A 264,735-nucleotide genomic window follows, 5' to 3' on the forward strand; every position below is an offset into this window, starting at 1 on the left:
TTTTAATATATAAATGCAGGTTTAAATACCTTAAGTATTTGATGCCGTAATTTATTTATTTCATTATTGTTGTAACATTTAATAAGTTTGGAGAAATTATTTTCTTAATGATCATATAACAAAATTACTAAAAAAAAATTACGTCACCTTTAGCATATTTATCAGAGAGAAAAAAATTGACATAAATATTTTTGTAATTCAAATCAACTTTTTGTTGCTGATTGATCTAAGCCTAGCATAAAGTCAAATTTGATATTAATTTATGAACAACAAACATACATTTTAAGGAAATGAAAAACTTGTAGAACTGAGAGACATTGAAAGAAACAAAATATAAAACTGGAAAATAAAGATAGAAATTGAACAATAATAAATGTAATTGAAAGAAGATTTTATTAACTTATATTACTCGTATTAAAACATAACTTTTGAGTTATTGTTGGGAAGTCGATGTTTTGTCACAATTTTGTTTTCAAAGACATCTTAGTAAGTAGAGGAGGAATATATATATATAAACGATCATAGACCTCGACTATTAAACGATGTAGGACTATATTAACCGTATCGAATCATTAAAAAAATATGAATTTGTCTTAGTTTTAATTTTTATTTTCTAATGAAACATATAAATAAATTTTTGATAAAGAAATAATAGGAAAGAAAAGGTAAAAAGACATGAGATGAATAATAATGTTGAATTGGTGGGTGAGGCATGCAAAGTCACCATTGACTATAACTAAACTACTCTTTGAAAGCCCTATGTCTCCCCCATCATTCAACTATTACTCATTCCTTTCTATGCCTTTTTACCTATTATCCCTTTCCATATCATTATTCCCACACACTTTATTTACTATTTTTATATCTTTTTTCTCTTTTAAACTTACATAAAACCTCTTTACTATTTTAATAACATACTTTAATATATATTATATTATGAATTTAGATAGATAGATATTTGGAACATGTAATTTTGCTTCAAAATGAAGAAAACTACTATTCATTCAGTGCACTTCTTCTTTTGATTTGTCCTACAACTAATTATTCACCATCTAATAATTTATTAAACCACTTTTCTTGTGGACACTCACACTGGGATGACTGAGTAAAAATTAATTGCAAAAAAAAAAGATTTTTAATCTTAAAATTGTTGAAAAATTAATTATTTGTTTATCAAATTATAAAAATTTAAAATTAAATTAATAAATATGTTTAATCATTTTCAGAACTAAAATTATAACTTTATAACTCTAGAGATTAATTTGATGTGGAAAACTTTAAACAAAATTGAGGCCAACAAAAAAAAAGTAAGATTATGAATTCATTCAAACTTGTTTGACATGTATATGTAGTTCATTAGTATCTTTCATTGTTTTGGAGTAACAAAATATTTTCAATTATTTACTCATTTATCTTAATTTGGAAAAGTTTGAGTTCTACTCTTTTATATAATACATTTTTAGATTTATATCAATATTTATATCATATTAATGTTATGTATATTAGATAAATAATCTAATAATTTTTTCTTATTTACTCTTTTATCTTAATTTTAGAGTGGAGCATGAAGCGGATACGAAAGCAACGGTCCAGATCGTTGCTCCCTCGTGAGATCCAATGGCTGAAAAGGCGTCCGTACAAGGTCACACTTATCCACTAACAACGGTGTAGAAGGCTCCACGTGTCCAGCAGATAAAGGCTTATTAAGGCTCTGATCCAACGGACCCTGCTCATTCCATTCTTCCGTTTTCTCTTCACTCTCTCACTCTGAAGTCAACTGAAGGCAGAGTAGAGAGTTGAATTGGTGGAGCCTTCGGAATCGTCACTGAGTCGTCCATGGCTGACTCGGACAACGACTCGGGGGGAGCGCAGAACGCCGGGAACAGCGGCTTCAGCGAGTTGTCGCCGCGGGAACAGGACCGCTTCCTCCCAATCGCCAACGTCAGCAGGATCATGAAAAAGGCTCTGCCGGCGAACGCCAAGATCTCCAAGGACGCCAAAGAGACCGTGCAGGAATGCGTGTCGGAGTTCATAAGTTTCATCACCGGCGAAGCTTCCGACAAGTGCCAGCGCGAGAAGCGCAAGACAATCAACGGCGATGACCTTCTGTGGGCGATGACAACCCTGGGATTCGAGGACTACGTGGAGCCGCTCAAAATTTACCTCCAGCGCTTCCGCGAGATCGAGGGAGAGAAGACCGTCGCCGCTCGCGACAAGGACGCCTCCTCCTCTGCCGTCAGCGGCTACGATTACTCCCCGTCCTCCGCCGCCTCCATGATGCATCACCAGGGACACGTGTACGGCTCCCCCGCGTTCCATCAAGTGAGTGCCGGTCCGGTTATGGGTAAGCCTGGGCCTGGGCCTGGGCCCAGTTATCCTGCCCCTGGTCGACCCAGATAGAGAGAGATACACATACATAGATCGACGTGGTCCTCTATTTGCCACTCCTTTTTCTTATTATATTATTTTTGAAATCATAAAAAGCGCATATTAGCAGTGATGATCATAACAAAGACTAATGCTTCATTAATTAATTAATTAATTAATTGGAGGCTTGCGTTAATTTATTTAATTAAACTGTGAAGTGAAGAAATATGAACCAATTTTTCACTCTGTAAAGTTAAGACAGTGTTGTTACTGTTTCTGTTTATGTTTCTATTGATAATACTACATATAAATAATCTTTTTCTTTTTTTCTACCACATTCTTATGATTATGCAAATTCTGAAATATTCCTTCTTCTTCTTCTTCTTCTTCCATTCCCAATCATGTGTTCATAATAAAGCCATCACTGTAAACATAACTGTATCAAAGATGGGAGATGGAATGCTGCTTTTACTTTATCTCCAACTTTCTTTCTATTGTTCCATTATTGTCCTTGAGCCTTCCTTTTGGTTTGCTTTTTTATTGCATTAAAAAATTTATTAAATAAAAATTAATTCTAAAAACTAAAATAATTAATTATTATTTAAATAAATTAGAAATCATTTTATAAATTAAAAAAATATTGATATTTAAATTAGTTGTTATTGTTAAAAAAAATTATAAAATAATTTTTAAATTAGTATTTAACATTTAATTATTAAGGTTTTAATTACTTAACATTTTATAATTTAAATTAATTTTGGTTAGTTTTTTAAGACTAATTTATAATATAAAATATTAATAATTTAAATTTAAATAGCTAATTAAAATACTAATATAAAAATTATAAATTTTATTAATAATAAAAATTATTTTAAATATCAATAATTTTTAGTATTTAAATTAAAATCTAATTTAAAAATATAGTAATTAATTATTTTTAATTTTTTTTTTATTGATCCAAGTTTTCTTGGATTTTCCACCGGCCCACAAAGCCCAAAACTATACTTCTCCTAATGGAATCAATCATGCTTTTTATTTATTTATTACCATTTTCAATTAATAAAAATGAAAACTGCTTATTAGAGTTTGGAACCTTCATAAACAGATCTAATTCAGTGACAACTGAAAAAATAGTGTAAAAAAAACAAAAATCGATTGAATAAAAAATTAAAAAGTCAACATTTTTTTTTCTGTATTGAATTCAAATTCGAATTTGATTTAAAAACACACACACCTGTACATTATTCATAAATCTATATCCAATTATGATTTTTTTTTAATTAAAGGTATATTTTTTTTATCAATTATTTGAATTAAAATACGAAAATATAATTATTAAGTTTTGTATATTTATACTATTGTTCCATATAAAGCGACATATGTACAAAATATTTTATATATACACTTTAATTATATTTATTATTTGTTTAATGATTAATTAAGAAAATTAAAGTAATTGTGTGGATGATGTTGTTATTCAAAAATCGATTGAAATTAATATGCAAACACCCGTAATTCGAGTGTAATTTTGCTTATTTATATTTTATTTTATTTTTTAATATCATTATTTTTATTTTATTTCTCATTTGGTTAAAATTAGCCAAGAAAGCTATAATATTTAAAACACAACGATGTGTTATTTAAAACAATTGAAAAGGGAAAAATTGCACTAAATAAAAATAAATGAAAAGACAATAACTTTATTATGTTGTGGGGAAAAAATATCCTATTACAATAACATAAAAATAGTGGTTAGAATATTGAGCAAGTGAAGCAAAAGATATTTTTTTAATTGTTGTTGAAAGAAGAAAGATTGTGATGTTATCGAACCATGTCTCTCTTCTTCTCACTCCTCATCTTCTCTTCTACCCATTTGGCATAACTGTATCAAAATCCAATCTTTTTTACAAACATGGCTTGTTCCACCTTCCTCTGCCCTGTAGCTTCTAGCTTCTCGCAAAAACCACTTCAATCCACCTTTTTGCATTCCTCTGTTAACCCTTCTCTTCTCACACTCAACATTCTTCCAAAGAAACTGAGAAAGCCCCACCAGCTCAGAAGCCTTGTGGTGGCCAAATCCAATGGCAGTGACTCTGCAGATGTTCCTGACCGTTTGATTTCAGCACTCTGTTACTTTTACCCCTTCTTTGATGGCATACAGTATGGAAAGTATGTAATCACTCAGTTCTACCCTGTTCAGGCCATTATTCAACCACTGGTCCCTGCAATAAGAGTTTTCAAGAGCTTTCCCTTTAATGGGTTCCTTGTGTTTTTGACCCTTTATTTTGTTGTGGTGAGAAACCCCAATTTCAGTAGGTATGTGAGGTTCAACACCATGCAGGCCATTGTCCTTGATGTGCTGTTGATTTTTCCTGACCTCTTGGAAAGAGGGTTTAATCCCAGGGATGGGTTGGGGTTGGATTTGATGATGAGTTTGGATAGCACAGTGTTCTTTTTCCTCTTGGTGTGCTTGGTTTATGGTTCTTCTTCCTGCTTGATGGGTCAAATCCCCAGATTGCCCATTGTTGCTGATGCCGCTGACAGGCAGGTTCTTTGATTCACCAACCCATTATTGATAATTTACTTGTATAGCAAAGCAACTTAAGCCTTGGTAGTGGAAAAGTTTGCATTTTCACTTCCACAATAGCTATCCTAGAAAGCTTCTGCGAAACGCATTTTAATTGTTTATTACATTTTCTGGATTCTAGTATGTCTTTCTGAATCAGGATCAAATTATTGTAAGACGATGAAAAGCTTCCCTTTCTCCATTGTTAATTGAATTCAACGTTTTTTTTTTCTCTCTGGATTTGCTGAATGTTTATGGCTTTTGAGTGTTCGCGTTTCTCACACACAAAGACACATTAATTTTTTAGTTCTTACATTGTTAGGTTTTAGTTTGAGCTATATGAGAGTTCAGACTTCAGAGTGGTGTTTTTCTACAATGGTTATGTACAAGGGTGGAGGAGGCACAAATAAAGGTACTTTGCTAATGTTGGAATATTTTTCCATGGATATTTTTGTATATCCTATAGTCTCCTAGGTTGATAAACTTTTCTACATGCGATGGAGGCAAGGCGACCCAAAGGAAATCGTTTGCTGCATATATAGACAGCATGCAGCTGTGGATAGTATTGAACTATTAATTTCAGTTTTCTCTGCTTTTTTCTGAAAGCTTGAAACCAATTTGTGATGTTGGCTGTTATTCGAAAAGTTAGTAAATATTAAGGCACCCATATCCCTATACTAGATCTCAATGCATTTCATTAGTTTCTCACCTCTGTTTGATTGGTTACGTATTTGTTTGATCAAGGATAATCTGTGTGACAATTTTAGATTTTACCCATCCTCTTCTATCCTTTATAGCTTAAACACATGTAGAGTGGTGATGATGGAGTGTGAGCCCGACTTGAATGTGAATGTGGTATGAATTCCTTAAATATTTATGACCGGACTTGGTTAGTTTCTTAAATCGATATGACAAACTTCTCTGAGAGATACAAGATGGTGTCAATGCTTGAGGGTGGTGGGACTAGGACAATCCTAGAGAGGTTTAATCAATCTTCATTTAGCATCTAAAGGTGTTACATTACATGCAGTATAAATTCTGATGTGTGAATGTAAAGTTCCATCACTCTTCCCAAGTTTAGGAGGGCTTGAGGATTGACAACCCTTAGCAATTATGACTACATATCAATGGTAACTTCAGTGTGAAATCAAAGGATAATAGGATGTGGATATGATAGCCTTGGGTACAATCTATTTCTCTTCTCTAACGTGGCATTGATTAATCTTAGGGTGTGTTTGGTAGAGGGGAAGGAGGGAGAGAATCGATTTTGTGTATTTGGTAGTGGGAGAGATCAGAAGAAATAATTTGTGGAACCGACCATACCATTTCTTACATATTCTATTCATCTTTCTATCTCTATCTATACTTGTTATCAGATTAATCAAATTACACAACTTATAAAGCACTTTATTGTTATTTCTCACTTACTTCTACTCCATCATACAGCTAAACATTCAATTTCATTTCTTGTCTATTTCTCTTCTCTCAACTTATTTATTCTCTATTTCTTTCCTCAAAACCAAACACAGCATTGTACTAGTTTTGTTTTTGGTCTCAGCATCTGCTTAAAAGAGCAATCGGAATTCCATTTTATATTGTTGCACTCCTTTCATTATTTATCTGTTGTCTCAAATAGGTTCAAGATGTCCTCTAGTGGGATATATAGGTAACTGCATAAAATTTGGTTCCAGAGGTTCTATGCTTGATCTCACTTATAGTATCTATGATTAACTACACAATACTCATGTATTGTAGCTGTTCTTGAAAAATGCTCATAGGCGTTGAAACCGTATCCACTACTCTGTCTAATTCACCTGATCCAATATCAAACACTCGATAATATTCTTTTGCGAAACGCTTTTATTTATTCCCTTTCATTTTGTGATATGAGAACTGCAAGCAAAACCATTTCAAGTTACCATTGCCTCTTCTCATTTTTCCTTTTGCTTCTTGGTAGACATGATCACATGCCTCCCTGAATTACTGGAATCAACAGGCACAGGTTTGACAAACTAGCTTGACATGCTTATTCAACTAACATGGCTTGTTTCCAAACAACTTTTTAAGGCATGCAAATTTTCTATTTCTTGACATGATGGTACTTCTTCCAAACCAACAAATCGTACAAACCATTTATGCATTTAGAAGCTTTGGAACATTTATGGCCGATTGAACCAAAACTTAATAATTGGTTAGTTGAGACTTAACCTCTTTATAGTATATATAAATCCCTGTCCTTTGAGTTTAGTTTGAGACTTAATCAATGCAATGAATTTTGTACTGATGATTAATTTTTTCATCCAAATATGTCAGGAGGTTATAATAATTCATGCAAACTACTTAACCAACTGATTTAGAATTCCTCTTATATTAAAGATTAATCAACAGCTACTTTATGTATAATTTTAAAAATAATTCCTATAAAACTCAACAAATCTTATTTTTATTCTGGATGACAATTTATTATCAGATAATAGTTTAAAAAATATTTATATTATTAGTTAAATTCTTTAATGTTTAATCTTACGACACTGGTTAGTTAAATCTCCATTGCTTGTTTGGTGCCATACCTACCCTTGTATTTTCCTCTCTTCCCCCTTTAAACATTCTTCTACTCTAACTTTAAACACGCGTATGACTGGTGTGATTCTCAATTTTTCAAGTAATCCTTAATTAGAACAGTAACTTTGAATGTTTTTTTCATACATTTTTTTATAATACATCATTTTTAATTACAACAGCATCTATATTTATTGACAATAGGATATTATACAACAATGAAGGGTCTATCATGTCCGATCTAGAATGATCCTTATTTTTTTCTATCACCCTAAGACCTAAACAACAAAAAGCAGCCAAATTCAGAGGAGAAATATGAAAGAAGAAAAAAGGGTGATGAGAGGAGCTAGAAAAGGCAGAATCATAGAAGCATGGCCTTCACCTTTCCCATAAGGCACGTAGGTGTAGAGATTAGGAGGGGCATAATAAGGATTTGGAGGTCCATAACCATAACCATAACCAAAAGTGTAAGGAGCAGGAGGGGTACAACACTGAACACTTGCAGCAGGAGGACACTGGGACTGGCCTAGTCCTGTCTTGTGTGGTGGTGGTGGTGGAGGGACACCATATACAGAGTAACCAGAAGGTGGTGGTGATGCTCCTCCATAAGAAGGGTAAGCAGAAAGGGGTGGAGTGACCTGCTGACATGAAGGGTCATCATCACATTTAGTTTTGGGACAGTTTTCACAAGTTGGGGTTGTGATGACATCAGCTAATGCATCCCCATATGCTTTAAAATCAAAATTGGACTCTGATAATAACCAAAGTGTTATCACTACAACTGTCAGAAATTCTGCTCCAAACATCTTCTCTTCTCTAAACCTTAATGTTTTACTTGCTTTAGACAAGGAAACATCATTTATAAGAAGCAATGATGGGGATTGCAATGATGAACTTACAAAAGCTTTGAGGATAAGAGTGTTTTATTACAGTCTTGGATCTTTCGTTTCTTTTTATTCGGATATGGTGCCGCATGTCAGCTCATTTGTCATCGTATTATTGAACCAGCACACACTAATGTCCTCCACTCTGCATGACTCTGTGCTAACGGATTCATAAAGTTTCCAACTTTTCTTTTTCACTTCTTCTTTTTCTATCTTTAAGAATTTTTAGACCTTGTCTTTTTCATCTCAGGTAAGAGCTGTCCTACCATTCATGATGAATTCCTCACCATGATGAGTGTATAAGGTGAAAAAGTTTTATCAAGAAACTGTCTTTTAAAGTATATTTACATTATTTTGACAAAATTTAGCAACGACTGTACATGCTTGTTCAAAACATGACTAAGATAAGGCAATAGTGTAAATTTAATTAGTAAGCATATTGATTTATGGTAAATGGTAAGAAGACTTTAAGTCTAACTTAAATCAGACTGTTGACTATACGTGAAACTATATATTTGTGAGTAGTCTGAATGATTCGATAGCGGGTGATCGAATAAGTCTAATTTTTTTTATCAATAAAAAATAAATAAAATAATATGAAACCTTTTAAGAGTGTCTCAACTGTTAATTTATGTGTCTTGTAGCATCTTATTGGTTCATCGTATTTGTTATGGGATCTGTTCTTATCCTTGCAAAATGTTGTTATCCTTGCAAAATGTTGTTGGATGAAAAGTTTACACTATAAAAATTAATTATAAACTTTGTCTAATATAGACAACTGAACAAGTCTTTGCAGTTCTATTAGAAATGGAGACATGATTCTAACTAACGTTCAGAATTAGGTTTGTGTTTTGGAGTTCAAAGCTTTTCTCATAGATTTTGTTAATTCTTCTATATTCCATACTCTTCAAACTTTCTAAATATATGGTATACAAAAAATGAAATAAGTTATATATTTATCAATTTTAAGTAGTTTCTCTCATATGTAATGTGATTCATTTTACAGTTTTTTTAATTATAATATTTTTTTATTGAGAATGAATTTTTTTAAAGACCATATTATTTACGAACTTAATCAATTTAATCCTTATTACATAAAGTTAAATTAAATAAATCAAAAATTAAAAAAACCAAATAACTTTATCTATTTAAATTTCAGATTTAATTAAAAAGTGTGATTTTATCTTCCTATGACTTTTTAAATCGTATTTTTTTTCCTATTTTTAGTTCTTTAATTTGAAAATATTTACTTTAATTATCACATATAATAAATTTTAATTATAATGACATCAAGGAATAAAATTGGAGTATCTATATTTAATTGATATAAATAGAACAAAATACTAAAATTGAATTTGGTTTGGCTTCTTCACTCACGATTCCAACAATGTTGAAGTAAACAACTTCAACTGAATATTTGCAATTTATAAATCAGGTCATTTTATTTATCCGAAAATTTACAACACAGAATTATTTGTGCATTGAAAATGTGATCAGTTAGTGCAATTGCTCGTGCAAAGACCCATATGTCATACATAATGTAATGAGAAACAACAGTAATTACTTATCATTTAAGTTCAGGTATAATTGTTGCTCTCTGATGTAGTCAATCACTTCATCCGCAGTAAGGTATTTTATGGATAATCCTCTTGCAATGCAATCCCTGAATAGTGAAAAAGACAATGAAAATTGAACAACGACTCCCGTTTTGAAATTATTGTCCAGTAACTCTTGAAAGTAAACAAAGTCATAGCATTACCTTACTCTGGTTGAGCTGATTTGATTTGGTACAAGTTCATCCACAACTTTGATATTATCCTAAAAAATTGCAGTGGAAAATTTAAATATGCATAAAAGCTGAGTAGCAAACCAATTCATTGTTGTTCATTATCAGGTGTACACTTAAGTAGTATCCGAAAGCATGTCAACAAAATGTCAGGTGGTTAACAGTCATTCAGTGTCCATGCAGGGGCTACCACACACAAAGGTAATAAATTTTAATTATTTAATTTGCAATTCCCGTGTGGAGCAACACAGTTTGACCTTGATATGGTTAAATACAAATACACAGTAAACAGATATTTGGAAATGTTCAAAATTGATAAACCCCATTTGGCTGTAAACACATGTTGGGAAATAGAAATAGGTCAAGCTCGAAATGTGAAATACCTGATTCTCATTCAGAATTTCATTTTCAGATATAGTCTTCTCAACGTCTTGTCCTTCTCTGCTAATGCACACTACTCCATAATCTTTGCATATAGATTTAACCTAAAGCACAATGACAAAATTATAGTTCATTGTTTCCTTTCCACAACCTGGCAAATCAGTATTCAGCAAAATATGTGGCAATTCGATCTGTTTATGCACTAATCATTCAATCCATTACCATAAATCAATCCATCCGTTCCATTAAAAATAAAAATAAAAAGATTAGTTGAACTGGATCACATTGTTGGATTGATATTTTGCAATGCATTTAATATCAAGTTCTCAATTGCTCCAAATTCATTACTTTCTTTATGAAACAAATCACGGATGGATTAGATTTGTTTAATGCATTTTAAAGGGTCATAAGTGGAATAATGGTAATCCATTTCAATTCAAAATTGATCCAATTCATTAGTTTGACACTCCTAATCTATATTCAACCCATGCTTCGTATCTACATGAGAAGAAGAATATTTTACGCAATAAGTTTGCCATTTCTAACAATAAAAACACCCCAAAATTAATCTAATTCCATTGAATTTGAATTCAACGACCATTAAAGGTTCATTTACCAAAATTATTAGGAGGGCAAAGTCTTGTTCCAAGAATTTCAAAATAACTCCATGTTAAACTAATCTGCGATAAACAATATTAGACTTTTCTATTATATTGAATGCATAAGTACCTGGTCAGGAACCCAGACTCCAGGAATGCCAAAAGAATGAAGAAGATCAGAACCACAGAGAAGCATGACCTTGAGGGATTCTACACTAATCAATATAAAAGCAAGTTATTGTATTGTTATAACATTGTCAAAAACATCTATAGAAAGAAATGAAAGACTAGCACAACATTTTATTTAATGAAGGGAACTATAAATGCTCCTTTTAGACTAAATCGCATTTAAATCGATTAACATATAGGATAGATGATTTATAACTTTTGAAGGCTTTAGCACCATACAGAACAAAGTTGCCCATCCAATCATGCATCTATATTGCACCAAGAAATTGCACAAAACATGTCCAAACATTAAAAATCATATATTAATTATTTAAATCACAAAGTATTCCTAGCACATTTTTTTTTTTAAAGTTCATCAGCAGCTGGGATCAACATTAACGTGACTGGTCTTTCATTCTTAAAAAGGATTAGGGACATGTTTGGGTAAACTTCTTCATAAAGACTTGTAAGAAAGAAAAGAAGAAAAAGTTTTTCCATAAGCTATAATAAAACTTGCTTATGCATAACTTCAAAATCTGATTTGGAGGAGGTTACTTTAGAAAGTTTCTATTAATTAGTTTATGAATAAGTTCATTTTAATTTATGAAGAACTTTATTTCATTTTTTCTTCCTATTTTCTTCTCTTAGAAGTGTTTAGGAAGAAGTTCACCGGAACAGGGCCCAAGATATTTGTTTCAGTGTCACTTCTTCCCTTTGAGATGACAATTAGATTAAAGTGATTTCATTAAGGCTAGTTTTTCGAGCATACCTCTAGATACCAACCCAGTCTCACAAACAGAATTGTAGACTCTGGAGAGAACAGTTAAAGTGCGTTGATATGTGCTCTGACTTGCCTGTACCAGTTTATAGACAGATAAAAATGCAAAATATTAAGAAATAAGGTTGCCAGAGAGTAAAATATTTCTTGCAACACAATGACATCAAAGCACTGTCTCTCAAATTCTTTTCACATTCAAAGGGAATAGAAAGATATGTGCAGTCTAGCTGATAGAAAGAGTAATTTACCTCCCATTGATCAACCATTACAAAATCTGAACTTTTGCAGGCTAAATGGCATAACTGTATTCGATGTTTCGCAGATATTAGGCCCTACATAAACATACGAGCAAAATTCAATTAGACCAACATGTGGCAGTGAAACTAATAGCAAAACTTAACATACGATTTGATCTCTTTTCTGAAAAAGTAAATTGAAAACTTGGATGTGTTTTAATTCTCAAATAGATTGCTGACTGACTCTCAATAATATAAGCTTTCCCCCGAGCTATGTTTTACATGCAAGCATGAATATAAACAATGGATAATCTTTTTCTCTCCTTGCCTGACAACAACATACCTTTTTCTTGTATGCATCATTCACAGGAGACAAGTAACCTCCAATTACACAGTAGCCGTCTGAATTCAACGCATCTCTTGCAAGCTCTGAGGATAACATCCATAAAAATATATATTTTTAAAAAAAGATCAGACAGACAGAAAGTAAATGAAAATTAAATGAGAGGGAATATTCTCATAATATAATTCCATTCTCATTTCTTGCACTTTTGGCCATTACATTATTGAGAAACCAATGCATAATTATTCTTTTCACATGATGTATATGAGATCTTAATACCCCCTCCCCCGTATTTCTTCTACACTCTACAGCAAAAAAGAAAAATATCAAATTTTCAATAATCAATACTTTCAAGAGTGAAGGTACAGTCATGCCATTTCTTAGGAGTGGAAGGTGTTAAAATTATTCAGTATGAATGTCTCAGGGTAGAGAAACAACAATTTTCTGCACTGCAAACTTGAGAAAATGAGAATAAAGAAAAGAATCTGAGCTCTAAAACTCAACTCACCAAACATGCGTAAATGCATGAAAGTAGGTGGATTAAAGCTTCCAGTTGCCACCAGGATTACGTATATCTTGTTGCTGTTTTATTGGAACAGAGAGAAAGAATGTCATAATTCATAATAAGGTCAACAGAAAACACCCCCGCAAAATTACCCAAAATAAATAAATAAATAAAAAATAATACAGGAACATACTTGCTGGTGTTTCCAGGGGCCGCGGGTTCATTATTAATCAAATTTAAAGCCAATTTATCCAGTGGTAGAGGAACATCCATGACCTGAAGCCATTAAAATACCATCATTGCCCAAATCAAAACGCAATCAACTAGTTTTTTTCCTTGATTAAGTGAACTTCAAATTCCAGTTTCAAGCTCTAAATAGAATACAATATGCGTTTTTATTCAGCTAAACGGGAAGGTATGGAGTTTCAAGCTAGAAAAAAAAAATGAGAAATCATAGATAAACCATAATTTAATGAGAATGAGGTGCAATTGATGAAGCAATAGAAGAATTAGCCTTACAGAATACATAAAAGCAGTGAAGAATGGGTGGATTTTGGATTTGCCTAGTGATTGAAATCAGAGAAGTGAATTGAAATTGCAGTGAATTATAAAGAAATGAGTTAAAATTGCAGAGAGAATGAACCTGGAAGTGTTGCTTGAAGCACAAATGCTACGATTCATCAAACTTTTTCTTTGTTTCATGAATTCGGTTCCTTCAAACACGTCAAATTCCAAATTCCAATATTCCATTTCCATGCCCGCACCATACTTCACGCTTTTTTTTTCAACAGAATTCAATTAGATGGGCCAACAAATCCACGCACGCTGACGCTGGCCCAATTGGGCCTCTTGGATTTTACCTTGGGCTGATTCTCCCTACACCATATTATTTTAGATTCGCACTCAAAATGTCCATGTGAAATTACTATAATATCTTTAATGAAGGAAAAACTAGGTTACATTTAAGTGTACGCAACACCCAAAAGTAAAGATACCTTCTGAACGTAGCAATCCGAAACTAAAAAATCATTATGGATATTCATATCCATAAATCAAATACTTCTTCCGGATATAGGTATCTGGAATTCATATTACACTAGTATCTGAAATTCATATTACACTTCCGAACATATGCATTCGGAACCTTAAATTGGAAATAAAATAATCTTATGGATTATTTTTATTCTAGAGATACTGACATTTCCTTCCGAATTCATGCATTGTAAGCTTATATCCAAACTTTTGGATATCGTCATAATTCACCTAAAAAATGACGAAAATAAAGATGCAATGTGTTTTCTTATCTCAGAATAATCTGCACCGCAACTAAAAGTCAAACCTTTTCTCTACTTCCACACCAACATAAGCTCCTATGCAACTAAAACAGACACCAAACTTCTATGCAGCTTTTTTTCAAAGGAAAGAAAATAAAAGCAAAGTTACCTTTATAAAATGAGAAATGATTCTTTAAAAACCTTTAGAATTTTGTAGAAGCTTAAGGTGATGAGTTTATATATAAATATATATAATAAAGATTAAATTTATAATTAAATAATATAAAAAAAATATTAAAATGATAATATTCTCAATATTATCCTTAAAAAAATTGTGTTCAGTGCACATAAAAAAATATATGATGGAGGGAGAAATTGTCTTTACCTTGACACCATGTTGGCTCAATTTTAAAAAGATACACGCGCGAACCTAGCTTAATTAGTTAATTAATTATACTAATATATTTTTTTTTTGAAAAAAGACATGAGAAGTGCTAAGCTAACATACTAATATATTTTCATTGACTAAAATTTTTCAAAGCTATAAAATTATAAGAATTGATAATATAATTTTAAAAAAGAATGTAATGGGGAATACTTGAGAGAAAATTATAAAAACTAATATTAGATGAAAATAAAATTAAAGTAAGATTTATAGATTTTTATATTCATATTTTATTTAAATTTAATAAAATAGATAACTAATAAAAATAACTCTTTTAAAATATTTGTAATAAAAAATAATTTGTACAAAAAAACTGTAAACAACACTGAAAATTATGCATGGAGATGTTTTCCATAATCGATTGCATTTGCGTGAACCTGCAAATACTTTTTCTTGGACACAAATGAATTAAATCATGTCATTGATCAAAGAAACCTCATCAAAAGGTTAAATTTCAATCCAAAAGTATATTTGAATTTTCAATTCTATTTTTAATATGATCCATTTTTATAAAGATTTAATATAAACTAGCCCATTAGAATTTTTTTTTATTAAAAGTTCAATGTATTTATTTTATTTATTAAATGCTTAAATAAAACTAAAATCTACGTATGAGTAATCCAATAAGATAAAATAAAACAATATAAGAATATTTGAGTTGTACTTTATGATGAAAAATAGAAGAAAAAAAAGTTATGCATGGAAACATTTCTCCATAGAGATAGTGTTACAGAGAGAGTTCTCCATTCACTGATTGATTTCTTGTTGATTCTTGAACGTGCATGTCCATGGTTGTCTTCTTCTTCTTCATGCTGTTCTTCGCCGCCTCGTGTGACGTCACAGCCACAGAAAACAGCGTCAGCTTCTCCTTCTCTTCTTTCACTCTCAACAACACCAACTTCACCCTTCTCGGCGATTCCTCTCTATGTACCAACGGCGTCGTGAGACTCACCAACGCCGCCATCACTTCCAGCTCCGGCGCCGTCATCTACACCTATCCCATCCCACTCTTCCACCCTCCAACCGCCACCTTCGCCTCCTTCTCCACCACCTTCTCCTTCTCCATCAGCAACCTCAACCCCACCTCCTCCGGCGACGGCCTCGCCTTCTTCCTCTCCCCCAACCTCTCCTTCTCCGCCCCACTGGGGCTTCCCTCCGCCTTCGTCGCCGTCGAGTTCGACACGCGCCTCGACTCCCGCTTCGACGACCCCAATGAGAACCACGTCGGCTTCGACGTCGACGCCATGAAGTCCCTCAAAACCGGTGACCCCATCTTGCACGGCATCGACCTCAAGAGCGGCAACACCATCATTGCATGGATCGACTACAACGCCGATCGAACTCTGGTCACCGTTTTCTTGAGCTATTCACTTCCGAAACCCGTCGACCCTGTTCTCTCCGTCAAGTTCAATCTTTCTAAACACTTTAGAAACCCCGTCTACGTTGGATTCTCCGCTTCCACTCCAGGAATCACCGAGATTCACCAAATCCATAGTTGGACCTTTCGCAGTGCTTTTGCTCCCGCAAGAACGAGGTTGCCCCCTCACAACGTTTCCGTGGTGGGAACTGTTCCTGTTTCTGGCTCAGGTTCTGCCTCCGTTTCTAACTCTACTTTTTCCAAGAAGCGTGACAAGGGGGCTGGCATTGGTGTGCTTGTTGCGGGTTCTGTTGCTTTCTTTGTGGTTTTTTCAATCTTGGGTTATGTTTTTGTTCGGAGACAGAGGGGTGGGAGAGCAGAGGATTTTCAGAATGGTTTCGTGGCGTGTCCGAGGGCGTTTGATTACAGAGAGTTGAAGTCCGCGACAAGAGAGTTTCACCCGAGTAGGATTGTTGGACATGGATCATTTGGGACGGTGTACAAGGCTTTCTTTATCTCTTCCGGAACCATTGCAGCAGTGAAAAGGTCGCGGCACTCTCACGAAGGGAAAACAGAGTTTCTGGCAGAACTCTCCATCATAGCCGGTTTGCGCCACAAGAATTTGGTTCAGCTGCAAGGATGGTGCGTCGAGAAGGGGGAGTTGTTGCTGGTGTATGACTTCATGCCGAATGGAAGCTTAGACAAGATGCTTTACAAGGAACCTGAAAGGGGGAGGTTGTTGAGTTGGTCCGACAGGGTGAACATTGCTCTTGGGTTGGCCTCTGTTCTGGTTTACCTTCACCAAGAATGTGAGCAGAGAGTGATTCACAGGGACATCAAGGCAGGGAACATATTGCTGGATGGAAACATGAACCCCAGGTTGGGGGATTTTGGATTGGCAAAGCTCATGGATCATGACAAGAGTCCAGTCTCCACTCTGACTGCCGGAACAATGGGGTACCTTGCACCAGAGTATCTTCAGTACGGAAAAGCCACTGAAAAGTCTGATGTTTTCAGCTATGGGGTGGTGGTGCTTGAAGTGGGGTGTGGGAGGAGGCCAATTGAGAGAGAAGGGACGAAGATGGTGAACCTGATTGAGTGGGTTTGGGGGCTGCACCATGAGGGGAGGGTGGTTGAAGGTGCTGATAAGAGGTTGAATGGGGAATTTGAGGAAGAGGAAATGAGGAAGCTTTTGCTCTTGGGATTGAGTTGTGCTAACCCTGATAGTGCAGAGAGGCCTTCCATGAGAAGGGTGCTTCAGATTCTGAACAATGAAGCTCCACCACTTTTTGTGCCAAAAGTTAAGCCAACACTCACCTTTTCTTCTGACCTTCCCCTCACCATTGAAGACATCATGTCTGATGGTGAAGAGTTCAGTACCAGCCAATCTATGTGTGAGATCAAAATCAACTGAACTCAACTTATTCTTTTCATTCTTTAATCCTTTCCAGGGATCATCATCATTCATACATACTCATAGCTCATTCACTGAACTCTCATGTCATGTGTGTGCTGAGGGCACACCAGAAGAAGCTGGTTTTGTTTTGGTCATGGCTCAAACAAGTAACAATAACAATGGTGTTTGCAATTTTGCAAGTGTACAAAATGAGGAATGTGAACAATTGACTCACAAGTTTGTATGTTGTTACTGTTAACCTAGTTTGCATAGTTTAGCAATCATGCAGTCATGTTCCAATGCACAATTCTTAATCAGGATCCTGTTTTATAAAAGAAAAATTATACTTTTACAAATTAAAGAGTTGTAACCTATGTAGCATACACACATACACCGATACATATGGATACAGACACTGATACGACATGGATATGAACACAAAGATACGTATAATATCTAAAATGTAGGATAGAGGGACACGAATCTATATATTATATAATTATGAAATATATAAATTGACAATAAATATTTATATGTATAAGTATGTTCCAGATTATTTTTTGGAGAAAAAAATGTTGTTCAGATTCAAAAGAATTTGTTTCTTATTTTTATAATCATAATAAAAATTTATACAATAAGTTTGAATTTTTAGAAAATTAATGTATTTTTTCTTTTTAAAATTGTGTTAGAACTCTATTAGAATTATTGGAAATCTAACAAATACTTTTTGAATTGGACACTTCACGGATACGTGTCCTACAAGTGTCATACGAGTGACACACCATTTAAGAGAAGTGTCTGAGTTTCATAGTAACTTTGATTTAACAGTTTAAAAAATATATAATAAAAGATAAATTTTTAATTAAATGATGTGAAAAATAATTAAAATAATAGTATGAGAATTTGTTGAGTTAATGTAGAAAAAAAAGTGAAATGTGAATGTATGATGACTTTAAAAGAAAAATTATAGTTTGGGCTCTTATTCTGTTATCAAACAAACTAAAAAGAGTGTCACCAAAATTAAAATGGAAAGTTCAACATTAAGCGTATCCTTATTATGTAAGAGTATAGTATTTCAAAAAACTATTTCAAAACTATTAATTATCAAATGATTTTATTATTATGATTTGTTTTATCGTTTTAATTTGATATTTTGTAAAATGATTATAATTTCATTTTTAATTTCATTTTTTAGCGTGAATAATATTATATATATTCATATAATGCGTAGATGATTTATTTGGGTCCCAATCCAATATCTCCCAAAGGAATTAATTCAAATAAATAAAATATCATGGGAATTAAAAATATATGTTATAAGAATTAAAATAAATAATTTTAAAAAAGAGAACAAATTTCGTCAAGAACCAAAAGAAAAATACAATTATATTATATTATATTTGGTATCATATTAATCTTAATTAACTTCTTCATCATTCTATATAAGGCATTTTTGACCAGGTTAAAGATAAAAATTATGAAGCTCGTACATGTCTTTTAAATGGTATGTCCGTGTCGAACATATGTATTAAACATCGATACTTGTACGACATTCATAGGATACGTATCGATGAAGTGTCTAATATTTGTTAGATTTTTTATAATTTTAGCATGATTTTAACACAATTTAAAAAAATACATTAATTTTTTAAAAACTAAAACTTATGATATAAATTTTTATTATGATTAATGAACAAATTCTTTTGAACTAGTCATAAAAATATTTGTCTGTTAAAAAAATTGAAACATCTTTATACACATAAATTTTTATTATTAATTTATATAATTTATAATTATATAAATATATACATCCGTGTACCCGTATCCTATATTTTAAAAATTATACATCATGTTTATGCTATATATAAGGAAAAAATAAAATAAAGAAAAGATCCAGATCGAATGAGTGCATCTTTGCCTTGTTTGTAATCTTGTATCTTCACCTGGTAAGATTTTCTGAAGCAACAAACTCTTTTGCTTACATAGTTGAACAATATATTAACTTTTCTATGTCATCATCACTGCTAAATAAGGTTTTATAAGTGACATGTGTTCCTCATAAAACATCATTGAGTTTATTCAAAACCCTTCACTGCTTTTTCAACAATATCTCTCACATAAATCTATTTAGTGGGTCACACATTTTCCTTATAGTATATTTTTGTCACTTTATACTTTATATATATATCCACAAATTTCCATATTTGAATACTTATTCACATTTACAAGTCATACAAAATTATGATTAGAAATATTTTTAAAATTTGTTTATCATTAATGTTAATTGAATCCATCACTTGTTACCTTTATGAGTAAATCCGTTTGAGGATGAAATCCATTCCAAAATGGACCAAAACTGACCTTTACAGAGTGATAATGGCAAAATCTTGAGTATCACTTAAGCAACACTATTTCCTATGTATATCACTTTATACTGGTTTTAGGGTTTATTGAAAGGGATTAATAACAACAAAGTGTGTTTTTTCATAGAAAAAGGAAGACCAAAAGTGAATACATTGTTCTTCCTTTCCACTCTCAGAGGTCCCAGCAGATAAATAATGTTACTACCAACTTGTGTATGGTGTTTAAGAAACTATATTTAATTCAAGCACTTCAAATCTAAAATTTATCTAAGTATACTATTAAAAAATTATTAAATCAAAACTACTTTTATAAAAAAATAATAATTAATTATTATATTGATTAAATTAAATACTATTTTTTATTAATATTTAAATTAGTTTTTATTATTAATAAATAATTTTTAAATTGTTATGAATTAACTATTTAAATTTTAGCTAGTAATTATAGATTTTAATGTTTATATTTAAAATTTTGATATTTAATTAGATAATAAGTTAGAAACTATATATTAATAATAAAAATTAATTTAAATACTAATAATTTTTTAATATTTAAAATAATATATAATTTAATCAATATAATAATTAATTATTTTTGTATATTAAATTAGTTTTTATTTAATATTTTTTAAATTTTATTTTTATTTAGTGACAATGATTTTTTCAGTACAAGAATTACATTTTTAATTTTGCCATTTCTTGTGGAAAATACAGTTTAATTATAAAGAAGAGGAACCATAATAATAAAAATTCTTAAATATGTTTGTCACAAATTTTTATTTGTTCTTTTTATATAGTTTATTTATGATTTTATAAATTAAAAATAAAATTTTACTAATACTATTATATTAATTGTTTGCATTTCATTTTTCTATTTTCTATTTAGTTTGAGAAACCAAAATTCAAACTCAAAGAGAAACAGTTGATAATGTTTAACTTTTGGTAATATATATTTTTATTTTTTAAATTAATATAAATTAATTTATGTTAATTTATTGACCCATTAGGCCAGTTATGTCTAAACCAGCTCATTTCACAACTTGTCACAACCAGTGTTTCAATCTAAATAGGATAAATATGTATTTTATAAAATTAAGTTGATGATGAATAACCATTTTTAAATACACAAATTAAATTATAATTAAAACCTAAAAATAAATAAATATTTTTTAATTTATGAAAAATAGTTTATAGGCTTAAATATATTTTTTTAAATCTTTGTAAATATGACTTTGTGTAGACTTTAATCTTCAAAAAATTTCTTATATATAGTATTTTTTAGATAATACACTTCTCCTCCAAAACATTACAATAACAATGAAGAGAATCTTCTTAGTTGTATTCACTTTTATTTCCCTTATCTTGAATTTGAAGTTGTTATGAAAAAGGTGATATGTTCATATGACAGTGATTTGAAGGAGCATTAGAATTTATCAGTGGCATGAGGTAGACATGCCATATCTGAGTAGTTTGAAAGGGACATGTTTATAACCAATAGAAGCTGAGATAAGAAAAGCTTGACATACCTTGAAAGGTATAACACATAGTGGTGCATGTACTGTTCTAGTTTAGCTACCTAGAAAGCAAAGGCATGTGAATGTGATGATGACAGAGGAAGAGAGAGCACACTCCCAACAAAGGCAAAAACTCCTTTAACCATTCTCGGGTTGTGCTCTCTCTCTTCTGTCAACATGAGATGAGATATCTCATCACAATCCCTCCAACCACCAATGAACCCTTCAGCAGTACCTGTCATTACATGTCAACCATCATGCATTTCGATCAGACCATACATATACATTTATTAATACGGCATTTGCATGTGCACCTTTCCTCTACCACATTCACCATCTTAATTCTTCCTACTCTATTTTCCCTCATGCATATTTAGCCACTCTTTTCTGCATTTTTCATCTATACATACATGCATACCATTATTAATCTTAAACTGTGTTCAGATCCCTTCAAGAAACTCATTTTTAATAGACTTTTTTAATGCACATCAATCTAGTAATAAGAATAGATCTTCTCTCCTGCTCAACAAATATGTTTATCTGTCAACTGTCAATCATATACTAAGTTTATAAATATACAGTTAAGTCTATCTGATTATACTTTTTTCTTGTTTACTCGTTTTGTTTGAGTCTTGTTTACTTGATTATATTAAGAAAGCTGGTTTCACTTAAACTTGTTTCTTCCTTTTTTATATCTCTGCATATTAATTAAGATGTGAGACTACTTTCTCTAACACACAATTAGGTCAAATTTGAAAGCAATACCAAACTGAGAAAACTAATGGTCCAAGCCATAAATAATTCTGGGAAATATTGTACACATTTTTTGAAATGTTTCTTTAATGTTGGATGTAGTTTCAAGACTGGACTCTCAAATAAAAGAAAACATATATGTTATTTCTAATCAAACCTGTTGATTCAGCTTCAACTTCAAGATAATATAGATAACTTAAATAAATGCATAAAATGATAGATATATACAGATACATAAATGAACTCTTTCCATGCTTTTAGAATGAATCATAATGAAATGCAGTGAGTTTTAACGAAATCTGCTTGATCTGTAAAGAAGTAAATTCATGTTTTACTTTTTAGCCTATATAATTTATGCAGACTATTATAACAACCATGGATCTTATTTGCAAAAGGATCAGAAAAAAAACATGTAGATATGATGCTGATTATAAATATAATGAATGAGTATTCGTTTAAATATACTATAAATTCTTTAGAAATGATATGATATATGCACAGAGATTATTAGTACATGATATGGATGTTGAATAATAGGATTGAACAGTTAAGCATGAATTCACCTGCATATTGATTTTCTTTGATTCCAAATCAGTCTCACCAATTTAAGCTTTTCTCCCTTTCTACAGGTAGGAGAAAACTATGCATGATAACCTTCATAATATATATAGGTAGGAAAAGCAAAAGCATTCTAAAGATGGAGTTATGGAGAGGGAAAGATGAACACATTTTTGGTTCCTGAACATGATGAAGGCTCTAGAATGAGGAGAGAAAAACGTATCAAACAAAAACTCTATCAAAACTCAATATGTCACTGCACAACAAGATAGGTTCTTATATAACATCAAACTCATTCAATTTTTATATATATATATATATATATGTATTTATATATGTATTTATATATGTATGTATATATGTATGTATATATATGCCTATATGGTCTATCTAACCTTCTATAGGTGTAATAAATGTAGAGATGTATTCTTAGGAATATCACCTAAGTAATTAATTACAATCATGTATTATTAATTAGTTTGGTTAAGGGTTTTTTTATTGAATACTTTTTTTTTTGAAAATAATGACAATTAATTCTAAGGAATTATAAATAAAGAGATCAAAGTCTCCTATTTAATATTTCCTCTGTTTCTTTTATGGTTTTGTGTGTTGTTGGTTAAAGTTGTTTGACAGAAAATAAGAGCTGTAATATTTTTTTAAAAATATAGTAGATATTTTATTTTATTCTTTATCACTCTATATTAAATATTTGATGGAATTTGAGAAAAACTAGTTAATGTTATAGTCAACTTTAAAAATGAGAATGAAATGAAAAAATAAAAAATTAATTCTTACTCTAAGAAATGATTTTAAAAAGTAATATTGAAAACCAACTGCTAGTAAAAAGAAGTGCATGCAAGACCTTTAGGGTAAATTGATTCAAGCATCAAATTTGAGACAGTGGAGGTTTGTGCGAAGATGACAGTGAAAGTTTTGTACTGTTCGACTGAAACTGTCGCCCTTTGTGTCGTTAGTTGAATGCACGGAGCCAATGAACTACACTGCTGAATAAGATCCTAGGTAGCATTTTGCTTGAAAATCAAATGACTTTAATTTTCATCACTAACAACATTCTACACATTTTTATTGTTAATCAATATTAAGACTTATATTCTTATAAAATCGATTTATTAAATAAGGATTTTTCTATCAGCTTATTAAGAGTTTGAGACAATTTTTTTCCACATATGAGAAGTAATATCGTTAGGGTTAATTAGTATTGTTCCCTTGGAAAGTTAGTGTCATGTCACGGTTTTATCTTTGAAAGACGTCTCGGTAACTCATGAGCGACGTGAGATTATATTAACAATATCGAAACAAGTAGTATGAAATGTGTTTATATCTGATATATGTGTTAATTCTCTAACAACAATTAGTGCAAAGATTTTCAGATGATCAAAATGATTAGTGGTTCACTATTACTATTATAAGAAAATTGCAGATATCAAAACATTTATTTTCTTGAATCATGGTAGCAGTATTAAGAAGAGAATACACTTGTGAGAGAGAGAGAAACCAACCAAAACCCCATCATGTGGACCTGTCTTCCTGTTTTGGTGTTTGAAATTAATGTGAGGGACCATGGAGCGTGTCTCTGTGATGTATGCTCTGAAGGGTTTGGTTGTTGTTCTCACTTGTGACTTCTGAGCAGAGCAGAGAGGATAATAGTTTCCATGACACGTTGCAGACATGCACAACAATTGCTAATGCTCATCTCTGTCATAGCCTCTGCATGGCATAGCACAGTTCAGAGAAACCAAATGTACTCACGCAGTCACAGCTTTCTCCTTATCTTCATTTTCCATTAAACAACTCATCACAACCATTCATATCATTTCTCCAAACAAGGTGTTAACATGTTATTCACCCTACAAAACTTTTTTTTCTTCTAAAAAATTACCATTTTATTAATATATTTAGAAACTGTACATGATTGTTATTGTTAAGTTGCATAATGATATTGAAAACTTTATAAAAAATATATATAAATATCAGTTTGGGATCTTGAAATCTGCATTACTGTAAAAGCTAAAAAAGGGGAAGACAAAAACGAAAGTAAGGACTCTGCCAAACGATACCCCGTGGGTGAGAAAAGCACGTTCTGCCCAAGTAAAGTGTTGGGTTACCAAGGAATCAAGAAAAACAAGAATAAGGGGAAAGAAAACACTTCACTGATAAAAGAATATCTATATAAAAAGCTATTTTTAAAAAAGATCACAAAACCTCGTTCAAAACAAGAAACAACGTTACAATTATAACAAATACGAACTTCACTGCTTAACTCCTTTCAACACTACTAGACGGTCTTTACTACACATTTCATCTCCTTTTTCACATAAGATAGACGGTCTAATAATAAACTCTTTTACAACATATCATCATTCTGACAACAATTACAAATTTAGATCAGCTGAATTTAAGGTTGTAGTTCATTCATTTAATCGTGTTATAAACCAACTGCAGCTATAAAAGTGCCTATGTATCATTTGCCACCAGTAACATAAATAACTCTTTACTGTATATGGTAGCGTCACAGTAAAAATAGTTAAGGGTATTAAAAACTAAACCAACATCATAAAATTGGTCAAAACCAATTTCTATTGGATGTTTTGATCTATTTTTTCCCTTAAATATGCGGTTTAATTCAGATTTAAAATCAAGGGTCAATCTTATATATAAAATTTAAAGTTTTATAGTTAATTATCAAAGCATAACCATTGCAGTGTAACTTAGCTATGAATATGAAAAAGTAGAAATTATAAACAGGACAATAATAATAAAAAATGTCTCTTTATGATATACTTCCTCGTTATAAAATGCATAACAATTTGAAAATAATATAAACCACTGAAACCAAATTAAACTGTAGTTCAAAAAATTGATTTGGTTTGATTCAGATTTTATATTAAATTAAAACCGAATCAAACTAAATTATATTTGATGTTTGATTCAAATGACTTTTTAATATGAAACTGAACCAAATCAAGCTACAAACACTCCTTAAAAACAACATTCCAAGTTAACAGCTACTGAGGAATCTCCTGAAACTGCAGCAGGATGTGTGATTATGCTGGATAAATCTTTGAAGCTTGGACATTCCATTCAGAAATCGTATCTGTACTTGTTTTAAGGATCATCAGTTCATCATTCTTCTAGAGTTCTTGGTGAAATAGAACTTGCTGACAATCTCATTTAAATCTTTTCTGTGGAGAGAAATCAGAATGTCTGTTCTGGAAGTGCAGTATCCCTCTCCCACTTCAGGTTAAATGCTCGATTTCAAAGCATGAAGAATTGGAGAGAGATATACCAGAACAGCCTCAACTCATAAGCAGCAGCTTCTTCATTTTTCATCTAATGACAACTCTTTGGGGATAGAATAGAACCATAAAGGATTCCTTCCCAGAAATTTATTCTATGAATCACGTACTAAACGAGCTGCAAAGGAACCATCTAGTGAATGTTTAACTGGGTTGGAGAAAAAGAAACCACTGCTTGTCACAAAATCAGGAGGAACATATCTGTCAACAGGATCAATGTGGAAATCCTGAAATTCAATTAGTAGCAAATTAGCACTTGAAAGATTATGTATATTTTGTTCGTGTTTAATCCATTCTGCTATGTGTCAAAAACTCAAAATAGAATTAGACAATCAAATGCTATGCAACAATATCCCTGAAACATAAATAGCATCTAGTTTCTCCAAAGAAGCCCGTCACCAAGCTTAAAAGGAGGATTTGCCATTTAAAACATCTGACATATAACAATTCAACTAAAGGTAATTTAAAGTAGTGCAATTCAGATAGGGCAAGAGTATCTTAAACAAAAAAATAGCATATTTGAATATGATTAGTGAATAGTGATCATTCTTACCGGATGTCTTACAAGAAATGCAGCCACCCTGTCATCGTTCTCTTCAGGATCTATGGAGCATGTACTGTAAACTAATACTCCCCCAGGTTTTACCAATCTAAATGTGCAGAAAAAAATGCAATGTGTCATTAGTTTCATCTACTACTACAGAAATTATTTCAAGATTAGAATACTCAAGTTTCCATATCAGCATACAACAACAAGCCTTGATAGATTACACGATTAGCAACCAGCATGTGAAGCTTTTTGTCACTTCATTCAATGAATTCACTGGACAAAAAATAATGTACACAAACACAGAGGGATCATCAAAGAGAATCTCTGGCTTACTTGGATGCTGCATCTAGGAGCTCATCCTGCAATTTCGTCAGTTCTTCCATATCCTCTAGCTTCCTGTTCCAGCGCAAGTCCGCTCTCTTCAAAATCCAAGGAATAAAAACAGATTAATAAACAAGAAAAGGGGAATATACTGAATAATTTGTGATAACAATGACAATGAGGAAACATAATCTAATACAATCACCTTGGATAGAACACCAAGTCCAGAACATGGAGCGTCCAACAAAACTTTGTCACTCTTGAGTTGTCCATTATCCTGGGAAATCCAAAAGAAAACTAATAAGAAATAATTAAATAACAATTTCTGAGTTAACACTCATAGGGACAACATAACATACAGTCAATGTACGAAGATCAGCATGAATGGCGGTAATGACACCATCCACTTGGTGCAACTTTGCTGTCTCTTTAAGAATTCTCAACCTACCACTATTTACATCAACTGCAAATACCTTACCTGAAAACACAAGGTTTCCTTTTATTCTGCTGAATGGAAAACTAAAAAAGCAGGGAACTAGTATATCAACATTGTAGAGACAAACAAAGTCTCGTAGCCAAAATGAATGAAGATCCTCGGACGAAAAACAAAGTCGAGAAATGATGTATTAGAGTGTCTGAAGAAATTGGAATACAATATGATTTAATAAAGTATCTTAGACGAATTAGTACCTTGTCCACTTAAAAGAGATGCCATGTAGAGGGTCTTTCCACCAGGAGCAGCACAACCATCAACGATAGTTTCACCAGGTTGAGGATCCACAACAGAAACTACTAGACCTGCACTTTCATCCTGAACTGAACATAAACCCTTCTTGAGGAGACCAGCATGAATGACAATCTGAAATATGAGCCTACAAATAGTCAACTTAAACGAGAAAATCATGCTTACTTCATAACAGATAATAACAGCAAAAAAGAACATAACTTCAATGCCTCCCATGTGAAAAATATAAAAGAAATGAAAGTAAAAGATAACCCACAACAAACAAGTAGTCAGCTAAAGCACAATTACACACTATTGAACCTATTAGCTATTATTACATAAGGTAGAAAATATGTATATAATTCAATCCCAAACGGCTTTTCTCCTCTAGTCAGTGTTCATTATACTTGTTAGAAAATTCATACCTGCAACCCAGTTTTGATACGAACAAATTCATCTAAATGCAATGAAAGCTTGTGTGGGACCTGATATTTAATGAGAAACTTAAATCTGTCAGGAAGACATAGAAGATACAGAGGGTAAAAGTTAATATACGATTGTGTTGTGCAAATTAACATGAGCTTCTGCTCAGACTTGTAGATAAAGAAAGGAATTCATTCAAAAACAAATTGCAGGATTTTATAAATTTACAATAACATTAAAAAATAAAAATAAAATAAAAAGCAGACAGTGTGATAAGCAGAAGAAAATGCAACATTCAATCATGGAAGTGGTAGCACCTTCAATGCATTAAGCTGTGCCACAAGGTCATCTCTTGAAAAACCACTTGCACGGTCTGCTCTGAAATTATCATAGATATATAGCTTGAGTTTTTTATTGTTTGTCTTACATGCTACCCTGGGTAGAGCACAGAAAAATAGAAGAAATATTCACTAGCCTTAAGCTGAAACTGGGCTCACTGTTATTCCATATCATCAATTTAATGGCTTCTTCCTGGCCGAGATACTTTGTCCATCTCCTTACCATCCACTGCAAAAGAAGAAATAAGAAAAAATTTCAATTAAATTTTACTTATCTTATTTTGGTGATAGCAAGTTTAGTAAATTGCATAATTCCTTCTCTTAACCTTTACATTGTTAGTTTGATTAAAAAAATACTAAATTATTCATTATATAGTGGTTCTCTGCCTGCCCTTGTAGGATCTCAAACATGCCATTGGCACCTTGGGTAGTAGTATAGGAGTAATTTATCCCTACTATAGCTTTGATTCATAGAAAAAGGAAACTAAAATTGTTATGAGCCAAAAAAAGGTAAAAGGAATTGTTCATTGTTAAATTAATTCAATCAATAAATTTTTCTCCTCATTTCCATTTTGGGTTTGTAACATTAATCAAAGTGAGAAACATTAGATTTTATTATTGCACTGGATCTGAATTCTGAAGTACAAAATCCACCTCCAAAATAAATAAAAAAATTCAGGCTTTCAACGTTATCCTGTTAATTATGTTTTGATAACAACCACAAAATATTAAGAAAACACCAATAGCATAGCATTTTAGGTATGCTAGAGCTTGGTAGCAAATGAGTACAAATTAAGTATTGATCATATAGTTCTAATTCTTCTTCGTTGAATTTTTTGTTTACAGCCATTTTGAATATCTTAAGCTTATATCATGCTCATACTTTAATGTTATTGCTGAGCACAAAATAAAAGTTTTTATGCTTATCGGCCTCTGATGCAGTGATTCCTAATTCTGAATTGGAATAATGAATAGTGGTATAGAAAAAGTGAAAGCAGTAAGTCACTCACAACTGGATGTGAGTGCAGAGTTGCCAAAGCACGTGCTTGAGCACGGTCATCACCCTCCACTTTGGGCAAAGGAAGAGTACCGTTCTCCTGCAAACCAAACATCAATGGATTTGATAAAATTATTCATGATTTCTCTCACTCTTACAGTTAAGACATTCAATCTAAAAAAAGTAAAACCTTAAGCACAACTAGCTTTCGGAGGATTCCATTGACCATGTTGCCAGCCCCAGGTCTGAGAGCAACTTTAGCAAGCTCCACGTTCTGCATTTCATACAGCAGATTCATACTACAATGAAGAGAAGGTTGGACTATGGTGTATATATTATATTGAACCAAAGCCTCAAAACTAACCAATCAATATTACAGTAACATGACATCAGAATTTATTTTAAAAGATTAATTCTTAAGAAAAATAAATATAGGTTGAATTTCGAAACAAATAATCACACGTAAGCATAGAAAATCATCTCTATCAGTAGATAACATTTAAAAAAATTGAATTCAACAAATGAAAATCCTTAACAATTATAAATTTAATTCATATCCATGATTGAAATTATATTCTTTGTGATATTTTCTCATGCCTCAGGCAACACAAATCCAACCTATTCATCTACTAAACAACAAATACATATGGGCCAAAAAAATACCTCATCTACTACAGCATAAGGTGGCATGTCCAATTTGACAACCTCATAGAAGCCAATTCGTAGAATCTGGGCCAATTAAAGTACTAAGATCATTAATAATGCCCAAAGAACATAAGGACTCAGGCTGATGAATGTTTATTTCAAAAGATTGACCCAGAAATCTTTAATGGGCAGTGTTGAACGAAATTAAAAAAAAAATGTAATTTTTCACTTTTCTTCACCCTCAAATTCACCTGTAACAGAAGAGGTTCCATGCTAGATATATCTTTTTCAAGACATAGTGAATTGATCAGATGATCAAGATATCTTCTCCAGCGAATTGTGCCCCCAACAATGTCTGTGACCTATAATTTGTAGTACGAATCGAGAAAATAATCAATAATTTGTTGATGGAAGTGGCATGAACGGGAGTTTAGTTTAAAAGTCAGAATACTTCAAAGTTTCAGCCTAATTAGGAGTGATAATACTCTGGATTTTACAAAGTCTGATCAAATAGGAGAAAGTAGGGGAAGTAATCAAAGTCTCAGTAGAACTGTAAATCAAGCACTGTACTCATACAGTGTGCTTAATCCCAGATGAAGATAAGCGAGCATTCAATCATTTCCATATACTACTTCCATAAAGCACAACAATAACTCATTTGCATATTGAATTATCGAAATGAAACTAGAGAAGTTGTTGCCATTGACCAAAGCATCCAATCTTGAACTTATTAGATATTAAAGAGAACATTTAAATATAAGAAAGAAAGAACATTTTGCACTGTAAGTTGTGAAGCAGAGCAGAGAAAGGCTTTCAAAGTGATAACTATTTAAATTACTAACCAATCTAAGATCGTGATGATTCAATTCCCGAGTGCGAAAACCAAGCGTTCTTTGAACATATCCCATCTCGTTTTCACCGGAACCTTTCCCTTTCTCGTTGAGAAGGTCAGCAAAAGCGCCACCGAACTCAATTCGCATCAATCTCACGGCAGAAACTACAACATTGAAAAAACCAAACAACAAATAAAAAACTCTACTTTCTTACAAAGCACACACGACAATGAGGGAAAAAGTGGATGTACCAGCTCTATGAGGAGAAACCTCTAAATTCAGCTTCTGGGTTTTGAGCAAACGTTTGCCACTGCCTGAAAGTTTCATTTTTTTATTGTAACAGTGAAAGAAGCATTAGGAGCATTGTAGCAGGAAATGAAAAAGCATGGTTTGTTTGTTTGTTGTGACCTTCGGCAGTGGTGGGAATGGATATGTTGGTGCCGCGGATTCTACGGGGAAGCTTCAACGGCTTGGAAGAAGAAGAAGAAGACGATGATGCAGCTTTGCGGGGTTTTGCGGGTACAGGTAAAGCCATGTACAGCACCTGCGCCATGCTTAGATTCTTTCGACCTTCGATTCCTAACGTCGTACCCGTTTCTTTTGCTTTGCTCTTTGGATAATAAAGGTTTTTTTATTTCAAGAATAAACCATCAAAATTCCAAAAAATAGAATATAAGCCATTAAATTTAGAGGTGGCAAGCGGACGGGCGACCCGCGGTAAAAAAAAGTGGGACGGACAGATCTTTTCAACCGTTGACCCGCATTAGCCCGTCCGACATAATTTGCGGACTAATAGCGGGACGAGGTGGGCTGACCTGTTAGTCCACAAAAGAAAAAAAAATAATTGACTTGACTCGTTAGAATATAACTTTCTCTGTTCATCAATTCTTAAAATTTATTTTACATTGGTTCATTACATTACAACACTAAGGATTCTAAATAAATCCAGTGTGATTAAACTATTTTTTACAAAATTTGAAGGTTTCTTTTAAGTGATCATTCATTTATATTGTGACAATGATTTAACAAGACAAACAGTTAATTTTATATTTTATGAGCGCATGAAATACGGGAATCAATCTCGTTGTTAAAAAAAAACTTCCATTTTTTCTATTAAGTAACTGGTATGGACATATACATAAATTTTATATCTTTAATCCTTTGTTGCTTTTGTTCTAAGCTTGGTTTCATGAACATTGGTTTCCAACCTCTCACTAGGATTAGACAATAAACTTATAAAAAAAAATATAATAAATCATTAATTTTGCAATCTCTTTTTTCTTTTAGTTGTTTCTTCAACACTGATGGAAACCAAGTAGAGGATGCTCTAGGCCATGAAGACCAAGCCCAACAAGGGGCCCAAGCCCATCAAGGGGTCCAAGCCCAACAAGGGGCCCAAGCCCAACGAATTACTAGGAGCATGGCAAGAGCTTTGGGACAAGAGTATAATAAAATGGCTCTTCTTATTTCTTTTATAGAATAGGGGTGTGAATGTAATAAAAAGGTGTAAGTAGTAAGGGAGTCTAGTGGGGAGTGTAGATAGGAGCCTAGGGGGTGCCAAACCGAATTTCATTGCATTTGTGTGCCATTTAGCTTGCATTTTCAGCACCTCTAGGCTATAAATAAAGGTGCTTAGCTTGTACAATTCAGATTGGAATTTTATAGTAGAGAGACTATACTCAATTTGGGAGAGAATTTGTGAGTTTTGAGTCTTCCTCTTCTTTGCCTTATCTTGTGAGCTATGGTGAGCTTCAAGTGGTGGCACTCCATCACTTATCTTGGTTCAAGGTTCCAAGTGGCGTGAATGGCTTCTTCCAATTCTCAAAATCCAGCAAGCATCTTATTCTATAAGTGTTCTTCTTCCCTTTTCTTCAATTTTCCATTCGGTAGTTTTGATTCCTAGAGTTTACTTCTTTTTCTACCGTTTATTTTGTGTTTCCAGCATTGTGTTCTTAATTCTGTTTTGGTTCAGTAGCTATCATTTAAATTCTGTCCAGTTTTAATTCTTGTTCTTCTTTCCTTTTGTTTTGATTCAATTTGACAATACATGGACTTCAATATGAGTCTTGGTTGGTGCTTAGTTTTGGTGAGTTCTTGAATTTAGAACATTGATCCAATTCTAAAGTAGAGTGCCTTTTAAATCCAGCTCAAGTTGTTCCTAAGAATGTCAAGAATCATGTGTTCTTGTAGTTACATTCACATCATGTGGTATCTAGAGTCTAGGCTTGTTTTTGCTTAATTCTTGAGTTGTATTGCACTTTACTTTCAAGAGCTCTTTAATTCAAGTTGTTTACCATTCTGTTTTAGGATTTATTTTGAGTTTTCTTGCTGTTTTCTTTTGTTACACCATGTGTTTGTGAAAAGGACTCTAGCACTCATTGTTCATATGAGTATGGCTGCTCTTTTGGAATGGCATTCTCCTTCCTAGAGCTGACCTTAAGCTTCCTTTCACTTGTGGTTATACCTTGTTATATGTCTTTTAATTTTGTAATCATGTCAAGTTTTGTCTTAGTCATGTTATTCCATAATTGTCATTACTTCTTGTAGTACTTTTATTGCTTTGATTGTTTCTTGCTTTGGTATTACTTTCTGTTTTTTAGTTTATTGCTTGATCCTTTGTGCATTTTCATTTTTAGATTTGAGTTCATGCTTGTATCTTCATTCTATACAAGTTCTTTTACACAAATTCCATTATGTCTTTGCTAGTTCATCTTACTGTTTTTCTTTCCTGAATAGGATACTCTGTTTTCTTACAAACGTGCTACTGTTTTCAATTTACTGCAATTAATTGGCTCACTGAAAATTTGTGAAAATTTGGATTTACATACTTCAAAGTGTTACAAAAGCATAGAAAAAAGAATCACTCAAAAATTCCAAGTACACAAAAAATGATAAATAAAATACGAAAAGTGTACAATACTGCCGAAAAGAATACGGTAATTGGGCAGCAATTTTGAAAAAATTATTTCTCTCAATTGGCTTACTGTTTTTACCTCATTCCAGTGCCATTTTTGAGTTAAGACATTGAAGTTTCTGTGGTTAATTTTTCACAGTCCAGTTCGCTTTCAATCGGTACAGTTAAATCTGTAAACATAGCACAGTTTGCTTTAAAAAAAAAAAACAATACATTTCCAGTAGCTGTTTTCTGTTTTCTTTAATCTACTCTAGCACTTTTCTTTAGGACTCTTTTTGTGTGCCTTCTTTATTCATTGAGTTCCTTATTTTTCTTGATTGTCTTTCATTCATATTCTTTCTAGTTTGTCATACATTACTCTCTGTTTTTGGTTTAGCTTTTATTGTTTACATCTTTTTCTTGCTTGTCTTTTTGTTCTTCTTAAAAGTTGTGTGGAGACTTGTTCTTAAGTAAGTTGGTTTGCTGTAACATATTTCACTTGAAGCTACTCCATTTCACAAGCAAGGCTTGGTTGAGGACAGAATTTTTTCTTGGAGTGGTTTGAGTGCTTTCTTGGGCATTTTTCCAGCAACCTATATCTCACTGTTTTTAATTGTTTAACAAGTTTCTTTCACTGTTTTGTTTTCTGTTTTTGTGTATTTTCTGCTCATGGCTCATTTCTCTAGTGGAGAGTCCTCCAAACCGTGCTCACCACAAAAGGCAGCCCTTTATGAGGACTTAAAGAATGCCAAGCAATCCAATGCTCACTATCTTGAGGTGATAAGGAAGATGGAAGCACGGCTCCAAAGTTTGGAGTTAAACCGAGAGGAAATGCATCAAAACCGTGAGAAAAGAACTCCTCCTCCTAGTCGGCATTCTTCAAGGCACTCCCATGGTTATTATGAAGACAATCCAAGGCCAAGACATCATCACCATGAAGAGAGGCGCCAACATGTGGCTGGCCCTTGTTCTCCAAATGTAAAACTTCCTAGTTTTAGTGGTGATAGTGATCCCAATGTATACTTAGGATGGGAGGCTAAGGTGGACCAAATTTTTGATGTAAATGGGGTTAGGGATGAGCATAGGGTTAAGTTAGCTTCTTTAGAATTTTTGGACTATGCCATGCAATGGTGGCATCAATACCTCATGGACATTGACCTACCCAAGAGGCCGCCCGTGGTCTCTTGGAACGATTTGAAAGCATGTTTACGCGCTAGATTCGTACCCCCACACTTTAGGAAAGACCTTATGTTGAAACTCCAACGGTTTCATCAAGGCGCGCTAAGTGTGGATGATTACTTTAAACAACTAGACACGCTTTTAATTCGAGTTAATATGGATGAGAGTGAGGAGGCTAAGATAGCTAGGTTTGTGAGTGGACTTCGAAGGGATATTCAAGACGTGGTAGAGTTACAAGAATATTCTTCTTTGGAAAATGTGGTGCACCTTGCTAGCAAAATTGAAAATCAACTTGCAAGGAAAAATGCTTTCAAAAATTCTTCTAAAGATAACTACTACCACTCTTCTTGGAAAAATAAAAACTCTTTTTCAAACATCCCTTCTAAGGACTCTACTTTCAAACCTAGAGAGTCTAAGCCTTCCACTTCCAATGCTAGGCCTAAATCACCACAAAAATCGTCTAGTAAGAAGTGTTTTAAATGTTTAAGCTATGGACATATTGCTTCTAATTGCCCTACTAAACGAACTATGTATATGCATGATGGGGTAGATAGTAGTGAGCATGGGTCCGAATCTTCTAGACATTCCTCACCTTCTAGATCCCCAAGTGAGAGTGAAAGTGAAAGCCCACATGAGGGTGACCTATTAGTAATAAGGCGCATGCTTGGACAAGTGTTAAAACCTTTTGATGAAACTCAAAGAGCAAATATTTTTCATTCAAGGTGTCTTATTAATGATAGAGTTTGCTCTTTGATTGTGGATGGGGGGAGTTGTGCAAATGTGGCAAGCACAAGAGTGGTAGACAAACTTGGATTGCCTACCATCTCTCATGCCAAGCCCTACAAGTTACAATGGTTGAGTGAGGTGGGTGAGATAGTGGTGAACAAACAAGTCCTCATTACATTTTCCATTGGCAAATATAAAGATGAGGTCTTGTGTGATGTTGTTCCAATGGAAGCTACTCATATCCTTTTAGGTAGGCCATGGCAATTTGATAGAAAAATTTTTCATGATGGTTTTACCAACAAAATTTCTTTTAACTTCCATGGACACAAAGTCATTCTCAAGTCTCTCTCTCCAAAGGAGGTACATGAGGACCAAGTCAAAATGAGAGAAAAGAGAGAGAAAGAAAAAGAAATTAAAAATTCCAAGAGAAGCCTTCTCATATCTTCCCAACAAGTTCAAAAGGTAATAGTTACTCACAAGCCTATTTTTTTAGCTATTCCTAGACCTATTGAATATGAGTCGGCTAAGGATAGTCCCACATGTTTGGACCATTTGGTAAAGGAATATGAAGATGTGTTTCAAGATCCTCCTAAAGGCTTACCACCTCTAAGAGGGATTGAACACCAAATAGACTTCATGCCCGGGGTTTCTTTACCAAATCGCCCTGCATATAGGACCAATCCCCAAGAGACCAAAGAAATTCAAAGACAAGTTGAGGATTTATTAGCTAAGGGGTGGGTACAAGATAGCATGAGCCCATGTGCTATGCCTGTCATACTTGTCCCTAAAAAGGATGGGACATGGAGGATGTGTACGGATTGTCGCGCTATAAATAACATCACCATCAAATATAGGCATCCCATTCCTAGGTTAGATGACTTGTTGGATGAATTACATGGGTCTAAAATATTTTCCAAAATTGATCTTAAGAGTGGTTACAATCAAATTCGAATTAAACATGGTGATGAATGGAAAACCGCTTTTAAGACCAAATTTGGTTTATATGAGTGGTTGGTCATGCCTTTTGGCTTGACTAATGCTCCTAGTACCTTCATGCGACTCATGCATCATGTTTTAAGAGCATTCATTGGCAAGTTTGTTGTGGTTTACTTTGATGATATTCTTATATATAGCTTGTCCTTAGAAGATCATGAGTCACATGTTAGACAAGTTCTAGAAACCCTTAGGAAGGAGAAGTTGTATGCTAACCATGCTAAATGTTTCTTTGCATTAGATCATATAGACTTCCTAGGGTTTGTGGTTAGTCATAAAGGGGTGCATGTAGATCAAACAAAAGTTGCAGCAATTCAACATTGGCCTACACCCACCAATGTCAACGAAGTACGAAGCTTTCATGGCCTTGCTAGTTTTTATAGGCGGTTTGTGAAAGACTTTAGTACAATTGCCGCACCTTTAAATGCCATAGTAAAGAAGGATGTGGTTTTTAAGTGGGGACAAGAGCAAGAAAACGCTTTTCAAACTTTGAAGGATAAATTAACTAAAGCCCCCATTCTAGCCCTTCCTAACTTTGCTAAGACATTTGAAATAGAGTGTGATGCCTCTAATATAGGCATTGGGGCCGTCCTCCTTCAAGAAGGACACCCCATCGCTTATTTTAGTGAGAAACTCAAAGGGAGTCATCTCAATTACTCCACTTATGATAAAGAACTTTATGCTCTTGTTAGAGCTTTGCAAAATTGGCAACATTATCTTTTTCCAAAGGAATTTGTGATTCATAGTGATCATGAGTCCCTTAAATATTTGAAAAGCCAAAGCAAGCTTAATAAGAGACATGCTAAGTGGGTGGAGTTTATTGAGCAATTTCCTTATGTGATCAAACATAAACAAGGTAAAATTAATGTAGTGGCCGATGCTCTTTCACGAAGATATACCTTGTTAAATGTTTTAAATGTTCAATATTTAGGTTTTGATCACATAAAGGAACTTTATCATGATGACTTAGATTTCTCTCTAATCTATCAAGAGTGTTCCAAGGGAGGTCATAAAGACTTTTTCTTACATAATGGTTTTCTTTTCAAAGGAAAAAGACTTTGTGTTCCCCAAGGATCTATTAGACAATCTCTTGTTAGAGAGGCTCATGAGGGTGGGCTTATGGGACATTTTGGGGTAGCTAAGACCTTAGAAACATTGCATGAACATTTCTTTTGGCCTCACATGCGCAAATCCGTACATACCTTATGTGATAGATGTATAGCATGTAGGAAGGCTAAATCTAAGGTCCAACCCCATGGTTTATATACCCCTCTTCCTATCCCTACAATGCCTTGGGTTGATATTTCTATGGATTTTATCTTAGGACTACCCAAGACATCGAAGGGTAAGGATTCCATCTTTGTGGTAGTGGACCGTTTTTCTAAAATGGCTCATTTTATTCCATGCCACAAAGTGGATGATGCATGCCATATTGCAAATCTTTTCTTCAAGGAAGTTGTTCGTTTGCATGGACTTCCTAGAAGTATAGTATCTGATAGGGATTCTAAGTTCTTAAGTCACTTTTGGCGGACCTTATGGGGGAAACTTGGCACCAAACTTCTGTTTTCTACTACCTGCCACCCCCAAACTGATGGTCAAACCGAAGTGGTTAATAGAACTTTGGGTCAATTATTAAGATGCTTTATTTCCGGGAATCCAAGGGCTTGGGAGGATTTACTACCTCATGTTGAATTTGCCTATAATAGAGTAGTGAATTCCACCACTAACCATTCTCCTTTTGAGGTTGTTTATGGGTTTAATCCCCTCACACCTCTAGATCTTCTTCCCATTCCTGTCCTTGATGAGGTTCTATGCAAAGACGGTTTTGAAAAGGCATCTTTTGTTAAAGATTTGCATAACCGCATCAAGTTACAAATTGAGAAGAAAGTTGGTAAGTATGCTGACACTGCCAACCAAAGGAGAAAGGCATTAATCTTTGAGCTCGGTGATTGGGTTTGGCTTCATTTGAGAAAGGATAGATTTCCTTCTCTAAGGAAGTCCAAACTTATGCCTCGTGGTGATGGCCCTTTCCAAGTCATCAAGAGGATTAATGATAATGCCTATGAGTTAGATATGCCCTCTACTTATCTTGGTAGTAATTCTTTCAATGTTACTGATCTCACTCCTTTTGCTGCAGGTTTCCCAAATTCGTGGACGAATTCTCTCCAACCCGGGGAGCATGATGGAAACCAAGTAGAGGATGCTCTAGGCCATGAAGACCAAGCCCAACAAGGGGCCCAAGCCCATCAAGGGGTCCAAGCCCAACAAGGGGCCCAAGCCCAACGAATTACTAGGAGCATGGCAAGAGCTTTGGGACAAGAGTATAATAAAATGGCTCTTCTTATTTCTTTTATAGAATAGGGGTGTGAATGTAATAAAAAGGTGTAAGTAGTAAGGGAGTCTAGTGGGGAGTGTAGATAGGAGCCTAGGGGGGCCAAACCGAATTTCATTGCATTTGTGTGCCATTTAGCTTGCATTTTCAGCACCTCTAGGCTATAAATAAAGGTGCTTAGCTTGTACAATTCAGATTGGAATTTTATAGTAGAGAGACTATACTCAATTTGGGAGAGAATTTGTGAGTTTTGAGTCTTCCTCTTCTTTGCCTTATCTTGTGAGCTATGGTGAGCTTCAAGTGGTGGCACTCCATCACTTATCTTGGTTCAAGGTTCCAAGTGGCGTGAATGGCTTCTTCCAATTCTCAAAATCCAGCAAGCATCTTATTCTATAAGTGTTCTTCTTCCCTTTTCTTCAATTTTCCATTCGGTAGTTTTGATTCCTAGAGTTTACTTCTTTTTCTACCGTTTATTTTGTGTTTCCAGCATTGTGTTCTTAATTCTGTTTTGGTTCAGTAGCTATCATTTAAATTCTGTCCAGTTTTAATTCTTGTTCTTCTTTCCTTTTGTTTTGATTCAATTTGACAATACATGGACTTCAATATGAGTCTTGGTTGGTGCTTAGTTTTGGTGAGTTCTTGAATTTAGAACATTGATCCAATTCTAAAGTAGAGTGCCTTTTAAATCCAGCTCAAGTTGTTCCTAAGAATGTCAAGAATCATGTGTTCTTGTAGTTACATTCACATCAAACACTTAATTGTTTTTTCTTCTATGTTAAAAAAATTAAAAAAAAGCAGACCGGTCCACAAGCCCACGGGCCAACCCGCACGCAAGGCGGGTCATGAAAACCAGCCCGCATTTTGCGAGTCTATGCGTGGCGGGTCGACCCGCTTTGCCATCCCTAATTAAATTGAAACGGTCCTTTAAAATATAAAAAACTGTTATTATTTTATTAACTTTAATATAATTTATCCTTAATACATCATTTGTTAAACTATGTTTGTTAAACTAGGTTGTTATTGGTTTCTTCCTTTCTCATTCGAAGTTGTTACTTTTTCCACCACGCATAAACCGCACATTGGCTTCCGTTTAACGCGTTACATCTATAAACCAAATAACGCTCCCTCTCATTCGAAGACACCATCTTTCATTCTAGATTTTCTCCTCTTTTTCCTCGTTCCTTTCTTTTCTCCGGAAAATCGATCATCATCGTATTCATGTCGGTATGTGTTATTTTCCTTTCAATGTCCATCAATTGCATTTCATCATCTGTTCCTTCTGATTATAATTGTCTGAATTTTAGGATGAACACAATTTGAATGAGAATTTCTCTATAATTGTCTGAGTTTTTGTTTGTGCAGGACGAAGGTCGACCATTACCAAAGTTTGGTGAATGGGACGTTAACGATCCTTCTTCTGCTGAAAGCTACACAGTCATTTTCAACAAAGCAAGAGATGATAAAAAGACAGGTGGCAAACCAGATTCACCTTCTAAGAGAAATCATCGTACCAGACATCAGTTAGATCCTGCTAGAACACAACAACAAGTAAGATTTTCTTCTTCTATGTTTAAACAAACCTATTCCAAAACTGAGAAAAATTACTTTTTCCACACAAAAAAACTGAAAAACAACACAAAAGTTGAAATCACTATTAATATTCACCCGACATAAATGTGGGGACATGTATTTTTTTAATTAGTTTAAAAATCTTGATCATTATAAAAAGTTAAAACAAATATTTTTATAATATGTTTAGGAAATTTCTTCCTGCACCCTTACATTTATTAGAATACCGAAATTACCTTTCACAATTTTAGGTGATTCTGGAATAAGGATTCTATAAGCAAAAGCAAAGAGTGTTTCCATAATAAGAAATCCGGATAACAATAAATCATTCCAAAATATCCTTTTCTAGAACATAATTTTTTATTTATTTCTGGATTGATAAATCTGTAATTAATAAAATATGTTATGAAAATAGAAACAGAAAAATATTTTTAAAAGGAGTAAAACAATCTCTTTTTTTTTTAAATAATGGGTTGCAGGAAGACATTTGTTAGGATGGAGGAAGAAACAACCATATGTTTAATCTAATTATTTGGTTATTTCTCAAAATAATCAAGTTTATTATGGAAGATTCATTTTTTTCTCAAAGAACCTATTTGCTTCATAGAAGCATTTCATATTTTTTCCTTGAAACAAGATTTGCACACCCTACATGTTTGGATATATATTTCGAGATTATTAAGAACAAGAGAGATCTAAGTTAAGTGTGTCCAAGACCCATTACAACGATGGATCATTTATAAGCTTTATGTTGTAGCAAAATACAACACTTTTATTAATCTTTTTGAGAATTGATATAACTTTTTGGCATTTGAATTTGCAATAATCTTTGTTAGTGGTGAATGAGGGATGATTTGAAACCAAAAACAAAAACTTGTTTGATATTAATAGGTCTTTTGTATTTATACTTGTGTTCTGATGAATAAGTGAATGGATTTTCAGAAAAAATGGTTTTGTTGCATGCATAGTCCTCAAGCAGAGTCATAGCCATGATTGGTCTGGTGTAAAAGATTGAATAGAAACCTATGGAGCTAGATGCTGTAAGAGTGGTGGTGTCATGCACGAACTATGTTGTTGTTGTAGTTGATTATACATGCTGTAAAAGTGAATCTGCAACAAGGAAGAGCAGAAAAAAATATTTGTTTCTATGGAGATATATATTTAGTTTCCTGCTAAGGGGGCAATGGATGCTATTGTAGATATTTGCTTTGTTAGATAAGTTATTTATAATATACACGTAGAAAATATATTAAATAATTTATCATCTTGTGAAAACAACTATACTTATTGGGAAAGTTTTTTTTACTTAAATGTGAGTTTTTTACCTGTCAACTATATAAATTGTTTTTACATGCATTTAAGTTTTATTTCACACATAACCCTAAGAAACATATTACACCATGACATAATTAACATTTCATAAACTTTGGTTAAGAATATGTGATTGTATAGAGGGAAGATTTTTTCATTGGGGATCTTTGGCTTTGACACCTAACTTGTCTCGGTACTAGGTCTCTTCTAGAAGAAGGGAGAACTTAAAATGTACATTTTATCTTGTTCTTGATCGTGTATTTATAGGATTAAAGAGGGTTTTTGTGTGGGTGAACACAATTTACCGAATTAATCTTATGATTAAGAGAGATTTTGTACACATGAGTTATGTTTAATTGGTTATCTTAAATGATGGTTAATTTTGGATCTTCAAGATGTGTTCGACTTCTGAACGGTTTAGTAGTGTCAATTTCTAGTCGACCATGCACAATACATAATCTCAATAAATCAACTCCTTAAAATTTAATCACCAAAATAGATTTTTTGCACTCACAAAAATTTAAAGAAACAAAGCTAGCAATAAATCAAATAACTAAAAGGATTACGTAATTATACACCAATAATTATATTTTTTAAATAATAATTCAGGTTTGAGTCCTCAAGTCTTATTTTCAGTCCTTCAATATTGTTTCATATCTATATCTGGATGATATAAATATATATTAGGAAATTTTTTCTCTAGTGTAATTAACCTCTAGCATAACTCAGGATGAATGTTTATATTAATAACAAAAGTAATAAGGTCATGTATTAAGAATATTTCTTTCCATTTCAAATTAATAGTATGACAATAAGTACATCTTTTTCAATGGAAAGACAAACATATGTAGATAAAATAATGCAAGCAAAATGTCTTGACCAATTAGAGGATAAAACAAAAGACTGCTTTAATATACTCAATTGAATAGTTTGAAGAACACACATGCAGTGAGAGCCAATGTAGTAGATTTGATAGAAACAGAAGTTGGCATTCTACCCTTATCCTTCCTCACAAAAATGGCTTGGTATAAGGGAATATTGATGACAACTAAAACTCCACACAAAAGAACTTGCAATGCCATTTTCTCAACACCAAAGGAACCTTTGCCAAGGACCAATTCCTTTAAAGTTAGAAGCAAGCAAAACAAATTGAGTAATGCAAGTGTTGCTAGAACAGTGAAATAAGGAGAAGATGTTCCAAATTCCATGACCTCTTTCTTGTAACGTTGAGCAACATCATCTTCTGTGACCTTTGATGTCAGTGAAAATGATAAATTTGGACGTCCAAAGAATCCTAAGATGCCGTCTATTAAGGAAAAAAGAAAGGAACTTGTTTTCTCGTACAACCACATTCTTGTACCATTCCACCAACCTTGGATTGATCCTCCCATTCTCAAACCCTCAATCAAACTATAAGCAATTTCCCCAATAATTACACATGCGAAAGGTATAAACCACACGCTAGAAATCTGTTGAACCAATAGATCAAGCACAAAATGTTAACAACATTAAAGAATCATAAAAAATCATAACATGTTTATGATTTAGAGATTTAGTTCACTCATAATTTTTTACCTTTCTAATTCTTATTCATACAATTAGTAAATTAAAAATATAAGTTCGAAGTATCAAACTATTTTTGAAGAAATAGACTACTCAACTTAAGATTTATTTAATGTATTTAATTAGATTTAAGGATGCACACAATTGCTAATATGGGACGAAATTCCATGCCAAAGTAGGAATTCAAATTTTAAATTAACATAAGAGAAAAATTGATGAAAATAATTATTTGAGAAAAAATTAATAAATTAAAATAAAAACTAGCCTATTAAAATCCAATTAAACGAAAAAGGCCTCTAAAACCCCACTAATTATATATCAACTTGACTGGAGAGATTTGGTTTATCATTGAGTATAAAATCAAACAATAAAAGAAGACAACTTTCTATGATTCAACTTTTACCTAATTATAAATTTTAAGTAATTTACAATATGAATTTGTTGATCAGGAGTTTGAGAGAGAGAAAAATGTTGCAAAAGTTCTGATTGTTTTGTGAGAAAAATGATAGTTTGACAATCCTGTACAACTCTTAATGTGATGAGTTTAGTAATAAATATGTGTAATAAAGAATACATTTGTAATTAAATGATATGAAAAATATTTAAATAATAATATTGAGAGTTGTAATGGTTGTATACAAAATCGGAGTTGCGAAAGTGATATTACCTTTGGAAAGAAGGAAACGCCCTTAAGAAGATAAAGTGAAGGAATGATGGAGTAATATAGTACTGACAAGGAAGTGACTGCAAAGAAGTTGTAGTGCCAATATCCCAATAATAAGCCTAAGTTGATCTTTTTATCACCATACCATTTAGGTCTAAACTCAGAAAGCAAAAGTTGCAATTGACCTTCACCCCATCTCTTCATTTGAACTAGTGTGCGAAGTAAGTTAGTTGGAGCAATACCAGAAAAAGCATTTATTGATGGATTGTAGTATACTGATTTCCATCCCTGTGACTTTATCTGCAACCCTGTTATCACATCCTCCACAAGACATCCATATATTGAACCAATCTACAATAAAATAAATCATTATTGTACTTTAATACATGCTCAAGTATTATTATTGACTATGATTATAAATGTGTATGTGAAAGTGTAAAAAAGATTAGTAAATCACCTTTTTCCCCCATAAGGTATTTTTCTCATAACTGCAATTTGCTAAAGCCTTTGATTCTTCTTCGAGTTCAAGCAAGTTTACTTCAGTCACCTCATTCTCATTATTCCAATCATTTTTGTATTCACTACTAAACTTCTGCTTACAGAGAGCATCTCTTCTAATATAGCAACAAGTTCCAATAAACATAGAGCCACCAAAACCATCAAAACCATGGAGTTCTACCTTCAAAGTGATTCATAAATGTGAAAATATTTTTAGAAGAATGTATCAGTATTCATCATAATAGCAATTTTATTTATGCCTAATGTAAGAAAATTACTACAAATATATTTTCACCAAAATTATTTATATTTAAGAAAGACACATTATCCTAGAGATAAAAAATCAAATAGAAATGAGGACAGGTAGATGAAAAAAGTAACAACTTTTGATTACATTAGTAATTTAACTAACTCACCTCCATAATTTCTGATAGAGAATTCCCGTAAAGATCATTCTTTCCAATATTATTAAAACATTGTGGAAATTGCACATAAGCAATTTCTTGGCCTTTATCTTCATCCATGAAAAAACATAGAGCATCTCTCATTGATTGTGAATGGGTGGAGTACATGTCACAATCTAGAATTAGAATGATTTTCCCATTGCTAATCGCTGAAGACACTCTTAGCTACATTAAGGTAAAGAAATATAATATAATGTCATATTCAATGCGTTGAATTGAATAATATTTTGTTAAATGTTACTACACACTATTACTTTATTGAGATGTGATTCTCCATCCAGATTTTGTTTTAGGATAATGATATATTCACAATTCATATATTTTATACAACCACAAATATTACAACCATCAATACTATTATTTAAATATTTTTTTTATATCATTTAATTACAAATTTGTTCTTTATTATATATATTTATATCTAAATACTTCCCATAAAATTTTTTATATACAATTCTTATTATGGTTGTTAAAGTATATTTTTCTTTGTTTTAAGAAGTGAAGGGTTGTAATTATGTACAGTACCAATGAATTTATAGCTCCGGCTTTGAAGTTGGTGTGATAATGAGGTCTCTTTTCACGAGCCATATACACTAAGGTTGGCAAAGTACACCCATCTACGTCCTTTGACCCTTCTGACTCTTTTTTATGCATCACTATCTGTTAACACAATCAAACATGCATCAAACTTTCTGCACATCTCAAACACATACTTTTACAAAACAAAAGGTTTAGAAATATATCTACTTGAAGTATTGTATCATGATCACGTGGAGAGGAATATGAGTCCCATTTGGAAAAACCATTATGCTTTGATCGTGCTTCACTGGGTACACCCAACTTTGTTGCTTCTTCTACTCTCCTTTTCATTTCTTCGTATAATTTCTACACATAAAATGAAACTGAGTCTTCAAAATACTTGGTGAACAAGTGAGATGAAAGTAAGAAGATGAGTAATAGGTGCATACATGGATGGTTGCCAAGTGTTTGACATAGTTATGGTCCTGTGATTTTGTTGAAGCAACAGTGTTAAAATATGCAGCAGGTGACCTTGGTTCCACCTTAAATCTCTTGCAGAATGGAATCCAATGCTTGGCAAAGGAAGAAGCTTGTAAAAGAGCATAAAAGGTTACATCTGAGCCTCCATCATCTGAGAGATACACGCTCAACTTCTCAGCTGGATAGTCATAAGCCATCACAGATAACACTGTATTGATCACCATCATCGGTGGCTCCACCACTGCATCTGCCGTGAACACAAAGATGTCCACTTCCGGGAACCTACTCTCATATCTGCCAAATTGAAACACACACATAATCACAAATTAGTACACTACAAAAAAATCAGATTTATAGACAGATTTTTATCCACAGAGTCCATAGAAACATCTACGTAAAGGTGACAAAGATGAACCTTGGAGAGAGTCTGTTGGGGAAGGTTGTTCTGTAGACCATGTTCCATCGAAGGGCATGATAAAAAACCCAATAGATGCCACCCCACACTTCTGCAACAAACAAACCAAGCCAAGCCCATTGGCCAGCTTCTCCTTTTGCAGGTATGTGAGTGAGTCTGAATGCCCAGACAAAGCATATGGCAACAAACAAAGAGACAGCATAGAGCCTCCGAATGTGCCTTGCTTTGTCTTTCCTTGTTTCAAACAAAGAGTTCTCTTCACCACTCCCCATTCTGCCTTCTAACTCACTCCTCTCTCTTCTTGCTCTCTGCATCCTCAGTTCACTTTCTTATATAGCTACAAAAAATGATTATGATATTCCACGAGTTTCAATATAATATTCTGTTAACTTGAATGTTTTTTGAAAATATAAAATTGGCTCTGATCGTTCGTTAGCAAGGCATGAGTAGATAGGGAAGTGATAATTTTGGAATGGTAGGTAACGATCCATGAACATCACACGCCATTTTGGAAGGGTAACTGGTCCATGAGCTACTCATGTCATTTTGGAATCATAGATAACCCAGAAATTTTATACTATTATTTTAATATTTTTTCATATCATTTAATTATAAATTTATCCTTTATTATATATATTTATTTCTAAATTCATATATAACTCTTAATTTTCAAACCATCATTTTCCATCCACAAATTACCACTAGTATATGCTACACTGACTTTACCACCAAGACTTCAAAGCAAGTGACGAGTGCGCTGACGAAACCAGACCAATATTCACATGCTAAACTTTGATCATATCATAACTATTTTGTTTTCTTAACACAACTTATTTAACTTAATTGATGTTTCGAAACAAATGTATATGTGATTGATTTTATAGTTAGTTTAGTAATTTTATTTATGTGGGTAGGATTAAATCAGTAATGATACCAAATAAGAACATAGAGCAGAAAAGGAGCGTATAGATGGAAAGTTCCTTTTGTGTAGTCGCCGTCCACCACCACAGACTCATAAAATTCATTTAATGGGTGTCACTCTCCAACATACCCAGCAAATATAAGAACCACTCAAAACATATTAGGATTATGTTTCTAAAAATAGAAAAAATGATGTGGTGAGTATGATTTTGGGAGAATATGTTAGCATCCTCCAATAACGATTCAAGTATTTTTTCCACCCTCCAATTATGAGTTTCAATTGTAAGGTTAGAACTGAGAGAGATATGTTGTTTTGGATAGACTCAGTAGTCTTGAAATATAGATTCTCGATATTCTTCTCTTGGTCTATTGTTAAGAAGGCAATTGTGGAAAATGAGTTAATGGGGTTTGGGAGTGGAACTTAATTTGGAGAATGAGTCTTTTTGTTTGGGAGGAGGAGCAAGTAAGCCAGCTTTTAGAGATGATTTTCAATAAGAGGCCTGAGTTGGAGACCGCTGACAAATGGGTTTGGAAGGATAGCGAGTCTGCAGTGTTTTCAGTCATGTTTGCTTATGATTTATTAAGGGGAGAGGGAAACGAGGAAGATTCGAGAATGTACAATTTCTTTTGGAGGATTAAGACGCTTCCTTCAGCTCATGTCACAACTTGGAGAATGATTGAAAACAAGGTTGCTTCTGAGGTAAATTTGAAGAGACAAGGGATAGGGGTAGAGAGCAACCTTTGTTGTTTGTGCAGGGTGTCAGAGGAGTCAACAAATCATTTGTTCTTTGGATGCAGAGTTGTTTGGCTAGTTTGGAATGTTACAAATGGTTAAGAGCGAGTTCGGTTGATCTTCTTGCTCTTGGTCCCCATTTCGAACAATTCAAAATTATGGATGCGTCTTCTTTGGTCAATCTTATTATGGGTAATGTTTGGATCGCATTGGTTAGCGAGATTTGGAGACATAGGAATAATTGTTTATTTAGAGGTGGAGTGGTTGATCATACTGAAATTTTTTCCCTGACACAAGTTAAGGTTTGGTTTTGGATCTCTTCAAAGGTACAGTAAGTAAGTTTCTCATTTTATGACTGGTGCTTTGAACCCCTGGTCGATTTAATGTTACTATAAGGGTGGAGGGGTTGGTCCTAGATCTTTCTATTTCTCTTTAGTTGGTAGTGTTGGAGTAGAGAATAGGAGGTTCCATTATGGATTTTGATGTGTATGTGAAAAGGTGCTATTTGTTCTCTTACTTTGTATGAGGGTTAGACCATCCCTTAAGTGAGTCATTTTAATTTTATTGTTTCTTGCTGATAAAAAAAACCCCTCCAATAACGATGATTACACTTTATAATAATCGTACTCGTATGTAAAACTACAATAAATTGTTATCGAATTTTTAGATATTTAAGGATTGAATATGTTTTTGGTATCTGTATTATAATATAAAATTGATTTTTATTTTTTGTCTAAATTTTAGGACATATGAGTATTTGTAGTACGTAAATAATTAAAATGAATCTTTTTATATGTGGAATTGATTCAATTTGAGTTTTACTTGATCAAAACATTGTAAGTAGTTATAGTGGACATCAACCATTAAAACAACAATGAATTTATTATTGATGGTGCTATAACTATTTCCAATAGGTTGATGAAGTGAAATCTCAAATTGAATCAATTTTATATACAGAAAAATTTATTTTAATCATTTTCATACTAAATATATAGATGATAGTTTAAATGAAGGACGAAATCATATTTCATATTATAGAGTACCAAAAACATATTTTAACTTTTTTTTAAATATTAATAATGATTCTATAATTATTTTTAAAAATTAATTTAACTATTATTAAAGTTGTATTTGCAATATAAACCAGTGTAACAGGTAAGAATTCTAGATTTTTTTTTAATTTATCTTTTAAATGGATGAAGCTATATTAAGATGAAAGTACAATAGGAAAATGACGCAAATGAAAATAAAGGGCAAATATCACCAGACGTGAAAGTAAAGTGTTACCGAATTATAAATTTATTCTTTTATCTTTCTATTTATATTGATTTGATCTTTTATTTTTGAAATAATTATTTTCATATCAATATATATTAAGTATTAAAATAAATAAATATTGAATCGTTTTAGCTGACAACAAGTCTCTAGATTAAAATATGATAACAAAACTATAATCACATAAATATACATTAAAATAAAAAACAACTATATATATAAATGGCATAATAATTTAAAATTATATTAGAAATAACATAAGCGCCTTAAACAGTAATAAATATGTTTAAATTATTAAGGACCATTCTGTTATTGCATTATTATGCCAAGGACCATTCTGTTATTGCATTATTATACTAAGGACCATTATGTTATTGCATTATAATGGTAATGAAGAGAGTGGTCATTACATGAAATTGCAGAAGCCTAGTTTGTGTTTTAAAGACTATTTTCATTTTAAAGTTATGTTTCTCATTTTAGCTAATTTCTATTTTTTATTAATTAAAAAATTGTTGGACTTTCTAGTAATATTACATAAATATATTTTTTTTTCTTAATAGTTTGTATTTTTTTTAAATGCTACTTCATACTGGCTTTCTTAAAATATCAGTTTCTAAAGTTTAGCCGTCTATGAGGCAGGCTCAGACACTTCTTTTAAATGGCGTATCAGTGTCGACACTCGTAGGACACTTATTAGTGAAGGTGTTCAATTCAAAAAATATTTGTTGGATTTTTGAAAATTTTAGCACGATTCTAACACAATTTTAAAAGGTATAAATATAATAATTTTCTAAAAATTCAAATTTATTATATAAATTTTTATTATGATTATAAAAATAAGGAACAAATTCTTTTGAACCAATCATGAAAAATATCTTCATGCTCCCAAAAGAATCTCAAACATACTTTTGCACATAAATATTTATTTTTAATTTATATAATTCAAAATTATATAAAATATAGATCCGTGTCCCCGTGTCATACATTTTAAAAATTATACGTATCTCCGTATCCGTATCGTGTCAGTGTCCGTATCTATATCTGTGTTACATACTTAACAGTGAATTTGAAAATGGATAAAGAGAACCACCTAACAAAAATAGGACTAGACAAAAATAACCCTCAAATTAGTTAAAATTGATATATTTATAAATATGCTAAACAATTCTGGAGCTAACTCAAAAAAAAAATACACTATTTCGTTTTCATCTTAATTATTATATTAAAGAGTATTGAATTTGGAGTGATTTAAGAGAAAATACTAAATAAATTAAAGTTATTTGAATTAAAATATGTTTGAGTAGATTAGTGTGAACAAATTTATTAAAGTTTGACATAAAGAATTGTTTTGATTTCTCTTTATAACCTTTTTAATTTTTTACATTAATAAGAGAAAAGATATTTAGTTCTTGCTTTTCTATCCGATTCAATTGGATTCAAACTTAGCATATACTAGAAATAAACTACAAAAATTAAAATATAAAAACTATTTCAAATGTAAATACATAAGAAAAACCAATATTGTATTTTTTTTAAATCTCAGATAATATTTCTTACTTCTTGTATTTATACATTTACTTGCGTTTGGTTGTTCTCATTCATCCAAACGAGATATATCATAATCATCTTTACTATTAAATTTTTCACATCTTTTACTATAAGAAAATTATTGAATAGAAATAAATTTTATAGAAAAAAATAATTAGTTGTTACAGTGATTAAATTAGATATTATTTTAGAGAATAACAAAATTATTGGTTTCTAAATTAGTTTCTATTAGTGATAAATAGTTTATTAAATTGGTATCTAATTAGCTACTAAGGTTTTTTTTACAAAATTTAGAATTTAAATAATTGGAAATTCAAATTAACCTATAGTGTAATTAACCTCTAGCACAACTTAGGATGAATGTTTAAATTAATAACAAAAGTAATAATAATGCCATGTATTGAGAATATTTCTTTCCATTATTTCAAATTAATAGTATGACAATAAGTACATATTTTTCGATGGAAAGACAAAGATACTTGCATAGAATAATAGATAAAATAATGAAAGCAAAATGTCTTTTCTTATTAGAGGATAAAACAGAAGACTGCATAAATTTACTCAATTGAATAGTTTGAAGAACACACATGCAGTGAAAGCCACTGCAGTAGACTTGATAGAAACAGAAGTTGGCATTCTACCCTTATCCTTCCTCACAAAAATGGCTTGGTATAAGGGAATATTGATGACAACTAAAACTCCACACAAAAGAACTTGTAATGTCATTTTCTCAGCAGCAAAGGTACCTTTTTGAAGGACCAAATCCTTTAAAGTTAGAAGCAAGCAAAACAAATTGAGTAATGCAAGTGTTGCTAGAACAGTGAAATAAGGAGAAGATGTTCCAAATTCCATGACCTCTTTCTTGTAACGTTGAGCAACATCATCATCAATGACCTTTGATGTGAGTGAATATGATGAATTTGGATGTCCAAAGAATCCTAGGATGCCGTCTATTAAGGAAAAAAGAAAGGAACTTGTTTTCACGTACAACCACATTCTTGTACCATTCCACCAACCTTGGATTGATCCTCCCATACTCAAACCCTCAATCAAACTATAAGCAATTTCCCCAACAGTTACACATATGAAAGGTATACACCATAAGCTAGAAATCTGTTGATCCAATAGATAAAGCACAAAATGTTAACAACATTAAAGAATCATATAAAAGCATAACATGTTTATGATTTATGGATTTAAACCCCATTAATTATACATGAGCTTATATTTAACAGTGAGTATAAAATCAAACAATAAAAGAAGACAACTTTCTATGTTTCAACTTTTAGCTAATTATAAATTTTGTGTAATTTACAATGTGAATTTGTGTTTGAAAGAGGAAAATGTTGCAAAACTTGTGATTATTTTGTGAGAAAAAGTGATATTACCTTTGGAAAGAGGGAAACACCCTTAAGGATATAAAGTGAAGGGATGATGGAGTAATATAATACTGACAAGGAAGTGATGGCAAAGAAGTTGTGGTGCCAATATCCCAATAGTAGGCATATGTTGATCTTTTGATCACCATACCATTTAGGTCTGAACTTAGAAAGTGTAAGTTGCATATGACCTTCACCCCATCTCTTTAGTTGAACTAGTGTGTGAAGTAAGCTAGTTGGAGCAACACCAGAAAAAGCACTTATTGATGGGTTGTAGTATACTGATTTCCATCCATGTGCATGCATCTGCAACCCTGTTATCACATCTTCCACAAGACAGCCATATATTGAACCAATCTACAACAAAATAAATCATTTATTGTACTTTAATAATACTCAAGTATTATTATTGACTATGATTATGAATGTGACTATGAAAGTGTAAAAGAGATTAGTAAATCACTTTTTTTCCCCATAAGGTATTTTTCTCATAACTGCAATTTGCTAAAGCTTTCGATTCTTCTTCGAGTTCATGCAAGTTTACTTCAGTCACCTCATTCTCATTCTGATCATTCCAATCATTTTTGTATTCACGACTAAACTTCTTCCACCAGAGAGCATCTCTTCTAAGATAGCAACAAGTTCCAATAAAAAGTGGGCCACCAAAACCATCAAAACCATGGAGTTCTACCTTCAAAGTGATCAATAAAGTGTGAAATTATTTTTAGAGAAATTTATCCGTCTTCATCATAATAGCAATGCTATCTATGCCTAAAGTAAGAAAATTACTACAAATATATTTTCACCAAAATTATGTACATTTAAGAAAGACACATATTATCTTTTAGATAAAAAAAACAAATAGCAATACATATAGATGAAAATACTAACCATTTTTTTTATTACATCGACAATTTAACTAACTCACCTGCACAATATCTGATATAGCATTCGCGTAAAGATCATTCTTTCCAATATTATGAAAACATTGTGGAAATTGCACGTAAGCAATTTCTTGACCTTTATCTTCATCCATGAAAAAACACAGAGCATCTTTCACTGATTTTGAATGGGTGGAGTACATGTCACAATCCAGAAATAGAATGATTTTCCCATTACTAATCGTTGAAGACACTCTTAACTACATTAAGATAAAGAAATATAATGTCATACTCAATGTATTTGGATTGAGTAATGTTTCGTGAAAGAACTGATAACCTATATAGAGATTTATATAAATAATATATGGTAATTTAATTCAACTAAAATTTGGAAATTTTGTTGATGAGATATTAGAAGAATGAGTCGCAAGGTTATCAAGAGTTGTATACGTGATTCTCCATACAGATTTTGTTTTAAGAAGTGAAGGGTTGTAATTATGGACAGTACCAATGCATTTATAGCTCCAGCTTTGAAGTTGGTGTGATAGTGAGGTCTCTTTTCACGAGCCATATACACTAAGGTTGGCAAAGTACACCCATCTACGTCCTTTGACCCTTCTGACTCCTTTTTATGCATCAAAATCTGTTAACACAATCAAACATGCATCAAACTTTCTGCACATTTCAAACACATACTTTTACAAAACAAAAAGTTTAGAAATTTATGTACTTGAAGGATAGTATCGTGATCACGTGGAGAGGAATACGAATCCCATTGGGAAAAACCATTATGCTTTGACCGTGCTTCACTGGGTACACCCAACTTTGTTGCTTCTTCTACTCTCCTTTTCATTTCTTCGTATAATTTCTACACATAAAATGCAACTGAGTCTTCAAAATACATGTTGAACAAGTGAAATGAAAGTGAAAAGATGATTAATATAGGTGCATACATGGATGGTTGCCAAGTGTTTGACATAGTTATGGTCCTGTGATTTTGTTGAGTCAACACTGTTAAAATATGCAGCAGGTGACCTTGGTTCCACCTTATATCTCTTGCAGAACGGAATCCAATGCTTGGCAAAGGAAGAAGCTTCTAAAAGAGCATAAAAGGTTACATCTGAGCCTCCATCATCTGAGAGATACACGCTCAACTTCTCAGCTGCATAGTCATAAGCCATCACAGATAACACTGTATTGATCACCATCATCGGTGGCTCCACCACTGCATCTGCCGTGAACACAAAGATGTCCACTCCCGGGAACCTACTCTCATATCTGCCAAATTGAAATTCACACACACATAATCCTAAATCAGTACTTAAGTTGGAACATCCACGTTTCAAATGATCTAGAAGATGAGTGAAGTAAAGGTGGCAAAGATGAACCTCGAAGAGAGTCTGTTGGGGAAGGTTGTTCTGTAGACAATGTTCCATCGAAGGGCTTGATAAAAAACCCAATAGATACCCCCCCACACTTCTGCAACAAACAAACCAAGCCAAGCCCATTGGCCAGCTTCTCCTTTTGCAGGTATGTGAGTGAGTCTGAATGCCCAGACGAAGCATATGGCAACAAACAAAGAGACAGCATAGAGCCTCCGAATGTACCTTGCTTTGTCTTTCCTTGTTTCAAACAATGACTTCTCTTCACCACTCCCCATTGTGCCTTCTAACTCACTCCTCTCTCTTCTTGCTCTGCATCTTCACTTCACTTTCTTATATAGCTACAAAATCAATGATCTTCCATGAGCTACTGATGTCATTTTGGAATGGTTTTTGAGTTAATCCTCTTTCTTATACAGCCACAAATTATCTCTAATCATGCATGCTACCTCGAAGACTCCAAAGCAAAAGCCAAAAGCAACTGACGAGTGCACTGACGAAACCAGACCAATATTTCTACATTAACTTGGACCAAATCATACTTATTTTGTTTTCGTAACCAAACTTGTTTAACTTAATTGATGTTTCGAAACAAACGTATGTTTGATTGATTTTTATGGTTAGTTTAGTAATTTTATTCATGTGGGTCGGATAAAATCAGTGATGATGAGAAATAAGAACATAGAGCAGAAAAGGAGCGTATAGATGGAAAGTTCCTTTTGAGTAGTCACCGTCCAACCCCACAGACTCATAAAAATCATTTAATGGGTGTCACTCTCCAACCTACCCAGCAAATATAAGAACCACTCAAACCATATTAAGATTCTGTTTCTAAAAATACAAAAGGATGATGTCGAGAGTGTGATTTTGGGAGAATATTTTTGCACCCTCCAATAACGGCTCAAGTATCTTTTGCACCCTCCAATAACGATGATTACACTTTATAATCATCCTCTTCGTATCTAAAATTAGAATAAATTGTTATCTACTTTTTACATTTTTTAAATATGTTTTTGGTATCTGTATTATAATATAAAATTGATTTTCAATTTTTGTCCAAATTTTAGAAAATAGGAGTGTTTGTAGTATGAAAATAATTAAAATGAATCTTTTTTTATGTGGAATTGGTTCAATTTGAGTTTTTACTTCGTCAAAACATTAAAAGTAGGTAGAGTGGGCATCGACAATCAAAACAACAATGAATTATTATTGATGCCCGATGAATTTATTGTTGGCCAACGAGGTCCTTAAGGACAAATTTCTTAGGCTCTTCTCAATCTGCACTTGTAGGGAATCCAAGCTCTAGCAAGGAGGGGAGTGGAACAATAATCTTGAGTGGTCTTGCTAGACAGGATGGAGAAGGCAATTGTTTGAATGAGAAAGAAATTAGGAACAAGAGATGGTTTTGCTCACGGGAGGGAAGTGCATAAATGTAGAAAAAAAATGATAAGTGGGTTTGGAAAGAAAGCGATTCAACGAAGTTTACAGTCAAATTAGTATACACAATTTTAAAAAATGAGATCCATGGGGATGGTGTAGATATGTATGAGAGGTTATGGAGGATTAAAGCACATCCATCAACACAAAGTACAACTTGGAGAGTTTAGGAAGATAAGATTGCGTCTAAAGTGAATTTGGGGATCAGTTTCGCAAGAAACACTTGTAGTATGTGTGGGGAGAAAGAGGAAACAATGTCACCTTTTTTGCACTTGTATAATTGGTTGGCTCATTTGGGCGAAGTATTATGAGTGGGTGGGCTTGACATCGATAAACCATTGGGAACCAAAAAGGCATTTCTCACTCTTAAGATGATGGATGTTAGTGAAGCAGTTAATCAACTTTGGAGTTGCGTGTGGATAGCGGTAGTAGGAAAATTGTGGAAGTAAATGAATAAGAACATATTTAAGAATTGTAGTATAGATCACATTGAAGTCGTGCGGGGCTTGTAGTAGTTTGGTATTATGTGTTTTGTAGACATGTGATCGATAGTAGATGCTATGGTAGAGTAATTTTTCTGTAGATCATGTGTTTTGTTTGTTTTAGAAATGTCTCTTAAAATAAAGAGATCTAGATATATCTTCTTGTATAAGGGATGAGGTATTCCAAATATCTCTATTATTTATTTATTTATTTCTTATAAAAAAACTAAATATATAAGCATATTTTAAGTTACAGAATACCAAAAACATATTTAACCTTTTTTTAAAAATATTAATAATGGTTTTATAATTATTGTTAAAAATTAATTTAACTATGGTTAAAGTTGTATTCGCAATACAAACAGGTGTAACAGGTACACTACAAGAAAATCATGAAATAGAAACCAATTTTTAGTGACCAAAATAAATAGTTGCAATAGTAACTAAATTAGAGACCATTTTAGAAACTAAAACAAAAATTGGTTTCTAAATTAGTTTATATTAATTTCTATTATTGTTAAATAGTTTCTAAATTGGTATCTAATTAGCAACCAAGGTTTTTGCTACCAATTATTTAGTTTCTAAATTTAGTCTCTAAAACCTTGGTTGCTAATTAGAGACCAATTTAGAAACTATTTAACAATAATAGAAAATAATATAAACTAATTTAGAAACCAATTTTTGTTTTAGTTTCCAAAATGGTCTCTAATTTAGTTACTATTGCAACTATTTATTTTGGTCACTAAAAATTGGTTTCTATTTCATGATTTTCTTTGTAGTGGTAAGAGTTGTAGATTTTTATTTTTTTTTGAATTTATCTTTTAAATGGATTAAACTATATTAAGTACAATAGCAAAATGACGTAAATGAAAATAAAGGGTCAAATTTCACCAGACGTGAAATAAAGTGTTACTGAATTATAAATTTATTCTTTTATCTTTCTATTTATATTGATTTGATCTTTTATTTTTGAAATAATTATTTTCATATCAATATATATTAAGTATTAAAATAAATAAATATTGAATCGTTTTAGCTAACAACAAGTCTCTAGATTAAAATATAATAACAAAATTATAATCACATAAATATACATTAAAATAATCTCACGACCATCACACAACTCACAAATTTCAATAAACTTCTCTCACAAATCTACTTTAAGATGCTATAATCTTAACGCATTCATTTTCTTCACACTTTGCTATCAAATCCTCACACTTTCACTCATCAATCCAAACACAGCCTACGTGAAATTGCATTAGGCCCAGCTAATTTGTGTTTTAAAGACTATTTCCATTTTAAAGTTATGTCTCACAGTGAAATCTCATTTTAACTAATTTCTATTTTTTATTAATTAGAAAATTGTTTGTCATTCTAGTAATATTACATAAATATTTTTTTTCTTTATAGTTTGTATTTTTTTTTAAATGCTACTTCATACAGGGTTTCTGAAAATATCAGTTTCTAATGTTAAAATTTAGTTAAATAAATTAGTGAAAATTTATATATTTATAAATATGGTAAACAATTCTGGAGTTAACTAAACAAAATACACATCACACAACTTCCTTTTCACCTTAATTACTTGTTTTTTTTTTTTTATCGGCAATACCTTAATTACTTGTAGGTTGTGTTAATATCGGGTAGGGAATTTGAGGGAGTGAATTTGGAGTGATTTGAGAGAAAAACCAGAAGAAAGTGATGTTCTTTAGATTAATGTATGTTTGAGTGAATTTGTGAGGAAAAATTTATCCGTAAGTGATATGATTATTTGAATATTTATTTTCTTGCTTAAGGGATAATGGATGTTAGATATTTGCTTTATTAGATATGTTATTTATAACATACATGTAGAAAATATAGTAAACTATTTCTCATTTTGAGAAAATAACTATATTTATTGGGATTTTTTTTTTTTACTTAAATGTGAGTTTTTTATTTGAAATGTCATGCAAACTACATAAATTGTTTTTACATCTATTTAAGTTTTATTTCACACATAACACTAATAAACATATTACTCTATGACATAATTAACATTATTCATAAATTTTGGTTAAGAATATGTTATTGTATAAACCGAAAAGGTCTTCTCCATGTCGTTTAAATTTTTGGGATCTTCGACTTCAACACCTAACTTGTCTCGATACTAGGTCTCTTCTCAGAAAAAGGAATGGTATCAGCAAAAGGTCATCGGATGCTAAAGTTAATAATAAATGTCACAAAACACGTATCTTTTGTCTTGGTCCTGACCGTGTATTTAAAGGGTCAAAGTGGGTTTATGTGTTGGTGAGCCCGATTTATCATAACTTACCAAGTTAATCTTATGATTATGAGAGATTTCGTACACATGAGTTATGTTTAATTAGTTACCTTAGACCGTGGTTAATCTTGGATCATCAGGATATGTTAAACTTTTGGAGGGTTCGGTCATGGTTGGCCTTATAGTACATAATCCCAATAAATCAACTCCTCAAAATTTAATCACCAAAATAAATTTTTGCGCTCACAAAAATTCAAACAAACAAAGCTAGCAAGAAATCAAATAACTAAAAGAGTTCCGTAATTATACACCAATAATTATACTTTTTGAATAATAATTCAAGTTTGAGTCCTAAGTCTTATGTTCAGTCCTTTTATGTTGTTTCATATATACTATCTGGATGATATAAATATATATTAGGTTTTTCTCTAGTGTAATTAACCTCTAGCATAACATAGGATGAAGGTTTAAATTAATAACAGAAGTAATAATAACGCCATGTATTGACAATATTTCTTTCCATTTCAAATTAATAATATGACAATAAGTACATATTTTTCAATGGAAAGGCAAAAATATTTAGATAAAATAATGAAAGCAAAATGTCTTTGCCCATTAGAGGGTAAAACAAAAGACTACATCAATATACTCAATTGAATAGTTTGAAAAACATACATGCAGTGAAAGCCAATGTAGTAGACTTGATAGAAACAAAAGTTGGCATTCGACCCTTATCCTTCCTCACAAAAATGGCTTGGTATAAGGGAATATTGATGAGAACTAAGAATCCACACAAAAGAACTTGTAATGTCATTTTCTCAGCAGCAAAGGTACCTTTGTGAAGGACCAATTCCTTTGAAGTTAGAAGCAAGCAAAACAAATTGAGTAATGCAAGTGTTGCTAGAACCGTGAAATAAGGAGAAGATGTTCCAAACTCCATGACTCTTTTCTTGTAACGCTGAGCAACATCATCATCAATGACCTTTGATGTGAGTGAAAATGATGAATTTGGACGTCCAAAGAACCCTAGGATACCGTCTATTAAGGAAAAAAGAAAGGAACTTGTTTTCACGTATAACCATATTCTTGTACCATTCCACCAACCTTGGATTGATCCTCCCATACTCAAACCCTCAATCAAGCTATAAGCAATTTCCCCAACAATTACACATGCGAAAGGTATAAACCATACGCTAGAAATCTGTTGAACCAAAACATTAAGTACAAAATGTTAACAACATTAAAGAATCATATAAAAACATAACATGTTTATGATTTATGCATTTAGTTCACTCATGATATTTTTCATCTCAATTTCTCATTCATATAATTAGTAAATTAAAAACAAATATAAAAATATAATTAGACGAATATAAGTCCTAAGTATCAAAATATTTTTGAAGAAATATACTCAACTTTCGATTTCATTAATATACGCAATTGGTAACATGGCACAAAATTCCATTTCAAAGTAGAAATTCAAAGTTAAAACTAACATACCAGAAAAATTGATGAAAATAATAATTTGAGGAAAAGTTCATAAATTAAAAAACAAACTAGCTTATTAAAATCCAATTAAATAAAAATGCCTCTAAAACCCCACTAATTATATATCAGCTTAAGTGGCAAAGATTTGGTTTAACATTGAGTATAAAGTCAAACAATAAAAGAAGAAAACTTTCTACGATTCAACTTTTACCTAATTATAAATTTTGAGTAGTTTACAATGTGAATTTGTGTTTGATAAGGAGTTTCAAAAAAGAAAATGTTTCAAAAGTTGTGATTGTTTTGTGAGAAAAAATGATATTACCTTTGGAAAGAAGGAAACACCCTTAAGGAGATAAAGTGAAGGGATGATGGAGTAATATAGTACTGACAATGAAGTGATGGCAAAGAAGTTGTAGTGTCCATATCCCAATAGTAAGCCTAGGTTGATCTTTTCATCACCATACCATTTAGGTCTGAACTCAGAAAGTAAAAGTTGCACTTGACCTTCACCCCATCTCTTCATTTGAACTAGTGTGTGAAGTAAGTTCGTTGGAGCAATGCCAGAAAAAGCACTTATTGATGGGTTGTAGTATACTGATTTCCATCCATGTGACTGTATTTGCAACCCTGTTATCACATCCTCCACAAGACATCCATATACTGAACCAATCTACAAAAAAATAATCATTTATTGTACTTTAATAAATGCTCAATATTATTGACTATGATTATGAATGTGACTATGAAACTGTAAAAGAGATTAGTAAACCACCTTTTTCCCCCATAAGGTATTTTTCTCATAACTGCAATTTGCTAAAGCCTTTGATTCTTCTTCTAGTTCATGCAAGTTTACTTGAGTCACCTCATTCTCATTCTCATCATTCCAATCATTTTTGTATTCACGACTAAACTTCTTCCTATAGAAAGCATCTCTTCTAAGATAGCAACAAGTTCCAATAAAAATAGGGCCACCAAAACCATCAGCACCATGGAGTTCTACCTTCAAAGTGATCAATAGAGTGTGAAATTATTTTTAGATAAACATATCAATATTTATCATAATAGCAATGTTATCTATGTCTAAAGTAAGAAAATTACTACAAATATATTTTCACAAAAATTATGTACATTTAAGAAAGACACGTGTCATCTTAGAGATAAAAAAAATTAATATAGAAATATGGACAGGTAGATGAAAAAATCTATTACATCAATAATTTAACTAACTCACCTCCACAATTTCTGATAGAGAATTGCCGTAAAGATCATTTTTTCCAATGTTATCAAAAGATTGTGGAAATTGCACATAAGCAATTTCTTGGCCTTTATCTTCATCCATGAAAAAACATAGAGTATCTCTCACTGATTGTGAATGGGTGGAGTACATGTCACAATCTAGAATTAGAATGATTTTCCCATTGCTAATCGATGAAGACACTCTTAGCTACATCAATGTAAAGAAATATAATGTCATGTTCAATGCACCTCGATCGAATAATATTTCGTGAAAGATTACTAACCACGCCATGTAGAGATTTATATAAATAATTTATCGTATTTTATTTCAATTAAAATTTGAAAATTTTGTTTATGAGATATTAGAAGAATAAGTCACAAGGTTATTTAAAACTCTTTATAATATATATAGAGAGATAGCTAGATAGAAATAATAACATATATATTAATTTATTGCTATCTACTTTATTGGGATGTGATTCTCCATCCAAATTTTGTTGTAAGGAGAGTGAAGGGTTGTAATTATGTATGGTACCAATGAATTTATAGCTCCGGCTTTGAAGTGGGTGTGATATTGAGGTCTCTTTTCACGAGCCATATACACTAAGGTTGGCAAAATACACCCGTCTACGTCCTTTGACCCTTCTGTGTCCTTTTTATGCATCACTATCTGTTAACACAATCAAACATGCATCAAACTTTCTGTACATCTCAAACACATACTTTTACAAAACAAAAACTTCAGAAATTGATGTACTTGAAGGATAGTATCGTGATCACGTGGAGAGGAATACGAATCCCATTGGGAAAAACCCTTATGCTTTGACCGTGCTTCACTGGGTACACCCAACTTTGTTGCTTCTTCTACTCTCCTTTTCATTTCTTCGTATAATTTCTACACATAAAATGAAACTGAGTCTTCAAAATACTTGGTGAACAAGTGAGATGAAAGTAAGAAGATGAGTAATAGGTGCATACATGGATGGTTGCCAAGTGTTTGACATAGTTATGGTCCTCTGATTTTGTTGAAGCAACAGTGTTAAAATAGGCAGCAGGTGATCTTGGTTCCACCTTAAATCTCTTGCAGAATGGAATCCAATGCTTGGCAAAGGAAGAAGCTTGTAAAAGAGCATAAAAGGTTACATCTGAGCCTCCATCATCTGAGAGATACACGCTCAACTTCTCAGCTGGATAGTCATAAGCCATCACAGATAACACTGTATTGATCACCATCATCGGTGGCTCCACCACTGCATCTGCCGTAAACACAAAGATGTCCACTCCCGGGAACCTACTCTCATATCTGCCAAATTGAAATTCACACACACATAATCATAAATCAGTACACTACAAAAAAATCAGATTTATAGACAGATTTTTATCCACAGAGTCCATAGAAACATCTACGTAAAGGTGACAAAGATGAACCTTGGAGTGAGTCTGTTGGGGAAGGTTGTTCTGTAGACCATGTTCCATCGAAGGGCTTGATAAAAGATCCAATAGATGCCACCCCACACTTCTGCAACAAACAAACCAAGCCAAGCCCATTTCCCAGCTTCTCCTTTTGCAGGTATGTGAGTGAGTCTGAATGCCCAGACAAAGCATATGGCCACAAACAAAGAGACAGCATAGAGCCTCCGAATGTGCCTTGCTTTGTCTTTCCTTGTTTCAAACAAAGAGTCCTCTTCACCACTCCCCATTCTGCCTTCTAACTCACTCCTCTCTCTTCTTCTTCTGCATGTTCAGTTCGGTTTCTCATATAGCTACAAAATCAATGATCTTCCACGAGTTTCAATATAACATGACGTGTCATTCTGTGCCATGAGGTACGCATGTCATTTTAAAATGGTTTTTGAGTTAATCCTCTTTCTTATACACCCGCAAGTTATGCTGCATTGACTTCCAAAGCAAAAAGCATGTGACAAGTGCGCTGATGAATCCAGATGAATATTTCCATATGCTCAACTTTGACCAAATCATACGTATTTTGTTTTCTTAACAATATCAGTTGTATGATATTTTCTGTAGTTTAATATACACGAAAATCTATTTTTTTTAATTTAATTTTGGAAAGTGTATGGATAGCAATGGTAAGTGAGATTTGGAGGCATATATTACGAAGTGGACTTTAAGCCTAACTCAACCCCATAAAACCGGCTCATAGGGTTGAGGTTTGCACCTATTTATATACAATGAAAGGCTCTAATCTCTAGTCGATGTGGGATCTCCAACAGCGTAGGAGTAAACACATCTTTAAAGATGAAGTGATGGATCATTCTGAAATTTTCTTCGTGGCTCAATTAAAAGTTTGGTTTTGGATAACTTCTAATGTTTATTCAGCTTGTTTTTTCTTTTTTGACTAGTGTCTTGACACATGATGTGCATGTATTTGATTAAATATAAGTTATTTGTTTAGGTCGATTAGATTTTTGTGTGAGGGTCTGTTTTCGTTATTGTTTTGGTCTTTAGAAACCTGTTTTCTAATAATTAATAGGAAGTTAGTGACAAGTTTATGATGAGGAATGCATTATTTGTTTATATGTGATTTTGTATATAGCTCATATCATAGTTCTTATTTATTAATTATTTTTTATTGTTGATAAAAAAAATTGATCCTTTTGACAGAAAAAAAAAATTATAAACAAAAATAGTTCAAAAAAAAAGAGTGTTTGATTTGAGAAAAATAAATTAAGTAGAAAAATAGATATGGATCTCATAATTTTGAGTAAAGTGAAGATTGTGAAACGAAACTTTGCATGCCGTGTGTTATTTCTGGAAAGTTGCTTTTGTGTTTTTAATTATTTTGTGTGTTTAACGTGTTATTAAAATTGTTAACGTGTTTGAAGGGTGAATGAGAATGGAGGAGTTGTTAGTTAATAAAAGAGTCAAAGTTCTTGCATTATTGCAAGGATCCATGTGAGTTTTAATGAATGGAGTGTATAAAATAGGAGGTTGAAGATTTGTGATTTATTTAAGAGTTAATGTGGTGGCAGTTTCAATAAACAACTAATTTAATTAATTATTTTTCACGTGGATACGCAAGGGACTGTTTGGTTGAACGAACATATATAATATACACAACTTTATTTTAGCAGATAATGATGAATGCAACATTCCATAAGCCTGGCACTTCTCAGTTATTATGCTTCCAAAATCATAAACTAAGAACATTGTTTCAATCATAAACTAATGCATATTTTTTAATGTCACAGTTTTCTTTTCAATTCATTTTTTACTGTTGAAAACCTCACAACCATGCCCAACAACAATTTAAACAATTTTTCTTTGTAGTGTAAAGGGATAATTTGAAAATCACTTTGAATATCAATTATGGTAACACTTGATGGGTTTGTGTTTGAGTGTTATTGGGCGTGAATGAATGATTAAACGTGTGTTGTGAAAGAGAAGAAGAGAAAAAAAAGGAGAGTGGACAAATGTGAATAGGTGAATGGTAGCGTGAAGAAGAGAGACTTAGGTGAGGTGAATGATTGTCATGGCAAAAGAAAACTCTATTATTTATAAATCCAAACTAAATAAAGTATATCAATAATATCTTTAAGTTTAGTTACTTATAATGTAAAATAAAAATATTTTTTTAGTGTCTAAATTATCATGTATATCACGAAGTGAAAGGGTAGGTATAAATCACTATAGTCTACATAAAAGATTTGATTTTACTTATTTTTTATGGTACTTCAGCCCTTAGCATGTTTACACGTGTCTTCATTTTTTTGGTTTGACAAATAAGGTCTATTATGATGTATGAAATGTGGTTAGAGGCTTGTTCTCACCTTGGACAGCGGGATATAGTCTGTTAGTCATTGACACATTGATGATCAGACCAATTTTTTGACCAGATGCAATGCATAAAGATGCAATGCATAAAGGTGGAAGATTTTTTTTTTTTGGAAATTATATATTTTATATGATAGTTATAGCATAGGGATGTGTTCAGGATGTTGGGGATGTTGATTCCATATGAGTTTTGTAGAGATGTTGTAATTTTGTGGATTGTAATTTTCTTTTTTTTTTTTAAGGATTTTTTTATACATAACCTTGTATGGGTTGGGGTATTTATGTACTCTTTTATTTATATATTCTTTTTCTTATTAAAAAAAATCATGTATATACCAGGAACAAACAAATTTAAGTCTGCAAGTTTTAAGTATTTATAAATATGAATTTTTAATCACACTTTTATTAATCTAAGTTATCTTTCTTAACTTAACATAAATATCGTATTCTCTTTTTCAACACACAATTAAATTGCTAACATAAATCATAAATAAAATAATCAGTTTGAGAAAAAAATTCCACCAACATTACTAGAGTGACACCCATTAATTGGATTTTGAAAATTATGTCCAATTTGAGAATTAACATTGTACAAGAAAATGTTTAAAACAAAGAATTTTTACGATCGACATAAAAAAGGTGTGCAATATTTAATATTAGCTAAAGATATAATTAACATACCATATGGTATTACGAAGTGGACTTTAACCCTAACTCAACCCCATAAAACCGGCTCAATGGGGTGAGATTTGCATCCACTTATATACTATGAAAGGCTCTCATCTCTAGTCGATGTGGGATCTCCAACATTAACTTAAATCTCTAACCACGAAGTAACTTATTTGATGTATGTAGTAATATATTTTATGTTGGTCGTATCCATATGTGAAATAATGATTTTTTATGTCAAACTATACACAATACAACTATTAAGATTATATATGTAGGTTGTTAAAATAATAATAAAAGTTATATTAAATAATATAATAATTCAAATCTTATAATTCGGTTATGGCTTGGTCTACCTTAAAAAATAACGAGATAAATCATGAGAAATGGAATGACAATAATTATAGTTTACAAGGACAAAGATACTAAAAAAAAAGTTTGAACGATAAGTTGCACAAAAGAAATGATAATGAAGGTGAATATCAACAAGAAAGAATTAAATGTGTTTTAAACTTTATTTAAAGTTTATCTCCATGTTATTCACAACTCAACTTTAAAAAAGTGCTTGTTGTTGTTTTTTATGTCATCATGTTCAATCTAATTTTTAAGACATGTATAATTAGAAATAGAGTAACGTGACTTTACAACTTTAGAATTTTTAAGACTTGTATAATTAGAAATAGAGTAACATGACTTTACAACTTTAGAAACTTAGCATGGAGATATTGTATTTGAAGGGGTTACTAATTTTTTTAAATTCAAATAATGGAACATACCTCTAATTATAATTAGAAAAAAATGAATAGATATGATATTTTAGTAACTCATCAACAAGTTATTACTTAATATGGTAAGAAACATGATACAATAATGATAATAATAATTAATTAAAATAACAAAAAGAGTTATGTAATTATATACCAATAATTATATTTTTAAATAATAATCCAAGTTTGAGTCTTGAAGTCTTATGTTTAGTCCTTTTGTATTGTTTTATAAATACTATCTCGATAATATAAATATATTTAGGAAGCTTTCTCTCTTGTATAATTAACCTCTAGCATAACTTAGAATGAAGGTTTAATTAATAACAAAAGTTATAATAATGTCATGTATTGAGAACATTTCTTTCCATTTCAAATTATTTGTATAACAATAAGTACATCTTTTTTCAATGGAAATACAAACAAATTCATATAAAATAATGCAAGCAAAATGTCTTTACCAATAGAGGATAAAACAAAAAAAAACTGCATTAATATAGTGAATTGAATAGTTTGAAGAACACACATGCAGTAAAAGCCAATGTAGTAGACTTGATAGAAACAGAAGTTGGCATTCTACCCTTATCCTTCCTCACAAAAATGGCTTGGTATAAGGGAATATTGATGACAACTAAAACTCCACACAAAAGAACTTGCAATGCCATTTTCTCAACACCAAAGGAACCTTTGCCAAGGACCAAATCCTTTAAAGTTAGAAGCAAGCAAAACAAATTGAGTAATGCAAGTGTTGCTAGAACAGTGAAATAAGGAGAAGATGTTCCAAACTCCATGACCTCTTTCTTGTAACGTTGAGAAACATCATCATCAATGACCTTTGATGTGAGTAAAAATGATGAATTTGGACGTCCAAAGAATCCTAGGATGCCGTCTATTAAGGAAAAAAGAAAGGAACTTGTTTTCACGTACAACCACATTCTTGTACCATTCCACCAACCTTGGATTGATCCTCCCATACTCAAACCCTCAATCAAACTATAAGCAATTTCTCCAACAATTACACATGTGAAAGGTATACACCATAAGCTAGAAATCTGTTGAACCAATAGATTAAGCACAAAATGTTAACAACATTAAAGAATCATAGAAAAGCATAACATGTTTATGATTTACGGATTTAGTTCGCTCATGATATTTTTCATTTTATTTCTTATTCATATAAATAGTAAATTAAAAACAAATAGAAATATATATATTAGAGGAATATAAGTCCGAAGTATCTAAATATTTTTTAAGAAATAGACTACTCAACTTAAGATTCCTTTAATAGTCCGAAGTTCATAACATTGAGTAAAATCAAGCAATAAAAGAATACAACTTTTATGATTCAACTTTTACCTAATTTCTATAAATTCTAAGTAATCTACAATGTGAATTTGTGTTTGATAACGAGTTTGAGAGAAGAAAATGTTGCAGAGTTGTGATTGTTTTGAGAGAAAAAGTCACATTACCTTTGGAAAGAAGGAAACGCCCTGAAGGAGATAAAGTGAAGGGATGATGGAGTAATATAGTACTGACAAGGAAGTGATGGCAAAGAAGTTGTAGTGCCCATATCCCAATACTAAGCCTAGGTTCATCTTTTTATCACCATAGCATTTAGGTCTGAACTCAGAAAGCAAAAGTTGCACTTGACCTTCACCCCATCTCTTCATTTGAACTAGTGTGCGAAGTAAGTTAGTTGGAGCAATACCAGAAAAAGCACTTATTGATGGATTGTAGTATACTGATTTCCATCCATGTGAGTGTATCCGCAACCCTGTTATCACATCCTCCACAAGACATCCATATACTGAACCAATCTACAACAGAATAAACCATTTATTGTACTTCAATAATTGACTATGATTATGAATGTCTATGAAAGTGTAAAGAGTTTAGTAAATCACTTTTTTTCCCCATAAGGTATTTTTCTCATAACTGCAATTTGCTAAAGTCTTTGAATCTTCTTCGAGTTCATGCAAGTTTCCTTCGGTCACCTCATTCTCATTCTCGTCATTCCAATCATTTTTGTACTCACTATTAAACTTCTTTCCACATAGAGCATCTCTTCTAAGAAAGCAACAAGTTCCAATGAAAATAGGGCCACCAAAACCATCACCACCATGAAGTTCTACCTTCAAAGTGATCCAGAAAGTGTGAAATTACTTTTAGAGAAATGTATTAATATTCATCATAATAGCAATGTTATTTATGCCTAAAGTAAGAAAATTACTACAAATATATTTTTACCAAAATAATGTACTTTTAAGAATGACATGTATTATCTTACAGATAACAATCAAATAGAAACAACGACATAGGTAGATGTTAAAAACTAACCATTAAAAAACTTTTGATTAGTAATTTAACTAACTCACCTCCACAATTTCTGATATAGCATTCCCGTAAAGATCGTTTTTTCCAATATTATCAAAAGATTGTGGAAACTGCACATAAGCAATTTCTTGACCTTTATCTTCATCCATGAAAAAACATAGAGCATCTCTCACTGATTGTGAATGGGTGGAGTACATGTCACAATCTAGAATTAGAATGATTTTCCCATTGCTAATTGTTGTAGACACTCTTAACTACATTCAAGTCAAAGAAATATGATGTTAATTATATTCAATGCACCTGGATTTAAATAATATTTCGTGAAAGGATACAGACAACACAACACGTTTGATTAAATTTAATTAAAAAATTAAGTTGAGTTTAAGTCTTAGAAAAATAATTTACCGTAATTTAAGTCAAGTAAAATTTGAAAATTTTGTTTCTATATGAGAAAAAAAAAACTCTAAACATAAGTATAGTTTTTAAGAGTTATTCTATTTAAATCTAAACACGCCTAAAATCATAAATAAGGGTTTTTGAATAATTTGCAATATCAATATAAATAACTTATAATACGAATATTAGAAGAATGATTCACAAGGTTAAAACTCTTTATACAAATATATATAGAGAGAGATAGAGAAATAATAACATATATACTACTTTATTGTTATTTTATTGTACGAAACAAGAGCTAACCCTATGAGATTCATTGGGTAGATAAAGTTAAACCTAATTAGAAGTAGAATTAAGTTTGTCTTAGATTTTTTAAGGTGAAGTGAATCTAATTAAGTTCCTTGCAAATATTTTTAAGTTGGAGGGTTTTTATAACATAAATTGAGATGTGATTCTCCATCTAGTTTTTGTTTTAAGAAGTGAAGGGTTGTAATTATGTATAGTACCAATGAATTTATAGCTCCGGCTTTGAAGTGAGTGTGATAGTGTGGTCTCTTTTCACGAGCCATATACACTAAGGTTGGCAAAATACACCCATCTACGTCCTTTGACCCTTCTGTGTCCTTTTTATGCATCACTATCTGTTAACACAATCAAACATGCATCAAACTTTCTGTACGTCTCAAACACATACTTTTACAAAACAAGAAGTTCAGAAATATATCTACTTGAAGTATTGTATCGTGATCACGTGAAGAGGAATATGAATCCCATTGGGAAAAACCATTATGCTTTGACCGTGCTTCACTGGGTACACCCAACTTTGTTGCTTCTTCTACTCTCCTTTTCATTTCTTCGTATAATTTCTACACATAAAATGCAACTGAGTCTTCAAAATACTTGGTGAACAAGTGAGATGAAAGTAAGAAGATGAGTAATAGGTGCATACATGGATGGTTGCCAAGTGTTTGACATAGTTATGGTCCTCTGATTTTGTTGAGCCAACAGTGTTAAAATATGCAGCAGGTGACCTCGGTTCCACCTTAAATCTCTTGCAGAATGGAATCCAATGCTTGGCAAAGGAAGAAGCTTGTAAAAGAGCATAAAAGGTTACATCTGAGCCTCCATCATCTGAGAGATACACGCTCAACTTCTCAGCTGGATAGTCATAAGCCATCACAGATAACACTGTATTGATCACCATCATCGGTGGCTCCACCACTGCATCTGCCGTAAACACAAAGATGTCCACTCCCGGGAACCTACTCTCATATCTGCCAAATTGAAATTCACACACACATAATCATAAATCAGTACACTACAAAAAAATCAGATTTATAGACAGATTTTTATCCACAGAGTCCATAGAAACATCTACGTAAAGGTGACAAAGATGAACCTTGGAGTGAGTCTGTTGGGGAAGGTTGTTCTGTAGACCATGTTCCATCGAAGGGCTTGATAAAAGATCCAATAGATGCCACCCCACACTTCTGCAACAAACAAACCAAGCCAAGCCCATTTCCCAGCTTCTCCTTTTGCAGGTATGTGAGTGAGTCTGAATGCCCAGACGAAGCATATGGCCACAGACAAAGAGACAGCATAGAGCCTCCGAATGTGCCTTGCTTTGTCTTTCCTTGTTTCAAACAATGAGTTCTCTTCACCACTCCCCATTGCGCCTTCTCACTCACTCCACTTTCTTCTTCTGCATGTTCAGTTCGGTTTCTTATATAGCTACAAAGTCAATGATCTTCCATGAGTTGTTAAAATTTCAATATAATTGTCGTTCTGTGGGTTGGGCGACAGAGATCATATGACGTATAGTGGCTGGAGCAGTTCAGCTAGAATATTATTCTAATATCCACGAGCATCACGTATAATTTTGGAAGAAAAACTTTGTATCATTACCTATTTTAAAATGGTAGGTAACGATACACATCACATATCATTTGGGAAGAGTGATTGATCCATGAGCTACGCATGTCATTTTAGAATGATTTTTGAGTTGATCCTGTTTCTCAGATTATCTCTGGTGATGCATGCTACACTGACTTTCCCACCAAGACTTCAAAGCAAAAGCCAAAAGAAAGTGACGAGTGCCCTGACGAAACGAGACAAATATTGAAATGCTAAACTAGTTCCCTTTGTGTTACTGCATTATTATGGTAATCAAGATAGTGATCAGACATCAAATTGCAATAAGCCAACGCTACTTTGTATTTTGACTATTTTCATTTTAAAATTAGGTAATGATAATTCTAATTTTTTATACAATCATGTTATACCTATTACAATTTTCAATATTATTATTTTAAGAGTTATATATAATTGAAAGAGTAGTCAAACTATCACTTTCTTTTAAAGTTATGCTTGACAGTGAAATCTCAACTAATTTATATTTTTTATTAATTAAAAAACTGTTAGACTTTCTAGTAACATTTACTACAAAAATTATTAAATACAAACATAAAATAATTAAATATAATTTTACATACTAAAAATATTATTAGAATGTCAATTTATAAGCTAGTTTAACCATTAAATAGAAAAAAATTAATTATTATACTGACTAAATTAGATTTTATATTAGATTTTATTTTATAAATTAAAAAATTATTAATATATAAATTTATAAACTAGTTTAAACGTTATCAACTTTATAATAAAAACCAATTTTAAATAGTAAAACAAAATAAATCATCATTATATTAACTAAAGTATACACTACAAGAAAATCATGAAATAAAAATAAATTTTTAGAAACTAAAATAATTAGTTGGAATAATAACTAAATTAAAGACCATTTTAGAAACTAAAAATATTTTTGGTTTCTAAATTAATTTTTATTATTGTTAAATAGTTTCTAAATTGGTATCTAATTAGCAACCAAAGTTTTGACTACCAATTATTTAGTTTTTAAATTTGGTAGAAAAACATTTGTCGCTAATTAGATATCAATTTAGAAACTATTTAACAATAATAAAAACTTATTTAGAAACTTATTTAGAAATTTATTTTTTTTTTAATTTTTAAAATGAATTCTAATTTAGTTACTATTGTAACTAATTATTTTGGTCTCTAAAAAATTGATTTTTATTTCATTATTTTTTTTATAGTGAGATAATATTTTAAAGACTAAAAAAAAATTATTAAGTTGTTTTTATGGATTATGTAATTTAGAGATACATTGAAATATACACATAAACGTAATAAGAAGCCCAAGATATTAATTAAGATCCACCACCAGATTTGGGTGCCACTCCACTTCAGCCCATAACAGGTGAAAATATATATATAACGTGACTATGAAAAGTTTATATTCGAGACTCTAATAATAATTAATATAAAGAAAGAAAAAACATAATAAAAAAGCTTAAATATGTTGCTAACAAACTTTCATTTTCCTCATTTATAAATTTTATTTATAATTTTTTAATTTAAAAATCAACTTTAACTAATATTACTATTTAATAATTTTTTAATTTTGTTTTTTTATTATGAAACATTGGTATTAATATTAATATTTAATAAATTAATTTTTAGTAATAGTTTTTAGAAAAAAATTCGTCTATAGTCACTTATTAATTTGAGATTAGTTACATGGTGTTTAAATTGAGTTATTAGTGATCAAATACTATATTCTTAAAACAATACTTAAGTGTTATTAATGAAAAAAATAACAATATTAAGTTTTAAAAACTTAATAATCTTTAATTATTTTAAAAATATACTATCTAATGAGTTAGTTTCATCTATAATAACATATATATATATTACGTTGACATTATATATAGTAACACTTATTTTTAAAAAACATTATTATTATATAAAATATATTTATAGTAATACTTGTAATAAATGTAAATAAGAAAACGTTAGTGTTGAATATCGTAATTAACTATGAGACTCAGACATTCTCCTTTATTGATGTATTCGTGTCAGACACACATATCAAACACGTATTGATAGTGTCTATTTTAAAGAATATTTGTTGGATTTCTGATAACTCTAACACTTACATTAATTTTTTAAAAACTCGAATTTATTGTATAAATTTTTATTATAATTATAAAAATAAAAAATAAATCATTTTAAAATAATCATGAATTTCTATTCTAAAAATAATATTTAAATAAATAATTTCCAATTTTACTTTTTAGTTAAAGCAATAACATAACAATATCACAAATTTTAATAACCAAAAGATCATTTCAACCTCATCAAACTCACTTACCCTATTCAATGAAGTTTGCAAAATTTATATACCATCAAATTTGTTTATCTCTAATCAATGTGGGCTTAATCATCACTCGTACCTCAAGCGTTGCACTTCGACACTTTGCTACACTAGGAAATGAAAGATGCTAGGTAACATGCTAATGAAGCCACGATAATGGACTTCAGCATAATCGAGGATGATATTCTGCCTTTATCACTACGAATGAAAAGTGCTTCATATACTGGTAAATTGATCATCACCACCAACAAACTCAGTGTAATCTGCACCATCAATTGGCTCCACCCGAATTCCAATTCCATGAGAACCCTCTTCATTCCTCCAACCACTCCAAAAAGGTTTAGCATAGCCACTGTTGCTAATATGGTCAACATGATCGAGGAGCCTCCAAAATCAATTATTTCTTCCTCGTATCTCTTTCGAACATCGTCAGTTACCACTTTATCTGTGATCACAAACTTTGTCTGTGACAACCCTATTTGCTTGCTCATGGTATCGATGAAGCCAAAGAGATAAGAGGTGATTCTGTGGATGAACTTTATTCTTTGCAAATTCCACCAACCTCTTGTCGTGGATCCACAGCTCAAATACTCACACAAGCTATAGCCATAGGTAGCAAGAAAAGCATACTCAAATGGAAGGACCCACATGCTTGAAAGCTGCAAAAACATGGAGGAGAGGAAGTGAGTACAACAAGATTAATGAAAGAAATCAAATTTATTCCAAGGAGAAGACAACCTTTGGGAACAATGGAATGCCATGAAACAAGGAAATTGGAAGAACAATGGCATAACAAAGAGTGGGCAGAGACATTGGAGCCCACAAGAGGTAATTGCAATATCCCATTTGCACACCCAAGTGGATCTTCCCATGCCCATAAATGAAAGGGCAATACTTGGAGAAGAAAACTTGGAACAAGCCTTCCGACCACCTCATGTGTTGAAGACAGTTCACATCCAAGGTTGTTGGAGCTATGCCCACAAATGCCTTCCTTTCGGGGTTGTAATAAATGGATTTCCAACCCCTGCACGAGATTACAAGGCCTGTTGCAATGTCTTCTACAGCAATACCATATACTAATCCCATCTGCAACACTCATAAGTATTATTGAATCATTTTGTTAAATATTCTACAACTAGGACATTTCATAGTGTATATAAATAAGTATAAACTATAAGTGGATACAAATTTTAGATCAAATTCTACAAACAAACAAACACTTACCTCCTTCCCCCATTGGGTGCCCTCCTCATAGGTGCAAGTGGCTAAAGCTTTGGATGCTTCATTCACTTCATCAATTGTTCTGTTATGGTTTCTTCTAGGCTTGATCTCCCATTTTACTCTGCAATCTCTTGGGTAAGATCCTGAAAGACTTTCTCTTCGATGTAAGCATCCTGTTCCACAGAACAAGGCTGCTCCATATCCGCATATGCCAGCTAACTCAAACTGCATTATTGTATCAGAAAATCAGACTCAATAGTGTTAGTTCATGTTTTTGTGTTACTATGCTATTTAAAGTTATTAAATTGTTTTTATTACTCACCTTAGAGCTTACAAAATAAGAATTTCCATAGTGATCATTTTTGGTGATGTTGTTGTAGCTTTGTGGAAACTGCACATAAGCTATATCTTGTCCTTTTGTTTCATCGAGGAAAAAACACAGTATTTCCTGAATTGTATCTGCATTATTGGAGTACATGTCGCAGTCCAAGTTGAGGATGAAAGGGGCGTTGCTTATTTCTGATGATACTCTTATCTGCATAACAAAACAAACCTACTATGTTACATTGAAGGAGAAAGAATATTTTGACAATAAAAAAAACACATAATATATATTAAAATTAAAATATTATTATTCTGAAACTCACCAGTGCATTGACAGCTCCAGCTTTGAAGTGATGAGGATGATTGGGTCGTTTCTCGCGTGCCACGTATACCAGTGTTGGAAGTTCATATCCATCTTCATCTACACCATTTATGTCCCTTCCATCCATTATAATCTAAGGTAACCAACAACAAATATTAATTACATAAAAAAACTAAAATATTCATCACAATTTTGTGCTTAATTTATTTTTTAGAAAGTAAAATTGTTGATACCTGCACGATGGAGGGGTGATCCTGTTTTGTGGTTTTTGGATTCCATTCGGAGAATCCTCTGTGCTCATTCCTCACATTCTCTGGAACCTCTCCCCTTCCCACAGCTGATTCAATGTCACTTTTCATTTCTTCGTACAATTTCTGAAACATGGATGCAATCTCATTAACTATATGAACATATTAACAATTGGTTATAAAAAAAACCTTTGTTACCTTGATATGCAAGCATGCTTTGTGATATTCAGTGGTAGTGCTGCAACTTTGAGCATGATGAGCAAAGAAGACTTCTGGGGACCTTGGTTCAACGTTGAATCTTCTGCAAAAGGGTAACCAGTGTTTGGAGAAAATGGAGGCCTTTAAGAGAGCATAGAAGGTTAACTGAGAGCCTCCATCGTCAGAGAGATAGACATTCAGTTTATTTGCAGGATAATTGTATGCCATTGCTGATAAGACCGTGTTCATCACCATGCATGGAGGCTCCAGCTTTGGATCAGCCGTGCATACAAAAATGTCTACTGCTGGTAAATTCTCCTCCTTATATCTGTCCAAATATTTGCTCGTAATTAATAAACATCAAATGGTAGAATGTCAAACATATAAATTAATTTTAATTAGTGGGAAATTATTTTATTTATTCGTTCAAAATTTCACATTGATTAGAGATATAAGTGAGTGCAAATCTTACCTTATAAGTTAGGAAGCTCAGACACTTTCTTAAATAGCGTGTCGATGTCGGATATTCGTATTGAACACCGATACTCGTATAACACTTATAGGACATGTATTCTTGAAGTGACCAATTTAAAAATATTTATTAAACTTTTGACAATTTTAATACGGTTCTAACACAATATTAAAAAGAAAAAATACATTAATTTTCTAAAAAATTAAGGGTTTAAAGTCTGTGTTACATAGCTTAAAAGTCAGTTTTACAATATTAATATTATGTTAGTGTAATTAGATTTTAACTGATATGATTTTTCTATTTTAAAATGTTTTAAATTTTACTATTTTTAATAATTAATAAAAAAATTACATTTTTTAATAAAAAAAATCTAAAAACCCACTTCTTCTAAGTCCAAGTAAGACAAATCATATAATTAATGCATATTGTATAATTTTAACAAACAAATATTGAGTAACAATGAATTATGACTAAACTATATGAAAAACAACAATATCATGGAATTATTAAATTCCTAACCCTGGATGATTGTGTCGCTTGCATATTCTAAATGGAAATCCACTCTGACATTTTGTACAATCCAATGTATTGTTTTGCTTTTTACGATGTCTCTTAAATGTGATGCACAACACTCTTAATTGCTGCATTTACTTCCCTCGAAACAATCAATGTCATCATACTGATATATTAATATTTATAAGTTTTAAAAAAATCATTTTAATAAAAATATAAAATTTTAAAATAAATTTTAAAATTAAAAAAATTATAAATAATTAAAATATTAATATTAATGGTGTGAAAAATACATTTTTATTTACAAAATTTACATCATCTTTTCATGACTTTTTCACTAAATTTAAAACAATATATATCAAGACTAAAGTCATGTAATAGATTACAAAACAAAAAATCTTAGTCCACCTATAATTTATATATTTTAATAATTTTTTAATAAATTTAGAAAATATATAATTCTTTTAAGAGATAAACTCTGAGTCAAATTTCTGATCATATATAAAATAAATCTCTTACATGTAAATATATTATATAATAAATTTAATATTTCAGTTAAACTGACTCAACTCTGCAGTCTGTTTGTGTTTTTTTTTTAATTTAAAATTGAATAAAAATAGTAGAATTGAAGTTGAGAATGAAAGATTCAGATCCTGTCCTACAGAATATAGAAAAAGCAGAGAAAAAAAAAGTATATTCTTAATTAAGAAAGAAAGATCTGATTGAAAAAGAAAAGCAGAGAGAAGATGAAGAAAAGCAGAGAACCTGTGTGAGAGGTTGTGTTTGGAAGGTGTTTGATAGAGTATTCTCCAACGAACAGACTGAGTGATGATCCAGTAGAATCCAAACGCAAACTCTGACACCATAACACTCATCCATGCCCATCTTCTTCCTCTTCCAACTCTCTCCATGTTCATCACTCTGTAAAACCAGATCAAACAGATAGCAGCAAATATTGTTGATGCAAAAACCCTGTACACTCCTCTGAATCTTCCTTCCTTTGTCTCAAACAGAGGAACATCTTCTCTCACACCCTCTTCTCTCATTCTCTTTCTCTCTGATCTCATCAACTTCTTTTCTCTTGGTGAACCACTACTTTTAAATTTATATGGAATGAGTGTAAAATTTGGTATCTACCTGTCACTGCATTTAGGGTTACTTGGTTCACATTGTGTCCATTAGGTTTAACAAAGTAAATTTTTTACTATTTCTGTCTGTCCGCACACTTTTTATACTTGTCTCAATCTGACTTGGTTGGTCTTATGATAGAAAAAATATCATGATATTTTAATACTATACTCTATGAAGTTCAGACACTCCTTTTAAATGTCGTAAATGTCGTGTTGGTGTCCGACACTTGTATAACGCATGTAGGACATGTATCTGTTAAATGTCAAATTCAAAAAGTATTTGATAGATTTCTGATAATTTTAGTATGGTTCTAACACAATTTTAAAAAGAAAAAATACATTATTTTTCTTAAAATTCAAACTTTATTGTATAAATTGTTATTATGATTATAAATATAAGAAACAAATCTTGGTGATTCAGTCATGAAAAACATCTTTCTGCTCTAAAAAATATATGAAACATACTTGTGCACATAAATCTTTATTGTCAATTTATATAATTCATAATTATATAATATATAGATCTGTGTTTGTGTCCATGTCAGTATTTGTGCTACATAGCTCTACTCCACTCTACACCCATAACAAAATATTAATATTTATAATAAAAAAATTCTTTAAAAATAATTAAAATATTAATATTTAGTGAGGTGTAGGGTGGAATATGAGGTGTGAAAAAATCATTTTTCTGAAAGAAAAAACACAAGAAAAAATGACAATTTATCATTTTGCTTATTATTTATTTGCAATTTTTTTATCTTTCTAAAAACAGTGTCACTCACATGCATAGTTTTAACTGGGATCCAACCATTGATTTAGATGGAAATCAGTGAGTCAAAGTCTATTGCTGACTGGTTGGTTGGAACGATTCAAAAACTTCACAAACAGATAAACTCAGAAAAAAAAAATAAACTAAGTTGAAATTGAATAAGAACCTGGTACGGGTTTGAACCGGAATTTAAATAATTATGTATTTTTTGTTATTTTTTTAGATTTTTAAATAAAAATCTTTACGTGGAAATAATTCTAGAATGTTATTGTTTAATTATTAATTTTACTTTTTTATGGCTAAAAACACTATACTATTTAATCATATACATAGGTAGGACTAAATATATGATACAATGAAATGAATATATAAACATATATATAACACATATGCTTATTTAATATATATATATATGAAAAAACTAAATTTTATTCTACAACCACAAATATACTATACAAACAACAAAAAGTCTTATCTAATGAAGATTTCAGTTCTAAAGATGTCTTGGGATGCTTTGGTGAGCAATGAGAAAAATCCAAAAAAATGAATAGGATAAAAAAAACCTATGTAAAATTTTAGATTTTATTTATTTTTTAACTGAGGGACAAAAATGTAATTGCACAAGATGCCACAAGGGAGATTGACATGGTGGTATTATTAATAAGAAAATATATTTTGAACAGAAAAAAAAAATATTAACAGAAGGTGTGCCACATCCTTTCTTTTTCATTATACATATATTTTGTTGATAAAAAATTGTTATGAATGTAAAATGAATGTTTTCATTATACATATATTTTGTGTTTTGTTTTTATGCCTTTACTTGATCCATAATACTTTTGGGCATTGAGTGGGCTTCGTGGGCTCATATGTACGTCTCAAGACTGGTCCATTCATAATGGCAGTTTCTTCCTGCACTCCTATATATTTCTTTCTGCACCCCCACAATGTTGTGCAAAGACAAAATCGTCCCTATATAAAAATTGTACATTTACTTTTTTGCATTCCGGATTTCGCGCTTCTGGTAAAATTTCAGATTGGTGCATCCAATAATCTCCCGGATTAGGCTTCCAGATTCAACAATCCATAAATAGAAATTAGGTTTCTGGATTCAACAATCTAGAAATCAACAATTTATGCAAACTCTGCTTTCAAAACACTCCCTCATCCAAAAAGCAACATGATTCACTTCTGAATTAATGAATCCGTAGCACACTTCCAGATCCTGATTTCAAATAAAAGATGAATGTCAATTTCGAGATTTAGAAAATTGTGAGGATGCAGGAGGAAGAAAAATGTAAAGGTGCAGAAAGAAACTGTCATTCATAATTTACATATCGACTTTTTTTTATGCAATTTCATAGTTTATTGTACACTTTTATATTTTTTTAAATATAAAAAATATTATTTATTTTATTGATATTTTTTATTTTGAAAAGAGTGATATGGAAAAATACCAGATTACGAATTTAGTATTTTTTAATTCAATAATATAAAAGAATTTCTTTTAAAAAATACACTTCTAAATTATGAAATTTAAAATTATTTTCAAATTATAAAATTTGAAAGATATTTCTGGATTTAGAAATACATTTCAAATGTAATCTAAAATATATTTTTTATAAAAAAATTAAATTATAGAATTCTAAAGATATTTATGGATCTAAAATAATTTATGGATTTTACAATCCAATCCAATAAATGTAAATAAGAAAAAAATAATTTTTCATATTATAAAATCTAAAATTTTTTTTTTAAATAAAATAATTTTTACCTAAAAAAAAGTTATAGAGACGAAGAAAGAAACAGTCTTACATATGAACGTTGTAAAAATTGAATATTAGGTATAAATTTCTTATGTTTTTTTAGATTTTTTTATTGTATAATGTTTTCTTGTTAAATTATGAAGATTTTATGTTCTTGATAATAACATATGCTTATAAAAGAATTGAAACATATTTTTTGCTGATAAGTAACTCTTCAGTTTAAACATATGAATAATAAGATATATTTTCATTAATGTGGTTATTTTGTGCTTTAAGTGTTAATTACTTTTTAACAAGTATTTATAAATATCTACGAATATTAATCATGAATATTCACAAAAACACACTGGCATATGATTAGTATCTGTCAAATCATATATGGTGAAATCTTTTTTCAATTTTATATGTTTTATTTAATCATTGACATACAACTTTTCATTTTCTACTTTTATCATTTCATTATTATTTTGAAGTATTTTGTTTATACTTTTCTTACAGCGCTTTATTTTATTTATAGCATAATAGACAAATTCAAATAAAAAATATGACATTGATTTAAAAAAATTAATGAAAAAATATATGATGAAAATTAAATTAATTTCGAATGCAAAATCTTAATAACTTTATTATCATTTATAAAAACATTGAAAATATAATGCAATTACATTTTATTTGAAAGCTCAAGTATTAACAGTTAACTAACAATGGACCTTTAAATAAATACATAATAGTTCCCCAATCCATTTATAGCTCATGTTCAATTATCCATTCACACAATAGAAAGCAATGTTTTCTCTCAGATTTTGTTTTTGCCCCAAACAGATTTAATTAACCAATGAACTTATGGAAAAGTTTATTTATTTTAATTCCATAATTCTTTTTATAAAAAGGACTAGATAGAAAAAAAAAATTATCCATAAACAGTAATTAGATTATTAATTTATAGAACTTTTTTTCAATTTTTTTTTTAATTCATTCACTAATTATTCATTAGAAAGTTGACAGATAAAATAAAATAAAAAAATTGATATCATGGTTGAAGAGGATGTATGGGCAACCATTACCATAGCAATCATGCATGAGTGTTCCAAATAATTGTTGACAGATGTTTGAGACAAACTCTGAAATAAAGTTTGTCTTTTTCCTTTCTTTCTAATTTGCATCACCACATTCTTCTTACTTTGATCCCTCACAATACTCTAATGGTACAAAATTTGCTATATTGTGGTGAGAAATTGCAGAATGTAACACCAATGAAAATTGAAAAAAGTATATAAAAAATTAAAACATTATTCAGATAAAAAACATTCAAATATCATCTCAATTCTTACCGTGTTCTTACCGTGTAGTATCACATTGCTTAGAAATAAAGGTTAATATCCGTCCATATATTCATTCTTCCTCCAATCCAATCCACACTGAGATAGTTAAAAACATTAAAATATCATTTTGAATAATCTAAATTTTTACCGTCTCATATCGCTTATGAGTCGAGGTCAATGAGAGTCTATATATTTATTCCTCCTCTAATCCATTGAGATAGTTCAAAAGTATTAAAATATCATTTTGAATAATCTAATTTTTTACCGTATAATTTAGGGTCGCTTAGGAATCTAGGTCCATGTCACTTTATATATTCTTTCATTTTCTAGTAACAAACTGTAACGAAACATTAACTTTATTATAACAATATTATCTCTCGTACTTGAAGTCGGATATAACCGTTCATAGATTTTTACTATTTTAGTAAAATTTCATAAATATTTACTAACTTGCCATATTTGTTTAGATAATTATTTAAAATTTTAATCATTATATTAACTAGTAAATAAAATTACATCAGAATTATAAAAATGAGCAGTTTTAAAGTCAAGGAGATATAACATGAATTTATGAACTTTTTCCATATATGCTGCATATTATGCAGGTAGAGATAACATAGTAAAGTAAAATAAATAAAAGAATTTGGTTTGTTGAGAGGGTTTTGTTCTTGGAGGGTACGTGGCCAACCATCTTTACTGCAACTTTTATTCTGATAGAATTTTGAGTAACTCTCCTCACAAGTCACGATACTGAGATAGATCACATCACAGACACTGTGTTCTACCGGATGATCGCATACAAAACCATTTTAAAGGAATCTTGAATAGTAACGATTGCACAGGATTATTTCCCCTTTTAACTTTCTGTACCTGACATGCTGATGCAAAATTTGTCTTTAAACACACCACGCATTTTGCATTTTCACTTCATCCCAACCCATCTCTCTCTTTCCCTCTTCACAAGAATGTGAAGATTCTTCGCCTCTGTTCTGCTCTGCAATCCAATGCCACAGATTCTCTCTTGTCTTTTGAAGCTTTCCAAGAACCACCCTCTTTCAAAGGTTTTTTCTTTTCTGACATGTGTCGGTGAATTTTGTTTCGATTCATTGAAAGATGGAATCTTTGATGCGGTTTTGTTAATGGGTTTTTGTTGAAATGGCTGAATAGGCTACTTGGGGGTTGTTTTTGGGTGGTTTCCTGCAGAGATCTTTGATATGTGAGAGTTGGATTGTTTTGAGTTTGATGCTTGCAATGTGTTGTGTTGATGTTGTTTTTCTTTCAGTTTCTTTCTTGTAACATCATTTTTTTGTGTACCAGGTTGGCTTCAAAGCCTATTGTTATTGTGATATTATTTAAATTTGAATAAAAGGCACTATGGTGGCTAATATCAGGCAAAGTTCTGCTAACTCTCCAAATCCTAAAAAACCAGCGGTTGGAGAGATTGATACCAGTCCACCTTTTCAGTCTGTTAAAGATGCGGTTTCTCTATTTGGTGAAGGAGCTTTATCTGGTGAAAAACCTGTCATTAAGAAGGCAAAATCTTATTTTGCTCAGGTAACTATGATTTTTGTCCTCTATTTTTTGTATTTCTAGGTGGTACAAACTATGAATACCATATTGTTATTGTTAAACTATATCTGAAGTTGAACATCGAGAAGGTACAATGGAGCAACAACTTTAGTGTAAGATTCATTCCTAGCATTGTAGAGATTTTGAATCTAAATTTGTATCTCCACCTTGTGTTTTGATGGAAAAAGTTTGATCAGGGTGAAATTTGAAATATTTTGGAGACATTCATTCTTCTTAGATTGAATTCTTTTACATCATCATTAGGTGTTTCACGATTTGGTCTGCACAGTCCAGTATCGTGCTTTGATCAGTAGCAGATGGCATCTCCTTGTTAACATGTGTCATGGTCATCAATGACATGCTCTCATTTACCACATAAGTGAAAATTGTTTCTGTTGTTTAGACTGAAGCTTAAGTGGATTTCTATGATCCTAGACAAGTTGCATTCATAGTAGATAATCAATCTTTTGAAAAAGCTATTCAAGGTTGTTCAAATTGGACAAGCTGTTTTCATAACCAAACTCATTTATTTTGGTCATTATTTAACTTTGAAAGCCTTTCTAATATTGCATGACAACTTACAAGATTTTCTATTTTATTAGAGTATATGGGCAAAGGAGTCACAACTTCACCTAGCCCAGAAAGAGCTGAAAAAATTAAAGGAACAAGTTAAGAATGCAGAAACTACCAAGGCTCAAGTCCTGGTGGAGCTTGAAAAGGCTAAAAGAGTGGTTGAGGATCTCTCACAGAAGCTTGAAGTTCTCATCGAATCCAGACAAAAAGCAATACAATCAACAGATGATTTCAAAAGTCGAGCAAAACAGCTTAAAGAAGAAAAGTGTGGTGATCCTGATGGAACCAATGGTACTTGGAAAGAAGAGTTAGAAATTGCCGTTAAAAGTTATGCCTCTGTCGTTACAGAACTTGATGATGCAAAGCAAGAACTGAGTAAAATTCGGCAGGGGTATGATCTCTCCTTAGAAGTAAGAGGTTCTGCTTTCAAGCAAGCAGCAGAAGCGGAAGATGCAATGAAGGTGAACACCAAAAGAGCATCCGAACTATCTAAAGAAATTTTGGCTGTACTGGAATCAATTGATCAAATTAATGCTGAATCTGTCCAAGCACATTTGCTGCAAGAAGAGACATTAACCGAGCATAATGTTCTAAGACAATCATATGAAGCCACCCTTGAAGAATCGAGAAGGAATTTGCTTGATTTAAAGAAGGAATTTAATCCAGGGCTTTCCAAAAATCTAGAAGTGCAGCTGACTGAGACAATGAATGAAATAGGTGTTCTGCAAGAGCAAATGGAAAATAGGAAGAAATCAGACTTGGATGCTTTGAGAAGTGTCACCCTGGATCTTGATGATGCCAAGGAATCACTGCAGAAAGTAGCAGGACAGGAGGACTCCCTTAGAACCATGGTGGAAGCTCTTAGGATGGATCTGGAGAATGTAAAAAGAGAACACACTGCATTGAAAGAGAAAGAACTCAAAACTGAATCCGTTGTTGAGAGTCTGCGAGTAGAGCTCCAGAAAAGTGAGTCTGAACTTGAGGCATACATGGCAGAAGAATCTAAAGCTAGAGGTGCATCAGAGGAAATGATTTTGACATTGAACCAGTTGTTGACTGAAACTGAAAGTGCGAGGAGGGAAACAAAAGATATGAAGAATGAGGCTGCAGAACTGAAGATGGAAGCTGTACTCACTAAACTTGTTTTAGAAGATGCCGAAATAAAGCTTAAAGCAGCACTGCAAGAAGCAGAAGTAGCAAAAACAGCCGAGGCAAGTGCTCTTGATCAGATCAGGGTCTTATCTGTGAGGGCCAGTTCTTCTCTTTCATCAACTTCTGAATCAGGTGCAAGAGTTACAATCTCAAGGGAGGAGTTTGAGTCCTTAGTTCATAAGGTTGAGGAGTCTGATAAATTAGCTGATATCAAAGTGGATGCTGCAAAAGCACAGGTGGAAGCTACAAAGGCTGGCGAAAATGAAGTTCTGAAAAGGTTAGAGGAAACTCAAAAGGAAATTGAGGATATGAAGACTGAAACACAGGAAGTCTTGAAAAGGGCTGATATGGCTGAAGCAGCAAAGAGAGCAGTGGAGAATGAGCTCAGAAAGTGGCGTGAAAGAGAGCAGAAGAAAGTAGCTGAGGCTGTATCTAAAATATTGGCTAAAACACAGATGACACCAGAATTATCTCCTCAGCACTATAGGATTCAAAAGCAGAATTCACTACCAAAGGTGGAGATGAGGAAGTTAGAAAAAGGGAAGGTGGCAGTTTCAAAGAAAGTTCTCTTGCCTAACATGAGTGGCATCTTTCACAGGAAAAAGAACCATGTTGAGGGAGGATCTTCTTCTTAGCTTCTGAAATTTGTTAGAGAGAAACATACTGGTTTGTGTGAAAGTTGAGACCAAGGCAATCAGATTTTTGTCAACATGGTATGAGGGAAAAGATTTCGAAATGTCAATAGTTTGATGATAATTATTTTATTAATGTAACTTTCCTAGTATATTATTGTATATTGCTACATTCATGTCTGAGTAGTATGATGAACTGTTCTATTCTATGGGAAAGCATTATGATGATTATAATAACTATTAGAAAAACTATATCATCGCCTATCTGTCCACTCTTCTTCATTATCTGATGCATTGTGTAATGTTGCTAAGTTTCGAACACTCTTCTTAAATGGCCTACCTGTGTAGGAGACACATATTGAACACCGACACTTGTACAACACTTGTAGGATACATATTGGTGAATTGTCTAATTCAAAAAATATTTGTTGGATTTCTGACAATTCTAACGCGATTCTAACACATTAAAAAAAAAAAAATACATTAATTTTCTAAAAATTCAAACTTATTGTATAAATTTTTATTATGATTATAAAAATAAGGAACAAATCTTTTTAAATTATTCATGAAAAAGATCTTTCTGCTCCAAAAGAAATCTAAAACATACTTATATAAATAAATTTTTATTGACAATTTATGTAATTCATAATAATATAATATATAGATTTGTGTCCTACATTTTAAAGATTATACGTATCTTCTTCTGAATCTAGATCATTTTAGTGTCTTTTCTTTTTAGGAAAATTCCAAAACTATTTTTTTATGGGATATGGAAGACGCAAAACTTGGAAGACCCTTATCACTATTTACTACATAGGTTCCATTGCTAATAAAACTTTGTTTATATGTCCAAAATTAAAACAAACACTTTTTTGTCAGTTTTATAAACATCATGTAAACTTTCCTTATTCGTTTAGATTAATATTGTGATGTGGAAATAAAGAATTATAAATATATTATTAAAATCTAAAATTATTATATTTCTTACTTATTAAAGGAACTTTAAAAGACATCTAAAAGGAAACATTTCAAATAAAAATAATATATATACTGTATAATTAGCTCCTTTCATTATTTAATTTTTATAACAAAAATATACTGTTTCACCTTGAGCATAGTTTTTAAAAAAAAATTCAGAATAAAAAAAAACTATACATTCAAGACACTGTCAATCGAATAAACACTACTCCAAATGGCATCGAGGTTCTTGAAAAACTGTAAGAAATCGCATTCACTATAATAAAGATACAGAAACAAAATAAAGATTGAACGTAATTAATCAAATACTTCCTTATATTTCTTTAACAAATTAATTGAAAATAATAAATTAGTCAATAATTTATAGTATTGTTTTAATAATTGAGTAATATTATTAATTACCAAATTTATCTTTCTTATTAATAATTTAAAATACTTTTGTTCTTTATTAATAAAAATAAATATTTCATAAAAATTATTAAATATCTCATTAATTTTGTCTTAACTATTATAAAAAAATGCTCTTTGTATCTTTATATTTAAAGAAAATAAAAGCAAATAATAATGATGGTTTGAATAATTTACGATAGTCTGGTTATTGAAAAGTGTAAATGATTTGAAAAATTAGGAAATAATAAATTAGAACATAATAACACGTGTCACATGATCAAAATGAATGAGCCGATTCCACCGATAATTCTACATTCGACCTGAGAGGAACGCAGCCTGGTCTAACATCATCATCAAACCTCGAAAAAATAGAAAAGAAAAGCACAGCACAAATACTGAGTCACGCACACAACGTTGTTAGAGAGTGGAGATTGTGTTGTGGTCTCTATGGCGAGTAACAGAGAGAGAGAAGAGTCTCTGACATTCACAATCCCTTCTTCCTCTTCCCATTCTTCCCCCATCACCGTCTCCGACCAACTCGACAGCTACCTCGCCGACCCCAGAAGCGCTTCCGGAAGCTTCCAGAACGACGGCCTTCTCTCCTCCGCCGACGCCGCTTCCGATCCCGATTTTGGATTCTCCCGCTCCGATTTCCGCCAGAGTCCTCTCTCCGGCACCGTGGAGCTCTACCAACGCCATGTCTTCCTCTGCTATAAGAACCCTCGCGTTTGGCCACCGCGCATAGAAGCCGCCGAGTTCGATCGCTTGCCGAGGCTGCTTCACGCCGCCGTTGTTGCGAGGAAGACTCACATGAAAAAGGAGGTACCGTCTTCTCTCGCTCCCCTTTTGATTTTTGTCTCTATGATGTTCGAGGTATCACTATTAGACGCGTGATCTTCAACAATTGTTACGCCACGTTTTTCGGCTTTGCATTTGTCAAGCGCTGATTACATTGTGTTGGACTTATGAGTTGTCTCTTTGCCAGACTCGGTTAACGATTTGTGAGGGTCATGATGGAACTGAGACATCCAATGGGGATGTGTTGATCTTTCCTGACATGGTCAGATACAGGTTTGTACTATTGATCTTATTTGTTTTTTTTTTTTTCAATTGCTTTTCCCTTTCTTAGATCATTGTGGACAACAGGTTTTGATGGAATTGCAGGAGGTTAACGCATTTTGATGTTGAAACCTTTGTTGAAGAGGTTCTTGTGAAGGATGGGGAATGGCTTCCTGGAACTCCTGAGGCATTGAGAGGTTCGTTTGTGTTTGTGTGTTCACATGGATCCCGTGATCGCAGATGTGGGGTTTGTGGACCTGTCTTGGTCAGTAGATTCAGGGAGGAGATAGAGTTACATGGTCTTCAGGGTAAAGTGTTTGTAAGCCCGTGTTCTCACATTGGGGGAAGTCAGTATGCTGGAAACGTCATTGTCTTTGGACCTAGCATGAATGGAGAAGTCACTGGCCACTGGTAAGGAGAACACCTCCATGGTTATCAAAAACTATTTTTTCTTACAATTTTTTATTTTACTGTTCTTGTTAGACCTTTGTACCATTGGTTGTTATATTTTGTTATTTAACTGGTGAATGTTTTCCTCAATTGAAATATGTAGGTATGGATATGTTACCCCGGATGATGTGCCTTTTTTGCTTCAGCATCATATCATAAAAGGGGAGGTCTTAGATTCATTATGGAGGTAATTGTTTCCTTAGTGCTCTATTTATTTTCTTTACTATTTTGGCTAAAAGTTAGATTTCATCCTATAAAAGGCTAAATTGCTAGACTATCTTTTTTTTTTCTCCCATACTGGGTTTTGGCCTTTTGGGTGTCTTTGGCAGCAAGGAAAAATGTTAGTCAGAAATAGAGTGGATGATTCTCATCTCTAATCTGTTTCTTCTCTTCCTCCTCTTCCCTATATTTTCACACGACCAATCAGAATTAGGGGGCAGTGCCTGAGCCTGTGAGAAAATAATTTTCTGAAGCTTATTATCATTGCAAGTCAAGATATCTACAAGATATTTTTGACACCTTCAGGAATCAGGATTTCTAAATTCTTCATACAAAATTTGACGTCAAATAAGGTAGGTCTTTGTTTTTTCAAAAATGATCTTTTTGCTCCCAATATCTATAAGCCCTGTTTACCATCAATGATTTAATCGCATTTGAATCTTGGAGTAATAATACCTTCTTGGTTTATGTATTTTGAGATTGAAATTATGGTTTGACAATAAGTGCCATCTTCGTGCCAATGTCGGATGGTATGACAGCTTTTCTGTGATACCATCCGACATGCCAGTTCTGTTATTTATTTACAAACTAAAATCTTAGAGCATGTTTTCAATTCCAAGGACTTCAAAATTGAGCAGCTACAAAATGAAGTACATATGATGGATCACTCCTACAGTAATTTCATTCCCTTCTCAATCTCCAAACTTTCCGAAACCATGGCTTCACCCATAGCTTTTCAATTACATCTCCTTATGCCCCCTTCTTTGTAATGAAAATTTGATGAGACAGGTGGTGTATAGAAAATAGCCTGCTGAAATTATTACATGGTTGAAGATAATAATATGTATCAGGCTGATGGTTATGAAAAATTTGTTGCATAGGTCCATGATGTATATGCGGACTTGTATTTCTTACATTTTTTTATATTGTCATCAGGGGTCAGATGGGTTTCTCAGTAGACGAACAGCTGAAAAAGCAAGAACAAAGGCTTCTTCTGAATGATATTACATCTCAAGACAATTTTGTGAGCTGCTGCCAGTCAACTGCTAGCTACTGCCAGTCAACTGCTAGCTGTTGCCAATCAAATGCTAGCTGCTGCCAGTCAAATGGAGACTCTTCTATCCATCAGAATCGATTTTTAGTGGAAAAGAGAATGGACCCGGATATCATTGAGGCAGAGGCAAAGCTCTCAGCTGATAATGAGAACAACGAGTCTGTGTTTTCTCGGATCAATAGTTCCAAAGGAGCTTCGCGCAAGTTTCCTTCCGTGACAACTTGGCTCGATGGCTGGGAGCAAGAAGATACATATGCAGCTCTTGCTGTTGTATGTGCTGCTGTGTCAGTTGCCATTGCCTACAACTGCTACAAGCAATTTCAATAAAAGTATTCAACTTTGGCAGCGTTATTAAGTGGTTCAGATAACTTAAGTTTCATGTCTGATACTAGTGCAGTTCTTCTTTAGAGCAGTCATAGTTACTAAACATATAGGGAAACGAGCAGGAGCTCAATGTTTAATCTGGATGTGTGTGCTTTAGTGCTTGCACTGTATTGGCTGGGTCACTTTTAATTGCTAGTTAGCTTATTTTGTACATACAAAAAACCTTAGCCTCAGAATATGCAAATTTAATATTTCAACAGTTTGTTTAGGTAGAATTTGATTTGTGGTCTTTTTCAATTTTATGAAAAGTTTAGGTGTTCCTTGGACTTGCTAGTTAATCCTAGAATTGTTTGCCACATAGGTGACAATAGTGTCTTGCCTGAACTCTTAAGGTGAAACACTTCATTCAGAATTCTCCGTCAACTCGATATTACACGCAATAAGTGAATATATGGCCACTGCAAAGAACAAGAATTATAACTCTTATTCAAAATGGACCATGTAGCTCTCAACAACTGAGCATAATATGGATTCTCCTGGTTCAACTGACCAAGATGCAGACAAGAACTGCAAGGTCTTTCCATCAGTTGGTGAAGCCATTCTGAATTTCCAGTTTGTGGAACTCGGTTTCTATAGTCTTGGCAATTTTGGCATCAACCAGGTCTGGCTCCGGTAAATCTACATGGAAAGAATCCTGGGATATGGACTCTATGAACATAGCCTGCTGCTCGATGTAATTATATAGTTGTTTATGGAAGACATGATCAAAGGAGAAACAATTTTCAGTATTTCCTGCTGCATCATCTCGGAGCACCCTGGAATCCTTCTTTCTGCAAAAATGTGGGAGGGATGCATAGTCCATTACCTGTTTACAAGTTTTGAAAACATGGTTTAGTGTTGAAGCCCTCGCAGTTGCAACAAATCTTGTTATAATGGAAGAAATTCAATTTGGCAGTGCTATTTTTCAAGTCTCTATGTCAGGTTAATTATTAGCAAGCATAGATTTAAGATGAACATATATGGAAGCTCCATATTTATTCCAAACTGATCTATCCATTGGTAAAGAAAAATCCACAACATTTACTTCTTATGACTAAAAAAACTAGAGAAAATTAAAACTTAAACATCTGCATTATGGAAAGGCAATTTCACAGTACTGAATTGGAAATTGGCAAACAAAATCCATAAGCATTGTATTATTTAATATGACTTTATCTGTCAATAGAACAAAGAGGAAAACTCGTATTAGGTGTATTTATGAGGGATCAAGCAAATAGTTTATGGTAATGCTATTGTTTACCTTCAGTAATTCTTCTGTGCCACAACCTTTGAGTACATGGACTTTCTTCCTTGTTCTTTCTTGCAAAAGAGGCTTTACAACCTTCCAATTGTCAATGAAGCAAAGAAGAGCTCAGCTTTCAAAGATCAGAATGAAATTAAAGTGAAAAGTGCACTCTCCTTCAACATGAAACACTGGCACAAACCTTCCAACACGCTGAGAATACATATGGAACGTTAACTATGTAATATGCTTCAGTCTTTTCTGGATAGTTCAAGTCATCTATTGTAGTTATAGCAGTCAAAAGCTGAAGATGGCCAAGAAAGTGTCAACTAGGAAAGCATCTAGTGGCATGAACAGTGAGAAAAGAAACTTCTGAGAGATAGTAAATAAGAAGTTTGTAAATTGCTGTCTACCTTCAATTGGTTCAAAGCTGAGAGTTTTAAACCAGTCATATCCAAGACTTTCACACAAGTGTTAATGTGTCGTCCATGATTCTTTGTAGCTCTTGGCTGCAATAAAAATTCCAAATAAACATTAGGGTGTCAGAATTTATCAGGGACCAAAAAACTCTAGTCTAGGTACTCACCATGGTCACTCGATCCCTATATTCATTCATTTGGATGTGCAACTGTACATAGTATTTGTCCTGAACAAAACAAAACAACTGACAATTTGACATCATGGAAAATAAAATAGTCCACATGCTACATTAAGGAGAACAAACAGATAAGCAGCATTGAACACTGCAGCACCAATGTATCATAAAGTACTGGTAAGATGGGTTAGAGATGGAGTGAAGTCCTTACAAACACTTCATCAAATGTGCTAAGCCCAACACCAATAACAATGACAGGTAAGCCCTGCCAAAAACAAAATTAGCAATTATGAATGTCACTTTATATAAGAGATGTGTTGGGAAAATGAGAACAAATTCTCCCTCTTTGTGTAAATACAAAATGGGCACTTACGGAAGCAATAAGCATATAATAGAAAATAGAGCAAAAGAGAAAATGACACCGAAAATTTTTAAATGGGAAAACTTCCTCAACTTGAGGATAACACTTAATCTCACCCAAGAAGGATAGAATACAAAGCTCTCTAACATCTTACTAGGATTTCTAATCTCACATTATTGGTGGATATCTATTCTCTCATTTCTCTCTATGTTGCTCTTCTTCCTTACTTGTCTTTCTCTTCCTTACAAGTTCACTTTATATAGAGAATGAGAGGAGACTTATCACATAAAGAGATAGTGGTTAATTAAAGCTTATCACATTTTTAAGAGAGATACAATTTCAAGACTTTTAGAATGTCTATCATTGAATGAATATATTCAATGGATCAGTTATCAAGATTCATTGGTCATGGTCCCATTAAAATAAGGAGAGATTCCCAACAAGATGCTATGTCCTTGATAAATGCTTATAGTGTCTTACATAAAGCTGTTATTCTTACACATCACTCATATTGGTTAATGGCAGAGAATTGGCAGAGAATAACCATAAGGGGTGGAGGAAAACAAACAAATTTAGCCCTGAGATCAAAAGTTGTACGAGGTCTATCAAAAGCACAGAATACCTCCTTTGTGAAACCAGACATTCCCACAAGTTGAGTATCTCGCAAACTTCTGTACAAACCAGGTGGTATAGGCTTCTGCTTACAAATACAAGAAAAAAATATACATTTATGATCATGAATTCACAATGATCGAGAAATATAGTAGCTGTCCATTTTATGCTACAACTGTGATATGATGTAGGGATTTGAATAAGAATAGGAAAATATCTCAATAACTACAGAGACCATGTAAATTTCACTCTAGATGGTAGTGATAACATGCATTCTTATATACATTCGTGCCACTCTTAAATGCTTAACTTTAATTGGTATTTAAGATGTGTTGTTCCAAAGTCAATAATATTATTACATTGCTAATATGTACAGTGAAGGAACTCACCGCTAAAACATTGTCAATGTCATTTTCTAGTCTCCATTGTAAGCAATCAATCAACTATTATAGTTAAACTGTCAGCAAAGTGTTATATCCAAAAGATAGAATCAAGAGAATAACTCTATATTGGCACCAATAAAAATCTTTTACTGCAAACTTTCTAACCATTTTATGTGCTTTGACAACATTCCCGTCCCTTGCTTTGAGAAACCGCACTAAAGTTTCTGTTGCATAGCCCTGGTGCATATTCTGAAATACAAAGAGAAAGCTTTCATGAAAGAAAATAAAAGGAAACTAAGAACATTCATATGATCACCTCATTTGTAAATCAAACAAAATGTATTTTGCAAATATTTTCGAACACCTCCTGTTATCACAGTGTTCACATCACAGCTTTACTTTAGTGAAGAATTGTTGGCAGCATCTAGGTACTGATAATCAAGATCAATTTAGCAGCGAAGTTTTATTCTTTTGGTTCAGAACTCCCGCCCCAGATGAAACTTTTTAATATATAAAACACGGTTTCTCAACACCTAAGACCAAGTAAAACAAGGAGACAGAAAAGCCAGACCTGGAATGTGTTCTTCTGTTTCTCATCCACTACATCAAGAGAGAAATAAATATATATTAAAAAAACAGTAGAAGATATTTGACAGAAAAAAATCAGCTGAGATCCTAGAAAAGCAGAAAAGTGCAAGTTAAATGCTTACTTACAGTTTTCCATAAGGGATTCCAACTGCTTGATAACTTCCTGGGTAGTAATACACATGTTGCTGGTTTTATCTGATAACACGATAGAAACTCTGAAACTAACTGGCTGAGAAGTTTTAAGGAAAACCAGTGACTGGGTTTTGGAAACTGGAATAATGATATTTTAAACTTCTGTAAGAAAAAGTAGAGGTAATGAGCTGATGTAAGAAAATGACAGATGATACCAAAATGACAAGTTTTTCCGTGTTAAGGATCGATGCCTTGATAATTCAGAATTATGTAGTTCACTTGTTTAAAAGGGGAGATTCACCTCACTTCAATATTTCATATGGTGTGGCTGCCATAGAACAACATCAGAATATGTACCATCAAGGTTTCACCTGTATTACCTGTATTGCACATAGACCGTCACACACACTTTGATCCGCATAATCTTCAAAATGTAGAACATGGAACACAGATTTATATATTATATAATTATGAATTATATATGTTAACAATAAAAATTTATGTATGTCTTAGTTTTTTTATTACAGAAAGATATTTTTTTTACAGTTGGTTCAAAATGATTTGTTTCTTATTTTTATGATTATAATAAAAAAAATTATAAATAATTTTAAGTTTTTAGAAAATTAATGTATTTGTCCTTTTTAAATTTGTGTTAAAATCATGTTAGAATTATCTTGAAACAGTGTTAGAATGGTCAGATATCCAATAAATATTTTTTTGAATTTGACATATCTAATACGTGTGTACGAGACAAACACATCATTTATGACACGTGTCCTAATATCGTTTCACACACCAACACACATTTATTAATGTTTATGTTTCAAAACATCCAATAGAAACACTGACAAATTAGAAAGAGAAAGTGCATGTAACAGTTCTATTGAATTCACCATAAAGTTTATAATAATTTAACTTCCAACGGTTTTGCTTAATTGGGACCTTGTCTATTTTTACTATTACCACACATTGTTTTCAACCTAGAGTTCAATTCTGTATTTATCAATTTGCAACACTGTCACGTCAAATGTTTACTACATTTGTTGAGATGTCTCTTATTATTTTATTATGCCATGTTTTAAAATATTCATACCCTTCATTTTTTTTATCATACCTCAAACAAAATTTACTGAGGTAGTAAAATCCAATTTTTGAAACTCACAGATATAGAGATCAAACTGTGATAAAATATGTTTAAGAAACAATGTTATTTAAGTCACACTAAGTTAGAGTTTTCAAACTGTTAACTATCAATATATAAGAAAAAAAAAACTCTTAATTATCATAAACAGAATTTTTCAATAAAATTGCTTTGGGTGTTCAGGTTAGAGAAGACACAGGGGACAACCTTATATGTGATGAACACAGGAATTTGTATTTGAGAAAACATGTGAATGAACAAAAAGTATTCAAATCAAAGCTCTAAGGAGAATCTATTCTTATTCTAAAAAAGAAAAAAAGGGGAATCTATTCTCAGTTTCTCGCTCAATCTTTAGTATTTATGCTTTTAATGTTCACGTTTTCTTATATTTCTTTTTATATTTTCTCTCTTCTTCATCTATCTTTTTCCTTTTTCTGATTCATTATTCATTAAAACTCACGCTTTATTTTTATTTCTTTATCTTTCTTTCATAGCAACAAATATCATAACGATCAGCTTTTAGCAGATTAACATGCAAGGTATCGTATTATACAGTTAAAAATATGTGAACATACATGCAAAAAGTACAAATTTGGTGAGTGCGTTAAGAATATTCATCAGGAATTAATTTATTATATTCGCTACAATGTAAAAGTATCTGATGCGGAACGTTCAATAATTTTTCTATGATCAGAAAGTAGAAATTACTATAATCATCTATGGATTTCATACATCACTGGAGATTCAACGAATACTGAAGCTTCATTTGACTACAAGGCTAATTAGTTACATGTATGTAACACAGAATGTCCAAATAATCAGAATATTAGACAGTAAAATACCCCTTGATAGCTTCCAGAACTCGGTTTGCTACTTCTGGACCAAACAACCTGGGGAAGCTTGAACCAAGATCAATCTCAATTGTCTTGTTTCTAATTAGACCATCCCTTTTATTCAGATAAGCTCTTTCTGCCTCTCCAACATCTCGCTTGGCACAAGCACAATGATCCAACCAGATCCCCAACACTTGCTTTGAAATGGGGTCCAAATGGTCCCTGATGATCTCCTCCATGCGTTCTACTCCACCATTTTCAGTCACAATGCGAATCATTATGGCTGTGGGGGAGGAAACAGTGCGGATGTAAAGGGAAGAAGAGAAATATGGTTGAACCTCTGGAACTCTTTCCAGAGCCTGCCTATGAGTGTCCAATTGAGTGTCCTCATAGAAAGTTTTGAGGTCTTCTGGCCAAAGCACAAGGTCTTTCCGGGGAGGCAAATCAAGAATCAGAACTAGCATTGTTGGACTACTGCGGATCATTTCAAACACAAAATTTGGTGCATCAGTTGAGCTCTTAAGATAGGCTGAGAGACTTGTTATATCTAAGGACCCTCCTGTTGGTAACTCAGATTGCACCCAGCTTCCCAGCACAAAATCTACCTGTCACAAACACAAATGAGAACAAAACAAGTGCCATCATTTTTCTTCCTCACAAAGCCAAGATTCACAACGAGGAAAGACAGTCTTTCTGGAATAATGTTAGCACCACACTCTTTGTAATTGGTTGAAAATTATTACAAAAAACACGAATTTTAGTGGGTTTGACCCCTGATTTAATAATTGTCTCCTTATTTTGTAATTTTTCAGTATAAATTTCAATCAACAAAGAAGAGTACACGAAGGAATGTGATAAAGAATATGCTGCTTTTGTTTACCATCACATATTTCACTATCTCTCTTTCTTTTCTTTTCTTTTTCTTTTCACCTTTTCTTCCCTCAGCTATCTACCCCAAAACTTAGGTGTAGGCTTATCCTTTTCCGTTTTTTATGTAGTAATTAGATTGCATCCTTGTCTACTTGCAAACTACTCAAAAACTTGGTAATGTTTACCCTTTTTCATTGCAATTCAAATTGTAAGTACACTACAGGTAAATCACCAATCAAGTCTAAACACTATTACTAATTACCTTCTCTCCTATCCTTAACATAACATAACAAAATTAATATGAATAGTCTATAAGGTATTAGTATCCATCAACATAAAAAAAAAAATAATTGAGTATCTATCAAGAAGCACTTTTCAATAATTGATAAATCCTCGGTATATTTTCAATGATTGAGGGATTGTTTATATAATTGACGTACTATGGAGAGACAGTAACAGTTTGGGGATGAATTTGATTGATGGTTTATTCATTGAAGCACAGAAAAGGACAAAATTTAAAAATACTAGATTGCCCATTTGCTTCATTATATGGTAGTAGATTGAGTACCTAATTCTCAACCCAATACCCTAATCTCTTTCTAATGCCAATACTTGCTTAAAAATCCATCAACCACTAAAAAATAAGTTAAAACGAAATTGGGAAGAAAAATAAAGACAAGAGGAAAAAAAAAGGAAAACTTTGTATTGAAATTGAGGAAGTTGAGAAGGAAAAATTTACCTGAGAGTCGTCACTGCCTGATCTGATATGAAGGGAAGCTTGGGCAGTGGCAGTTTGGCTTTGGTAATACTGAACATCAGGGGGAAGCGTGCAAGGAAGAAGCTGAGAGTGAAGGCGATTCTCAAGCCTCGAAACGAGATCGACCATGACATTCTTCTGGGCAGATGAAACGAAGGGAAAGTCGATGAATTTGGAGCGGCCATGGTCATGGGTCTGGTGGGTCCCCTCCATGCGAGAGGAACAGAGAGATGAAGAAGAAGAAGAAGGTTTAAGCCTGAAAGAAGGAGAAGAAGAAGGTAGAGAGAGATTGTAACGTGTTGAAGGAGAAAAAGAAGATAAGATGGAGAGTGGTGAACACCGGAAATGGTCACAGATCATCACTTCCATCACCTACCTTCTGTAACTCTTATTCCTCAACACTGTTTTACTGTTTTATTCTCTCCATCACCTTTTTCATTCCTTCACACCATTTTGTTTTCTCACGCTATATCTAACTTTGTTGGATATTTTTAAATCACAATTTTGATTTTATTCAATTTTTGTTTCCAGTGTTGTTGTCTTTTTCTGCGATATTAGATTTGTATCTTGAAAAAAAAATTAAAAATGTTTTTAAATACGTTTTGATTTATATAAAAAAAAAATCTTTATTCTTCATCTATAAATCTAAAATTATCACTTTTAGTCTCAGATTTTTTTTTCCAGCTCTTCTTCTTCTTCTGCAGTGATAATGGTTCAGAACTGGCGGCAGCGAAAGTGAAGGAGAAGTGGACAAGACAATTTGGGTATTTCACCTAATTGTGAGTGTGCAGGTTAAAAAGAGGGGAGTGGAGGAAGTACTTACCATCGTTGTGTTCTGAGCTCGTATTTTTTCTCTCAAACGTAAGTAGTTTCCCCTACATTTTTCTTCCTGCACCCTCATAATGTTATGTAAAGATCAAATTGTCCCTATTATTCTTTAAAAACCCTAAAATGCACTTGAATTATATTTATTTTTTGCATTATGGATTATGGAATCCGGAAAAATTTCGGATTGGTATTTCTGGTAAAATTTTGGATCCACCAATCCGTAATTCAAAATATGCATCATTCAAAAAAAGCATTCTGGATCTACCAATCCGTAACAGAAATATGCATTCCAAATTCAAAAATCCATAATTTAAGAAAAATGCATTCTGGATCCATGAATCCGTAATAGAATTAAACTTCCAGATTCAACAATTCAGAAATCAATAATTTATGCAAAAATTGTTTCCAAAACACCCCCTCATACGGAAAAACAAAATATTCAGTTCCGAATTGCTGAATCCATAGCACACGTAAAGATTTCTATTTCCGGTAACCACGGTCTCCTTTTTCAAATAAAATATTAAGGCCAATTTCGGGATTTAGAAAATTGTGGGGTGCAGGAAGAAAAATGTAGGGGTGCAGGAAGAAGAAGCCCAAACGTAATGTTCTACATTAGGCCCAACAAACGTGATGTTCAACATTAGATCCAACGTAAATGTGTTTAGGGTATTTCTTCCTACACTCCTACTTTTTTCGTATTATACAGTAAAAAAAAAATGTGTGAACATACATGGAAATAGTACAAATTTGGTGAGTGCGTTAAGAATATTCATCAGGAATTAATTTATTATATTCGCTACAATGTATAAGTATCTTATGCGGAACGTTCAATAATTGTTTAAAATTTTATCCATTTTGATAAAATTAACATGTAAAATTGTCCTAATTTGGTTAAAAAAAACCTCTAAGAGTAGATCATAGAGAAGCCAATACAACATTTCCCAGTTTAAAAATTTGCTTCTAGTTCAGGAAGTTATGCGTGGGGTTTTCTAACTCAAGTCCTACAAAGTGCTTGAAATGGAAGCACATGGAATGATTTCAATGGAGGCTTAGAAAAGTGTCATTGTCATATGAATCATCCCTAGCAAAGAAAAGAAGGAGGCAGATAAAGCAGAAAGTGTAAACTACTATAATCATTTATATAATGGATTTCATACATCACTGGAGATTCAACGAATACTGAAGCCTACAAATATCCAACAATTCCAAATAAATAGAATCTTAGACAGTAAAATACCCCTTGATAACTTGCAGTACTCGGTTTGCTACTTCTGGACCAAACATCCTGGGGAAGCTTGAACCAAGATCAATCTCAATTGTCTTGTTTCTAATTAGACCATCCCTTTTATTCAGATAAGCTCTTTCTGCCTCTCCAACATCTCGCTTGGCACAAGCACAATGATCCAACCAGATCCCCAACACTTGCTTTGAAATGGGGTCCAAATGGTCCCTGATGATCTCCTCCATGCGTTCTACTCCACCATTTTCAGTCACAATGCGAACCAGTATGGCCGTAGGGGAGAAAACAGTGCGGAGGCAAAGGGAAGGAGAGAAATATGGTTGAACCTCTGGAACTCTTTCCAGAGCCTGCCTATGAGTGTCCAATTCAGTGTCCTCGTAGAAAGTTTTGAGGTCATCTGGCCAAAGCACAAGGTCTTTCCGGGGAGGAAAATCAAGAATCAGAACTAGCATAGTTGGACTCCTGCGGATCATTTCAAAGACAAAATTTGGTGCATCAGTTGAGCTCTTAAGATAGGCTGAAAGACTTGTTATATCTAAGGACCCTCCTGTTGGTAACTCAGAGTGCACCCAGCTTCCCAGTACAAAATCTACCTGTCACCAACACAAAAATGAGGACTAAATTCAGAACAAAAAACACACTTTTTCACAACGAGGAAAGACAGTCTTTCTGGAATAATGTTAGCACCACACTCTTTGTAATTGGTTGACACTAATTTTAGTGGGTTTGACCCCTGATTTAATAATTGTCTCCTGATTTTGTAATTTTTCAGTGTAAATTTCAGTCAACAAGGAAGAGTTTACGAAAGAGTGTGCTAAAGAATATGCTTCTTTTGTTTCCCATCATATCATTGATCACATATTTCACTATCTCTCTTCCTTTTCTTTTCTTTTTCTTTTCACCTTTTCTTCCCTCAGCTATCTACCCCAAAACTTAGGTGTAGGCTTATCCTTTTCCGTTTTTTATGTAGTAATGAGATTGCATCCTTGTCTACTTGCAAACTACTCAAAAACTTGGTAATGTTTACCCTTTTTCATTGCAATTCAAATTGTAAGTACACTACAGGTAAATCACCAATCAAGTCTAAACACTATTACTAATTACCTTCTCTTCTATCCTTAACATAATATAACAAAATTAATATGAATAGTCTATAAGGTATTCCTATCCATCAACATAAAAAAAAAATTGAGTTGTAAGAAATTATGTAAATTGATTTCTATAAAGAGACTCACATGATCAAGGAAGCATCAACCACTAGACCAAACAAGTTCTTTGATTATATTACCATTTTTATTATACATATTATTATTAATACAATTTATACATATTATTATTAATACAATTTATACTTATTATTATTAATATAACTTATACATATTATTATTAATATAATTTATACTTATTATTATTAATATAATTTGTACATATTATTATTAATATAATTTGTACATATTATTAATATAATTTATACATATTATTATTAATATAATTTAAATTTATTATTATTAATATAATTTATAAATATTATTATTAATATAATTTAAACTTATTATTATTAATATAATTTATACAATTTATAATAATAATAATATAAATTATATTCATATTATTAATAATATTAATAATATTTTTAATAATATTATATTCATATTATTAATGTTATATTTCATATTATTATTATATTCATATTATTAATATTATATTCATATTATTAATATTATTAGTATTATTAGTATTATTAATATTATTAGTATTATTAGTATTATTAATATTATTAGTATTATTAGTATTATTAATATTATTAATATCATTAATATTATTAAAATTAATTAATATTATTAATATCATTAATATTATTAAAATTAATTAATATTATTAATATCATTAATATTATTAATATTATTAGTATTATTATTTATAATAAGTATAATAAAAATCATAATAATACAAAAGAAGTTGACTGTTGTATTGGTTAAATTTTTTCTAGTTACTTTTGTTTTATGGTGCCAAAGTTACATACGAATTTTGATTCGTATGTAATAATCCGTATATAATTCGCGTTTTTCTTGTAGTGGATGAGCTTAAATCAATGGCACATAATGATGTATGGGACCTTATAGAATTGCCAGAAGGATGCAAGAGAGTCGGGTGTAAATGGGTCCGCCTTGTTGCCAAAAGTTTTACTCAAAATGATGGCATTGATTATAAGGAAACACTTTCACCTGTTTCTAAGAAAGATTTCTTTAGAATTATCATGACGTTAGTAGCTCATTATGATCTTGAGTTGCATCAAATGGATGTCAAAACTGCCTTTCTGAATGGGGATTTAAAAGAGGATGTTTATATGGACCAACCAGTGGGGTTCATTGAAGAAGGAAAGGAACACATGGTGTGTAAACTTAAGAAATCAATATACGGGCTTAAACAGGCTTCTAGGCAATGGTATCTTAAGTTCAATGATACTATTGTGTCCTTTGGATTTAAGGAAAACATCGTTGATCGGTGAAGCATACTATGTGATAGGAATTGAAATATTCAGTGACAGATCACAAGGACTGTTAGGTTTGTCTCAGAAAGCATATATTAATAAAGTTTTAGAGAGATTCAGAATGGATAAATGTTCGACATCTCCTGTTCCAATACAGAAAGGAGACTAATTTAGTCACACGCAATGTCCAAAGAATGATTTGGAACGAAAACAGATGGAGAATATACCTTATGCATCTATTGTTGGGAGTTTAATGTATGCTCAAACTTGTACACGGCCAGATATTAGTTTTGCAATTGGTATGCTTGGAAGATACTAGAGTAATCCAGGATTGGATCATTGGAAAGCTGCAAAGAAAGTTTTAAGATACTTGCAAGGAACGAAGGATCACATGCTTACTTATAAAAGATCTGGTCATCTTGAGGTGATTGGATATACAGATTCAGATTTTGCTGGTTGTGTGGATACACGAAAGTCTACTTTTGGTTATGTGTATCTTTTAGCCGGAGGAGCGATTTCATGGAAAAGTGTGAAACATTGTTGCATCCACCATGGAGGCTAAATTTGTGGCATGCTTTGATGCCACAGTTCAGGCTAATTGGTTGCGGAATTTTGTTTCAGGACTTGGAATTGTTGACAGTATTGCCAAGCCGCTGAGAATTTATTGTGATAACTCCGCAGTTGTCTTCTTTTCTAAAACGACAAGTATTCCAAAGGTGTTAAACATATGGAATTGAAATATTTTGCCGTTAAAGAAGTTCAGAAACATAGAGTGTCAATAAAACGTATTAGAACTGATCTTATGATTGCTAACCCTTTAACAAAAGGGTTACCGTCCAAAACATTTACTGGTCATGTTGTAAATATGGACATTATGTCTACTAGTGAATGATGAATGTTGTTATTAATTCTTATTTGACACTCTGAACTCATTGAATAAATAAAGTTTCTGAAATTTATGTTTTCTACTTTATGTATATGCATGTAAATCATGCTGTGGAAAACAAATTATGTTGTTATTGATGAAAATGACATTATGTTTGAACCTATTATGGATTTCTCATTATAAAGTCATATTAAGGAGAAAGGATGATATAGTAGTACATGGAAGGAAATGTGTCGATTGAAATGACATGTAACATGACTCTTATTATATCTGTATCCTTGATTTTGATTAATGATAGAACCAATTTATGTAAGACATTTTAAATGCGCGCATTTATATAATTATTAAATCATGAAAGTATTATAACTCATAAGTCAAGTGGGAGAATGTAAGAAATTATGTAAATAATTTTTATAAAGTGACTCACGAGCTTTGGGTCCGAATATGATTTAATAATAATAATAGAATAAAGGACCCATTGGTTAACGTGATAAATATATATATATATATGATATATCTAATTAAAACCAACATCTGATGGAGATTGGGAACTAAAAACTATCAGGTTCTATCTCTGCAAATAATAGTTGTCTCAATGTTAACCATCATGAAAGTGTGTGACAAGAACATAATTGCTAAGAGATAGATTGAGACAAATGAGATAAAACAATTGTTTAAGTAGGATCACTCATGGATCAAGGTAAGTACCTATTCCTTCTTAATTGTATGGATATATGTGAGAATCATGATATGATAAGATTGTATGAGAACATTATTGTATATTGTATATGTTCTTAATAATGTTTAATCGTGTTTTAACGTATATATCAAGAAGCACTTTTCAATAATTGATAAATCCTCTGTATATTTTCAATTATTGGAGGGACTGTTTATATAATTGATGTACTATGGAGAGACAGTAACAGTAACAGTTTGGGGGCACAGAAAAGGACAAAATTTAAAAATACTAGATTTCCCATTTGCTTCGGTATATGGTAGTAGATTGAGTACCTAATTCTCAACCCAATACCCTCATCTCTTTCTAATGCCAATACTTAGATTTAAAACTCCATTAATCACTAAAAAACAAGTTAAAACGAAATTGGGAAGAAAAATAAAGACTTTGTATTGAAATTGAGGAAGTTGAGAAGGGAAAATTTACCGGAGAATCATCACTGCCTGATCTGATATGAAGAGAAGCTTGGGCAGTGGCAGTTTGGCTTTGATAATACTGAACATCAGGGGGAAGCGTGCAAGGAAGAAGCTGAGAGTGAAGGCGATTCTCAAGCCTCGAAACGAGATCGACCATGACATTCTTCTGGGCAGATGAAACGAAGGGAAAGTCGATGAATTTGGAGCGGCCATGGTCATGGGTCTGGTGGGTCCCTTCCATGCGAGAGGAACAGAGAGATGAAGAAGAAGAAGAAGAAGAAGAAGGATTAAGCCTGAAAGAAGAAGAAGAAGAAGAAGAAGGTAGAGAGAGATGGTAACGTGTTGAAGGAGAAAAAGAAGATAAGATGGAGAGTGGTGAACACCGGAAATGGTCGCAGATCATCACTTCCATCACTCTTATTCCTCAACTCTGTTTTACTCTGTTCTACTCTGTTTTACTCTCTCCGTCACCTTTTTCATTCCTTCACACCATTTTGTTTTCTCACGCTATATCTAATTTTGTTGGACATTTTTAAATCACAATTTTGATTTTATTCAATTTTTGTTTACTTTTTACTGTGTTGTTGTCTTTTTCTGCGATATTAGATTTGTATTTTGAAAAAAAAAATGTTTTTAAATACGTTTTGATTTATATATATATATATATAAAAAAAAACTCTTTATTCTTCATCTATAAATCTAAAATTATCACTTTTAGTCTCAGATTTTTTTTCCAGTCTCTTCTTCTTCTTCTTCTTCTACAGTGATGATGATGCAGAACTGTCGGCAGCGATGGTGGGATAAAGTGAAGGAGAAGTGGACAAGACAATTCGGGTATTTCACCCAATTTTGATGGTGCAGGTTAAAAAGAGGGAAGTGCAGGAAGTACTTGTCATCTAGTTCGTATTTTTTCTTTCAAACGTAATGTTCTACATTAGGCCCAACGAACGTGATGTTCAACACTAGATCCAACGTAAATGTGTTTAGGGTATTTCTTTCTGCACTCCTACTTTTTTCTTCCTTTACCTCTATATTCTTTGAAATATTATAATTATTCTTGATAATTTGAATAATTCTGAAATAACAATTGAATGAACTAAAAATTTTAAATACCAACTTCTTTTATTGAGTCCGATTTGATTTTTGGTTTTGTTTTAAAATTATATGCAATTTAATCTAAATCTAACTTGTATATATTTATATACTTTTTATACTTATTAAATTTTTATAAATAATATCAAATTAATTAAAAAAAATGTATTGGACTATTTTAATAATTAAATTATATAAATAAATTATAGAGATGTTTTTAAGAGTATTTTTTATGATAATTTATTCTTGCGCACGTTCCATGAAAATCTATTAGATGAAAGCGAAACATTAATCCTAACAGTAAATAATATTTATTCCAACTAAAATTAACACCTTCACAAATTCACGATTCTATAAATAAATTTATTATATTTTAATAGTATTTATTATCATAATCACATGATATGAATAATAAATACATATGAGAAAATCTTTTTACAGATATACTTCATAAGTATACGTATAGACTACTAGATCTATCTTTTACAAAATCTAAAAATATGCATACAAATAAGAATACAAGTACAATACATTCTCTACTCGTAGAAGAATAAAAAGTAATTTATGGAAAATATTGTTTGGCAAAGTTTAGAATTTAGTAAAGAGCCATTTTCTTTTACACGTAACAAGTTGAGAACAATGACACAGCATGTGAACATCTTTTCCACAGAACAAGTTGAGAACAGCAGCATGTGAACTTCTAAACGTTGTGCATGAGAATTCACACACTGCAAGTTACATCACATGCATTGCTTAGGTCATTAGGCTAAACCATAACCCTACACGCATTAAATTAACACTAATTAATCTCTCCACCACACATTATTTAGGAATAAATTACTGTCACTGTATAAAATTAAAACCATTGTTATAGAACTATCTCAAATTGAAATTTGTTAATCATATTAGTATTTGTCTTACTGTAATGACAAGATTTTGAAACTGTTACTATAATAGTAGTACTGTAAAAAGGTTATTATAATAGTAATTACACTAGAAGAACAATTACTACAATATTAAGGGTAAGTATGTGTAGGTATATACTAAAAAACAGTTCAAATTATGTTTAACATTTAAGAATTTGTTTAGTATTATATAGTTTCAAAGACTATTATAACTTCTTTTATAATCTTGATTAAAATAATATTATTTTTATAATCTCGAATTTTTGAAATTATAATTTCTTAAAAAACTAAATCTCACGGACACTTCGTATCTCTGATCACCTCTCAAGGCTGTTGACGCCTGAGTCCCTGCGACTCTTCTAAGTAGTTCTTCAAGAAGCCGCTCTTCACTAGTTCATCCAACTGAAACTCCAGTATGAATGATGAAAAATATTTATAGAAATATTTAATATGAAGTAAAATAACTTCTTGTCTTCTCGTCTTCACAACCTTCTGATATCTTGTTAATGATTTGATCAAAAAGACTTTTGGTTCTTAGACAAGTTGACTTGGGTTTCTCTTTCGGTTAGGTTAACTTATGTTTTATCTCTTGGTTATGTTGATTTGGAATCTCTATGTATCAGGTTCACTTGAACTTTCTCTCGATCAGGTTGACTTGATCTGTGAATGTACCTGCAAGCGCTCCGATGATAAAAATCAGAATCAATTGTATTAAGTTGACACTCTACTTTCCTGTTAATTAGATCATCTATTTATAGTGTTTATTATTGAACTTTATCAACTATATTGGACTTTTACTTTTTATACCTTATAATTACTAAAGGTATTCTTTCATTTTTGGGCTTATTCATTATATATAGTATTAAAACTGTTTATATTTTTTTTTATCTTTTTTTTTAATTTCACTTAACCTTTCAACTTCTCAACCTGTCGACTAGCTTTTGACTAGGATCTGATGATATTTTCCTAGTACAATATATATTAGTTTTATTAACTATTTTAATTTCACCAATTCACTTAATAAAAGTAACTTGAGATGTTTTTTTAATTAAATTTATATATCAACTATGAAAACTTAATTCTCCACCTCTTTCATAGAAATGTTTTTGCAGAAAAATTGACTAAAAACAAGTCTTATTTATTGAAAACATTACATTTTAACAAGTAAATGAAACGTGAAGAACATACATTTCCAAAATGATGACTTTCTTGGCAAACTAAAATTTGTCCTTCTAACAAAATTTCTTGCACTGTTTCTCTTCTTTTTATGATTATCATGCCATTTTCTTATCATTTTAATTTTTATATATTTCCAGCTACATCTTAATTAAAGGAGGAACATGTGCTAAATAGAAAGTTAAAAATATATTTCCATGCCAATTAAAATTTTCTACATAACAAAAAATAAGCACAATCTCTTCTAGAAGAGACTCAAAAAGTGTAAAACAAAAGTAACCAGAAAAGATTGAAAAGAAATTACTTCGAAAGCTATCACATTTTATTTCCAAAAACGATTGATCACTAAGAAAGAGATGTAAAAAATATTATTTAATGAACATAATTTAGTATAAAATAAACCATCTATTTGGATAAATATAAAATGGTACAATTTTTTATATTAAAAACAATGAATTTTTATTCTATAAAGTTTTTGGAAGAATTTCCTACGAAGAATGAGTATTTATTATTCTTATTTCTATCAAATAAAAAATATTATATAATTACTTATTATTCACTTTTTACTAAAGCTACATGTTTTTCTTATCTATATTTTTCTTTGTTTGTCCCAGTCAAAATAAGGCATTACAAGCTAGAAACAACAAAGAAAAAGTAGAAAATGATTTATAAATGAATATTTATTTTATTATAAAAAATTATATTATAATAAGAAAGTTTCATCTAATCCTTGAGTTAACATTAAAATCTTTTGTTACAAGCATTTCTAAATAAAGAGAAATAACTATTAAAAATAACTTTTAAGTTCTTAAAGTGTGTAAATTCTCATAACTTGTTAGTTCATTGTTAACTTTCAATCCTCTATAAGGTTATAGACTCATGAAATCAATTGACTTTAGTTGTAATTTGTTTTTCTCTCAAAGTTTTGTTTGTGTTTAAAATTAGAATATAGATAGGTTGAAGATTTTACATTAGATATTTTGTAGTATATAAATGGATATAAACTTCATCTTATAAGACGATGAATATAAACTTCATCTTATAAGAACTCAATAGTGGAATTTTCAACACAACATATTTTAAAAATAAATATTTTGAACTTTAAATTAGATGTTTGTGGTGGTCCAATTGGAGTTCCACAATTAGTGACATGACCAATTTCGATAGATATTGCTAAGTCTCATTAATTTATTTATGGTGAGAGATGTATTTTATAAGTTTAATTATTTTTTTAGTATTATCTGAATCTTAATTAATATTATTCGATGTTTAAAGTTTGTATTTACCTCAACTAATTTTAAATTATGACTAATATATATCCTTTTATTTTTTATTAAGATTTTGAATAATTTTAGTGTATCTATTATCTAATGATTTTAACTTACTTAAGTTAGATTTCATCTTAACAGAACATCAGACTAAGTAATGGCATAATCTTAAATATAATCAAAATTATACATGGATGATGTGATATGAATAAATATTAATATAACATGTATTATTATTATATTTATATATTTATGAAATATTTAAATTTTGAATAAAATGAAATGATAAATACTATATATATCTTATATTTGAAAGTAATTACTTGTAAGAAATTACTTTTGTTTAGTATTTTATACTTTCAAACAGTTTAAATTATGTTTAACATTTAAGAATTTGTTTAATATTTTATAGTTTCAAAGAAAGAAAGACTGTTATAACATTTTTATAATCTTAGTGATTAAAACAATATTATTTTTGTAATCTCGAATCTTTGAAATTATAATTCCTTAAAAAAAAACTAAATGAGGGATGAAAAAGTAATTATAGAAATGTTTAATATGAAGTAAAATAACAAAAAATAAGCACAATCTCTTCAAGAAGAGACTAAAAAAGTGTAAAACAAAAGTAACCAGAAAAGATTGAAAAGAAATTACTTCGAAAGCTATCACATTTTATTTCCCAAAAACGATTGATCACTTCATCATTCTCTGGTCTGTAATCACACGTAAGAAAGAGATGTAAAAAATATTATTTTAATGAGCATAATTTAGTATAAAATAAACCATCTATTTGGATAAATATAAAATTGTACAATTTTTTATATTAAAACAATTAATTTTTATTTTGTAAAGTTTGATATAATTTTTATATAATAAAAAGTTGATTTTACTTTTAAAGACCCTTAAAAATTGTTTCCTCTTTATTACCGTTTAAGGCACGGGGTATTTATCTAAATAATGAAAAAATAGTATTTTCTTTTATTACACTTTGTCCAACACAGACTGCAAGTGATAACTAATATGAATGATAAGTTGTTTCAGAGTAGAAAATAAGTTATCCTTGGGGATCGAGTATGTAAATTATCAAATTCGAGATATTTTATGGAGTTCTGTTATAATTTAAAAAACAAGGGAACATTTAAATTGGTTTTAAAATATTAGTAAGTTTACTCAAAGTTAAAGTATATGTGTTCTTGTAACTTCTCTCTGATAAGGTATTTTATTCAATAATTTTTTTTTATTTCAAATGTTCTTTTGAGATGTTCGAGGATGAAGTACTTATAAAAATATTTCGACGTTCAGGTTACATGAGGTTAATTTAAGTGATCTAGTTCAAAATTCAAAATAACAATATTTTTCATCACAATAGTCCTTTTTTATTTATACTATTCTAGTGGGTTTTATCTCGTTACAGGGATTAAGACAAATTCAATAAACATCTAATTACACTTTATAACCTCTAATCAAGATTAACACTCTTGACCTGTAATGTGACGTGGACACTACTTTTCACCGAGAGATTATTAGGTCATATGGGTAACCGACTACTCAGACTTCCGATCTTCACTTAGTACAAACTTTAATGACAAACACTTTAAAAAATTTCACTAGGACTTTATTGCCATGGAGAGTCTTGTGTTTTTCAGTTGTCTCCAACTTATTCAATCGGTACTGATTAACGACCAGACACATGACTCACACCAATTTTTTACCACACTGATTTTAACTAGACAGAGAATTTGTTAATGAGAAACACTTTAAAGAATTTCAGTAGGACTTTATCGTCATAAAAGAACCATGTGTTCTCCATTTGTCTCCAATTTACTACCAGATATCTAAGTTTCTTCGATCCCTGATATAACAATACGTTAGTTATCCTATCTCAAATATTCATAAAAAATCTTATATATAAATATTTAATAATTTTTTTACATAAAAAATTGAATTAAAAACTACTTGTGCAGTGCACTTAACTTTCAAATAATAGTTTAGATATTTCCTAATAAACCAAACAAATCCGTGGAAAGTTGACTCTTTGATGTGTTAACTCGGAAAGGAAAAAAATTTGTGGGACAAAGCAATTAATAACTTTAAAGTAATGTTTCCAATTATTATAAGGAATTGCTTTTGTAGGGCATTCTCCACATTTATGGCAGTTGACTAAATGAAATTAAAGTTTGTATCAAAAGTGTAAAAGGGTGCTGCCAAAATGCTGACTTTTTGTTCCATTTTAAGTTCAACATTTCTCATATCTTAGAAGTGTATGAATTTTTTTTTATATTTGTATAAATTCAAAACTAAAATTAGTATATTAGAGTATAATCTGTCTTTTACCTATATTTATTACGACACTCCACTTGTAGAAACTAAATTAAAAAAAAATGAAATTGAAAAAATAATTTAACGTGTTACATCAACAAAATAAAACATTATTATTATTTTATTCATCCGAATGACTAATATAAAATATATAATATTAAAGAGTGACTAGAAGTTGCTATACATTTTCTCAAAAAGAAGATATTTAATGTTTCCAATTATATTTCAAATAGTTTTTTTTATGAAACATATTTTTTGAGTTTTAAGTTATAATAAAATCAGAGTGATAATTTCCTACGAAGAATGAGTATTTATTATTCTTATTTCTATCAAATAAAAAATATTATATAATTACTTATTATTCACTTTTTTACTAAAGCTACATGCTTTTCTTATCTATTTTTTTCTTTGTTTGTCCCAGTCAAAATAAGGCATTACAAGCTAGAAAAAAAGAGAAAATATTATAAATTAATATTTATTTTTATTACAAAAATATTATATTATACTAAGAAAGTTTCATCTAATCCTTGAGTTAACCTTAAAATCTTTTGTTACAAGGATTTCAAAATAAAGAGAAATAACTATTAAAAATAACTTTAAGTGTTTAAAGTGGGTTCTAATTGTCATATAACTTGTTAGTTCAGTGTTAATTTTCAATCCTCTAGAAGGTTATAGACTCATGAAATCAATTGATTTTAGTTGTGATTTATTTTCCATAAGCTCAAAGTTTTGTTTGTGTTTGAAATTAGAATATAGAGGTTGAAGATTCCACATTAGATATTTTACAGTACAGTATATAAATGAATATAAACTTCTTATAAAACAGTTTTATGAGGTTGAGTTAAACTTAAAATTTACTTCATAATATTTTATTAGATATTCCCTTATTCATATCAAGAAAAAGAATAAAAGACTTTTATATATGTTATTGATGGAAATCCTACATCGACTAGAGATACAGACATTTCATTGTATATAAGTGGGTGCAAACATCAATCTTGTGAGCCGGTTTTATGGGGTTGAATTAGGCTTAAAGTTCACTCCATAACATTGTATCAGAGCCATTTTCGAGCCTATCCGACCACCGTCCATAATATGTTATCGCACGCACGAGCTTCTATATATCACTCTCGGCGTGAGGGGGGTGTGATTCATAACAGTTATTTTGATAACAGACTAAAAATATTTAATTTTAAAAAGTTTAAGATAAAATGAAAACAAATAATTACCTTTATATATCTTAAATTTATAATAGAGAATTATTTGTCACGTTGAAGTTGAAAATAGTATTGATTTGAAAATTATATAATTTGATTTAAAAATTCAATAATAAAGATTGTGGTTTGCACTTCATCAATATATTATAATTTGATTTAATCTTTAGTCGATGTGAAATTTCCAACACATCATCGCACTTTGAAAATGAATATCTTGAACTTCAAATTAGATGTTTGTGGGTGGTCCAATTAGAGTCCCACAATTAGTGACATGACCAATTTCGACAAATATTACTAAGTCTCATTAATTTATTTATGGTGAGAGATGTATTTTATAAGTCTAATTATTTATTTGTTATTATTTGAATCTTAATTAATATTATCTGATGTTGATGTTAAAATTTGACCAATAGATATCCTTTTATTTTTTGTTAAGATTTTGAATAATTTTAGTGTATCTAATGATTATAACTTACTTATTTTAGATTTCATCTTAAATATTAATATAGCATGTATTATTATTATTATATTTATATATTTATGAAATATTTAATTTTTGAATAAAATAAAATGATAAATACAAGATATATCTTATATTTGAAAGTAATTGCTTGTAAGAATCTAAGAGTACATTATTTTTGCTATTATATTTTGTATTACTATTACAATGATATTTAGTTTTTAATTTAATTTAAAAATAAAATGTATCGATACATGCATAATAATATATTATTTAATTTATATTTTTTTATATTATATAATATGTAGATTGTTATGCTTAATATTAAAATTAAAAGAATTATATATAAATAGTATTAATTTTAGCAAGTTAATTCTTTATTAAATACAAGTATATTCAATTAAATGGTATAACAATATAACTTAAACCTCAAAAATAACATCAATAAAATTATCGAACCTTAAATGATATTATTGATTTTTAATTTTACATAATGAATTTAAATTAATAATACATTCTACTAAAAAATATGATAAATTCAAATAACTAATGCTTGTTACTCAATTTAAATTTATTATAATTTTGTATACAATAGAAGTAAACAATTTATTATAACTTTAAGAATTCATCTGTTTCTTGAATGAGTTAATAAAAAAAATTCAAAAAAACTAATGAATTTAGTCCAAAATTAATTTATTATTATTTTCAGAATTCATCTGTTACTCGAAAGAATTAGTAACAAATCCAAACAATTAATGCATTTTATTCAAAATAAGTTTAATGTGATTTTAAGAATTCAATTGTTACTTAAATGCATTAATACCAAATCCAAATAATTAATGTATTCTACTATAAATATATTTAGTATAATTTTAAGAATTGATTTGTTTCCTGAATGAATTTATAACCAATCAAAATAATTAATGCATTTTATTAATTTAACTGCTCGTGTAGATAGAGCGTGGGTGCGTGGAGGCATGAAGCAATAAGCCATAAATATATAATCTTTCATTTTTTAAATTAAATAGTTTTAGAATTTTAGTTAATATGATGCTTAATTATTAACGAAAAATTTGTTGTTAAAAATTCTCTTTTAAAAATTTAGATAAATAAGTGATTTTTTTAAAATAAAAATTTTCATGTTAAATATTATTATGCAACTAAATAAATAAATAAGTGATTCCGAACGTGATTAGTGAGATAACATCAAATATTTTATATAAATAAATAATTTTTTATATAAATTAAAATTATACTTAATGAAAGCCATCACATATTTGGAATTAAACTCTAAGCTAAGACTCTAATTATTCAATTAAGTTTTTTAATTATAAAAAAAATTGATACCCAATAGTAATGAGGCATTTTTTGAATGAATTTGACTTACTCTTAAAAAGGAGGAACAATTTCAATTTCTACAATTAAAATAAGTAATTTCTTTTTTAATAATAATGAAAACAAAAATATAAAAAATAAAATAGCACTAGAAGAAAAGTTGCTTACCTATTTTTACTAAATGGGTAAAAAATGTTCTACTTATATTAAATAAGAAATATATAGATATACAGAGAAAACTGATATATTTACACCATTTACAGAAATCATGCTCCTAATATTCTAATAATAATAATTTTTTAATTTAAAATATTATTATATTATTAGTTTTTATTATTTAGAGTTTTAAAGAAAAGTTTATAATAATAAATATATTATTAATACTATTTTAAATTAATAAAATAATTAAAATATTAATTTATTAGGATGTTAGATGCATGTATTCTCTGTGTCAATATATAGTTTCCCTATATATAAAATATTATCAACTATTATTATAGAAAAAGAATAACATGGTTTAATTAAAAATTAAAGATTGAAACTGTTCTTAGGCCAACTCATAAAGTCAACTAATTTTTGGGCTGCAAGTTGTAAAATAAGAAAACTCGGTTTCAGGAACAAGATTTTGCTAAAATAACCTTAGATTTTGAGATTTTTGTCTGTCGATTCACCATGCTTACGTCAATCACGAATGAACACCGCTATTGGAGCCAGACACATGTTCCTGTAACTGCTTGGTTTAGTTCACACCTTCCTATAAAATGAAACCGACAATGTGAGTATTCTCGTGTTTGAACGAGGAATCAAAAGAAGACAGAGAAGAGAGAGAAGAGAGAGTCCAAAGTTCTATCCACAGTTTCAGAAGCAGATCCTCTCCAATGGATGAGCTTCAGGACAATAAACACCATTCCAAACTCGTCATATCTGGTAACATTTCAATGTCTAAACAAACTTATTTGAATCCCATATCAACTAAAAATTAAAATATTTTATTATTTATAAATGTATACAAACTTTACATAATTGTTCTTCTGGTATAAGTTCAACATTCATGCTAATGTTTTATTCCATGTCAATGCCATAACAGAGAGCACATGGTGTTACCACCAACTATTTGCTAAAGGATATGGTTGATTTTTGAGCATGAAGTTGCATTACACAATCAGAAAAAAAAAATTAAAAAAATGGAATGGTTTTCAATGATTTTTTATGTGTTGGCACAAAATTGTTTGGTGACAAACAAATACTGCTCTGCAGTGTTGTGTTGGGGTTTTTTTGTCGGTCCTCATTCAAGAGGGTTTTCCAAAAAGATTGTGAAGTTATATGAGACAGTAATTGTTTAGCAAAAACATTCTGGTGAATGCAACCAAAAGTGGTGAAACATGTTAACATTCTTATCCGTTGTTGCGGCTTTGTTTGTATGTATGTATGTTTGTTTTTGATTAAACAGTGAATGTTTTTGCAGAGGAAAGCGACGAGGTGGATGACTCTCCGATTGAGCAGGTGAGGTTGACGGTTCCAATAACCGACGACCCTACGCAGCCTGTGCTGACATTCAGGACATGGACTCTGGGACTTGCTTCATGCATTGTTCTTGCATTCATCAACCAGTTCTTCGGCTACAGAACCACCCCTCTTTCCATTTCTTCTGTGTCAGCACAGATTATTTCTCTCCCTCTTGGGAAACTCATGGCCAGAACACTTCCAACCAAAGTTTTTACTCTCCCTTTCACCAACTGGTCTTTCTCCATGAACCCTGGTCCTTTCAACTTGAAGGAGCATGCTCTTATCACCATCTTTGCCAGTGCTGGATCTAGTGGTGTTTATGCCATCAACATTATCACGATTGTTAAGGCTTTCTACCACAGGAACATCCACCCAGTTGCTGCTTTCCTGCTAGCGTTATCCACCCAGGTGAACAGTGATTATTAATTGATTCAGTTGTTGAAAGTAACACCTTTTTGTTGAAAAAAGATAGTGGTGTCTATGGTGGGTGGAAGGAATAGAGAGAGAAATTGTTAAATTGCATAAAACATGTGACTGAGATGAGGGGAAGAATACAGACAAAGAGGGGTAAAAATGAAATACAGGAATCTGATAATTGTTTTACACGTTTAAGAGGATTAACCATAAACGACAAGCATGTTCAAAAAATTTTGGTTAGGCTACTAATTCTTGTCCTTGAATTTTTAGATGCTTGGTTATGGATGGGCTGGCATTTTCAGAAAATTCCTGGTGGATTCACCGTACATGTGGTGGCCTTCAAACCTTGTCCAGGTGTCTTTATTCAGGTATTTTATTATCTTTTCATGGTGACTTATGCATTTTGTCTTTTAATGGTAATGAAAGAGATTATTATTATATTAAAGCTAATATTATGTATTAACACGTCTACTGATAAATTATTCTGAAGAGATAGTGGCTTGAAATCTACTGAAGTGTTTCATTTTATTTTATTTATTTTTATATTATGGTGATTGAGTTATGAATTTGTTGAATGGCAGGGCATTCCATGAAAAAGAGAAAAGGCCTAAAGGAGGAAACACAAGGCTGCAATTCTTTTTGCTGGTGTTTGTTTCCAGCTTTGCTTATTACATTATTCCAGGTTATTTGTTCCCAGGATTAGCAACAATCTCATGGGTTTGCTTGGTTTGGAAAAAGTCCATCCTTGCTCAACAAATTGGTTCGGGTATCACGGGGCTTGGCATTGGTTCATTTGGCCTGGACTGGAACACAGTGGCTGGCTTTTTGGGGACCCCTTTGGCTGTTCCTGGCTTTGCCATCATCAACATTCTGGTTGGATTTGTGCTCTTTATGTATGTTCTGATTCCCATTTCATATTGGAACAACGTATATGATGCCAAAAAGTTCCCCATCATCAGTTCTAAAACGTTTGATTCCACTGGCGCCAAATATAATGTCACAAGGATTCTGAATGCTGCAAATTTTGACATCAATATGGATAATTACAACAATTACAGCAAGCTCTATCTTAGTATCACATTTGCATTCGATTACGGATTGAGCTTTGCAACTCTCACCGCCACTATTTCGCATGTTGCTCTCTTCCATGGAAAGTAAGTTATGTTTAGTTTGAGAAAAAGCTTAAATACTTAATATACCACTATACTTAAAATTGTATCTAAGTTTTATCTTAGTATCATATGCATGGATGATAACTTCTCCTATCAAAGGTTGGATTTTATTACTGAGATAAAATATCCCAAGTGTATAAATCATCTAACTTTTCTTGTAACTGTATGTGTTTGGCAGAACGATTGTTCAGATGTGGAAGAAGACAACATCTGCACTGAGAGAAAAAGGATTCGGAGATGTGCACACCAGACTTATGAAGAAAAACTATGAACAAGTACCCGAGTGGTGGTTTGTGAGCATTTTGGTTCTAATGGTAGTTGTGGCCCTAATAACTTGTGAAGGCTTTGGCAAGCAACTTCAGTTGCCGTGGTGGGGAGTCCTACTGTCTCTTGTTATTGCGTTGGTTTTCACTTTGCCAATTGGGGTAATTCAAGCAACAACAAACATGGTAAAGTCCATAGTAGAACAAACATTTTTACAGTTTCCATTGCTTCAAAGTTTTGTCTTTTCTCACCACAGAGTGTAACTTGTTTTGCAGCAAGCCGGGCTCAACGTGATTACAGAGTTAATAATCGGGTACCTTTACCCCGGGAAGCCACTTGCCAATGTAGCCTTCAAGACTTACGGCTACATCAGCATGTCACAGGCACTAGGATTCCTTGGAGACTTCAAACTAGGCCACTACATGAAAATCCCTCCAAAATCCATGTTCATAGTGCAGGTAGGAGAGGATTAGACGGTGCATGGTTTCAAAACATACATAAAACATATCTAACTTAAACTCTTTTGTTGTTTTGTGTGCAGTTGGTTGGTACCATAGTTGCTTCAGGTGTGTACTTTGGCACAGCATGGTGGCTTCTGACGACCGTTCCAAACATCTGTGATCAAACAAAGTTGCCGGATAATAGTCCATGGCAATGCCCTGGTGACGATGTGTTCTACAATGCTTCAATCATATGGGGAGTGGTGGGTCCAAAGAGAATGTTCACCAAGGATGGCATTTACCCGGGGATGAACTGGTTTTTCCTCATTGGTGCAGTTCTTCCTGTTCCAGTGTGGATTCTTGCTCGCAAATACCCCAACCAAAAGTGGATTGAACTCATCAACATGCCCCTCATCATTGCTGGTGCTGGAGGTATTCCACCAGCAAGAACTGTGAACTATACAACCTGGGGAATGGTTGGAATCTTCTTCAATTTCTTCGTCTACTACAAGTTCAAAGCTTGGTGGGCTCGTCACACATACATTCTCTCAGCTGCATTAGACGCTGGACTTGCTTTCATGGGTGTGGTTCTCTACTTTGCCCTCCAAAGTTATGACAATTTAGGACCAGCCTGGTGGGGTGCAGACGCTGACCACTGTCCTTTGGCCAAGTGTCCTACAGCTCCAGGCGTAATTGCTCCTGGGTGCCCTACACTCTGACACCCATCATCCATGTTCTTCTCATCTCTTAGTTTATACAATCTGTCTTCTGCTATTTCTCCATATTTTCGATCTCCTTTCCATTGTAGAAACCAATCCAATACCAAGTTGAACAAGCTGTACAGATTGTTATGCAACAAAATTTGTATTCAAAATCTACTCTAGTGAATTCCTTCCTTCTATATATGCAATCAAACTTGTTCCAATAACTTTGCTTCAGCTTCAATTTTCCTCATTGCCACCGCTACAAATCTACTTGCTACTTGCATCACTTCGATTTAAAGTTTTAAAGTGAATTTCAAAAGACATAAAAACATTTGAATCTATTCGATTAATTTTTCATCGGTTTTTAGTTGTAAATTCCGAAAGAAAAATTTCATCCGGTTTCTTTTTGTGAAACTATCACTACAACAAGAATACAAAAATATTAGACAACAATAAAAAATGGGGCAATAAGCAATGGGTTTTTTTTATACGACAAAATTTTAAAATTGTTGCTTAAAATATGATAACAGTCAACATTTATTAAGTATTTATTGAAGTTTAAAGCAAAAATATTAAGAATTTATTAAAGTTTAAAGCAAAAATATTAAGTATTTATTAAAATTTAAAGCAAAAATATTATGTTTAGGCAAATATTATAAAATTATTTATTCACTACATTAATCCGTGAATCGTAGATAACATTTTTAAAATGTGAAAATATAAAAATACAACTATATTATTATTATTATTAACAATTTATTCGTTGGACAATCGAACCTAGATTCTATGGATAAATATAACACTTATAACCACGGACAAAATTTATTTTCATATTATTATTGATAATAAAAATATTATTACTATAAATAATAATAATAATAATATTAATAATTTGAGTTTTTATTTTATTTTTTAAATAGGAAACACTTTTCTGCCTACTACTTTAACCTGATCAAATAAACAATCATTTTCTGTTTTTTTTTTAAAATAAAACTGTCGTAAGAGAAGTTAATCTTAACAATTAGTATTTTTTATCCAATCGCATTATAAATACTAATACGATTATTTTAATTTTTTTATATTATTTAATTCTAAACTTATCTTTTATTATATATATTTATTTATAAATTCATCACTTCAGCTATATAAGAGTCTTTAAAAAAACAAGAGTCTTTAAAAAACAGGTGAAAACCAAACTAAATCCCATCTCGTCAGAACAGGTTTTGTTTTCAAACTCCTATTTATACCAAGAAACACAGATCGTCACAACTCGCAGGCAAAACAAACAAACAAAAAACTCCACTCTAGTATACCTACATCCAAGAAAGAAAGAAAAAATTGCTCTGCAACCAAAATCCTTTACGAACTGGTGGTAAATATCCTGCTTATACAACTAAAAAAACTTAATGAAGCAACTTCCCTAAGGTCAAAATATAGTCTCTAATTGTTCATTGTTGAGAATCCAGCATAAACAAATCTGAACATGGTCACTTGCAATGTAAATCGAGCAAAATGGAAACAAGTGCTGGGATCAGTTGAAGAGCCCTGGGTTTAGCCAATCCCTGTAAAAAATACAATATATATTGCATAAGTTATAGTTGCATAGTTATACCTAACATGAAAGTTTTTATAAAAAAAAAAAAAAAAAAAAGTCAGTTATAGCTGCACAGATAAATAAAATGCTAGGGAAGAAAGCAGTGATGCAAGGCAAAAAAAGCACTCACTTGCTAATGTCATCAAGATGATCATCAAAATCTACAATTCCATTCCACTTCTCAGTTGCAATATAGTCCAATAAGACTACATTTGCTGATGGCTCTCTGAGGGAAAACCGGTTGTTCGCATCTGATGGAACCAACTTCCAGTTCTTATTTGTATCCCTAACATAAAGCTAAACCATAAGAAAAAGGTAATCTTGGTTAATGTAACCAACCAAAAGGCGTCTCTTTATATTGAGGGAGCCATATATCATAAACTCTTGCAACCATAATCATGTACATAATGGTCTTCTTTTATAACAAAAAAGGTTGCTTTCTGAATGAACCCTTAATTTTGTAACTAGAAGAAACAAATAACAAGAATCGTTTGTAATTAGTGCAAATGTTGGATGAAGCTTTAGACCTTTGAGGTTATAGTCATGCAAAGTGTGCACATTACACAGCATTATTATTTCATTCCCCAGTCTTTAAATTGGATAAATCTTAGTAAAAGTTTGGTTTAGCTTAGCTTAGAGAAATAATTGCTTTTTGCTAGCTTCCCTCAGAACTTTGGAAAAAAAAATCTCTCGCCCAAAGAGTAGTTCCCAAATATGCTGCAGTATGTTGCAGATGAAAAATGAATATTCCTCTCTTTTGACTTACGAAAAAACAAGAGAAAATGGATCACAACATTCAACAGAAACTTGAATTCTTGCATCCAATCTGAGCTCCACAATGTTTATACACCAATACAACCCATGAAAACCCACACATCAAGATAAAAACCACCAATTTCAAGTTAAGCTCTTAGGTACAGCAGTTTTGTAAAAATAAAGAGATTGATGTACCAAAATAAGTCCCCAAAACAGGACAGGGAGACCAAAAAACTTAAGCAAAAAGCTAATTCTCCAGTGCTAAAGTGAACTACAGAACTTCGGTCTTGTTTGGATAAAGTTATTCACAAACACTTACAAGAGAAGGCAGTAAGAAACTAAAATCAATTGAACTTCTCCCATTAGTTAAAATCAAGTCCTGACCATAGCTTTTGAAAAAGTTACATAGGAAAACTTCCATAAAAGTTGAAATGCATAAGCCAATTTTATCTTATGAGAGAAGCTCAATTCATTTTACCTCCTTATTTTCTTCTATAATAACTAATTATAAGTTTATCCAAAAGGTTTATATTCTAACAAGTTCATAGGTTTTCGTGATTCCATCATTAGAAAGGAATTCTATAGTTCATTCACAAATAAGCTTGGGTATGTATACTTCTATGTTTAGATTGACATCAGGGTTTCTATATTATCTAAAGAAGCCCAATTACAATTCATAGAGTGGATAAACACAATGATCGTATAACACTTAGAAATTAAATAAAATCGCTAACCTGCATTATGGCACTACGTTCCTTACTCTTTTTCAAAGCATCAAGCTTCTTGTTATCTAACTGCAAATAATTGAAGAGGAACAGAAAGATGATGAGCAAAAAGAGATAAGTAAAACCAAAATTAGCCAAAACTAAAAGTAAATTCAACAAATAATTAGCAAAAACTAAAAAAAAATGCAACAACAGACCAATAGAACGGCAGCTTGGGGAAAGTAGCGGCATATGTGGTCACCGATGTTCTTCGCCACACTACCAAGCTCACTGTCATCAGATCTCTCATTCGCGTGAAAATAGCCCACTATGTTCAACCCTTTCGCAGAAAAATATTCCTCTATCTATCTCACAAAAAAAAAGTGTGATTGCAAAAAAGAAAAATCAGAAAACTTCAGAAAAAGGGAAAATTTAACAGACACCCAGAAGAAAAAAATATTAGCCCAGTTGACTAGTTCACTTGTTGAGTAAGAAAGCATACATCTTTGTGAGTAATTTTGTAAATAAGCATATGGGATCAGAGCTGAATGAAAAAATAAAATCAATGCAAAAAGCCCTAGAGAGAGAACCAGAATGAGAGATATCTCCAATTGGGGAAGAAGAGGGATGTGGGAGTGGAAGAGAGGGACAGCATCCGCGATCTCGACGACGTCGTTGGAAGGGGATATGCGACCGATCAAGATGCCGTTGACGGCGGAGGTTGGGTGTTTGAGGGAGTGAAGCACGAGTTTGATATAAGCGTTTTGTGCGATCTCGTACCTCAATCCGTTGCTACCCATGGCTGAGATTCTCGACACAAAGGTTTAAGGTTTCTGTTCTGTTCTGTTTCCTTCTTCTGTTTCAATGTCAAACACAAAACACACGCAGAAGCAATCTAGTATCAACTGTTGTGGACTTCGCACTCCGCCACAACTTTTAACGACGTCGTATCCTATGCAATGCTGCAATAGCAATCGTTATCAGTAACTGAGGTTTGTCAGGCCTGGGTCAGTAGTTCTTGGGCTTGGGCCCATTTACTACACGGGCCATGGTCTATTAAAAGGTGACTCTTTCTTCCTACACCTCCGTACCTTCTTGTGCCACCCCCTTGAATTTGAAATAATAAGCCTATGAATTATGTAATCCGGAAAGTTAATTTCATATTTAGAAAAGACTTCTGGATTATATAATCCGGAAGCTAATAACACATTTGAAAAAAAAGTTTCTGAATTACATAATCCGAAAGTTAATCTTATGTATAGAAAAGACTTCTGGATTATGTAATCCGGAAGCTAATCACAAAAGACTTCTGGATTACATAATCCGGAAGCTAATTCTGAATCTAGAAAAATACTTCTGGATTATGTAATCCAGAATATTAAAAAGAGTATTTTTGGAATACGAAAAATTTATGGGGGTGACAAAAGAAGGTATGGAGGTGCAGGAAGAAGCAGCCTTAAAAGGTAGGCCTGCAAAAAGAAAATGGAAGTATTTTACTATTTGAAACTTAATTAAGGTTGTTTCTTTATGCACCTCCATAACACCAGATAGTTCAGACAAAAGATATTTTGTTCTTAAAAAATATATTTTAAATTGCAAAATTATTTCCGGAGAGATTCTATAATCCGAATACCATAATTTTTAAAGAAACTCATAGAATTTGGAAAAACATCTTTTATATTCTATAATCTGGAATTTTTACATCCATAAAAAGCATGGGGTGTCATAAGAAATTATGGAGGTGTATGAAGAAACAATCCTAATTATTAGGTTAACCTTTACTATTCACTAATATAAGAGGATTATCGTAATCCTACATTTCTTTTATTCATGGATGTGATAATTTACGTTAATTAGTGTACTTATTTTCAATGAAGAATTGGATTTAAAAATTAAAAAAAAATATTACAATATTTTCTCTATGTTTCATCACTTATCATCCTCCAATATTATTATTATTATTAGTAGTAGTACACTATCACTGTAATTATTATTTTTTACATCTTATTGATAATAACAGAAAGCAATGAAACACATTTTGTATTATCTTATTGGCACAATGTGAAATAGAATGTTTCTTCAACCAATGTTTTTCGCAATCTTTAAATTTGAGTTATCATTATATTATATCGTATCTTATTTAATTCTAATACTATTTCACAGAAATCCACAAATTCATGATTTGGGACAAATAAAAACAATACACCTTATTTAATTTTTGATTTGGTCAAACACTTTATCTAGATTTTAATATTTGGACGTTGTTACGAGGAGATATCAGTATGCATAATATATTATTTTATTAAGGTGATAAGTTAGTAAACAATATTTTATAATCACAAGCATTTAATAAAGCTATTTTATGGGTTAATCAATAAATATTAAACTAGGTAATTTATTGGAGATCTCACGATTAAAAAAATCATATTTTATATTAAATTATACAAGTGGGTATAAATCTGAATTATTAACAACATGATTTAGTTAATCTTAATAATTTTTTAAAAATTATTTTATAGATAAAAAGAAGAAGAGGAAGTTTAAAATATTATAAAATTATTTTATAAAATTTTATATTTTTTGTAAAATAAGTGGAGGAATAATTGATGTGTATAAAAATGGAAGAAAAAGTAATGGAGTTTCAGAGGTTTGTTGGTATTCTCTGTTTTAGTTTTGATGAGAGATGAGTGCATGTTCAGTTATTGCTTTTAACTTATTCTTAAAATATGTCACTGTCAATAATTGTTTCTATTGCATCTTCTGTGAGGATCCAATATGCAATACCCTCATATTTATTATATTTCATTCAAAAAATTAATCTCACTTATATCTTTTTTTTCTTGATTAATCTTAGCTTCACATTTTTTTTTCAAAACCATGTTGAGATTTTTATAATTAATAATTATATCTTTTGTGTGTGTTTGAAATTTTGTGTTTCGTTATAGTTTTAACAATTTTTTCAGATCTATGATTAGAGGAATGATGTTTGGTCATTGTAATATTTTTTTCATTTAAATAAAAATTATTAGTTAATAGTTTGATCTCAAGTCATTGAAAGGATTGGTTAATCAGTGTATTCAATATATTATTTGTTTTTCAAAACTTATCTTATAAGAGTTTTATCTTTTAAAAGATATATAAGGAGTTATTTATAGATAAATAAATATATATTAATACCAATAATTATCATACATCTTAATTATTAAAAATAAATAAATATATATTAAAAAATTAATTTTAACTCTAACTCAACTTTATAAAATTGATTTTATAAGATTTATTTAAATTTAAAGTTCACATTTTAATACTTTTTAACATAGTACCAGAGCTATTTAAAATTTATCATAACAATAGTTTGTTTGCTTACCAGATCATCTGCTTTTAAACCATCCATGATATACAGTTTCACGCATGAGCTGATAAGTTGGCATGAGGAAATGTGTTAGAAATCTCATACCGACTAGAGATAATGATATTTCATAGTGTATAAGTCAGTCAAAACTTCACATTATGAATTATATTGTTTATAGGGTTTCTTAATATGATGTCAAAATCATGTAGAGTCTATTCTAACGAGATTGATGAGTTTATACTTTTACTTATTTTATTATCAAAACCTATTTGTAATTAAAGTACTATGAATAAAATTTAAATTATAATTCAATTTTTTTAACCTATTTTGTTTTAACACACTTCCTAAAAGTTAGAGATTTGTCCAAAATATTTTCTTAGTGTCATAATTGTCTCTTAGAGTGGTAAAAAAAACACCTTTTCAATGCTTTTGGTATTATAATTAATCTGAGTTTGTTTTGTACATAGGATGATGCAATCTTAATAAGAATTGGTTAAAGTTTGGCAAAAAACTATTATATAATGGACATATTTTCTTCCTTTTTTTTTTCTTCTTTTCTAAGAAGTTAATTAGTTTAAATAGGCATATTTAAGGAGTTAATGTATTTAAATAGATAAATTAAATTTATTGTTTATTTAAATTTAGATTGCGAGTGATTATTGATTAGTGTGGATTTGGAATTTGTGATTTCCTTCATGTGAAATACATGGAGCCACTATTCATTTTCCTTGCTTAAATAAACAAGTAACTAAAAGTGTTAAACAATACAAAGAAGAAAAAATCTATTCTCTCACTTAATCAAATAATACATGTTGCTTAAGTAAGTTGGACCACTAACTTAAAAGATTAGAAATGTAGTTGAGAACAGCAACTCTTAATATATTTTAATAAAAGCATTAAAACATGAGATTCATAATTTTTAATAATTGTTCACACAAAAAATAATAATTCTTTTTCGAAAAAAAAAACTCATGATCTTGAAACAATATAATTATTGAAAGTTAATATATATTAAATTGTTAAACATCATATATTAAATCATGGCCTTTGATTTAGTTTATGGAAAATATTTGTACACAGTGCTTATATATATATATTATTTTATATTTGATGGTGGAAATGAATTAGAGTTATCAATATTATATTTAAGATTCAAACTAATTAAAAAAAATCCAAAACTGATAAAAAAAAGGAAAATAAAAGAAAATTACTTTGTTTTTTTTTTCGAACGAGGTTGGAAATTAAAAGAGCGATTGTATTCTTTTTCGATCGGTCTACCTTTGTTTCTTTCTACTTTAATGATCTCTTTACTCCTCTCGCTTCTCTACTCTTTGTTTTCGTGAATTCTGGATTCGGATGATACCTGCAAAAGACACTATAACGCTTAAGTAAAACTCCGATGTTCACTACTCGGTGCTATTAGTACACTGAATGATGACACACCTGATTCTTGGAATTTGTGTCTATTTATATGATTATCATGAACCCTTCGTCATTGAATCAGATTAGGATTTTGTACCATGATTAAGAGTGTATTACCTAGTGCTTGACCATTGACTCGTTCATCCTTTGTTTAGGTGTAATAATTTCGATCATATCAATCATATCGATTGGTCTTTGACCGGATGCCAGACCTCCAAGTATCGTACGAACTCGACCGATACCGTTAAAATTTACTATTAATCTCTCCGAAATCAAACCAAGCTTAAACAAACTTTTTATACAAAACTTTGTCACACTTTTCTTTATCATATTTTTTTTTGAGTAAATGGATAATAAATCTGACTAGAAAAATTAGCATGGACACAATTATTTAATAAAAAATTGGTGAAAAAGTACTAGAACTAGTAAATTAAAACAGAGTTCATATTTACAAAAATGTGGAAAAAGAGTTTACTTAGATTTATATTGAACATAATATTTAAATTAAAGTGTTTGTAAATGGTGGGTTGGGATGGTGTTTTAATAATAATAAAAAAACGAAACGGTGTGGCAAAGAAAACCCTAGTTATGTTATGAAGATGTTATTATTATTATTATTATTAAAATTTAAAATAAAAAAGAGAGGCACAGGAACAGTAATGGAATTGGCGTATATTAATGATTCAAAGTAAATAATATGTAAGTGTGTGTGTGTTGTGTTTGTGTTTGTGTTTGTGTTGTAATAATAAGTCTGAGGAACAAAGAGAGTGTCCCTTCTTCCTTCGTTGCTGTCTTACAGACACAAAGATGAGCGGCGGTGGTGGCTCTTCCACTTTTAGGGTTCCGATCCCAAACAATGTACGCAAAATCATCCAAGACATCCGCGAGATCACCGGAAAACAGCACACCGACGATGAAATCTACGCCGTCCTACGCGAATGCTCCATGGATCCCAACGAAACCGCTCAGAAGCTTCTCTATTTAGGTCCCTTTACTTTTCCCTCTTTTCTTCTCTTCTCGATCCACTTTCTCTCTTTCTCCTTTCTCTCGATTCCTACTCTTTCTCTTCATCCACGAATGGGGACACTGCTTCCCACTTTTCTGAGCTTCACTTTCAGTTAGAGGTGCTTTCCCGAGTTGAGTTCCAGTTTTGTCAATTTCTTTTAATTTAAGTTCTTTTATTTTGCTGGTTAGCTTTTTTGATTTGTTGGGAGTTGAGGGGAGTTCTGGGTGCCTCTTTCGACATTGAAAGTTTGGTTTTTAGCTGTTCAATGTTTGGGAGCAAGGAGTTTTTGACATCCTAAAGTTGTTTTTGTAGGGTTTTGTTTATGTGTTTAATGGTATCTCTCTGGCTCTCGCTCACACGTGTTGCTTAGTGAATGGTTTCAGCACTGTATCTACGCTTCCTAATCATTTAGGATTTCTTGAAAAGAAATGTGTTTTTGGCATCTTTGAGATTCTCTCTCTTTTTTTTTTAATGTTGAGTTTTTGTTTTTTGTTCGCAGATACTTTTCATGAGGTGCGAAGGAGACGTGACCGAAAGAAGGAGGTAAGATTCCCCCTCCTTACTTCCTCTGCTTTTGTATTTCAGTTGGTTTATTACTGCTCTTGAAAGTTTAGTTGTTGAAACAGATTGGTTTGTTTGCCCTAACCTGTTAGGCCGGGGCATCTACTACTTCTGCCATTGAGTGGATCAATTGAAGTTGATAAATCTTTTATCTGTTTATCCAGTAAATTGAAGTGTATTCATTTTCTTGATTTTTGTGAGCTGCTGGGCAGAAGTTCTCAATGTGTCATGAGTTGCCATTCTGTCATCTTATGAGCACTGTGATTGGCAAACTTCATGTTGAGATTCTTATAGGTCGGTTGCTATGGGTTTGAATGTCTGAGTAGGTCTGGTTACTTTGGGTTTGTGTTTCCTGCCTGTTATGATGTGTGGTATCATGCAATAATATTATTTGCTGAGTAAAATGACTTGGGTCTTGTTTTGCAGTTGCTTATGAAAATGTTTCTTTTTATCTATGTGTTCTGTAATTCTTTATATCGTGTTATAAGTAAACGTGTATTGCCCCATGTTTCTCTCCTTAATGATTTTTATGGGCCTGAGTGATTTGAGTTAAATTTATTGTTTCAGGGATTGAGCAGCAGGGTTTCTGATGAGCCTAGGATAAAGCAAGGTGGACAAGGGAGGGGGGGAAGGGGTTCTTCGGGAGGATATTCCCCTAACTTTCCTGGTACAATCTCCCCACCTTTTTAGTGACTTTGGGCTTTATCATTAGTTTTGTTTTGTCTCTTCAATAATGGATATTCATTTCCACATATGGTCACCTGGAAGCTATTGTTCTCCAAAGGAAAATTCTTCTTGAAGACAGTCATTTTTTCGAGATATTAGTACTATGTGGTGTTTCCCTCTCAGTAACTTGTTACTGAGACATTTTTATCATAATATTAAGAATTATGCTTTTATTTTGCTGCTTGTTAAGCTCTATCACGCCCCTTTTGAATCTAGCACGGCACTATAAGTATCTTTCAATAGCCATCATTTATATTTTTTCCATGACTTTTTATTTTTTAGAACAATGAACCCACTTTAGTGCAGAGACCTGTCATATGAATCTGCAAATTTCTTGCTACTTTATTAGTTTGTCAGTTTCACCATCTTGCAAATGTCTGTTGTTAGATGGTGGTGGTGGGAGGAACATAGCTAATCGAAGGGAAAATGGAGTCAATCACATTGCAGAGAGAAGTCACGCTCCCTCTACTCAGCCAGTTTTGCAGAAAACTAAGACTAATACAGCATCTCAAGTTACAAGGTAGCTATTTTTTTGTATTTTCTTTAATTTGTTTCTTTTGTCAGATTAATTCTGAATATGTGAAAATGTATGGTGGAAATAAATGGCATTTATTTGATAATAAACAAGGCAAGACTCTAAAAGAAGTGAAAATAAGACTGATGAATGACTCTACTTTTGTTTTCCTTTGTGGCTAAAATTCTGACTGAACCTCACATTGAAGTCATGCTTAAAATTTTATGTTAAACAAAAACGCACAGTAACAACTTCAATGACCAGGAGAAGTAAGTGCCTGCTTGAAATTTGACTTGCATGCTCAATTTGATAATATCTTATGATTCTACTCCTGGATTGCTAAAGTACAATTTATATGAAGTTGTTTGTTGATGTGATGATAAATACATCATTGTTAATATTGACATGATTGTTTATTCTTTTTATTGTTAGATTATCTTCTTTTAAATAATATTTCTTCAACTGTAGAGTTTCAGCTGTTGCACCTCATGGTGCTGCAAATCAATCCAATGGGAAGTCTGTTCACGTGTCTGCTGGTCAATCTCCCATTGTTAGTGTACCTAAAAGTAGTTCAGCTGCTAATGACACTGGCTATGGAGAAAATGTCCAACCTCAAGCTGCTGCTGTTGCCACACCTTCTTCCCTTACTCAAACCTTTGGCTTGGTTACTAGTAACGACCAAGGAAAGTCCTTGTCAAGTTCTGATCAACTTCAAACTTCTGCCTCGGGTGTCCATTCCTCTTTGGATCCTGTTGTAGCATCTTCTGTCTCCCAGCATCCTGGTGTCAGTGGTGCAATCAGTAGGGAAGTTGGGAGCAATCGGATATCTACTGGTCCAATTCATGTTAAAGGAAATAAACCTGTTGTTCAAGAAGTTAATGATTTATCAGCATCCAAGAATGATAAATCTGGGTCCATGGGTTCATCAAGCAGAACAAATGCCCCACAGAAGTCAAATGAAGTTGAACACAATCGGTTATCTGAGCCCTCACAACTTTCATCTCCATCCCCAAATGATTCATTGAGGCCATCTTCTAGTTCTGGCAGCCAGCCACCTCTAGGTAAAGTTTTATTTTGTATCTGTTGAATCTTGTGAGCAACAAGGTTGCTTCATATTATATTTCCTTCAATTTACTTTCTTGTCTTAGTTGAAGTATTCCTTGATTTTTTTATCAAACAATTCTACCATATGGAGGACAATTTAATTTTTCAGAAGAGAAACTGAAATAAAGCCCACGAAAATTGGAGGGCATAAATCAGGAGAAGAACCTTTGAAACTGTTCATGAAGGCATTTTAAGTGACAGGCAGGATGACTGAGCCTATAATTTAAATAAGCATGTCACTTGTATGGGTTCTGCTTCTGTGTGCTAATAATAATACCCAAATTTGAATTGCTTAGATACTGTTCCATGTTGGAAGGAATCAACCTAAAAAAATCAAGAACTGTGTATTTTTTATTTTTATAATTTTTCTCAGTACTTTTCAATATATCTCTAATTATATCAACTTATAATGTCTTTTGGTGGGCTCACACATGTTTCTGAAACAGCTAATATCACGGAGGTTTCAACTTCAGAAGTTTCTGTGCAATCTTCAGCAGAGTTAAGGCAACATGTTACATTTCCGAACCATTTCCAAGTACCAGAGGCTTTAAAAAGTGGTCTGACATTTGGAAGCTTTGATACTTTTGGCCCAACTGAAAAATCTAACAGTGGAACTGATGGGGACAATAACGTTTCTTGTGCTCTTGAACCTTCACCAGTGAGTGATGAAGCGGCAACTTCAAGGTCTGTAATTCATATGCTTCATATGTGTTTTTTCTTTGCATATCAAATCACAGATCCCTTCGTCCTGTGTGTGCATACACATGCTTATGTTTTCTTTCATACCCTTCTAAATGATGTATATGGTTGGATTATCTTAGCTTTGTGCTTTAATATCAAACTTCTTCACCAGCAGAATAACCGTAACCTGCCTGAGAGTTCGTTCTAGAAAGTTTTTCTCTGGAGATAATATTAATACCTTTTTCAAATCCCTTTGGCAATCATAAGGCTGGGTAATTATTTCGTGAATAATTTTGGCTGAATTGACTGATTATTCTTCCTGTTACCAAAGGTATTATTTGTGTCATGGTGTGTTCATGTATTTTTTTTTTAAATGGTATTTCTTGTCTGGATGTAGCAACCAAAATGCATCATTAACTTCACAAGGGGATCATCTTGATTATCCACATTCTTCAACTTATTTGATTGAAAAGACACCAGATACAGAAGGCAATTCTATAAATGGTACTGACACAAAGGTTGATCAGCCAAAGAAGGAGGTTCTGTTGGCCCCTGAGGTCCATCAACTTCCAACTGTTCCAACACCTCAAAACTATGGTTTGAATTTCATGTCCACCATGTTAGGGACTCAGCAGGTTCAATTTGAGGGAACTGACCCCCAGGCACAAGATACTTCTCGATTTCCTAACTATGTTGTAAGTTTCTTAATATCTTCATCTGCTTAAAACTGTTTCTCCCTATGCTTGGATTTCATGGTGGTCTTTGGTTTTTCTCTTCATATGTTTACGTTTCAATGTGCCTAGATTTGTATGTGTACATAAATGATGCCTAACTATCTTTAGTAATAATTTGCAGTTTCTATTGTTCAGTCGTTTCTTTTCGAGAGTACGTAGCTATCATTACAGTTGCCTTCGTAAACTCATGAAAATCAGCTTGGATGCTTTATTTATTGGATAACACTATGATCCTTGATGTTTCTCTTACTGAATTTACCAAATATTGACAATGTAAAACATGAATTTCAACTCCTAACCCATGCATGGTTTCAGTATTGGCTTATGAATTAGAATCTATGCAGGAATGACCCAGTAGTTCAGTGTCAGTTATACATTTGGACTTTTGTGAGCCATCAATCAGAAAATAACTTATCAGGCTCAAGAAATTTGAAGTGAAATTATGAGACTGCACATTATGGATCTCCAAGAGAGATCAATGGCTTGTTTGGATGAACTTTTCCATCTAGGAAAAGGAAAATGAAATAGACTTCTATATAAGCTAAAAATAGCTTATGTATAAGTTAATTAGTAGAAACTCTCATATTAGCTTCTTTGATATCAGATTTTTAACTTATGCATAAGCTAGTTTTATCTTAGGAAGAAACTTATTTTACTTTTTCTTATTTTTCTTTTACTGTTTATGAGGAAAATTACCCAAAGAGACCCCAAACAGTTCAGAGGCAACAACAATACTTTGTTGAAATTGTCAAAGCAAGTAATGAAAGTAAAGTTTTCTTAGGTTTGTTTATGAAGCTTGTACAGTTTGGAAGATAGCTAGTTGATTGATATTGATTGTAGAAGAACGCTTTACGGCTTATATGGAATTTGATGAACTGGAGAATTGCTTTTTTCATCTGACATATTATCCCTACGAAAATTAGCATCGTTTGATTTTGAATTATGGAAACAGAATCTACTTTCCTATTTTTTAAAATAGTTTTAGTGGAGGTTTCTCTTGTTTTCTAGTGTGTTTTGTATCTTTGCATACCCCACCTTTTGTCCCCCTAATTCTGTGAGTACATACTCCTGCTTATTGTCCTTGTCAGGAAGGTATTAACTTAGTGCATTCTTTTTTGAAATTTTTTGTTTGCCTTAGGTTTTTATCATTAGGAATTTGGTATGCCTTTTTAAACGCTAGAAATTAAGTTTACCTTTAACATTTTTTTTCCAATTTTTAAAATAGATTTATTTTATTTTTAGTTGGAGTGTGTTGGGTATGCAGTGTTGTGTAAAGGTTTTTACGCCAGCAACCAATTAGAAATTATCTTTGGTATTGCTTGTAAGATATCATAAAGTCAACAAAATTTACCATGCGTATCAATTAGTAATTGAATGTAGGGTCAACAGAACTCTACACTATGTATATTATTTATTCTTTTAATTATGACTTTTATCTGTTCATATTGCAGAGTGCAAGTTCTCAGGGTGTGTCCCCTAGCCCAACTCCACCCCTACAGAGTTCTATACCTGTGTCTCCACAGTCAGTTTCTATTTTCAGGCCACCCTACCCTACTAACTTCTTCCCTTATGGCCACTATTACCCTCCAATTTATGTGTCTCCCATACACCAATTTTTAGGCCACAATGGTTTCCCTCAACAGCCATCAGCTGGCAACATGTATCTACCAGCAGCAGCTGGCATCAAATTCCCACTCCCTCAATACAAGGCAGGAACAAACACAGGAAATGCAGCTCATATTGGAATTCCTTCTGGGTCATTTATCACTCCACCTGTAGGTTATGCGCCTGGTCAAACAGTTAGTACCGGAAGCTCCACTGGAAATGAAGATCTTTCTGTGTCGCAGTTAAAGGAAAATCAGATTTACACAACAGGACAGCTGGTTGGTTTATTTCCTTATTAATGATCTTTTATTTCACCCATGCTTATTTCTTGATAAATCAGGAATTTTTGTTTCATTTTCTATTCCCTTCCTTTCTACAGTATCAATCTTATTTTGTTAGGTTGGTTTCATCGATGTATGTCCTTTTTATTGTGCTCCCATGAAACAAAATTCTTGGATTTCTGTAATCACTAAACTTGTATGGTTTTATACTTTTTTGTTGCAGAGTGAAGGCTCTGCAGTGTGGATACCTGCTCCAGGCCAAGACATATCCAGTTTGCAAGTTAATTCTCTGTATAACCTTACCCCTCAGGGGCAACATCTCACCTTTCCCCCATCACAGGCTGCTCATGGAGCATTTGCTGGTATCTATCAAGCAGGGCAGACTGTAGCTTCACCTTCAACACTTTTGCAACAGTCTCAAGCTGTGGCTGGGCCTGTTGAAACTGTAGGGCCCCCTTCAGGATCTTACCAGCAACCTCAGCCTGCGCAGATCAATTGGAACTCTAATTTTTAGGCTGGAAAACATTTTCTTGGTGCCATAATGTTGATGTTCACACATGATGTGCTCAGATCCAGGGAAGTATGAATGAACACTGGCCAGATCTGAAGTGTAAATAAAAATGCGGCCAAAGAATGAGAAAGGAAATTAGTAACTGTTTTTGGTGGAGATTTTGTACTAACGATTTTGAAGGGTGCTAGTTGCAGGTTTTCATTTCCTCTATTTTTTTTTTTAATTTTTGAGCCTTAAGTCTATTTATCCCTCACCTCTTCTTTTACCCGAGAGAACATTTAGTTGTTGCTATAAGAAACTTGGTAATTCCTAGTGATAATATACTAAGCCAAGAGTTGGAAGGTGAGATTTACAAATTTTTCCGTTCCAATTTCTCACCTGTATATTACATTTTGATATCAGAGAACATTGAAATTATACAGTTTTATTTGGAGCATAATTGTATGATCTATTTTTCTTCAGTAGAACATTTCAAAGTCTTTTTTCTCAAGAGCCTTAACCTGATTTCGCATGAAGGAAAGTGCTTTTTTATGGATTTTTTCTGGCACTGCTGATTTCCAAAATTTTGAATTCTATTTTCTAGCCAGCATGATTCTAATTAAGTTTTTCATTTCTGAAATATTGTTTAAAGGTGATTTTGGTTTCGGATATTTAATCTATTTGCTAATATCGAGTTGGAATGTTGATGTAGGTCTCACTTTCAATCAGTTTGACTATTTGTTGAATTTTCTGATTTTTGCGTTTCTTTCATGAAAGAAAGTTTTAAAAAACTAAGAAAAAAGAAAAGAAGTAAAACTTGTGGCAATTTTTAGATTGTCTGATAAAAAATAAAGTGAAAGAAAAAAGTTTGGAGAAATGTATATAAAAAGAAATTAAAACTTTTAAGAAAAGAAATATACAGGGAAAAAAGGTAGAACAAATAACTGAACTGAGAAAAGAAAAGAAAATAATTAATCAAGTCTCATTTCCATGAATGATAACTTTTGATGTTTTATTCAGTAATATATTTATACTTTGATATTAACTAGAAAGAAAATAAGTACGATTTAAATAGATTAAACAAAGGTAAGTTAATGGAATATTTAATCAAGGAAAATAATATTAATCCGAAATTATTAATATTAATTTGAGTTATGATAATACTGGCACTCTATCTTGTATTATTTATGAAATATATTTTAATAATTTAGTCAATCAATTTTTATTACAAAGTTTCATATCTGATATATTTAATTATTTTTGAAATAAAAAATATTAACTTAAAAATAATGTAGAAAATTTAAAATGATATTAAGAACTCTGCATATATAATTCTATTATGATATTAATATCAAATATACACTCGGTTACATGATTGCAGAGAATGTTATTTGAAAGCCAAAGAATTTAATTATGGTAATAAAAAAATATTTTCTCTTTTATTTTATGTGTCGTTTAATTTTTTAAATTGACTGTTATTTACTTATATCATTATAATAATTAAAATTTTATTTCAATATCATCCTAAATAAATTATCACCCTAATATAAATTCTTTCAGAACATAAACTAAATAAGTGAGACAATATTGCTTAACAATTATTAGTGTATTGCTAACGACAAACTACCCTCTCTATTTTTTTTTATCTGTTTCTGAAGGTTGTTTCTGCAAGAAATAGAATAAATTATCTTGATTTTAACTAAATAGTTGAATAATTTTTTATTTATCTCAATAAATATATGTTAAATCGTTTAAAGATTACAAGAAACTATTATAATTGATAAAAGGGTAATTGATATCTTGTTGACAAATAACAATAAATAGAAACAAAAATTCTAAAAATTCCAAACTTGAAAATAAAGTATAAGGAAGTAATTAGATGTGGTTATAAAAAATATAATAATTATCTGTTTAAATGTGGAATAGTTACAAAAAGTGAAATAACAAAGAATGTTAGAATATTTTAGTAAAAAAAATTCAATTTCTCAATGGAGACTGGAGATGAGTTAGCTTCTCTCTCTTTTATTTTTTATTATTAATAAAAATTTATAAAATAATTTTTAAATTGATATCTAAATTAGATATTAAGATTTTAACTATTAATATTTAGATTTTAAATTAGTTCATAAAGATTAATAAAGATTAATTTAAAATATAAAATAATAAATAATTAAAACTTGATAACTAATAGTTATATACTAATTTAAAATTAGTTTATAAATTTTTATTAATAATAAAAACTATTTTAAATATAAATAACTTTCTAGTTTATAAATAATCTATAATTTAATCAAATAATAATAAATTATTTTGGTTTCTAATACTTTTAACATGTTGCTAAAGTTAAAGCTCTTCAATATCATGCTATAGTTTTTTCTTATGGAGTATTCATCATATTTGTTGATTTTTTTTTTTATCTCAGTGCTCCAGGAGAAATTGTGGTTGAATAAACAAAAATCAAGTTTTTCTACTTAAATATAACAGAAACTGATGGAACTTTGTGAAAAGCTACCCTTCAACAAATTTGCAGTGACTGATAAATTACTGTGACTGATCTGTCTATACAAAAAGTGTGGCTGCACAATTAGAATTGCTAAAAAAGAAAAGGACATGAAATGAGTCTGTCTGATGTGTTTGTTTTTTCTTGTATTATATGGCTCAGACAATGGTGCTGCTGTTAATATTTACACTCAAATCTGTGCCGTCTTCACCTGTTGATTTCGGCTTCGGTGAAGGCAACATTTGCTGCATATTTTCCTGAGACCCTTGCAAATTCAATGATGTGTAGATTGACATTCCAGAGAGAGCAACAACAGCACCACCAATGCTCACAACCCCAGGATCTGACTTGAATAATAGGTACCCTCCCAACAGAATCACACAGGTCTTAAACTGTCCTAAAACAACATGAGTTGTAGCAGAAGTGGCCCTGCAAAGATTGGTTCATGATGTGATGTTAGCAAACTAATCTTGTCCATGCTCCACCAAGGAGCCACAATACTAAAAGGAATGACATAGTGTTTGTGTCAGAAAAGAGAAAAGTTTTGTTAACACCATGAAAAAAACATACATTTGACACTGTTTATATAGTATAATAATATTTTTAAATTAAAAAATAAAATGAAAATGAATAAAATATTAATTTATTAAGGTGTGAAGGGTATGTTTTTACTATTGAGAGTATTAATTTATCAGCACCAGAAAATGGTGTAGGAAGGGAAATGCAGTCTCACCCCAATGCCAAGGCCCCTGACCATTGCAAGAGAAAACCAAGGAGAGCAGACACAAAAACAGCAGTTGAGTTGTTCACATCCCACTTGAAGGATAGCACTCCTGGTGGATCTATCCATGGCATCAATGCCCCAAGGAAGAAAATTGTGACAGGGGTTGTCTTCCACATCAACCTACAATGAAAAAGTTTCAAGCTGGTGCATTGACATACTTTTTCCTAAGAGAAATTTGGGTAGTAAGTAAATACTTAAGTGTAGCACTTCAACAAATACTTACGTATAAGTTGTTCAATTGAAGACAAAATAAGATCAAAATGGTATCTGTTTTCATAATCATGATCAAACCATGAGTTTTTTGGTACACTTGAATAAATGTTTGTCATATTTCTGTCAAATTCTCAATCACTTACAAAAATACTCGTCATAAGCCTAAATAAGTTGTGAATAAACTCCTCCAAATGCACCCCTAACAACTACTACTTACGCCAGAGCTGTCCAGTTTCCCTGCTGTTGTAAAGTAGACCATAAAATTTTGTTAATGGCACTTGGGATTATCCATGCAATTGCAATTAGAGCACCAAATAAATTGAACTCTAAATCTGTTACAGTTGCAATTGCTACACCTGCTGACACCACAGCCAAAGCCAAAACCTGCATCATTCCAATGACATGATTAGTGCATTAAAAACAAGGGAGTGGAATAGTTCTTTTTCAGATATGTTCAATGCTTTACAAAAGAGAAGAAAAGAAGGGAAGGGTGTGTGCGCGCGTAATTCTTCACCTTTGTAAAAGAAATGGTTTTTCTAAAAAGAATGAACTCCGCAAGAACAATTGTAGGGGTGACAGCAATCTTAGCCATTTGGTAGAAACCAATACTGCAAAAGCTGGATTGTCAGCAAACAGTAAAGCTCTGAATATTTTATTACGAAGATGCTAACTAATGCAAGAGCAAGAACCTGTTATACTGGAGGCTAGTGTTTGCAAGGCCAGAGGCAAAGGCCATAACAGCACCAAGGGCAAATAAAGAAGAGAATGGAGTTGTTTTAGATGGAGGAGACACAGGAAGCACTGATAGTGTCTTGAAAATGGCAAGTAGAAGCCATGCAGTGATGTAGTGTACAAATGTGAGAAAAATTGGGAAGTTGAAGCCAACTTTACCCATCACCTGTTAACATAATCACCAGTTAACATAATTATACACAATTCAAGTGTAAGGGTGTTTGATCAATAGGCTAAACATCTAAAGATATTAAGAAGTGGACTTTAAGCCTAACTCAACTTCATAAAACTGACTTATGAGGTGAGGTTTGCACCTACTTATATAGAATGAAATGCTCTAATCTTTAGTCGATGTGAGATCTCCAACACACTCCTCACGCTGAGAGTGAGAGCTCGTGCTTGAGACAACATATTATGAGTAAAGTCAGTTTTATAAAGTTGAATTAGGCTTACAAATCCATTTATTAATAAGAGAGTTACTAGTGTGATAAGTTGGGGCATTCAGATCATCACATTATAAAACTGAAGCAAAAAGAATGCAAATTGTCCTGACCAATTTGTTTGCCATGATAATCCCAACAGCAACCATAAAGTTGAAGGACAGTGCCACCACTGGTCCACAATATTTTTGCTGTTGTCGCTTGGCTCCTTCTGAGGTTCGGATTTCATTGTAGAGTGAAGCTCTGAGTTCTTCCAGTGCTCTACCTGATAGTTTGATTCATTAGAACTGGCCAGGTCTAGTTTATTTATATTGCTATTGGAAACACACATTAACGATAATGAGTAATATTGAACGAGTAACATCTTTAAAATTCGTGCAAAATGGAAACTTAAGACATTGAATAAGCCCCTATTATTATTCCAAACAGGGCCTTAAATTAGCTTAAATCATCATGGCTCAACAGAGAAAGAAGAATGGAGCAGAAGGGCCAGATGATGCTAAAGAAGAAGGAAGGAAAAGAAAGATGAATATATCAGAGACAAATCATGCATCTTTATTTCACATTCATTTCATGTCCTCATTAGCCAAACAAAGGTCCAAACAATTTACAAAGTTGTTGTAAAAAGGAAGATCAAGGTGGTGTAATTTTTTTGAATTGGCGAGTGAGAACATCAATCAAAGTTGCAGAAACATAAACACAGCAGCATCAGTTCAATCAAAATGCAAATTGGTGTTAGAAAGTTTCCATGATAAGAAAGACCTTCTGATGCAACCATGATAAAGCATAACACAAACTGCGGAAAAAAACAAAAGAAAAGAAAAGTAACGTAACAAACTTATAGTCTTCCACCGCCAAAACCGGAGTATCCAATGCTTTTTAAGCGATAAAATATCATTTCACACAAAAAGGGCTGAGGAAAATAAGATCATGCAAGATGAACATAGTTGAGATCTATCCATTACATAACAAATTTCAGAAAACCAATCCCAGAAAAAACAAACACACATGAATGAACATAGGTAAAAGCGAAAGTATGATATGTATATATATACATTACTGAAATTAGATAATGCAATAAAACTAAGATGGTATGAAATCAGCTAAGAAAATCATAAAAGACCTGCATCACCAGCATCACTGTCTTTCCTTTTAATAAACCTTCGTCCTCCTCTCCACAGTGAATCCAAAAGCCCCATTACTAAGTGGCCTATTCATGGATTTGGATCACATATGCAATGAAAATGCAAGGCAATCTTTGCAAAACACATGCATTTCTATGATTATCTATACCAATCAGATGCAGAAGCCAAAACAGAAAGGCAGAGAGAAAAGGGTGTTGATATAAATACGAATTAATAGGCCATGTTGCTTAAAATACAATCAACGCAAAAGGGTGGGGAAACAGAAAATTTACATTGTGAAAGGAGGGGTTTTTGAAATGCATGAAAAGAAAAAGACAAAAGAGAAAGTGAAGGGAATTTACTTTCTTCTCCAAAGGAATATTGCATCTGATGAGAGTGCCAACAAAAGGGCACCACGTGTTTGTGAAATGAACCTAGTAGAAAGTGTAGGTGAGGGTAGTAGCAACACCTGTCTACCTCGTACACTAGGAATTGATGTAACTGTTGATTTACGGGGAAGTTAATGTGACATCATGAAATCAAATATTGTTATATATATCATTATGAAATAGTCAAACACTTGTTGCAACCACCACCATGCACTTTTTTTGTTTTTTGGTATCATTGCCTAATCTAATGCCTTCAACACTACAACCTCTTCTTTTCTGCTTTCATATCAGCTTAACTTGATGCAGAAGTTTCATCTCACTCACCACAAATTCACCTTTTCCTATTCTCATATTCCACCAACTGGTTGGTACCATTAACCATTCAACTCATCCAAACTTTCTTTTCTTCTTTCCATCACAAACAAACTACTGCTATTCTGCCTTCTGCATTCTGCAAGGAAAATGCTTCCTTTTTTTCTGCAATATAACTTGTGTTATTGTTAAAATTCACGAGCCTAAGATTTCTCTGCATATAAATTATATTTTGTATCTGTGTTAAATAATTCATTTTGCTGTATATTTTTAAATATTATTGAAAAATGAATTTGAGAATTAAGATAAGAAAGATTGAAAATGTTAGCAAAATATCACTGTATCACCGTACAATTTATATGTTTAAAAATATTTATTTATTATGATTTCAATTTTTATATAGTTTATATATTGAAAACATGTATATTTATAGAAAAATTGAGTTATGACAAACAAGCACTTATAAGTACAATAAAAATGAAGAAATTGAATGCTTAATATATAAGATTAAACTAAAATTGAGAACAGAACCAATTATAATCACTTTTTAATTAAATTTAAGGTTAAAAAATCAATTAATCGTAAACTAATTTAACTGTTGTGACTCGAATTATCTTATTCTTTTAAGTTAATATAATCCAATAAATAACACCCTGTTAACAATAGTTTAGAAACCCAGAGATGATGCTATTCCAATTTCCAAGAAATCAAATTTGTTTGCAGTTTTAAGGAAAGAAAAACAAATAAGAATGGATGACTATTTTTGTTTTGTTTAGCTAAATAAAAATTAAAAGAATAATATATATATATATATAATTTTTTTTTTACTTTTGTTTAGTATGATGATATGGGTATAAATGCTCTATCTAAACTCAAACGCAAAACAAAATATATTAATTTGCACTAATTAGAATATTAGTTAAATTTATTTCACTCATGATTTAATAAAAAAGAATTCTAAACTCGGATCAAAATATAATTTAGTAAAATATTAGATTTAGTTTTAGTTTTGATTGATATTATAAGTGTGAGATTTAATCCATTAGATTCTAATGTAATAATGGTACAATTTTAATTTCCAAACATGTAATACATTAATGTCACCACAATATATTGCAAATAACAAAAGAATTAAAATTGAAAATTTTTAATATATGAAGGATTCAATTGGCACCATTAGAGTTATTTAGAGACTAAAATCACATACTTGTATATCCCTTTAGTACTTTTAGGAATTCAATTTCTACTTTGAATTTATAAGTCCATGGATATGTGTTGTGTGATAGGCTACTAGGTTCGCACACACTTCTTAAATGATATACCGATACTCGTATGACACGTATAGTTGAAGTGTCAAATTTAAAAACTATTTGTTGGATTTTTGATAATTTTAGCATGGTCTTTCTTAACACAATTTAAAAAGAAAGAAATATATTAATTTTCTAAAAATTCAAACTTATTGTATTAATTTTTGTTATAATTACTAAAACAAGGAACAAATCCATTTAAACCAGCTATGACAAAAATCTTTTTGCTACAAAAAAAATTTAAAACATACTTCTTCTACACATAAATCTTTATTATCAATTTATAAATTTATAATTATATAATATATAGACCTATGTTACTATGTCTTCTCATATCTTACATTTAAGAGATAGATTATACGTATCTTATGTCCATATCCATATCATATCAGGATCCGTGTCGTGTTACATACGTTACACAACTAATTTTGATTCCATTAATTGTTCATAAGAAAGGTTAATTCAGTCAATGATCTGCAAAAGTGTATAAAGAAAATCTACTCAGAATGAGCACTGCTGATGTAGACTAGGTTATGAGAAATCTTAAACGTAACGTTATAATAAATTTATCATTCAAAAGTTAAAACATATATTAGAAATAGGAATGGTAAAATGAGGAAAATGGCTCTGCCATTAATGTGAAGCTTTCATATTAACAAAAGCCACTAACTGGTTTTCAACCAAAATCCAATTTTTCTGCTCACTCCATGAGGTGTTAGTTGCATAATTTTCTTTTTTTATGCTTCTCACAAGTCACATCTCACATGTTTTCCACTCATATTTGTTTTTGCATATCTTCTGAGAATTGATTGATATCATGAAATACCCTGTTATCTCTCTATCTGTCAATTTTCTAAACCGTGCATATTTTATAAAATTTAGAACAGTTTTATTAAATGATATTGAATGAAATTGAAACTAAAAGAACTATTATCTTCCTTTTTTGGTTGGTCGACTTGCTCTTCCTTCCTCTCGGATGAACTTCTTCTCTTCTGTCACTCCTCCTTCCTCTTTTTCGTGAACTCTGAATTTGGATGGTACTGCAAAAGACACTCCAACCCTCAAGTCAGACTTTGACACTCAACACTTAATTGTTTAGTACTAGATGACGACGTTATTTATATAATTATTCTAAATCCTTTGTTATTGGGCCTGATTAAGAATTTAACCTGATACACTGTTTTATGTTTAATTTTTGATTAATGTCACTAGTTCTCTGCTTGCGTGTAATGGTTCAGTCGATTCTGACTGAGTGCTGGACTTTAAACCGTATTGATAGTTAAAAAAACATTTTCCTTGAAATTATGAGACCAGAAATCTCTGTTAAATTTTTAATCAAGAAATAATAGTTTTAATTCCTTAACTCTTGCCTTGAAGTAATGGGTAACACTTAACAAAATCAAAATTTGAATTTTAAGGAATATTAAATATGATTGTATCAATATTAATCAGACAACTAACGTGATTAATTAAGAAAAGATATCTCATATCACTCAACCAAACATATTCAACAATGAGCATAATAAGATTGGGCTGAAAACAACAAGGTGTGTTCAAATTATACCTGTTATCCCACATGTTTTGTGAGTAAAAAGTATGCACACCAAATACTTGAAAAAGAAAAGTGAATCTGCAAAATGGAAATGACTTTTTTGTTGAGTTTTCATTGTAAAAGAAGTATTCCATTTTTTTTTCACATCAATCTAATAAACATGAGATTGAAGACATGCAGAAGTGTATTTGATAAACGTTCAGTTACTTACCAAGCCAATTTATTCATGTTCTTGACATGTTCTAATGACAAATCACAATGGTTGAATTCAAAGCATATGGGAGAACAACATTCATACCTTTCATGGACCAAGAAACTGCCATGAAAAGTATGTGGCCCACCAACCAAAATTCTGCCTCCATACATGATATATAGGCAACCTCTTGGTCTGATGCAGTTGACTCACAGTATCTAAACTATACTATTACAATACTTGACTTCAACAAGTTCTCATTAGCTTCCAAGATAATGGAGAATGAAAGAGAAGAAGAGATTGAGGACATGTCAATGTCACCCCCATCTCTTGGCTCCATGCAATTTGCAGGGAGCAATGGCTTTGGTCACAGCATGGAGTTCATGTCTCAGGCTTATCTTCCGAATATGTACACAGAGATTGACATCAAAATTGAGGATTCCAATTTCAACCAAGATCCCCCCTTCCCCATTTATCTCAAGGTAGAGAAAAATGGTTAAACTCTGCAACTTAATCAGGATTTTCTTTCCCCCTACATCACCACAGATTATTGCATGGTTAAAAACTATGTATAAATAATTTTGGTCAAATTCTATGTGACATGTAACTTACTTTTTCAAATTATGAAAGAGTTAATAGAACTCAGCTAGACAGCTACAAAAATTGGCTGGAATTGTAGATCATATGATAATTTATTCTATTGCATTAGAGCAATGTTTTTGTTTTTATCAGAATCTTAGTTCTTCCTGCAATGCACTTAGAGGGTCTTGATGATTTTCCACTTACTGATTTCAATCTGTCAGAATATCATCATTAACAGTGTTTGCTTCTTGATTGTATAGTTGTTATGATTGTTGTTATTTGCCATAAACATTCTCAATAATATGCAGTTTGAAGATGTAGAGTATAAGGTGAGAGGTAGCCAAGTGGCTTCCACTAATCCTGTGAAGTCAGTGATGTCAAAAGTTGCCACACAACACACCATGGAAGAAGATAGATACAAGAAAATTTTGAAGGGTATGACAGGAAGCATTGGCCCTGGTGAAATTCTTGCTTTGATGGGTCCTTCTGGTAGTGGAAAGACAACCTTGTTGAGAGTTGTAGGGGGAAGATTGGTAGACAATGTAAAGGGAAAGATAACTTACAATGATGTTCGATTTAATCCTGCTGTCAAAAGGAGGTTAGAAAACTTCATAGGCATCGGCATCAGCATCCATGTCATGACATGTGCTTAGATATTTAACAGAATTTCTGTTTGTTTGTGTTTTTCTGTGTTATAGGATTGGCTTTGTTACACAAGAGGATGTGCTTTTCCCACAACTTACAGTAGAGGAAACATTAATCTTCTCAGCATTCTTAAGGTTACCAAGCAATATGAGCGAGCAACAAAAATATGCAAGAGTGGAGACCACTATCAAGGACCTAGGCCTTGAAAGGTGTGTCTAGAATAGGTGTACATGTGATTACTGGATGCTTACATTCCTCTTAAATGACGTGTCCGTGTCGGATACACGTATCGGACACCGACACTCATACGACACTCGTAAAATGTCTAATTCAAAAAATATTTATTGGATTTCTTATAATTCTAACATTGTTCTAACACAATTTTAAAAAGAAAAAATACATTAATTTTTTAAAAACTCAAATTTATTTTATAAATTTTTAGTATGATTATAAAAACAAGGAACAAATCATTTTGAAACAATCATGAAAAATACTTTTCTGCTTAAAAAAAAAGAGTGAAACATACTTATGTACATAAATCTTTGTTGCCAATTTATATAATTCATAATTGTATAATATATAGATTCGTGTCCCGTATCCTATATTTCAAAGATTAAAACGTGTCTATGCTAGATAGCTAAAAATAGCTACAAATTCCTCCAAAAGAAAGAAACAAAACTGTTTCCCTAAATAATCTTTTGTATAACCATAGATGTCGCCACACAAAAATAGGTGGAGGATATCTCAAAAGCATCTCTGGAGGAGAAAGGAAGAGAACCAGCATAGGCTATGAAATCCTTGTTGATCCTTCACTGCTTCTACTTGATGAACCAACTTCAGGCCTTGATTCCACAGCAGCTAACAGACTCCTTGTCACTCTTCAAGGACTTGCCAAGGTATCTGTAACCATATTTAATTCTCATTTTGATAACCCCCCAAGAATTTGGAATATATGCTGAAAATACTTTGGATTTGCCTAAAGGGTGGAAGAACCATAATCACAACAATTCACCAGCCATCCAGCAGAATCTTTCACATGTTTGACAAACTTCTTCTTATATCAGAAGGATACCCCATTTACTATGGGAAGGCGAAGGACGCAATGCAGTACTTTTCATCGTTGAGGTTCACCCCAGAAATACCAATGAATCCTGCAGAATTCATGCTTGACTTGGCAACTGGACAAGTGAATAACATAAGCTTTCCACAAGATGTTTTCAAAGAACAAGATTCTGCTGACAGTTCAAAATCTGTTATTGAAGTAAGACTCTGCATTATATATCTTTTATGCATGTTCAATCTTATTATACACCACCTAATAACCCTTCCCTTGATCTGTTAGTATCTACAACTCAAGTATAAAGAAACACTGGAACCAAAAGAAAAAGATGAGAATCATGGAGCAGCAAACACACCAGAACATCTTCAGCTAGCCATTCAGGTTAAAAAGGACTGGACAGTGAGTTGGTTGGACCAATTCTTCATTCTTTACAAGAGAACATTCAGAGCAAGATGCAAGGACTATTTTGATAAATTAAGATTAGTTCAAGCACTTGGCATTGCTCTTCTGTTGGGCCTACTTTGGTGGAAATCTTCAACCAATACAGAGGCTCAAGTTAGAGATCAGGTAGTTTCAAAACCCTTACACAAAAAGACCTATCTGAGACTCTCTTAGACTAACATTATAATGGACCACTATCTTTTCTGCAGGTTGGTTTAATGTTCTATATCTGTATATTCTGGACATCTTCATGTATTTTTGGAGCAGTCTATGTCTTTCCTTTTGAGAAGATCTACTTGGTGAAAGAAAGGAAAGCAGACATGTATAGACTGAGTGTATACTATGTAAGCAGCACTCTGTGTGACATGGTGGCGCATGTTTTTTACCCTACATTTTTCATGCTCATCTTGTACTTCATGGCTGGATTTAAGAGAACCGCTGCATGCTTCTTCCTGACTTTGTTCGCGGTGCTGTTAATAGCTATAACAAGTCAAGTAAGCCGTGTTGAGACATTATATGTAAATGAACCATCATTGGCTTGAAGCTTTAAAGAACACAATGTTGTTTACAGGGTGCTGGAGAACTATTTGGAGCTGCAGTTATGAGCATTCAAAGAGCAGGGATAGTTGCTTCTTTGGTACTAATGTTGTTCCTTCTCACCGGTGGCTACTATGTCCAGGTATAAATCTCTATGCTGTGAAAAACTATCAGGCTCGGACACGCTTCTACATGGTAATGTTCGTGTCGAACACACCTCTTAATTGGTATGTCCGTGTTAGATATACGTATCGGACACCGACACTATAAGTATCGGTGAAGTGTCTAATTCAAAATATATTTGTTGAATTTCTGATAATTTTAATATTCTAATATAATTTTAAAAAGGAGAAATACATTAATTTTATAAAAAATCAAACTTATTGTATAAATTTCTATTATTATTATAACAATAAAAAACAAATCCTTTTGAACCATTCATGAGAAGCATCTTTTTGCTAAAAAAAAACTAAAACATACTTGTACACATAAATCTTTATTGTCAATTTATATAATTTATAAAGTGTCATTTGTACTACATTTTAAAGATTATACATATCTTTGTGTTTGTGTAATATTAATCTCCGTGTCTGTATCGTATTAACGTCCGTGTCAGTGTCGTATCAATGTTAGTGTCCGTGTCTATGCTAAGGTGAAAAGTAGTACCAACATTGAAATTTGCAGCCTTAATCACAGTTCTGCATCCCCACTTTCTCAATTTCACGAATTTCGTCTCCAAAAAGAACTTCAATGAAAATGCTCAAGTCACATGTTAATAAACACCACCTATGTGAAATATTGATGTGACCCTTTTTTGATTGAAATAGCTTCTAACAGAGAATGGTTTGCATGCAGCACGTACCGAAGGTGATGCAGTGGCTGAAGTATTTGTCGTTCGTGTACTATGGGTTCAGACTTCTTCTAAAAGTGCAGTATTCAGGAGAAGAACTCTATGAGTGTGAAAGCAAAAGAGGGTGCAGAACACTGCAGAGTTCACCAACATTTGACACAGTAAACTTGGAAGGAGGCTTAACTGAAGCATGGGTTCTCATAGCCATGGCTCTCTGCTTCCGTGTCTTTGCCTACTTCTGTCTCCGCAGACGAATTGATGTTCGCAATTAGTCTCACCAAATCAACTTCTCTTCTCAACCAAGCACCAACATCTCACAAAACATTCTAAGAAAAAACAAAACACTGTATTCAAGATCTACACAATTACCAACAAGTTTCATAACTGGTTATGTATTACCTCAATCTTCAACTAAAAATAATATGGTTGCTTTTTCTCTCATTGTTTTATTACTTATTATGTAACAGTTGGTTGGTTGGTTCCTACTTTAACAACCTTTTATTAACAATGAAAACACTGTTATTTCTAGTCCAGTGCCAGATAGTTTATTTATTTATTTATGTTGTTGCTAAATATAAATTAATTACAATATCACATAGAAACAAGTGTCTATTGACTTATTTATTTTATCAAAACTAAGTCATGATCATGCATAATTTAAAAGTTTAATTAAAATAAAAAAAAATCCTTTTGTGAGTAGAATAACTAATCTGGTTATATTTTGCTTTCGTGTACTATTATTATGTTGGTATCTTCACAAATGAAACAACAAAAATATTATCTTTTTTCAATTCTATTCTGTATGTTTAATAATGGGTTAGTTGGTGATAACATGATCATTAAACTTAATTTAAAAAATTGAGTCTTTAATCATATAAAGTTTTCTTCAACGGAGTTCCAAGTATCAAGTATGAACACTTAATTTTTTTAGCTTAGAATTTAATTAAAAGTATACTATTTTTAAGAACCATATTGTTTATCTAGCAGACTTGAAAAATACTGAGTTCAATAACCAATCATCACTTGTTAATAAAATATATATTCATTAATTTAATCTTTTAGAATAAAAGTATTTATCATTACTTAATCAATGCTTACCAAAGCTCATAATTTAGATATGATGAAAGGGTGAAGATTGGGATGACTTGTGGAAAAGGGAACAACACAACAAAAGACAGAGTCCCATGAAGACAAGTACCTATTCTTTTTCACAACTTTTCACTTCACTCTTCTTCCTTTGTTGTCAGTTTAAAAGGTTGTGTTCTTTACTATTTTTACCACAAAACAAACCTTAGAAAATCAAACTATGTATCTCTGTTTCTTTTCTTAGCCATTCAAATCTGACACAAGATATGTTTTGTCATTAACATTCACAAATTGTATCTATCCGTTGATTTGCTTTTGCAGTTGTGTTTGTGTTCTGTTCCACTCTTCATGGACCTTGTCCCTTACTCTGATCCTAACTCTGCCACGTCCACGCCGGCGTGGCACGACATGTTCCGATCCGCCTCCCTTCGAAAGCCCTCTTCCGATCCAGCGCCGCCGCCACCGCAGCCGCCGAATGCCGACAAAAAAGTCAACCCGTCTGGTGACTCACAGGCGCGGCTTGCCCTTTACATAGCCATGGCTCACGCCGGCCTCGCCTTTGCCATTCTCATCCTCTTCTCTCTCTACAAACTCCTGCAACAGTACCTCAAACCCCTGCAATGGGCCATCCTCTGCTCCATCCCTCTCAGACTCATTCACCAAGCCATCGTTTCGTTTTGGTCTCACCCTCTCAAACTAGGTCTCCTCCACACTCTCCTCGCCCTTCCAGTCACCGTTTTCTCGCTCTTCGTTACCAGCCTCGCGGAGATTCGCCAAGCTTGTCTCACAATCCTTCTCCGGAAACCAAAGCCCCAGAATGAGGACTCGCGGAAGCTTAGTGGGTTCTCCACTCTGCTTCGTTTGCTCTTGTCTTTTGGGGTCTTTGTTGTTGCTTATGAGAGGCTTGGTGCTGTTGGGTCTCTGTCACTTCTCGGATTAAGCTTCGTTTTCAGTTCCAAGAATGTAGCTTTCAGTTTCTCTCCCTTTGGGGCGTCTTTCACCAGAGGGATATTGAAGAGGTTGAAAACCGTCGTGGCTGTTGGGTTGATTGTCGGCATGATTGTCGGGTTCTTGAGTGGGGTGATTTTCTTCTCTTACAAGATTGGAGGTGAAGGGAAGGAGGCAGTGATCTCGCTGAAATTGCGAGTGGAAGAGAACAACTATGCTGAGAGAATCGGTGTGAAGAAGTGGATTGAGGAGAATGACATTGCTGGAGTTGTGGATAAGTACACTAGTCAGTTCTATGAGACGGTTTCTGATCAGATTGATGGGTTGGCGGCGCAGTACAATATGACTGAATTTGTGACGGTTGTTAAGCAGTTTGTGATAACTGCTCCTGCTAGTGCTAACTCTTCTCAGCCTTCAACGGATTCATTAATGGTGGCTTCACCGCTCGCGGAAAGGATCTTGAGTTTGAAGGGCAGGGTTAGGAACAGAGAGTGGGGGGAAATTTATGCAGAACTTAATACCCTTTTGCAAGAGCTTGTATTCACTAGGGAAGATTTGGTTGAGAGGGCAAAAGGGTATGCAGTTAAAGGGATAGATGTTGGTCAACGTGTTTTGGCTGGTGGTACAAGTGTGCTTGGAAGCGGTGCAAAGTTTGTGTTTTCCATTTTGAACTCTGTAGTCTCTGGTGCTGCAGAGGTTTTCAATTTTGTGTCTCAGACAATGGTGTTTTTCTGGATTTTGTATTACCTCATAACATCAGAGTCCGGTGGGGTAACAGAACAAGTGATGCACATGGTTCCAATTTCAAACTCGGCTAAGGTAAAATGCGTTGAAGTGTTGGATAAGGCAATTTCAGGAGTTCTTTTGTCCACTGCTGAGATTTCATTCTTCCAAGGATGCTTGACTTGGCTTTTGTTTAGGCTATACAGAATACATTTCTTGTATGTGTCAACTGTTCTTGCCTTTATTAGCCCTTTGCTTCCCATATTTCCGTCTTGGCTTGCAACAATTCCAGCAGCACTACAGCTAGTGCTGGAAGGAAGATACATAGTGGCCATTTTCTTGTCTGTTACTCACCTTTTCCTCATGGATTATGGGGCAACTGAAATTCTGGAAGATGTGCCCGGACACAGTGCATATCTTACTGGAATGAGCATCATTGGAGGAATTGCTTTGTTTCCATCTGCTGTAGAGGTAAATTTTTACCCTCCATCGTTTGATGTTCTGATCTCTTTCTGTAGAGTATTGTTTCTATGCATTGTTCATGTAAAAAATTTTACAAGCCAGTCAATAAGAAATCATACTAATACGTCTTTTAAGAAGATAGTGATGATAAAAGTGGATAAACTTATCATACATGGCAATGACAATTGTGGTAGAATGATAGTATAACAACACTTTACACTATAGTTCATAGACTGCATACAATTAGAAGTAATAGTCTCACATGCATTGTCATTGTTTAGATTAAGTGATCACATGAAGTTCCAATCCAACCCATGCTTGTTCTAAAATTTAGACTGGTTTGGCTTTATACCTTGATTTGATATTGTAGTCTTCTTTTGTAAATTGTGTGTGAACATGTGGATTCAATGAATATGTGTAGTATCTGGGGTCCGCTTCATCTTATAAGTGAGCTTGTATAGATTTACTTCTCTTACATTCCATAGCATTGCTGAAGGAATTTGTTGGTCTGCAGGGGGCTATTATGGGGCCATTAATAACTACAGTCATGATTGCTCTGAAGGATTTATATGCTGAATTTGTATTGGGGGAGCCTGATGATAAGGTGAAGCAGAAGGAAAATTAGGCATCTATGTGTGTCTATGATTGTATATATATGCTGTTGAAGATGGCTGCTGGTACATTGTTTGTTGTTCTATGCCATTCTAGCAGTGGAGCTTGTGTCAAGGGCTCATCATTTCTTTGTAATTATTTTTTTATTTATATCATTTCATTGTTGTAATTGACCAGATATAGGACTTTGTTTTCCTCTCTTTTTTTCCACCATTTTAGGGGCATGAAGATTTACACTTGGTGGCAGTGTTCGATGGTTGTAATAGTCCTGTGTTGTATCTCTGAAAGAATTTTTCAGATTCTTTGTACCAGAAGAGAAATATGAAATAAAGAAGAGAAAAAAAATCCACAAATGTTTGTTCGGCATAAAATTTTCTGTAGTTTTCTTTTGATTTAGCCATTGTGATAGGTTTCAGTTACTGTTTATTTTCCTCCCAAGGGAAAACTCACTCTCCTGAAGTGGGTTTTTGCAGAAACCTACAAGATACTCAAGAAACCACATGTCTCTCATTGCATGTTCATAGTTTTAAAAATTGAGCTAAATAATAAAATTATTATTTGTTCGACTAGTTTCGGAGACTTGATCGTCGGAATATTGTCAACAGTTCCTTTCATCTTATCGTGATCTCTAAACTTTCAAAGTTGCAATTATAAAGGGATAATCTCGAAGATCACCTTCAAATTCTTGATCTTCAGTTTTACATTTGACGTCCACTGTGAAGGAGGTAAAATTAATCCTACTAATCACTGAAACATTATTACTATTAGTATTTGACTACAAGTGTCTATTTATCTAAAATTAATTAACTACCTCTTTTCAGTTGTGGAGATTATTGAATGTACTAAGAATCAAAGGCTACTATCACTATCAGCCATAAGGTCATATTTTTTCAAATGGGGCTGAGAAAATGTGTGCAGAAGTTCACAAAGTATACAGAATAATAATTTCTAAGTTTGTTTCTATGCAAAGAGAGTCTAGTTTTGGCACATTTTAGTCAAAAGACTTTCACTAATTCAAATGATACTGCACAGTATTTGACTTTGTTGTAATTCTAAAGAATAATTTTAGGGGAATTTTTAATATTTAAATATATTTATATGTTCTTAATTTTTAAATATACAATTAAATTTGTATGGTTTTAATTCCAAATAATTATGCATAAAAAACAGGGTTAAAATTTGTATAATGGCCAAAATTGTTAAACAAATCACTGCTTTGTAACATCTATCACTTCTTTGAGTAGTTCACATTGTAGCAATTGACTTTCACACACATAAAGTATTGATGTGTAAGTGTTACTTAAAGTGTAAATAATTGAGCATTATCCTCAAGAAACACATGGGGTGAGAGTGAGAGTGAGGAATCTAAAACATACACAAAATCTTCAAAGGGAAATTTGAATCAAATCAAGAGTGCACACACTGACTTACTTTTTGTCCTCTTATTTGATGTATTATGCAGAAAATTCTACTGAAGTTATTTCTATTTTTTTTTTTAATTTTACATCAACTAGTCATTTTATAGTATATAAGTAAGTACAAACTGTATCTTATAAACCGATTTTATCAGGTTAAGTTAGATTAAAGTACAATTTTTTAATATATCTCAAGAATTCAGCAAATTTCATATAAAAAAAATCATAGCTTTCTTTTACCAGTACATAAGTTCATATATTTTTCTTTTTACATGTATGAAAAATGGACTATGTAGTAATGTTTTTTATCTAGCTTAAGAATTTAAATGAGTTAAAAATTATACATTGATTAAAAATAAAAATTAAATTAAATATAAAAAAAATCCATACACATAGTTTTGAATAAGAGATGATGTTTTTTTATATTGGTTGACTCATAATTCATTTTTATCCAATTTTTCAATTGTAATAAAATTATTCACATTTAAAAATTTACTCTTAGAAATCTAAATATCAACTATTTATGAAAAAATTGAATAACATAAAAGAAATCTTTAAAAGTAGAAAAATATTATTAGTCTCTTCAAATTTAAGATAAATTTAAAATTAACCTTTAGAGTTACATAATTTGAAAAATACAAAATATGTAATTTGATAAATAGTATTAATCTTTAGACTAAAATTATATTTAAATTAAAGTAAAAATAATAGTACAAGTCAATTTTTCTCCAGTTGTTGTAATTGGTCGATTATTGGCCTGAATGAATGAGTTTTTGAAAAAGAAGTTCAAATATAATAAATTACAGACAAATAATTATCAATTTTTTTGTTTTTTTGTCGACGATGATGCACTTGCCAATAAATGTGATTTTTTTCAAATAATATTCAATATTTGTATAGCCAACAAATCTAACCTAAGCAAATAAACCAAAGTCACATTGAAGAATTTTATTTTGAAAATTTTAATTTATGTCAACAATTTTTAATAGATTGTAAAACTCAAATTTTCCGATTAAAATACTATAATTTAATTTATTACACAGTAACAAGTTTAGAAATTACTTATAACATGATTTGTAATTGATTGATAATATTAATTGTAAATATTAACGTAATAAACCTTTTGCTTGAACTTCGAAGTTTTTATTTATTTATTTTTCTCGGTGTGCACATGTTAAGAATGGTGTTTGGGCTTCAAGTTCAATTGTGCTTATTTCTTAGGGTATTTTTTTCTTGCATCCCTAATTTTTTTTTCTGCACCCCTACATTTTCAAAATAACAAAATTAACCTTTCAAAATTGTCGCTCGTTGCCCATTGTAAACAAACAAATGCAATGTAAGGGTGCAGAAAGAAATATCCCATTTGTTATCCATCTTCTGAAAGTGATTGTGATGACTTTCCTTTGCGAGATGACTGTTTCTTCCTGCACTTTCATATGTTCTTTTTTCAATTCCATAAATTTTCATATTTCCAAAAATATCTTATGCAATATTTCAAATTATGTAATCCGAAAGTATTTTTTAAATTTATAATTAGCTTTTGAATTACGTACTTAGTAATTACTAAATCGTCTAGTTAAAATCTCTACTTATAAATACATAGCACACATAACAGTTAATCTCAGAATAAACTCAATTAAATAAATCTTAATTGAAAGAGTTATTCATGATTACATTAAAAAATAATCTTTGATTAAAACTTTAAAGTGTGAATAAAATCAATCCAATGCAATAAACTATAATTTATACAAAACATCATATTGTGAAATATTATTTGCTGCCAATAAAAATATGTTAACGAAATAATTAATAGAAATGACAATCCTTCAAAACAAAACAAATATTGCTTATAAACAAAATTAATCAATTTAAATGTAGATGTTATGGTACGCATGCAATTAGTAAATAAATGAAACATTATCACAAAGGATAATTTAGTTTTAAATTTTAAAGAGAACACAAACTTGCTAGATTTATAAACCTTGAAACACTCTTACAAATTCACGGCAATTAAAGAAAAGAAAACAACATATAAAGTATAATACTTGCATGAGCTGATTTACTCTTTCATGAGTCCTCAACTCAACACAGTGTTCCTTTTCAGCATATAACTAAGTCAACCACCAAACATTCTCACAAGAAATTCAGGCTTTCCAATGAGAAATACAAAGCTTCCCATCACCACTCCAAATACCATTCCACATCCATATCCTATAGCCACTGCTTTCCAACCAAATCCAAATTTGTCTTCTCTCCACAAGAAATGTTGATCATGCTCCTCCCCACATTTCACTGACAATGAAACTCCACATAAGCCCAAGTTTCCCTCATAGGAATCATTCATAAAAGAACCAAACTGCTTTCCTTGAGGTATTTCTCCCACAAGATTATTATAGGAAAGATTCAGCACTTCAAGAAACTTCATATTCACCAATTCTGTAGGAATCCTACCAGTCAGCCTATTTGAAGATAGATCCAATGACTCCAATTTTATCAGATTTTCCATGGATTGGGGAATAGGACCACTGAGTCTATTGTGGGAAAGGTTGAGTCCATTGAGTGCTTGAAGCTCTCCAATTACATTTGGAATCTCTCCTTCAAATTTATTTCCTGATAAATCAATGATCACAAAGTTTGTTGGAATTTTTTTGAATACCACACTCGTACCTTTTGTTGTTACAGTCGTAGGTGAATAATATGTTGCAAAATAAGATCGCCATTCCACGTATTGCTGTGGATTGCCAACCACCTCATCTTGAACAATATTCTTCATGGATTCAAAACTTTGTATGTAGTCTTTTGGAATTGGGCCGCTGAAGTTGTTGGATGAGATATCAAAAATCTTCAAACTGGGAAATCCATGCTTGGTATTGAATATGGGAATGGGACCGTGCAACTTATTAGCCCGCAAAACCAACACTTTCAAATTCGGTAGAGTTGGAAGCCAGTAGGGAAATGTATCTTCTATTTGATTATTGCCAAGATTTAAAACCCCCAGTTGCATGCAGTTGGACAAAGATTCTGGCAAAGGACCTTCTAATCGGTTGTCATTGAGATTCAGATTCTCGAGATTGTTCTTTGAAAAGGTATTTGGCAAAGTTCCATTAAGTCTGTTCATTTCTAGACTCAAAATGGAAAGGATCGATAAACTCGCAAGGCATTGTGGAATGGTGCCTGTCAACTTGTTATTGGACAAATCGAGAATCACAAGTGAACTTGCATTGCAAATAGATGAAGAGATACCACCAGTGAGTAAGTTGTAACTTAGATCAAGAAGTATGAGTTGGTAGTTCCTAGAGAATTGGTCCACTGGTGTTGTCAAAAAATTTTGGGCTAGGTTTACCACACCTAAAGAATCTATTTCATGCAACCAATTGGGCACTTTTCCATTCAATTTGTTGTTGGACAAAATGAGAGATTCCAAAACTGGGACTTTTCTTGATAATGTTGGAAATTCGGTTAAACCCAAAGAAGACAAGTCCAACTCGAATAAGCGGGAGAAACTATAATTGACACTTGATTCAAAGTTTAATGATAATTGACTTAAATTTGAAAGGTAAAGTGCTTCAAGATTTTGGAACTTGGAGAAAAGTGAAAAATTGACAGAACCACTGAAGTTGTTCGATGACAGATATAAATAAGTAAGATTGACAAGGTTGAAAATTGATTCTGAAATATTACCCTGTAGCTTGTTGTAACCCAAAGATAGATGCAGCAAGGAATATGAGGAGATTGCAGGTATATGTCCTGTGAACTGATTATTCGATAGAAATAAAGACAGCAACGATGGCAAAGTGAAACACCAAGAAGGAATTGTACCATTTAGCAAGTTGTCAGTCAAGAATAAAGAAGTTAGATTTGAAAACCCTGCTATTTTGTTGGGTAGCGGTCCCTCTAATTTGTTACCTGATATATCCAAGCGAATGAGGTGTTGAAGATTTGATAATGTTGATGGCAGCTCACCTTGGATGTTGTTCTCACTTAAATCCAATTCTTCAAATCTGTTTGACTGATGAAATACATTTGGTATTTGACCACTGAGATGATTATTATAGAGACGCAGAACATTTAGACGTGGAAGGGTTAAGAGTGAGGATGGAATTGAACCATCGATGGAATTGTATGAGAGGTCCAATAAAGTAAGACTTGTAAGGTTAGAGAAAGAAGGAGGGATTGGCCCTTGGAATTTACAAGTTGAGATTTGTAAGACGTTGAGAGAAGCTGAGCTACAACTCAGGCTTGGAAGTTGGCCATGAAGGTCAACATTATCTGATAGATCTAGGTTTTGCAGATTTGGCAAACAAAGAATGTCATCGGTCAACTTTCCCTTCAACCCAGTTCCTCTAAGACTTAGAGTGACCAGAGAGGAAGAAAAATTGAGTGACTTCATTGAAGTTGATGACAAATCTGTATTATTCAAAACTAGCACCCTTAGTTCGGTTGTATTTTTGAGCATCCTCTTCCATGTGCCTTCTTTCCACTTTAACTGATTATATTCTGGGAGAGAGAGATCAAGTGATTGTAATTTGGAAAGATGTGAGATTTGAGGAGGAATTTCACCTTCAAAGTTTGAAGAAGACAAGTTGAGGTGTGTGAGGCTCACAAACTCACCTATTGGAGATGGAATATGAGAGTTGGAGAAGTCATTGAATGCAAGATTGAGTGATTGCAAATGAGAAAGAGTGAAAAGGGTACTGTTTGCATTGATTTTACCCTTAAGCCCAGCACATGCAAGGTCGATGGCAGTGACATGACCAGAAATGGGGTGACATGTGACTCCAGACCAAGAGCAGCAATCTGTTCCATTTTTCCATGTTGTAATGGTTGGATGATCAGAACTATAAGTACTAATAGTTAAGGAGGCCTTGAAGTGAAGCAGTGCAAGGTTGTCATGGGGGTGACAAAAGGAATGGGAGAATGAAAAATGAAAGAGCAGCAAATGGCAACACAGAGGAAACAACAACCCCATTCCCATGGATGCTTTCATTCTAACACACAGACTTAGTATAAAAGAGATATACATGGAAGAATAAGGAATTAAAGATGAATATTTATAGCCAAATTAAAAGTTGAAATAAGGTTTTGGTGGTTAAAATTAAGTTTTGACTGTGGTCCTAGACTCCCTTCTGTTGAACGGATCAGAAGTCATTGCGGATCAGAGACGACAAAGTTATGCTCTGATTTTATACAGATACAATTAGAACTGAAATACTTTGGCACTTGCCCACTAAATAATGATGATGATTACTAATTGACAAGAAAATATTTTATTCTTAAATGCCCATTTCTGTTTTTGTGGCCAAGTGACACAGGTTCTTCCCATCATTATTCCGATATTACAATGGCACAATGTTGGCGCTATCACACTTCCCTATTACAAAATGCCAAAAGTAAGGAACAAAGTAAGATAATGGGTGTGGCACAAGTTTAAAGGTAGATTTAGTAGATATCAAGAAAACCAAAGAAAATGAAAAACATAATAAAGGATAATACATCCAATTCAATATACAGTCATTACAATGCACTTGCACTGTAGATTTGGATTGAAACTACTTGTCTAAACCTTTCCTATTTATGTATTAAAATGATTCTTGATCCAATCATCAAAACATCCAGATCTGATTTCAGCGAAATGATGTAACATAAAAGCTTACTAATCAATTTATATGATGCATTTAGAATCCGTTTGTAACTTGATATGCATCATGCTATTTGTTGGTGGAAGTATAAGTAAGGTACATTTTCAACAAAGAAATCACAATTCATGTAATCCTCCAGATTTTCATCATTATCTATAAACTTTTTATTTGTTTTAGTTTCCGTCAGTGATCAACGGATTTGTCCAAACTGGAGTTGGACCTCACGGTGTACGCAGCAACAAGTTGAGCAAAAGTATTTCAAAATGCAACCAAATTAAGGATGCTAGTTTTGAATTATACAGATTTGTCATCAACTTCAACGAGGTTACTCAATTTGTCTTCCTCTCTCATCACTCTAAGTCTTAGAGGAACTGGGTTGAAGGGAAAGTTGACAGATGACATGCTTTGTTTGCCAAATCTTCAATACCTAGATCTATCAGATAATTTTGACCTTCATGGCCAACTTCCAAGCCTGAGTTGACAGTCTCAGTTTTTAAGGCATATTGTACTTAATTGCCTATTTATCCAAAAACAAATTGTTGTATTTGTCTGTTTCTATATATTTTAAAAAATATATAAAATAACAGAGGAAACACGGTTTTAATGAGTAGACAGAAAGAAGTGTTTGTTTAACTTAATAATTGAAGAAATAAAAAGTCTAAAATGACGACTCTGACCCGCAATGACTTCCAAGTCAATGTGTGGAAGAGTTTTAATTACAACAAGGACTTGACTTCTTTCTATGACAAACTGCGAGTCTAGGACCGCATTCAAAGCTTAATTTCACCCACCAAAACATTGTCTCAACTTTTCATTTGGCTACAAATATTCATCTTTAAATATTCTGTGTGACCACTGTAGACTGCACACAAGTTAGAATGAAAGCATCCATGGGAATGGGGTGGTTGTTTCCTGTGTGTTTTCATTTGCTGCTCTTTCGTTTTTCATTCTCCCATTCCTTGTGTCACCCCCATGACAACCTTGCACTGCTTCACTTCAAGGCCTCCTTAACTATTAATAATTATATGTATACTTATATTATTATTATGATTATCATTGCCTTCAGGTTTATCCAACCATAGCAACATGGGAAAATGGAACAGATTGCTGCTCTTGGTCTGGAGTCACATGTCATCCCATTTCTGGTCATGTCACTGCCATCGACCTTGTATGTGCTGGGCTTCAGGGTCAAATCAGTGCAAAGAGTACCCTTTTCAATCTTTCTCATATGCAATCACTCAATCTTGCTTTCAATGACTTCTCCAACTCTAACATTCCATCTGCAATAGGTCAGTTTGTGAACCTCACACACCTCAACTTGTCATTTTCAAACTTTGAAGGTGAAATTCCTCCTCAAATCTCACATCTTTCCAAATTGCAATCACTTGATCTCTCTCGCTCTCAGTTAAAGTGGAAAGAAGGCACATGGAAGAGGATGCTCCAAAATGCAACAGAATTAAGGGTGCTAGTTTTGATTGATACAGATTTTCCATCAACTTCAATGAGGTCACTCAATTTGTCTTCCTCTCTGATCACTCTAAATCTTAGAGAACTGGGTTGAAGGGAAAGTTCACAGATGACACTCTTTGTTTGCCAAATCTACAACACCTAGATCTATCAGGTAATTCTGACCTTCATGGCCAACTTCCAAGCCTGAGTTGTAGTTCAGCTTCTCTCAACGTCTTACAATTCTCATTTTGTAAATTCCAAGGGCCAATCCCTCCTTCTTTCTCTAACCTTACAAGTCTTACTTCATTGGACCTCTCAGACAATTCCCTCAATGGTTCAATTCCATCCTCACTCTTAACCCTTCCACGTCTAAATGTTCTGAGTCTCGATTATAATGATCTCAGTGGTCAAATACCAAATGTATTTCATCAGTCAAACAGATTTGAAGAATTGGATTTAAGTGAGAACAATATCCAAGGTGAGCTGCCATCAACATTATCAAATCTTCAACACCTCATTTACTTGGATATATCTGGTAATAAATTAGAGGGACCTCTGCCCAACAAAATATCAGGGTTTTCAAACCTAACTTCGTTATTCTTGACTGACAACTTGCTAAATGGTACAATTCCTTCTTGGTGTTTCACTTTGCCATGGTTGCTGTATTTATATCTATCGAATAATCAGTTCACAGGCCAAATACCTGCATTCTCGTCATCTTCCTTGCCGGAACTAGATTTGGGTTACAACAACTTCTAGGGCAATATTTCAGAATCAATTTTCAACCTTGTCAACCTTACTTCTTTATCTCTGTCATCGAACAACTTCAGTGGTTCTGTCAATTTTTCACTTTTCTCTAAGTTACAAAATCTTGAAAATCTTTACCTTTCAAATTTAAGTCAATTATCACTAAACTTTGAATCAAGTGTCAATTATAGTTTATCCCGCTTAGAGGAGTTGGACTTGTCTTCTTCTGGTTTAACCGAATTTCCAAAATTATCAAGAAAAGTACCAGTTTTGGAATATCTCATTTTGTCCAACAACAAATTGAATGGAAAAGTGCCCAATTGGTTGCATGAAATAGATTCTTTACTTTTTGTAGAACTAGCCCAAAACTTTTTGACAACACCAGTGGACCAATTCTCTAGGAACTACCAACTCAAATATGTTGATCTAAGTTACAACTTACTCACTGGTGGTATCTCTTCATCTATTTGCAATGCAAGTTCACTTGTGATTCTCGATTTGTCCAATAACAAGTTGAAAGGCACCATTCCACAATGCCTTGCGAGTTTATCGATCCTTTCCATTTTGAGTCTAGAAATGAACAGACTTAATGGAACTTTGCCAAATACCTTTTCAAAGAACAATCTCGAGAATCTGAATCTCAATGACAACCGATTAGAAGGTCCTTTGCCAGAATCTTTGTCCAACTGCATGCAACTGGGGCTTTTAAATCTTGCCAACAATCAATTAGAAGATACATTTCCCCACTGGCTTCCAACTCTACCGTATTTGAAAGTGTTGGTTTTGCGAGCTAATAAGTTGCACGGTCCCATTGGCATATTCAAGACCGAGCATGGATTTCCCAGTTTAAATATTTTTGATATCTCATCCAACAACTTCAGCGGCCCAATTCCAGAAGACTACATACAAAGTTTTGAATCCATGAAGAATATAGTTCAAGATGAGGTGGTTGGAAATCCACAAGAATACATGCTATGGCCATCTATTATTGCAGTAGATTATTCACCTACGACTATAATAACAAAAGGCACGAGTGTGCCATTCAGAAAAATTCCAACAAACTTTGTGAGCATTGATTTATCAAGAAACAAATTTGAAGGAGAGATTCCAAATGTAATCGGAGAGCTTCAAGCACTCATTGGACTGAACCTCTCCCACAATAGACTCAGTGGTCCTATTCCCCAATCCATGGGAAATTTGATAAAATTGGAGTCATTGGATCTCTCTTCAAATATGCTGACTGGTAGGATTCCTACAGAATTGGTGAATATGAACTTTCTTGAAGTGCTGAATCTTTCCTATAATAATCTTGTGGGAGAAATACCTCAAGGAAAGCAGTTTGGTTCTTTTTTGAATGATTCCTATGAGGGAAACTTGGGCTTATGTGGTGTTCCTTTGACAATGAAATGTGGGGAGAAGCATGATCAACATTCTCCACCTTCACAAAGCTTGTGGAGAGAAGAGAAATTTGGATTTGGTTGGGAAGCAGTGGCTATAGGATATGGGTGTGGAATGGTATTTGGAGTGATGATGGGAAGGTTTGTATTTCTCATGGGAAAGCCTGAATTTCTTGTGAGAATGTTTGGTGCTTAACTAAGTTATATGCTGGAAAGGAACACTGTGTTGAGTTGAGGATTCATGAAAGAATAAATCAGCTAAATGTGATACTTTATATGTTGTTTTCTTTTCTTTAATTGTGGTGAATTTGTAAGAGTGTTTTAAGGTTTATAAATCTAGCAAGTTTGTATTCTCTTTAAAATTTAAAACTAAATTATCCTTTGTGATAATGTTTCATTTGTTCACTAATTGCATGCGTACCATAACATCTACAATTAAATTGATTAATTTTGTTTATAAGCAATATTTGTTTTGTTTGAAGGGTGGTCATTCCTATTATAATTTTGAATAATTTTCTATAAAGTTCTAATCTATCTCCAAATATGATAAATTTATAAAGTCGTTTCAAATATTTTTAAAATTCTTATTATAAAAATTCCAAATATAAAATCTTAAATATATAGTCTTTTACAAAAATTATATTATATAACTCATAATATTATGGGTCTTCAACCTCGCAGTTATTTTTTGCTTACACATATGAACACAATTATTGAACAAAAAATGTGCATTGTTTTAATGCTTCAAAATTGGTATAAATGTTCAAGACATTTCTAAGTTCTATAAATTTACATCCTCATTGTAAGATTGAAATTTTCAAACACTTCACAAAAAAAATTCCAGAGCATCCTTCTAATTTACTTACAGTGACATGTGATCTCAAATAGTAAAACATCTGAGTATATCTGAAAAGGAGCATGAAAAAGATTTAGACCAAGAGTTGTCTAATTACAAATAGTATCCTTCTGTGTGACAGTAGAGAGGAACTTTATGAAAGCTTTTGAGAGTTGTCACTGAACTTAATGAGTGGAGCATCTTAAACCACCTAACATAATCTTTTCACAATGGTGTGGAGTGGATTATCTAGGATCCTCATTTATAACTCATGCTGATTATTGGTGTGAGTGAGTGTTCTCCTTTGATGGGTCTACAACAGCACAAGTTCCCTTTGTTTGTGAGAAGAGTGAGGAAGGATCAACTGAAGACAATGCCTGCATCACAGCATGTTTGATCTGACACGAACACGGACATGTCATTTAAGAAGAGTAACCGAGTCTCATAGATACAATTACTGACATTTAACAAAACAATGATAAACATGAATTTACCTCCCAAGATGCATTAGACCGAATCTGTACAAACTGGCTCCAAGTATCCTGGTCGATACCATATATATCACATGGAGTGATTCCTGGAATGATTTTGTCCTCATTCAAAGCCCACTCAGTAGTGAGTGTGGACTTAAATTGTCTCCACATGCGTGCAATTGAAGATAATGTCTTTTCCGGAATAAGAAATGCATATGTAGTGTAAATAACTTCAAATTCAAATTGCTTACCAAAACATCCTCCCAAAGCAACTTCTTGGTTGAATCCTTCACGTGATCCCATGAAGGATGCAAAATGGACACCTTTTTACGTGCCAATGTAACTAAAAACAAACAAACATGACTTAGATTGAAATGTTCTCCAACATGTCCTCATCATGCTCAGTTAGTACGACTACCATTTACATTGTCTTCATCTAGACTTAGGCCACATAATCTCAGCGAAACTCAAAACAGATTTAGAAAACATTAAAACAAAGTTGTGATTTTGGTTTTGTAGAGAAATGTTAGGCTTAATCCTCCATATCAAGGTTATCAAACCCGCCGTTCGAGTTTACGGAGTTTGGATTTGTCTGGCGAGTCAACTCGTAAACTCGTTTTTTTGGCAGATTCGGACTCTCAGAGGTCAAATGTGATCCCCTTTTGTGACAAAAACCACCTTTGACACAAATCTACCAAACATAACATCCGTATTTGTCCAAATACAAGATTTTAAACACACCAAAATGGCAAGGGTCAAACAACTCTGGTCTCAATTCCAGAGCGTACAAACAAAAAGCAACAATAATTTCAATCCAGCATATATGTATCTGCAAATCACAAATAATTTGCCGGAGTACACACTCTTGGTCTTATAATTTAAAAAGAACATTTCAATCAAAACATAACATGGTGGATCAAACAAATTTATTGAATAATAGACAGAGATAATTTGAGGACCTACCTAGATTGGCGTGAAAGAGATGGTGAGGAAACCCAGGGAGTGCCCAGTGTGGGAGTTGCCAAGGGCGCTAAGGATACAAAGTGTGAGTACCATAGCTAGATCTACAATTCCAACACGCAGATAATTTAAACTAACAACTAATCTAAGCTTTCACTTATAATAGGTTAGAGAACTTACTTCTCTTTGCAGGGCGATTATCTGTTTCAAATAAATCAGCAGAGGATATAGATGTGGAAGTAGAAGTAGAAGTCTGAATATCAGAAGCACGATTTCTTTTTATCATTTCAACCCTTTTCAGATGTTCATTTTCTGCAATTATTTGAGAATTAGCTTTCTCTCCATGCAATCCTTGTGATGTACACCTATCATCATCATCATTTCAGATGCTCACACAGAATATTTAAAGATGAATATCTGTAGCCAAATGAAAAGTTGAGACAATGTTTTGGTTTAGGGTGAAATTAAGCTTTGATTGCGGTCATAGAAAAGGTCAAGTCACTGTGGTAATTAAAAGTCTTCCACACATTGACTTGGAAGTCATTGCGGGTCAGAGTCGTCATTTTAGAGTTTTTATTTCTTCAATTATTAAGTTAAACAAACACTTCTTTCTGTCTACTCATCTAAAACCGTGTTTCCTCTGTTAGTTTATATATATTTTTTTAAATAGATAAAAACAAACAAATACAACAATTTTTTTTGGATAAATAGACAATTAAGTACAATATGCCTTAAAAACTGAGACTTTTTGTTTTGATTTTCCATCTTAAAACTTTGTTTTGTAACTTTATCCTACAGGGAGTGGCCAGAGGAGATGAGTTGTTTTTAACACCACTGAACAGCTGAGAAAACCAAAGAAAATGAAAAACGTAATAAAGGATAATACATCCAATTCAATATAATACACTTGCACGGTAGATTTGGATTGAAACTGCTTGTCTAACAACTTTCCTATTTATGTATTAAAATGATAATTGATCCTATTATCAAAACATCTTATGGTTGTATATACAGATTCCAGATCTGATTTCAGCAAAATGATGTAATATAAAAGCTTACTATACCATTACCAGTATCAATTTATATGATGCATTTAGAATCCGTCTGTAACTTGATATGCATCATGCTATTTGTTGGTGGAAGTATCAGTAAGGTACATTTTCCATAAAGAAATTATAATTCATGTAATCCTCCAGATTTTCATCATTATCTAGAAACTTTTTCAATCAGTGATCATCGGATTTGTCCAAAGTGGAGTTGGTACTCAGCAACAAGTTGAGCAAAAGATGATGACTTGTTCTCTAGCAACCTTGCTGGGGTGTCATACTCCTCAATAAGTCCTGCACCAATGTCTAGCCAAATCAGAAAATTAAACATCAAGATGCAAAGGTTCGTTATGTGGAACGTAACGAACCTTCAGAATGGGCAAAACATCACTTTAAACATACCACAAAACACCATGTGTAAATTATGTTATTATGAAATATGTTGGCATGATTTTTTCGAGTTTCAGAAGCTAACTTCTAACCATTTAGTAAAAGAAAACTTTGGCATGAATTTCATAAATCAATTGACCACAAAATGAAAGAGAAAAAAGTACAAAACCAAAAATTTATATTAGCTCAAAGTACCTGCAAATCTTGAATATCAACCTCGCCATTTAAGGGCCAAGAAGGATCTGGCCGATTTTCATCTACAACAAGGGGAGGTTCACTAGGAATACAAGTATACTGAAGTATTCTTTCCACTGATATAATTTTATTCTTCATATTACAGAGATTCCATATCATCCAAGCTTGTATCATGTTCAAATTTAGTCCATACGTAACCGCTAAACCAGCAAGGCATTCAAATCACATAAAACATATAAAAGGGAAAAAATTATGTTCAATTCCATATCTAAGCGGAAGCACAACCATTCCATGGCAGCAGCAATATTGAACTTTGGCCGAGAATACCCATCAGTCAGCTTCATATTTGTTTCCTGAAATCTTGATTGCTGATCAAAGCTTCTAATGGTTGAAGTACCAGAAATTGTTTCAGAGAAGTGTTGAATGTTTGGGGCTTTGCAGACGCCAACTAAACGTGATGGAAAATAATATTGCTGCAGAATTACAAGTTTGTAAGATCTTAGCAATCATCATAAAATATATGTCACCTTATTATAAAAGTCTACACGCAGAGATTAATAGCTGATACCAGAGGCTGACTGCGATTACAGGTATAAAGATAACGAAAACTTGGCATGCAGCCTGAGACATCACTCCGATAATTCCCAGAAGTTGGATCACAATGAAGGCAAATGATGCAATTTGATAAGGAATCTCTGTATCCAATGCACTCTGATCAGTTGAAGCCTGCAAGGACAAGCAACACACTATTATACACACAAAAATTCATATCTTTAAAAATCATGAGAAAAAAAAATGAGGTCAACTTCAATGGAAAGAGGATGCTCCAAAATGCAACAGAATTAAGGGTGCTAGTTTTGATTGATACAGATTTTCCATCAACTTCAATGAGGTCACTCAATTTGTCTTCCTCTCTGATCACTCTAAATCTTAGAGGAACTGGGTTGAAGGGAAAGTTCACAGATGACACTCTTTGTTTGCCAAATCTACAACACCTAGATCTATCAGGTAATTCTGACCTTCATGGCCAACTTCCAAGCCTGAGTTGTAGTTCAGCTTCTCTCAACGTCTTACAATTCTCATTTTGTAAATTCCAAGGGCCAATCCCTCCTTCTTTCTCTAACCTTACAAGTCTTACTTCATTGGACCTCTCAGACAATTCCCTCAATGGTTCAATTCCATCCTCACTCTTAACCCTTCCACGTCTAAATGTTCTGAGTCTCGATTATAATGATCTCAGTGGTCAAATACCAAATGTATTTCATCAGTCAAACAGATTTGAAGAATTGGATTTAAGTGAGAACAATATCCAAGGTGAGCTGCCATCAACATTATCAAATCTTCAACACCTCATTTACTTGGATATATCAGGTAACAAATTAGAGGGACCTCTGCCCAACAAAATATCAGGGTTTTCAAACCTAACTTCGTTATTCTTGACTAATAACTTGTTAAATGGTACAATTCCTTCTTGGTGTTTCACTTTGCCATCGTTGTTGTATTTATATCTATGGAATAATCAGTTCAGAGGCCAAATACCTGCATTCTCGTCATCTTCATCTTCCTTGCAGGAACTAGATTTGAGTTACAACAACTTACAGGGCAATATTTCAGAATCAATTTTCAACCTTGTCAACCTTACTTCTTTATCTCTGTCATCAAACAACTTCAGTGGTTCTTTCAATTTTTCACTTTTCTCTAAGTTACAAAATCTTGAAAATCTTTACCTTTCAAATTTAAGTCAATTATCACTAAACTTTGTATCAAGTGTCAATTATAGTTTATCCCGCTTAGAGGAGTTGGACTTGTCTTCTTCTGGTTTAACCGAATTTCCAAAATTATCAAGAAAAGTCCTAGTTTTGGAATATCTCATTTTGTCCAACAACAAATTGAATGGAAAAGTGCCCAATTGGTTACATGAAATAGATTCTTTACTTGTTGTAAAGTTAGCCCAAAACTTTTTGACAACACCAGTGGACCAATTTTCTAGGAACTACCAACTCAATTATCTTGATCTAAGTTACAACTTACTCACTGGTGGCATCTCTTCATCAATTTGCAATGCAAGTTCACTTGAGGCTCTCGTGTTGTCCAACAACAAGTTGACAGGCACCATTCCACAATGCCTTGCGAGTTTATCCTTCCTTTCCATTTTGAGTCTAGAAATGAACAGATTTAATGGAACTTTGCCAAATACCTTTTCAAAGAACAATTTCAAGTGTCTGAATCTCAATGACAACCGATTAGAAGGTCCTTTGCCAGAATCTTTGTCCAACTGCATGGAACTGGAGGTTTTAAATCTTGGCAACAATCAAATAGAAGATACATTTCCCCATTGGCTTCCAACTCTACGGTATTTGAAAGTGTTGGTTTTGCGGGCTAATAAGTTGCATGGTCCCATTGCCATTTTCAAGATCAAGCATGGATTTCACAGTTTGAAAATTTTTGATATCTCATCCAACAACTTCAGCGGCCCAATTCCAGAAGTCTACATGCAAAGGTTTGAATTCATGAAGTATATTGTTGAAGATGAGGTGGTTGGAAATCCACAACGATACATACAATGGCCATATCTTGTTGAAACATATTATTCACCCACGACGGTACCAACAAAAGCTACGAGTGTGCTATTCAAAAAAATTCCCATAAACTTTGTGAGCATTGATTTATCAGGAAACAAATTTGAAGGAGAGATTCCAAATGTAATTGGAGAGCTTCAAGGACTCAATGGACTCAACCTCTCCCACAACAGACTCAGTGGTCCTATTCCCCACTTCATGGGAAATTTGATAAAATTGGAGTCATTGGATCTCTCTTCAAATATGCTCACTGGTATGATTCCTACAGAATTGGTGAATATGAAGTTTCTTGAAGTGCTGAATCTTTCCTATAATAATCTTGTGGGAGAAATACCTCAAGGAAAGCAGTTTGGTTCTTTTTTGAATGATTCCTATGAGGGAAACTTGGGCTTATGTGGAGTTCCATTGTCAGTGAAATGTGAGAAGGAACATGATCAACATTCTCCACCTTCACAAGCCTTGTGGAGAGAAGACAAATTTGGATTTGGTTGGAAAGCAGTGGCTATAGGATATGGGTGTGGAATGGTATTTGGAGTGGTGATGGGAAGTTTTGTATTTCTCATGGGAAAGCCTGAATTTCTTGTGAGAATGTTTGGTGGTTAAGTTAGTTATATGCTAAAAAGGAACACTGTGTTCTGAAAAGGACTCATGAAAGAATAAATCAGCTAAATGTGATACTTTATATGTTGTTTTCTTTTGTTTAATTATGCTGAAAAGGAACACTGTGTTGAGTTGAGGACTCATGAATAACTTTATATGTTGTTTTATTTTGTTTAATTGTGGTGAATTTGTAAGAGTGTTTCAAGGTTTATAAATGTAGCAAGTTTGTATTCTCTTTAAAATTTAAAACTAAATTATCCTTTATAGTAATCTTTCATTTATTTGCTAACTGCATGCGTACCATAACATCTACAATTAAATTTATTCATTTTGTTTATAAGCAATATTTGTTTTGTTTGAAGGATTGTCATTCCTATTATAATTTTGAATAATTTTCTATAAAATTCTAGTCTATCACCAAATATAATAAATTTATAAAGTCGTTTCAAATATATTTAAAATTCGTTTTCCAAATATAAAATCTTAAATGTATAGCCTTTTACAAAAATTATATGATATAACTCATAAAATTCTTATTATTAAAATTCGTTCCAAATGAAGTCGGTGTGAATAAATCAGAAAAAATTAATTAATCATAATTTTTTTATTATATTTTATGTTATTAAAACTAAACAACAACTATGATATTTTTGAAGTGAATACAAAATGGTGAAACATTACTATAGTTTTTTATTAACTTAAATAATAATCTTTTCAATAATTCTTTATTTATAAAGGATTTAACTTTCATATATTTATATATAAATGTCAATCATAAATTTATTTAGTTTATTTAAATTTTATTATCAATAATAAAGTACAATTAAGGTATTTACATATAATTTTTCTTTTAGACTTTGTTTACGCTGGTTGGTCTGACCTTGATGTTTTTTGGTCAAATATATACGGAACAAAACTGTCATAACTTATTAAATTATATTTTTGATAAATTATTAGTAGTTAATAAATTCAAAATAAAAATAGACATATTATTATATTCTTTTATATAAGTTTTAATTTTAATTTTACTGATAAAAACATTTTAGACTTAGTATGCTTTTAGTTTTTAATTAATTTTAAATTTTAATTAAATTTTAAATTTCAGTTATTATATTTTTTTATGTTATATTTCAAACCATTTTATATCAAATTTAAGATAGAACAAAGTAACATATTTTACAGTCCATATCATGTTTTCATTATATTACTACAAAAGAAATATTTTTTTATCATTAAAGAATAATTGAAATAAAAAAGACACAAAGATCATAATATATGAGCAGTATAAAACTCTTTTTATCATAATATGCACCCTTACACTTACACAGCAATTTTGGCAGCTATTACTGCATAATTCTGCAAGTAAAAAAAATAGTTTACGCAAACCAAACTAAATACTCATAAACTACATCACCCCAATCATACTCATAAGACATTGAATGTTATCAACTATCTTAAACAACCCTGAAAACACCATTTCTATTTTATTTGGCAACAGAAACTCTGACAAACCTAACAAAATGTATAATGTATAACTTACAGAATTCATCAACTATAGATTCATTACAATCATTGACATGTTTCATTAGTTCATCATGGATCATGTGAACATTCACATTTGTACTATGAAATATACTCCTAGTATGCATAGATCATGTACTTCAGTTGCAGTCGTTGTCATGTCAAACCTGAAAGCAAAGAAAAATTTCATAATTAATTTTGATACTCGGTCCCATTCAGTAAGGCATTCAAAAAGAAAACTGGACACAACCAGATCAAATGTGATCCTCTATGTGACAAAACCACCTTTGACACAAATGTACCAAAAATTCAGCAACATAACATCCGTAATTGTCCAAATACAAAATTTTAAACACACCAAAATGGCAAGGGTCAAACAACTCTGGTCTCAACTCAATTCCAGAGCGTACAAACAAAAAACAACAATAACTTCAATCCAGCATTACAATTATATAAGCAGGAACATATAACATGCCAAACAATCAAGATAATATTAACTGTAATTTAGATCATATTATCCAAAGTAACACAACTATATAAGCAGGAACACATAGCATGCCAAACATTGAAGAATATTAACTGTAATTTAAATCCACCAAGAATATGTCAAGATGTAAAGAATTATTTTGGCACTAAAATGAAAGAAAGAGAAAAATACCTAACAGAGGAAGAATATACAATTAATCTTACCTACATCTTCAATCACTAACAGAATAAGATGAGAAACAGTTAAACAAATCCTAATAGAGGAAAAAGAAGTGAAATAGAGGAAGATATGGGATAATGGATTTTGTTTTACTAAGATACATATGTTGGTCTGAGATATACTAAACTTATATCCTTGAAACAAAGTCTCAAATCTGAGCTTTAAAGATGAAAACACTAAAAGATAAATATTTGATTAGGGGAGAAAACTCTAGTGAATATAATTAGTCAGATTTTCAAATAAATAACAGTCATAGAGCAAAGTCATATTTCATGCCAGTGTCATAATTATTCAGAAAGATACAAAGTGTGACATATATACAATTCCAACACGCTGATAATTTAAACTAAGAACTAATCTAAGCTTTCACATATAATAGGTTAGAGAACTTACTTCTCTTTGCAGGGAGATTATCTGTTTCAAATAAATCAGCAGAGGATATAGATGTGGAAGTAGAAGTCTGAATATCAGAAGCACGTTTTCTTTTGATCATTTCAACCCTTTTTAGATGTTCATTTTCTGCAATTATTTGAGAATTAGCTTTTGCTCCATGCAATCCTTGTGATGTACACCTATCATCATCATTATCATTACCACCTAGGTCTATGATCTCCTTTACCAATTTAAATTTAACCCCTGCAGGTAGAGAAAAAATGTGTTAAATTTAACATTATTTTGTTAACATGATATACTTCACACAACATCTAGGAGAATAAAGAGTAGTAGACTCTGTAATACAATTAAAAATTTGGTTGTTGTCTCAGCATTTCTTGAAAAATCCAGCCTCGAGCTCTTCAAGTAATTAACATTAACAACATATTCTTTCATCAAATTCAGAGCAGATACATCTAATCTTGATTGTATGGAAAAAAACAAAATGAGTTACCTTTGCCTGCTTTCGTTTGCTCTTTCTTGTGTTCTTATTGAAAGAAAATATAATCAGGAGGAAAGAAAGAAAACATAAAAGAGATGATTTGCATTTATCAAAGGGAACAAAATATAATAGAACATACAGCAGAAGAAAACCTCAACGTTACAGCTTAAAGTTAGGACCCTCAAATCCTATAGATGAGCATGAGTCTACAAATCAAACCATGAGTTGAAGATCTAAGGAAGACAAAACAATGTTGTGATGTAAAATCAACCTTAGGCATCTTTGCACTATAGACACCTTAGTCTATTCTTCAAAAGTAATAAACTCATTGGGTAAACTTGGGCCATCAAACCTCAAACCTGTGGTCAACTTAATTATGACATTGTTACTTCAATAACAAGATTGGATGATGTGAGGAGTGTATGTTCTTAAATTCCTACTTCTTTACTGGCATTATGTCATGATAGGTCTTGAAGAAATCCAGAAGAAAAGATTGCTTTCACCTAGCTCTGGGAATTATAGGAGTGATGTCTCAGGCTGCATGCCAAGTTTTCGTTATCTTTATACCTGTAATTGCAATCAGCCTCTGGTATCAGCTATTAATCTCAGCGTCTAGACTTTGATAATAAGGTGTTTTGTGGTATGTTTAAAGTGATTTTTTGCCCATTCTGAAGTTCTAATTGTATCTGCATGCATAGATCATTAAGAATTAAGTAAAAGTAATATCAGCTGTTAAGTGGTATTAAAAACAACCCATCTCCTCTGGCACTCCCTGTAGGATATTTATCAAAAGATGGAAAATCAAAAGAAAAACTCCCATATTGTACTTAATTGTCTATTTATCCAAAAAAAAACAAATTATTGTATTTGTTAGTTTCTATATATTTAAAAAAATTAGAAAATGACAGAAAGAAGTGTTTGTCTAACTTAATAATTGAAGAAATAAAAACTCTAAATTTCATTGATGAATAAAATCAGAGCATAGCTGTGTCGTCTCTGACCTGCAATGACTTCCAACAGACAATGACTTCCAAGGGTTTCAAAGAGTGTTTCAAGGTTTATAAATCTACTAAGTTTGTGTTCTCTTTAAAATTTCAAATTAAATTATCCTTTATAATAATCTTTCATTTATTTGATAAGGTTTGTACCTAGTTATATACAATGAAATATCTTTATCTCTTGTCGATGTGGGATCTCCAATACACCCTCCTCATGTCGATTGTAACAGCTAATGCGTAACATATTATAAGTGGTCCAATAATGGCTCGATAGCGGATTACCTGATAAGCCCAACAAATTCACGCTAGGATAGACTCGAAATGACTCTGATACCGTATTATAAAATATAAAAGATATGAACAAAAGAGAAAAGAAAAAGATATGAGAAGGGATATTTCTCCTATTTTATTATAGTCTATTTTCAAATATGATAAATTTATAAAGTTGTTTCTTATTATAAAAATTGGTTTGAAATATTTAACTCTTTAATCTGTTTACGTTCGTTTATGCGTAACTCGAGACCTATATGAGGCAATGATAGAGAGTAGGGAGAGATTAGCAACAACAGAAAAAAAATCAGACTTCACTTGGCCACAAGAACAGAATTGGCATTTATGAATAAAACATTTTCTTGTCAATTAGAAGAAATTGTAAGTGCATTTAGGAAGCTGTTAAGTGGTATTAAAGACAACTCATCTCCTCTGGGCACTCAATTTTTTATTTATCCAAAAAAAATTGTTGTATTTGTTAGTTTCTATATATTTAAAAAAAAAATTAAGTGTTTGTCTAACTTAATAATTGAAGAAATAAAAACTCTTAATTTCATTGATGAAAAAATCAGAGCATAGCTCTGTCGTCTCTGAGCCGCAATGACTTCCAAGTCAATGTAAGACTTAAAAGCAATATGATGTGAAATGACTTTGGAACACAAGCACAAACGTCTCTGTATATGTGGAAGAGTTTTAATCACCACAATCACTTCTATTCAGTTCAACACAAGCACCCTTTAAATATTCATCTTTAATTCCTTTTCCTTCCATCCATATCTCCTTTATACTAAGTCACTGTGTCATAATGAAACCATCCATGGGAATGTGGTGGTTGTTTCCTCATCTGTGTTGCCTTTTTCTGCTCTTTCATTTTTCATTCTCCCATTCCTTCTGTCACCCCCATGACAACCTTGCATTGCTTCACTTCAAGGCCACCTTAACTATTCATAATACTATGTATACTGATTATCATTATTATTATTATTGCGATCAGGTTTATCCAACCATTGCAACATGGGAAAATGGAACAGATTGCTGCTCTTGGTCTGGAGTCACATGTCACCCCATTTCTGGTCATGTGACTGCCATCGACCTTGCATGTGCTGGGCTTCAGGGTAAAATCAATGCAAACAGTACCCTTTTCACTCTTTCTCATATGCAATCACTCAATCTTGCTTTTAATGACTTCTCCAACTCTCACATTCCATCTCCAATAGGTCAGTTTGCGCACCTCACACACCTCAACTTGTCTTCTTCAAACTTTGAAGGTGAAATTCCTCCTCAAATCTCACATCTTTCCAAATTGCAATCACTTGATCTCTCTCGCTCTCACTTAAAGTGGAAAGAAGGCACATGGAAGAGGATGCTCCAAAAAGCTACCGAATTAAGGGTGCTAGATTTGAGTTATACAGATTTGTCATCAACTTCAATGAGGTCACTCAATTTGTCTTCCTCTCTGATCACTCTAAGTCTTGAAGGAACTGGGTTGAAGGGAAAGTTGACAGATGACATTCTTTGTTTGCCAAATCTACAACACCTAGATCTATCAGATAATCTTGACCTTCATGGCCAACTTCCAAGCCCGAGTTGTAGTTCAGCTTCTCTCAACGTCTTACAAATCTCAAATTGTGAATTACAAGGGCAAATCCCTCCTTCTTTCTCTAACCTTACAAGTCTTACTTTATTGGACCTCTCATACAATTCCCTCAATGGTTCAATCCCTCCTTTCTCTAACCTTACAAGTCTTACTTTAATGGACCTCTCAGCCAATTCCCTCGATGGTTCAATTCCATCCTCACTCTTAACCCTTCCACGTCTAAATGTTCTGCGTCTCTATAATAATCATCTCAGTGGTCAAATACCAAATGTATTTCATCAATCAAACAGATTTGAAAAATTGAATTTAAGAGAGAACAATATCCAAGGTGAGCTGCCATCAACACTTTCAACTCTTCAACACCTCATTTTCTTGGATATATCATTTAACAAATTAGAGGGACCTCTGCCCAACAAAATAGCAGGGTTTTCAAATCTAACTGTGTTATTATTGAGTAACAACTTGCTAAATGGTACAATTCCTTCTTGGTGTTTCACTTTGCCATCGTTACTGTATTTACATCTATCGAATAATCAGTTCACGGGCCATATACCTGCACTCTCCTCATATTCCTTGCAGGAACTACATTTGAGTGACAACAACCTACTGGGCAATATTTCAGAATCAATTTTCAACAACCTTGTCAACCTTACTTATTTAACTCTGTCATCGAACAACTTCAGTGGTTCTGTCAATTTTTCACTTTTCTCCAAGTTCCAAAATCTTGAAAGTCTTGAACTTTCAAATTTAAGTCAATTATCACTAAACTTTGAATCAAGTGTCAATTATAGTTTCTCCCGCTTACGGGAGTTGGACTTGTCTTCTTTGGGTTTAACCGAATTTCCAAAATTAAAAGTCCCAGTTTTGAATTTTCTCATTTTGTCCAACAACAAATTGAATGGAATAGTGCCCAATTGGTTGCATGAAATAAATTCTTTACTTGTTGTACACCTAGCCCAAAACTTTTTGACAACTCCAGTGGACCAATTCTCTAGGAACTACAAACTCAGTGAACTTGATCTAAGTTACAACTTACTCACTGGCGGTATCTCTTCATCAATTTGCAATGCAAGTTCACTTGATACTCTCGTGTTGTCCAACAACAAGTTGACAGGCACCATCACAATGCCTTGCGAGTTCATCGTTCCTTTCCATTTTGAATCTAGAAATGAACAGACTTAATGGAACTTTGCCAAATACCTTTTCAAAGAACAGTCTCACGATTCTCAATCTCAATGACAACCGATTAGAAGGTCCTTTGCCAGAATCTTTGTCCAACTGCATGGAACTGGGAGTTTTAAATCTTGGCAACAATCAAATACAAGACACATTTCCCCACTGGCTTCCAACTCTTCCATATTTGAAAGTGTTGGTTTTGCGGGCTAATAAGTTGCATGGTCCCATTGCCATGTTCAAGACCAAGCATGGATTTCCCAATTTGAATATTTTTGATATCTCATCCAACAACTTCAGCGGCCCAATTCCAGAACACTACATACAAAGTTTTGAATCTATGAAGAATATTGTTCAAGATGAGGTGGTTGGCAATCCACAGGACTACATGGTATGGCCATCTACTATTGCAGTATATTATTCACCTACGACTGTAACAACAAAAGGCACGAGTGTGGCATTCAGAAAAATTCCATCAAACTTTGTGAGCATTGATTTATCAGGAAACAAATTTGAAGGAGAGATTCCAAATGCAATTGGAGAGCTTCAAGCACTCATTGGACTGAACCTCTCCCACAATAGACTCAGTGGTCCTATTCCCCAATCCATGGGAAATTTGATAAATTTGGAGTCATTGGATCTGTCTTCAAATATGCTCACTGGTAGAATTCCTACAGAATTGGTGAATATGAAGTTTCTTGAAGTGCTGAATCTTTCCTACAATAATCTTGTGGGAGAAATACCTCAAGGAAAGCAGTTTGGTTCTTTTTTGAGTGATTCCTATGAGGGAAACTTGGGCTTATGTGGAGTTCCATTGTCAGTGAAATGTGGGGAGGGGCATGATCAATATTCTCCACCTTCAGAAACATTGTGGAGAGAAGAGAAATTTGGATTTGGTTGGGAAGCAGTGGCTATAGGATATGGGTGTGGAATGGTATTTGGAGTGGTGATGGGAAGTTTTGTATTTCTCATGGGAAAGCCTGAATTTCTTGTGAGAATGTTTGGTGGTTAAGTTAGTAATATGCTGAAAAGGAACACTGTGTTCTGAAAAGGACTCATGAAAGAATAAATCAGCTAAATGTGATACTTTATATGTTGTTTTCTTTTCTTTAATTGCGGTGAATTTGTAAGAGTGTTTCAAGGTTTATAAATCTAGCGAATTTGTGTTATCTTTAAAATTTAAAACTAAATTATCCTTTGTGATAATGTTTCATTTATTTACTAATTGCATGCGTACCATAACATCTACATTTAAATTGATTAATTTTGTTTATAAGCAATATTTGTTTTGTTTGAAGGATTGTCATTCCTATTATAATTTTGAATATATAAAATTCTAATCTATTTCCAAATATGATAAATTTATAAAGTCGTTTCAAATATATCTAAAATTTTTGTTATAAAAATTCGTTCCAAATATAAAATCTTAAATATTATTGGTTATGTTTAACTAATAACTAAAAATATGAATGACAATGTGATTCCTAACAGAAAAAAAGGAGATAAAGTTATTCTAATTCTTTAATCTGCTTAAACTCGTCTTTGCTAACTAATGGGTCTGAAGCATTAGTAGCAGCTGAGGGGAAGAAGCAGCTGGACTAGTCAAGTACCTGAACCACGCATTCAAATTTTCGCTTCTTAAACACAATAATACAGTTAAATACATATTTAAATGAAACCTATATATAGTATATATATGTATGTGTATGTTGTACAAACAAACATGACTTAGATTGAAATGTTCTCCAACATGTCCTCATCATTCTCAGTTAGTACGACTACCATTTACATTGTTTTCATCTAGACTTAGGCCACATAATCTCAGCGAAACTCAAAACAGATTTAGAAAACAATAAAACAAACTTGTGATTTTGGTTTTCTAGAGAATCTCAAATCTTTTGAAATTGACATCCCCTTCAAGTTTTGGGTTGAAAGAGAGGAAGATATAGGATAATTGAATAAATTTTTTACTAAAATTTTATATGTTGGTCTGAGATATACTACACTTACATGCTTGAAACAAAGTCTCAAATCTGAGCTTTGAAGATGAAAACAATAAAAGATAAAAATTTGATTGGGTGAGAAAACTCTAGTTAATATAATTAGTCAGACTTTCCAACAAATAACAGTCATAGAGCAAAGTCATATTTCATGCCAGTGTCATAATTATTCAGAAAGATACAGAGTGTGACTACCATAGCTAGATATACAATCCCAACACGCTGATAATTTTAAACTAAAAACTAATATAAAATTTGACATATAATATTGGTTGGAGAACTTACTGCTCTTTACAGGGAGATTATCTATTTCAAAAAAATCAGCAGGGAGAACTTACTTCTCTCCTGAATAGTAATTTTTTCAAGCAGGCCACTTTTCTTCACTTCCTTCAACAACTGCTCATAATTCTCCTGGGCTCTCTTCCCCTTTTCACATTGCTCCTCTCTCATTTTTTCAGTCTTTTTCTGGTACTTCAACAATTCGAAGCTTTGATCAGCAATCAAGATTTCAGGAAACAAATATGAAGCTGACTGATGGATATTCTCGGCCAAAGTTCAATATTGCTGCTGCCATGGAATGGTTGTGCTTCCGCTTAGATATGGAATTGAACATAATTTTTTCCCTTTTATATGTTTTATGTGATTTGAAGGCCTTGCTGGTTTAGCGGTTAAGTATGGATTAAATTTGAACATGATACAAGCTTGCATGATAGTTGGTGATGGTATAGTAAGCGTTTATGTTACATCAATTTGCTGAAATCAGATCTGGAATATGTATACACAACCATAAGATGTTTTGATCATTGGATCATGAATCATTCTAACAAGCTTCAAGGTACAATAACGAAGCAAAGCAATCCTCAAATTTACATCTCTGTGAAAAAACAGACATTGGGAAACTATCTCTTATAAATACTCTGTGGTTCAGTTTTGTTCTAACTAACAGCAACATCTATCTCTTTATACACATTACACAAACCTTAAAGCTTGAAACTTAGTACTAAGAAGAGGAACATGGTATCTAAAAACCCAACCCCTCTGAAACTTTCTACATGGACCCTTCTGCTATGTCGCTCATCCCTTTTGCTGCCGATTTCCTTGAGAACCCTGCTAAGAAGACTCGCAAACCTTACACTGTCACCAATTCTAGGGAGAGTTGGACCGAACCAGAGCATGACAAGTTACTAGAAGCTCTGCAGTTGTATGTCAATTTCACTTTTTTAATCTGTCTTGCACTAGGATGTAGTGTGTGGATTTTGAAGCTCAATTTAGACATGTGTTTTAGTAGTATACCGTATACAAAGTTTTAAATTGTTGTTGAAGTTGTTTTTCATATAAGGAGAAATTGATGATAAATGTGGAGGGTATAATTGTGGTCACTGACACTGCAAAATCCTTAATGTGTGTTGTAAACTCTGGTAGTTTCGGGGTATGTGCTTATGAAGAATCATTACAGTTATACCTCAAGGTCTACGATTTAAGTATTTCCTATTTTTTACTGGTTTAGTGTTAGACTAGGGTATTATATTTATTGCTGTTATTGCTATTTGAAAATGACTTGACTTAGAACAATTTTCAATATGTTGAGTCATGTGTGACACGTTGAATTCTACCATTTGAATGGCTGGTTTTGACTGTTCTTCAGTATGGCATTGCTTGAAACTCGTTGAAAAAGAGACTATCAGAAGGAGATTAGGCAGGTTTATTATTCTTTTTGAAGTGTTTTTTTCATTAGAAACTTAGATTGGCACATTGATTTCTTCACAGTACCAAAACATCATTTTATACTTAGTCTTATCAAGTTATGCACCTTGGAGGAGATGGATTTTTATATGTTAATTTCCAAAGAACTTGTGCACTACATGGAAAGTGTACCTTACTGATACTTCCACCGACAAATAGCATGATGCATATCTAGTTACAAACGGATTTTAAATGCATTATATAAATTGATATTGGCATGATAGTTGGTAATAGGATAATAAGCTTTTATGTTACATCATTTTGCTGAAATCATATCTGCAAAATAGGAACGTTTTTTAGACAAGCAGTTTCAATCCAAATCATATCTACTAAATAGGATAAAGATACAAAACATAAGTTTAAAGATGGAAAATCAAAAGAAAAACTCCCAGTGTTTAGGACATATTGTACTTAATTGTCTATTTATCCAAAAAAAATGTTGTACTTGTCTGTTTCTATAAATTTTTAAAAAAAATACAAAATAAGAGAGGAAACGCGGTTTTAGATTAGTAAAGAGAAACAAGTGTTGGTCTAACTTAATAATTCAAGAAATAAAACTCTAAATTTCATTGATGAATAACTGTATCAACTCTGACCCGCAATGAATATGATGTGAAATGACTTTGGATTTCATGAAGCGAAATAGGAACCCAAGTCATGCATGCTTCTATGTGTAGCTGCAAGAGTTTTAATCACGAAAATGACTTGACTTCTAATAATCAGTTGAACAGATGGTTTGAAATTGATTTCTATGACAAACTAGGAGTCTAGGACCACAATCAAAGCTTCATTTTAACAACCAAAACCTTGTCTCAAGTTTTAATTTGGCTATAAATATTCATCTTTAATACCTTTTCCTTCCATGTCTATCTCTTTTATACTAAGTCTGTCTGACCACTGTAGACCGCACATAAGTTAGAATGAAATCATCCATGACAATGGGGTGGTTGTTTCCTCTGTGTTGTCATTTTCTGCTCTTTCATTTTTCATTCTCTCATTCCTTCTGTCACCCCCATGACAACCTTGCACTGCTTCACTTCAAGGCCTCCTTAACTATTCATACTACTATGTATACTTATTATTATTGCGATCAGGTTTATCCAACCATAGCAACATGGGAAAATGGAACAGATTGCTGCTCTTGGTCTGGAGTCACATGTAACCCCATTTCTGGTCATGTCACTGCCATCGACCTTGCATGTGCTGGACTTCAGGGTCAAATCAGTGCAAACAGTACCCTTTTCAGTCTTTCTCATATGCAATCACTCAATCTTGCTTTCAATGACTTCTCCAACTCTCAGATTCCATCTCCAATAGGTGAGTTTGTGAGCCTCACACACCTCAACTTGTCTTCTTCAAACTTTGAAGGTGAAATTCCTCCTCAAATCTCACATCTTTCCAAATTACAATCACTTGATCTCTCTCTCCCACTGTTAAAGTGGAAAGAAAGCACATGGAAGAGGATGCTAAAAAATGCAACCGAACTAAGGGTACTAGTTTTGAATAATACAGATTTGTCATCAACTTCAATGAGGTCACTCAATTTTTCTTCCTCTCTGGTCACTCTAAGTCTTAGAGGAACTGGGTTGAAGGGAAAGTTGACCGATGACATTCTTTGTTTGCCAAATCTACAAAACCTAGATCTATCAGATAATGTTGACCTTCATGGCCAACTTCCAAGCCTGAGTTGTAGCTCAGCTTCTCTCAACGTCTTACAAATCTCAAATTGTGAATTACAAGGGCCAATCCCTCCTTCTTTCTCTAACCTTACAAGTCTTACTTTATTGGACCTCTCATACAATTCCCTCAATGGTTCAATTTCATCCTCACTCTTAACCCTTCCACGTCTAAATGTTCTGTTCCTCTATAATAATTATCTCAGTGGTCAAATACCAAATGTACTTCATCAATCAAACAGACTTGAAAAATTGGATTTGTCTGTTAACAATATCCGAGGTGAGCTGCCATCAACAATTTCAAATCTTCAACACCTCATTCGCTTGGATATATAACGTAACAAATTAGAGGGACCTCTGCCCAACAAAATAGCAACGTTTTCAAATCTAAATTTTTTATCCTTGAATGACAACTTGCTAAATGGTACAATTCCTTCTTGGTGTTTCTCTTTGCCATCGTTGGTGGAATTATATCTATTGAATAATCAGTTCACGGGCCATATACCTGCAATCTCCTCATATTCCTTGCAGTATCTATCTTTGAGTGACAACAAGCTACAGGGCAATATTTCAGAATCATTTTTCAACCTTGTCAACCTTACTTATTTATCTCTGTCATCGAACAACTTCAGTGGTTCTGTCAATTTTTCACTTTTCTCCAAGTTCCAAAATCTTGAAAATCTTCACCTTTCAAATCTAAGTCAATTATCACTAAACTTTGAATCAAGTGTCAATTATAGTTTCTCCCGCTTAGAGAGGTTGGACTTGTCTTCTTCTGGTTTAACCGAATTTCCAAAATTATCAAGAAAAGTCCCAGTTTTGAAATTTCTCATTTTGTCCAACAACAAATTGAATGGAAAAGTGCCCAATTGGGTTCATGAAATAGATTCTTTACTTGTTGTACACCTAGCCCAAAACTTTTTGACAACACCAGTGGACCAATTCTCTAGGAACTACCAACTCATACAGCTTGATCTAAGTTACAACTTACTCACTGGCAGTATCTCTTCATCAATTTGCAATGCAAGTTCACTTGATACTCTCGTGTTGTCCAACAACAAGTTGACTGGCACCATACCACAATGCCTTGCGAGTTCATCGTCCCTTTCCATTTTGAATCTAGAAATGAACAGACTTAATGGAACTTTGCCAAATACCTTTTCAAATAATAGTCTAGAGATTCTGAATCTCAATGACAACCGATTAAAAGGTCCTTTGCCAGAATCTTTGTCCAACTGCATGCAACTGGGGGTTTTAAATCTTGGCAACAATCAAATAGACGATACATTTCCCCACTGGCTTCGAACTCTACTGTATCTGAAAGTGTTGGTTTTGCGGGCTAATAAATTGCACGGTCCCATTGCCGTATTCAACCCCAAGCATGGATTTCCCATTTTGAATATTTTTGATATCTCATCCAACAACTTCAGCGGCCCAATTCCAGAAGACTACATCCAAAGTTTTGAATCCATGAAGAATATTGTTCAAGATGAGGTGGTTGGCAATCCACAGCAATACATGCTATGGCCATCTACTAATGCAATATGATGTATATTATTCACCTACGACTGTTACAACAAAAGGCACGAGTGTGCCATTCAGAAAAATTCCAACAAACTTTGTAAGCATTGATTTATCAGGAAACAAATTTGAAGGAGAGATTCCAAATGTAATTGGAGAGCTTCAAGCACTCATTGGACTCAACCTCTCCCACAACAGACTCAGTGGTCCTATTCCCCAATCCATGGGAAATTTGATAATACTGGAGTCATTGGATCTGTCTTCAAATATGCTCACTGGTAGAATTCCTACAGAATTGGTGAATATGAAGTTTCTTGAAGTGCTGAATCTTTCCTACAATAATCTTGTGGGAGAAATACCTCAAGGAAAGCAGTTTGGTTCTTTTATGAATGATTCCTATGAGGGAAACTTGGGCTTATGTGGAGTTCCATTGTCAGTGAAATGTGGGGAGGAGCATGAACAACATTCTCCACCTTCACAAACATTGTGGAGAGAAGAGAAATTTGGATTTGGTTGGGAAGCAGTGGCTATAGGATATGGGTGTGGAATGGTATTTGGAGTGGTGATGGGAAGCTTTGTATTTCTCATTGGAAAGCCTGAATTGCTTGTGAGAATGTTTGGTGGTTAAGTTAGTTATATGCTGAAATGGAACACTGTGTTGAGTTGAGGACTCATGAAAGAATAAATCAGCTCATGCAAGTATGATTCTTTATATGTTGTTTTCTTTTCTTCAATTGTGGTGAATTTGTAAAAGTGTTTAAAGATTTATAAATCTAGCAAGTTTGTGTTCTCTTTAAAATTTAAAATTAAATTACCCTTTATAATAATCTTTCGTTTATTTGCTAATTGCATGTGCATTGTTGTAATGCTTCAAAATTAGTATAAATGTTCAAGACATTTCTAAGTTCTATAAATTTACATCCCCATTGTAAGATTGAAATTTTCAAACACTTCACAAAACAATTTGCATCCTTCTAATTTACCTACAGTGACATGTGATCTCAAATAGTAAAACATCTCACTGTATCCGAAAAGGAGCATGAAAAAATTTAGACCAAGAGTTGTCTAATTATAAATAGTATCCTTCTATGTGACAGTAGAGAGGAACCTGTTTACTACCTTCTTAGTCTCCTAACCAAAATATAACTAATTCTTGATATATAATTTAAGAACATATACCTTTTTAGTGTTCTAACTAGGGACCAAAAAATGAAAGCTTTTCAGAGTTCTGTCACTGAACTTTATGAGTGAAGCATCTTAAACCACCTAACATAATCTTTTCAGCTCAATGTGGAGTGGATTATCTAGGATCCTCATATATAACTCATGCTGATTATTGGTGTGAGTGAGTGTTCTTCTTTGATGGGTCTACAGCAGCACAACTTCCCTTTGTTTGTGAGAAGAGTGAGGAAGGATCAACTGAAGACATTTCCTGCATCACACGCTCTGTGACCTGCTCAGTGATTTGTTGCTCAATCTTTTCCAACTCTTCAGGACTCAGTGATGTAGCAGTGTGAACATGTGAAGAGGGAGTCCCAAAGTAGTGTGTAATCCCACACCTGCACCGGCTGCACGAACACGACCAGGATGCTCAGGACGTCTAACAGTAGTAGACAGTACTACAAGATAATCATTAAATAACAATTAAATTTAGATACCAAAAATAGTTAGTCACTATATTGACTAAATTAGATACTAATTTAGATACTAAAAAATTATTCATATATAAAGTGAATTCTATTATTAATAAAAATTTATAAAATAGTTTCTAAATTGTTATCTAAATTAGTTACCTAGGTTTTAGCTGCTAATATTTTAGATTCTAAATTAGTATTTAAAAGACTAATAGAAACTAATTTAGAATATAAAGTAGTAAGTAGCTAACACTTTGGTAGCTAATGATTAGATACCAATTTAAAAACTATTTTATAAAAAAAATTAATAATAGAAATTGTTTTAGATACCAATAATTTTTTTAAATTATAATATGGTCTCTAATTTAGTTAAATAGTAACTAATTATTTTGATCTCTAAAACTAGTTTATATTTAATGATTTTCTTGTACTATGTAGATGTTTGTAATGGGATGAGCTTCACAAGATCAAGTCCTTATCAAATGAACATATGATTTATTAGTATATCTAGTACAAAATTTACTTTAAAATAAAGTCAACAACTAAATAAATTTATCCAAATAATCTTATTATTATTTCTTAGTGTTAAATTATCTAAAATAGCCTAAAAATGTCAAAATGATAATAAAAGACAATAATATGATGTAAATATTTAAGATTGCCAAGATGACACAATAAAGAACCAAAATGGTTCAAAATAAAGAATATTCATAAGAGGTAAAATTTCATAAGCTGTGAAATTAATAGAAATGTGTTGAAATTAATAAATAATTGAATCATATCTTTCTCTCATGTGTAACACAACATTTTGAGAACTTGTGGCCATAAATTGTTGAGAGTAAATACCACATATTTGAAACAGCAAAACTTAGTTGGTTGATAACCTATCTAAGCCTTGTGTTTCTCTAAATCTTCATTTATGGATCATTTTTCTCTACTTTGTTGCTGATAATTAATCCAAATCCTTTTGTGAAACAAACAATTCATTCTGCAAAAGAACATCACATTTTGTGCAATCCTTCTCAACTATCTAGGTATATGTACTTATCTTTCATATATGGTTTCACCCTTCAATTAACATTTACAAAATGTGCATGCATGTTTTCTGTAGTCAACCCATTCAAACATTACCATGATGCATAATTAGATGTTAAATCATTAGCCAATCATATATTATATAGAACAAATCCAAAGAAATTCATAACAAAGCATAATAATAAATTTAAAATACACATTCAAACTTGTTTGTGGTTTGGGATTTTTTATGACTTTCTTTTGGTTCTTTTTAGAACTTCTTATTCGGAATGCAAAGCAAGATTTTGAATGTCATGTATCCTTATGAAATTTTAGAGTTGCAGATTGTGCTTGAGGAGATATTTTTTTCTGATGTTTTATTAGTTGGATATGTAAAAGTAGATGGTATTGTTAGGATCTATTGTATAAGGGTTGAAATATTTCTTCTTCTTTTTTCTTGTTTATAAAAAAATATATGCATCACTTTTCTTTTATCTCGTTCATGCATGTCCTTAAACACAAGACATAGGATATCATTTATTTTGCAGAAGATTTGCTTTCAATTTTGTTTCTGAGAAATTGAACCTTTTACTATCTCTTTCTTCTTCTCAGAATTTATTTTCTATTTTGATTCAAGAAACAACTTGAACTTTTGCTTATTTGACCAATTTATTCTAAAAACACAAAATTAACAAAAATAATAGTTAAAACCCAAATAAACTCAATTATATAAATATTAATTAAAACAGTGGATTTATTTATTATTATAGTCTCCAATAATCTATGATTAAAGTTATTGAGTGTGAATAAATATATGTTCATCGGTAATAGTTGATGTGTAAAGTCCAACCATGCAAGTATCTTTTTGAAATGTTGATTTGGTGTGATTTTAGAATACTTTGTTGGTGAATTATTAATTGAATGAATGTTGATAGGAAGAAGATGGAGGGGAAAATGGAGAAAAATGAGAGTTGCATCACAGTAAAGAATGTAAAAACACAAATGGAAATAAAAAAGTTGAACATGGATGTTATCAAGAACCAGCATATGCCTGAATCACCAACAAGTGCACGTGCATTGTTGAAGAAGTCTAGTAGTGAGAGGAGGAATTGTTTGTGCTCACCCACCACACATGTTGGTTCCTTCAAGTGTCGCCACCATCGTGGTGGAATGAGTCATGCAAACTCTAGTTCCAATCTCTCCACAATGGATTCTACACCCTCACTTCAACCACAATAAAGTTGTTTGGATTCTTCTAATGTTGATGCATGTGTTTGGATATGTGTTTTATACCAAGTGTTTTAATGGAAACAACTCTCGTGTTACAAGAAAAATGATAAATTGACAATTTTGTTCTAGTATATAATTTTTTTTTTAATTTTAAATTTTGTATGAAACGACAAAAATATATTTTTTAATATCATCAATTAGAGATTGTATACTGGAACAAGTTGTCAATATATCGTTCATCGTGTTATAATGAACTATGTATGTACTTTCTTACTTCATTTATCTCTTTTACTTGGTCAAATTTGTATATTATAACAAACAACTACTACTTTTTTTTTTTGTTGTATCAAAATAATAAAGCCTTTCTATCTTCTAAACAGGTATATTTCTTCTCTATTCTCTTCTTCCTTTAACAATTTTTTTATGTTAGATTAAGAACGTGTTGTCTCTTGAATCTATGAAATTAACTTGTTAAGGAGATTTCATAACTGTTAGAATTAAATAACTTATCATGTGTCAAGCTATTTTATTCTAATTTATAGAACATTGTATTGATCAAAATTATTTTACTTTTTATAGACTTGAAAATTTACTTTTGATTGAACCCATTAATTCATGAAAACAATAGTAATCTCTTTGAGCGATGAATAAAAGAAAGAATTATTTAAATTTTAATATTCTTTACAAAAAGAAGTTAAAAAATATAAAAATAGTATGATTAAAATATTTATATACTAAAAATCAAGAGAGAAAATTAGGAGATATTTGACATAAGGAACTTTAATCATGTTAAAGAATTATGATTTATTAACAGTTGTTTATTAAAGTTAGATTATATCTGTTTATAACTAATGAATAAATAAAATAATTATGTTTTTAAAAAAAATACATATTTATGGAAATGCAGGAGGAAATTATGGCAGTACAAAAATAAATGTACTTATTTTAGGTGTTTATCTGTACAGGTAGAAAAACAGGGTAAATGATAGGGACTATGGAATTAGTTATATAGTTTTTAAAATGAAAAACTATACTTAGTTTTGTTGCATTTTGATGAGAACCCATTTAATCTCTCCCAAGGTGCAAAAGGAAAGTATCTCTAAAAGGGCTGCTTCTTTCTGCACCTCCATTTATTCTTCTCCCACCTCCATAAATTTTCATATTTCTAAAAATACCCCTTTATAATCTTTTCTCAAATTCGTAAATTTTCATATTTTCAATTTTCAAAAGTACCCTTCTGTTATTAGCTTATGGATTACATGATCCAAAAACTTTTTTTTTCAGATGCATGATTAGTTTTCGGATTATGTAATTCATAAGTCTTTTTTAGTTTTTGAATTACATAATCTAAAAGTTTTTTTAAATGTATGTCTGGATTACATAATCCGGAAACAAAAGTATGGATAAAAAAGTATTTCTAGTTGTGTATGGGGTGAAAGAAGAAACTATGGAGGTGCAGAAAGAAACAGTCCTCTAAAAGAACAATACAACAAAGTAGATGCAAAGCTTTCAAGAAGATAAATGTTTGTGATTTTCTTGATTGTGAAGGCTTGGACTATGCTTGAGGATGGATTCTGGTTTGAATAAAGTATATTTTATTCTTCTCTTGAATAACACTTTTTCTATTCTGAAGAAGTATATTTATTTCTTCTTTATTCTTCTCTTTCTTTATACTTTTTTAAAGTTATTTTAAAAAATCCTTTCAGTTTTCAATTATTTGAAAATTTCCTTTTAATTTAACATGTTAATTCATGGAAACTGTGTCCATGTAGAGAAGTTTAAAGAGTATAAAAATGGATACTTAATAAAATTGGGACATAAAATAAGAGAAAAATTAGGACATATTTGACATACAGCTTTTTCTCATATTAAAGAGTTACGACTTATTGACAGCTATTCATAAAAATTTGATTACATATGTTTATAATTAAATAATAAAATGAAATAGTTGTACTTTATTAAATACTGATATTATGAACAACCTAAAACAATAAACGAGAAAAAAAAATAATAGTTAAATGAAATTAAAAAATAAATAAATATGTATATATCAGAAAACAAAATATTTATAAATTATAAATAACATGAATTGATGCATAAAACAAGGATAATCTAACCGTTTAATATATATGTACACACACTCAAATAATCGTAACAGTGTAAAATTATTTTAATTCTAATTATTTTGCTTAAAAAAAGTTGGTTTATTAAACTACATTTAATAAAAAAAAAACAGTGATGGAGATGGGGGGATATAATTCTAAAAACATCATAAGTTACTTAAAATGGAAGACAATTGGCAGAAGAAAACAGACACAAAAATTTGACATATAAAGAGAGTGAATCCTAAGTTAACAAAAGTTCAAATATTCGAAAATATAATAAAAACAAAGACTAAAGATAAAGACTGTGAAATCACACATTCTAAAAGGCAAAGAAAGTAGCAATAGTAGAGTTAGATTTAGTCGACTTCCTCCATCTTGCTGCCCTCAGCATCGGCATCGACATCCTCAAGAGGTGGCATGTCAGCATCAGCATCAGCAGCATCCTCGTCAATGCTGAGTCCAAGCTTGAGCATCCTGTGAATTCTGTTGCCAAAAGTGTTGGGATCATCAAGGCTGAAGCCAGAAGTTAGAAGAGCAGTCTCGAACAGCAAGAGAACCAAATCCTTCACAGATTTATCATTCTTGTCAGCATCAGCACGCTTCCTCAGCTCATCCATGATGGGATTCTCAGGGTTAATTTCCATTGTCTTCTTGCTTGACATGTAACCAGCCATGCTGCTGTCCCTCAATGCCTGTGCCTTCATGATCCTTTCCATGTTGGCTGTCCACCCATATTCACCAGTCACCAGACAGCAAGGAGAATCAACCACACGATCAGACACCACAACCTTCTCCACCTTGTCACCCAAAACATCCTTAATCACCTTGCAAAGACCGTCAAATTTATCCTTCAATTCTTCCTTCCTCTTCTTCTCGTCTTCACTCTCGTCAAGTTTCAGTCCTTCCTTAGTCGCAGACACCAACTTCTTTCCCTCGAATTCCTTAAGCTGACCAACAGCATATTCATCAATGGCATCAACCATGAATAGCACCTCATATCCCTTCTTTTTAAGCTTTTCCAAGAAGGGTGAATTCTCAACAGCTTTCCTGCTTTCACCGGTAATGTAGTAGATGTCACTCTGTCCTTCCTTCATCCTGGTGACATAGTCCTTCAGGCTCGTCATCTCATCACCACTCTTGGTGGAGTGATACCTCAACAATTCAGCTAGCTTTGTCTTGTTCTGGGAATCCTCGTGAATACCCAATTTTAGGTTCTTAGAGAAGGCTTCGTAGAACTTGTTATAATCCTCCTTGTTCTCAGCAATTTCAAAGAAAAGCTCAACACACTTCTTAACCAAGTTCTTGCGGATGACCTTCAGGATCTTGTTTTGCTGCAACATTTCTCTGGAAATGTTGAGAGGAAGGTCCTCAGAATCCACAATACCCTTAACAAAGCTAAGGTACTCTGGAATCAACTCTTCACAGTTGTCCATGATGAAGACTCTGCGTACATACAGTTTAATGTTGTTGGGCTTCTTCCTTGTGTCAAAGATATCAAAAGGTGCCCTCTTGGGGATAAAGAGGATAGCCTTAAACTCCAACTGACCCTCAACAGAGAAGTGCTTCACAGCCAAGTGTTCTTCCCAATCGTTGGTAAGACTCTTGTAGAAAGCAGCATATTCTTCTTTGTTAATCTCTTCAGGTTTCCTCATCCAGATAGGCTTCTGTTTGTTCACCAGAGACCACTCATGAGACACCTCCTTAATTTTCTTCTTTTTCTTCTCCTCCTTCTCCTTATCCTCATCGACCTCTTCAACTTTACCCTCCTCTTCCTTCTTCTCTTCCTCATCCTCATCATCAGAAATTTCCTTCTCAGTGGTCTTCTCAATCCAGAGAGAAATTGGATAACTGATGAATTCGGAATGCTTCTTTATCAAGTCCTTCAATCGACGCTCCTCAAGATACTCAAGTTGATCTTCCTTCAAATACAAAGTCATCTTTGTTCCCCTGCCAAGAGACTCACCATCGGTATCCCTTGTCACAGTGAAGGACCCTCCAGCTTGGGACTCCCAAACATACTGCTCGTCATCATTGTGCTTTGAGGTAACAATAACCTTCTCAGCTACAAGATAAGCTGAGTAGAAACCAACACCAAACTGACCAATCATGCTCACATCAGCACCTGCAGCCAGGGCTTCCATGAACTCCTTGGTTCCAGACCTTGCAATTGTACCCAAGTTGTTCACCAAATCTGTAACATAAAACGCACATGTTAAAAAAACATTACCATACAAGATCACCAATCTCACCAAGACTAACAAACCATCTTAACTTACCAGCCTTAGTCATGCCAATACCACTATCAATGATAGTCAATGTGTTGTTGGTCTTGTCAGGAATAATGTGGATGAACAGCTCTGGCTGGCCATCAAGCTTGCTCTTATCAGTCAGACTCTCGAATCGAATCTTGTCCAAAGCCTGTACAGGTAAAAACATGCCAGAAATCAGATATAACCCCATAGAGAACAGCAAACATTCCTAAATGGAATGTCACAAAGGGTAATACCTCATAATCAATCCAAATCACCCACTCCATTCGAAATAAAAAACACAGTATGTGTCCACCCTTGTTTCGAATTGAATTAATAAAATACATTCAGTGAAGCCATAAACATTACTAACAAGGTGTTAAACAAAACAGATCCAAAAACAAACAAAACATTTTTTCCCTTGAATTCTCCCTAACTTCTCGATATAAAGGTAAAGGTTTCGTTCAGACTGAAAACAAAACAAAAAAAATGAAACAAAACTTGCGTTGTAACTACATACAATGCAAGAGGCTTAGAAATAATTAACAATTAACAAACATATACGAGTATTTCTCTTAAACAACATTTAGTTATGATTTATTTTCCTTACAGTATAATTATTTATCTTACAACTAAGGTCGATATTATGAACATCCCAACAATGGTAAAAAAAATCACATCATGCCATTCCATTTTAGAAAAGTTTATCAAAAAAATGTTTAACCATTTCTTGCGTAGAGATATGTTTTCATAACTCTTGTCAAATTTAAGACGCGTCAAAACAATTATATTCTGAAACAAACAGTCCTCTTTCAGGTAAAAAGACACAAAGCCAGAGCAATCGCAATAGAATGAACAATTAAAAGCAGGCAAATCATAGAAATCACAGTTAATCAAAAATTAGTTGAACTATAACACATCCAGAAAATCATGCAGGCGTTGAGTAATAGAATAAGAAAATTCAAACCATGATATAGAAGGACGGAAAAAGACGTCAAAAAACAAAGACAATAATAACCTAAAAAGGATGACAGAAATATGATAAGACGATTATGATAAATACATGAATAATAAGGAAAAAAACGTTACATCAGAAGCATTGCTAATGAGTTCGCGAAGGAAAATCTCCTTGTTGCTGTAGAAGGTGTTGATGATAAGACTGAGAAGCTGGTTGATCTCAGCCTGAAAAGCGAACGTCTCCGTCTCCGACATTTCGGATCTACCTTCTGTGATCTTGAGATTCAGAAAAAGAGAGAAAAGAGAGAAAGTCGCAGGCGAAGATGCGAAGAAGGAAAGGAAATGGAACACTGAAACGTTAGGAGTGTGAAGTTAAGTAGGAGTGCTTGGCTAGGGTTTGGGTCTTCTAGATCCTTCTTTCTAACTACCAATGTTTATTCTTCTCATTTCTCGGAACCGACCCACTCCTTTATTTGGGTCCATCTGTTTTTAAAATTACACTTCCACCCCTCCCTGCTTTTTTTCATTACTATAATTTATTTTATGTACTAAAAATGGTTTATTTCACTACAAAATACAAATTAATTTTACTTATTTTATATTTAATTTCAATTTTAACACTACAAGTATGTCTGACTATTTTTTTTAAAGGTTACTTTTTTTTTAATTCTTTATTTTATTTTTGTGTTTGCTTAGTCACTTTAATTTAAAAAGTTTGATTTGGTTTTTAATTTTTTAAATTATTTATTTTAATCTTTTCCACTAAATAACTGGTAGAACATGTTAGAAAAATTGAGTTTGAATGTTATGCTAAAAATTTTGATATAAGTTCTTAATTAATTTATATTATGATAATACTGGTATTTAAGAAATAAAATAGTTCTGTGATTGGTTGGGTTGGGAGTAATTCTTTTTTCAGTATTTATTTTTTGTACGACAAATTAAACAAATTATATTTTAATACTGATTTTTTATATATAAAATTAAAAGAATATAATTTATAAATTATCTAACTGCACTCTTGTGATATTGTGAAAAACATAGTCAATATAATATAATAGTTAAATTTACAAATATTCCTGCAATATGGTAAATTTATAAATAATAAGTTTATTTTAAGTTTACAAATGTAATGCAATATGGTAAAAAAACTTTAAAAATCTCATACAATATAGTTTTTATTTTTTTTATTTAATTAAAAAAAATATTAAACAAATTTAAATTTATAACACAATAAACATAATTATATTAAAACAATTAAAATTTTCATGATAAATTATTAATTTTGATTTGTTGTTACTCATATAAAATTAACAAAAAGAATATAAATAATAAATTTTGAATAGAAGAAAAAAAGTGTGTTTTTTTCAATTAATTTTGGAAACTGTTTTTTTTTTAATAAATAATTAAAATTAATAAATAAAATTTTTATATTTTTAAAATTAAAATAATTATAAATAATTATTTTATATAATTTGATTATTGTTATAATTTCATCAATAAAGATATTCGTTAATAATAATTTTATTTTTTTTTAATATAAATTTTTATTTTTCTTTAATAATATGTATTATATTTTTAATTCTTTGTTATTAATACTATCGATTTATTTTTATATAGATTATATGTTTAGTTCTCTGTTATTAATAATATCTATTATATATATATTTTTACTTTGTTTGAAAAAAAAAATATTATAATTATTATTTTAAGATTATGTAATAGTAAATATTTATATATATTATTAGTTTTCATTACATTACAATCTTTTAAAAAAAACTAAATTTATATAATAGATATATCATATTTTTAAACTAAACCATGTATGTTCCACTGATCAAAATACTAGTATATATATATTATGAATTTTTAAAAAATACATCTTTTGTTTTGATTTTATATTTTTCTGCCCTTCTAATTATCATTTTTTCTTTCTACCTGACATTTTGCAAATCAATTAGTCAATATATTATATTAGAAAAGGTTTTTGATGTAGGTTTCAAATATATTTTCGTTTATATGGAAAGATAGATGGTAAATATTATGAGATGAAATTTCTTACCATTTTAAGTTTGGAATTAAAGTTAAGCAATATAAAAGGAGTTTTATGAGACACAAGAATATGTCAAGTGACAAATTAAGAATATGTCAAGTAACAGTTTATGATAAATTTGATTTTGATTCACATTTTATATGTAATTGTTCTTGGATAATGAAAGGGTGGTCATTCTCACTAGAAATAAAGAACAAATATTCTTTTGAGTTAAAGAGTAAATCTATGCATTTAAGTCACTTTATGAGATATGTTAATGGGGATTGACATTCTCTTGGTTTTATTGTTTTAATGATTAGTGATTTTGTTTCATATTTAAATTCCCAACTTTGAGAACTCACAAAACTACAAAACTTAATTGATCCATTTAGGATTATGAAGATACCAAATAGTAATGCTCTTTTTCATATTTTTTTAGTATGGTTTTAAAGAAATGTGTATTTCTCTTCATGCACAATTTTAAAATCATGGAGAATCAAGGACAATATATAACATCCCCAAAAGTTATTACTTATAAAATAAATGGCATCAAATGAAAAAAAAAAAACACTGACTTGGATTTATGTATCCAGAACATTAGATATATGGGCCGAAAATCCCTAATCCCAAATCTATCATCTACCAAATAAGACTTTTTCTTCCTGCATCCCCTTTTTCTTGTTGCACTCCCATACTTTCAAAATAATAATTTTACTCTTCTTTTCTTTATATCTCTATAAAATTTTCATAACACACTTTGAGGAATTCCGGGAACGGGACTTCTAAAATTTTTGGAATGAAATTTTTGAAATAGGATTTTTAAAATAGAAATTTTAGAATAAATTTTCAGAACAAGATTTACGTAATGAAATTTCATCAAATATATTTTAGAACATATATAATGTTTTCTAAAATACGTTTTTTTTAAATGATTTATCACAAGTGCATTGGCACTGCTTCGATGCTTCCACAAGTATGAGAAGCTAGAAAAAGAAATGTGTAGATCGTAAAGAAATATAGAACATAAAAAGCTAAAGTTCAAAATCACGATCACGATATTCAATTTTCGTATGAAGGGAATAAGGTAAATATTTATTAAATAACTTTATATAAAAAAAATAAAGGAAATATGACATTATAAAAAATTTAATAAACTATATTTTATTCTTCTCTCAAATAACAAACTTTTTCGATGGTCTACCCTATATTTGTTTCTTCTATGTTCTTGCTTTCTTTAGCCATTTTCCCTGTGATGATCAAAATAATATTTAAAAATTCTCAGTTTTAAGTGATTTGAAAATTTATTTTAATCGAACATGTTAATTCATGGAAAAATTTCACCTGGTTAAGATTATTTATAAATAAAATTAAATGATGCATAAAAAGATTGATAAACCAATCGTTTAATATATATATATATATAAGCACACATATATACATATGAACAATAAAAAAAAAAAAAGCTTTGAAAACGTAAACAGTGTAAAATAATTTTATTCGATATTTAATCTGCTTCAGAAAAAAGTAAGTATAATACATCATAGTGCCAAAAAAAAATTCAGACATTGTATTACGGAGAAGTTATCAAAACAATAATAGTAATGTTAGAAATAGTTCAATAAAACTATTATCATAAAATGCCCAAAATATTTAAATTTCAAAATAAAAAACTTACACTGAATATCATTTTAAAAACATTATTCATAAAAAAAACACATTTTAAGCTACTTTTGGTAAAAACAGTGATCGAGATATATTTATAAAAACTCCAGTTATATAAAATGGAAGAAAATTGGCACAAAAAAAACGGACACAAAAATTTGACATATAATAAAGAGAGTGAATCCTAGGTTAACAAAAGTTCAAATATTCCAAAATATAATAAAAACGAACACTAAATATAAAAAGACTGTGAAATCACACATTCTAAAAGGCAGTAGAAGTAGCAATGGAGTTAGATTTAATCGACTTCTTCCATCTTGCTGCCCTCGGCATCGGCATCGACATCCTCAAGAGGTGGCATGTCAGCATCAGCATCAGCAGCATCCTCGTCAATGCTGAGTCCAAGCTTGAGCATCCTGTGAATTCTGTTACCAAAAGTGTTGGGATCATCAAGGCTGAAGCCAGAAGTTAGAAGAGCAGTCTCGAACAGCAAGAGAACCAAATCCTTCACAGATTTATCATTCTTGTCAGCATCTGCACGCTTCCTCAGCTCATCCATGATGGGATTCTCAGGGTTAATTTCCATCGTCTTCTTGCTTGACATGTAACCAGCCATGCTGCTGTCCCTCAATGCCTGCGCCTTCATGATCCTTTCCATGTTGGCTGTCCACCCATATTCACCAGTCACCAGACAGCAAGGAGAATCAACCACACGATCAGACACCACAACCTTCTCCACCTTGTCACCCAATACATCCTTAATCACCTTGCAAAGACCGTCAAATTTATCCTTCAATTCTTCCTTCCTCTTCTTCTCGTCTTCACTCTCGTTAAGTTTCAGTCCTTCCTTAGTCGCAGACACCAACTTCTTTCCCTCAAATTCCTTAAGCTGACCAACAGCATATTCATCAATGGCATCCACCATGAATAGCACCTCATATCCCTTCTTTTTAAGCTTTTCCAAGAAGGGTGAATTCTCAACAGCTTTCCTGCTTTCACCGGTAATGTAGTAGATGTCACTCTGTCCTTCCTTCATCCTGGTCACATAGTCCTTCAGGCTTGTCATCTCATCACCGCTCTTGGTGGAGTGATACCTCAACAATTCAGCTAGCTTTGTCTTGTTCTGGGAATCCTCGTGAATACCCAATTTCAGGTTCTTAGAGAAGGCTTCGTAGAACTTGTTGTAATCTTCCTTGTTCTCAGCAATTTCAAAGAAAAGCTCAACGCACTTCTTAACCAAGTTCTTGCGGATGACCTTCAGGATCTTGTTTTGCTGCAACATTTCTCTGGAAATGTTGAGAGGAAGGTCCTCAGAATCCACAATACCCTTAACAAAGCTAAGATACTCTGGAATCAACTCTTCACAGTTGTCCATGATGAAGACTCTGCGTACGTAAAGTTTAATGTTGTTGGGCTTCTTCCTTGTGTCAAAGATATCAAAAGGTGCCCTCTTGGGGATAAAGAGGATAGCCTTAAACTCCAACTGACCCTCAACAGAGAAGTGCTTGACAGCCAAGTGTTCTTCCCAATCATTGGTAAGACTCTTGTAGAAAGCAGCATACTCTTCTTTGGCAATCTCTTCAGGTTTCCTCATCCAGATAGGCTTCTGTTTGTTCACCAGAGACCACTCATGAGACACCTCCTTAATTTTCTTCTTTTTCTTCTCCTCCTTCTCCTTATCCTCATCGACCTCTTCAACCTTACCCTCCTCTTCCTTCTTCTCTTCCTCATCCTCGTCATCAGAAATTTCCTTCTCAGTGGTCTTCTCAATCCAGAGAGAAATTGGATAACTGATGAATTCGGAATGCTTCTTTATCAAGTCCTTCAATCGACGCTCCTCAAGATACTCAAGTTGATCTTCCTTCAGATACAAAGTTATCTTGGTTCCCCTGCCAAGAGGCTCACTATCGTCCCTTGTCACAGTGAAGGACCCACCAGCTTGGGACTCCCAGACATACTGCTCGTCATCATTGTGCTTTGAGGTAACAATAACCTTCTCAGCTACAAGATAAGCCGAGTAGAAACCAACACCAAACTGACCAATCATGCTCACATCAGCACCTGCAGCCAGGGCTTCCATGAACTCCTTGGTTCCAGACCTTGCAATTGTACCCAAGTTGTTCACCAAATCTGTAACATAAAACGCACATGTTAAAAAAACATTACCATACAAGATCACCAATCTCACCAAGACTAACAAACCATCTTAACTTACCAGCCTTAGTCATGCCAATACCACTATCAATGATAGTCAATGTGTTGTTGGTCTTGTCAGGAATAATGTGGATGAACAGCTCTGGCTGCCCATCAAGCTTGCTCTTATCGGTAAGACTCTCGAATCTAATCTTGTCCAAAGCCTGTACAGGGAAAAACATGCCAGAAATCAGATATAACGCCAACAGAGATCAGCAAACATTCCTACATAGAATGTCACAAAAGGGTAATACCTCCTAATCAATCCAAACCATCCACTCCATTCGAAATATAAAAAAAAAAAAAACAGTATATTTCCACCCTTGTTTCGAGTGGAATGAGTAAAATACAGTTCACAGTACACTAATTCAGTGAAACCACAAACAATCCTAACAATGGTGTTCAAAACAAAACAGATAAAAAACAATCAAAACATTACACAAAAGATGTTTTAACAAATTCTATTGTAAAATGAAGTTCAACAATTTATTTTGTCGAAAGAAAATGGCGAACATTGATTTTGTTGGGTTAAGAATTTTAGTAACATTAAAAATGAACCATGCAAAAGCCTACCAACAACTCAAATAAAGTAGTAAAACAGGTACGGAACAGAATAAAAGAAGGTGGACGAAACCATTAAAATCCATTTTCTAACCATCAGGAATTAAAAGGAGAATTATCAGCATCGCTTTGGTGCGAAGCAACAACAACGGACAAAAACACAATATCGCAAATAGTAACTCAGCCAAATTAAGACCGCGTTAAATCAATCGCAATAAAATAAATTAAAAGCAGGCAAATAATAGAAATCACAGTTAATCGAAAAATATTTAAACTATAACACATCCAAAAAATCATGCAGATGTTTTTTTAGTAACATCATAAGAAAACTCAAACGATATGTAGAAGGACCACAGTAAAGGCCAGAAATGACGTAAAAAACAACAAAAACAACAAAGACAACAATAACCTAAAAGGAATGGTAAATACATGAATAATAAGCAGCAAAAAATGAAGGAGAGGAGAAAAAACGTTACATCAGAGGCATTGCTAATAAGTTCACGAAGGAAAATCTCTTTGTTGCTGTAGAAAGTGTTGATGATAAGACTGAGAAGCTGGTTGATCTCGGCCTGAAAAGCGAACGTCTCCGTCTCCGACATTTCGGATCTGCCTTCTGTGATCTTGAGATGCAGAAAAAGAGAGATTCAGGAAAAGAGAGAGTCGCAACGAAGAAGAAGGAAAGGAGATGGCGGAAGCGTGAGGAGTGTGAAGTTAAGTAGGAGTGCTTGGCTAGGGTTTGGGTCTTCTAGATCCTTCTCCGCTCTAACTACCAATAGTCATCGCATATATCGGACCCGACCCGACCCGACCCATTCCTATATTTGGGTCCATTTGGTGGGAGAAGCTCTATTCTGAGTTGTTTTTCTTCACCTTTTTAATTTTCATTTTTCCTTTCCACTCTGAAATATTTAACAATTAACATATTGTGTAAAAAGAAGGCTTCTGAAATAGTTTGAATATTTTAACATAATTTAAATAGTTTTTTTTTTCATATAAAATAAGTCAGAGCTTAAATTTAGATTAGATGAGTGTAAAATCACTATATAATACTAGAAGAATATTACATGTGTAAAGTTGATATAAAAAGTATTGCTAAGATTAATATCATAAAAGAATTTTGTGTAAAATTAAATATTATTTTTAATTTGAAATATCAAAATTTACTTATTATTTCATCTTTTTTTCTTTTGACCTGTTATTATGCTGTGTGCCTATTAAAAATGTAATGAACCATTTTGAGAAATTATTTAACTTACAAACATTTTAAGGGAAAAGTTGATAAAATTGACTTTTTCAAGTGTAGATTATATGATGAATATAATGACAAATTTAATTTATATGGTAAATTTAAAAACAATCCTAATTTACACTGTGAATATAGTGACAATTTTAGTATGAAGGTGATATATTGAAACAACAATTAAAGTGTCTTCATGTCAGTTTGTTTTTGTGAATAGTATTTAAAAAATATGACAGTGAAAAAGGAAGAGGGATTATATAAGAGTTATTGTATGTTTAAAGATAATTAATTGAAATTAATGAAATTTTAAGGTAGTTTTAGATTTAGTTACGCATTTTGGTTAGTGCTAGATTAGGGAAGTTAGTTTTGAGGTGTTGAAGCCCAAATAAGCGTGCTTCCCTTTTCACTTTCATATGGGCCGGGAACTCCTAAGCCCAAATCTATCACCAACCCAAATAACTTCTTTCGTGTGACCAGTGTGGGCCATTTCTTTTTCTACCTCCATGCATTTCTTCTTCAACTCTCTAAATATGAAAATTTCACTTTCTCCTTCTCAAATTATGTAATTCAGAAGTTAAAAGTATCTTCGTGAATTGTGCAACAAGGAAAAACTTTCAAATTAAACAATTAGCAAGTTATTTTTAATTTATGAATTACATTTTCATAATTTGAAAGTTATTTTGTTCTTAAAATTTATTTATAAAATTTACAAAATTGACTTCAGGATTGTATAATTTATAATTCATTTTTTACTTTTGAATTGCATAAATTGGATAAATTTTATCATCTTAATGTATTCTTCAACAATACTCGTCACTAAGAAGAAAACTATCACAAACATCGAGTTCATCGACAACGAAGTTGTTGTGTTCCTGACTTTAGTGAAGTGGTCACGAGCACCAAACATGATCTCAACCATTACTGGCACATTTATTTTATGAAAAAGGTCACATGGTTTTAAATTACATAATCCAAATTATTTTTTGGCTTTTGAACTGAATAATTTGAAATTATGCAAACTATAAGTATTTTTTTAAAGAAAAAATAACTTTTGAATTGTATAATTCAAAAGTTATTTTTCTTATAAATTGTGCAATGCGAGAGATTTATTGAACTATGTAGTCCAAATGAAACTTTTTAAAACGATAAAATAAAAAATTTCATATTAATGGAGATGTAAAAGAAATGTATGGACGTGCAAGAAGAAATATCCCATCGATATCTCTAAACCCTTGTGTCCAGCCCATATTAGATTTAAAATCCATAAGATTATTATATGGCAACTGCTTCCTGCACCCGATCAATTGTGACTGGCACCCGACACACTTTTAAAAATCCTAAAATGCCCTTGTCTTCTTCATTTACGGATAAAAATATCCAGAATTGCTCGTTGCTTACGGATAAAAATATCCGGAACTGATCGTTGCTTACGGATAAAAATATCCGGAAGTCACAATTGTGCCTACGGATAAAAATATCCGGAAGCCAGCCACAGTTGTGCCTACGGATAAAAATATCCGGACCCAACTATATTCTGGATAAAAATATCCGTAAGTCAAAACAAACTTATGGATAAAAATATCCGGACCCCAAACTCCCTTACGGATAAAAATATCCGCACCTCTCAAAAGTCACTTGCGGATAAAAATATCCACAACTCTCACTCACTTATGGATAAAAATATCCGGAACCATGACGTACCTTCGGATCTGGTGCTCTGCCTGCGATAATGGAGGTCACGGTGGGTGCAGAAGAATGGAGAAGAACGTCGCTCACGGTGGTTGGACAACAAGCTTGCTCACGGTGACTGCACAACACGGTGGCTTACGGTGGCTGCAGCAGGCACAATGAAATGGAAGAAGAGAAGAATAGGGTTGGTGCAGGTGATTGGGTGCATATCACAATTATAGTTTTCAGAATTTCATTAAAGATATATTCGTCTTTTACTATTAAGTGATTGGGTGCCAGTTATAATGTGTTGGGTGCAGGGAGAATGTGCCTTATTATATTCTTACATTAGTTTCAAAGACGGTTTAATAAGTCTTTCAAAATGTAATTTAATTTAGAATTTTAAAAAATGGGATTTAGGTGACAATATTAATATACATTCAGAGACTAAAACAATAATAATAATAATAAATTATTAAATTAAAAAAAGGGAACAACTGAAGAAGTAAAAACTTATTTAAAATAAAAACAGTATATTTTTAAAAACTAATTAGACAATCATACATATTTCCTGGAACCAAAGTTAGAGGAAAATAATATTGGTTACAGATATATTGCCAAAACTATATCGATCAACCATATAACATGAATTGAAAATTATTTTTTTTAACTAATTACGATTAATTAATTATATTTATGACTAATTTTTTCTATGATTTTATTTTGGTATAATTTTACTCTTTGCAACTATTTTATAATTCATGTTGTAAGAAAATAAGCACAAGTGCATTGGCACTGCTTCAGCTTCGATGCTTCCACGAAATTAACAAGCTAGACAATAAGAAAATAATTGTTTTTTTTTCTTTTTTTAAGATAAAAAAACTAAGAGGAAAAGCAAAAACCCTTATCAGCCTAATCACGTTACATATTATCTATAAATTACTGAAATATAGTAATTTTGTGCATTTGATTATTTATTATATATTATAGCTTTTAATTTTTATATATTTATTGATTCATTACATAGAAAATAAAAGGAGGTATTATTGTAATGTGTACTAGATATATCATATAAAACATAAAAAGCTAAAGTACAACATCACAATCACAATATACAATTTTAATACATAATGTTAGGTAAAGAGAATATTTGGAGAGTTTGAATGAAGGGAAAAAGGTATTTTAGTTTAATAACAAACCAAACAGTCCTTTTAATTAATGGGCTGCACAAGTCTTATTGATAGAAAAATCAAGGCTTCGGAATCTTTTGAAAGAAAAATTATATGAAAATTTGTAGGCAAAAGATGATGATAATGTGCACTTCATTCATGCTCTTCTCCTCAACTCATTATATTTTTAGGTTAAATATATTTTTTGTGGTTATATTTTTATGCAAAATTATTTTTTGTTTATTGTTGAAAATCTTACATCAACTAGAGATTAGAGTCTTTCATTGTATATAAGTGGGTGCAAACCTCACCTCATTGAGCCAGTTTTATGGGGTTGAGTTAGGCTTAGAGTTCACTTCGTAATATGGAGTCATTTCGATCCTATCCTAGCGAGTGTTTGTTGGGCTTATCAGACCACTGGCTATCGAGTCGTTGTCGGACCACTCATAAATCATTATCCCACCTCATGAGCGGGTTTTATGGGGTTGAGTTAGACTTAAAGTCTATTTTATAATATTTATAATCTAAATTTTAGATTCTCTGATACTTGTAGTAAGAAAACTATTGAAATAAGTCATTTTCAGTTTTTTTCTATATGACAAACAAATTTTTAATGTGAACTAGAATGTTGTAATATTTGATGCTAACTTATAACTGAGGTGAATATTAAAAATTTGTTTGTTAAATAAAAAAACACTGATAAGAACCACCCAAGTTGAAAAAAACATATTTAATCTATATTTTTTAATATTTTATTAATATATGATATTATTTATGGATTGAGTATAATTAAGTATTTTTATTTATTATTTCGTTAGTATAATATATTTAGGATTGTAAATCTAGATTTTATGGTAAAGTTCATTTTAATATTTTTTATAATAAATAATAGATCATTGGTACTTGTTTGGATCTTAACTTTCCATTTGTATATGATGGATTTGAGTCCATTTTTTTTGCCATAAAAGAATATTGGTTGAAATGAAAATTATTGTTGGATGCAGAATGACCATTATTATAATGTAACTTTCCACACATTAGATATAATAATTTATAGCATTTGGAAAGTGATTTGGGAGCAGAAACCAGAACTTACGGATATATGAATGATAGATAGGATCAGAGATTATCATTTGATATAATGTCATTCTTTTCAGTTCTTTCAATCATGTGAAACTCACTCTCACCCCATTTTTTTTTTTCTCTTAAATCAGAAATGCTTTTTTAGTACGAAATCGATCTATTCGCACATAAATGTATAAAATGACGTGATGTTAATAATTTATTTTCCTGTGCATTCTTCGTCATTTTCTGTATCTTTTTCTTATTTGGGTGATTAGTAGCTAAACAAATCGGTTCTTTCGTATCAAACTAGCAATTATCAGTTGGTTAATTAATAGGGTCTATTTATCTTTTGGAAGCATTAAAGCAACGTTAGGATATGGCATAATGTTTTTGATAATGGAATTATTGAAAGGATCGAGTAAAAATATGGATGAAAACTCACTTTGAAAGGTTTGAAAGAGTGTATGAGAAAAAACAAGTAAAATTAATGGAGAAATTGCACTCTAAATCTCTAAATCCCTTTCACATTTATTTTTTATAAAGATCTAAAATAATATTTTCTACGAGATTTAGTTGTGTTCTCATTTTTTACTTTAGATTTTTATCTTGACGTTTGGAATTCAGCGAAATACATATGTAAAAGGTTATCTGATATTTAAGTAAGTGTTTCGTATACTGATGCACTAAATACAATAATAATAACTGTTGTTGTATTTATTTATATAGTCTTCCTGGATTATTTTATTGTTGGATCGATATTAGCTTACTTATCATGATTTAAGAGTGTATTATTTAATTTTTTGTTGTGTTAATATATTTTTACTTTAATGTGTTTTTCTTATGACGGTCGATCGATACCGAATACTGAGATGTCCGAAAACCATTCGACCCCTTACGATACAGCATTGAATTGAATTAGGTCATGTGATGGGGTAGGTGATAAATCTCAATTATGGAGAAATTGACAGACATGGTCTTATCTCTATGATTTTGGGAAGCAATCACAAGTTGAAGGAATTGGGCAAATAATTAGAAAGAAACAAAGGTTTCAATTGTTCATAATATAGTCAAAGATTGGTGATGAGGATGGAGCATCCAAACGTGTGAACCGGGGAAGTGTAACTTGGCAGCTCTTCTTACATGATTTTTGGATGCCATGGATGGACCCAATGGCTTATTAATCAATTACCAATACTATAATCTTGATGCCATTTCTTTGTTGTTATGCTCATTATCATTATCATGATGATGTCAATAACAAATCATGGTTGGTTCCATCAATCTGTGCCATCATTATTGGGATTCAAAAGTCCACTTGATGTGCATCGAATTCACCACTTGCTGACTCTATTGCACGTGTGCCATGCATTAAGGACAAAAGTTCCTATGATGCTACACTGCCAATAGACCTCTCTCAAAAGGGTCCACCTCAATGCAAATCATAATCTTTCTACCTCCATTGATCTCAAATTTCCAGAAAATGGGGCACGGGGAGCCATTCTGTTTCTGTTCTGTGCTTACATTTGCTTCTATTATTGCAAGCTAAAGAGCTGGCTAAGGCAAACCAAACATAATAAACAAACACCAAGGAAAAAGGCTTAATTGAAGTGCATTAAATTCTCAAAAGAGGTAACATTATTGTTCATAATTATCTTACTCAGATAAAACTGTATAGAAGAATACTGAAAACGTAATAGATAGTAACTGTAATAATGGATAGTCGAGAAGGTCGAATTAGTCTCTTAATCCAATTACAATTTTTAAATTTACAACTAACTGTAATTAAGTTAGTTTAATGGTAAATCATGATTACAACATGATTGAATCCTCTTTTAAACTTTGAGCAGGTCCATGACAACTGAGGCCCATTCGAAAGATATAAATATCAGAGAAGATCCAACACTAGAGATCATTTTTTACTCTCAACTCACTGTATATTGTACTCGAACTAACTCGATCGTCAGAGTGTTTTTGCAGATTCTCCACTTATCTAGATAAGAAAAAGAACTAATCAAAGACCACCGTATCTGAAGACCATGAAGACCGAAAACGAAGACAAAAAAACCACTTTAAGAACAATCCGACCTTCTAAGAACAACTCGACCTTTTAAGAACAGTCACTAGTATTGTAAATGGCTTATTTTTTTTATAACCAAACAAAGACAGAGAGAGGGTACAAAGTACTCCAACCCTTCTTGTGTATACACAAAGACATGTCCAATGCTTTTATTCTCTCACCAACAAATTTTACCAAGCATCATATCCTGCTACTTACAATTCATATTGTCCACTCAGAGAATGAAAAGAAAGTTCCTCACCAACAAGAGAACCAAGTACAAGATCTGTACTTAGATAACTCAAATACACATTCAATGTCAGGATTCTCATTTTTCAAAACTTATTATTTTAATTATGTGAGTGGAATTACCCTGCTCTAATGGCCATATTCTTGAGCACAGACATATCAAATGGACCATTACAAGTACTGATAAAATAGCTACCGACAGTAGGAACATAATGGAATGAGAGTGGTGGTGATTGAGCACTCTATTGTTAGTCAAATTTGAATTTTCCACTGATGTTGTTTGTTCAAATAGATTATAGATATTTTCCTCTCTTGAGCATGAACCTAGCTAGTTAACAATCTATACTTAGGGAATCTAAAGAAAAGCTACCTATATAAACTCTCTTTTCCCTGTGTATGCAATTAATTTGTTTTCCTAAAAGTAAAAAGCTGAAACCTGACACTCACTTTTAATAAACAAACACATATAAAGAGAACCAGTGGAGCTGGGGGAAGGTTTATTATAATCTTATAAAGGAAAGGAATACCATAAAATGCTGATAAACAATTTTTGCTTCAATTCAAATAAAAGGTGCACCATTATGACAGCCTCAGCAGCATGTAGTCATTGTTTTTAAATATTACTGCCATAGCAATTCCTGCAATTAAAATTTTGATTCATGTCACCATGTGGCAGGCTATTTTCTTTGTAAGAGATTAGCTTATGCATATATTGTGCATTCATGTGGAATCCAACACTAGAATGTGATTTAGATTTAAAAAATATGATTCCCATGTCAAATCTAATTTTCATTCGTGTTTGATGTACTTCAACATCAGTTGAAAGTTTCACATCAGATAAAAATGAGATAAAAATGAATAAGATGAACTAGAAAGAAACACATTTTTTTTTCTCTAATCTTCCTTTATCATTTACCGAATTCGTCTTGGCAAGTGATGATCCAAAAGGGTCTTCTTGTTTTCATACATAAGTAGCTGCTGGGTGAAAAATGACATCATTATTTATGAGTACTTCAAACCTATGTAGTACAAAATAATTTCTAAAATGTAGGATACGAAAACACAGATCTATATATTATTATGAATTATATAAATTGATAATAAAGATTTATGTGCAAAAGTATGTTTCATTTTATTTTTAAACGGAAAGACATTTCTCATAACTGGTTCAAAATGATTTGTTTTTTATTTTTATAATCATAATAAAAATTTATACAATAAATTTGAGTTTCTTAAAAAATTAATGTATTTATTCCTTTTAAAATTGTGTTAAAATCGTGTTAGAATTATCAGAATTCAACAAATATTTTTTGAATTGAACATACATGTTATACGAGTGTCCATGTTCGATACATGTGTCTGACATAGTCATACCATTTAAGAGGTGTGTCCGAGTCTCATAGCTATAAACATGATTGTTCATAGCATGCCCCATGGTAAGACTTTATGAGACTTGCACTTTTTTTTGTGTGTTTGGATACCTTTATGATTTACCTTTTTACAAAGAAAACATGGTGGGTTTAGAGATGGATCCTACACATATGCAAGGAATTTCCATCCATGAATACCTGCTACCTTTTGTCTCTTCTTTTGAATGTCATTGGGACCCTTATTCACTCTCTTTTGGCTCATTGATCTTCCCTTTTACCATGAAATATTACTATATATATACACACTTTTTTTTCTTTAAATCTTCTGTCATCATTCACCATAATATGCTTATTTTGAGTGTGTGGAAGCACACTCATACACACACTCATCTCCAAATCAGTAAAAGAACAAGTTTAACTATGGTAAAATTCATGGACTATATATATATATGGTAGCATAGCATGCAGCTATTTGGTTGCAAACTGTTAAACTAAAGGTGATACATGCAGTCACATTCATTGAATTGAGTGAAATGAATGAAAAGCTGTCAATTACACATTACACGAATGCATCATAAATAAAACTTGTCCTAAGTCTACAGTGGTGATTTGATGATTCAAGATGTATGAGTGGCCTTAGCTGAAACTTAGCCATCCATCAGCAAAATGAAGCAAATAGTAGATGGGACAGTGGCCAAGATTAACTTGGATATCATGGAAGATTGATAATGCACAGAACACAGTCACAAAAGTTCAAATTAGATAAGGCAAAAGGATCTTCAATCCAATCATCTTCAAGATTCATTTATATGATAGGTGGGGGAACTGCTACACTAAAGTTCTGTGTCTGCAAAAGTTTCAACTTATAACAGATTATAACGAAAAAAATAAATATTTTTTTACTAAAATAGATCAATTTTATAAACTGGTGTATTTCAATTAGCATTAATTGTCAAAGTAACTTTTTCATTATAAATAAACCGTTTCACAGTGCTTAAGTCATTCAAGCTTTTGAAGTAGATTTTTAATTTTGGATTTGAATTTTGTGTCTAAGGAATACAGATAAAAGTGTGTAATTAAATAATTTTTTTATATATTTTAAATATCAAGACTTTATTGCAGAAATCATAAAAGATGAAACACTCAATTGTAGTTTTTTAATTAGAAAATGATAACCATAGAATTGCATGATTTGAGTTCTATAGGGAGTGCAGACTCCCGAATATACTTCAACAGAATTTCTTTTCCTTTCTCGCATTAGACGTACAAGTCTTAATTATTTTCTTTTCTATATGCTAATCATATTCCTGTTTCTTTTCTATATGTCCCATCAATCTAATCTATCTCTATAATTAAACTTCTTATGCTTCTGTACAAATTAACTAACTATTTAATTACTTTTTGAATTGAGTGTAACATGTATTTGGACCCATATTGATTACAAATAAAAACTAGTTTAAGGAGTTTCAGTGTAGATGTAAATCATGAATATGTGCTTTATTAATGATACTGTTCTCTCTCATTTTTTTTTTAGACATGTCTATATATATATTTATATAGATAAAGAGGAGTTTAAACCGTATTTAAAACTGATTGTAAAATTGTCGATGTGTCAATAGGCTTTTCGTTCCTTACTTCAAGTCTTCTCCTTTTATTATTGATATTCAGTCGGATGGACCTGAAAAAGGTATGTTAAAGTAATTACTCTGTGTGAAAAATATATATTGTAAAGCTAATTGAAACGTACTTGCACCTCCGCAGAGAGTTTTATTTATAGTGTTGGTTATAGGTCCTTGCTATGATGGGCCGGATATCAGTTATTAACTGAAATGCATCGTGATCCCTGATTAATATGGAGGTATATTGGTATATAAACATGTTGTTGGAATATCTGTAGAATATTTGTAACATCTTTCCATATTTAGCTAATTTGTAGAAGATATTTCTTGCATATTTTGGAATATGAATATGAATATGACTCATTTAAGTGTTATTGTATTACCTGACTTGAGGTGTTCTTTGACTTGATCGGTCAATCACCAGACTCGAGATTGACTCGTTCGGTACCAACCAATACAATATATTTTTAAATTGTAATTTTGTCCCTATACTCATGACCATATCCTGCACAAATTATAATATCGTTCTTAATGTATTAATAGCTTCCATGTGCACTTTCACTTCTCCATCAGATTCCTCATGCACTCCATTTATGCATAAACAAGCCGAAATGGGTCTTACTGTTATTTTTTAAATAAATTATGTCCCTTTTGCTTATATACGAATATCTCAGTGATTTGAGTAAATTTAACACCAATTATGGGTACCCAGTTTTGATTTTGGCATGAAAAGAAACCCTTTCCTTGCATTCTTGATAATCTGATTCAAATATGCAAGTTAGTTGCTTAAAGTTTAGAAATTCTAAGGGTGATTTGTAGCAACCACCACATCAGTGGCTCATCAAAAACTGCAGCCACACAAAAGAAATGGACCACAAAACGGGCCTAGCTAATTAAAGGAAGAAATTATCTTGATTAACAGAACACAGAGCTATTTCACTCAAGCATCAAAATGTCTATTCTATTTGATTAATCAACCATCACTATCTGAGGTAAGATAATTATCTTAATAGCTAATTTAACAAAAGTGCTAAAGTCATTTTACTAGCCCTTGTGCTTACTTGGCCATGCCTTGTTTGCTGCTAATCTCAGCAACTAAATCAGTACATGAAGATGAAAAATAATTACTATTGTCTAATAAAAGCAAGAAACAAGATAATATATGTGTCCACGTGGGGAACAAAAAATGCAAAAGTCTTCTTACATGATTTTCACCCCTCCACCAGTTTCATGTCTCATAGCACACTACAAGTGAAACACTATCTAACAGAAACTAAGAAATTGGATTATGTTCAGATTGCATATTTGACAAAATTTCAACTCACTGGCTTGGCAGGTTAATCAAGATGAAACAATATAAAGGGAAGAGTAATGTGATATGATTGAAAAATAATTATATCTCTTAAGTATGTGATCAAAATTTGATTTTCAAATTATTAAGAATGAAATATCATAATCTCTAATCGATGTGGAATCTCCAACACACCAACTTGTGCTTGAAAACATATGTTATGGGTGGTCCAATAACGACCCGATAGCGGATGACACAATAAACCCAACAAATTCTCGTTAGGATAGACTTTAAATGGTTCTGATACTATATTAAGAAGTGAACTTTAAGTCTAATTCAACTTCATAAAACTGGCTTATAAAGTGAAGTTTGTACCCATTTATATTTTATAAATGAAATATTCTAATATCTAGTGGACGTCTCGAACACCAATCTATATGTATAGAACACCAATCTATATGTATAGAGTAACATGTGTTGAAAAAAGTCATATCAGTGTATGAATTTCATTATTTCAATATATTAGTCTTTAATTTTGTTCAAGAATACACCTACTTTCCAAAAACAAATGAATAAAAAGAGAAGTTTGGCTGAATAAAAACCAACAACCATCATCATGGGTATGGACAGGTCCTTGTCATTGAACAGGAACCTATTACACTAATAAAAGAGTGAGGAAGCTGGCTCTTGTGTTCAGAGCTTCTTCTCTTCCTCTATAAACAATTCATAGGATTTCCCCCTCTACAATCCCAAAACAGATCACCACTTCTCTGCTCTAAGCAATGTCTGTAAGCTTAAGGAATCACTCACTTCCTCCCAAAAGCTTCTCCCTCACCTTGCTTCTTTTGTTGAACTCTCTTTTGTTTTCTTCTTGTTACTCCCTGCTTAATGAGCAAGGCCAAGCTCTTTTAGCATGGAAAAACAGTTTAAACAGTACTGCAGATGCATTAGCATCTTGGAATCCTTCCAGCCCAAGCCCATGCAATTGGTTTGGGGTGAGCTGCAACTTACATGGAGAGGTGGTTGAGATAAACTTGAAGTCAGTGAACTTGCAAGGCTCATTACCTTCAAATTTTCAAGCTCTAAGATCCTTGAAGATTCTTGCCCTCTCAACAGCCAACATCACAGGCAGGATTCCAAAGGAGATTGGAGACTGTAAAGAACTCACTTTCATTGATCTCAGTGGCAATTCTCTCTTTGGTGAAATCCCAGAAGAAATTTGCAGGCTGAGCAAACTGCAGACTTTAGCTCTGCATGCCAACTTTCTTGAAGGCAACATTCCATCCATCATTGGAAATTTATCAAGTCTGGTGAACTTGACACTCTATGACAACAAATTCAGTGGCGAAATTCCAAAGAGTATTGGCTCATTAACTGAGCTCCAAGTGTTGAGAGTAGGAGGGAACACAAACATTAAGGGTGAGGTGCCATGGGAAATTGGTAACTGCACCAACTTGGTGGTGTTAGGCCTTGCAGAAACCAGCATTTCTGGGAATCTTCCTTCTTCAATAGGGATGCTGAAAAGAATTCAGACCATAGCCATTTACACAACTCTGCTTTCAGGCTCTATACCAGAAGAGATAGGGAAGTGCAGTGAGTTGCAGAACCTGTACTTGTATCAGAACTCAATCTCTGGTTCAATCCCAAGTCAAATTGGAGAGCTCAGCAAGCTTCAGAATCTTCTCTTATGGCAAAACAATATAGTTGGTACAATCCCAGAAGAGCTTGGAAGCTGCACTCAACTGGAAGTCATAGACATCTCAGAAAATCTTCTCACAGGTAGCATACCAACCAGTTTTGGTAAGCTATCAAATCTACAAGGGCTTCAACTGAGTGTTAACAAGCTTTCAGGCATTATACCTCCTGAAATCACAAATTGCACTTCCCTGACTCAACTGGAAGTTGACAATAATGCTATTTTTGGAGAGATTCCTCCAACTATCGGCAACTTGAGAAGCTTGACTCTCTTCTTTGCATGGCAGAACAAGCTCTCAGGAAAAATCCCAGATAGTCTTTCACAGTGCCAAGATCTTCAGGCACTTGATCTCTCTTACAACAACTTAACTGGTCCAGTACCCAAACAACTTTTTGGGCTGAGGAACCTCACTAAACTGCTGCTTCTTTCCAATGATTTGTCAGGCTCTATACCACCAGAGATAGGTAACTGCACAAGCCTCTATAGGTTGAGGTTAAATCACAATAGACTGTCAGGTACAGTTCCATCTGAGATCACCAACTTGAAGAATTTGAACTTTTTGGATGTGAGCAGCAATCATCTTGTCGGGGAAATTCCTCCTACACTATCCAGATGCCAAAATCTTGAGTTTCTTGACCTCCACTCAAATGGTCTAATTGGCTCAGTTCCAAACAATCTGCCCAAAAATCTACAGTTAATTGATCTCTCAGACAACAAGCTAACTGGTGAACTGAGCCATTCCATTGGTTCATTAACCGAGTTAGCCAAACTCAACTTGGGAAAGAATCAACTCAGAGGAAGCATCCCTGCTGAGATCCTATCTTGCTCCAAGTTACAACTTCTGGACTTGGGAAACAATAGTTTCTCTGGAGAAATTCCCAAGGAAGTTGCTCAAATTCCTTCACTAGAAATCGTTCTCAATCTGAGCTGTAACCAGTTTTCTGGTGAAATTCCACCCCAGTTCTCTGGTCTTAGGAAACTTGAAGTGCTTGACCTCTCCCACAACAAGCTCTCAGGGAAGTTGGATGCTCTATCTGACCTTCAAAACCTTGTTTTGTTAAATGTTTCCTTCAATGATTTCACTGGAGAATTGGCTAATACCCCATTCTTCAGGAAGCTCCCTCTCAGTGATCTCACAGGAAATGATGGCCTCTACATTGTTGGTGTTGCAACTCCAAAGGAAGCCAAGGGTCATGCCAGGTTGTTCATGAAGATTACATTGTCCATTCTCTTAAGCATCAGTGCAGCACTAGTACTGCTCACAGTCCTTGTCTTAATTCGTGCTCATGTTTCTAACAAAGTACTCATGAGAAACAACAATTGGGTGTTAACTTTGTATCAGAAGTTTGAATTGTCTGTTGATGATATTGTTCGGAATTTGACTTCATCCAATGTGATTGGCACTGGAAGCTCTGGAGTTGTGTACAAGGTTACAGTTCCAAATGGACAAACAGTAGCAGTTAAAAAGATGTGGTCATCGGCAGAGTCAGGAGCATTTACTTCTGAAATTCAAACACTAAGTTCAATCAGACACAAGAACATCATCAAGCTTCTGGGTTGGGGGTCCAGCAAGAACATGAAGCTGCTGTTCTATGAGTACCTCCCTAATGGAAGTCTGAGCTCATTACTTCATGGTTTAGGAAAAGGAAAAGCAGAATGGGAGACCAGATATGATGTTATGGTAGGAGTGGCTCATGCACTTGCATATTTGCACCATGATTGCGAGCCTTCCATATTGCATGGAGATGTTAAAGCCATGAACGTGTTGTTAGGTCCTGGCTATCAGCCTTACCTTGCTGACTTTGGCCTAGCTAGAATTGCAAGTGAAAATGTTGATTGTGCTAATTCCAAGCCACTTCAAAGACCCTACCTTGCTGGCTCCTATGGGTACATGGCTCCAGGTACTTTTTTCTTACCAAGTTGGTTATTTTTCTATGTAGCAACACGCAGTACTGATACGACACGGACACATAGATACATATAATTTCTAAAATATAGGACATGAGGTCACATATCTATATATTATATGATTGTGAATTATATAAATTGACAATAAAGATTTATGTGCACAAGTATGCTTTAGATTTTTTTTAGCAAACCATGGCTGGTTCAAAAGGATTTGCTCCTTATTTTTATAATCATAATAAAATTTACACAATAAATTTAAATTTTAAGAAAATTAATATATATCTTTTTTAAAATTATACTAGAATTGTCAAAAATCTCACGTGTTCTACTAGTGTCATATAAGTGTCCGTGTCCAACACAAACACGTCATTTAAGTGAGATTTATTTTTCAGAGTACTTGCATAACCCCTTGAAACTGAACTAACTTTTGTTTTTTGGTATGATTACAGAACACGCATCTATGCAGCAGATCACTGAGAAAAGTGATGTGTACAGTTTTGGTGTGGTCCTACTTGAGGTTCTGACAGGAAGGCACCCACTTGACCCAACACTTCCTGGGGGTGGTGCACACTTGGTTCAGTGGGTTAGGAACCACTTAGCAAGCAAAGGAGACCCATGTGACATTCTTGACCCAAAACTGAGAGGGAGAACTGATTCCACTGTGCATGAAATGCTACAAACTCTAGCTGTGTCATTTCTATGTGTCAGCACCCGAGCTGAGGACCGTCCAACAATGAAGGACACTGTTGCACTGCTCAGGGAAATTCGACTTGTTGAGGCCCCAACAAGAGATCCTGATGCATTGAAGGGAGTTTCAACAGTGCATGCTTCTCCATCACCTCTTAAAATTGTAGTTTCATAAGGAACTTCTAAATGTTCCTTTAAATTTTTTGAGGACTCAAGCATGCTACTCATGAAGAACGTATGAATATGATTCATATCATTTGTGCAGAGTCAAATGGAATATGAGTTAGAGGTGGTCACAGTTACTAGAGATGCTCAAATGTAATCTAAGATATGTGCTGCATATTTCAAGAAACCATGTATTGGATACAAATAAAAAGCATTCTAAAGAACAAATTAAGTTTCAGGCTAGTTGGTTGGTCTTTACTATATAAAGGGACATAAGGCCTTACTGATATTTGTGGTTTTTACCAGAATTCAACTTTTGAGGTTCTTATTTTAGTCTATCATGTTAATGAACTAATTAACATGGAAACAAATTGATGACATGTTCCTGGGATACATGAGCTGAAACTTCTCAAATATTGCTCTCAATGAGGAAAAATTACATGGAGTATTGTCTCAAAAAATCTTCATATGACACATGGTCAAAAATTATTATTAAGAAGTGGAGTTTAAACCTAACTCAACTTCATAAATCGGGCTCTCCTCACGTCGAGGCCATCAACTCGTGTGTGGAAATATATGTTATGGGTGGTCCGTTAACTGTCCGATAGTGTGACATGATAGGTCCAACAAACTCTCGTTAGGATAAACTTTAAATGACTTTGATACCATGTTAAGAAGTGGACTTTAAACCTAATTCAACTTTGTAAAATCGATTTATAAGATGAGGTTTGCACCCAGTTATAAAGAATGAAATATCATAATCTCTAATCGAGGTGAAATCTCCGAGAATTATCAACTGTTTTTCCTAAGTTAAAAGATTATATTATTTATCATATAGAAATTGGTCAAATCCATGAGAAATAGATACATGGGTTGGATTCTATTAGATAACTTAATAAACACACTCTTCTTAGGCTGCAACTCTCTTTCCCCTCTTATTCACACGCACACATGTTGAAGTCAGCCTTTCCATTCAAAGAGTGACCACATGGTCCCACGTTGAATACCTCACACGTCCCATGTGCTGTCTGAAAGAGACTTTGCAAGAATTGAAAACTCTTTGTGAAGCACATATAAGAAGTTGGGAATGAAAGTCTGTGTATCTTAATCACACGCACATGTATCTTACTACTCTGAAAAAGTGAAAGATAACATGTATAACAGATAGATCAGAAGATTTCAAATAAGAACAAGGAACTTGCAGATTCACTTCTATTTTATAAGATTCTTTCTTGAACGACTTTTTGGCATTTCTAGGAAGAGTATGACAGAAAATAATTGAGGAGCAAGAGCTTGTGGTATTAGGTGATAAAATAAAACAAGAAATACATGAAAAGAATAGGAGAATAACATTTTCTAAGTACATTAGAATATCCACAGACACAAAAAGTACATTAAAATGAAGTTGCAAGAATGTTTAGAATTATTATTTTATAATACATGAATTCGATCAAGGGAAAAAGAAAATTGGGGCATGATTTGATATAAAGTATGTATTCTCATCAAAATACTATTTTCCTGATTTTCCCTGACATGTCAGGTATTGCATTGTAAAACAATTAATTTGATATAATAAGTATACTATACATATCTATTGTTTTTTTTTAATATATGGGTTTGGGTCTAATCTCTTTATTTTTTTATATTTTTTTTCATGTGATGACAAATGATTATTATTACTTGAGATCTCAGTCAGCTGAAATGTCACATCACTTTACATTGTAGATTGATGTGTTACATTGTGTAGTTCGTCAGATTAATATTTTCCATTTTTTATACTCTCATAATTGCAATCAAATGGAGTTTTCTTCCATATGAGACTAAACATAGCCTTTAACTTCACTCCATAGTCCCTATTATTTGGCATCATATGTCAATGAACTCACCACTCAAAATTCACTACTTCACCTCTCACTACCTTCATGATATGGAACTTGCAATTTAACTAGGTCAAAAGAGCTCCATTCTAGCAATATATTTTAAAAGAGTGTTGATACTTTCATTCTTAAACCCTAAATTCTAAATGTTGTTTTTACTTTTGTGTCACAATATTTTTCCATTTTAAAGAACCCTGGTAAGCTATTTAGTTATTCGTATTATGGTTTTGTTTGGTTACATTAATAAATCAACCGTTATCAAGTGTCGCATTGAACTACTAATTACCTTAGAGTTAGAAAGACCTTATTGCGAATTCTAGATATTTTAATTTCTATTTACTTTCATTTATAAGATGAACTGCAAAGTTTTATTTTATGGTTCATGTTGATGGTCAAGATCATTTGATCAACAAAAACTGATTAAGAACTATAGCAACAAATTGAAGTCACATATATTTGCTATGTCAAAACTAAAGAATATTTTGGCCCATATAAATTAAGTTTTTTTTTAGCAAAACTTAAAGTTGACTTGTTTCCATGCAATTCCCTGTAATTATGTACCAGACTTTCCACAATAATTGTCGCAAATTTTATGGTTTAAGAATAGTTTTATGCATATTTGAGAGACCTTACTTAAGAGGGAATAATTACTTATTTTTCATAAGCTCTCTCATGAAAAAATAAATAAGAGATTATTCTTTTAAGGATTAAGTATAACAAAAAATTGATTTATCCAAACTTTAAACTATCCAAGTGTATGATGAAAATAATTGGAATAAATTTTTCTGTTAATTTTTTTTCAAAAATTGTTTGTTCAAAATTTATTATTATTTTAATTACACATTAATGACCATTGTAACTACTTTCAATGAATTGATAAAGTAAAATCACAAATTTAATCAATTATATATACAAAAGAACTGTTTCAATCATTCTCATACTATAAGCACTTGTCTGGATGGTAACAAAAACCAATTTCATGACAGAAAACATATTTAACTCTTATTTTAAATAAGTTAATCCAAACACAATTTTTAAAATTAGTTCTAGTGCTGCTAGTGAAGAATTCTGGGAACAGTACGTTTGCACCCAACTAGTCCTTTAAGTCTCCACTCTCCATCGCTTTATGAAATAATTCAACACATGCAATTGTATAATTAATGGCACTCATTCTGCTCTAGAAAATCCATAATTCAAGTTGATGGATGAGTGTTATGGATAGACATGTTGATAATCTTTCTAGCACGCATCACCCATTTTTCTGGATCATATCAAATCAGCACCATATATACAAGAATTGACAGAGTGGACTACAAGTACCACCTTCTCAGTGGTGCCTCCTGCTTTATCTCAGCCTCAACATGAAAAAGTAGCTTCAATGTACCCAGACAAGTGTGGCCTTGTGTTCAGATGCTACATGCCTTTAGCAAATTGAAGCAAAGAACTACAAGTTTTATTGCCACAGCATTAAGAGCCAAAGGAGGCTTCAACCCCACCACCATATTACTATACACTTGAAGAAACATGTATGGAGCCCACCAATGAATTTCCTGATTGCTATGTTGGATGTTCCAGTTGTGCACTATGGAGAATTCTGGTCCTGCATGTCTAGTTTCTTTAGCATGAAGTTAATGACATTCCAGTCAAAACCACGGTACTGAAGCCACCGAACAATTCTTGATTTTCTTGTCTCCTTGGGTACATTCTGACCTCTGAACCACTGCTTTGAGACTTGAGTATAAAGATGATCCAAGGAATGTTTTGACAAGCCAATAACTGACTTGTTGTGATCTTCAGTGCAATTATTGTCCTCAAAGACCACTTCCACTGCCTTCTCAGCATCAGCTTGACTAACTCCCTTCTTGAACAGTGCCTGCCACAACAGTTGCAGTCCATTACACAAAAGCACTTCCATTGGATAATAATGGCAGAGCAGGTATATGGCTAGTGAGTATTTAAGGCTTGCGTGATGAAAGGTTTGTGTGCCTTGGCCCACAACAAGTGAAGAACCTTTAAGCAAGCACTGCTTTGGTGCATCCAAAGTGTGTTTGGAGCATCTAAACTAAAGGGAAATTATGAGAAGAAAAGATTGAAGTAGCTAAGCAATAGAAGAAGTTATTGGATCAGATAAATTACAAGAGAAAAGAGTTGGGTTGGGTCACGCATTTGTTGAACAATTCGTTATGAAAAATAAACTAAACCATGACACAAGTAAAGAAGAATTAAACTACAAAACTTTGTAGGGAAAATCAAAATACAGATTACATACACAAGCTAAATTTTCAGATACAGATAATTACATATACTAGAAAATGATATTTCACATTTGCATTCTCATAGTAATTGTGGAATGCAAAAAGTAAGTGCACACAGCTCTGCTGAAGTAGCAAGGTGCTGTCACAATGCACTACATCTTTCCCTCCTAAGTCTATGTTCTAGAGTTAAGATGATGATAAATTTTAGCAGGCAGAGTGTAAGCATACCACTAACACAATTATTTCCTCTTATGCACTGCAACATAATTAATAACAAAACATGGGGAAGTGTAGATCAAGAATAGAAAAAATGCATGACCGAACAGGCTGTGTAGAATAACTTACTTGTTTGATCCGCCTTGGTCCCCAACTTGATGAAGACCATCTTGACTGAGAAAATGTTTCAGCATACAACCTATCATTGATCAACCCTCTGATACAAAAAAAGGTTAATTAAACTAAGCACCCTAATAAATAAACAAAAGTATAAAATGCCAGCAAACTCAATTTACAAATTACTTAAAAAGCATATTTTGAAAATTACTGCACAATATTGTATTAATATGCCAAAAATGGCTATATGCAAGCTTTTGAAAATATTGAGATAAATGTACCCCACAGGCTATTCTGAATAGAATAGAATTACTTTATCTGCATATATAAACTAATAATATAAAACTCATTGTAGAATATATTATACTTTAAAAAAAAATTCAGAGTTTGTATCCTTTCCAAGAGCAAGAAGAATTAAATGGAAAAATAAAACTTTACTTGGTAACTTCATTTTAAAACTGTGGATCTGTTGTTTATTTGTCATTTTCAAATGCATATTTATTTGAAGCTTTACACCCTATCAAACAACTACATCCTAAAATGAAAAAAAAATAGAAAAATAGAAATTTCAATTCCCCAATTAATCTCCATGATTTATTTGCCAATAAAACCTTCATAGCAAACCGCATCTTAATGTTAATCGTCACTCTTCTTTATTCTAAGAATCTAAGGGCGAGGAAAAAATTTCAGTGGGTGGATTGCCAAGAAGTAATCGCCCTTTACCACAAGTGACCAGGTAAAATTATAATGTCTAGTAAAAGCCTTAGATAATTTTCCTTTTCATTCTATGATATCAGCAATCTTATATCATTTCCTTTTGATTATAAGTTGTTTTGAACACAAAATAAGTTAGTCCAATTTTCATACTTAAAGCAGTAAACTACCATGCTTCCAATTCTAACCATAAGATGGGACACTCAAATTCTCAAAACATATTCTTCCTCAGCATCCAGTTATCTAATCATTTCCCTCACGGAGACCCCATGACTGAATTAATAGTTGGCTAAAGCTGCATTCAAAGTCAGCTCTATGACAGCAATTTAGATCCAAAACTGCATAGATCTATTTTTTGGAACAGAAATCAAATAAAATATATTAATCTCTTTGTGGTAACTGGACGAAAACTTGATGGAAACCAAATTTAGAAATTAGAAAGTGGTTGTCTGAAATCTTGTAAATCTTCAAGTAAGAAGCGTTTAAAATTGGCTAAGAAACAACAGCTCCACAGTTTTTATGTTGTAAATTTCGTACCTTCTCTGGAACTTGTTTATCACTGCATCCACTGCATTAGGAGAGAATCTCTTTCCAAGCAATTTCTTTCTCAATTCAAGTGCTGTGAGTGCCCTACGAACAGAGATACAAGTATGCTTAAAAGAAAATACTGCATTCTAAATTTGCATGCTCCACTTTCCAAAAGAGAAGATATATTAGTTAGCTAATTATTACAAAATTTCTTCTTTGTTAACAACTTGTAGGCAAATACATCTCCAGGAATTCATTGTTAATGACACTATGCTAAAATATTTCCAAAGGGTTGTCACACCGAGTAAAAGTTAAAAGGAAGTTTTGTCAACACGGATGTTAAAATTTTGATTTTTGCTGATAAAAAAAAAATGTTAAAATTTTGATTGGATTACATTAAATGGGAATATATTATATGATTTGATTACATCAAATAGAAAAATATCTTAGTATTGTATATCTTCTTCATTATAAATAAGAATATTCATATGTATGTACTCAATACACAATTGCAAGCAATACTTTCAATAAGGGAAAACAACAACAATTAACTGCAAAGTCATACTACCATGGCAAAATTTGATTTTTCTTGCACTTAAAAATGAACAAGCATTATGCTAGCCCATACTTGGTTCAGAAACTCCTCAATTTGATTGACTACATAGTTTATAGCTAGTCAAGCATAGAATAAATTAAATTTTCAAGAAAATCAAAAGGGGAAACAACAAACCTAGCTGAAAGAAATTTAACAGCAGATTCCTCAACATCACTAATAAATTTGTCAATTTGTATCAAATCCTGGTCACCCGAGTCTCCTCCTTGATTGATTGTCAACTCTGCTACCTCTTCAATTTGATCGAAAGAACCTAAAATCCACAAATTACAACGCTCAGAATCTTCCATTATAACAAATTGATATAAAAATGCCACAAGACGAGAGTTAAAACAGGTTAAAGCAAGATATCAAATGCAATTTTTATAGTGACAAAAAACAAATAAATTGTGAATCTAGAAGCTTGAACCTATAAACCACCCGCAATGTTAACAGTATAATATAAGAAGATCTTACTAGACCCTGGAGAAAATTAGCTTAAGTTAACCACGAGGGCCAACACTGCTTCTCCTTCTTTTAAATTAATTTCTTAATAATCATCATTTGCTGTAAGCAGCTTACTTTATTCAATTTATCAAATACGAAATCACAATGTAGCCTCAGAAGCGTGAACAACCTCTTTCATTGTTTGTTTTCATAACAAGCTGAGATTAATCAGTACCACAATTTAATAAATTGTATCACCACACCTAAAACTATGTCACCAATCCCATTGAAAACCTTTTGTGTTTAGCTATAGGTAGTGGTGCAATTCCCCTGCATCCTGCATAGTGAACCCCAACTAACTACTAAACAATGAACTAAAACCATATCATATTAGATAACAGTTTACCTTGTTCACTGTCATCAAAGAATAAGTCAGGGCAAATTTCACTCGGATCTTGAGAAATTTCACAATGGGCAATTGTTGAATGCACGTCTTTTCCACCATTTATCTTGAGCACATTAACATGGGGAAAACTACAATATCCCCGGCTTTTCACTGGCAGAGCAGTTTCAGGTAGTTTCACCCTGTACAATGTACAGGCAATGTACCTAACAGAAACAGAAGAACTGAAATCTCTGCACTTCAAGCACGCAATCTGTGGCTTCCAAATGGTCCTATTTTGTTAATACCAAAACAAAAAAGATTAGAACAATGACCAAAAATATTTCAGAATCAACCTATAGTCCCTGCTGAAAACTGAACTTCTAACTTCAATCCAACACAGTGCCACCAATTGGGCAGCTAAATTAGAACTCCATTACTCATTTACTCTGAAAAGGGTTAATCTTTCTGTCATTTTGTTTCAGTGTGAAACAGGGGTAGCAACATTTAACTTAGGAGCTGAAAACGAGATAATGAAGTTACCGGGAAATTGAAAAAATGCGAGAAGGAAGCTGGCACGAGATTTTGAACACCATTTTTCCCGCGAGACTTGCCATGTTCATTCGCCTGAAGTTTGTGTCTATCAACCAAGTTCAAGGGTTTTATTTTCAGTTTTCATCACTGCGTACTTTCTCCATTTTATTTTTTTTGGTTCGAAATTTAGTTTCTGGGTCAATCGGGCTCATATTTGGGCCGGTCTGGATTAGCACCATGGTCCATGGACAAATTCTTCCTGCACCTCAATATTTTCCTCCTCCACCCCACATTTACGAAAATATCAATCAAAATTATCCCCATATTCTATTGACGTTTTTATTTATTTTTTAATATAGAATCTGAAGATTTTTTAGATTATAAAATCTGAAGGGTAATATTTGTAATTTTTTTTTTGCATTTCAGAATGTAAAATTTGTATTCTGGATTATATTTCGTACTGTGTAATTTGGAATGAAAATTTTATATTCGTGTAATCTAAAATACAATTTTTCCTGAAATGCAACAATTGTATTATGAATGGTATAATTCTTAATAATTTTTTTTAAAAAAAATTAAGAATAAATTTAAAATTAAATTATATAAAAAATATTAAAATAATAGTATTAAAAATTGTAATATAATTATATAAAAATGTGAGTTATAAACGTATAAAACCATACTTTTAGGTGCTTCATTCTTACAAGAAGACAAGAGTAAGAATTTGAGTATACTTTTCTCTATTTTCAATATAAAAACCTATACTTATTTTTTTCTTGGGACAAGTATTAAATTTGTATTTTATTTTCATTCCCATAAGGTAATGGGTGTGTTCGTGTTTATATTTTCAAGTCATATATATGAAGGAGCTCAAAGAAAGAAAAACAAGAAAGGGGAAAGACATAATGTTGTGAACAAGTCTATGTGAAATGCTTGTAAAGAAAGTCTATGAAAGCAACACTTTTACTTTGCTACAAGAAAGGAAAGGAAGGGAAATAGTTTTTGGAAAACACAATGAATCAATCTCAAGCAGTTCTCCAAGCATACAGAAAGTGGCAAAATCCTGTGGAGGATGAATTCTCCTCTAGCAGTTCATCTGTGCTGCTATCCCCAGTTCTTTCTGGGCATTCTGTGCTAATAGGATCACTACTAGTTTCCAAAAAGCCTGGCTTGAAAACAAAGAATGCAGGGCCTGGACCAAGGTCATTTGTAAAAAGCCAATCATGCACATCCCAAAAGATTTGCACTGGCAAATTGTTCACCATCACTATTTCATTCCCTCTGAATCTCCAATGCAAGTTCATTATTCTGCTGGTCAACATACCATCTATGATAATCCACATTTCTGGATCATCAGGGCCAGAAAGGGAAGTCTCAATCACAACATCATGTTCTGTCTTACCATCTTCCAGAATGGCTCTGGTACAAAACATCTTCTTCCCATACACATTGTCTCTCTTGCATACCAAGGTAGCCTCTTCTGGGGATGGTTTTGATTTGGTTCTTACCAAAGCATCATTCTCCAAATCTCCCAACAACAAAAGCACCTCTTTCTTGTAAACCAAGGCAATGTAATAGCCTGAGTTAGGCTGTGGACTTGTAGAGAATTTTGCATGTCGAAGATCCCAGTAAATGTCTACTCTTGCACCTGCTATTTCAAAGGACCTGAGACCCTTTTTCCCCCAAGACTGCCCTGATTCCAAATCAATCTTGCAGGAGAATTTGTTTTCTTCCAATGTGTTATCCACGCTCATGGCAAGGAAATGATCTGTGGGGTCCTTGCACCATGAAACTGTTACACTTCGCAATGATTCTCCTACTTTGGTTTGATAAACAAAGGTGACAGAATTCTGAGGGGCATCTCCTTCTGTGATTTTATCATCCTTGCCTGTTTTCTTCCTGGATGATGGTTCTTGCACGGTTAACATCACAGATTTCACAGGAGAATTAGGCATTGACCATATAATCTGCACAATTCTGGATTGAGCCTGCAAATTTCTGTGATTTTCTAATTTTGTTGCAGGACTGATAATTGACCCTCTTAGGTCTCCAATGGTCAGAGAGAATTATGATTGGTAAATCCATCATAGATGCTTCTAACAATGCAACAACAATCTCGCATCATCTTAATTTCACCCCTTGTATATTCAAAACCTGAACAGCTTCAAGGGGGTTCTTAATCAGTGGGGTTTTCTTTTCTGTTGAATTCTTAATCAAAGGTTGAACGCTAAATGAACTGCAATGTTAGGAAATTATGTGCAATAGTTGTAATGATCTGAAATACGTGAAAATTAAGACATGATTTGAGGAACAAAATCTAGGCTAAGGTTGTCAATGAGGTGTCAAGAACAGAATATCCTTTTTTTTGCTGTTATCTATTAATAGACTAATTTCTCACAAATTGAAAGATAGAAACAAGATGCACTTCTAACTTTAACCCTACTAGAGCCGCTTTCTGCAATATTTTCAACCTAATTAATTTTAGTAAATGTCACGTTTGGAAAAAACCAGCAAAGGAAGGAGCTGGTCAAATGTTATCAGGGACTAATTTAAATATAGGGTGCTCTGAGAAAATCACTTAAATTTATTATAAAAATAAGAAACGATTCATTATCAACTATCATATTGGAAATCTATATAGCATAGACACAGACATGAATACGATCCGGACACAAAAATATGTATTGACAATAAAGATTTATATGCACAAATATATTTTAATTTTTTTTAGTAGAGAGATGTTTTTTATAGCTGGTTTAAAAGGATTTGTTCATTTATTTTTATAATCATAATAAAATTTTATACAATAAATTTAAATTTTTAGAAATTAATGTAAATATTTTTTTAATTATACACTTTCATCGATATGTGTGTCTGACACAGCCACGTCATTTAAGAGACGTGTCTGAAACTCATAGTTCGACACTCATTTTAAAACTTTATAAAAAAATCACTTTGTTAATTCTCCATTTTATCACCATTAAGTACACATGTAGCGTTCTATAGAGATCATAATTCGTTAATTCCAAGGTAGAGGATAAATATAATTTGACTGATAATGTGCAACGAAAGACTAAATAAAAAAATTACAGTAAAAAACATATACAACCAAGTACAATTGTAATAATTGTACAAGGTTTTCAATATTTTTCTTTAGTTCCTCCGTTACTTTTGTTGAATTTGTAATGGGGAGCTGAATGCATAAAATGCAGTAAAGATACCTTATCCATGTAGCAGCATGACACCTCAAGATATCAGAAGTATGTTGACATACAAAAAATTAAATTACAAAAGAGCTGCATAACATGAAAACAGAGGAAGGTCAACAAAATTATGTGAACCAGCACTCCAACATGCACATCAATAGTTGTCACTGTACAAAAATAAATAAAAAATTATCAAATTTTAATCAGAAATCCTCAAGATAAAACAGAAAACTTTCCACGTGGAGTAGATCGACTCCTTCTAAATTCAGGCAATGTAATGTTGGTGCCTTCCTTAAGATTGCGTCCTGAACCATGTTGAAATATTTTATTTTCAACTTTGCTGGACAATAATGGTTCAGCTGCTTGGACTATTCCTCTGCAAAAGACAAAATGGCTCATCTATCAATCAGGCTATGATTCTATGAATAATGTTATTTTCAATAAGAAGACACAAAGAAATGAGTATAGTTTTTTAATGATCCTTACCTTGATCCAATGTTCTGAAAATTCCTAGAGATGTTATGGTTTATCTTTTTAAGATTAACACCGTGGACTGCAGACTCCATTAGGCTTATATCATTTTCTGGCTCACAATAATTGCTCTTTCGAGGTGCTTCCACGATCATATCACGGCCAATTTCCATGTCAGAAATAGGTATCATCATATCAGGCCTTTGAATCCTAAAGGGAAACTGTTGATGAGGCTTAACCTTGGCCTTGTTTTTCCTAGTTCCACCTTGTCTTACCACACCAAGAGCAGCTTGCTTGAGTTGTTCCTCTTCATGTTCTTGATTAACTTTTCGGGAGTTTATCTTCTGGAGGTTGTTGAAGAGAGTTTCATTAGTGCGATCTTGCTTCACTGACTCCTGTGAATGCAGATTCACCCTTGAGTTATTGTCTATAGAGGAGGGCATTGGCATTGTGACAAGAGATTTATTTACTAGTACTCTAGATGGAAGAAGATGCTTTAATATTGGTTGATTTTCTGCTGTGTCACTTCGGACCTTGCTTTTAATGACTGACCCTCTACCAGAGGATATTGATCTCCTCCTTACTGGAGGAGATGGTGATCTACTTTTCCCTGAGCTCACTAATTTTTCTTCTGCCAGAATGGACATTTTTGGCATTGACTCCTTTTCTGTATGAGTTGAGGGAAATCTTGACCTTCTTTGCTTACCCGAAGAACAAGTTTTAGCCTGAAATTATAATTTCAGGTTTAGAGACTACAAATTACACTTTAGTGTAACACAATTTTCTAATATATGTTCACACAAATTTATATTAAAGTTTTTGTCAGCATGCAATAACCTCAGAACTTCTATCGTCCATGTGTCTTTGATAGTTTTCAGGCTTCATGCTGTCACTGGTACCATTTTTGGGCAAACGGAAAGGTGAAACAGCTCTTGGTGCTTTCTGAGATTCTGTAGGATTTCGTGCATTCCCAGATTTCCATTGCTGTAGTTCAGTTTCCTTCCTCTCCAATGCTGATTTCATATTTGATATCTATAAAATGTTCAAACTATTAAAACATTGGCCAAGGAAAACTGAAAACCGCTCAAGTTATGCAGAAAACCAAACCTCTTCCTTTAGCTCCCGAATTTCTCCAGTTTCTTTATTAGATTGAGCAGCCCCAAGTTCAATGGTCGCAACCCTCTCTGCAAACTTAAGTGTGCTAATTGTCTCTCCAAGAGCATTAAGCTCAGGATTTATATGAACAAACATCAAAGTTTTTGCATGACCACCTATGGATATGGAGAGAAAAAAATCAAAGCATAAGTTAAGTTGTTATATACGGAAATGCAAAATAGAAAACCACTATGGCTTTATAAATACATTAATAATATCAATATTAATCAACCCATCTCAACCCTTTTCCCAACTCCACGACAACAAACTCAAGCAACAGAGTGAAAAAAAACTGTACTAGAAAAATATAGTGGTTGAAGGTCAAAAACGAAAAAAAAAACAACTCTTAATGTTGATCTAACTAATTATAATGTGGAATTTGTACAAAGAAAAAAGGTAAATCTCTTCTCTATTGAAGTGTGCTTGTTACCTAATGAATCTTGTAGAACTTGTGTGAGCTTGCTATTTCTGTAAGGAATATGTTGACTCTTCTGGGCCAAAGCAGCAATAACATCCCCAAGTGCAGAAAGAGATTTATTTATATGCTGAGCCTCCTTTAGTCTCTCGCCAACAGCCTCGGACTTGTCCACTCTCTCACTTCCAGCCAAATCCACAAGATGGAGACAACCCTTAAGAATAGAGTTAGACTCTAAGTCCCTCCCTCTGACATGAACTGTCAATACACTGCATATGGATGCAAAAGAAATATGCTTAAGTAAAATATATTTTATGGTTAGAGTTCTTAATACTGTTAACTTCTACTTTTCTGTTTATTACGTAGAAATCTGCTTATTTTGCTTCCCTAATTGTATATAAACACTCATGATACCATATGTAATACACAAGCCTTTCTTAATCAATTTCTAGCATATTATTGCATTTCTGATTGCTACTTTCTGTCAAGAGTAGCCATCTATTTTCATGAAGAACTATTACCTATGAGAACGGCTGCTTCGCTCATTTAGAGCTGTAGCACCAACAGCACGATTCCTCTGACCAACTTTCATTAAATCAAGAACATCCTGTGTGCAATTAACCGGAACTAAAGATGCATCCGGCACATTAAGCCCATTCAATTGAGAGTTGTTTCGTATATCCAATGTATGTCTTGTCAAGGAAATGAACAAGAAAAATTAAATCATATTTTTTTTCTTTTGGAATTTGTAAAAAGTTTTGATATGCAGAGGAGAAAAATGGTTAATATAAATACAGCAAGTATGGCTTGAAGGATATCTTCTGTTAGAGCCGTCGCTGACTAGTAAATCTCTCACTTGCTCATTGTATATTTCAATCATCTGGACGCCAACTTCATATTTTATGGCATCTGCTCTTTCCTTTGAAATATGAAATAAGTCACGCAAAGCCCTGTAGTTTACACCCCATGTCTCTTCAGTCATCAGATCAGGACCACTCTATCCAAGCAGTAAAACACACATGTATAAGAAACAAGACAATATTAGAATGATTTTATGACATTGCAGTATCACACAACCAGTTTCTTTGAGCTTTTAGTAACATTCAGGTCGTTTTAAAAAATTTAGTTGTCTCCTTTGTGAGAAGAAACATCTCGAAACCAAGATTGATAGAATTTTATACCATGGCAAAACATATGATATACTCTTCATTTTAAGTATTCATTATATGTTTTACAACTACTTACTACTAGACATGAAAAGAAAGTCACCAATTTCAGTACAAAACCATAACAATCCTGTTATTTCTTATGAGGCATCCAATAAAATCAAAGAATTTAGGATGAGGAAAGCACTCCAATTTGAATGAATGCATAAAATTGTGATAGATTGCTTAATTTCTGTGTATAATGTTATGTTACCATTGTGTAGGTTTTTCCTGACCCAGTCTGTCCATATGCAAAGATGCATACATTATATCCATCTAAGGCGGACCTAACCAATGGTTGAGTGTCAGCGTATATTTGTTCTGCACATTACAAAGAAAATAATCATAAAAGCTTCTTGAGAAGATATAAATTTCAAAAAAGATTATTTATTTATTTGTAACAAGTGCATTACATTATGATATCATGGTATATTATCACATTACATCTTTTTTATCACTCTTCGTTACATAACCAAGTCTCCATTGTCTAAAATAAGCCCATTATTATTTTTCAAATCTTTACACTACATTTTACATAGTCGTTTAGGAATAATCATGTAGAACAAAGTATTTGCTGGCCCTATACATTTTCTAATAATGTCAAAAAATTAAAATACCTTGGGTGGCACTTGTTGCAAACACCTTATTGAATGAAAATACCCTTCTAGCATCTTTTCCTTGCTTAAGGGGATTCATAATCATTATGTTTCCATTTTCTCCTATATAATCTACAGTAGATTGTCCATTTGGTTGCCCTGGCAAGAAGGGCCTCACTCTACAGTAGACCCTAATGGCTCCTGTAAGTCAGCAAATCTGTTTAGTATATAAATCATGCGAGTAGATCCTTGAAAAAGTGTACTGGATTCTTGTGTACCTTTGAGGTCTTGTACTTGATTGTAAAGAAAACGATTCTCCTCCAAAACTTGATGATACGAAGAGGAGGCCTCTTCAAGGCTCCTTATATGATTCTCTAAGAAGCAGATAGAACTCAACTCAGCATTATGAAAGAATATTACATTAGAAGATTTTAAACACATCAAAGGATATTTCTTTTGAAAATAGAAGTCTTCAGATTATTTACCAAGCCTGTTCAATTCTTGGTCCCACTTCGATTGAAGTTGTTTGAGCTCCAATTTTATCTCTTCATAGAAGTACCTCAGTCCCTAGACCAGTAAAAAAACATCATTACAGAGAATGATGATAGTCTAAGATCGCATGATAAATCGTCTAAAGCAGTGCATTAGATTTTCCACTTTTATACCTCAAGCTCTTTTTGCTGGGCATCAATTATTTCAGCATGCTTGGCGCAATATTTGTCATTGCGCTGATTACTGTCGCGTTTTCCACCGCAAGTGCATAGTTTAGAGCTTTCATTTGATGCCAAACTACGTCTTTGATTCGGATATAATGTGATAGCGTCCACAAATTCTCTCTTAGAGAGGCAACCAGTATCACCTTTCAATATTTTCTTGAGGAAATGTCCAAGCTGCAGAGAGTTGTTATATTTTAGGTAACTTTTCAAACAACAGAAACGTCACAGCAAGAGAAAACAGATGCATTAAATTCAGAAGTACCTGAGTGCCTTGAGAATCAAGCAATGCAGAAAAATCCCTGATAACCTTCCTGAGCAAAGAATCTATTACCTGCACAAAATTTCACCCAGTCACAAATAAGATTGCTGATCGCACGAATCAAATGAATCTTCATACATAAATTTAATTTCTCACAACATATTCCAAACAACAATCAAAATTTCCAGACTTAAAAATTACACCTCATAGGGAAGGATCTTACCTACCATTGCATTCAACGGTAGATCATCAACCTCATCAGCTTCTTTGAGGTAAGCCAGGAGAAGCTTGAGTCCAAACTGATCAAAAAAGGAAGTCAAAGCATTAGCAGCTTTGGTTTCTTCAATGGATACCTCTCCAGACAGATGAAGAAACTGTGATGACTCAGACTCGTCAACACTTTCAGTGCCGAGTATGTTGGAAGGAGACCATTTGGGGAAGGAAGTAATCCTGACAGTTCCACCATATCTCCACACACCAACTCCACCCGACAGCTTCCATTCATAATACCCTTTCAAACACAGAATGCAGTCCACAACTTTGCTCGACGAACCCCCCTACAAAAACACATTAAACCCTTAAAAAGATGCTCATGTTTTTACATAACAGAATAAATAAACAATTTGTAACTCTACGAATCCAAACGGGCATTACTAAAATTGAAATAAAGAAGACAGGTTCCATTTTTATTCATAAAAGAATTATGTTTCTGTCTATCATATATGGCCTGTTTGGAGGAAATTTCTCCATAAGATCTTCTTGGAGAGAAAAATAAAATCAGCTTTTCTATAAAATGAAATTAGATTATGCATGAATAAAAAATCAGATTTGGAGAAGTTAATTGTACAAACTACCTTATGGAAAAGTTAATCTCAACTTATGGAGGAACTGATTCAATTTTTTTCTTCTAAAAGTGTTTATGGAAAAGTTTCTCCAAACAAGCCCAGTAGCTCTATTGAATTTTGATAACTTCACTGACTTAATACTTCACAAATACTCATAAGCGAGGTACCCAAGAGTAAAAGATATGAATTGCTGAAGCATATCAAAGTAATAGTATTTTGTGACCCAACCCCATAAAAACAGTACAGAAAAGGTAGCATCTTTAAACGTGAAAGGGGTGAGGGTCATGATCATGGTCACCTTTTCCAAATCAGAAGCTTCGAATGTCAAAAGCTTCATGTTGGTGACGGCCTCCAGAAAGTTTCGCATGTTCTCGAAATACTGAATTGCGGACTGGGCGGGTCCCTCGGAAGACGGAAGGGCGAGGTTGTCGACCACCGCATTGTCGACAACCTTGACGACGGCGCCGGGGTTGACTCTGTTGAGGACGTTGCAGAGAATGAGACCGTTCCTCAGTGCGAGGCAGAATTCCTCTTCGGAGGGTTCTTTGGAGAGAGATGAAGATGCGCCATTGTCCATTTGGGCAAGCCATTCTGCTGCTTCGTATCTCCTTGAAGCTGTTCCCACTCACCATGTCACAACACACAAACAACCAGTATTTGAACAAGACAAAGAAATGGCGGGAAATCCCTATACGACAACGTTTTACAGTTCATGTCATGCATATGGCGCGAAATCCCTATACGACATCGTTTTATGCTTCATGACATGCATAATTTCCTTTTTTATTTTATTTTACAATCATCGTTTACCCCAAAAAAAAATTTTTTTTTTCACAATTTAAAACTAATTTATTTAAATTTATGAAAAAAGTATTTATTTTATTATTTGCGGAAAAGTTTATCTAAACAAATTCTAAGTTTGTAACTAGAATTATATCATTTTTCGGTAAATATTTATAGAAAAAGATAAATAAAATCATATAAATTTCTTTCTAAGCTAATTTATAAAAAAATTGTGAAGATAACTTTTCCAAAATTAGATTTTTAACTTATACTTAACATGGTCTTATAGAAGTTTATTTCACATTTGTTTTTATTTGTGATGATGATTTGTTGCTGAAACACAATATTTTTGTAACCTATCGTAAATAAATAATAATAAATTTAAATATATATATATATATACTTTTTTTTATTAAATTCTAAAAAATATTTTGTTATTCATAGCAAGAGTAAACATGTTAAAAAAAATCTCATTAACTAATAGCAGACACTCATTAACTAGGAATAATGCTTCTATATATTGACAGAAAAAAGTTTCCCTTTATTTTATTTTATTTTCATTTCCTTTGTGTTTGTTTCTTACTTTTTCTTTTCTCTTCTACCCACTGCATTATTACTTCAACTTATTGATTTGGTTAAGAAAAGAGGGAGAAAATAAATGGTAAAAGAACAAAGAGAAAAAGGTTAGATTCTTAGTATTATTAACTTAACGTGTCTATTTTCTTCTGATTCAGAAAAACACATGCTGTTTCATACTCTCTAAATGGCTTTTACTGTTATGCTTTTGACTGAGTTATGTTTACTTCAATTACAAGCACTGGAGTTAAAGTTAAAGCAATCTAGCCATGATTATTGCAGCATTGTTGCATTAAATGCCACCAAAATCATGCTGTTTTCCTTTTGAAATGAAGCCTTATTACTGGTTTAAGTCAAAGAATAATAATACACTGTAAAGTAAGTAACAACTTAAGACCATTATTTGAATGACATAAAAGTAGTTGTAAAATAAGGTTGTAAATTTAAACATTCTTCATTAAACCTACATTAACCAGGGAAAAATTAAAATATCCCATGAATAGAATAGATTTTTGTGTTCCTTAAGTTATGAGAGGTCCAACAAAGTCGGACACACGTATCGGACACGATATTCGTAAGTAAGATACTGGTAGAATATGTATCGGTGAAGTGTCTAATTTAAAAAATACTTGTTGAATTTATGATAAGTTTAGTACGGTTCTAACACAAATTTAAAAGACAAAATACATTAATTTTCTAAAAATTTAAATTTTTATTATGATTACAAAAATAAATAACAAATTATTTTGAATCAGTCATGAGAAACATCTTTCTGTTAAAAAAAATTGAAACATACTTATACATATAAATCTTTATTATTAGTTTATATAGTTTATAATTATATAATATATAAATATGTGTTTATGTATTTATATTATACGTAAATTCGTGTTCGTCTCGTATCAAATATGTTTATAAGAACATGGTTGAAATCAGAAAAAAAATGAATGAGAATGCTAAAGGCCCACGCCACCAGTGAATGCTAGTGAGTTGGGGGAGTGATCCCATTTCACAACAACACATCCCAGGCAATTCATAATGCGATTCATAATTTTGTGCTCCACCATCTTTTCATGTGTCCTCTCTATCCCTTTCTTTTTCTTTTCCAGCCTCACTCTGTTTAATTTCTCTAATCTAATTCTAATTATTACTTTCTCTCTTTCTCACAATCCCCTTTTTTTCCCCTTTTCTTAAACAGAGCAACAAGGTGCAACTTATAATTTAGTGCACAGAATGGAAAAGAAATTGTAAGAAACAAATCATAAACGTTAAGAAAAACCAATGGGGTTAAAAAAAAGCAAAACTTTTTCTGTGACTATAAAGAAACATTATTCTGAGACCACAAAACTTTGTTCTTTATTTTAGGGTACATTTTTAAATGCATGAAATATGAATCATAGTAAAAGAAAAAGCATGGGGTAGAGATAGTTATTTAAGCTCAAATAATGAAACTTTTCCCAGAAATATGCCTGAACTCAAGCAACAAGCATGTTTCATTATTCTATGAATTTATTTTTTAAAGTATTGTTAACAACTTCAAAACACAGAGATAGTATCAGAGTTCAGGCACTGTTTCTAGTTTCAATCAGCTTTGAATCAGAGTTCCCACTTCCCAGTTTTGGTTAAATCTTGAGGAACAACAACCTTAAAAACAACATTTTCTTAAGCTCTCGAAGATGTGATGAAACATTTTTGGTGACAATTAGAACAGTGCTAATGTGCAATGACATAACCATAGTAAGATAAAAGCTGATACCTGCTTCCTCTGCTTTCCTCTGAGCCAATTCATGATCGTTGATGCTCTCCTCCGCCATCACGGTGTATGAAGCCTCATTGTTGTTACAAACTGAACCTGAACTTTTCAAATTCAATCCTCTCTTAAGAGGAGATGCGAAAATCGAGTGTGCTAAAGGTTCCTGTGGCATGTTTCTCTGCAACACCAACAATTGCAGAAATGCTTCAATGCAGCTCCTAATATAGCAGTATCGGTTAAAACTCGATCAAGTCACACATTCATTGGAAACGGTGCTTGAATGATGCATAAAGAGAAAAGCATTCTTGTGTTCCAATTAGTTTCTGTGATTCGTCATATCTAAGAACAAAAATTTCAAAGTGTTCGAATCGAAAAAGGCTATTTCATACATATAAAACAGAGGTAACCACCTGGGAAGTAAAGCTTTGTTCTTGATACGGAAAAGGGTGTTTGGATCTGACCCAGAAGCGCGTTTGGAAGGAGAAGCAGAGTTCTCGTGGATTTGATGAATGAAAAACGAGCGTTCGAAGAGGGTTTGTATTAAATGTTTGGTTCAATGGGAGGGAGAGTTTGAACTGAGTTCTTCAGAGACAACTTTAAAAAACAAACCACCTTGAATTTTGAACGTTGGTGTATCCGTCACTGTTGTGTCCTTCGGGGTTCACGGCGTCTTAACGGCGCCTCTAGTCCTGTCTGACGTGGCAACTGTTGTCCTCGGTGGGACCCACCGAACGGCACGTTTCGCCCTGAGTGACGTCGTACCAACATGGTTTGTGCCTTCAGAAACTTTTATTTGTTCAAGTTTTTCATGACTTTCAGGTATCTTAATTTTGAAATTAATGGAACTTTTTATATATCTTTAAGAAAATTTGGTGTTTTATATATTTTTTTAAAAATTTGAACCATTTTTTATCATTTTTAAAGGGTTATAATTTGATAACTATACACAAATTTTTTATTGTCACCAACTAAGTTTCGGACACTCCTATTAAATAATGTCTTTGTTTCTGTATCAGATAAATTTATCGGATATGTGACACGTATCAATTTCAATTAAAAAATATTTGTTGGATTTTTTACAATTTTAATATAATTTTAAAAAAGAGAAATACATTAATTTTCTAAAAACTCAAATTCAATGTAAAGTTTACAAAAATAAGGAACAAATCTTTTTTAACAGAAATATCTTTATGTTAACAAAAAATGAAACATATTTATTCCCATAAATCTTTATTATTAATTTATATAATTATATAATATATAAATCTATGTTTCTGTATATTTTAGATATTATACGTATCTCTGTGTCCGTGTGAGTGTTTGTATTACATAAGTCACCAAAAATTGATTACTTTTAAAAAAATAATTTAAATGTTTTTTTAGTATATTTATTTAACTTTTACAATTTTTCTGTTATGAAGAAAATATTTCTAATTTGATCAAAAAAGCATTTTGTAATACAATTTTCATTGTAAACATTTAAAAAAATTACATTTATAATTATGAAAAAAATCATTATTGTCTTTCGTGTTAAGATATTGCGTAATGTCATTTCAATTTACAACGGAAATTCAATTACAAAATATAAAAAATTTGGATATTTGAAAAAATAAATATCTTAAAAGAATTAATTAAAAATGTTCAAAATTCTTAAAACTTAACTGAGGATAAAATATGAATATTTAAAATTCCTATAACAAATATATAATTAAATTTTAAAATGACTCATACAATTTATTTTAATTAATAATTAAAATTATGTAGTCAGAGATACAGAATAACTGACGCTTGTCAACATCATAGAAGTGGTTGATGGTATTTAAAACCAATAATTAGAGTATTATGGATAAAACTATATTAAAATAATATTGTTACAAAATGGATAATGTACTGAATGATAAAATTTATAAGGTCAAAATATCCAAAATTCGTTTTTCTTCTTTCTCAGAGCTTTTAACTTTAAATTCATTGAAATAATATCATTAAAATTAATCACTATATAAAAATATTTTCATCGTAATATTATCTTTAAAAAATGTTTTATTGATTAAAAAATACAGTATATATATATATAGAACTAGGTTCTCTAGATTCCAATAAAAGAAAATTAGATTTAAATATTTATAATTTTGTCTGACCAAATTTAGTGTCTAAAAATAGTTACAGAAAAATGATGGGTGGGACCCAGTGTTTGACAGAGGAATAAAGGCATGTGATAAATCTATGAAGGCATGTTAGATTTTGAAATGCGAACATCAGAGCCAAAATCTTCCAAAATTCAAACCTCTTTCCGAACGTTGACTACCCAATTTAAATATTCCACATCTTTATATTTTATCTCACCTTTATTCCATTTTATTTTATATTACAAAATAATAATTTATTCTACTTTCTCATTTTTTTAAATTCTCTTCCTTATAAATTAACTAAATTTTGAATTCCCAAATGATAAAATTATATAATTAACTAAATTCTCTTCTTTTTGCACCACATTTTTTATTGGATTAATTTTAGACATTCACTTTCCTTGTTTCATTTGTTTTCTCTTCATGATTATATCATTTGGGAATTTATTGAATTAATTCAGAAGTATTTTTTAAAATAATATTTGTTGGAATTTTGACGAACTTTCTAAAACTCTAGTATACCCTTGTCATCTTTATTTTGAAAAAGCGTGTAGGGTGTGGTGCAGAGAAACTTGGTTTGAGTTGGTGATGATTTGAGCTGCAGAGAAGCCATCCGCAGCACACCACTACGTGCTGCATCAAAACATCCGCAGGTCAAAAATCAAACGTTCCGCATCAAAAGATCCACAAGTCAAAAATCAATTCCGCCTAAAACAATCCGCAACACATATGCATGTTAAAACTCACCTTGTCTTCTTCGGTGTCTTTTTCACCGTCGTTGTCCTCACAGATGATGTCTCACGCAGCGCTCCTGGGTTGGTCTTCGCTGTTGGGTGCGAGCGAGTTGGGTGCGACAATGGGGGAACGAAACTCTTCGATGTGTGATTGGATGTGAGAATAGGGGAACATTGGTGCATAATGGGAGAACGATGGGGGCAGAATGGGAGAAACCCTTGGAGGTGTGATTGGGTGCAAAAATCACTTAACTCTAATTTCATTTTCATTAAGGACAATTCGGTACTTTCACAAACGCAATTGGGTACAGGTCTAATTTGATTGGGTGCAGGAAGAATCAGCCTTTTAACTTTTATGAGGTGCAGCATGGGGTGTAAAAAGAAGTCCCTGGTATAAAATGTTTTAGCCTTTTAGGCCCAATAACATATTTCAACTTCCATATTTTCTATATTTAAACCTCCTTCTTGCTATTTAAACTCTTCAAAGAGTAATATATTAAGATTTTGGTTTAGCCGAAGTTTTTTATTCTCTTCATTTCCTTATGATTCTATCTTCAGTCACTTTGAAAAAACTTATTTGGTTATATTTAAATATTTTACTTTATTTTTATAAATTTTGAGTAGTTTTTTTTATTTGAGTTGAAATTTGATTAAAAATAATGAGTTTCAAGTAAAAAAATTATTTGTGTTTTTTTTATAAAACCTTATTATAGATGATATGAATATAAAGTTAACATGGTCACAATATTCTGAGTTACATGAAAAATAAATGTTTTGTTTGAACTTTGTTTAAATGCTTGAAATTGAATATTATTTTGGTTTTAGCTAATATAGGTCTGTTTCATAATATTTTGAATTTAATACTATTGATGAGAATTTAATTTAATAAAAGATTATTATTATATATATATTATAAAATATATACGGTTTATTGTTTAAGTTTATATTTATGATTTATTACGAGCTTTTCTAGAAGTTTTGAGAAAGGGAGCTTCTAGAGGTTCTGAGAAAGGTTTATAGTACAGTAGCTAGTTAATTTTTAGGATGTTACAATTATTTTATATTTTTAATATCGTTAAATTACAATATTTTATTTCTCTAATACTATTTTATGTTACTCAATTATCTGCAGTAAAAATACTTCTCAACTATCAATTTAAATACTTTTATATTTTCATATAATAGTAATTTAGCAAAAGAAAAATTGTTCTTCATCATTTTTTTTTTACCTTTTAAACTCTTCAAATATTATTTTTTTAACTACCCTCTAATTTTTTTTCATCATACATTCAAAATGTTTGAAAAAACTATAATGAATAACTTATGCATCATTATATTAAAAATGAAAGAAAAAATGTTTTAAATTTAGGTAAAATAACCTTAACCCAGTAGTTATATGAAAAGTGAAGCAGTGAATGTGATCCAGAATTCAAAACACAAGTTATTATGTTTACAATTATTGGGCTTATACAATAATTGTATAATTTTGATGCAATATATAACTAAAACAGAAGATAACACTCTTTTCGATTTCAACAATTTCGAGTTTCAAGGGATGAATGATGCATTATGAGTGCCCTCTAGTGGGACCCAACAAGGAACCGCATGACCTACGCTATTTATCATAATCTATACACTTTTTTTACACAATATTAATTAATTAAAAATACGATTTTAAAAAAATATTATTAAAAACACATATTAATTAGATTAAAATATTTTATAATATATAAATCGATTTAAACTTTACTTTTTTATAATATATAAATCGATTTAAGCCTTGTTTTATAAAATTAAATTTAAAATTTTTCTTAATATGATATAAAGTCATCTTAAATGTATTATAGTAATTATTTATTAAACTTGTCACACCATTTTTTATTGAACAAATTTTACATAAATTTTTTTATGTCATTGAATTAGGTTAAAAAAAATATTATAGAACTAATTTATTGTTAATTAATAACTTTTTTTACGTTGTAACATTTATTCTCATATGTTTAATTTTTTATAAAAAAAATTAATAAATAGAATATTTTTTTACTAACTCTTATACAAATTATAGAATCAAGGTAATGGTAGGTAAAGTATATTTAATTTTTATATACTTTTACTTAATTTTTTTGTTTTATCTTTGATTTTTTAAGTAAATATATTTAGCTTCAACTTCATTGTTTTCATTTCTACTCGTCGTTTTTTTTCATCTACTTTATTATTCAGTTTTTTCTTATATATATATATATATATTTTTGGTGTTTTAAAGATAATGTATGAAAATTAAGAGAGTTTAGAAGTTCAAATTATTAAATCCTTTTAATATTTCGACCATATTACTAACACGATTTATTCTTTTCACAGTAAACTATTTATAGCTTTCGTAAATATTATTTATTTTCCTTTATGACTGTAAATAAAATCATGTTACTTAAATTAGAGAATCAAATAAAGAAAACATAGAACATATATATGAAAGTAAATCTTTTTAATAATAATACATTGGAGGCTAAATAAAATTACGAATATTTTTTTATAAATGATATAAATATTAAACTCTCTACCATTCTTTATTTATAAAATATTTAATTATAAAATTAAGTTCACAATTTTTCTACAAGTTTCCTCACCACTATTTAAAGTAATATTTAACAAGTTAAAAATATGTCATTAGTACAAAAGATCACAGTTGAATATTATTATCTGTCTTTATATATATATATATATATATATATTATTCCGACTGAAATTAACATTAAATCTCTTATACAATGTCATAATCATAAGTTTTACCAGAGCTGCAGTGGTTTAGAAACTAGTTAGCTTTAGTTTATAACAGTTATCTTTTCCAAAAATACATTCAAAATATTTTTTTATTAGTAATTATATTTGAAGACATTATTATCTACAAGAGTGGGATAATTTTTTTTTGACTGAAATAAGTTTATTTTTGAGAAAATTATGGATATAAAGAAATAATATAAAATTGTTTAAAGATAACATAATTTATAACTTTTGACATATTGAGGTGGAACTGTGAAAAGTGGTTGATTAGTCACATAATTTTATATTTTCATAATGAAGTTGTTATGAAATTGGGAAATACGACTTTTTTATATTTTTAATTTTTAAAAAAATAAAAATTATCCCAATTTTATGAAAACTTCCAGTCGTAAAGATATTTATTTTTCAACCAATAAAAGGGATTTTTTTTATTTTAATAGTGGAATAAATAAATGAATATTTAGAGAAAATAATTGTAAAATGAAAATAGTGAAAGGTGTGAGATTCAGTGCCAAAGGAAATTGGATCTAAAAATTTGATGACAGCACAACATGGTGTTCTGTTGTGGGACCCACAGATTAGAGACTCCACTTTCAACTCAACACAAACCCACTAACCAACCACACTCTCCTGTCTCATTACCTTTCTCCTACGTCACACGTCTTTTCATATATAATTATGAATTTTATAAACTGTTAATAAAAATTTATGTGCATTTTAATTTTTGTAATAAAAAAAAATTCTCAGTTTAAAATAATTTTGTTTATTATTTTTATAATTATAATAAAAAACTATACAATAAATTTAAATTTTTAAAAAGTTAATATATATATATTTTAAATTGGATTAGAACGGTATTATAGTCTATGAAACTTGGACACTCTTCTTAAATGGCGTGATCGGACACCGACATTCGTATGACACTTAATAGTATACATATCCGTGAGGTGTTCAATTAAAAAAATATTTGTTAGATTTTTGACAATTCTAGTACGGTTCTAATACAATTTTGAAAAGAAAAAATACATTAATTTTCTAAAAATTCAAACTTTATTGTATAGATTGTTATTATGATTATAAAATAAGAAACAAATCTTTGTGAACATGAAAAACATGTTTTTACTCCAAAAAATAATTTGGAACATATTTGTGCACATAAACCTTTATTGTCAATTTATATAATTCATAATTATATAATATATAGATTTGTGTCCCCGTATTCTACATTTTAGAAATTTTACGTATATTCGTGTCCGTGACATATTAGTGTCCGTATACATAGATTATAGTTGTTAAAAATCTAACTAATATCTTTTGAATTGAACACTTTAGAATAATCTACTAATCATACGTGTGTCTGACAGAAACATTTAAGACACGAAGTTTCATAAATACAACTTTAACCATGTTATCAAAACAAAAACACATGTAATCAAGTGTGTTCTATTAATAGAATCTATTAAACATGGGATTCACAAGATAAACAAATTTCCACAATTATAAAAGACAGATAAAGGTATAATTAATTTTAATATTTAATATTTTGAATAGCATTCATGATTTATTTTTAATAGTGGGAGATATTTATATTTAGTTCTATTAATATAATATTTAAAAAATTTGACGCAGAGCCGAAAATGAAGGTTTCATTATCTGTTTCTGTTTATGGCTTGAATCGACGTCACTATATATACCAAGAGCACGATAATAAAGGTGAAAAGGCAGCGCCAGAGAGTGCACCACCGTATCTGTCGCTGCTATATATTCATTTCCCCTTTTCTTTCGTTTTTCTTTCTCTCCGTTTCCTCTTTCTTCCTCCTATAATTCTTTCACTTCTTCTTCACAGGTACGTTTCACTGTTTCGATCCTTTTCGCATTTCGTTTCTCCTTTTCTCTGGATCTGGATTTCTTCATTCCTTCATTCATTCATGCCTGCTTCCTCTCTCTTCACACTGCAATGCCCGCGTTTACCAACTCAAACGCTTTTAATTTATCTCTTTCTTTGTTTGGTTGCACGCTGAATGAATAAGCCTTGATACTTCTCTGGTTGAACTGATTGTTACGTGCACCGCATGCTGATGGAATCGTGTTTTTGTTGTTATCGGATCGGATGGGAGCGTCGATGATGTCCTCAATCCTTGTTGTTTATTTCATGTATCAAACAAAAAATAGATTTCAAAATAGTTCTTTTTGTCCTTTAGCTCAGTTCAGGAATATATAATAACGCTTTGCTGATTATTTATATGTGTAACTGCTTTATGAAGTAAGTGCTTTGCTGAAATCATCCTTCACAAGGTTTTTATGAACTTCATTCCGGAGGGTGAATCCAGCTTATGCATTGCTGTTCTGGTTAAATGGTTGCCTTGATTCATCCAATCAGCCACATTCATTTGAAAGCTGTTAAAACTGTTATTATTGTTCATATTCTTCTATCTTTTATTCAGTGTTTGTTTGCCATTGGTTTCTCTGTTAAGGGTGTTAATTGGATCAGGTTGTTAATCACCCAGCACAGACTCAATCTAATCCAATTGAATTGAGTTGAGTTTAATTGGGTTAAACCGAAACAACACAAACAAACACATGGTTGATGGATTTTGTATAGATTACCACAAATTCAAATTCAGACTCACTCTTGTAATTACGTGAAATCTTGAATGTACTTGAAAAACTTTTAACATAAAAGAAGATTTTTTTTTCAAAATATTGACCCAATCCAACTTACTCAAGAGCCTGTTGGATTGGATTGAGTTTGATATAAAAAATGCAGAAACCCCGCCTAACCCAACCCGATATCTTTTTATTGGGTTAAATAACAGGTTTGCCATCAATCCCAACTGGTGAACAACCCTATTCTCTATATTTTTTATTTTCAATTACTTTTATTTTTCCAGGTCTTTGCCTATGGGAACTAATTCCGCTGTGGATTTAATGGAGTTTTCATCTGAGGTTCACTTTTCTGGAGTTTACATGAATGACATAGAGCAAAGAAACGCTGGCACAGAGCAACCAACTACTTCTGCAACTGATATGAATAAACAACCTTTTGTGATAGGTGTGTTTTTTCATGCCAAGCTGCCTACGCAGTCATAAAATCATAATTTTGTCTATTTGTGTAATGGAAGTCAATGTTGGTACTTGTTACATTAACTTTGTCTTGTTTGTTGGGCCTCATCTAATGTACACTATGGTACTAAGTATACCAAGGATTTGGTTGCTATGAACTACCCCATATGTGAATTGTGCTGTTCTGTTAAGGCAGAGGAATATCACCAGTTTTCTTTTTCCTCCCGCATTAGCAAATGATTCCAGTGAGTTGGTGTTGTTAAGTGAAGAAGAACATATTACCTTTCAAGACATCGTACTTCAATGCAATTTTGTTTTAGATTAGATCAACGAAATTTCTTGAAACAGAAGTTTATCTGATTCTGAAAGATTAACTACCACCAACTCAGAATTCATATTTTAATCGTATTTATTTTTCCTCTCTAGGAAGTAAAATTATCCAAAATGAACATACTTCAGGTTCTTGCATCACTTCACCTGATTATTCCTGTTACTTTGTCATTCTATAGTTTTGAAATTGTGGTTACCTCAGCACCTAACACATAAATTAGAGCTTCCGGCAAACTTGAGTTTTTCTTTGTTTCAAAGTTAGAAGCAGGAGCTTTGAAAATAAGATCTCAACAACTATGGATGTCTTATTTTCACATCTTAACAATTTTTATTAGTTATCTATGATTCTAAATCCCTTTCTATTTACTTTTTCGTTTGTGTATGTGACAGGTGTTGCTGGTGGAGCAGCATCTGGTAAGACATCAGTTTGCGATATGATTATTCAGCAGCTTCATGACCAACGAGTTGTACTTGTTAATCAGGTATTTATATCCTACAAATTATATTTGAACTCCCTTGGTATTTTGTTATTGTCCCTGTGATATCCCAAAAATCTTTTGAATTGATTGTTTTCACCTCTATTTCTTTTTTCATTCATATTCAGCATTTTGTTGTTCTCATCATCTCTTTTACCATGAATTTGTATGTTTTCCTCCCTGAATTTCCGTAAAAATATCAATGATTTTCTCACCAACAGTAGTCATATATTGAATCCTGAGTAATAGGGCTTTCTACTTTTTAATGTAATCTAATTAATTTCATATATTAAATATTAGAATATATTTATTTGTAAAAAGCATTTTATTTCATTTAAAATTAATTTATGTTTATTTATCATTTAAAATAATTTATATTTTCAATATATATTTCTTCGTATTTTTTAAAGTTATGATTAATTTAAAATTAAATTTTTATTTGAATTATTAGTACACATTATTTTTGTCATTATTATAAAAATTAATTAGTAAAAATTATTATATATATATATAAAAAATTCGGTCTTTTCTCTTTCCATTTTAAATTTTGAAATAAAAATTTATGAAAGTAAAAATCATTATAGATTTATTTTTTATTTTAAAAAATAGCGGGGTCAAATTTTGGGGTCTTTTTAAGAAATTTTCTATACTTGGCGGATTGGAAACAAAATTATTTAACTGCTTACCGAAAGAAAAATAAATCATAATAATTAAGAAAGTCCGTTAACATCGTTCAATTTTATTACTCTCAATTCGATTTTTTTTTTTTTTTAAATACCCCATTGGAACTTGATATCATAAATAAAAACAACACAGTGCAAATAGAATAGCCACATAAAGAATGGCGTTTTAGGAATATTAAATAGGTATAATTATTTATATTTCTTTGTATTTAAACTTCCCTCGACAACTTTTTTCTTATATTTTGAATTTAAACGATGTAAAATATTTATTATGGCTACTGAAGTGAGTTGCTTGAGCGATGATCTTAACCTTTTCCTTTTGTACTTTGCTCTTCTCTTACGTTTTTGAGGTTATGTGTTTCAGAATTAGAATTGATGTGTTTTATTGTACGCATGGTGATACGATGAGTGGAATAAATGAATTACTTATTTTAAAACAGGATTCATTTTACCATAATTTGACTGAGGAGGAACTTATAAGAGTACAAGATTACAACTTTGACCATCCGGGTAAGTTCAATTGTAAAGGTTACTCTCTCCTTACTGCATCTTTCTTACTCTCAAAATGCTTCAGGATTTTAACATTTGATAGTTTTACATCATAATTTACCTCAAAATTAAGTGATTTGAACATGAAAGTGTTAAAGAAGTTTCAGAGCTTGAATATTCTCTCATTTAGCCTATAGATGAGCATGGTTGGTGAAACCACTGCAAATTCATGTCAAAGTGTTACTAAATATAATACACCTAATAACTGACATGATAGCAACTTTAAAAGCGTTTATCTTTTTTTATATATATATGAACTATGGTTCTTGGACTTTCTGTAGCTATTTTATTTCTAATTCATGTTGTTGATATCATCAGAAGCTTTTGACACTGAGCATTTGCTACGTGTAATGGACAAGTTGAAGTGTGGCCAAGCAGTAGATATTCCGAAGTATGACTTTAAGGGTTGCAAAAGTGGTGTTTTTCCAGCGAGACGGGTATCTCATATTTTCCATCTCAATTAATACCTTTTACTCCTTGATCTTGAAATGTTTAACAGAACAGGCCAAGACTGATATAGTTTATTACTTTTAGTTTTTATATCATGCTAAATAATAGTTATTTTACTTGCATAGATCAAGTAAAAAAAAAATATTGGATGGCATGACAATGATTTTCTTATTTGAATTTGAATAATTTGGTTATTAATGATTGCCAAATCATGCAGTATATATGTTTCTTCTGGAGTTTATTATTTCCAGCAGAGTGAAATATATATGGAATACATTTTTTGCCACACTTCCATTTTATTTTGGTTTAATATGTTTTGCAGGTAAACCTGGCAGATGTTATTATTTTGGAAGGTATCCTTGTTTTCCATGATCCACGAGTGCGGGCATTGATGAACATGAAGATATTTGTCGACACAGGTCCTTTATTATATTATTTCCAATATATCTTTTATAGCGTACTGCATTCTACTATTGTGTTTCCTGTGGCTTTTGTAAACGAATGCTTATGTTGTTGTTGCACTACTAAGTTATGCTGTCATTTTACATTATGAAATGTTCAGTGCAGATGCTGATATTCGTTTGGCGAGAAGAATTAAGCGGGATACTGCTGACAATGCTCGTGATATTGGAGCTGTGCTCGATCAGGTAGCTACTGTCCAGCCACACCATTTGCACTTCCATTTTCATACACTTTGATTATCTTCTGTTTTTTTTCGCGTTCGTGTTTCTTACATTCACTGCATTTCAAGACTTGTATATGTTATTTTAGTTCATGTTGCTGAGAGACTGTTATGCAATTTCATTGGTTAAAAAACTTGTAATTACTCAGTTTTATGAAATTAAATCTTTTAATGATCTGTCTTTTTTTTTTGTGTTGATGGTAAATCAGGCTATTATATTCCTTTTTATCTTACCATCCGATTCTTGTATACTTGATGCAGTATTCTAAATTTGTGAAGCCGGCTTTTGATGACTTTATTCTTCCCACCAAGAAGTATGCTGATATCATTATACCCCGTGGAAGAGATAATCATGTAGCTATTGATTTGATTGTACAGCATATCCGCACGAAGCTTGGGCAGCATGACTTGTGTAAAATACACCCTAACTTATATGTCATTCAGTCTACTTTTCAGGTATTCTTATCTTTTGTTGAATTTCTTCAATCATCCCCATTCAGCTGGAGATCCAAATTTTGATTTTGCTACTAGAGGCTGAATTATCAGGATAATTGCTTCGATGCAGATACGGGGTATGCATACCCTGATTCGTGATTCTCAAACAACGAAACATGACTTTATATTTTATTCTGACCGTTTGATTCGTTTGGTATGTAAACGGGGTTCATTTGTTGCTCTTAATTTTAGTGGTGACATGACATTTTCTTTAAGCATTAATGGTGAATTTTTTCTCACTTGAACAGGTTGTAGAACATGGCCTAGGGCATCTTCCATTTACGGAAAAGCAAGTATTCACTCCAACTGGTAAGCTGTTCTTTTCAATGATGATTTTCTTGGCTTGTATTCGTAGTTGACATTCTCCTTCGAACATTCAAAAGTAGAACTAGTTTGTTTCGTGTCTTATTTTCTTATGGTTACATTGATACTTGTCTTTTAATGCAGGGTCGGTTTACAGTGGCGTGGATTTCTGTAAGAGGTTGTGTGGTGTCTCCATCATCCGGAGGTATCGTTTTAGTGCAGATTTTTTTCTATGATTATCTTTGTCATCCTTGCTATAAAGTATTGACTAAAATATTTTCTTTCCTATTACTTGGTTTGATGTGTTCCTATGATGATAATGCAATTTTATATAAACAAGAACAAATTGCTTAGAGAAAAAAACTGTCCTTAAATTTGATTTACAATCTAATCTCAGTGGCGAGAGTATGGAAAATGCTTTACGAGCATGCTGCAAAGGCATCAAGATTGGGAAAATTCTTATTCACAGAGAAGGTGACAATGGTCAACAGGTTTGTCATCTGTGTGCTTGGTTATGTATGCTTTTGTTTCATTTCAGGGTCACTAACCTATCCTTTGATCATTGAGCAGCTAATATATGAGAAGTTGCCTAAGGATATCTCAGATAGACATGTATTGCTGTTGGATCCTATCTTAGGCACAGGTTTGCATTTCTCATCATCTTTTCTTTTATGCTAACTGTTTGTTACGTGACTTATTAAGTTAAATACTTAGTTTAATGATTTTTTATTTTGAATAACATTTCATCTTTAGGTAATTCGGCTGTGCAAGCAATTTCTCTACTTTTGAAGAAGGGTGTACCAGAGTCCAACATTATATTTCTCAATCTCATATCAGTAAGTTACTATAATGTTTGTGGTTCCTCATTATATCACTATATCTTATCATAATTTTTTACATAATGCTCTCCTATTTTCAGGCTCCTCAAGGTGTTCATGAGGTCTGCAAAAGCTTCCCAAGAATAAAGATCGTGACATCTGATATTGACATTGGTTTGAATGAAGATTTCCGTGTCATACCTGGCATGGGTGAGTTTGGGGATCGGTATTTTGGAACAGATGATGATCAGCAGGAGGTGCTCCCTTCACAGTAGTTATACTCTCCAACCCTTTTGGGTTTGATATCATGAAGTCTTTCACTGAGAAAAAGAGCTAAAATTTTCTGAATCAAGACTTTGCTGAGTTATAGTTCTAAATCAATTTTGATCACAATCCTTTTGTTTTTACAATCAGACACATACTCAGAATATTCCAATGCATTTTTTTTTTTACCTTTTACTATTATTCCAGAATTTTCTTTGAATTTATTCTTTGTGGGCTACTGGCTTGTCAAAATTCATGTTTATGGAATTCAGAGATTTGTACTTTATATGCATAAATGAATATATAAGCTCTTAATCTAATTTTGTTCCAGTTATACTGTTTCTTGAATTCCCTATTTGGGAGTATATGGAGTCTGTAAATTGCATAAGATGTAGCTTGAGAACAGTGAAAAAACAAATTAAAATCTAAAATAGGTAATGTGGCTGAAACACTGTAAAAAATATGTTAAAAAAATAATCAGAAAACATATTCCAGAAAAAAGGCTTGAAATGTATTTTTATTCTTACTCCTATTTTATTTAAGATTATTTTCATTTATTAAAAATATATATTTTAAAATAATAATCGAAAAATATATTTTAAAAAAGAAAGTCTGAAATGTATTTTTACCCGTACACCTATTTTATTTAAGGTTATTTTTGTCCTTTCCTGTTAAAAATGGATGCTTCTTCAAATTTGTGGTGTGAAAAAAACAATTGCCCATTTTTTATCATCTTCTACCCGGGCTTTTCCGTGCTTTTATAAACAAAGAGGGTGTAAGAGTTATTTGATTATTTGATTATTAGATTTTGGAGCATTCTAGTACTTATCTTAAAAGTTAGTATCTAGATATTCTAGAATATTTTATTTTTCAGAATTTTGCTAAAAATTCTAGAATATTTTATTATTCTAAAAAGAAAATCAATTTTTAAAAATTAAACAAGAAATCTAGTGATAGGAATTTCTTATTATATTTAGACACTATATTTCAAATTCTAAATTAATCTTCATATTTTTCCTTTAACAGCAATTTAGTTTTTATTATCGAGAATAACAACAAAGATAATTTAAACTTTATACACTATTATGTCATAACCTTAAATTAATTATGATGAAAAAACCGACAACTTTAGCATAGATAACAATTTACACGATTGGATGATAGAGTAATATTTTTCTACTTTATAAATGATAAAAATTATTTTAAATACTAATAATTTTTTTAATTTATAAAATTATTTCTAATTTAATTAATATAATAACTAATTATTTTGATTTTTAAAATTAATTTATATTTCACAATTTTCTTACAGTACATATATATTTTTAAAAATGTAACTATTTTGACTGAAAAGAAATAGGAAGAGAAAAAACTATAATGAAAATGAGATGGAACTGTGATAAGAAAAGATATTACAAAAGATAAAGACATATAAAATCATTACTAAAATTTATTATATATGGATAATTATGTGTGTATAATTTTTTTGGGAGGGGCCAAAACCAACCCCACCAACACATACATATATAGATACACTTATACATATTCATATATATATACACTTATATATATATATGGTTGAGATGATATGAGAAGAGAGGGAAGTGCAAGATGAGAGGTGAGAGAGTTTTCCAGAAAATATCCATTTTATAGTGAAAATGAAGGATCACTCGTTTCTTTATCCAAGAGTGATAACCTTCGTTAGGCTAATCAGGGGACACGTGGTTCTCTTGCATGGCTTCTGCAGATACCATTTGGTATATTCCCTTCACATTTTTATCTATATAGCTTTCTTCTTCCCTAAACTCAGTTTTCATGCTGTCATCTCTTATCTGTTTCCCGCCATACCATTTTCAAAGCTTTATTAACCATGTCTGCGTTTGTTGGCAAGTATGCAGGTATAAATATACACATATATACATATACATATACATACATATCTTCTCATTTCACTCCACTATCTCTGCATCTTCTGCATGGATAATAATTTAAACTACTTATTTCTAAGTTTATGGATTAAGACTTGAAAGTTAACTATACATGTATAAGGTATCAAATGAGTAGTGTCAAATTATGAAGATTTCATGTCTAGGGAGCTTCACCAACTTCATGCAATATTTTTTATGTTCAGAGTGCTTGGACTTTAGTTCAAAAAGCTAACTCCTTGGACATTAGTTGAAATAAATAACTCCTGCAAAATTATAGAATTTGTAGTAGAGAAGTAGGTGCAAACGACACGAAGTTGAGTTAAGTTTAAATTTTACGTAATAGTTTTTTTAACATTGAAAAAGCTAGTTTCTAGAGTTTAAATTTTACGTAATAGTTTTTTTAACATTGAAAAAGCTAGTTTCTAGAGATATTACATCGATTAGAGATTAGAGCATTTCATAATATTTTGAAAAGTTAAGTTAGATTCAAAATATTTTTTTTTTAGTAGTCAACTAAATGCAATGTTTTGTAGGTTAACAATTAACTCTTGACTTTGTTTTTCAAATGGGGTGTTCTTATGTGAATTCCAGATGAGCTTATCAAGAATGCTAAGTACATAGCCACACCAGGGAAGGGTATTTTGGCAGCAGATGAGAGCACTGGCACCATTGGAAAGCGTCTAGCCAGCATTAACGTTGAGAACATTGAGGCAAACCGCCAAGCCCTTCGAGAGCTTCTCTTCACCGCTCCAAATGCCCTCCAATACCTCTCTGGTGTCATCCTCTTTGAGGAAACCCTTTACCAGAAAACCTCTGATGGGAAGCCTTTTGTTGAGGTCCTTAACGAGAACAATGTGATCCCAGGCATCAAGGTGGACAAGGGTGTTGTTGAGTTGGCTGCCACAAACGGTGAAACCACCACACAGGGCTTTGACTCTCTTGGAGCTCGGTGCCAGCAGTACTACAAGGCAGGGGCACGCTTTGCAAAGTGGCGTGCAGTTCTCAAAATTGGCCCCAATGAGCCCTCTGAGCTTTCCATCCAGCAGAATGCACAGGGTTTGGCTCGCTATGCCATCATCTGCCAGGAGAATGGCCTTGTACCCATTGTTGAGCCTGAGATTCTTACTGATGGAGCCCATGACATAGCCAAATGTGCTGCTGTTACTGAGATTGTGCTTGCAGCTGTTTACAAAGCTCTCAATGATCACCATGTTCTTCTTGAAGGAACTCTTCTCAAACCCAACATGGTCACTCCAGGCTCTGATAGCCCCAAGGTAACTAACATTTTCAAACTGATACATTCAATGGTTGAATTGAAAACTTCATACAACTACTTAGTAGTCCTTGAGATAGAATTATTAAGATGGAATGTGAGATTTGGTATCTGAAACTTAGTGTATTTAGTACTGATGACGTAACTGATTCTTAGAATTTATGTCTATTTATATGATTACTATGATCCGAATTAAGAATGTATGCCGTAATTAAGAATGTATTTCTTAGTATTTGAACATTGATTAATTTTGTTAATCTTCTTTGCTGTAATAGTGTGGTCGGACTGGTATCAACAGGTCATTGATGTCCTAGTTGTATTGGAGTGTGTTCTTTTCCTATCACTCATTTGCACCAAAAGAAATTAGTAACTTGGAAAAGAATTTCGTTTGTGTGCATGCAGGTAGCACCTGAGGTGATTGCTGAGTACACAGTTCAGGCACTTCGCAGGACTGTCCCAGCTGCGGTGCCAGGGATTGTGTTCCTGTCTGGTGGACAAAGTGAAGAAGAAGCTACCCTGAACCTCAATGCAATGAACAAGTTGGAGGTGTTGAAGCCATGGACTCTCTCATTCTCATTTGGGAGGGCACTGCAGCAAAGCACACTCAAGACATGGGGTGGAAAGGAAGAGAATGTTGCCAAAGCTCAAGAAGCATTCCTTGCAAGATGCAAGGCCAATTCTGAGGCAACTCTGGGGAAGCATGTTGGTGAAAGCCAAACTGGGTTGGCTTCTGAGAGTTTGTATGAGAAAAACTACAAATATTAGGCTTCCAAGACTGTGTTTGTTTCTCTGTTTAAATGTGAATCCATGGTAACAAACACACTGTAAACAGACTTGGGGTGGGGGCATTCTGGCATATATATGATACAGTCTAAGCATTTGCTTCTGATTAACAGGTTTTATTTTTTGGGTTACATATTTTACAAATATCAGTTTACATTATAGGAGCTAAATTTTGCAATTACCATTATATGGCAAAGTTACTGTCTGCACTTATTTTGAATTCTTGTGTAATTTGTAAGAACTTTTTGGCGCTGAACTCGAATCCCGTGTAACTTGTAAATAACATGTTGAGTTAACCAGAAATAATGGTAATCTTTTTGTGTAGTCACTAATAATTCAAGGATACTCCGTTTTGTGCCTAACATCTACCATAAAAGGATATTCTGCTATATGCTTTAAAGGCCTTAAAGACATGATTTTGGGAAGTGCTTAAACTATGGTAAATGTCTCTTAAGACGCATGGTTTTGGTATGTAAAGAGCACCACAACAAATTATTTATGTATTATTTTAAAGTCCTAGTTGATACCACGTCAATGATCAACTTCTGACAAGTTTCTTTCTGCTTTTAACATTTTTGCTTTAAGTATCTTACACAATCAAAAGGCATTCCAATTAGTGCAGCTGACACTGACACAATTAAGGAATCAAAAGCAAACAATATCAAAAAGTTGATTCAACGCTTGCTTGGTCTTAGCGTTTGAGTTGAACTCACTAGCCCTGTCTCTGGAAAAGAAAACTGCTAAATTGATATTAGCAGATGAAGATAAATTTAAATTTCATCCACTACATATTTCTGGTGTAAGGGTTTCAACACCCTCCACCCAAGTCTCTATCCACAAATGAAAACTATAAAACATCAACCAAAATCAAATGCTATCCTCTCTGAATCTTCTCTTTCTCCATTTCTCACAAAAATCATATCACTGCACAATTAACATGATATCAAAGCCATTTTCAAACATATCCTAACAATTGTTTGTCGGGCTTATCAGACCACCATTATCGAATAACACCCATAATATGTTATCTCGCGTCCGAGTTGTCACTCTGCGTGAGGAGTGTGTTGGAGATCTCACATCGACTAGATATCAGGATATTTCATTAACACTGTATTTACCATTAGCTATAAAACTCCTAATAAAGTAGAAACTAGAAAATAATGAACAAGAAAAATGAATTCTACCATGTTGCCTCATCTTGATCGGTTTGTTATGCATTGTCTGGCCACTAGAATACCAGTTGGAGGACTAGTCATCTCTATCTGGCATATGGTATGCAGCCAGCAAGATAAATGGATAAGGCCAATGTTGAACCTCACCTTAAATGTTCCTCTTGCATTGTAATTGATCCTGTTATTTTCCACTTGCCTTTGAAGTTTTACACCAACATCTTGAGGCAAAAACACTAAGCTTGATATCAAGTTCACTGATTGCAACCTTGTTTCCCTTGGCCTTTGAGTAAAAGGTTTTATTGTCTGTGATGATACAAGTCTGTCTGAGTAGAAAAGCTCAATGTTCAAGGACTCAAACCTCACCCCAATTCTCCTGTTAGGATTGGAAAAGTTTGCAAGGAGAGTGAACTCACCATTGAGGTACTGTGGTGAGTCAAAGTACACCACATTGAGGCTTGCATTGGGAATGTCAAAAGTGGGATTTCTTGGTTTCATGGCAAAGTAGACGATCAGTGTTGCAATTCCACAGAAGATAAGTACGAGGCTGAATATGAAGCAGAGTATTGCAGCACACCATATAATTGGTTTGGTCCTTTGAAGTCGAGGTTGGCCAAGAATTGCTCTGGTGCTGGCAAGGGAATTTGAAGATTCAGATCTCAGAGAGTGTTGATTCCTTGGTTCTTTTGGTATGCCAAGTTCTTCAACAGATGGTAGCATGTTTGAAGAGGTGCACTGCTAAAATAGACCAATGGAAGTGAATGAGGGAGAGAAAGAAGTGATATGTTTATTTATTGTAAATGGGGTAATGGATCAGTGGAACTGAAGAGGAAAAGAAGCTTTTGAAGTTGAGCTATGGTGCAGTGGGGACAGTGTGTTTTTTTGGTATTGGAAAAAGGTGACATTGGTGAACTAAACTTGGACCAAATGGGTGTTTCAATTTTTAATTTTCATGCTTTTTGGTATGCAGCAAAGTTTGAGAAGGTCCTAAAGAGTGACTTCTACAGAGGCCACACTTCGTTGATTGCTTATTCTCTAAGGCTTCAACTTTTGCATGTTTAGACTTTGTCAAATATGTTATCTCTTCTTAATTTAATGGACCATAAGTAATGAATCTTATAATCGATCCATTGAATATATTTAATGATGGTCATTCCAAAAATTTTGGAATTATATTTCTGTTGAAAATGTGATAAGTTTTAATTATCCACCATCTCTTTATATGATAAGTCTTTCTCTCATTCTCTATATAAACGAAACGTGTGAAACTTGTGAGGAAGAGAAAAGTAAGCAAGGAAGAAGAGCAACATAGAGAGAATAGATATTCATCATAGTATAAGATTATAAATCCTAGTGAGATGTTAGAGAGACATTGTATTTCATCTTTGTTGGGTGAGATTGAGTGTTATCCTAACAGAGTCAGAGAAACAAATATTGTAATCTTACTTTCATATTAGAGACATTTTCTGGACTAGGATCCGTGAGTTTTACTTCGCAAGTTAAGGAAGTTTTACCATGTTAAAATTTCTCAATGTCATTATTCTATTTACTATATTTTTTTATTATCTGCATATTGTTTTCGTAAGTGTCCATTTTATATATATATAAAAGAAATAGAATTAATTCTGATTTTCCCAATAAAAAATCATGTGTCAGTGTGTGAGAATAGTGAGTTTGATTAAGGGCTTGGATTATGCGTGTGCAGCAGTTATAGCATGGTTTTGTCCCTTGAGATCAATGTTGGTACTTATGCTGCGTTGGATGTTTAAGCACTAAGAAAGAAAAGTAGGAAGAAAGTGGCCAGCCAGTAAAGGTTCATGTTTCATTGAAACCAATAATTCAAACTCAAATTAATAATGTTTCATAGTGATCCAGCATTCCTCACTTTTCTGCATAGTCTCAATCACAGATGCTTTCAATTACCCACAACAATGCTCGTTTTTGTATTTCTGCAGGGTGGAATTCATCTAGTTTTGTTCATATGTAAAGAACAAAAACACTTTCTTCTTTTATTTGAGTGAAAATGATCAAAAAGTTGTGAGTAATGTTTAGTGGATAATCATGATTTTAAGGAAGTTGATGTTTATAATAATTATTATTATTAATAATAATTTTGTTGTTGTTGTCCAACATAATATATAAGTGGTGCAAAACTTATTTTATATAAGGTTGAATTAGATTTAAAGTTTACTTTTTAATATGATATCAGAATCATTTATATTTTATCATAACTTTGTTGCACTTATTAGATCAGCCGTTATTAGACCATTATTGCATTGTCCATAAATATTTAGTTTCATGTACGGGTTGACGGTTTCGGTGTGACATGATGTTTGAGATTCCATATCGATAAAGATATTCACAGTATATAAATGAATGCAAACCTTATCTTATAAACCCGATTTTATAAAGTTGAATTAGACTTAAAGTTTATTTTTTAATATGTTTTTGTTTATTTAATAATTTGTAAAGAAAATCTTTAGGTCTTTGTTTAAAAAAAAGAAAATTATATTTTCACACTCAACTAACCACATGACATATTTTGAAAAGTAATGTAGACATTAAAAAAAATATTTCTTTTTATTTGTAAAGAAAAAGAGAAGAGAAAAGACGAAATAGTAGTAGTAGATGTTTGGTTGTATACATTTATTCAAATGTAAAGATATCATTATTCTGAAAGTTACTTAGGTGCTCTTGATGGAATTACATTTTATATTATTTTCGTAAGAGAATTGGATGTATCATAGAATCAAACTTTTGGAAATAATTTATAAATTGATTTAAAATGTTTTTTAGATAAATTTAGTGAATTTTAGAATTAAGCTTCTGGAAATAGCTTAACCTTAAATAGTGGTAATTTGGAAGAACAAGTAAAAAAAAAATAGTGCCATCAACAAAATGTAGGTGGTGAAAGGAAACTTGTAGAAAAATTGTGAACTTAATTTTACTAGGCCTAATCCATTTGTTATAAGTTCTATATGGACTAAAGTTCAATGTTTGGCAGTTTCTTCCTGCACCCCCCACAATGTTATGCAAAGACTAAATTGTCCCTATTATTCTTTAAAAACCCTAAAATGCACTTGAACTATATTTATTTTTTGCATTATGGATTATGGAATCCGGAAAAATTTCGGATTGGCACTTCCGATAAAATTTCGGATCCATCAATCCATAATTCAAAATATACATCATTAAAAAAAAAGCATTCTGGATCCACCAATCCGTAACAGAAATATGCATTCTGGATTCAAAAATCCATAATTTAAAAAAAAAGCATTCCGGATCCATGAATCCGTAATAGAATTAGACTTCTGGATTCAGCAATCTGGAAATCAATAATTTATGCAAAAATTGCTTCTGGAACACCCCCTCATTCGAACAAAAAAATTCAGTTCCAGATTTCTGAATCCGTAGCACACTCCCAGATTCCTATTTCCGGTAACCACGGTGTCTTTTTCAAATAAAATATTAAGACCAATTTCGGGATTTAGAAAATTGTGAGGATAGAGGAAGAAAAATGTAGGAATGCAGGAAGAAGAAGCCTCAATGTTTTCATGTCTGAAATTAGGATGTCTTTAGGTTTTTTATTTTAAAAAAGTATATGCTTAAAAAAAATAAAGAAATTAGATATTCACATCGCACTAATTACACTCATATTCCAGTATAGCATGACTAAGAATTATCAACACAAATCAAGACCAGGAAAACACAAGTGAAGGAAAAAATATTCTATTAGTTAAAAATGTTGAAAACAAAAAGAAAATCAAAATCTCCTTAATGTTAAATTTATTTTTTTCATTAAATTTTATAGTTATATGGTACCACATGAAAATACTTTTTTATCCTTTTTGCGTCATCTCTGTATTTCAGATTATATAATCTAGAAGTTTGGATTTGAGAATAACTTTTGAATTATATAATTCGGACACGCATTTGAAAAATTGTTTCTGGATTACATAATCCAAAAGCTAATCTCATATTAGAAAATACTTTCAAATTATATAATTTAGAAACTAATCAATTTAGAAACTAATCATGCATCTGAAAAAAGATTTCAAGATTATTATATAATCCAGAAGTTAATTACAAATTTTGAAAATGACTTATGGATTACATAATCCAGAATATTACCCAGTAATATTTTTGAAAGTACAAAAATTTATGGAAGTGTGAGAGTAACCTCTGCAGAAAGAAACAGTCTTTGAAAAGCTCTTATAAGTTATGGAGTTCGGGAAAACTTGTTTCAAAAATTTTATTTTGAAAACCTTATTCCAGAAATCTAATTTTGTTACGAAAATAAATTCTCAGATGTATTTCAGTAATTTTCATTTTGGAAAAAAATCTGGAAGGTTAATTCGAAAGTCACTTTAAAAGACAAAACAGTCATTTTGTATGGGGGTGCAGGTTGAAAAATGGGGGTGCGGAAAGTCTGAAGTGAAAATTCAGCAAGACAGTTGGATTATACTCAGGGGTATCTTATATACCCACAATTCCAACAATATTAAAATTTCTCACTAATGGTGATTTTTTATTAGTTCACCACATAAATTTTGTTCATTTCATAGTTAACAATTTCACTCTTCAATTATATATTTACATAAAAATAACTGTTGAACTATATACAACATTTTTCATTGCATTCATTATTTTATTTTGCAGTTTCTCTGATATTTATTTTGCATTGAAGGATTGTATTGTGAGTATATCAACCTTGTGATATCATATACATGGACCACAATAGCTCTCAAAAAGAAAAATGGCACGAATTATTGACAAAAGATAAGAAAGAGAGAACGATATTTGATATGACATTTGCCATTTCTACAAACACCAAACTTGCATATAAATACACAATAGCAAGAACAAGAACCTCTCAACACATAGCTTCTTCTTTCCTCAAACCCTTGAATTTGAATCATTTCGGTCATGAAGGTGAGATCTCACTTAGATAATTCAAGATGTATTATTATTTTTATTATTATTATTTAGGGTTAAATATATTTTTTGTCCATATATTATGACACGAAAGTGATTTTGTCTTTGATCCAAACTTTAGATCATTTAAGTGTTTGTAGTATGAAAAAATGATTGGAATGAATCCTTCTACACGTGGGAGTTGTTCAATTTAATATTCTACTTTATCAACCCATTGAAAAGCTCTCATTCTAGAATTCAAAATAAGATGATCAAACCAATTCTTCAGACTTTTTTTTCAAATTTGATAAGCATCATAAGAACAACCATAACAAATTTCCAAAAAAAAAAAAACTAACAATCATTTCCCATACAAAAGAACTTATTCTAATTATTTTCGTACTAGAATTACTCTCAATGCTCTAAACATATTCATGTTATGGTATATAGACTAAAAACATATCTAACCCTATTGTTTTATTATTAAAGCCTAAAAGTAGTATTATGTTATTAATTGTGATTGGAGTAGCAGAAGATAGTTATAAGGGTGTCACTGAAGTGCGAGAAATGCAGAAAGAAGGCATTCAAAATCATTTCAGATGAAAACGGTACATTTGTGTTATTGTTTATGAAGAAACCTTGTCTCTGTTGTATAAATTTCCTAAGAATATGGCATGGATGCAGATGCAGATGTGATATCAGTGGCTGTAGAAGGAGAACATAAAGATAAAGTGGTTGTGATCGGAGAAAGTTTGGATTCAGTTTGTTTGGTTAGGGCCTTGAGGAAGAAAATATTTCAGAATGTCATAATCGAGAGTGTGGAAGAAGTGAAAGAAGAGAAAAAGAAAGAGGAAAAGAAAGAAGAAAAAAAAGAAGAAAAAGAGGAAAAGCTACCACCATGGTATCCATGGTATTCATGGCATCCATATCCATCGTGTCCTCCACCCATTCTATATGGACATGAATGTCATGATAGTGTCTGCATTGTCATGTAACAATCGTCATAATTATGTAATTTAAATTCTAAATTCTAAATCTTAAATTTATGTCATTTTCTTTCTTTCTTTATTTCTTTTTTTTTTTCTTTTTTTTTAATTACCAATTATTTATATTCTAAATTTAATAGAAAAAAATTGATAGTTAATAAAATACTAATTTAAAAATAGAACTATCTTATTCCTCATTTACTATATTTATTTATTTTTTATTTTTTATACTTATATTCACACTACAAGAAAATCATGAAATAGAAACCAATTTTAGAGACAAAAAAAAATTAGTTGTTATAATGACTAAATTAGATACTATTTTAGAGACTAAAAACAATTTTGGTTTATAGATTAGTTTCTATTGATGTTAAATGGTTTCTAAATTGGTATGTAATTATCAACCAAGGTTTTTGCTACCAACTATTGCAACTAATTATTATTGTCTCTAAAGTTAGTTTTTATTTCATGATTTTATTGTAGTGTCACAATAATAATGTTAGATGGAACTATTTAATACCAATTTAATATGAGTTGGATATAACAATACTAATGATTTTACACACACATCCAAGTTTATTAGAAAAATCTGAATGTTTTATATTTTGTAAGAAACTTTAAAAATACTCTACATAATCATTATATAGGTTATACAAAATAAGAAATAAAAACATAATGATAAAATTACGTAAATTTCTTAATAATTCACAAATAAAGGGGAAAAAATAACAACACAAACTTATTTTAGTCCTATCAATTTCTTTGAAAGTGAGAGTTAGAGTGAGGTGTGGTGGGATGTTTAGCATCACTAATATGAGTGGATCAAAGTGAATGTTTATCATAAAATCAATTTTAGAAATTTCCACTTTCTTCACATCCTAAGCAATATCAATTCTCATGCATCATCATACTTTGCACTGAAGGAAAATTCAAACTTTTGTTTTCTTTTTTTCGTCTATTTTTCAAACCACCTTTGATGGAAACTTCTACCCACCTTTGATGGAAACTTCTACCCGTAGTGCTTGAATTAAATTTAGTTAATAATTTTTGTTTGGGTACGTTTAAGTATTGTACTACATGATGACCGAAAGGACAACACGACCAAATAGTCGGGAAGATTGAATAGACTCTCCAATCTGAACGCATCTCATAAACTTACAATCAATTGTGATTAAGTTATACTTAACAATAAACCATAATTAAGAGATAGTTGAGTCCATAAACAGCTAAAATACATCCGAAAAGTATAAATATCATAGGGGATTCTAACATAAAAGGTAAATTTTATCCTTTATTGACAGTATATTGTACTTAGACTAACTTGATCGTCGGAGTGTCTTCGCAGATCCCTCATTCAGCTTGGAGGATTGAAGAGCGGACAAAAGATCGTTATACTTGAAGACCGAAAAAATCGAAAGACCTGAACAAAATGAGTCACTTTGTAGGATCCGAATTTGTAAGAACAAGTATAATTTGATATTTTTAAGGAAACAATATCAATATTTTTTTAAACTTTTTATAATATTTTTTAAGAATAAAACCGTAATAAAATTTTGAGTTTTTAATATTTTGTGATGATTAACTTTAATAACACTATTTTCACGATTTTAATATATATTTAAATATTATTTATATTATTATACTTATACAAAAATTATCTTACATGAAAAGAATATGCTGACTATGTCCTGATATTTATGGAGAAAAATCCATCTTTCTTTTTACATCATGGAATCTTAGCCTCACTTTCTGTATATCTCAAGAGTATAATAATTCATTGTTAATTAATTTATACTTTTATTCGTATAATTAATCATTTGTGATTACTGAAAAATAAAACTTAAATAAAGTATTTTAAGTGTTATTTTTTCTGTTTTACAATAAGTGTCAATGTAATGATAGGTAAACCCTTAAATGTAATTATACATATATTATTGAATAAAATTATAATTTGACTGAAAAAATAATAATTATATCTAGTTTTTCCGTTTCCATATATTAACAGCCATTTTAATCTTTTAGAAAATTCTCCAAATGTGATGATTTCAAATAATCACAGTAAAATGTTGTAAAAAACGCCAGAGGGTATGTTTTAGAAGTTCAGTGATGAAATTAAAAAAATAATTTCACATTTTTCATTTATTTAATCTTTCAATTTCACGCCACCAAACAAAAATAATAATCTATTTTATCTTCGTTTTTACTTTTTCTCACTACTGTTTAAATAGAATTTTCTTTATCAATCAAAGTAATAGTAATATATTTTAAGTGTTTCTTTTTAATGAAGTTTTCTTTCTTTCAAAATTGTTTTCATATTAATTACTCTCTATTTTTTGTCATCAAAATGTGCTTATTTAATAAATAAGACCATTTTATTAAAATTAACTTTAAAAGAGAAAGTTTTAAAGTGTAGTACATTATTTGGAAAAACATAAATGTTTGAGATGAAACATTGCCTGATAGCATAAACCACACTGCATACAAACCACACACTGGGATCTGACTTATGAAGTCTTTCATTAAGCTCTTAATGTTCGAAGAGATTGCATTTTTCAACAAGGATTTAAGTTAAACTTAACCTAAAAAATTCGAGTTATAATCTTTAACACATCTCATATATATATATATATATATATATATATATTATGAGTGGTTCGATAACGGTCAAATAACAAAAGTGACATGATAAATTTAACAAATACTCGTTATGATAGATTCGGAATGACTTGATATCATATTAAGAAGTGAACTTTAACTCTAATTCAACCTTCTGAAACTGAATTATAAAACGAGATTTGCACTCACATATATATTATAAAATGTCATAATCTCTAGTCGACATGAAATCTCTAATATGAACAGTATGAATGTGTCCAGAATTTGCTTTGTGTGAATGTGATTTTGTTCTGATTTTAATGTAAATATTTATGTAGATTTAACTGAAATAGGGGAAATAGTGTTGTGTGGATTATTCTATGTGAAATTACACTAAATCCATGTCAGAGTAAATAAATACTAATATCTATAAAGCATTCATGGCAAAGAAGTCAAATTTGTACCTAGCAATGAATACAAAGTACCACTTGATTCATTTATGATTGTAAACATTTTTTTTTCAGCAAAAAATTAAAGAATTAAGAGATGATTGTAAACTAACAGACAAAATAAAAGGAATGATGATGAAAACCATGAAAAGGAAAGAGTTGGCAAGGTCTTAACAGGTACTACACAACCCTTTATTCTTAATTTCCAAGCTTAAAGGAATGTTGTAACATCACATTTAATTCCTCTACTACTAGAGTTCAAAAAAATTAATGAGACTGGTCAAAAGTTTATCCTATATTTCTAATCAATGTTGTTTATATTTCTAATCAATGTTGTTAAAATCGCGATCTAGATTGTAATATGATGGATTGCTATCTCAACGTATTAAGTGATTTAACGAGTTGACGTTAGTTATCTCATATCCGTGACTCAATCCATTTAAAAAAGAAATACTTGAAAACGATATTCAAGAATGAAGTCCAAAAATATTGTACAATCGCACTTATTAGGAACTCTAAAAAAACCCTAATATCAAACTTGTGTTTTCGCCATGGGACCTCTTTATGCTTAAACTTGTTTTGTTTTATTTATTTTCTCTTTCTTCTACTCCTCTTGCCCTATTTTATAAAGACACCACTCTTTATTTATAAATACATAATGAGAAAGACTTATTTATATTAAGTATTTATTAGTTTATTAATTATTTTAAGCATCAATTTTATTAATTATAATATATTTTAATTGTTTTATATATTAAATATTATTTGTCATATATCACATTATTTTTCATATATCACTAATGAGTCGAGTTACCATATTTTACCTTATTTCTAATCGTCTTTCTATTTTTTTAGTTTAGCAACATTGTTTCTAATACTTATTATAAACTTAGTTGGCTGACCAATACGTAGAAAACAGTTATTTGTGAAGGAGAATGGTATAGATTGTTAATTTTAGTTTATGCTTCAATTAAAATATATTATTAAAATTTAAAAAAAAATGTATGAAGTACATAAACATTACCAATAAAATTAATGATAAATGCCAACTTATTTTAAAGTTTATGAAGAATCGTATTTATGAGACTATTGTTAGCAACTAATTTTGAAAGATTCTTTCTTCCTACATCCCCATACCTTCTTCTACCATCCATACTAAATGTAAAAATATCGTTTTCTCATTTTTTGTGTCATCTCCATATATAATCTGGAAGCTGTTTTTGGATTCGGAAGTGTTTTTTGCATCGATATGTAATCCAGATATATTTTGGATTACATAATCCGGAAGTCAATACCATATTTAGAAAAGACTTCCAGATTATGTAATCCGGAAGCTAATCACATATATGAAAAAAAGACTTCCGAATTACATAATCCAATAACTAATCTTATATATAGAAAGGACTTTCAGATTGTGTAATCCAGAAACTAATCACAAAAGGCTTCTGGATTACATAATCCAGAAGCTAATTCTGGATCTAGAAAAAGACTTCCAGATTATGTAATCCAGAATATTAAAAAATGGTATTTTTGAAATATAAAAAACATATGGGAGTGGCACAAGAAGGAATGGAGGTGCAGGAAGAAGCATTCATTTTGAAATTCAAACCAGGGCTCTGAAGCCTACTTTGTAACTGAAATTAAAAATCCATCGATGACAATTAGTTCCTACACCCATGAAT

The 264,735-nt window shown here is 32.1% G+C and overlaps 34 protein-coding genes, 1 long non-coding RNA gene and 3 pseudogenes across 59 annotated transcripts; 18 read left to right on the forward strand and 20 right to left on the reverse strand.

Annotated features, from left to right (window-relative positions):
* The first annotated feature begins 1,734 nt into the window (after positions 1 to 1,734).
* On the forward strand, positions 1,735 to 2,513 carry LOC137826321 (nuclear transcription factor Y subunit B-3). The gene has a single exon (XM_068632251.2). The coding sequence runs from the start codon at positions 1,837 to 1,839 to the stop codon at positions 2,398 to 2,400; it is 564 nt and encodes a 187-aa protein (XP_068488352.1). The 5' UTR covers positions 1,735 to 1,836; the 3' UTR covers positions 2,401 to 2,513.
* Positions 2,514 to 4,138: 1,625 nt separating this feature from the next.
* On the forward strand, positions 4,139 to 5,161 carry TIC20-V (TIC 20-v-like protein). The gene has a single exon (XM_068632250.2). The coding sequence runs from the start codon at positions 4,280 to 4,282 to the stop codon at positions 4,922 to 4,924; it is 645 nt and encodes a 214-aa protein (XP_068488351.1). The 5' UTR covers positions 4,139 to 4,279; the 3' UTR covers positions 4,925 to 5,161.
* A 4,638-nt stretch (positions 5,162 to 9,799) lies between these two features.
* Positions 9,800 to 13,955, reverse strand: NMNAT (nicotinate/nicotinamide mononucleotide adenyltransferase). 4 transcript variants are annotated; one of them, XR_016514516.1, is made up of 10 exons: positions 13,816 to 13,941; positions 13,366 to 13,448; positions 13,176 to 13,249; positions 12,668 to 12,753; positions 12,337 to 12,420; positions 12,080 to 12,164; positions 11,273 to 11,357; positions 10,546 to 10,647; positions 10,136 to 10,194; positions 9,800 to 10,039 (listed from the first exon to the last, which is right to left on the reverse strand). XR_016514516.1 is itself a non-coding variant. In XM_068632253.1 (10 exons), the coding sequence occupies exons 2-10, from the start codon at positions 13,443 to 13,445 to the stop codon at positions 9,937 to 9,939; spliced, it is 753 nt and encodes a 250-aa protein (XP_068488354.1). In that variant the 5' UTR covers positions 13,446 to 13,448; positions 13,816 to 13,955; the 3' UTR covers positions 9,800 to 9,936. The 4 variants fall into 4 exon arrangements, 2 of the variants coding, with proteins under 2 accessions (XP_068488354.1, XP_090149530.1); XR_016514515.1 differs by lacking the exon at positions 13,816 to 13,941 and adding an exon at positions 13,692 to 13,811; XM_068632253.1 differs by having other exon boundaries at positions 11,273 to 11,352; positions 13,816 to 13,955.
* Positions 13,956 to 15,508: 1,553 nt separating this feature from the next.
* On the forward strand, positions 15,509 to 17,996 carry LOC137826639 (putative L-type lectin-domain containing receptor kinase S.7). The gene has a single exon (XM_068632694.2). The coding sequence runs from the start codon at positions 15,674 to 15,676 to the stop codon at positions 17,660 to 17,662; it is 1,989 nt and encodes a 662-aa protein (XP_068488795.1). The 5' UTR covers positions 15,509 to 15,673; the 3' UTR covers positions 17,663 to 17,996.
* A 7,694-nt stretch (positions 17,997 to 25,690) lies between these two features.
* LOC137825305 (NOL1/NOP2/sun family protein / antitermination NusB domain-containing protein) lies at positions 25,691 to 31,679 on the reverse strand. 12 transcript variants are annotated; one of them, XR_016514864.1, is made up of 16 exons: positions 31,389 to 31,679; positions 31,232 to 31,294; positions 30,990 to 31,144; positions 30,399 to 30,509; positions 30,166 to 30,231; positions 29,693 to 29,776; positions 29,516 to 29,602; positions 28,643 to 28,734; positions 28,485 to 28,545; positions 28,170 to 28,229; positions 27,711 to 27,892; positions 27,380 to 27,498; positions 27,226 to 27,297; positions 27,033 to 27,118; positions 26,703 to 26,799; positions 25,691 to 26,376 (listed from the first exon to the last, which is right to left on the reverse strand). XR_016514864.1 is itself a non-coding variant. In XM_068630980.2 (16 exons), the coding sequence occupies exons 1-16, from the start codon at positions 31,531 to 31,533 to the stop codon at positions 26,245 to 26,247; spliced, it is 1,599 nt and encodes a 532-aa protein (XP_068487081.1). In that variant the 5' UTR covers positions 31,534 to 31,679; the 3' UTR covers positions 25,691 to 26,244. The 12 variants fall into 12 exon arrangements, 2 of the variants coding, with proteins under 2 accessions (XP_068487081.1, XP_090150083.1); XR_016514866.1 differs by having other exon boundaries at positions 27,711 to 27,879; positions 28,170 to 28,254; XR_016514868.1 differs by having other exon boundaries at positions 27,711 to 27,879; positions 28,665 to 28,734; positions 31,389 to 31,624.
* An 8,512-nt stretch (positions 31,680 to 40,191) lies between these two features.
* On the forward strand, positions 40,192 to 41,904 carry LOC137825554 (protein NOI4). The gene is made up of 3 exons (XM_068631246.2): positions 40,192 to 40,327; positions 40,466 to 40,651; positions 41,615 to 41,904. The coding sequence occupies exons 1-3, from the start codon at positions 40,322 to 40,324 to the stop codon at positions 41,657 to 41,659; spliced, it is 237 nt and encodes a 78-aa protein (XP_068487347.1). The 5' UTR covers positions 40,192 to 40,321; the 3' UTR covers positions 41,660 to 41,904.
* Positions 41,905 to 42,752: 848 nt separating this feature from the next.
* Positions 42,753 to 47,157, reverse strand: LOC137824259 (cellulose synthase-like protein E1). The gene is made up of 8 exons (XM_068629817.2): positions 46,587 to 47,157; positions 46,141 to 46,465; positions 45,920 to 46,057; positions 45,698 to 45,832; positions 45,125 to 45,337; positions 44,668 to 44,889; positions 44,214 to 44,561; positions 42,753 to 43,452 (listed from the first exon to the last, which is right to left on the reverse strand). Exons 1-8 carry the CDS (start codon positions 46,898 to 46,900, stop codon positions 42,901 to 42,903), a joined length of 2,247 nt encoding a protein of 748 aa, XP_068485918.2. The 5' UTR covers positions 46,901 to 47,157; the 3' UTR covers positions 42,753 to 42,900.
* Positions 47,158 to 51,567: 4,410 nt separating this feature from the next.
* On the reverse strand, positions 51,568 to 55,272 carry LOC137825522 (cellulose synthase-like protein E1). Of its 2 annotated transcripts, XM_068631203.1 has the most exons (8): positions 54,712 to 55,272; positions 54,277 to 54,601; positions 54,054 to 54,191; positions 53,832 to 53,966; positions 53,371 to 53,583; positions 52,906 to 53,133; positions 52,452 to 52,799; positions 51,568 to 52,176 (listed from the first exon to the last, which is right to left on the reverse strand). In XM_068631203.1, exons 1-8 carry the CDS (start codon positions 54,981 to 54,983, stop codon positions 51,625 to 51,627), a joined length of 2,211 nt encoding a protein of 736 aa, XP_068487304.1. In that variant the 5' UTR covers positions 54,984 to 55,272; the 3' UTR covers positions 51,568 to 51,624. The 2 variants fall into 2 exon arrangements, with proteins under 2 accessions (XP_068487304.1, XP_068487305.1); XM_068631204.2 differs by lacking the exon at positions 53,371 to 53,583 and having other exon boundaries at positions 54,712 to 55,099.
* A 4,121-nt stretch (positions 55,273 to 59,393) lies between these two features.
* LOC137825520 (cellulose synthase-like protein E1) lies at positions 59,394 to 63,451 on the reverse strand. Its single transcript, XM_068631202.2, has 8 exons — positions 63,043 to 63,451; positions 62,593 to 62,917; positions 62,372 to 62,509; positions 62,150 to 62,284; positions 61,610 to 61,822; positions 61,151 to 61,378; positions 60,701 to 61,048; positions 59,394 to 60,091 (listed from the first exon to the last, which is right to left on the reverse strand). The coding sequence occupies exons 1-8, from the start codon at positions 63,312 to 63,314 to the stop codon at positions 59,540 to 59,542; spliced, it is 2,211 nt and encodes a 736-aa protein (XP_068487303.2). The 5' UTR covers positions 63,315 to 63,451; the 3' UTR covers positions 59,394 to 59,539.
* A 3,740-nt stretch (positions 63,452 to 67,191) lies between these two features.
* LOC137825518 (cellulose synthase-like protein E1) lies at positions 67,192 to 71,594 on the reverse strand. Its single transcript, XM_068631200.1, has 8 exons — positions 70,972 to 71,594; positions 70,522 to 70,846; positions 70,301 to 70,438; positions 70,079 to 70,213; positions 69,218 to 69,430; positions 68,747 to 68,974; positions 68,312 to 68,659; positions 67,192 to 67,894 (listed from the first exon to the last, which is right to left on the reverse strand). The coding sequence occupies exons 1-8, from the start codon at positions 71,241 to 71,243 to the stop codon at positions 67,334 to 67,336; spliced, it is 2,220 nt and encodes a 739-aa protein (XP_068487301.1). The 5' UTR covers positions 71,244 to 71,594; the 3' UTR covers positions 67,192 to 67,333.
* Positions 71,595 to 73,742: 2,148 nt separating this feature from the next.
* On the reverse strand, positions 73,743 to 78,310 carry LOC137825519 (cellulose synthase-like protein E6). Its single transcript, XM_068631201.2, has 8 exons — positions 77,870 to 78,310; positions 76,120 to 76,447; positions 75,907 to 76,047; positions 75,675 to 75,806; positions 75,350 to 75,562; positions 75,031 to 75,252; positions 74,545 to 74,892; positions 73,743 to 74,465 (listed from the first exon to the last, which is right to left on the reverse strand). The coding sequence occupies exons 1-8, from the start codon at positions 78,169 to 78,171 to the stop codon at positions 73,917 to 73,919; spliced, it is 2,235 nt and encodes a 744-aa protein (XP_068487302.1). The 5' UTR covers positions 78,172 to 78,310; the 3' UTR covers positions 73,743 to 73,916.
* A 4,394-nt stretch (positions 78,311 to 82,704) lies between these two features.
* LOC137825523 (WEB family protein At5g55860) lies at positions 82,705 to 86,269 on the forward strand. 2 transcript variants are annotated; one of them, XM_068631208.1, is made up of 4 exons: positions 82,996 to 83,152; positions 83,259 to 83,307; positions 83,409 to 83,645; positions 84,263 to 86,269. In XM_068631208.1, the coding sequence occupies exons 3-4, from the start codon at positions 83,466 to 83,468 to the stop codon at positions 86,018 to 86,020; spliced, it is 1,938 nt and encodes a 645-aa protein (XP_068487309.1). In that variant the 5' UTR covers positions 82,996 to 83,152; positions 83,259 to 83,307; positions 83,409 to 83,465; the 3' UTR covers positions 86,021 to 86,269. The 2 variants fall into 2 exon arrangements, with proteins under 2 accessions (XP_068487306.1, XP_068487309.1); XM_068631205.1 differs by lacking the exon at positions 83,259 to 83,307 and having other exon boundaries at positions 82,705 to 83,152.
* A 1,454-nt stretch (positions 86,270 to 87,723) lies between these two features.
* Positions 87,724 to 90,760, forward strand: LOC137827201 (Sucrase/ferredoxin-like family protein). The gene is made up of 5 exons (XM_068633431.2): positions 87,724 to 88,207; positions 88,371 to 88,456; positions 88,550 to 88,855; positions 88,998 to 89,081; positions 90,050 to 90,760. Exons 1-5 carry the CDS (start codon positions 87,833 to 87,835, stop codon positions 90,492 to 90,494), a joined length of 1,296 nt encoding a protein of 431 aa, XP_068489532.1. The 5' UTR covers positions 87,724 to 87,832; the 3' UTR covers positions 90,495 to 90,760.
* A 111-nt stretch (positions 90,761 to 90,871) lies between these two features.
* On the reverse strand, positions 90,872 to 94,625 carry LOC137827202 (phosphatidylinositol/phosphatidylcholine transfer protein SFH8). Of its 2 annotated transcripts, none has more exons than XM_068633433.2 (11): positions 94,439 to 94,625; positions 94,296 to 94,324; positions 93,890 to 93,973; positions 93,731 to 93,784; positions 93,352 to 93,426; positions 92,580 to 92,633; positions 92,360 to 92,419; positions 92,187 to 92,282; positions 91,976 to 92,077; positions 91,792 to 91,872; positions 90,872 to 91,356 (listed from the first exon to the last, which is right to left on the reverse strand). In XM_068633433.2, exons 1-11 carry the CDS (start codon positions 94,491 to 94,493, stop codon positions 91,075 to 91,077), a joined length of 972 nt encoding a protein of 323 aa, XP_068489534.1. In that variant the 5' UTR covers positions 94,494 to 94,625; the 3' UTR covers positions 90,872 to 91,074. The 2 variants fall into 2 exon arrangements, with proteins under 2 accessions (XP_068489534.1, XP_090149791.1); XM_090293665.1 differs by having other exon boundaries at positions 94,435 to 94,564.
* A 1,639-nt stretch (positions 94,626 to 96,264) lies between these two features.
* Positions 96,265 to 98,528, reverse strand: LOC137824044 (red chlorophyll catabolite reductase, chloroplastic). The gene is made up of 2 exons (XM_068629469.2): positions 98,028 to 98,528; positions 96,265 to 97,023 (listed from the first exon to the last, which is right to left on the reverse strand). Exons 1-2 carry the CDS (start codon positions 98,412 to 98,414, stop codon positions 96,412 to 96,414), a joined length of 999 nt encoding a protein of 332 aa, XP_068485570.1. The 5' UTR covers positions 98,415 to 98,528; the 3' UTR covers positions 96,265 to 96,411.
* Positions 98,529 to 99,979: 1,451 nt separating this feature from the next.
* Positions 99,980 to 105,162, reverse strand: LOC137824043 (red chlorophyll catabolite reductase, chloroplastic). The gene is made up of 2 exons (XM_068629468.2): positions 104,653 to 105,162; positions 99,980 to 100,706 (listed from the first exon to the last, which is right to left on the reverse strand). The coding sequence occupies exons 1-2, from the start codon at positions 105,052 to 105,054 to the stop codon at positions 100,095 to 100,097; spliced, it is 1,014 nt and encodes a 337-aa protein (XP_068485569.1). The 5' UTR covers positions 105,055 to 105,162; the 3' UTR covers positions 99,980 to 100,094.
* A 9,955-nt stretch (positions 105,163 to 115,117) lies between these two features.
* On the forward strand, positions 115,118 to 119,119 carry LOC137826428 (oligopeptide transporter 1). The gene is made up of 7 exons (XM_068632386.2): positions 115,118 to 115,341; positions 115,880 to 116,328; positions 116,608 to 116,705; positions 116,919 to 117,491; positions 117,688 to 117,958; positions 118,049 to 118,231; positions 118,315 to 119,119. Exons 1-7 carry the CDS (start codon positions 115,293 to 115,295, stop codon positions 118,930 to 118,932), a joined length of 2,241 nt encoding a protein of 746 aa, XP_068488487.1. The 5' UTR covers positions 115,118 to 115,292; the 3' UTR covers positions 118,933 to 119,119.
* A 1,019-nt stretch (positions 119,120 to 120,138) lies between these two features.
* EMB2731 (ER membrane protein complex subunit 8/9 homolog) lies at positions 120,139 to 122,806 on the reverse strand. Of its 2 annotated transcripts, none has more exons than XR_011083681.2 (5): positions 122,562 to 122,806; positions 122,190 to 122,336; positions 122,002 to 122,061; positions 120,642 to 120,797; positions 120,139 to 120,479 (listed from the first exon to the last, which is right to left on the reverse strand). XR_011083681.2 is itself a non-coding variant. In XM_068633434.2 (5 exons), the coding sequence occupies exons 1-5, from the start codon at positions 122,769 to 122,771 to the stop codon at positions 120,449 to 120,451; spliced, it is 615 nt and encodes a 204-aa protein (XP_068489535.1). In that variant the 5' UTR covers positions 122,772 to 122,806; the 3' UTR covers positions 120,139 to 120,448. The 2 variants fall into 2 exon arrangements, 1 of the variants encoding a protein (XP_068489535.1); XM_068633434.2 differs by having other exon boundaries at positions 120,642 to 120,808.
* A 4,599-nt stretch (positions 122,807 to 127,405) lies between these two features.
* On the forward strand, positions 127,406 to 134,907 carry LOC137823656 (GBF-interacting protein 1). The gene is made up of 9 exons (XM_068628874.2): positions 127,406 to 127,730; positions 128,251 to 128,294; positions 128,880 to 128,979; positions 129,426 to 129,558; positions 130,021 to 130,613; positions 131,103 to 131,340; positions 131,735 to 132,032; positions 133,523 to 133,954; positions 134,181 to 134,907. Exons 1-9 carry the CDS (start codon positions 127,553 to 127,555, stop codon positions 134,469 to 134,471), a joined length of 2,307 nt encoding a protein of 768 aa, XP_068484975.2. The 5' UTR covers positions 127,406 to 127,552; the 3' UTR covers positions 134,472 to 134,907.
* Positions 134,908 to 136,961: 2,054 nt separating this feature from the next.
* On the reverse strand, positions 136,962 to 140,723 carry LOC137826493 (Nucleotide/sugar transporter family protein). Of its 4 annotated transcripts, none has more exons than XR_016515189.1 (7): positions 140,240 to 140,529; positions 139,230 to 139,381; positions 138,634 to 138,842; positions 138,459 to 138,552; positions 138,088 to 138,328; positions 137,681 to 137,851; positions 136,962 to 137,376 (listed from the first exon to the last, which is right to left on the reverse strand). XR_016515189.1 is itself a non-coding variant. In XM_068632470.2 (7 exons), the coding sequence occupies exons 1-7, from the start codon at positions 140,625 to 140,627 to the stop codon at positions 137,106 to 137,108; spliced, it is 1,089 nt and encodes a 362-aa protein (XP_068488571.1). In that variant the 5' UTR covers positions 140,628 to 140,723; the 3' UTR covers positions 136,962 to 137,105. The 4 variants fall into 4 exon arrangements, 2 of the variants coding, with proteins under 2 accessions (XP_068488571.1, XP_068488570.1); XM_068632470.2 differs by lacking the exon at positions 140,240 to 140,529 and adding an exon at positions 140,603 to 140,723 and having other exon boundaries at positions 138,162 to 138,328; XM_068632469.2 differs by having other exon boundaries at positions 138,162 to 138,328; positions 140,240 to 140,572.
* A 3,499-nt stretch (positions 140,724 to 144,222) lies between these two features.
* On the forward strand, positions 144,223 to 148,636 carry LOC137826494 (ABC transporter G family member 26). Its single transcript, XM_068632473.2, has 9 exons — positions 144,223 to 144,475; positions 144,884 to 145,173; positions 145,274 to 145,429; positions 145,933 to 146,116; positions 146,203 to 146,481; positions 146,563 to 146,847; positions 146,931 to 147,215; positions 147,293 to 147,400; positions 148,114 to 148,636. The coding sequence occupies exons 1-9, from the start codon at positions 144,269 to 144,271 to the stop codon at positions 148,378 to 148,380; spliced, it is 2,061 nt and encodes a 686-aa protein (XP_068488574.1). The 5' UTR covers positions 144,223 to 144,268; the 3' UTR covers positions 148,381 to 148,636.
* A 571-nt stretch (positions 148,637 to 149,207) lies between these two features.
* Positions 149,208 to 152,310, forward strand: LOC137825848 (uncharacterized). Of its 2 annotated transcripts, none has more exons than XM_068631633.2 (3): positions 149,208 to 149,302; positions 149,516 to 151,336; positions 151,842 to 152,310. In XM_068631633.2, the coding sequence occupies exons 2-3, from the start codon at positions 149,543 to 149,545 to the stop codon at positions 151,950 to 151,952; spliced, it is 1,905 nt and encodes a 634-aa protein (XP_068487734.2). In that variant the 5' UTR covers positions 149,208 to 149,302; positions 149,516 to 149,542; the 3' UTR covers positions 151,953 to 152,310. The 2 variants fall into 2 exon arrangements, with proteins under 2 accessions (XP_068487734.2, XP_068487733.2); XM_068631632.2 differs by having other exon boundaries at positions 149,238 to 149,363.
* Positions 152,311 to 155,292: 2,982 nt separating this feature from the next.
* LOC137826879 (receptor-like protein 7) lies at positions 155,293 to 158,527 on the reverse strand. Its single transcript, XM_068633035.2, has one exon. The coding sequence runs from the start codon at positions 158,375 to 158,377 to the stop codon at positions 155,471 to 155,473; it is 2,907 nt and encodes a 968-aa protein (XP_068489136.2). The 5' UTR covers positions 158,378 to 158,527; the 3' UTR covers positions 155,293 to 155,470.
* A 1,236-nt stretch (positions 158,528 to 159,763) lies between these two features.
* Positions 159,764 to 169,819, forward strand: LOC150025707 (uncharacterized; annotated as a pseudogene).
* On the forward strand, positions 161,011 to 162,993 carry LOC150025708 (receptor-like protein 9DC3). The gene has a single exon (XM_090293774.1). It carries the CDS (start codon positions 161,766 to 161,768, stop codon positions 162,780 to 162,782), a length of 1,017 nt encoding a protein of 338 aa, XP_090149900.1. The 5' UTR covers positions 161,011 to 161,765; the 3' UTR covers positions 162,783 to 162,993.
* LOC150025709 (uncharacterized) lies at positions 163,300 to 165,339 on the reverse strand. The gene is made up of 5 exons (XR_016514743.1): positions 165,035 to 165,339; positions 164,858 to 164,958; positions 164,146 to 164,237; positions 163,916 to 163,998; positions 163,300 to 163,819 (listed from the first exon to the last, which is right to left on the reverse strand). It is a non-coding gene; the product is annotated as an uncharacterized LOC150025709 (long non-coding RNA).
* A 4,893-nt stretch (positions 169,820 to 174,712) lies between the features above and the next one.
* LOC150025710 (receptor-like protein 6) lies at positions 174,713 to 178,004 on the forward strand (annotated as a pseudogene).
* Positions 178,005 to 181,424: 3,420 nt separating this feature from the next.
* LOC137825454 (receptor-like protein 7) lies at positions 181,425 to 184,542 on the forward strand (annotated as a pseudogene).
* Positions 184,543 to 189,917: 5,375 nt separating this feature from the next.
* On the reverse strand, positions 189,918 to 193,395 carry LOC137826158 (heat shock cognate protein 80). The gene is made up of 3 exons (XM_068632026.2): positions 193,065 to 193,395; positions 192,003 to 192,144; positions 189,918 to 191,917 (listed from the first exon to the last, which is right to left on the reverse strand). Exons 1-3 carry the CDS (start codon positions 193,185 to 193,187, stop codon positions 190,083 to 190,085), a joined length of 2,100 nt encoding a protein of 699 aa, XP_068488127.1. The 5' UTR covers positions 193,188 to 193,395; the 3' UTR covers positions 189,918 to 190,082.
* A 3,378-nt stretch (positions 193,396 to 196,773) lies between these two features.
* On the reverse strand, positions 196,774 to 200,067 carry LOC137826159 (heat shock cognate protein 80). The gene is made up of 3 exons (XM_068632027.2): positions 199,857 to 200,067; positions 198,842 to 198,983; positions 196,774 to 198,756 (listed from the first exon to the last, which is right to left on the reverse strand). Exons 1-3 carry the CDS (start codon positions 199,977 to 199,979, stop codon positions 196,925 to 196,927), a joined length of 2,097 nt encoding a protein of 698 aa, XP_068488128.2. The 5' UTR covers positions 199,980 to 200,067; the 3' UTR covers positions 196,774 to 196,924.
* An 11,664-nt stretch (positions 200,068 to 211,731) lies between these two features.
* On the forward strand, positions 211,732 to 215,804 carry LOC137825852 (uncharacterized). Its single transcript, XM_068631639.2, has 2 exons — positions 211,732 to 214,704; positions 215,161 to 215,804. Exons 1-2 carry the CDS (start codon positions 211,890 to 211,892, stop codon positions 215,571 to 215,573), a joined length of 3,228 nt encoding a protein of 1,075 aa, XP_068487740.1. The 5' UTR covers positions 211,732 to 211,889; the 3' UTR covers positions 215,574 to 215,804.
* Positions 215,805 to 218,417: 2,613 nt separating this feature from the next.
* Positions 218,418 to 223,369, reverse strand: LOC137825544 (regulatory protein RecX family protein). Its single transcript, XM_068631237.2, has 6 exons — positions 223,235 to 223,369; positions 222,716 to 222,984; positions 222,001 to 222,136; positions 221,280 to 221,372; positions 220,041 to 220,128; positions 218,418 to 219,313 (listed from the first exon to the last, which is right to left on the reverse strand). The coding sequence occupies exons 1-6, from the start codon at positions 223,312 to 223,314 to the stop codon at positions 219,023 to 219,025; spliced, it is 957 nt and encodes a 318-aa protein (XP_068487338.2). The 5' UTR covers positions 223,315 to 223,369; the 3' UTR covers positions 218,418 to 219,022.
* Positions 223,370 to 224,142: 773 nt separating this feature from the next.
* LOC137825546 (kinesin-like protein (DUF868)) lies at positions 224,143 to 225,519 on the reverse strand. Its single transcript, XM_068631238.1, has one exon. The coding sequence runs from the start codon at positions 225,178 to 225,180 to the stop codon at positions 224,251 to 224,253; it is 930 nt and encodes a 309-aa protein (XP_068487339.1). The 5' UTR covers positions 225,181 to 225,519; the 3' UTR covers positions 224,143 to 224,250.
* A 913-nt stretch (positions 225,520 to 226,432) lies between these two features.
* LOC137825543 (kinesin-like protein KIN-14F) lies at positions 226,433 to 235,820 on the reverse strand. The gene is made up of 17 exons (XM_090294435.1): positions 235,616 to 235,820; positions 235,209 to 235,383; positions 232,392 to 232,708; positions 231,476 to 231,805; positions 231,252 to 231,320; positions 230,939 to 231,163; positions 230,759 to 230,840; positions 230,552 to 230,647; positions 230,295 to 230,474; positions 229,892 to 229,998; positions 229,289 to 229,469; positions 228,994 to 229,156; positions 228,488 to 228,741; positions 228,010 to 228,173; positions 227,740 to 227,934; positions 226,918 to 227,627; positions 226,433 to 226,807 (listed from the first exon to the last, which is right to left on the reverse strand). Exons 2-17 carry the CDS (start codon positions 235,375 to 235,377, stop codon positions 226,645 to 226,647), a joined length of 3,405 nt encoding a protein of 1,134 aa, XP_090150561.1. The 5' UTR covers positions 235,378 to 235,383; positions 235,616 to 235,820; the 3' UTR covers positions 226,433 to 226,644.
* Positions 235,821 to 242,528: 6,708 nt separating this feature from the next.
* Positions 242,529 to 249,290, forward strand: LOC137825985 (uridine kinase-like protein 4). 2 transcript variants are annotated; one of them, XM_068631812.1, is made up of 15 exons: positions 242,529 to 242,556; positions 243,735 to 243,895; positions 244,627 to 244,718; positions 245,836 to 245,905; positions 246,263 to 246,381; positions 246,717 to 246,813; positions 246,962 to 247,041; positions 247,338 to 247,532; positions 247,642 to 247,725; positions 247,820 to 247,880; positions 248,019 to 248,079; positions 248,272 to 248,365; positions 248,445 to 248,517; positions 248,628 to 248,710; positions 248,794 to 249,290. In XM_068631812.1, the coding sequence occupies exons 2-15, from the start codon at positions 243,745 to 243,747 to the stop codon at positions 248,965 to 248,967; spliced, it is 1,434 nt and encodes a 477-aa protein (XP_068487913.1). In that variant the 5' UTR covers positions 242,529 to 242,556; positions 243,735 to 243,744; the 3' UTR covers positions 248,968 to 249,290. The 2 variants fall into 2 exon arrangements, with proteins under 2 accessions (XP_068487913.1, XP_068487912.1); XM_068631811.1 differs by having other exon boundaries at positions 242,536 to 242,689.
* A 1,263-nt stretch (positions 249,291 to 250,553) lies between these two features.
* LOC137823927 (fructose-bisphosphate aldolase, cytoplasmic isozyme 1) lies at positions 250,554 to 253,071 on the forward strand. The gene is made up of 3 exons (XM_068629274.1): positions 250,554 to 250,854; positions 251,476 to 252,158; positions 252,560 to 253,071. Exons 1-3 carry the CDS (start codon positions 250,827 to 250,829, stop codon positions 252,920 to 252,922), a joined length of 1,074 nt encoding a protein of 357 aa, XP_068485375.1. The 5' UTR covers positions 250,554 to 250,826; the 3' UTR covers positions 252,923 to 253,071.
* Positions 253,072 to 253,665: 594 nt separating this feature from the next.
* Positions 253,666 to 254,925, reverse strand: LOC137823928 (uncharacterized protein At1g08160). The gene has a single exon (XM_068629275.2). It carries the CDS (start codon positions 254,827 to 254,829, stop codon positions 254,134 to 254,136), a length of 696 nt encoding a protein of 231 aa, XP_068485376.1. The 5' UTR covers positions 254,830 to 254,925; the 3' UTR covers positions 253,666 to 254,133.
* A 3,937-nt stretch (positions 254,926 to 258,862) lies between these two features.
* On the forward strand, positions 258,863 to 260,083 carry LOC137824415 (heavy metal-associated isoprenylated plant protein 47). Of its 2 annotated transcripts, none has more exons than XM_068630055.2 (3): positions 258,863 to 259,041; positions 259,553 to 259,631; positions 259,708 to 260,083. In XM_068630055.2, the coding sequence occupies exons 1-3, from the start codon at positions 259,036 to 259,038 to the stop codon at positions 260,016 to 260,018; spliced, it is 396 nt and encodes a 131-aa protein (XP_068486156.1). In that variant the 5' UTR covers positions 258,863 to 259,035; the 3' UTR covers positions 260,019 to 260,083. The 2 variants fall into 2 exon arrangements, with proteins under 2 accessions (XP_068486156.1, XP_068486157.1); XM_068630056.2 differs by having other exon boundaries at positions 258,905 to 259,041; positions 259,556 to 259,631.
* Positions 260,084 to 264,735: the final 4,652 nt, after the last annotated feature.

The sequence above is a fragment of the Phaseolus vulgaris genome, chromosome 8 (genome assembly GCF_051622355.1).
Source record: "Phaseolus vulgaris cultivar YP4 chromosome 8, ASM5162235v1, whole genome shotgun sequence".
NCBI lineage: Eukaryota > Viridiplantae > Streptophyta > Magnoliopsida > Fabales > Fabaceae > Phaseolus > Phaseolus vulgaris.

What these genes read in the sequence shown, in the direction of transcription:
- LOC137826321 (XM_068632251.2), top strand. Translation starts at nt 1,837, where the DNA reads ATGGCTGACTCGGACAACGACTCGGGGGGAGCGCAGAACGCCGGGAAC.
- TIC20-V (XM_068632250.2), top strand. Translation starts at nt 4,280, where the DNA reads ATGGCTTGTTCCACCTTCCTCTGCCCTGTAGCTTCTAGCTTCTCGCAA.
- NMNAT (XM_090293404.1), bottom strand. An exon ending in TAATGGTTGATCAATGGGAG is followed by an intron (nt 12,165 to 12,336) that starts GTAAATTACTCT and finishes AAACTGGTACAG; the next exon opens with GCAAGTCAGAGCACATATCA. An exon ending in AAATTCTGAATGAGAATCAG is followed by an intron (nt 10,195 to 10,545) that starts GTATTTCACATT and finishes GCAATTTTTTAG; the next exon opens with GATAATATCAAAGTTGTGGA.
- LOC137826639 (XM_068632694.2), top strand. Translation starts at nt 15,674, where the DNA reads ATGTCCATGGTTGTCTTCTTCTTCTTCATGCTGTTCTTCGCCGCCTCG.
- LOC137825305 (XM_068630980.2), bottom strand. Translation starts at nt 31,533, where the DNA reads ATGGCGCAGGTGCTGTACATGGCTTTACCTGTACCCGCAAAACCCCGC. An exon ending in GAGCCCAGTTTCAGCTTAAG is followed by an intron (nt 28,546 to 28,642) that starts GCTAGTGAATAT and finishes TGATAATTTCAG; the next exon opens with AGCAGACCGTGCAAGTGGTT. An exon ending in CACAGCTTAATGCATTGAAG is followed by an intron (nt 28,230 to 28,484) that starts GTGCTACCACTT and finishes ATTAAATATCAG; the next exon opens with GTCCCACACAAGCTTTCATT.
- LOC137825554 (XM_068631246.2), top strand. An exon ending in CTGCTAGAACACAACAACAA is followed by an intron (nt 40,652 to 41,614) that starts GTAAGATTTTCT and finishes ATGGATTTTCAG; the next exon opens with AAAAAATGGTTTTGTTGCAT.
- LOC137824259 (XM_068629817.2), bottom strand. Translation starts at nt 46,900, where the DNA reads ATGCAGAGAGCAAGAAGAGAGAGGAGTGAGTTAGAAGGCAGAATGGGG. An exon ending in CCCAACAGACTCTCTCCAAG is followed by an intron (nt 46,466 to 46,586) that starts GTTCATCTTTGT and finishes TCAATTTGGCAG; the next exon opens with ATATGAGAGTAGGTTCCCGG. An exon ending in GCGTTTCCTTCTTTCCAAAG is followed by an intron (nt 43,453 to 44,213) that starts GTAATATCACTT and finishes TTGGTTCAACAG; the next exon opens with ATTTCTAGCGTGTGGTTTAT.
- LOC137825522 (XM_068631203.1), bottom strand. Translation starts at nt 54,983, where the DNA reads ATGGGGAGTGGTGAAGAGAAGTCATTGTTTGAAACAAGGAAAGACAAA. An exon ending in CCCAACAGACTCTCTTCGAG is followed by an intron (nt 54,602 to 54,711) that starts GTTCATCTTTGC and finishes TCAATTTGGCAG; the next exon opens with ATATGAGAGTAGGTTCCCGG. An exon ending in AACACTTGGCAACCATCCAT is followed by an intron (nt 54,192 to 54,276) that starts GTATGCACCTAT and finishes TTTTATGTGTAG; the next exon opens with AAATTATACGAAGAAATGAA.
- LOC137825520 (XM_068631202.2), bottom strand. Translation starts at nt 63,314, where the DNA reads ATGGGGAGTGGTGAAGAGGACTCTTTGTTTGAAACAAGGAAAGACAAA. An exon ending in AACACTTGGCAACCATCCAT is followed by an intron (nt 62,510 to 62,592) that starts GTATGCACCTAT and finishes TTTTATGTGTAG; the next exon opens with AAATTATACGAAGAAATGAA. An exon ending in GTGTTTCCTTCTTTCCAAAG is followed by an intron (nt 60,092 to 60,700) that starts GTAATATCATTT and finishes TTGGTTCAACAG; the next exon opens with ATTTCTAGCGTATGGTTTAT.
- LOC137825518 (XM_068631200.1), bottom strand. Translation starts at nt 71,243, where the DNA reads ATGGGGAGTGGTGAAGAGAACTCATTGTTTGAAACAAGGAAAGACAAA. An exon ending in ATCACGATACAATACTTCAA is followed by an intron (nt 70,214 to 70,300) that starts GTAGATATATTT and finishes TTGTGTTAACAG; the next exon opens with ATAGTGATGCATAAAAAGGA. An exon ending in ATACCTTATGGGGAAAAAAA is followed by an intron (nt 68,660 to 68,746) that starts GTGATTTACTAA and finishes ATTCTGTTGTAG; the next exon opens with ATTGGTTCAGTATATGGATG.
- LOC137825519 (XM_068631201.2), bottom strand. Translation starts at nt 78,171, where the DNA reads ATGAGATCAGAGAGAAAGAGAATGAGAGAAGAGGGTGTGAGAGAAGAT. An exon ending in GCACCCAATGGGGGAAGGAG is followed by an intron (nt 74,893 to 75,030) that starts GTAAGTGTTTGT and finishes TGAGTGTTGCAG; the next exon opens with ATGGGATTAGTATATGGTAT. An exon ending in GCATTCCATTGTTCCCAAAG is followed by an intron (nt 74,466 to 74,544) that starts GTTGTCTTCTCC and finishes ATGTTTTTGCAG; the next exon opens with CTTTCAAGCATGTGGGTCCT.
- LOC137825523 (XM_068631205.1), top strand. Translation starts at nt 83,466, where the DNA reads ATGGTGGCTAATATCAGGCAAAGTTCTGCTAACTCTCCAAATCCTAAA. An exon ending in CAAAATCTTATTTTGCTCAG is followed by an intron (nt 83,646 to 84,262) that starts GTAACTATGATT and finishes CTATTTTATTAG; the next exon opens with AGTATATGGGCAAAGGAGTC.
- LOC137827201 (XM_068633431.2), top strand. Translation starts at nt 87,833, where the DNA reads ATGGCGAGTAACAGAGAGAGAGAAGAGTCTCTGACATTCACAATCCCT. An exon ending in CCTGACATGGTCAGATACAG is followed by an intron (nt 88,457 to 88,549) that starts GTTTGTACTATT and finishes ATGGAATTGCAG; the next exon opens with GAGGTTAACGCATTTTGATG. An exon ending in GTCTTAGATTCATTATGGAG is followed by an intron (nt 89,082 to 90,049) that starts GTAATTGTTTCC and finishes TATTGTCATCAG; the next exon opens with GGGTCAGATGGGTTTCTCAG.
- LOC137827202 (XM_068633433.2), bottom strand. Translation starts at nt 94,493, where the DNA reads ATGTGTATTACTACCCAGGAAGTTATCAAGCAGTTGGAATCCCTTATG. An exon ending in GCACATTTGATGAAGTGTTT is followed by an intron (nt 92,420 to 92,579) that starts GTAAGGACTTCA and finishes TGTTTTGTTCAG; the next exon opens with GACAAATACTATGTACAGTT. An exon ending in TATTCTCAGCGTGTTGGAAG is followed by an intron (nt 91,873 to 91,975) that starts GTTTGTGCCAGT and finishes GACAATTGGAAG; the next exon opens with GTTGTAAAGCCTCTTTTGCA.
- LOC137824044 (XM_068629469.2), bottom strand. Translation starts at nt 98,414, where the DNA reads ATGGAAGTGATGATCTGTGACCATTTCCGGTGTTCACCACTCTCCATC. An exon ending in CAGGCAGTGACGACTCTCAG is followed by an intron (nt 97,024 to 98,027) that starts GTAAATTTTTCC and finishes TGTTTGTGACAG; the next exon opens with GTAGATTTTGTGCTGGGAAG.
- LOC137824043 (XM_068629468.2), bottom strand. Translation starts at nt 105,054, where the DNA reads ATGGAAGTGATGATCTGCGACCATTTCCGGTGTTCACCACTCTCCATC. An exon ending in CAGGCAGTGATGATTCTCCG is followed by an intron (nt 100,707 to 104,652) that starts GTAAATTTTCCC and finishes TGTTGGTGACAG; the next exon opens with GTAGATTTTGTACTGGGAAG.
- LOC137826428 (XM_068632386.2), top strand. Translation starts at nt 115,293, where the DNA reads ATGGATGAGCTTCAGGACAATAAACACCATTCCAAACTCGTCATATCT. An exon ending in GTTGCTCTCTTCCATGGAAA is followed by an intron (nt 117,492 to 117,687) that starts GTAAGTTATGTT and finishes TGTGTTTGGCAG; the next exon opens with AACGATTGTTCAGATGTGGA. An exon ending in AATCCATGTTCATAGTGCAG is followed by an intron (nt 118,232 to 118,314) that starts GTAGGAGAGGAT and finishes TTTTGTGTGCAG; the next exon opens with TTGGTTGGTACCATAGTTGC.
- EMB2731 (XM_068633434.2), bottom strand. Translation starts at nt 122,771, where the DNA reads ATGGGTAGCAACGGATTGAGGTACGAGATCGCACAAAACGCTTATATC. An exon ending in CCCAAGCTGCCGTTCTATTG is followed by an intron (nt 122,062 to 122,189) that starts GTCTGTTGTTGC and finishes AATTATTTGCAG; the next exon opens with TTAGATAACAAGAAGCTTGA. An exon ending in AACGTAGTGCCATAATGCAG is followed by an intron (nt 120,809 to 122,001) that starts GTTAGCGATTTT and finishes CTTATGGTTTAG; the next exon opens with CTTTATGTTAGGGATACAAA.
- LOC137823656 (XM_068628874.2), top strand. Translation starts at nt 127,553, where the DNA reads ATGAGCGGCGGTGGTGGCTCTTCCACTTTTAGGGTTCCGATCCCAAAC. An exon ending in ATATTCCCCTAACTTTCCTG is followed by an intron (nt 128,980 to 129,425) that starts GTACAATCTCCC and finishes GTCTGTTGTTAG; the next exon opens with ATGGTGGTGGTGGGAGGAAC. An exon ending in TGGCAGCCAGCCACCTCTAG is followed by an intron (nt 130,614 to 131,102) that starts GTAAAGTTTTAT and finishes TTTCTGAAACAG; the next exon opens with CTAATATCACGGAGGTTTCA.
- LOC137826493 (XM_068632469.2), bottom strand. Translation starts at nt 140,315, where the DNA reads ATGGGGCTTTTGGATTCACTGTGGAGAGGAGGACGAAGGTTTATTAAA. An exon ending in AAACCATTTCTTTTACAAAG is followed by an intron (nt 138,329 to 138,458) that starts GTGAAGAATTAC and finishes GGAATGATGCAG; the next exon opens with GTTTTGGCTTTGGCTGTGGT. An exon ending in GGAAACTGGACAGCTCTGGC is followed by an intron (nt 137,852 to 138,161) that starts GTAAGTAGTAGT and finishes TTTTCATTGTAG; the next exon opens with GTTGATGTGGAAGACAACCC.
- LOC137826494 (XM_068632473.2), top strand. Translation starts at nt 144,269, where the DNA reads ATGGAGAATGAAAGAGAAGAAGAGATTGAGGACATGTCAATGTCACCC. An exon ending in AATCCTGCTGTCAAAAGGAG is followed by an intron (nt 145,174 to 145,273) that starts GTTAGAAAACTT and finishes TCTGTGTTATAG; the next exon opens with GATTGGCTTTGTTACACAAG. An exon ending in AAGGACCTAGGCCTTGAAAG is followed by an intron (nt 145,430 to 145,932) that starts GTGTGTCTAGAA and finishes GTATAACCATAG; the next exon opens with ATGTCGCCACACAAAAATAG.
- LOC137825848 (XM_068631633.2), top strand. Translation starts at nt 149,543, where the DNA reads ATGGACCTTGTCCCTTACTCTGATCCTAACTCTGCCACGTCCACGCCG. An exon ending in TGTTTCCATCTGCTGTAGAG is followed by an intron (nt 151,337 to 151,841) that starts GTAAATTTTTAC and finishes GTTGGTCTGCAG; the next exon opens with GGGGCTATTATGGGGCCATT.
- LOC137826879 (XM_068633035.2), bottom strand. Translation starts at nt 158,377, where the DNA reads ATGTATATCTCTTTTATACTAAGTCTGTGTGTTAGAATGAAAGCATCC.
- LOC150025708 (XM_090293774.1), top strand. Translation starts at nt 161,766, where the DNA reads ATGAACAGACTTAATGGAACTTTGCCAAATACCTTTTCAAAGAACAAT.
- LOC137826158 (XM_068632026.2), bottom strand. Translation starts at nt 193,187, where the DNA reads ATGTCGGAGACGGAGACGTTCGCTTTTCAGGCTGAGATCAACCAGCTT. An exon ending in TCATTAGCAATGCTTCTGAT is followed by an intron (nt 192,145 to 193,064) that starts GTAACGTTTTTT and finishes TTACCTGTACAG; the next exon opens with GCTTTGGACAAGATTCGATT. An exon ending in TATTGGCATGACTAAGGCTG is followed by an intron (nt 191,918 to 192,002) that starts GTAAGTTAAGAT and finishes TTTATGTTACAG; the next exon opens with ATTTGGTGAACAACTTGGGT.
- LOC137826159 (XM_068632027.2), bottom strand. Translation starts at nt 199,979, where the DNA reads ATGTCGGAGACGGAGACGTTCGCTTTTCAGGCCGAGATCAACCAGCTT. An exon ending in TTATTAGCAATGCCTCTGAT is followed by an intron (nt 198,984 to 199,856) that starts GTAACGTTTTTT and finishes TTCCCTGTACAG; the next exon opens with GCTTTGGACAAGATTAGATT. An exon ending in TATTGGCATGACTAAGGCTG is followed by an intron (nt 198,757 to 198,841) that starts GTAAGTTAAGAT and finishes TTTATGTTACAG; the next exon opens with ATTTGGTGAACAACTTGGGT.
- LOC137825852 (XM_068631639.2), top strand. Translation starts at nt 211,890, where the DNA reads ATGTCTGTAAGCTTAAGGAATCACTCACTTCCTCCCAAAAGCTTCTCC. An exon ending in CTATGGGTACATGGCTCCAG is followed by an intron (nt 214,705 to 215,160) that starts GTACTTTTTTCT and finishes GTATGATTACAG; the next exon opens with AACACGCATCTATGCAGCAG.
- LOC137825544 (XM_068631237.2), bottom strand. Translation starts at nt 223,314, where the DNA reads ATGAACATGGCAAGTCTCGCGGGAAAAATGGTGTTCAAAATCTCGTGC. An exon ending in CGCATTTTTTCAATTTCCCG is followed by an intron (nt 222,985 to 223,234) that starts GTAACTTCATTA and finishes TTAACAAAATAG; the next exon opens with GACCATTTGGAAGCCACAGA. An exon ending in ATAAACAAGTTCCAGAGAAG is followed by an intron (nt 220,129 to 221,279) that starts GTACGAAATTTA and finishes TTTTTGTATCAG; the next exon opens with AGGGTTGATCAATGATAGGT.
- LOC137825546 (XM_068631238.1), bottom strand. Translation starts at nt 225,180, where the DNA reads ATGCCTAATTCTCCTGTGAAATCTGTGATGTTAACCGTGCAAGAACCA.
- LOC137825543 (XM_090294435.1), bottom strand. Translation starts at nt 235,377, where the DNA reads ATGCCACAGGAACCTTTAGCACACTCGATTTTCGCATCTCCTCTTAAG. An exon ending in CCCAGCAAAAAGAGCTTGAG is followed by an intron (nt 230,841 to 230,938) that starts GTATAAAAGTGG and finishes TTACTGGTCTAG; the next exon opens with GGACTGAGGTACTTCTATGA. An exon ending in CAGGAAAAACCTACACAATG is followed by an intron (nt 229,470 to 229,891) that starts GTAACATAACAT and finishes CTGCTTGGATAG; the next exon opens with AGTGGTCCTGATCTGATGAC.
- LOC137825985 (XM_068631812.1), top strand. Translation starts at nt 243,745, where the DNA reads ATGGGAACTAATTCCGCTGTGGATTTAATGGAGTTTTCATCTGAGGTT. An exon ending in TAAACAACCTTTTGTGATAG is followed by an intron (nt 243,896 to 244,626) that starts GTGTGTTTTTTC and finishes TGTATGTGACAG; the next exon opens with GTGTTGCTGGTGGAGCAGCA. An exon ending in AAGGTGACAATGGTCAACAG is followed by an intron (nt 248,366 to 248,444) that starts GTTTGTCATCTG and finishes ATCATTGAGCAG; the next exon opens with CTAATATATGAGAAGTTGCC.
- LOC137823927 (XM_068629274.1), top strand. Translation starts at nt 250,827, where the DNA reads ATGTCTGCGTTTGTTGGCAAGTATGCAG. An exon ending in GTTTGTTGGCAAGTATGCAG is followed by an intron (nt 250,855 to 251,475) that starts GTATAAATATAC and finishes TGTGAATTCCAG; the next exon opens with ATGAGCTTATCAAGAATGCT. An exon ending in CAGGCTCTGATAGCCCCAAG is followed by an intron (nt 252,159 to 252,559) that starts GTAACTAACATT and finishes GTGTGCATGCAG; the next exon opens with GTAGCACCTGAGGTGATTGC.
- LOC137823928 (XM_068629275.2), bottom strand. Translation starts at nt 254,829, where the DNA reads ATGCTACCATCTGTTGAAGAACTTGGCATACCAAAAGAACCAAGGAAT.
- LOC137824415 (XM_068630055.2), top strand. An exon ending in AATCATTTCAGATGAAAACG is followed by an intron (nt 259,632 to 259,707) that starts GTACATTTGTGT and finishes GCATGGATGCAG; the next exon opens with ATGCAGATGTGATATCAGTG.